This window comes from Diadema antillarum, unplaced genomic scaffold (genome assembly GCF_040938485.1).
Source record: "Diadema antillarum isolate AM-2024a unplaced genomic scaffold, OU_Dant_1.0 seq00000589_RagTag, whole genome shotgun sequence".
Taxonomy (NCBI): Eukaryota; Metazoa; Echinodermata; class Echinoidea; order Diadematoida; family Diadematidae; genus Diadema; species Diadema antillarum.
Window position 1 is genome coordinate 810,337 of NW_027271521.1, and position 255,828 is coordinate 1,066,164.

At 39.6% G+C, this 255,828-nt stretch overlaps 7 protein-coding genes across 7 annotated transcripts; 3 read left to right on the top strand and 4 right to left on the bottom strand.

The window, feature by feature from the left end:
* Window positions 1-8,942: 8,942 nt before the first annotated feature.
* LOC139735635 (uncharacterized) lies at window positions 8,943-22,604 on the bottom strand. The gene is made up of 9 exons (XM_071646385.1): window positions 22,526-22,604; window positions 19,667-19,756; window positions 19,163-19,404; window positions 17,659-17,757; window positions 15,542-15,685; window positions 14,353-14,484; window positions 13,843-13,897; window positions 11,783-11,843; window positions 8,943-9,535 (listed from the first exon to the last, which is right to left on the bottom strand). Exons 1-9 carry the CDS (start codon window positions 22,602-22,604, stop codon window positions 9,283-9,285), a joined length of 1,155 nt encoding a protein of 384 aa, XP_071502486.1. The 3' UTR covers window positions 8,943-9,282.
* Window positions 22,605-22,749: 145 nt separating this feature from the next.
* LOC139735636 (tudor domain-containing protein 7B-like) lies at window positions 22,750-44,767 on the top strand. Its single transcript, XM_071646386.1, has 14 exons — window positions 22,750-22,928; window positions 24,753-24,858; window positions 25,506-25,602; window positions 26,270-26,542; window positions 27,228-27,390; window positions 28,556-28,680; window positions 30,326-30,462; window positions 36,460-36,612; window positions 38,395-38,496; window positions 39,018-39,135; window positions 39,817-39,969; window positions 41,488-41,583; window positions 42,482-42,594; window positions 44,163-44,767. Exons 1-14 carry the CDS (start codon window positions 22,838-22,840, stop codon window positions 44,239-44,241), a joined length of 1,806 nt encoding a protein of 601 aa, XP_071502487.1. The 5' UTR covers window positions 22,750-22,837; the 3' UTR covers window positions 44,242-44,767.
* A 16,309-nt stretch (window positions 44,768-61,076) lies between these two features.
* LOC139735643 (oxysterol-binding protein-related protein 1-like) lies at window positions 61,077-139,914 on the bottom strand. The gene is made up of 21 exons (XM_071646392.1): window positions 139,544-139,914; window positions 138,462-138,622; window positions 136,551-136,662; window positions 131,299-131,384; window positions 127,880-128,092; window positions 125,729-125,773; window positions 124,236-124,306; window positions 123,530-123,593; window positions 121,797-121,898; window positions 121,053-121,208; window positions 119,781-119,886; window positions 119,144-119,238; window positions 93,416-93,939; window positions 88,506-88,716; window positions 79,612-79,709; window positions 78,644-78,820; window positions 66,824-67,021; window positions 66,136-66,259; window positions 65,260-65,367; window positions 64,525-64,648; window positions 61,077-61,549 (listed from the first exon to the last, which is right to left on the bottom strand). The coding sequence occupies exons 1-21, from the start codon at window positions 139,704-139,706 to the stop codon at window positions 61,356-61,358; spliced, it is 3,132 nt and encodes a 1,043-aa protein (XP_071502493.1). The 5' UTR covers window positions 139,707-139,914; the 3' UTR covers window positions 61,077-61,355.
* Window positions 139,915-145,205: 5,291 nt separating this feature from the next.
* LOC139735647 (RBPJ-interacting and tubulin-associated protein 1-like) lies at window positions 145,206-146,071 on the top strand. The gene has a single exon (XM_071646399.1). It carries the CDS (start codon window positions 145,405-145,407, stop codon window positions 146,059-146,061), a length of 657 nt encoding a protein of 218 aa, XP_071502500.1. The 5' UTR covers window positions 145,206-145,404; the 3' UTR covers window positions 146,062-146,071.
* Window positions 146,072-178,876: 32,805 nt separating this feature from the next.
* On the bottom strand, window positions 178,877-241,249 carry LOC139735648 (DENN domain-containing protein 3-like). Its single transcript, XM_071646400.1, has 25 exons — window positions 240,686-241,249; window positions 237,067-237,361; window positions 227,804-227,928; window positions 225,440-225,600; window positions 222,684-222,792; window positions 214,805-215,002; window positions 212,782-212,922; window positions 210,780-210,886; window positions 207,575-207,733; window positions 206,653-206,880; window positions 204,316-204,461; window positions 197,803-197,852; window positions 197,191-197,327; window positions 196,042-196,217; window positions 195,165-195,263; window positions 194,456-194,636; window positions 193,336-193,466; window positions 191,911-192,131; window positions 191,044-191,188; window positions 190,390-190,517; window positions 189,068-189,219; window positions 185,920-186,056; window positions 184,125-184,243; window positions 179,762-179,884; window positions 178,877-179,144 (listed from the first exon to the last, which is right to left on the bottom strand). The coding sequence occupies exons 1-25, from the start codon at window positions 241,247-241,249 to the stop codon at window positions 178,953-178,955; spliced, it is 4,224 nt and encodes a 1,407-aa protein (XP_071502501.1). The 3' UTR covers window positions 178,877-178,952.
* A 5,293-nt stretch (window positions 241,250-246,542) lies between these two features.
* On the bottom strand, window positions 246,543-246,956 carry LOC139735649 (histone H4). Its single transcript, XM_071646401.1, has one exon. It carries the CDS (start codon window positions 246,930-246,932, stop codon window positions 246,621-246,623), a length of 312 nt encoding a protein of 103 aa, XP_071502502.1. The 5' UTR covers window positions 246,933-246,956; the 3' UTR covers window positions 246,543-246,620.
* Window positions 246,957-247,690: 734 nt separating this feature from the next.
* On the top strand, window positions 247,691-248,167 carry LOC139735650 (histone H3, embryonic). The gene has a single exon (XM_071646402.1). It carries the CDS (start codon window positions 247,718-247,720, stop codon window positions 248,126-248,128), a length of 411 nt encoding a protein of 136 aa, XP_071502503.1. The 5' UTR covers window positions 247,691-247,717; the 3' UTR covers window positions 248,129-248,167.
* The last annotated feature ends 7,661 nt before the right edge of the window (window positions 248,168-255,828 follow it).

The following is a 255,828-nucleotide window of genomic DNA, read 5'->3' on the forward strand; positions in this document are numbered from 1 at the left end:
CATCATCATTATCATCATCACCATCACCATCATCATTACCACCATCACCATCACCACCATCATCATCATCATCATCATCACCATCACCACCATCACCATCATGGCCATCACTATCATCATCATCACCATCACCACCACCATCACCATCATCACCATTATCATCATCATCATCACCACCATCAACACCACCACCACCATCTGCATCATCACTGCCACCATCATCAGCACATCGCCAGTTACTGCTAAAGGGTCATCATTATGACAATGAGCAACACCACCACCACCATCACCAAAAGAAGACCAGCATCACTGTCACTGTTTCCATGACTACAATAGTGATCATAATCCTCATTTTCTTCTACCTTAACTGTTTACCATGAATCATCTACCCCCTCTTAAAACCAACATCAACATTCAGTCATCTTTGCTACCATCACCACCAGCATCTCTCACAGACCATCACCTGGGATAGCTGGGGCAAGATATTGTGCAGCTTCACTGACACAGCGCACTCCCATTATAACGAACACGGTTATAGCGAAATTTCATTACAACAAAATCAAATTCCGGCCCAAAACTTTTCGCTACAACAAAGTAAAAATTCAGGTCCCAAAATTATAATCTATATCCTCAGACTATAAAGATTTTAAAATAAACTTTATTTGTTCAGCAATCGCGAAATTTTGATACATGTATAATGAAAGAGGACTGCGGGTCCTGCAGACTTCGTAATAACAGGAGTCACCTTTAATATGCTCTGAATCACTCTTTACAAATCACCCATATCACAGCCACAAACACCGTAAATTTGTAGAACAAAAACTGCAGCGACACTTTGATTGCGATAAAAAGTCCACAGAGAGAGACTCGCTATCTTTTTTATGTACCAATCAAAATGCATAAAAAAATAACACAATTAATTTTACCAATACAAGGCGCAATGATCTGTACACAATCCTTAGACAATCTTCCTTTATTTATCAGCAGAGATCATACCGAAGATAAAATGATGAAAATAACATCTCAACTACACTTCAAGTAAAGAATAGCAATTACTGAAGAGCAAGGGAATGTGGCGAATTACTAGCACATACAGGGACAGGCAGTGCTGTTAGCGTAATGCAAGGACACTGTGACTAATCACGCATGAATGATTAAATACGGTAAAATACAAGGAAATTCCATTATAACGACCTCGGTTATAATGATGTATAGTTGGGTGTCCAACACATTCGACACCCTAATTTTTTTAATCAATATATACTTGAAATATCTCACAATTTGCCTGATATTTTACTCACATGTAAAGAAAATACTCTGAATTCACAAGCGCGCATCAAAAATGCAATTATGCGGTACACGCTCCAAGATAACTGCTTTGAATGCGTGGGTTGTTATTTTGACGCACTCTGCTGCGTCGTAATTTTGAAACCAATAGCCCTGCCCTCTACTGACAATACGTGTGAAATGCACGTAATGCTTTTCTAATATGCATTTATAATGTACGGTATTATCGTTTTGCTGTTGATCTTGTCTATTATCAGGTTTTTCAGTAATATTTGGACATCATCAAATCCCCAGTGAAGAATGCAAAACCACTACGCGTAGTCTCATGCATAAAAGTTCGTTCTTTACGATCAATGCTACAAATAAAGGGGTGTCGGTTTCAATGTACAGTGTCGATGTGTTGGACACCTACTATACACATTTTCACAACATGATTTCATCACTCCCGATTTTCCATTACCGTAATTAGCTGGCTTCTTTTTGATTTGTATACAACAAAGCACCATTTGTAATGAGGTACGAATGGCAGTTACAGTGACCTTGTTCTGAACAGATTTCCCAGCACTATCGAGAGACTAAGATTAGAGACATGTAACACCACAGGTACGCCATGTTTTTTTCTACATTGTCACTTTATGAGCAAATAGACCATATACTCACATATAAGTAAAATGTAAAAAACAAACAAACCCAGAAGAGTCATAAATTATACTTCAATCAGACATTGAATACAAATGTTAAGGCCCCTCAAGGCCTGGTAGTGCAGCAGATTGAACTGGGGGTGTTTCATCAACGTTTGTCAGCGCTGACAACTTGAATCACCATTATAGTAACAGCCAGTGACCAGAGCATCTCAGCCAATCAAAACCAAGGATTTTGCTGAAATTGTCAGCGCTGACAAACGTTGATGAAACACCCCCCTGATCTTCACTAGCCACCAAATAACAAATACAGCACAGTGCTGTCTCTGCCTCACATGTACCTATGACATGTACATTGTACTTAATGTTATACAAATTGGAAAAGATTCAAAATGGTACATGACTATGCAAACTAAAAGTAGGACAGACAAGAACAAAAAGGAATGGTGAACACATTTGTCAGTCATATGCCTGTATGATCAAATATAATTTAAGACAATATGAAATTTGTTGAATTGTGCTACTTCTGATTATCATTATAATTACCATCATCATTATTATTCATTTGACCACAGAAATTAGAGAATTTGCAGCACATTATCAGAGAATACTGAACAACAGAACAATGATCTTCATACAGAATAAAAGGAATGGGGGATCATGTGAATCAGGGGTCAATAGTTATTGTTTGCTATTGTATGTAGTTAAACCAAATATAAAGTCTATCATGCGGCAAAGATCAGTATCTGTAAATTGTATACAATGTTTCCTTAACAGCTTACTAATACCACCAACTGTCATATGAATATTGCTTTCTTTGTTGCATGTCTTGGACCAAAGTTGGTGGAGTAAAAACCATCTTAGGTTGTAGCGTTCTACATGCATTCAGCTTCCAGAAATATGTGAAAAAAGGCACTCAGAGAATTGCGGAAGGAACGGGCAAATAATTTGTATTCCTACACGTTTAAGCTTTCAAAAAAAAACTGTGTAATTTGCCATTTTCTGAATGTCTAGCAATTTTTCTCTTATGCACTTTTAAGTGTGGCGGAAGTGCGTTACCATGGTAGCAGTCCAGTACTTCCCCCAAGTCAGCTAAGAACTTTGCAGATCAATTTTTTCTGTTTTTGAATGATTCAATTCATAATCTGTACACTTGTTCAACTTCAGACAGAATTGTGCAGGACAGATCTGTAAGAGTGGTGGAAAGTGCATTTCCATGATGATAATCTATCATGGAGCTAACATTTGAAAAACAAACAAACAAACCGTACAGATTGAAATGCTTCTGTAGTTAAGCAATTGAGGAGACAGTTGGTACATGTGATGATTGTGATTTGAAATTGTACAAGATCTATTGTACAAGTTTACTAGTAACTGTAAGTGTGTTGGGTGGGGTGTTAATAACCTTCAGTGAGATATCTACGACTGTAGGTTATTTTGCCATATTTTCTTTTCCTTGTGCGTGTCATTGATATGATAGAGGAACATTGCACACTTTGCATCCAATTCAGAAACTTTTCCTAAAACAAATCATGCATAATATAGGTAGTGTTTCTTTTTGATTTCCTCAGAGCAATTTTGACATGTATTTTTGAACCTGAAAACATTGAATACAGACAAGCACACAATTAATTTTGGTTATTTCACAAATTCTTTACACTACAGCATTGATGCCTCTGGTCCCAAGTCTTGCCTCGCCCATTAAACATCAATGATGAGGGGAAATGGCCGAATTGCAAAGCAAAGAAACTGGTGTTCAAAGGACCTGGGGGAAAGGAAACACCTCATCTAATTAGTATGTTTCTTTTCACTTTCTGATCTCACGGAGAACACGGACCTAAACCACACCCATAAGGGCCCTAGGACTGGTAAAGGGAGCCGCAATAACCCCTCGTCGGGCCAGGCTGGGAAGGAAAAACCAAAGGGTCAGGTTAAAAATTCTCAGAACAATAGAAAGGATCGGGAAGCAGTAAAGTGCTACAAATGTGGTAAGCCAGGCCACATCGCCCCTACACCGTGTAACTGCCCTAATAAGCAGGGGGGAGGGCCCTCTGATAAGGGGAGTGGTGTAGCTAAGGGCTACTTATGCTGGGCAGATCACGTGGACCCTAAACACAAGCCATACATGAGCGAGGCTGATGTGAATGGGGAGAAAATACAGTCGTTACAGGATACAGGTGCGACCCAAACATTGGCGAGGCCAGAATATGTACATGCTAATGCCCACACAGGGCAGAGTGCGAGGATAGGGGGTGTGACGGGGAATGAGGTTGATGTCCCATTAGCCCTCATACATCTTGTGAGTGAGCCATACTCCATCTTGGGGTATGTTGTGGTAGGAGTGATTGACACTCTCTCTGTAGACATGATACTAGGCAATGAGCTTTTGAATGATGGATTGCAAGAATTGCAACTGCAGGACCCTGTAATGGTTGTCACAAGGGGGCAGCAAGCCAAGCTGGCTGAACAGGAAACAGGGAAGAATGAGGGAGGAAGACCCCAAAATGACAAGGACGTAGGTAGAGATAGGTGTGCTACTCCAAGCTTACTGACGCTCTCAAAATCTGAGCTAGGAAAGGACCAAAGGGAGGATGGGACCCTAAAATTGGTTCGGGAAAAGGCCCTCCCCTCTAACGCAGGTGCAGGGGACAAGTGCTATTTCTACTGGGAGGGGGGAATCCTCTACCGGAACTGGAGGAAAAGGGGGGCAACCCAGGGGCAGGAGTGAGGCAAGTAGTAGTTCCAAAACAGTACCGGCGGGAGCTGCTGGGGATGGCCCATGACAATCTCATGGCGGGGTGCCTGGGCGTGGAAAAGACAAAAGATAGGATCCTCAGAAATTACTACCGGCCAGGGCTTTTTAGAGATGTTTCAGAGTATATTCGAACATGTGAGCCCTGCCAGAAGACTAGCAAGAGGGGTGGCAAAGTGCCCATGGTTCAGGTGCCCATCATAGGTGAGCCATTCCAGCGAATTGCTCTAGATATAGTGGGGCCCCTGCCCAAATCAAAGAAGGGCAACATGTACATTCTAGTCATTTGTGACTACTCGACAACGTACCCAGAAGCAATTCCCCTTCGTTCCACCAATGCTGACAAGATTGCTGATGAGCTCATCAAGTTTTTCTCTCGGGTGGGGGTACCGCAAGAAATTCTCACCGACCAAGGTGCCAATTTCATGTCAAAACTGATGGTTCAAGTATGCGAGAGCTTAGGAATCGGGAAGATAAGGACAAGCCCCTATCACCCCAAAGTAATGGGCTGGTAGAACGGTTCTATTCCACACTGAAAGGGATGCTAAAGTCGTACATGGATGAGGGAAAAGGCAATTGGGATGAGCATCTTCCTTACGTACTGTTCGCATACCGGGAGGTTCCCCAAGAGTCCACAGGTTTCTTCCCATTCGAACTTTTGTATGGTTATCGTGTGAGGGGACCCCTAGATGTGTTAAAGGAGACATTGACAGGCAAAATCACTGAGGGAGAGGGAATCCTGTCATATGTAATGAACATGAGGACTAGATTGGTAGGGAACCTAGAGCTAGCGCACAAGAATTTGTCGGCAGCACAGACGCGACAAAAACTGTGGTATGACAAAGGAGCGCGTGCTTGCACGCTAGAGGTGGGGGATGAGGTGTTGGCGCTTCTCCCAACTTCGCTTCAGACGTCCCTGAGTGCAGACCTAGGAGCTGCTAGGCACCTCTGTGTTAACTCTTCTCACAATAATGTGAACCATGTCGAAGAAACTCTCTCAATAAAACCAGCAGGAATGGGCACCTTCATCATGAATGGCTTTTCGTGTGCTTTATGCCCTGTGCCTATCAGCTGAATGGTTGCGAGCGTTTTGGAGTGGTGTCTCTCTTCTGCGACGAAACAAATGAACTCCAACAGAGATATAGTTTCGTCACACCGGACATGCCAACAGGCAAGGAAGCACATTCTGTGGATGATCAGCCATAGTCGTGGTCCACGTAAAAGGTCTATCACCAACTTCCAACCCAACAGCTGGACCCTAAGCACAGCCCTGTTTTTCAATGAAGGGCACGGAGGGAGGGGGGACATTCCGGGAATCCCACACACATATATGGCAACAGCGGCAAACAGTATTATTCAAGTCCCGTACAACTGGGACAGTGGCTAACGCAAAGATGCCAACTTCTTGACATACAAAAATAGGTAGAATATCCTTATAAAATCAGATATTTGAGAGCAAAATCAGATTTTCATGAAATCTTGACACCACCACTAGCCCGTTGGCCCTGGGGCCGGTAAAACGTCAGAAAAAAAAAATGTTTCCCTGGTAAGAACGGGCAAGTAAATGTTGACACTTCATCAATATTGATGAAAAAAATTGTAATGTATCCACACATATCCCCATCCCCCATTTAGGCTTGTTATTCAATGTTATTGTAGGGGTTGCAAGAATTTAGTAGTACACCTTTCTATGTGATGAAGCGGTTTTCTGCAGTTTTCTGCCTTTACATTGACTTCCATTTTTTTTTTAATATTTGAGAGATGAATAGTCATACTTTCAAGCGATAATATGTTATCGTATTTCACTCTGTTTATCATACCAAATACAATAAAGTCATTTGGTTGGCATCTCTGCTAACTCCTCTGCCAAATGGAGCACACTCCCTTCTGCCACACATACTTAGGGCAAGTAGGCTGGACGAGTGAAACCCCTTCCCAGAACCTCCACATAAAGCCTATGTGACATGTGCCTTTACTTGGACAGGCAGTCACTGGACAGAAAATTTAAATCCCCATTGGGAGTTTCCTGCTACAATACATTACAAGAAGGAATGCAAAGTGTACTTCATAATGCATTTCTTCATGTATTTTTCATCATTTCACATTGACATTTAAATAAAACATGACCAATCACATCAGTTATTGTCTACACTGTTTTTTTTTCCATTACTGTTCAATTTCTTCTTTTTTTAAAGCATTTTTTGAACACAGAAAGAGTGAAATATCTCCTGATACAGAGTTTTAAAGTTCAGAGTTGTTACTTCCATGACACAGAGTTTCAATGAGGAAAGAATAACTGTCTTCATGATTAAACATGTATCAAAATGAGATGCCAATGTATCTGCACCCTCCCCCCCCCCCCCCCCCCCCCCCCCACCCTCAACAATCTGGGGGCCAGACAGCACCAGCCAGTGTTTTGTGAATGAATTTTAATAGAGACATGATGTGGGTGTGGTAAACAAGATACCACCTGAGGTATCCTTGGTCCCCATCCTGCTGTGGAGGAGGATGGGGGTGGGAGGGGGGGGGGTGGGAAGGGGTGGGTGTTGTCAGAGTTTCAATGTCCTTATCAATAATCACAAGGCTATGAGATGCTGGACTTACAATGACACGGTGTTGAGTAACAGACGGTATTTGAATTGTCACATGCAGAGATAAGGGAGTGTCTGAAGTTCCTTTTGAAAAACCCATGACTCAAATCCAATGACATTCCTTATTGCTGCACAACAAAACTGGATTAAAAGGGATGGGACTGATCGGGATTACATTGTTATTACACCTACGTGAGGATTGCCAATGCCATACTCACAGTATAGCCACATTATGGAAGAAAAAGAAAGAGCTGGTAGGAATATGGCTTCAGTAAGTCAAGGCAACATGCAAAAGCATAGACTAGGTTAAGTTTATAATGGTGATGCCGGGTTGACAAAAATTGACAGATAATTATCAAAAAAAAAAATACTGCTTAAACTCTCCAATCTCTAACTTCAAAATAAGTGGCAAAAGACAGTAATGTGGCTGATTAAATATCAGCTAAGGCAATGCCCATGGAGCTCCAACATGTGACGGCATGCTCAGAGTTGGTCTTTCGTAACGCTCTCAAGAGCAGTGACTGTCTTGAGTTGACCACAGAGTTGCAGAATTCTTCGTATTTACTCCTCACCTGGATTAACGGCAGTTAAACCCTCACCGTGCTCCGTCTGCTGATTGGCCCACAGGTTGGGGTGTTCTCTCTGCTAATTGGCCCACAGGTTGGAGTGCTCTCTCTGCTGATTGGCCCACAGGTTGGGGTGTTCTCTCTGCTGATTGGCCCACAGGTTGGGGTGTTCTCTCAGCTGATTGGCCCACAGGTTGGGGTGTTCTCTCTGCTAATTGGCCCACAGGTTGGGGTGTTCTCTCAGCTGATTGGCCCACAGGTTGGGGTGTTCTCTCTCCTGATTGGCCCACAGGTTGGGGTGTTCTCTTTGCTGATTGGCCCACAGGTTGGGGTGTTCTCTCTGCTAATTGGCCCACAGGTTGGAGTGCTCTCTCTGCTGATTGGCCCACAGGTTGGAGTGTTCTCTCTGCTGATTGGACAACAGGTTGGAGTGCTCTCTCTGCTGATTGGCCCACAGGTTGGGATGTTCTCTCTGCTGATTGGCCCACAGGTTGGGGTGTTCTCTCTGCTGATTGGCCCACAGGTTGGAGTGCTCTCTCTCCTGACTGGCCCACAGGTTGGAGTGTTCTCTCTGCTAATTGGCCCACAGGTTGGAGTGCTCTCTCTGCTGATTGGCCCACAGGTTGGGGTGTTCTCTCTGCTAATTGGCCCACAGGTTGGAGTGCTCTCTCTGCTGATTGGCCCACAGGTTGGGGTGCTCTCTCTGCTGATTGGCCCACAGGTTGGAGTGCTCTCTCTGCTGATTGGCCCACAGGTTGGAGTGTTCTCTCTGCTAATTGGCCCACAGGTTGGAGTGCTCTCTCTGCTGATTGGCCCACAGGTTGGAGTGTTCTCTCTGCTGATTAGCACACAGGTTGGGGTGTTCTCTCTGCTGATTGGCCCACAGGTTGGGATGTTCTCTCTGCTAATTGGCCCACAGGTTGGAGTGCTCTCTCTGCTGATTGGCCCACAGGTTGGAGTGTTCTCTCTGCTAATTGGCCCACAGGTTGGAGTGCTCTCTCTGCTGATTGGCCCACAGGTTGGAGTGTTCTCTCTGCTGATTAGCACACAGGTTGGGGTGTTCTCTCTGCTGATTGGCCCACAGGTTGGAGTGTTCTCTCTGCTGATTGGCCCACAGGTTGGGGTGTTCTCTCTGCTGATTGGCACAGATCTCTAGGAACGTACATCAATTGAGTCGAGATCACCATCCTCCCTTATTCCTGTTGGACTGAGGCACATTCCTATTCCCGGACGGGCTTGCCAATCTACAACAAGGTCAAGTACGGATGAAGTACTGGATGTTGATGTTAACCCATTGAGGATGGGCAGATTTTGCAACAACGCGCATTTTCCATAGATGCTTGCTGAGTATACCAGAGACTCATCTTCAACGAGTTAAAAAATTTGGCAATTTAAGTTGAGTGCCTCGGCAAAACCAAGGGTTAAGGCAGTCATCTGGGGCTGATTCAGACCAGCCCGTTCTTGGCGAGGTTCCGCCACTTGTCCTTGAGCTGGACGTTCGTCCGGTTGTCGAACTTGAACGAGAGCAGGATCTCCATCCACCGCCCGGTCCCGTACCGCTCCACTCCTTTCCGCAAGTTCTCCACCTCCTCGTCACTCCACGGCCGGCGCAACCGGGCAAACTCCTCTCGCTTCCCAGGGCTGGCTTTCGCCCCCTGTGCCGTCATCGCCCCCTGCGCTGTCATCGCCATGTGGCTCCTGTAAGACGAATTTGCAGAGACAGCAACACCACAATTACATGTCTTGGGAGAACAACGACCTTCTTACTCTGTATGGCACGATGTGCCCAATAGATATTATTCACCGACTACTCCTATTTTTCCTGAGGTGTATCACAGTAGGTAATTGTCATTCACTTGCTTCCCACTGTGAAATGTGTGCGTATGTGTGTTTGTGTGGTCTGGGAAAAAGAGAGGTAGGGGTGAGGGAAACTTATAATGAGAGGAAATGGGAGAAGATATGGGCTTACATGTGTATTAGGGTTTCTTTTAATGACCACAATTTCCATTTGTATCTCCTTTCCTTCTGAATAATTTTGGTGTACTTTTTCTTTGTGACAAGAATATGAAGAAACAAGAATTTTTTTTTTTTTCAAATAATGCAATTTGCCCGCCTACCTTGAGCAAACTATCATATGTCCACTTGAAGCATCTTACAAGAATGTGTGTGTATGTGTATGTATGTGTGTATGTGTGTGTGCGTGTGTGCATGTGTGTGTGTGTGTGTGTGTGCGTGTGTGTGTGTATGTGTATGTGTGTGTGTGTGTGTGTGTGTGTGTGTGTGTGTGTGTGTGTGTGTGCATGTGTGTGTGTATGTGTATTGTGTGTGTATGTGTGTGTGTATGTGTGTGTGTGTGTGTGCGTGTGTGTATGTGTGTGTGTGTGTGTGTATGTGTGTGTATGTGTGTGTGTGTGTATGTGTGTGTGTATGTATGTGTGTGTGTATGTGTGTGTGTATGTGTGTGTGTATGTGTGTGTGTATGTGTGTGTGTGTGTGTGTATGTGTGTGTGTGTATGTGTGTGTGTATGTGTGTGTGTGTATGAAAGACAGAGACAGAAAGACAGAGACAGAAAGAGAGATAGAGAGAGAGAGAGAGAGAGAGAGAGAGAGAGCACCTTGCTTTGTACAGACAGGGCTATCACTTCCCAGGAGTAACTCATCTCATTACCCCAGTAAAATACAAATAAACTAGATATATCGCTACGGCGACTGATATGCCTCCGCCATAATGCATGGTTCTCCTAATAGGTCTATAGTACAATGTCTTGACAATGTGTGATGACATTTTCAAACAATTGGCAAAATATCAAAATGACCGGTTTGACACAAATGTGCTGAATGTTCACTTTCCTAGAACTAGGTTCAATTGGATGAATGATTAAAATGTCAGAGAGCAGGTATTTGAGGAACTGATGATTTTTACTTGACTTTTGACCCTTTTATAAGTTTATGCATTGAGTAATTTTTCAAGGTATTGAGAAAAAGTATAATTTCAGTCATCAAATGGGAAAATAGCATTATCTAAACCTGGCCTTTGACCTTTGACCTCACAGTTCCAAAGAGAATCACTGTTAGGTTGAACATGCATAAATATGTAAGTTTCATGATGATACCTTGAGTTACTTTTGAGATATGGAGGAAAAAGTGCAATTCAGCACTTTCACTTGACCTTTGACCTTTTGACCTTTGACCTTTTGGCAAGAAACTTCCCACAGAATATATATTGGGTAATACATGTATACATCAAGTTAAAAAAAAAAACAACCTTCATTCATTGCATAAATATAAGGAAAGTAGTGATATTTTGAGGAGTTGACCTTGACCTTTGACCCCCTGACCTTTGACCCATGACCCCCAACTTCCCTAGATAATCACTGCCCATCGGTACAAGCATATATACTAAGTTCCATGAAGATACCTTGAACCATTTGCGAGATATGGAGAAAAACATGAAATTTCAATTTTTTTTTCACAAAATAACCTGTGACCTTTGACCTTTGACCCTGTGACCCTAAAATCCACACATAGTATTATCCCCCAAGGATATACCTCATACCAAGTTTGATGTAAAACCACCACACGGTTCTTGAGATATCGACAAAAACAAAACGGGACGGACGGACGTACGTACGTACGTACGGACGGACGGACGGACGGACGGACGGACGACCCGAAAACATAATGCCTCCAGCCACTTTGTTGCGGAGGCATAAAAATCTGAAAAACAGAAGGTGCTTGTGGATGCTACTGAGTGTGTTTGTCTCTCTAGGGGCCCGTTGCATAAAAGTTACAATTATGGTAACTTTGCCATCCAATGGTAATTACCATGGCAACAATACTCAACAGCAAATCAAAATCAAGAATTCCATGGAAGTTACCATTGGATGGCAAAGTTACCATAATAGTAACTTTTATGCAACGGGCCCCAGAAAGACCCAAACTTACTTCTTTGCGGGGCTCTCCGCCTCAGAATTCGACGATGATGAGGAAGGCCTCTTCTTCTCAGCTGTAGAAGTAAGAGAAGGCAATATATTTTATGTGATCTTATGCTCATGCTAAAATCCTGCAAGGTTTTTGGCAAAACTTTGATATGGTTGCCAGAGTCAAAGACTTCAATGTGAACTCTAGTGATCAACTTAACACTACACTGCTGTAATTCATAGAAAAAAAAAACTGAAAAAAAAAGATCAGTTTCTCTTGTTGCTCCAAGGATATAACAAGAGACCCGCGGGTCTAGCGCTCACCTGAGTATCGCAAGTTCACCTTTCACGCAGTCACGAATCTAAATTATTCACAGCTCTACCAAAATTTGACCAGGCATTCTCAAGTAGAAGATGAAACTGTACAATAAGGGCCCAAATTTTTAAAGATTCCTTAATTTGGGGGGGGGGGGGGGATTGGGGCCCCCTGGGGCCCTCTGGGTGGGGCATGGTGCCCATTTTTATAAATTGAGATCCTGACCCCCTAGGGATGCTACCTGCCAAGTTTGATGAAAATACATCATGAGGTTTTCAGGAAGAAGATGAAAATGTACAATTCAGGTCCCCATTTGGACCTTCCCAACCAACCCCCCCCCCCCCCCCCTGCCCCCAAGAGGGGCACCCCTTGATCTCCTATGAACAAACTTGAAAATACAGTCATTAATGTACTCACTCATAGTATTATCTTACCTCTATAACTTCTGATTCTAGAGAAGATTTTTAAAGATTCCTTCATTTTGGGGGTTTGGGGCCCCCCTGGGGGCCCCCTGGGTGGGGAATGGTGCCCATTTTAAGAAATTGAAATCCTAACTCCCTAGGGATGCTACCTGCCAAGTTTGGTGAAAATGGGTCATGGGGTTCTCAAGAAGAAGATAAAAATGTACAATTTAGGCCCCATTAGGACCCCTCCTCACCCCCCTCCCCTGGGTCCCAAGGGGGGCATCCCTGATTCTGCCATGAACAAACTTGAAACTACAGTTATCAATGTACAAACTCATAGTATTAACTTAGCTCTATCACTTCTGGTTCTGGAGAAGAAGATTTTTACAGATTCCTTAAGTTTGGGGCGTTTGGGCCCCCTGGGGGCCCCCTGGGTGGGGCATGGTGCCCATTTTAACAAATTGAGTTCCTAACCCCCTAGGGATGCTACCTGCCAAGTTTGGTGAAAATGGGTAATGGGGTTCTCAAGAAGAAGATGAAAATGTACAATTTAGGCCCCATTAGAACCCCTCCCCACCCCCCTCCCCTGGGTCCCAAGGGGGGCACCCCTAATTTTGCCATGAACAAACTTGAAACTACAGTCATCAATGTACTAACTCATAGTATTAACTTAGCTCTATCACTTCTGGTTCTAGAGAAGAAGATTTTTACAGATTCCTTAATTTTGGGGGGTTTGGGCCCCCCTGGGGGCCCCCTGGGTGGGGCATGGTGCCCATTTTAACAAATTGAGTTCCTAACCCCCTAGGGATGCTACCTGCCAAGTTTGATGAAAATCGGTCTTGGGGTTTTCAAGAAGAAGATGAAAATGTAAAAAGTTTACGCACGACGCACGACGGACGACGGACGACGGACGACGGACGACGCACGACGCACGACGCACGACGCACGACGCACGACGCACGACGGACGCCGGACGAAGGGCGATCGCAATAGCTCACTTGAGCCTTTGGCTCAGGTGAGCTAAAAACAAGTCATTCCTTGTGTGAAACTATGTGCTTCTTTGCTCAACTATAAGTCTCAGTGGTCAACAAGATGAAAACGAAAATAAATTTGGCAGTAGCTAAAAAATCTGTTACTAAGATACATATAGTAGTTAGATAAACATATAACAACACCAAAACAACATTAACCCATTGAGGACAGGCTGATTTTGCTACAACACGCATTTCCCATGGACACCTGACTGAGTATATTCAGGACTCGTCGGTAATGGGTTAAAAGATTGACAAGGAAAGAGAAACATACATTCACATACTGGGTAAAACATATTTTTTCCCCCCTTTTCACGACAGAAATAGTACCTACCTTTTTGGCCGACTGATGACGAGGTTTTAGTGGGTGAAGGAGAGTGCTGGGAGACCTGAAAGCAGGAAAACAGAGTGTTAAACTTATAGGACAATCACCCCTCTCTCATGCAATGTTTTTTTTAACACACACACATCATAAAAGCCAAGCCCTGTTAGCTGCAAACAACAGCAGCAGCAGCAACAGCAACAGCAACAACAGCAGCAGCAACAACGGCAACAACAACTGCAACAACAACAACAACAACAACAACAACAACAACACCAACACCACCACCATTAACAACAACAACAACAACACAAACAACAACCTAATATGATGTAGGGAGTAGAATGCTATTCAAAAAAAAAGTGAAGGACGATGCAGTCTAGATGGTGATGTTCTCTGGCCGTGGTAAGAACATACTGCATCCCAGAGCCTAAATGGTCCCTCCCACCTTTCTTTTTCCAAGAGAAACTGACGGATATCAATATCCCAAATGAGAAAGGAAACAAAGCAATTGATTCATACTTCTGTTGACTCTTTGGCAGTCCCGTCTGCATCCTTTCCTGTCGAGAGCCGGGAATGTTTCTCTTGACTGATGCCGCCATCTTTAGACAATTTCGCCTTCTCCCGCTCCAATTCCCCGCATTTCCGAGATACCTGAAACAAAGTCGAGATGAAAAGTGACAATGTTTTTGGAGTATGTACAGAGTACTGTAAAACTAGTAATGCTTGTGCGCATTTTAATTTCACATATTTTGCAAGAGCCGAAATTTAGGAGGTGATTGCATGTGAAAGTTCTTGTCTACATTCTATGCACTGAATGCCAGTGGCAGTTCATGAAAATTTCATGCCGCGAAAGAGGCCGTCAGCTCCAATTCATGAAAATTTCACACCGTGAAATGATCTTGCTCTACAGTACATGTACATGGTATTACCAAAGACTTCTCTTCCTCATTTACGTCGACACACAAACTTTTAAATATTCCATATCAGGCATAATGATTGTTATAATCAACAATTTATACACAAAAGGCCAGGTCAGATGAAATGAAAATTGATATTTATGTTTCTTTCTTCTTTTTTTCAAATGGGCAACCAACCGAAGGAAAAAAATTTAGTGTGGAGCCTTGCTATACATTCTGCTGCTCTGAGAGAGTAATTTTGTTGCACTATCCTAAATAACTTGAACAAATACATATCAAATTAATACTAAGTCCATAAAACATATCAATCTAATGCAGTGCACTCCCGTTGTAACGAATATGGTTATTACAAAATTCTGGATACAATGAAGTAAAATTCAGAGCCAAAAATTATCATCTAGATATCTTTACACACTTTATTTATTTGAATATAACAACATTTCAATTTAACGAAAGAAAACTGCCTGCCTCAAGGATTTTGTTAAAACAGGAGTCGCCTGTAAAATAATTTACTCAACAGAATAATTTGTTACTGTATATATGCCATACATTTGCGAATCAGGACTTCCGGACAATTTTGTGAGTCATTAAATTCACGACTGTGGAGTACAGGACTAAAGGGAAAATGTATGCGTGCACGTTACATTCATGTCAGGATCAGAGTTAGTATTTTCATGTGTTTTTACATTTGCAAATAGCACCCAACTCGTGAAATTCACGAAAATAAAAACCTCACGAAATTAGAAATATTCGGCACATACAGTAGTTTCTGGTGAAACAACTCCACTCACTTCCAGTAGGAAAGGCTCAGTCTGACAGCACTGGAGTTTGGCAAGGGTGGGCAGGACACGCTGGTGGAACTCCTCCAAACAGGTGTCTGAGCTGGGCGGACTCGTCTCGCCGCTGGCCAAACGACGCAAGTCTGCTACGTGATCCTGGGAGTAATTATTCAAACATACGTGTCATTGGAAGAGCAGGGAATCACATTCAAGGCTCAAAACTCAGAACTTACAGTAAAAATAATGATATGAATCCAGTAAAAGTTGTTATTTTCATACAGATATTTTCACAAATACGGATGTCACAGACATTTTGGCCAGATGTTATTTAGTCAAGTCTGCACAAATATTGTTAGGGACAGCCTTTTTGTTGACCAGGTATGTACGAATTTGAGGATTACATTGCTGATATTTAATTGTGAACAACATAGCTATGAGAGTTTCTTCACTTTGTCTCCCTCTACAAATTAAATTTGTTAAGATCGCAACTGCTGATCTGTAAATTAACAAACATGTCGGAAAAAAGGAACCAGTGGGACTCGAACCTGTCATCTACTGCTTTCCGGGCAGCGACACTACCACCAGGCTGTCCCTGGTTGCCGGCAGTGACACAATGAACATGGAACAAATACCCAAGCTCCGAAATTCCGACATTGTTATGTTAAGTAGTCCAAGGCGGACAAGGCATATTAAATGAAAGAAAGATATTATTCAGAGGGGTGAAGGTTCAGGTGATAGTTTCTTCACTTTATCTCCCTCTACAAATTAAATTTGTTAAGATTGCAACTGCTGATCTGTAAACTAACAAACATGTCGGAAAAAAAGGAACCAGTGGGACTCGAACCTGTCATCTACTGATGAAATGTTAATTTACAGATCAGTAGTTGCGATCTTAACAAATTTAATTTGTAGAGCATGGAGACAAAGTGAAGAAACTCTCACCTGAACCTTCACCCCTCTGAATAATATCTTTCTTTCAATATACTGTAGATATGGCTTTGTTTTGGTAGATGTAATTTTGAATTGATTCATCCATTCTTTCACTGTATCATAAGAAAAAGGCTGAATAAATCGCACCATCTACAAATGTAAGGGAAAAAAAATTTGTAAAGGTTAAGTAAAAAGAAACAAATAGAAATGAAAATAAAGTTCAATGAACAATCATTAACGATTAATGATACGCGGTGATACGCAGTGATGCGCAGTGTTACGCGGTGACACCTCAAATTTTTCCTCAGTAGAAACATATCGGGTAGTGGCCGATGCGCGGTGATGCGAGGTGCTCTGTCGTCCACCTTTTGAGGTGGTCGATGCGCGGTGATGCAAGGGACGATTTTCAGTAGAAACACACCAGGTAGCAAAATTCGCGGTCTACCGGAAATCTCAAATTATTGGGAGCTTTCGCCCCGCGCTTTTCAATCGGTTCATCGCACACTCCAACACTTGTGTGTACACAGCGACTGTAGTTAAGTTTTGCACGTATCATGCCTTGTACACTGTACCAACTCCTACTAAATATGAGGTGGTGGTACATGTGAATTGCGTGCTTTCATCGTCTATTGTTTGCATGCCCAACAGCCTATCATCATATTGATTATAGGCTCTACTATACTCTGCTCTGATTTTACACTGCGTTCATTTTCCCATAAAATCGTACCGTCTCAAAGTTGTAGATTCCCTAATTCGTTTTCGCTGGAATACTAACATTAGTATGTCGGAGCCCCGGGAGAGCATTGACTGGACCCACGACCTGCAACGATTTCTAATAACCAAGTGGCAGGAAATGTTGTTGAGGGGCATTTTGGACGGAAAGACTAAACGAAATTCAGTGGCCTACCACAAAATGGCAGAGGCAGTGGTAGCGCAAGCAGGGCTTGTGATTACTGTGACCTGAAAATATACGACTTCCGGATTCACCGCATTTAGTACGTCACCTCGCATCACCGCATATTTTATCGCTCAGTAGAAACAGCTCGAGTGGTCGTAAAATACGAGGTGATGCAGAGGACAAAATTCGCGGTGATGTGAGGTGATGCGAGATGATGCGAGGTGCTCTCAGTAGAAACACGCTCAATGACTACAAATACTTGGTACCAAAGAGATCGACAGTGGTCTCTAAAATTCCTCACTTTTTCTTCATCGGTCACCTGGGCATCATCTGGCCACAGTCTGGCTATAAGTTTCTCTGCTTGGGACTGCTGCTTTCTCTCCAACAGAAATAATACTGCCTGAAGAAGAGAGAAATATATATGACACAACATGTAATTTTGCAGTAGGGATCTTACTCAATATTACTGAGAGGTTAATTATATGGGTGTTGATTTTGGCAAGGCAAGATGGTGTAAGTTAGATTCTTATAAATAGATCTTGTGATATGAAACAATTTTACTACTTAATCCTCATCGCAGTATGATGAATATTCAGTGACCCAATGATGCAAAACTGCACAATTATTTCTAGCATCAGAGAAACTGTACTACAAACCAACTGAAAAAAAAAATCAACAGGAAATAAGTAAAATTATATACCTATGAAATTTAAAATGCATTACCAATCTTCAGAAGCCCTTTCTAAGCATAATGCATAGTAACTGTCATTAAATTAGCATGTGACTGCAGTGTCTGTTTGGTAGTTCATCCACATATGCTTTGCTCAATAAACATCACTACTCTTTAAGTGTTTCTATTGAAAACATGAAATATTGAAACAATTTGTTCTCACACATAAACATACTCCAGACCACGGCTGCAAACACTTATCCATCAAAATCAGGGAGATTCCAAAGAGCAATCAGGGACATATGTGTACAGTCATATTTGGACTGAAGAAATAGCTTTGACTTAGAGCAAATTTGACTTAAGAGGGATTAAAATCGTCATATTTGGACTGAAGAAATAGCTTTGACTTAGAGCAAATTTGACTTAAGAGGGAATAGAAAATAAAGAGGGCTTGAAAAGACCTATGACTTAGGTGATTATTCAACTTATGTGAGGTTGACTTATTAAAGCAAGATTGACTGAACTTGTGTGCTACATTCATCTCAATGGGCAAAAAATAATTTCAGAGTCAGGGAGATTTTTATATTCTCTTGAATCCAGACATCTAAATCAAATATCAGAGTTTTCAGGAGTCTCCTGCAGAATCAGTAAGACTTTCATTTGGCAACTCTGGATGGAATATTCATGACGTTGTAAAATGAATTATCAGCGAGACTTGTAAAGGGTGCCTGCACCTTTTACAAAAATAATTTCCATGACTTTTCCATAACTTTCCCATTTACAATCTTAGAAATCCAGGACCCTTTTTTCAGACAGTAACTTCATGAGAAAACAAGCGGTTAGGTATTAAATAAATGAAAATCACTTACTGGGAGATAATTATGAGCATCCATGCAAAGGGACGCTGTGTATACCATCCAAACATTGTAGCCTAACAAGTTTTTATTTGATGAAATTTTTCCCTTGAAAGCAAAATTACACTGAAAAAAAAAGAAGATCACTGAAATGCAAAAGATATACAAATTTACAAATTTCAATGGCTTTTCCATGACTTGTCCATGCCTGGAAGAACATTTTAAAAATTCCATGACTTTTCCATGTTTTTCAAGACTGCAGCTAGGAACCCTGCTTGTACCTGGACTTGGACCTCCTTGAGCATTGCAGCGACATCACATTTCAGTTGGCCTTCGTCGAGACAATCTCTCAGCTTCTCCACCGTGTTTACGGCCTGCTCCAAAGGGCTACCACACCCTTCATAATTTTCCTCCAAGGCAGGACTGGCGTCTGCGTGGTGGGCATCGGCCAAGTGGCAAAGGAGCTCGATGAAAAGAGTCTGCTGTATCCGACGTTGATCACCGTCCATGTGCAGCAAAATCCCTGCAGAGAACATATTGCATGTATCATATATCAAGGCTCACTACCAACAGTTTTCTCTTGCTCTGGTGTATGGTGGCTTGTTTGGGCCTCTAAGTGCTTAGATTATATATGAAATTTTGATGGCATGATAAAGAAAATGTATTGGCCCAAAATAAAAGAAAACAAAACTGCCCATTTTGAATCTTCGTTGGGCGACCAAAAGATAATCTCTTTGGAAATTAGGCAGCTCGACATCACTTTTTAGTGGCCCTGGGAGGGGCACCGTTAATGTTGAGCCCTGCTATCAAGCCGCTGCGGTGCGCCACTGACTGCTGCCTGGGCCGGTGCAACTCGTTAGCTGGCTGGCTGCTGGCTGTCAATGGTGGAATCGAAACACAACAAACCCAAGGTGGGTCTTTGGTTAGTATCAGTAAATGACCAAAATAGCAAGACCTTCTTCGAGAAAACTTGCAGTTAACCCTAAAGGGGCCGGGCTTTTTTGGCTATGCTCAGACCGGGGAGGGATGGATTCCGCCCCCCCCCCCCCCCTGTCTAGACAAGAACTACTTTCTTTTGGCGATTGAGCACTTTAAATTATAGCCCTATTATCGGTACCTCATTCACTGTATGCAAAGGTGATATCCCATGAACCAACACGCACTGAGCAGCTGGCGAGCTTTTCTTGCTAGCTGCACGGAACACCGTTTGACAAATGATAAGGTCACAAGAAGCCCGCCTCACTCACTGCGCTTCTGCTGCAGAGCTGATCACATTGAACACTGTGTGATCGCAATTTCGCATGCCTTTGCTCTCCACGGCAGGATTATAAAGCTTTACATAATCTATGCAATGTTGCATCGCAGAAAATTGCCATGATCATGGCGCAAAATGTGAGAAAGTTGGCAGTAGTCTGCTATACAATAGATTCCATTTTTGAACATCCTATATTCCTAGCTTGCGCCAGCTCGCCACAATAGTTACTTGAATATTTTTATGCCTCCTTCATCCATCCCGATCCGACCCCATCACAAATCGCGCAAACCAACCACCGCGAGCGAGGTTTATGTGTGTGTGTGTCCATGTACAATTGTAGTGGCTGCCCATAAATCGGTAGCTATACACACTTCGCACTGTGTCTGGTCAGGCTCGTTAAACGGTAACTGTGTAGATGAAATAAAACACTAACAGACTGACGACTCGGGATAAGATTTTGGGTTCTTTATCATTTGGATATTTCACAGAATAATTTCGCCAACGCCACGAGTGGACATATTTCTTCTGCAATAGGTTAATTAGTGATCCCCTGCTTAAGATATAACGCAGAATTCATTCATTTAAAATAGATCTAAATCTAAATCATGATTGAAGCACAGAAGTTTACCACTTGTTGCATTCCGTTGTGTGCGTGCAAGCACAGCACCCTGCTTGTCTCGGAGTCTGCTCGCGCTCGATCACAGTGCGCCGTGCAGGGACATGGCATGATGGGGAAGGGCGTTAGAGCAACCATGTGGCGTACCGTCGCCGGCCGTATGTGCTTTCATCACGCACACACGTTGACACATTCATACACACTGTGAAATCTCACACACATCAGTTCGGGAAACCCACTCACAAGGGGGGCCCCTCCTTATAAGTAACCCGTCCCCCTTATAAGTAACCCCGTCCCCCTTATAAGTAACCCCGTCCCCCTTATAAGTAACCCCCGAGGCACCCCTTATAAGGAGTCTCCACGCTTTTTTGCAATGCAACGCGAAAATGAAAGGACTGCGGCAATTCGCTTGATTATGTCCATAAAGCTTCACAAGTTTCCTAGTTACTCACAAAATTTGAGCAAAATCGGTTTGAGGCATCATATCTAAAATCATGGATTTAAATGCGATGTCAAACGACCCATGCGAATGCTGAAATGCGAGCGATTACTGGCGTGAGTGTCGCCAGGCGCGGCGGCGCGGCAATGCTTGAGTGCAGACGTGGCGACTGAGTACGGAGACTTTCATACCGATTTTGCTCAAATTTCGTGAGTAACTAGGAAACTTGTGAAGCTTTATGGACATAATCAAGCGAATTGCCGCAGTCCTTTCATTTTCGCGTTGCATTGCAAAAAAGCGTGGAGACTCCTTATAAGGGGTGCCCCGGGGGTTACTTTTAAGGGGGACGGGGTTACTTATAAGGGGGACGGGTTACTTATAAGGAGGGGCCCCCCTTGTGAGTGGGTTTCCCGAACTGACATGCACACTGTGAAATCTCACACACATGCACACAGTACAGTGCTGGAAGACACGCTATCAAACCCGCAGTGCCCAGACCTGATTTGAGTGATGATGGGTAGGCCTAACGACTACTGTAAAAGTGGATATTTTCGCGTGACTAATTTTTCGCGCTTGGCCTGGTCAAAAGAGTTTCGCGTGTTTTTAATTCCGCGGAATCAAGACATCACGCACAGGCACATATGGCAAGCAAAAATATTCGCGTGCTTTTGTTTTCGCGTTTGTTTCTGGTTGCGCGAAATGCGCGAAAATTTGAACACCGCGAAAATTTCCACTTTTACAGTAACATGATACTGTGTTACTCGAATTCGCACGCACTGCTCGATTAGGGTAAAATCTCACACTGATAATATAGGGCGCAGGGCCGTAAAGTGGACAATTTCCTTTCTTTCTTCTTTTATTTGGCTTGGAATCTAGAGACTCTAGATGGAAAGGAAGCACCGCGGCCGTAAATATTGGTAAAAAAAAAAATACACTAACATAAACATTAAAACCCAGTGATATTAGACCACACACATATCATAATTACTGGGACTAAGTATAGATCTACCTCGACTACAGTAGCTGATGGTCAACTTTTATCAGTTTTATTTCTCTAAGTCTTACCCGCTAACAAAGCTCTGTTAGACTGCGCATCCACTGTCCGTTTATCTTTGAATTCTTGCCAAAATATACTCGCGACATAATCGAATATCCAGCCAAAAGTCCGTGACCTGGCGCTCTCAATGTTAGTTTTGGCGTTCATCGCGAAATCTTTTTGCCAGCTGTTTCACATGCACACGCCACACACCTTATTACACTACGTTCGTTGCATGCTGCTTGCGTGTGCCATAAACAAAATGTGTTTGCGTGATACGCTATCACTTCCAGGTCACATATCATTCCTCGCTCGCGCTCGTCGATGGACGATTGCTGCAGGATCGAGTCGGCGATTACTAGTAGCTGAGTACGCATGTTTGCGTGCGGGGGGCAGCGGGGGGATCGGCGGAGCGAGCATGCCAGCATGCATGCATGCATGCAAGCTAAGTAAAGTGTCTCACACACGCCTCGCCAGGAGATATGCTCATGCTATTGCTTGTGAAGAGCTCGATCAATACAACAGCAACCAAGTCCACGGTGCATACTATTACCGATAAACCAAAAACCGAGTAGCCTGAAGCAGAAACGACTCTAATGCTATCAAGAAAATGGCAGAACAGAAAGAGAGCTTCATTGAAAAGGTCTTAAGATCTGTTCTTATATCAAGCAAAGGGGGAGTGCCTCTACAGAAACTTAACAGTGAGTAGACCTAGGTACTCTAACTTATTTGAATCAACCTAACGATTGTTAGCCTGTCGAGCTGTCATTCATTCATAATAGCCATTGATATTTGATTGGCATTGGCTGCATTGTAAATTACAGTAAAGTTTTACTCTGCATACTCTTTTTAGGTGCCCAGATCTTCATGATTTTAGTGTTAAAAAGCAGCTTGTAGGTGAATAGAAAGAGAGTCTTTCTGACTAGTGAGTAGAGTCTAAGTTAGAGTTAAGTTAGAAGAAAAGATCAGCAGTTCTCATGGTTCTGTACATGTGTAAACATGGTAAAACTATAAGTATACCATGGATATGTTGTGTGGTTGCGGAATCCCTGGAGAACCGTTGAAGACAGCAAGTCACGAATGGGCTAGATCTATACGTTGCCATCTAAACACTTGGCAACCCACCAGCAACTCGGTGACCAGTCTCGGAGTCCGTGCAATGACAAGGATTTTGGGGTGAATCAGAGTCTGAGAGTTTAGATTATCTGCAGACAGTCACGAATAGCGCAAATTACTCTGAAAAGAGAGCTATCACCATAGAATGCGCTTTGCGATATGATCAGTGATTCAGCCTTGTTCAGTGAAGCGTTTTGTCAGATATTTCGTCTGACAAACTGTTAAAAGCTACAGAAATCCTTGCATCTGATTGGCTAAGAGCAAATTTGTCCGACAAAGTTGTTGGACAAAATGCTTCATGAAATGCCCCCTGGCGTCGACGATTCATTTGTTTACATGTGTTTTCTGCAGTCTGTGCTTTGATGATGTAAATGGAGGGCCGCTCGAGGCGAGGCCAAAAATTGGTAAACGTTTGTGTTCACACCAAATTGAGAGCTGCTCAACACCTGGATTGCACAGAGTTGCCAATTTGCCGTACTTTCTTCTAAACTTTTCAGGAATTCATTATTTTTGATGTGCCTGATTTTTCCCAAAATTTTCATGGATCTACAAATCATGTACCGGTACTTCTCTGATTTTCCATTTTCATTATTTTTATATAAAGCAACTTTGTAGATCTATACTCTTTGTGCATTTTACACTTCTTTTGGGCTAGCACAAATTCCAAATCCAGCAGAAATATCTTCACAATTTTCTCTGCACAATTTGAATGGGTTGACAATTGCTCAGCACGAATTCAAGAATCTGCAAATATGTTTTTGAGTCCCTCAGTGCGAAAAATTAATCGTGCATAAATATTGATGTTCAGAGTACCAGGATGAAATTTCTCTTTAATTTCTTTTTGACAGAGTCCATACATGATACTAGATAGATTCAACAGTGAATACTTACTATTGGCACAGAAAATATCTTCACTGGCCTTAAAAACCAGCTGCTGGCCTTAGCTAAGACAGGGAGCTTTGTGAGCTAGGATTTCATTATCAAATATTCAGGTATTGGTATCTGCAAGCACAGCAGTCAAGGCTGACAGACATCAATGGTAGATATTGAATTACTGTTAGTGTACGTGCCTGCAGATCAAGACTGCAGTGTAAATGTACATGTACGCTTTCATCATTTTGATACGATTCAAGGAAGTCATTCTTCATTCCTCCTATATGTTTGTGGGTGATTTGTTTTAAAACTCTTTCTGCCCCTCCCTAGATTCATTCAAGGACCTCCGGAGTGGAGTCAAAATGTCAAATTAAATACTGCTATTGCAGTCAACTTGTCTTTGTAGCAACCACCTGTATGTTGAGGTCCCATGTTGAGAGCCCCAGCATGAAATGTAATCATCTGTTACATAATGTTATTCATATTATTAATGTCCATATTTGATCTCATTCATTTTCTGTCTGTTCTCCATGTAGATGAGTTCAAGGAACTTCTCGGACAGGATATTCCCTACAAGGATAATGGATTCCCAAGCCTGGAGGCTTATCTGAGGTCAATGCCAAAGGTCGTGTCCATCAGAAGGTTTGTAGGATTGCTTTTGTTCAGTACAGTGAAAAATGGTGTTGTTTTTTCAGTGTTCATTGCTCTTTAAAAGTACGTGGTGGCAGCAAATTGATAGCCATTCTTTTTTTTTTGTGACATATCTGCACTACTTTGGGAGATAGTGACATAAGAAATTCTGTAAAATTTCAGTATTCCATTGTTACTGTTTGATTAATAAATAGTGACAAATCTGAATATGAAAGGAAGAATGGCATAAATAGACAAAATGAATGAAATGCAACATATCTATAAAATGCAACATATTATTTCTGTAAGCTGCAGAGAATAATTTACCTGGTAATGCATCGCAGTTTGCTCTGCATTTTTACACCACTGCTACACAAACTACAAGTAACTTTTGTGTAGCAGCTTCCTTCCATAGAAGTGTACAGGATACTATTTTGAATATTGTTTATCAGCTGAAATTGCTAATCAAATTTAAATTGGAAAATTATGCCCTGAAGCTGTAAATTGCTATCTGGTGAGTCAGAAATGAAAATACCTATTTTTTCAACGTACAATATCAAAGAAGGTTATTGAAGGGGAGGCTGTTGGAAATAAAAGAGACCTTGGGAACGTTTGAGTAGCTTCGCTTACTATGCTCTTTGGTTTGACATTTTGTGCAGGGATCATTCAGGCCAGATCACATGTCATGGAGTTGCCAACGAGGAAACGGAGCACCTCGACCGGTTGGTGAAGAAGCAGAAGTCAACGAAGAAAAAGGTACAGGCAACTACCGTTATAACAAAGTCCTTTTGACCGGCTGTTTTCTTTCATTATTTTGAAATTTCATTATGGACTCATTCGGTTTTAAAACACTATCTTATGTTGGCCATGACTGAGGGACTTCTGAAATAAGAAGAAAAGATGCCCGTCCATTGGGTTATGCAATAAATCAGGCGCATTGCTATGCCAGTGCATAAATCAGCTAGTTATTAGAGTACGGAAGTCCTCCAGTTACGACTGAAATGGGCATTAACTTTAAAAAAAAAAAAAACAGCACCCAAACCCAATGGGTCTATGACCAAACATATAATGTCAATAAAGGTATAAATAGATGATAATTTTGGGACCCGAATTTGTATTGTAACAAAATTTCGTTAAAACTGTATTTGTTTAAACAAAATTTTGTTCTGACCGTAAATATAAATAGGAATGCTCTGAATAAAAGAGGAAGTTTTCGTAGAAAGGGGGAAACTTTTTTGAGTCATTTCGTTTATGGACAGAGTACCAATAACATGGCAGATCAGGCTAAAGAGAGCAAGTGATATAGAAGTTGACAACTTATTGAAATTCTGATGGATTGCTTGTGATTGTATTGTGTTATCATTGCAAAAATAGAAAAGTTTACTCATGTTTTTTTTTTGGCACCCCTCCCTCCGATTTTAAGGGAAAACCTGCGCGACTGCCCAGGTTCTCCACCCCAGCAAACAGGCAACGCCGACCGCCTCCCCACAACTTCCGGGGGAACCCGCACCAGCAGCAGCACCCCCACCACTACCAAAACGGAAAGTTCCAGCAGAGGCGGCCGGACCAATGGAGCCACCCCAAGCCACCCCAGAAACATGGGGGTCAAAACCAGTGGAACCAACCCCCTCCGCAGAGGAAGAAACCGCCCCCGCCACAGCAGACCAAGCCTCAACCTCAGCAAAAGAAGCCACAGGTAGTGCAGCATTTAGACGCTGTTTGAAATGTTGAAGGGAAATAAAGCCCAGATTAGACATGTGTGTTCAGGGAACACAAGAATATTAGTATAACATATTACTTAAGTTCAAGGAAAATCAGATGCTATGTTCCAAAGTTGTGCATTTTTTTTTTTTTCAAACCATGTGCTGTTATTGCTGGATAAGAAGACTTCAACACTGTGTGATATCACAGTAAGAAAACAATGTTCAGAAAATAAGTGATCAAGACTTTTTACCTCCTTTGAAAGGTGCAGAGAATTATATTACCCTTGACATATGTCAGTAACAAGAATCTATACTTTTTGTGAGAAAAAAAAAGGTGTGGAATGCTCTTTTTATTTTCATAATACATTGTTCCCCTACTATGACATCACACATTTTTGTAGCTTTCTTATGCAGTGATGACAGCTTGTGGATTTTACCAAAACTTTCAAATATGTATAGTTCTTTTCCGACCTACATGTGTCTTAGTCTTGTCTAGTCTTGGGTAGTGTTGGTGAGTTGTGTCTGCTGTACTCTATCCTTGTCAACTATACACTACCCCACCCATTCCGACCACATCCGACACCCTCCCCCCCCCCCCTCCATCCCACCCTCCTCTAGTTGAAGGTACAAATTCATTGAGTCGCGACTGAATGTATATGTGTGTGTACATGTGTTTAGTACTCTCAGCAACAGACAAAACACCATCCTCAGCACTCGTCTTCGTATGAGGTCCCGCCCCGCTTCCGACGTCAGCTGCACAGCACGGGAGACAGCTTCGAGGACAGGGGATCAGCAGCAAAGCCCCAGCAGATGAAGCGGAGCAATTCAGCAACAGACTCGTGTAAGCTTCATTTCGAAAAAAAGAAAATACCAATAAACATTTAGAAATGGAAAAAACCCTATTAAGCAGTGAATATACAAAAACGTTTGTAGGGCCTCATGTTATGAAGGTTTGAAGATTATGAAATGATATATTTTGAGTATTTATGTATTCATTTATTCATTCATTCATCCATCCATCTATCAATCTTTCCATTCATTCATTCTGTCTATCATTCATCCATTCATTCGTTCAGTTAGTTAATAGTTTATCCATCCAGCCATCATTTCATTCATTCAATCAGTTTAGTCAATCATTCATCCATCCGTTCATCATCTGTTCATTCAGTCTTTTATTTGTGCATCTATTCACTCTCTATTTGGAGGGGATAGGAATTGTACAGTAGTTTTATCATGAGCTCATCATGTGCTTGAAACAGGTATAGAAGATCAACATGTAGTCATGCATTTGCCGCTCAATTCAGTCATTCATAGTATGCTGTGACTTGTTAAAGGGGCATAGTCCCGGTAGTGTAGAGGGCGCTGTTGATGATACTGCCGATCACCGTTAGCATAGATACGAAGATTACCGAAGTTGAGCTGTCATCAAGAGCAAAGTGCGTAGGTGTTGCTAAGTAACGTTGCCTTTGTTGTCTTCTCTGCGCATCGTGCAGTCTGTAGTAATGCCAGGGTGCGTGCATATGTGCTTCTTATGACATCACAAAAGAAGTTTGCTGAAGCTGTCATCCCCCTCAGCCGAATCATGAGCGGAACTGTGATCGGACCACTGACTACAGTGAATCGGACTTCTTCGGACTTGGGAAAGTGGGCCAAAGCATAAGCGCCAAAGAGGAGTCGATAGCGAAGGTCTCTACAGGAAACTTGCGCCGTGCGCCCGCGTACGCATTTGACTAAAACACCGGGACCATGCACCTTTAAGAATGACATTAGCATAAGAAAGTGCGGTGCAGCATATCCTACCAATTACAGCATTTGTGTGACGTGTCATTGTTCTTGTGCAGTTTCATCTGCACCTACATGTATGTTTAATACCTGGTTTAGACATCTGACTAAAAATAACCCTTTACCCCCTTGTCTGTGATAGCACTGTCCAGTTACAAACAACCACAACCTTATCATGAATTTATCAGCTTGAAAGAACCCAACAACTGCTGTTTTGAAAACAGATTCCTCCGGAACAGAAAGTGTGGACTGGACGGAGGGTAGAAATGGCAAAACCAGCCCGGGGCCGCCAGAGCAGCCCAACCAACCGCCTCCTGTGGATGACAAAGTGGTCAGCTGGGTGAATGAGGTGAGTCTCTTGTAGACCAGGGCCCTGTTTCATAAAGCTGTTTGTAAAGTTAGGTATGACTTTACAAATGACTTGAATATGGCAAGCCAAGTGGGTTTCCTAGTCATTGTTCATTTCAGAAGCTAAAGTTGAACTTTGCAGATGATAATGATTATTCTTATATTGCAACTGATTGACAAATTGCCCTACATCGACGTAAATGAGCACTGAATTGATCAGTGTTTTGTAGTAGCCATGATAAAAAATCATGGGCGTACATACTCGAGCAGGATTCGAACCTACGACCTCCTGATCACCGAACAGGCGTCATCTCCACTAGACCACCAAGCTTTCGCCCGACAGCAAGTGTTGGTTCTAATCCTTATAGCATGCAGTGGGTACTGCTTTGTTATTCAAATTCATGAAATTCTTCCGTCGAGATGTTTTCATTGCAACTGATTGACAAATTGCCTTACATCGACGTAAATGAGCACTGAATTGATCAGTGTTTTGTAGTAGCCATGATAAAAAATCATGGGCGTACATACTTGAGCAGGATTCGAACCTACGATGATCACGAGGTCGTAGGTTCGAATCCTGCTCGAGAATGTACGCCCATGATTTTTTATCATGGCTACTACAAAATACTGATCAATTCAGTGCTCATTTACGTCGATGTAGGGCAATTTGTCACAGTTGCAATGAAAACATCTCGACGGAAGAATTTCATGGATTATTCTTATATGTTTTAACAGAAGTTTTTAGTTGAAAGAGTATTTTTGCCCCAATGTAGAAGAAATATTGACATTCAGCCGTACTTTGTTATAGTGTATGGAAAAAAAATGGGCACACGTATAGGCACCTCATATTCCAGTCGGTTGTAAAGTCATGCATAACTTTATGAATAGCTTTATGAAACAGGGCCCAGGTTGGTCTTTTGATGTCCCATAGTGTCTTCTCAATTAGTAAAAGAAAACAAATGGTAGTTTCAGAAATGTATAGAATAAGATACACAGGTGAGGGGGTGGTGTTTTTAAATTTGATACTAAATTTCAAGCTCAAAATTCATCAAACTTGGGTTAGTGTTTTGATGTACTCCAGTATTTTTTTTTTATTTATCAAAAAGAAAATATAGAGTTTTTTTTTTACTGATATGTTTTCATTAATTTTTTTTTTCTTCAAAGTAGCAGTTTATCAAACTCATGAAATGTGTTTTTGTGTTGTTGCCACTGAGCAAAAATCCCTTTGACAACAATTACAAGTAAGATGTGCCTTGTGCATGCAAACTGCAACATCACAAACAGAACAAGAGATAATTTGCATCCATGTTTGAAAATGGAAAAAAACATTTTAGATGATAAAATATTTTAGATAATGTTACAAATATAATGATTTAATGAATATTTTTCTTGGATTGGACTTAGGCAAGGTTGACTGTATTTGCCATGAAAATTATACTAATGCAGGGTATTACAAAACATGTTTTGTCCACCTGCCTGAATACCATTTCTGGCAAGAGAAGACTACTTAAAACAGCTAAAGTCAGTGTCCATTCATATACCTTTATGATGAGTGAGTGTTAGTTGCCCCCAGAGCAAGTGGGCAAGTGGGCAAGTGGGGCATCTATCGCTCTGCTGATGTGTGTCATATGGTCTTTGCGATGCAGGTGCTTGCGGACAAGAGTGTGGGGCTGTGGCTGAGCGGACTAAAGAAGCTTTACCGCGAGGAATTCAAGAAGGAAATGGACGATGACCTCGTTGACAGACTGAGCCGGCTTAGTCTCTGGACAGCCGACGAAATACCGTAAGAATCGTCAAATTGGAGGGTTTGGTCGTTGAATTTTCCAATATGAATCGGGGTGCATAGAATGCATGCCAAAAAAAAAAACATTTAGACCGATCATGTTGGGGTTCTGGCGGTAGTTTATTAAAAGGTTGATGACGACTTTTGATTACGCACAGACAAAATGCACATGGAATACTATAAGGCCACTCAAATCAGGGTTATTGGAACCACTGTTTAGTTTTGATGGTGGAAGGGGGCACTCATGAACATTGCAACAGGAGTTTGCTAATTTGATGTGGGTTTGCATCGGGGTTGTTTGAGGGGGCGTTCCATCCGTGGGATCTTAGCTGATAGGTGGCGTTGGTAGATAGCTGTGTCATGTTAATACAAATCAATATATTGTCAAAGCAGAAGAGAAAAAGTTACTGTGCTACATGACAGTGAACCGTCTTAAGATAAATCTGTGAATTTGTGGTGTTAACATGCCTTACATGGTCCAACAAAAATAATTTTTGCCGACACATTTTATAATAAACATGGTTGCCGAGGTCTTGCATTGTATTTCTGTCACAATCCGAACTATCCGCCTTTGCACATTACAATTACATCAATAGCCTCATATCCACTTGCCCATTTATAAGATCATGAATATTATAATCCCTCACATACTTGTTGTATACCGGTATTCATATCCACATCGAGCATACTTACTTTTATTGGAGCTCACCTGAGTGTTGTATGTATGTAACAGTTCTATAACATCTCTGTCCACTGTGTAAACCTTCACTCATTGAATGTTTATGTTAGTGTAGAATTCTGTTGACTTTTGTATTCTACTTATACCATGCAACACTTTCTTGTTTATTTATTTATTTTTTTACCTGCATCTTGTGTTTAATTTTCTGATATCTATTTTCATTTTTATGTTTATTTGTTTGTTGCTTCCAATGGCGTTCCAATCAGAATGAATCCCAGGTTTGTTTGTGTGCTTGTTTGGGTTTGTTTGTTTGTTTTTGTGTGTTTGTGTGCTTTGACACGGTGCTTTGTTTTCCCCTCACCCTACTACCTGCCTTCAAATCCTTTTGTGTGGTTTTGAGTTAAAATCTTGTTCAAATTTAACTATGGATACAAATCTACCACATTATTGCAGTCACAAGAAGGCTAAAAATTAATAAAAGCACTGCTTGAGAAGACTTGAAAGGAAGGTTTATAGTATGCTTACATGCTCTCAGATGCTGGTAAATTATGCAAAAAAGCAAAAACAAAAACAAAAAACGAAAAACTGCACCTTTTTCATGTAAGGGACACTTTAGTCCAGGCTAGGCTCCATAGAAAGTGCACCTAACCTTGTTTTTTTATATATACAATGTTTTTTGATGGTTTCTTGTCAATTCGAGGGTGCTGATTCCAAATCCGATTGATGCCACTCGCGTAACCTTGAGCATTTTCGGCAAAATGCAAAAATCCAAAATGGCCGCCATATATGCTAATTTGGCCATGATAATCCCAGTTATGTCAATTTTATGACCGATTATTCCATGAAAGTTTTTTAAATTTTTGTTCCTTGAGTAATTCTACTTACACATACAAGAAATTTTTCATTTGGAGAGGCACATTTAGTATTTTAAGCTTATTTTCAATTCAAAATGGCCGCCACTCCTATACTCATGTACTATATGAATGGCAAAAAATATGCATAGAAATAGAAGACGAATCTTTAGTCACATACCTTCACTTTTATCAAGTTTTGCATGTGCAATGCAAATCTGATGAGTGCCAATAGCAAAACAAGGAAACAAACAGAAAACCTATTGTTTTTAGGCTTATTATATTCTTCTTAATACAAAACTTCAAAATGGATGCCACTCATATACCCCTGCACAATATGAACGGCAAAGTGTACATGGAAATAAACACATTTTCTTTTTTTCTGTCACTCAGGTACACTGTTTATCATTTTGTGTGCTGATTATAAATCAGAAGGTTGTTAGTAACAAAAGCTGTTTTATTGTTTGATGCAAACATCTGAATTTGCTGCGTACCTCAATCTGAATTTTTCCCTAGGAATTTGGAAAAAATCCACCAAAGCTTGAATTTACGCCAACATCAAGATTGTTTATCAGGAATTATTAGATATGAACATTTGACACTTACTTGCCTTGAGATGTTTGACAGTATAATATTCACTCTCATTTACTAAATTAAAAGGCTGAATCCTAGATGATCACACAAATGAAAATTCCAATTACCTGTCCTGTTCTACATTATCTAAAAGCGATATTATACAAACCTTTCAGTCCCCTCATGCGAGAAAGAATATGAGGCAGGGGAAAAAGGAAAAAACGGACCACCTCACTTCCTGTCGTCAAATCTCTGAAATGAAAACAATGCCCCGAAGTTTTTCATGTTAACCCAGATGAATTGTATATGGTAGATGAATTTTATCACCATTTTTTTCGAAGTGAATGTGTTTGCGTATATGATGTCAAGAGAGACTCTGAGATCTGTGCAGTGCTGCCTCATTCTGAAAGCAGTGTTATAACAACTTCACACTGCTTGTCTTTAATCTTCAGCACTTGCAGATTCAGGATTGCTCTAGGTAACCAGACCGGCTGTGTTAGGACTCTGAATGATGGCCTCCTTAATGGTGGCTGTAAACTAACTCCACTAGAGCTCTTTTTAACATATACATGGTGACATAACATTCGCTTCACGTAGGAAGTTTGCAGATGATCTCGCCTTTACGTCTCATAGAAAGTCCTTGGATGACTTCAGCCGAGTACTGACCCATCTCAAGACAATAGAGGAGTACTTCACCTTCTGGCGACTTTGCCCCAACCTTTATAAGATTATCATCAGACCCATGCCTTCCATCTCAATAACCATCTTGCCAACGCTATGTTCAAGGTAGCCCTCTGTGGCAAGCCTTCCAAGCATGGGCTAAGGAAGTCCACCCTTCTTCACTGGCTCTCGATCACTCTCCCTCACGCTGGAAGGAAAGGATGACAAGACAAGTGTCACCACCTCACCAGTGCCGTCAACGCATACCCTGACCTTCTAAACACGATAGCATAGGGGCATTTCATGAAGCGTTTTGTCTGACAAATTTGTCTGACAAATTTGCTCTCGGCCAATAAGATGCAAGGATTTTAGTAGCTTATAACAACTGTCAAAAAGAAAAGATCTGACAAAGCGCTTCATGCACTCTAAAAAAAATCTGGGTCAAAACTGACCCGGAACTGGGTCCGTTGGGGTCACACACCTGATGACTTGGAATTTGGTCATGAAGACCCGGAATGGGATCACCCTGATCCAATCATGACTCTGGATGGGGTCATATCTGACCCCATTCCTTGTCATTTCTGACCCGGAACGGTGTGTGACCACAACGGACCCAGTTCCGGGTCAGTTCTGACTCGGATTTTTTTTAGAGTGTGAAATGCCCCCTTGAACAACCTGCCATCAATGCGTCTGAAATCCCACAAACCTAGATTTCCCTCCCGTAACTTGAAAGCTTTGACCCCAAAACAGGTTGGTGCAGATGCTGGTCTGATGTCATCTCTGATACCACCCAAGTTACCTACAACTGTCTCTGGCCTGGCAACAAAGCCATAGGGCTTCAACGGGTGGTGATCAAGCAAGTCTTCATGTCTTCATTTAGTTTCTATGGCAAAATTGCCCTCTGACTCCTGAGGAAGTGCTGAACATCACCAGATGTGGTTGCAATTAAAGCAATTGCAGGACTAATATGCATCTTTAGCCTGAGAATTCTTCAAATATGGGGCTGATGTCGCCTGCTACCAAACATCCAATTGCAGGGTTCTTTAAAGACAATAAAAATGACAGTTTTATTTTTAAGACAAGACTGAAGGAGATCATGATGTCAAAGTGTATATTATCAACTCCTGGGAACTGTGAGAGAACTGAAAGAGTATTTACATTGCTCCTTGGTTGATGTTTAATTAATAATTTGTACCGTATTGCGTTTGGACAGTTTCGTTTATGCCTTCACCAGTTTTTGTTGTTTTAATTCAAGAAGAAAATCAAGTTTGCTCGATAATATCAAGGCGGTACTTCTACATTATATCATATCAAAGTGATGGAGGTTATGATCCATTTCAAACTCGCCTCAGGACTCCTCCCTCCCCCCCCCCCCCAACTCCTTGCTGGTAAAAACAAATGTACGATGGAAAGGGTTTTTAGTTGGGTCATTAATGTCCGATGTGTTTTTGTCTGCAACCATGTATCTCTGCACTTACTGTATAGGATTTTTCTGTACTTTGTTGATATGGTTTTAGGGGAATGCATATTAGAAGCTTTGTTTTCTAGCTTCCCCTCCATTTTCAACATTATTTGATAAATACCATTCATGTAGACTTCTTATTATATTGTGTTAGTATTACATTTCTATATTAAACCTGCATGTAGAATGTGATGGTATATTGATTTCTTGCGAGACGTTTAGTGAACTTGAATTCGTTGTTGAGACAAAATGAAGTATATAAGAAATTGTGTTAAACATCGTAAGGTTTATGAATATTAAATGCTCAAATATACATGAAGGCCCTCTATATTGTAAGTGACACCCAACATATTTGTATACACATGCAACACTTCATGCCAGCGTAGGTATAGGGGACTGGAAATACAGTAAATTTGTTCTACATTTCCATGCATATGTTTTGCCATTCATATAGCACATAAGCATAGGAATGGCGGCCATTTTGAATAAGAAATGACCTTTAAATACTATATGAACCTATGTGAAATGAAAATTCTCTTGCAAATGCAGATGGAGTAACTCTAGGAACAAAAATGTATAAAGTTTGGTGGAATAATTGGTCATATAAGGCACATTATTGTGTTTATCACGGCCGAATTAGCATATCTGGCGGCCATTTTGGATTTTTGCATTTTGCCGAAAATGCTCAAGGTTACGCGAGTGGCATCAATCGGATTTGGAATCAGCACCCTCGAATTGACAAGAAACCATCAAAAAACATTGTATATATCAAAAAACAAGGTTGGGTGCCTTCTAGCCTGGACTACTTTGGATGTGATAAGTTACAGTAGACTCCCATTGTGACAAAGTCATCAATCGCCAGTTTTCTTTTGTTATATTGAGTTTTTGGTTATAACCGAACAAGTAAACAATAAAAAAAACAAAGAACCTGTAATGCTGCGGCCGGAATTTTTTTTTCTTGCAAGCAGAATTTCGTTGTATTACCGTGTTTGTTATAACTGGAGTGCACTGTATTTATATCCAGAGGCAGAGTTAAGGTTATGCCGATGAAATTTCCACCTGTACTAGAAATGAAAAATATATAAGAATGAAAAAAAAGGTGTAATATTTCTTGGCGCAGAGCACAAGAGTGTTAAGAACACAGCATTTGCACAGCACACACACACACACACACACACACACACACACACACACACACACACACACACACACACACACACACACACAAACCACAATTCAGTGACATAGTGGTGCATACGATTTGTTCTGAATAATTTGCATGTTAGTCATGCTGTGATACAACCATACTGTGATTTAAATGACTAGCTCACCTCTGTTTAGTTTTTGCTGCAAATGAACAGTGCCCATAGGATGCTCATTGAATAATCAAGAAACTAAGGAGAAAATTCATTTTCAATTGAAGTAATGGTATGAAGGAATGTTTACAGAAATTCCAAGTTAATTAGATTAATGGTATGATGTAATGTTTAAAGAATTTCCCACTTTCACTAAACTTTATGGTATAATAATTGCAAGATTTAACAAAATTCAATTTTAATGAAATGAATGGTATAATGTAATGTTTAAATGAAAAATGTAATTTGAATCAATTTCATGGTATGTTGTAATGTTTGACGAGGGATATCGGCAGAATTTGTACATCGTCCAATCTTGTGGTGATTCTTATAACAACTAACTGTGTGTGAGTGTGTGTGAGTTGTGTTTTTCCCGCCTTCCTCAGATAACCTTGCATCTCATTCTCTCGTGGTCAGAATGTCGAACGATTCCATCCTATACCCGAAGCGGCAGATGGAGGAGACAGAGTCGATTTTGACGGCCGACCTTCGGCAGAGAGCCGCGGCACGATCCTCCAGTCATAGGTGCATAATGCCTGCCCCGCCCCCAACCCCCTCCCCGCCCTCCTAGTACACACACTCCTAGTATTCCTGCTTATGCTTTAATTCATGGCATGGGCATGCTGTCATGTTTTGTTTTGATTTTTTTTTTCCTCCACTGCACTTTTGTTGGAGGCTACAGGAGCTCACTCTTTGCATGCTAGGAATTTTTTGTGGTTTCCCCCAAGCCCAGTCACCATTTTTATTTTTTATTTTTTTCTGTGTGTTTTTCATATTATTTTTGACACTAGCAGAACGTATCCATGTTGTACTGGAAAGCAAAGAAAACTAAAACTCTCCTGTTCACTGTATGGGAACTTCTTACAAACTATGACATTGTTGTGTTTATTGATTAATAATACATTTGTATACATATAAATGAATTATGCATGTGTGTGTTTGTATAAACATATTTATGATTTTTATATATATTTATTCCTTTATATATCTTAGTTTTTGTACTTATTTAATATTTATGAATGTATCCATCTATTTATCCATTCATTTATTTTTGGCACCACATGCCTTGCTAATGAAACCAATTTCACTTGAAATTGCAAAACAGGATAGATAAACCAGACAAACAGATGCCTATGATAAGTTATGCAACAGAAAAGTGGATAGCAACAGACTTCAGTTCTGTGGTCATTCAGTACTCAATTGCCAATTGCCCAAGCCCCTATGAGCTTCCAGGGCCCAAAATGTGTTTCTGATATCTGCTCATTGAACCAATCATAGTCTTGAAAAATTTTGTTCCAAGTGATACAAATGTCAAGTAACCATAGTAACAACATACCAAAAGTCATCTAGCCAGTCAATGGTTACTGTTTTATGCGTTATGTCGACCACTAGTTCTCATTTGTTGTTTTTGTGTTTGTTTTGTTTTGCTTTTTGTTTTGCTTTTTGCTTTTGCACACTGGTCCTTCGTACACTAACATTTACAGTCATCACAAGCTGTGTTTTCTTTGTATTAATTAGTATGTGTGTCGCAAACAGCATCAGCTGTAAAAGTATGGGAGGTACAGGAACTAATTATAAGCACCTTTAGCTTTAAGTCATTTTAGCAGAGTAGGGGTATTAACCTCCAGTCACATCTTTCTGAATTTAAACCAAGTGTGTTTCTTCCCTCTTCTACACTTGTATATATCACAAAAATATTTGAAAATGTGGAACTTTATGAGTGCCTATGAATGCACCGAGATAGGTCTGTCAATAACTGCATTACATATAGTCTTTAATTTTCAGTGCATGCATATAACTGAATTCTCATATCCACATTAAATCATCATTTCATGATAAAAGAAACCAGTCTTACCCCCAACACACAGGACGAAACACTAGTATGATTAATTCTAAGGTCCAATTGCACGGAATATAAGATGGATTAAATGTAGAAAAAAAACAAACGAAAACAAACTGCTGAAAACTGTTAATCTAATAGTGGCGAGCCAATAGAGACAAATGGAGTAAATGGATATATTGACTACATATACTTGAACAAGGCAACATTGCTGTAGCCATGAATAATCAAGTGCATTTTTCATACAATTCATTCCTAAGTCAAAATGTTTTATTCGTGAGCCATGTTCCATTCTAATCTGTTTCTTGTTTACCAGTGGTGATGTATATCTTTTTGTGCTTCATCATGATTAATCCTAACTTGTGAAAATTCACAAAAATCTGCAGTCAAAGTGATACAATTTAGGGTTGATTGGGCACTGCAGTATTTTTATTCTTTCCCATGGTGTACAGAATATTTGTACGTCCACATTAAAGTGTTCCTCAACATTTCTGTGTTCTTCCTTTCTTCAGTCTTGTGCATAGTGATAAGATCCTCTACCCCAACCTACGCGTCGAAGTCAGCAACAAGCCGTCGTCCGGCCGCACAAGACGAAACGTGTCAAGTGTGCCAAGGTGGGTGCAGTTACTCTGCACTCTTGAAAGGTCAAGTGTCAAAGATCAGGTTGAAATGCTAAAATTACACTCTATGATGCTGAAATTAAACTGTTTTCTCCATGCCTCAGAAATGACGTAATGGGTACACGTAAACTTGGAATATATGTACATAAAACTGCACAGTGATTCTGTGGGGAAAGATTTGGGTCATGGGGTCAAAAGTCAAGTTAAATGCTAAAAAATTATTTTTTCGCCATATTTTGTGAAAGACTTGTCAAAGGATTGTCATGAATACTTGTGTACATAGGTTACAAGATAACTGAAATTTTTGCGCAACCAGGAACTACCGCAGAAATAAAAACATGCAAATATTTTTCTTGCCGTATGTTCCATATGGTTGATGTCTTGATTCCGCAGAATTAAAAACGTGAAAATCATCTGACAGGGCCGAGTGCGAAAAATCACTTGCCCGAAAATATCCACTTTTACAGTAGTGATTTATTTTTATTTTTCCCCCTCATGTCATCTTTTCTCGTCAGCGACGAGTTATCAGTTCCCGCCCTGGTCCTGCCTGAGGATGAGTTGTGGGACGTCTATGTGTCATACGTCATCAACGTGATGGATTTCTACTGCATCATCGTCGGCGAGGAGTACTCGGTGAGAATGAAGAATTGCGGGCCAGTAAAGCCACCATTTAATTTCACATCAATGTTGGAATCTATAAAACACCCTGTCTCCCCCCTCCCCCACACACACACACACACACAAAAGAAGGTAAAAAAAAAAAATAGAGAAGACAAAAACGTGTGTAATATGTACATGTACAGTGTATGTATGTGTATAGCAAGCATATTACTACAATGAGTGTATGATTTCTGATAATAAACTTTTGCATTGAATGATACCGATCTTTTGTCAAATTTTTTCCTGTGTTCTCATGGCACATACCGGAAAATTATATTATTATTTTTTAAAACTTTTTTATGTTCTGTTTCTTTTATAGTAAATGAGCAGTATTCAAAGTTTATACTCATGCATGGTCCATTGCATAAAGATTGTTTTTTGGTGTTTTTTTTTTTAAATACCAGTTGTGTTATTCTTGCTCTATCATGGGTGACATCAATTTATCTGTCACTTTGTTCCGTAGAAGGAATTAACCAGAACTGATGACACTTTTTCCATTCTCTCCCTTTGGGAGAGTTTGTGTTCATGGGAACTTCCTTTTAATAATATGCAAAATCTTTACTCTAAGATGGGGTAACCAGTCTTCAAGTCACAAAGTTCCTTTGAGAATGTATTCAACTGATGACCCTTTCTCCCCGCCTTTCCCCCCGTCAGGAGCGTCTGTGTCTGATGGAAGATGAGATGAGGGAGTTCTACCAGTCTGACTACAGCCCGCCTCTGGAGGAGGAGCCGGTGCCAAACGGTCTCTACGCAGCCCAGCTCAGCGATGATTGGCTGAGAGTCTGCGTAATCGCCGTAGAGGATCAGGTATACTCCCAGTGATGATGTGAAGCAAGCCAGTATGCCATGCACCAAGAGGCTAAAGTTGAATTTATGGATTCTGGGGTGGCAGGAATAAAGCACTATTTTTCTGTCAGCGAGGAACTCATTATTTCACTAGCGGTTCGAAACTGTGCATGATGTAATCATTTTATATCCTTCCAACAAGTCTTCAAAACAGTCTAGTGACGTTGTTAATATAAAATTATGTGTGGAGGATCAGTTTACTGCAGTGGACTTGATTATACACAGTGGTCTGTTAGGCTGACACCAGTTGCTATTCCACACACTATTGATGAAGAGCTATTGATCTATCTCATTTCTGTGTTGTTATATTATTAGGTATAGTGCACTATACCATGAATATTACATCACAGCACACAAGATTTTTCTCCAGCTGCGTTTTGTCTTCAAAATCACCAACATCATAGCAATATTGTATTTGGTCGCCTGACCCTACATGTAGACCAATCACTAAACAGGATTTCATAAATTAAGGATATAGTTAGAGCTATTTCCCCCCCCCCCCTTCCCCATTCAGACTGGTGAGACTCAATATCAATGCATCCTGTAAAAAAGATATATGATACATGGATATACAATGTATATTGGCTCTTTGATGATTTCTATCGACTGTAAAGAAAGATATATGATACATGGATATCTTGGCTCTTTGAAGGTTTCTGTGGCTGTAGAATGTTAGTGGAAGAAGGCTTAACTCTTTACAGTATGTGCCACATTCGCACGTGCGACTCAGTCGATGGTGTGCCAACTTGGCATATTCTGCTCAAATGCACAAAGCCACCCAAACCGATCAATAAATCGCATAATGCTACGGTACAATGAAAGCGTTTCTCACGCTTTTGTTCCTCTCACATACAGCTTGCCTTCTATGTGGTGATTGACTATCAAGCGGTGTTCCCAACTAGATTTGCGTGTAAATTCTAAGTTTCTGTCACAGTTTTATGCGCAAATGTCATGCCTTTACAGTAATGTAGCAACTGGTCATTCAAAAGAGAAGTTAGAAATAGATTTGTCATACAATTTATATCAAAGCAAAGCTTGGCATTCCTCTTCAATTTTGCTCACTTTATTTGCAGCTTAACAGAAATGTGTAGAAGTTACATAAATTGGAAAAACAGAATTCTTTTTCAATGACGACTACCTTGGTGTCTTTAGAATAACGTGGCACACAGGTGGTTTCCACCATGGCACATGAAGAGTTAATAATGGTGCACCGCATATTCTCTCAGGGTCACATACCCAAGAAAGAATATGTGATGCACAGTAAAGCCTTCTACCACTCAAGAATCTTGACTCCTTGTGAAATTCAAGAAAGCTTTATGAACATGAAAATTTTTGGTGTGACAGTATCATAGGCACTACATGAAAGCAGGCATTTTCTCACAGTTCTTTTTTTCCCTTTGTGGCTAGCTTCATATTGTCAGTATGTTACAGGCAAACATGAATGATAATTCTGTTTTTCATTTGCCCGAATGACTTCAGGTGGCATGTTTTCTGGTGGACCATGGCGACATTGAGTCTGTCCCTATGAGTGACCTTCGACCCCTGGACCACAGCTTCTACCAACTTCCTTTCCAGGTATGACAAAGCTTCATTAAGTAGTCATGTATGAAGTAGTCAGGTGTAATATAGTCATGCATCAAAAGTAGTCATGTATACAGTAGCCTTGTGTTAAAGTGATCATGTATGAATTGGTCATTTAAAAAATTGTCTTTTATGAAGTAGTCAAGTAAAAGTAGTTGTGAAAAGGACACAAACAGAGAACATAACCCAAAATTAACCCTTTGCCAACCATCCATGTATTATCAGGATCCAGCTGTAGTAGGTTGTGTTTGACAGCAAGTGTTTGATTGGATTGATCCAAACAAACTTTTATTTGTGCATTCTGGCACAGAATATCTGGTTTTATCTGATTTTATTTTTGTATTAAATTAGTGATATTTGTTGTGCATTTGCAGGCCTCATTTTCTTGTTTGTCATTTGTTACGGTCAGAGAAACAAAAGAATTCTGAAGCTTAATTTTATTATTTTTGCTTTACAAATAGAACGACATTGATCTTCATGTTATAGCATTACCCTCATGGAATGAAGGATATGCGTGGTGTCGCGTATAGTGATCATTGCATTGATGTGCTGGTTTATATACGTCAACAAACTTTTGCAATTATTTTGTATGTTTGGTTTTCAAGATTAAAAGAGAAGAAAATTATGTAGTTCCTTCAGAGGATTGGAAAAAAGATCTGAATTATCAGACAAGGTGTTGAAAATGTCTTAAATAGATGGTCAGTTACCAAATTTTCCACAAAACATTGCAAGAAAGCAGCAACTAATCACTGGCCTTCTTAAATTGGCAATTAAGGATATTCAGATGCCCTTATCCCATGACAAGTGACCATTGCCTTGGATAGAAATTTACATACATCTAGGACTCGTATGAAATGTCCCTTACTATTTTTTTTCCCTGTTTCTTTGAAAGGCAATTCCTTGCGAGCTGCACAACTTGGAATTGAAGGCAAAGAGCGAGAAGGCAACGCTCCGGTTTTGCAACACCGCCCTCGCTGAGACGAGACTAGCAGAGGTGATCTCCAGGTGAGTCCGTTGTTTGACTGTGGCCGTCACGGTCACGCCACATTGGTCGGCCCACACTATAGTCACCTCACACTAGTTACCCCACATTGGTCACCACACACTGGTCACCCCACACTGGTCACCCTACACTAGTCACTACACACTGGTCACCCCACACTGGTCATCCCACACTTATCTCGGCACACTGGCCACTCCATGATCCACCTTGTGCAATGCTATCATAATGAGACAGAGAAATCTTTTTTTCAATGCTCTGTAAGTTTACTGATATTAGAGAGGTATTTTACAAGCAAATTTGGTTGGATGAATTGACAACTGAGTTTTGATTGCAATAATTTTGTTTCCAGTTTTCTCCATATAATACTTCCTTTAATGACAGTAGGATCTTGGTAATCTGAAGAAAGACTCTTTCCTCTGAAGGAATATAAGGAACAGAGGGGAAAATATAAGACAACTTCAATAGATAATGCAAATATATGAATCAATATATGAATCTTACAAACAAGGATATGTCTAAGCTTCTATTTTTTTTTTCTTACTGTGTTAAAATCATACAATTTTACATGCATATAGGTTGGCAAGGATTTGATTAATGCTAACACATCACATATAATTTATGATAGCTTAAGAGATATTCATATCATTCCAGTTGTATTTTATTTCTGCATATTTCAAACATTACTGTGTCAAGATTTCTTTCCAATCCCATCCCTCTAACATATGCAATTTCTTTGCGAAAAAGAAAATAGACTTGATATGACATCAACTCAGTTTTGATTCTTTATTATGGAATTGCGCATTTCTGCCGCAACCTCAAAAACTACAGCAGAATCTCCTCTGTCAAGTTTCCTCACTGACATGGGCAGAAATACGGGTAATCGTCCCAAATTTTGTTGTCACGAATACACCCCCGATGCAAATTCCAGTCCAGTAGGCTGTCTTGATTGCAGTGCCAACAGTACATGTGCATCGTCAGCCAAACACTTTTGTGTGTAATATTCCCCGCGTTCACATTAGTCCCCATGACGCTGGGACAACCACAAGAGATCTTATCTTTTTTACGACTGACCGTCCACACTGCTATCTCATCTGTCCCCAAGCTGTGGGGGCATTTGGGGCTTGGGGCGAGCTCTGCCACTTGAAACCAGGCATAGCGCATGCGCACATATGATGACCACAGCTGGACGCTATCAATTTCATCCCAAGGTCACTCTCCCCTCCAAATCTTGTCCCCGTACCCGACTTGCTTCGCGGGGACGAGGGGACAAGTCCCAGCGAGCGTTCACATTATGGATTTTGAGGAGAAAGTCCCGCAGCGTGGGACTTTCCCCACATCGCGGGGACTAATGTGAATGCGGGGATGGTGCACTCCTGTCATAGTGAAGTCCTATGGACTGGCAGTTTTCTTTCATTATATCAAAATATAGAATGGTAGCTGATAAGTTTTGAACCAAAATTATTTCTTTGTTGTACACGTCAATGAGAATTTGTTAAAACTGTGTTTGTTATAATGGGAGTGCACTATATTTGCGTTATTTTTTATTTGTTTCATTCCTGTTTTTGTACAGAGAACCCCGGGTGTCACTAACACTCTACAAGGACAGACTAAACATCAATCACCTATGTGCACTGGGTGACTGGATTTGATGGCGCCACTTTCGGAGTTGAAAGATTGAAGTATTCATGTTTTCTGGATTTTTTTCAAAAGCAATGCCTTTGGATATTTCTGTGGAGCAAAAACTGTGTGAGGAGTGTTGAGAAGGACGCTGTGTGTGCTTGGAAACCAAGATGGTTACACACACAAAAAAAAAAAGGAAGGAGAAAGAGATATGGTTAAGCAGCTGAGAACTGACCTAGATGTTTGGATTGGATTCTGAGCATCGGAGGCCAAGAAAGATTGTTGTTGGGAGGTTAACCCGCAACAATGGAACTGAGGGTAGAAATCCTCAATCTACTTGTAAGGGATGTTACCAATTATGGGTCCCACGTGTGACGATGCCTCAAAGTGTTGATGTCTGGCTTTTACAGCACTTTGCCATGTTGGTAGGCTAGCAGAGCATCGGCAAGTGATGTGGGGAGAGGATGCAACTGGCAAAAGGTCTCAAGTGGCCTTGGCTGAAACGTGGAGTGCGAGGAAGAGCAAAAAGGGGGCACGTCATTATGAGGTCCAAGAATTCATCAAGGCTATCATTAAATGCTTTGGTCTGTTCCCACGATAAATGAAGTCTCCATGGACGCATACGAGGAGTGAAAGAGAGACCACTGCAAAACTATCGTCGCGTGGCAGAATTGACTTCATAGACACCAGGCTTAGCTGCTGCTTTGTACCTGAATATCGAGTTCCTTTCTTGGGGAATTTGCAAAATAAAAGAGTGCCATGTGATATGTAGGAGATTATTCACGAAGGGCAGCAGCTTGGCACGGAATGTTGCGCAAACATTTCCTCTATCGTATTTGAGGTTGTTTGGAATCAATGGCAAATGAAGTGTTATAATGCTGCTAGGCGCAACAAAGAGATTTAGTTTGATGAGTGGAACTCAATTTGAAACACAACAATATTCCTGATTGAAACCACTTGTAAGAACATACATACGCATACTGGGAATGGTTATGCTCTCGTACGGAACTCGGGAGGGTCATGTGACCCCCAAACAGAGGCATGCTGGGAGGTATAACACAAGTTTGTTTGGCGTGAGTTTTTTTTCTGATTATCACAATGTGTGTGTTAATCAGTGAAGGGCTTCAGTCTGACGTGGGCTGTAAATTTTGTTGCAGAAAAGTGCTGCATGGCCCTTTGGGTGGCCAGCTAGCTGTGGAGTGAAGGTTATAGCATGAGTGGTGGTAGGAGTAGGTGGGAGATTGCTTACAAAGTTATTGTATACCTGCGCAGCCTAAGGTGTCTCCGAAAAGCTAAAACTCTATATCCCAGCTATGGGATTGCAGCACAAAGCATGATGTGGCATGCTGTGGTCACCGGAGTTAATCTAGCAAAAAAACCTATTAAATCTACTTGTATGGCAAGTTTCTGATGCTATCGTAATCACATATTTACAATGTACTCCTAAGGATACACAAGACATGGAAACCTACAACATATTTTGAACCTGGGTAGTTGAAAGCTTAAGGGTGATCTGTTTGACAATTCACTCTTCTTCTTTTTTTTCCTCCTGTCAAATGTTAGTACCCATCTCATGTAGAGCTCAGTTCCAATGAGAATGAAATGAGAACGAGCAGATTGCATATGTTTGTCAGGAGCCCCCATGTTTTGTTTTGTTTTGTTTTGTTGGTTTTTTTTTTGTTTTTTTTGGGGGGGGAGTTTTAGGGTGAGGGAGGGAGGGGATGGAGGAGGGGAGGGGAAGGGGAAGGGAGGGATAGGGGTGGGCTGGAAGGAAGAGGGTACAAAGATATTTTTGCGGGGGGGGGGGGGAGGATTGGGAGGAGGGGGGGGGGGGGAATGGTTAGGGATGGGCTAAAAGGAAGAGGGTATGAAGAAATCCTCAGTGCTTTTGCTCGCAGTTCTGCTATATGATTAACCCCTTACCATGCTTTGATCACCGATTGGCACACAATTACTGGGGTGCTTCCTTCGCCCATGGGCACAGACGTCCAGAAACTAAATTGCCAGTGAGTAGAGATTAATTTATCCCCCTAATCCCTGTTGTGTCACCATGGCCTTCCTGTTGGACTGGGGTGCATTGCTACACCCCAGTGGGCTCTCTAACTTTACAACTAAGTTAAAGTTTGGGTGAGTTGCTGAATGCTGATGAAAAAAGCTTGCTATGTTAAGCTACGTGTGTGGGCACATAAAGGGATAAAAGAATACCCAAGAACAAATCAAGAACAATCAATGCTTTTTCTTTTCTTTTTGCCTTTGTGTTACTGTTTTACTGTTACTGTTTTGTTTTGTATTTAATTTAGGATGAAGACTTATAACTTGAGTTTGATTGAAAAATTTACTTTGGAGGCATTCTTTTCCGGCATACCGCAAAAGAAGATTACAATTTATGCGTTATTCCTGTGGATGTAGGATGTCATGTTGACAACACTGTTCCACCAAACTCTCAGTAACTCCAGTTTCGTTTAACTTTAGACCAATTTTTCTTCTCAAATTTGTGTGCTAAATTAATGATAGGTAAACCCTGTCAAAGAAAGATAGTAAAGAAAGATGTGTGTTTTACATTTGTAATAGCCACGTGATAAACAACCTGGCATCTAACTTCAGACTTTGCTAGCAATACCGGTGCTGAACCAGAATTGCAACTGAAAAAACCCCCAAACAAACAAACAAACAAACAAAACAAGAAACCCTGTTTTGTCACTTTGTGTGAATGAGAATGTAATTACTTGAGGTAGTCCATACATGATCATACATTTCTCATTACAGTTGTACTTATTCTTATTCTAAATGCACGCATTACGGCAGATTTCATATATACAATTGTATATTACTTTCCTATTTCTTACGGTGTGCATTACTTCTTAATATCGACATGACATCAAGTAAACATATTGGTGATCTTTTGCATCTTAGACACAGTCCCATTTTTATTTCCACAATTTGTCATTTAAAAAAAAAGTTTTTATAACGCTTTACTGTATTGTTTGCATGAAGGTCTTCCGTTGAGTGGCGAAGGGGATTTCAGTGTAGATATGAGTCTTGTGAGGCTTTCCCAAATTTATACCTTCCTTCTAAAGGGATGGTATAGTTTTGTTTGAGAAGGGGATTCAGGCTTTAACTTTTTGTGAGATAAGTAGAAACCACTTTGATATATGAAATATTTCAGAGCATACAATAAAAGAGGATTTAAAGTTAGTCTTGATGAAAATTAGTATTGAAATAGCCGAGATAATCTGAAAACAAAGTTGTCCTAACAAAAGGTGGGTCCCACATTTTAGACCCACTAGTTATTTGAACCACTTTGTTTTACTTTGTTTTTTGGATACTTTAACCATTTCAAAACCAATTTTCATCAAATAAACTTCTGATTCCTCCAAAGATTTTATGCTCTTTCATATTTCATAAGTGGTTTATTATTATCTTGCAAAAAGTTTAAATCTGAATCTCCATCTCAACCAGAACTATACCATCCCTTTAAAGGAATTAATATGCCTGGACTCCAAATCAAAACTGGAAACCATGCTTATTGGTCATTTTAAAAAGCATACAATCAAATAAAGTATACAAGCCAAAAAAGGTGTTTAGATACCAAATGTTATATATTTTTTAAAATTTTCTTCTTGCCACATTTTTTTTTTTAAAAATCAAAGTTGCTAACACATTTTAAATTTGTCAGTTCTCAAGTTCCCTTTCAGAAGCAGTAGGGAAAAACTGTTGGTTACAAGACAAAACAAAACAAAACAAAAATGATGAAGGTCAATTTCTGTAAGTGCATAACCTCAGTACCCCAGTACTGTTCAAAGTAATGATGTCACAGTCTGTTGTTAGAGCTTCGGTTAGAACCAGCTGCGAGCATAAACACTTGGGCCAGGTGAGGTTGTTTAGAGCCAGTATCCGTGTCAATGTTTGACTGACGTCGCACTTTGGTACTCTGTTATGAGCAGTACTACTTTTTTTGCCACAACTTGGTAGAGTGAATTGTTGTCGAGAAGAAACCAAGAAGAAAAAAAAAGAGTCGTAGGAGGGATTCTAGAGCCACATTTGTCAACATTGTGATTATGAATATCTGCAATTTATCTTTCCATAGTACATTCTGCATTGTTATTTAAATGGTACAGCTTTACCGAGTGTACTGCACTGCTTAAACCTCTGTTATTTGACATGAACATAGTAGCACTTGCAACCTCGTCATTGTTGATTATTGTGCAAGCATGACATGATAAAGCTCATATTCTGTTGTATCATATGAAACCCATTATACCAAATGGGGATATTAGAAGATTTCATTGGACAGAGAGGATATACACGTTTGTATGTGACAAAGCTGTCATTATTTCCTCTGGGCCTGTTTGCTTAGTCCATTTTGACGAGATTTTGCTATGTAATGAGAAAATCCTAGCTGTCTCGACTAAAGCGCGCTTGAAATGGGGTTCACCTGTATTAAGCCAATACTTTCTTCATGCATGTCAAATACACTGTATCGAGTTTGATGTAGGGACCATTTGAAGGTAAAAAAAAGGGGGTGGGGTTAACTGAAGAAATTCAGGTTTTACAAATAATACCACACATGTATTACTGTTTAAGTTGTTATTTTCGTATACCGATATTTTCTTGAATGAGGAGGTGACAAACATTTCCGCAAGATGTTGTTTTCGCGAACTGACATCAAGGCTATGGTAAATGCACTATTACCCTACCGCATGGCGACATTTTCGTGTGTTGTTAAATTAAACCCTCACGAAAATAACAGCTTACACAGTAAACGCCACTGAGAAATGCAAGATGATAGTATCATGTCTGCCTATGAGCTTTACATTTGTGTAAAGTCACTGGTAGTCACTGGTAGCAGATATTCCTAACCAGACTGGACTGGCTGCATATAAAGTCATACATCTCCTTGGTGTAGTACCACAAACAGAAACAAAGGCCCGAATTCACAAAGGTGGTACAATTGAAACCATGGTTTAAACCGTGGACAAAGACCATAGTTTTGTATGGGGTGCCAAATGTCGCATGGCCTATTTCATTACAAAATCAGTCATTTCGTCGATTTTGTTGACGAAATGTTTGCACTACGTCGATGAAATGATCATTTCGTCAACGAAATGACTGATTTCGTAACGAAATAGGCCATGCGACACTTGGCGCCTCATACAAGACAAGGTCTTTGTCTGTGGTTTAAACCATGGTTTCAATTGTACCACCTTCGTGAATTTGGGCCAAAATGTTTAGGCTGTATAGTGGTAATATACAAACATAGCTTTATGTGGTGCAAAGCAGTAAATTGCACTGTACATCACACTCCCAGAAAAGACTGCGGATGGCAGGCATCCTATTTTCCTAAGATCGACATTTCTCCTACATGTATCAGCAAAAACTGTACATTTATTTGGTAGCAATCTGACACGAATAATCTTGTGAAATACTGTCAACCTCACCTGAAATTGAATACAAAGGGACAAAAGAAAAATCCATCCCATTGCGTGAATTTTTTTGACTTACACAATTGAATTAGCACAAGTTTCTTACCTATTTGGAGTAGAATATTTCGATTTGGCAATGTTTTGACTCCTGTAAGGTACCATAGTGCATAAACTAGATAATGCAGGGTGACTTGCATTGTACTTGGTATGACAGGACTTGGTGAGAGGTTCCTCTGTTGCTTACTCCATCATTATCTTTGCCATGTATTCTTTAATAAAACGAAAAAGAGACCATGCATACTCACATCACGTGTTCCCTGTATCAATTTGTGTGTACCGTTGTGGAATGCCACAATTTCAACTTAACGTAATATTAACCCGTTGAGGACGAGTCCCGAGCATACTCGGGCAAGTGTCTATAGGAAATGTGTGTTGTAGCAAAATCAGCCCGTCCTCAACAGGTTAATTTTTTTTTTTTGTCATGGAACTGCAGTTTCACAACAATGCAGTGTTTCAGTCTACGGATGTGTGTAAAATCTAGAAATATAGCAGAGTCGATAAAAAAAGAGGGATTATTTACGGGGTGATGTCATGAGATAGGGAGAGGGCGGGTACAATGTATTCTTAAGTCTCGTAGCAGGCAACCTTCCTGTTTAAATGATTTGCATTATGCAAGGAAAATGTCTCATTTGCCCGTGGGTACACATGAAGAGTTTGTTTGCAAAAACCGATAAGTCCATTTTTGAAGATTTTGAAGTACGGTCTCTGTCATAAAGTACAAAATAATACCTTTTAAATGATATATTGGTCACTACATATAAAGGTACATTTGTGAAGTTATAGTCAAAAGAAGCAAAAATTTTCTTTTTATTCTCTTTATTTTTCTTGACCTTTAATTGCAAATACAGTACATCTCCATTTGGCAAATATGGACTTATCGGTTTTTGCGAACAAACTCTTCACATGCAGAACATTCACTCTGAAAAACTGGTTTGCAAAAAAAAAGAAATAAAAAATGCATTTTTTCAAACATCTGTAGTTCCAAAGAGCAGAGTTGACCCATTTGACCGAAGGCAGAAGAGGGAATATCTTCCCCATCTCATTTTCATTGGCTTTGCTTTTAAAAGGATCATGGTATAATTTTGGTCGAGATGAGGGATTCAGATTTTAACTTTTAGCGGGATTCCGGTAATTAGAAACCACTTATGAAATATATTAAAAAGCATACAATTCTTAGGGGAATTCCAAGTTTATCTGATGAAAATCGGTTTCAAAATGGCCGAGATATCAAAACACACAAAGTAAAATAAAGCGACCCTAATGATAAAAGGTGGGTCCCACCTCTTACGAGGATCGCCTTGTTTTGGATATCTCGGCCATTTCAAAACCAATTTTCAACGAACAAACTTTGAATTCCCCTTAGAATTGTATGCCGTGTCATATATATATTTCATAAGAGATTACTTGTTATCTCACAAAAAAAGTTGGGAACCTGAAGCCCCATCTCAACCAAAACTACATACCATCCCTTTACATTACAGATTATTTCCTCTTAAAATGCCAAAAGGTCTCCTGTACTTCTTCGTGACCACAACTGGTTTGCCCCAATTCAAGGGAATCCCCGTATACATTACTTTCAGAGTGCAAATTTTTGTGGTGTGGGAATGTTTGCATATTTTGCGCAGTTAGAAACTGGCATGAAGATAAATGTGTACAAATTTGTTTGCATGTTGTATTTATGTTTTGATTCAGTGGGATTGAAAACCTGCAAAATTCATCTTACCCAGCCAAGCACACAAAATTACTCATATGAAAGTATCCGCTCTCACAGTATGTACTCCTATCCACTGAGCCAATTGGAGTCTCGTAGAATTTGAATGCAAGCAAAGATTTCTGGTTTTCCAGTACGCTTGTACAATAAGTGTATCTCCCTATATCCGAATTCATTATAACGAGGTTCCACTGTACAATCAAATTACATGACGTACAGTGGACCCCCATTTTAATGAAGTCCTCGGGACTGGCAATTTTCTTTCGTTATATCAAAATTTCGTTATAACCGAACAAAATAAACAATAAAGAACAAAGAGCGGATAATTTTGCGGCCTGAATTTTTACTTCAATGCAACCGGAATTTCTTTATAACCGTGCTCGTTATAACGGGAGTGCACTGTACATTGTTGGTAGCATCTTCCTCTCTCTCAGCACTCTCACACACGCTTTCTCCCGCTTTCTCCGAAAGACTAGAAAGACACCAAGGAATTTAACAAAAAGCCACTATCTCTTCTTTGTCATCTTTCAATATCTTCACATTTATTAAATATATATAGATATGTATATAATGCATAATAACCATAATTCTTTTACGTTGGGACATTATATATGCACCTACAAATGCCAACCTGGATTGCTCTGCTACGTGCTGACAATTTGCCTACTTGTAGTTCTTCTTTCCTTAACCCCATAATATCTGCTCCGAGGGGAAAGGGGTGTCTAAAATGATGAAGAAGAAAACTGCTGCGTTGTTGAGATCTGTTGCAGCGTGTGCCCACAAAGCCATTATTTGGGCATTTTTCGTGTCGGCGCAGGAAAAATGGTTGCACTGTGATTTTTTGCTAGCAGCACACAAAATTTTGGTAACCAATGACGCCCGACACTCTGTGAGTGAATCCCGTAGATCCGATACAATCATAGCAATGGCGGCAGCTTCCTATCTTAACTGTGCTAACCAAAATATTACCGACGATGAAAAAAAAATGATAGTGACATGTTTATTCTATTACTCACACATATATCACAATATCTTGAATATCTTACATATTTACATGAATCAAATACAAAAATCATAGTACAAATCATTTTTTATATTTTTTTTTCTTTAGCATACTCTATGAGTAGGCTTCCATTATATAAAGTAAATAATGAGAAATAAAACCATCATCAGTAATATTACAATGAATATTGCAAAATGTTCCCTCATATAAGTATACAAAACAAAATCTCAATCCTGCTAGCTAGCAATGCAAATTTTGCAAGACTGTTATGCAAAAATTGACCAACAGTAATTCTATGCATAATTTTTTCTTTTTTACTTTTTTTTCTTTCTTTTTTTTCTGGAAAGAGATGGGAAGGGGGAAAATGGAAAAGAATGTTAGTACGAATTAAAGAGGTGGATCAATTTTCAAACGGCCACATAAAACTGACTTAATAATAGGCTGAGCTGCAAATGCGATCCTGTTTTCATCATATGGTGTTATTTGATGAGAACACAATCTAGAGAAGATAAGGCCAAGTGTATACACGGTGCAGTGTAGACTTTCGCTATATCAAAACTCTGTTACGACAAAGAAACTTGGCTGATATATCACTATTTTCTTTGACATCAGGGCGGCAAAAACAAAATGAATGCAATTAAATTTCAAACTTTGGGACAAACACAGCTTCTTTGTTGTGACAAGATGTTCCTAGAATGGGATTTTTATGATGCAACTATATGGATATGATAAAATGAGAAGTACAATGTATGCTACAGACATTAAACCTGTAAAGTTGCGATCAATTCTTTTTTCGCATCAGTTTGTCGTTTTTTCTTTTTTGCTTCTCAATGACAGACAGGATCGGTTTGTTTAAGCTATCATGTAACCAGGATATCCCAAATGTACCATATTTCTTTTGCTGGTGTTGGTATTTATTCATAAGCTTCAAGTGGGTGGCTGAAAAGCGAACACCTGGTCGCTTAAACCGTTATGGGAAGGAAATAGTTTGTATAAGCTACTCAGAACAGGCAGAAGTACCACAGATTTGCTGCCCGGGATCGCTTGGTTTATAAGACAATCACACACGATGTGGTGGTAACGAAAATCCCAAAGTTCCCCACATGATATCATCACCGACCATAGCTGTAAGATATGATTTAAAACTAGTAACGTCTAACAGATACACATACAAGTATAATGTACATCTGCGTGTAAATTGAGCAAAATAAAATGAAAATATTGTGTAACATAACATGTACTATAAATGCAAAGCCACAGTTTGAGAAAGAAAATATATATACCAGGTAGTTCGCTGGTCTAATATAACAATGTCAGATAGATGAATGGGCATGCGTTAATGAATAACCAGTAATTATTTCTTAATCTATCACAATCCAGCATTTAATCAACACATGAGAACATCGCAAGGAGGGTGAACACATGAGTAATAAGAGCTGCTCTTGGCGTGATAATGTTTGCAGAGTGCTGTCAAAGAGTAGAAATCAATGCAGGCAGAGTTTAGAGATTGACAGACTTAAAAACAAATGACTCGCTTGGTGGAGGGATATGACAACAAGGATGACACAAAGACTGAACTATCAATAGAGCAGACCTGAAAAAACAAAAAACAAAAACAAAATCAGAATCAAAAACCAAAAACCAAAAACCAAAAAAAGACAACTGTCATTCCTAACATCAAAGATATTCAATCCAATCCAAGACCAGCTGGGCAGGATTGGTGCAAAATTATGTCTCATGAATTCCACTTTGGATACAGTTCATCAACTGGCCAGTATACATACATGTACAATATCAACGACTTTCACCTATAAATCTACTACAGATAACAGAACGAAAGACAGACAAATAGTTCAACAGATAGACAGATAAAGAGAAAGAGAGAGAGAGAGAGAGAGGCAGATGGGGTATGTTCGAGTGCTCAGAACCGAACTGAAGCAAACTGAACCAAAGCGAACCGTACCATGCTTTGCAACATTTGGAGCGTTCGAGCGCTCCGTGGAAAAAGCGTACCTCATGAGCTATTTTTAGAGGGGGTCACACAGTTTGTAGCAACAGGGTCATTCACCTGGTGCGCTTACGCTAATTCAAGATGTCCCAAACAAAGGGAATGAACTCTTTGCATTATGACGTATGCGTGTGTACACGCATTCTTCACATACAGACTTTTGATATGGTCGTGGTACGCTTTTGGAGCACATCTGGAAGTGGTCATCTTTTGGCTCTGTACAGTTTGGTTGGCTCGCTTTCGGAAAGCGCTCGAACGCACCCATGGGGAGCTAATAAAGAAAGAGGAAAGTTTGGAAGGGCATGAGCTATCCTTTCATACAATATTATACCGGTATGCATTGCTGTCGCGGGATAGGCTCACAGGCGCAATGATGAAAACATTCCATTTTGTCACTGATTACACAAGTACAATGTAGGTATGGTACTCTGAGGTCATTTCCTTTGCGGTAATTTCAATGATAAGAGTGGTTCTTACGAAACCTCATTACAGAAGGCCCCTATTTCGCAGAGTGAGGTACGTGGAAGGAAAACGACGGGAGAAAAAGATTTCAGGATCGGACAAATGGTGGAAGATATCGAATTCTTGCTTGTACACTGTCCTGTGTTTTCCTGAGTTTATATCAATATCCACAAATTACTTCTGTGCCTCTTTTTAAAAAACATCTACACAGGGGAACCTTGTTATAGTGTGTGTGGACCTCAAAATCATAGGAATTACCTTGCTATAAGGATTTTCTTTATAACAAGGTTCAACTGTATATGCACTGTGTTCATACAAACTGTGTACTTCATGTTCAAGGACCGTCATGGATTTCTGAGTTTTCACAATTTTGCCACCTTGCATGCGTACTCGCTATCATTGATTCTGTATCCTATATGCATTCACAGGCCACACAAAATGTGCTGCCACCCAATTCCAAAACAAGCAACAATTTGCAACGCAAACATCAGTATTTCCATGCGTCGGGTTCTGAAATTCTCAAGCATGTCGTCTCATCCGCGATGACAAAGTCCCAGCACAACATATAGCTATTAAGTCACGGGTAAAGCCTTAAATTCCTGAAGTAATGAGGCGTATGCTATGAAAATTTCAGCAACTTGGATATGGAATTACTGCAATCTCAGATTGCATATACAAATAAAAAGGGGGCCAAATACACACAGACAGAAAACAATTTGTTCGTACACTGTAATCTTGGATTATGGTCCATCAAATCCAAACCATCTCATAAAAGACGACTTCCATGCCTACGCAGTGAGAAACCATCCAAACGTACCCTCTTCTACAGGCCCAAATGCAATCACAGCCGTAAACTAACAGACACCTTTTCAACCACCTTACAGCCATGGGTTGTTTTTTGATGATTAAACCTGTTAAGGACCTCACTAGGGAGAGATATACCTTTTATTACACAAAAAAAAATTCATGCTGATCTAGTCCACATAGGGTCCCCATGTAAACTCTTGTTTGATCTTGTTTGACACCCCCTTCCACTACAAAGGTGACAGTTTTGTTTAAAAAAAGAAAGAAAGAAAGAAAAACAATCAATAACTAGAGTATCAAGAGATAAAACAAATAACTCTGGAGAATTTCCCATTCTAGAACTGCTTTGAACACATAAATATTTCTCAAAGCTGACTATGAAAGCAGTCAAGTCTAGAATTTGAATGAGACACTTTCACATAAATTGTCATTTATGGGAGAGAACTACCATTGTATGCCAAGAAATTTTCTAGAAGGGATGGGGAGAGAGGCTCTAAAGAGGAGTAAATGATTTGTCAAAAGTTCAAATACCCCCATACTACTGCTCCAGCTTGGATTTTATTTTTGATGGGTTAAGCGCAAACTTTAAACAATGTCCAGCGTATCACTTTTGCCAGCAAAGGGTAATGAGATAACAATGAAACTTTTCTCTCTATAAATTGTTTCTTCTTTTTTTTTTGCCCTTTTTTGCTCTCTGCATTGTAACACTAACATTTTTTTTTTAAATCTCTTTCTGTTTCACAGCATTTGCTGACAGTACACGTCAAAACTTGTGGACAGCTGGCCATCCAGTGGCAAACTTTAACTAGAAATATGAGGTAGAGTTGATGAAAGAGAGTTATTGGTGACATACACATTACAACACTTTAGTCATGACAGTGATCGATACTTCCTACAAAAATGCTTCTGATACAATAGATCAATGTCACAAAGCTACTAATTTCTCCATATCCTCTTGTAAAATGTTTGATTTGCTTTCATGTAGTCAATATTTTTCCCCCTGCTGGTATAACAATGTATTTTTGCCCATGTGATAATGAAGGGCTTATTCTTGCACGCCCTGCAAATCTGAGAACAGCACGAGACCCATGGCAGGGGAAAAGCTACAATGATGAAACCAATGAAACAGCTGTCCAACAAGACTGGTTGTCTGGCACATGATTACTTACATGCGACTATTTCATGCATATTCCATCATTACAAAAAGAGTTCTCCTTAGCTCTTAAGAAGTCTATAAATGTTGCAGGCTACTTCATAAACCTTTCTCCTGTGACAATATATATCACTACATGTAGGATACGATATCATTGGGGCTGCATTCCAGGACACCGACTTTCTACATTGTTTCTGTACAGAATTAGTTCAGAGTTGAAGACAACCTCACATCTTTTCAAATTTCAAATTTTCAAATGTCTCACTACTAAAGTCTTGTTTTGAATGCAATCAATATACTCTCATATAAAACATTCAATTCCTCTACACTACAAGGGGGACCAAAAAAGAAGTGTATCACATTTCTTCTCCATCCAAAATGCCCTGAATCTTTTCACAAGTAGAAAATACATGTAGCTACGTCAGGACTAGCTAAAAAGTGAAGTAATATCACTTGTCTCCTCTCTGTCCTACATAAGACTTCAATTCAAAATGACGATACAATGTGATACAACAGTAGCACAACTCACAGAATGACCCAATTAACCACTAATGCTTAAAGGACAAGTTCACCTTCATAAACATAAGGATTGAGAGAATGCAACAATGATAGTAGAACACATCAGTGAAAGTTTGAGGAAAATTGGACAATCGATGCAAAAGTTATGAATTTTTAAAATTTTTGTGTTGAAACCACTGGATGAGGAGACTACTACAGCTTGTGAGTCATATGCGTACAACAGTATAAAGAAAATGTAAAAGAAAATTCCACATATTTTCACTTTTTTCGCATAATAAAAAAAGCACTTGACTTGCCTCTTTCTAAAGGCGGGGGAATAATATTACCCATAACATTTGTCGGTAACGAGTCAGGGGAATGTGTACTTCTTTCAAAAGATGGAATTTTGTGAAATTCTCTTTATATTTTCCTTATATTGTTGTACGCATGTGACATCTAAGTTATACATACACTGCAGTAGTCTTCTCATCCAGCGGTTACTGCACAAAAACTTCAAAAATTCATAACTTTTGAACGGATTGTCTGATTTTCCTCAAACTTTCACTGATGTGTTCTACTAATATTGCTACATTCTCTCAATCCTTATGTTTATGAAGGTGAACTTGTCCTTTAAGTTATTTCTTCCTTCATTTCTTTTTTGTTGCATTATACCAAAATCTTCAAACACCTAATACCAAAAACCTCTCCTTCTAGCAGCAATCTCCCTCTAAACCTCTCCTTTGATTCTGCTGCATCAACAATTACTGATAACATTCCCGTGATCTACCGGTAATCATACTTCAATTTGGAAAAATGAAAAGCCCCCTAAAACATTAAATGTCTCGTGTATTCATGAATGAACACTACTGCTCATTCATTACCTGGCAGGATCAACTGCCACACACATTTTTTGGGAGTTACAACTTTGGCACTTTTCTTTACTGGGCTTTTAAATCTACTACAAGAAATTCAGAGCTCGCTATTCTACACACCAAAACACTCTATGCCCGGGTATTCAATACATTCATTAGGTGAAAATACAAAAGTATACATCTAATGACAGAAATCTATGTAAAAGTCTATGAATATTTTGACACTAAGTAGGCACTAACAAACCCAGTGACATGGTATTAAATGTGTGTACATGTAGGCACTATAAAATTTCGATCCACACGCCTTGTGCTACTGGAATGCATGTAAGCACAAGATAAAATAAAAGAAGGATCATTCAGTCAGCAGCCCCAGCTCAAAATTTCATCATAAGTACGAACATCTAAACTATGCTAGCAGCCACAACAATGTGTACGCTGTGCGAAATGATAATAGAAAATTACGCAGGGCTTTCTTGGATCTTGATCACGTACGTTAGACAAAAAAAAAAAAAGAAGTTAATATTGCCATAAACTAACAATTAGTATTACATGCTAATATATATACACACATAAAGATTTTTTTTTTCCTCTGCCTAGTTTAGAAAGGGCCTCATGACACAATTTTTCACTATTAAAGATAATAAAGACATTTATTTTGTGGAGAGTAAGCATCCCTTTGGACTGGTCAGGGAATAGTTTGAACTGTGCCCCCCAAAATTCCAAGCTTCACCATAACTTTGGAATGATTTTGAAGTGTAATGAAGCCACTAGCATTTTCTTTTTCCAAAGACAGAAAAAAACCCGCAGTTACATGAAAAACAGGGAAAAAAGAATGAGTTTACAATTATAATCACATGTTGTACTTCTAGATAATCTACTATGAAATAGAGAAATATTACCTTCAAATTCGAGATTGGGAGAGGAAAGAAAATAAACTATCAATAATCATGAAATTATTTTTTAGGGCTTAAGTGATATTACACTCCAGTAAGAAATAAAGCAGCGTGCAATCCTATTCTCCACTAAAATGTAGAATACAGACTGATGAAATTGCTGGAATTCTCTTTTAATTTTTATCAACTTCAGAAAAAAAATATCACACAGAAATTACAAAAATAAACAAATTGCATGAAACACTTGATTAAGATTGTGACCTTGGGCACATGTATACTTATCATTTTGGCTAATACTTTTGTATTCATTAAGTCGCTAGCTTTTTTCACACTATGGGTGAAGTATGATTTGAGTATATCATTGCCCTTGAAATGACATCCTTGTCAATTTTCTACACTTCATCCGTTCCCCTCAAATATTTATGCAAAAAAAAAACCCACCAAATACCCAAAACATAACACTGCTGTCCACCTACAACTGGGTGTCTTGATGTGAATATATCTCCATGTTTTCGTTCTGATGTCTTTGTTAAAATTCTCCTCCAATGAACACCACTTTTACCCCGGTACATTTACATCTAGCTGGAAGCATGCTGCCCGTACGTCACTGCGATGCATTTTTTTATCTCATGCCGACTCAGCGCCTCTAATGTACGCAGCTGTTCGGTTGCAAAAGAAAGTTGAAACATGTCCCCTTCCCCCTCAAAAAATAATCATAGTAAAAATAACAGACGTGTACTCCCAAGATTGACATCAACACACACTGAGATGCAGCCAGACAACAGGCTAACTGAAATTGTGATCCGGATCACGACTTCAGTCGTGAATGTAACTGTGGAAATTTCTGCGCATTTCACGGGACGTAAAACCAGCGCAACATTAAAGTGCGCATATATTTTTCTTTGATATATGTAATAATATTTCATCTCTTTCATCCCATGGAATTAAATGGACGCGACATTCATTTTAGCCAACTGAGCGCGAAAAATTACGTGAAAATTTCCACTTTCACAGTTAATGCTGACAGCTGGCATGTGGGCAAATTAACTGGGCCTATAAAAGAGACAAATAGACATTTACTTGCACCACTTAATCTTTTTGGTTCTTTTAAGCTTTTTTTGATGACAAAAAATGAGCAATAATTAACCAGAAGATAGAGTATTCCACACAATCCTATAATGAAGCACAATGGAAGAAAAATTAATATAGCATGATTAAATGGCTACCGTCAATTGATTACGCCTGCACATGAATGTGGGGAATAGGAAATCTATATAACTTTGAATTCTCTTTTCTAGTATTTGCCATCACCCAAAGCGAAAGCAAGCAAAGAAAGAGAGCACAATCTAGAATGAGCACAAGACCAGATAATCTACGCTGTCTCGTTCGCTCACAAAATAGGGGAAGCGACGTGCACCTTTATTTCTGTCTTCCTGTATGCTCTCACAATAAAACGAGTGTGGATGACCGGAAAGAGGTGAAGGAGTTATTTGCGAGTCTGGTCTCGCATCACGTTTATCCAAGACATGCAGCACTTTTGCCAGGGATTACAATGTAACATCATCACAGTCATGTTCTCGTTGGTTCACTCTTTGAATTTTCTCCACCGCTCATGGTGCAGCACACGAAATGCACGACGTCGGCAGCTTACGGGTCAAGTCTTCCGCATAGAAATGAGACATACGGCAAAAAATGGAGGCCGCACACGGGGAGATTTTCCACGTCTCACACCAAGGTCTCTTAACAAACTAATTTTTAGTTTACAAGAATACATCCACACAGTCTGCGGCCAATCCGGCTGTGTTCCTGCCTCCGCGATTGCACAATCTCTGTCGTCTCTCAAGATTTGATTTTGTCCAATTGATGCCCTCTTGGTGCTCTCTCTCTCTCTCCTCCTCTTGAGTTGATTAAAAAAAAAAATTAATAAAAAGATCATACGTCAGTGCGCACTTCAAAAATGTAAATCTGGATACTCTTTATCATTCCCAACGCTCGCAGAGGCTAACCTGCCAGGCGACAGAGCAGACATGCCACGTGTTGCCATAGTGACGTGGCAACAGCTCGCAGACGAAGAAGAGAAGCGAAGAGTGTTTGGCGTATGGCACATGTTAAGATTTGGTTTTACTCTCACACGATCACACGGAGCTAATTTCCTGATTTATGCCTGTTGACTCTTCTGTAGGAGATGACCTAAATTGGCACCATCCACCCTCCCCTTCCCCTTTTACCCAAACAACAGGGCGTGGAAACCCTTCATCAAAATATTTCGGGACACATGGAGTAGTTCTGGTCCCAGTAGTTGCCGCGGTAGACCCAGTCGCTCTCCCCCGTCAGGCTGTTGACGTCGGCGCGGAACCAAAGCGGCATCCATGTCTCCTTGTTCTTGTTGCGCAGCTTTCGGCGGGCGCGCTGGTTTTCCTCCAGTCGATGCTTTTCAGAGGATGCACCGTCTGCCCGGAGGAGATTCAAACAAGAAGAAGTAGAAGAAATCATTAGAGATGAAAGAAAACATGCGAAAACATTTGAAGAGTATGAATGCAGAAACAAATAAATGCCATTTTCAAAGTTTCTTAAGTAAGTCATCATCAAAACAGAGAAAAAGTGAAACTGCACTTGTCACATAATGAGAAATAATTTTTAAAGATGTTTGTTTTTGGATATCTTTACATATTATGTCAACTGATTCTGCCCATTTCAAAATGACTACATTAATTCAACAACACGAAGGAAAAAAACAACAATAAAAGAAGGTAAATTAAGTTCTCTGCTGCACCAGAGATAGACCCTGAAAGACAAAGAATCCATATCTTCAATTCAGTGTTTGATCAAGTCACATATCCAAACACTAACTTCAAAAGCATTCGGTAAACACTAGAGCGCACACACAGCATGCTGATCAAACATTTATTTTCCTCATTTATTCCTCTCTTCTTTTTTTTTTTTTTTTTTTTGGGGGGGGGGGGGGGGAGGGGAAGGAGGGCCTGGCACGCTTATCATGACTGCTAACAAAAGTCATGACTTCTGTGTATCTACCATACACAGAAGAGTTCACCTATTGAGAAAAGATGTCTGAAAAACTTGGCACTGGAGTCAGTACTTTGTACCTAAATCTAAAACAACAATAGCAATGATAATAATGATACTGCCAAATGGATGGTAATCAACAGTTACCCAGTGTGCAATGCTACCGCTTATATTTTCAATTGGTCTTACTATCATGAATTTTACTTGGTTTACTGAAATTTGCTAGATCTATGGCATGCCAAGGTATTGCCTCCTGTATTTCAGATAGAATGTGGTAAAATTGGTATTCTTTTTTTCTTGAAAAAGAATAATACCAGTTTCGCATGCCACCGCTGTGGTTCCCTCTAGCAAATTCTACCTCTCGCAAAATTGTCTGAGCAGTCCCGATTTGCAAAATCATTATGCTTGCAATATCATTGCTTATTACAGAATGCTGCAAACAGTCATCGTACCCACAGGGCACGCATGGCAGCTCGCTCACATGTGCACAATGAATCTGCGCTATTTGCAACCAAGGGTCACTTGTAATCGCCACTGCAAGAATGCAAAAACGATGCTGTACAAGCCGGTGTCTAGCTGCTGCCGTGGTAACAGCAAATTGATGTAGATGGCTTATATGGACTCTGGCCGGATAAACAGAGTAATCTTGTGACCTCGTGACCTCACAATGTACCAGTCTGATCCCATTCACTCACAGCTCAGGCCATTTCGGACCAGTCCAAAGTCTATCAATTCCTTTAGTCTCCCTTATCTAATCTCACAAAGCACAACACAGCATGAATCTGTCTATTCACTCAAGGTCTCGGATTAAAAAGTAAAACAAAAAACAACCCACTTGATACTGTTACTGTTGCTCTTTGTATTGCCAAATATTCTGCCAAACTGTCTATACATCTTGCATTTCTTTAGCAAAAGAGGAACAATGCTTAATCTTTTTTTTTTTACATTTCAGTGTGGCAACAAAAAGAGATAAGCACATTCGATTCCACGTCAAGGTTCTATTTTTGCTTGCAGAGAGTCCCTGATAGTTGCTAGCATATCAAAGCTACAAACGACGAAGGCAGCTGGCCATTGCGACAGCTAAAACAAGCGATTGAGGTGAAATGTTATGGATGTTATAACTGGAACTGGCTGCCCACTGACATACAGGGGTTGCTTCCGTGGACCCTTGTTATTTTATGGATATCTGCCCTCCAGTTTCCGTGGCCAATGGTCACTGGGCTACACCTAGATTTCACAACATGCAAAGCCCAGAGTACATGAGGCTCCTTTTCAGTCATGTGAGATATCACTCCCTTCTTCTCCCCTCCCTTCCCCTCTTATCACGCGTTCTCCATTTTCTCTCCAATTTTTTATCTACCGCTGCCTATCACCACCTCGGTACACAGTCTGACCAATTCTAGAACTGACGTAAATGTCAGGGCAGTTCTTGCGGGGAAAGGCAGTGGTCCGATTTTTCAGAGATTTATGTCCTGCAAAACAGCATTTCTTCCCCAAACAAATTTGCTAAGACAATCACTACATCACATGTCAAATTTAACCCGCTGAGGACAAGCTGATTTTGCTATAACATGTTTCCAATGGGCATCTGCCAGAGTATACTAGGGACTACTCTTTAATGGGTTAAGATTCATTTGTCTCTTAGTATGATAGTATGGCAATAAAAGTAAACAATACCTGACTAGCTTTACTGTTCTTTTTTTTTTTAGCAAGGGGGGGGGGGGAGCAAACTTTTGTCAAACCTATGCTTTAAGATTGAAAAGGTCAATCTAGCCCACAGGACATTATGATGACAAGAGAGGGGAAAATAAAATGAAAGTTGTCGGTAGAGAGACGGAATGGTATGACTATTACATTAAGACTTTACATAAAATATGACTCACTTTACAGTATCTCAAAAGCCGGTATTCATCACTTCAAGCTATGAGGAATCAACTGATGTTTGAGACAGACAAATTACATTGCCTGACAAATGATGGTTGGTCCCTACACTAACCAGCAGGTACCATGGATTCATGTTCGCTACCCCTAGTGGCCACACTGGATACAAACATGACACCTTGTGTGACCAAAGGTACACTCATTTCATGGTTGATACATCTTCTGACTTAAGGGTACACCACTTAAATTAAGTTTTGTACTTTTCATCACTTGTATGAACTTATTTGATACCTCAAAAGAGCACGAGGTATACTATATTCACGTTCAATACCTCAAGTAGTAGATAACTACATCGGGTTCGCATTTAATACCCCAAGCAATTGGTAAATCACTCAACTTTTATTTTACACCTGTTTTTTATCGGGGATACTACGGATACGTAATAGAAACTTGCAGTAACCGATGCTAAATTCATTTTGACGGGTGCCTCTAGTGACCACTGGGGGTACACTGAACTCACCGATATCCCCATTTTCCAGTAGCCTGATGTCCGGCCTCAGTCTGCTGTCTGTACAGGGCAGTTTGGTCTTTGTACTCTCGTCCAGTTCATTCAGTTTCATGGCGAAGGATGTGAAGGAGTAGTACTGGACGGTCAATGGTTGATTTGAGGCGTGAGAAAAAGAGAATGAAATATGGTAATAGTGTGTGAGACCTCATGATCTTTTATTCTGATTTTTTTTTGTGTGTGTGTTTGGTTTGCTTGCTCTTGAAATATATTTTTTTGCATAGAAATTTCTTGCCTATTTCGCTACAGTCATGCTTCATTTAGACATAATTCTATGAGAAAAAAGTAGGCCTATTGTTACAAATCAGCTAAGCAAGAATGCCTTAATATTATAACACCACAAAGATTCACAGCATGGAGTTTTCACGAATTGGCGCCTCCGGCCTTTTTCACGGCATGAGACTTCCACAAATCGCCACTGGCATTCAATGTATTGTGTAGACAGAAGACTTTCATGTGAATTTTACTTTCGTGCATTTTGACTCAAAAGTTTGAAACACAAGTTTCAAGCACAAAGAAATTTCTGGTTTTGCGGTACTTCCTTTTCAGGAAAGCACATTTCACCAAGTATTACACATGGAATAATTAAACAAGGTGTCTCATCTCATTTTTAATTTTCCATAGAAGAAACAGCAAGTGTGCATAAATCTGACTAAAAAAAGAAAAAAAAGGAAAAAAAAAAAAACTCACTTGCGATGAGTCTGCAGGTCGTGGCAGGTTCTGCCATAGAATCTGAGCATCATTGTCCGGATCGTCATGCGGGAGGCTGTCGGCACCGGGTGAAGTCGGTGGACTTTGCTGTGGGGAAGAACGTCGGAGGAAATTACGGGTGAATCCTCGTGACTGCAAAGGTACATATCAAGAGGGCTCCTACTGTGTCAGGAACCAAGGAAGTTGGGTTCTTCAAACATTACACAAATGATGTCTAAACACTCACATGTTCAATTAAATCAGTATATTTAATGATGCGCTTTAGAAAGAGAAGTCAGAAACGTATCTCAACTTTATAATATTTGTAGGAGGGATACATATGGCATGATAGCAGGGTAGTAAGAATGTTTGAAGAACAGAAGGTGAGACTTATCATACAGTCTAGATTTGTTGCAAGAATCCCTTTGTAAATTTAATGGGCAGATGGATATTTCAACCAATATACACACAATTCATTTCACTTAAAATCAATGCTAGTCCATTACTCAAGTAGAAATGCCTCATATTCAACACACTCACCCAATTTCCTCAGTTTTGAATTCGGCATTTGGTTTGACCGTTCACACACCAACGTCCAATATTTAGTGCTTATGGCACGCCACAAATGCAAGTGATGTGCACCATAAATACAAAATCATAAAAGGATATTCCACCAAAACTAAAAGAGCAACAGAAATCAAACACAGCTAGTCGGGTGCATAATTTTTGCTCTCTGCGTGCATGCTGCAACATACTATATTCGTACCTGCTCTTCTCTCTATCCTTGCATCCCTCGCACCCCCCCACCCCCCCACCCTTCAGCCCCCCCCCCCCCCCCCCCCCTATCCTGCCCCCATCATGGTGAGAAATACTCACCCTCTCTGATGCATGGACTTTCCCTCTTTTCCTCTTCTCCTCCTTCTTCCCTTCCCGGAAGCCGGTCTCCACCGCACAGATGTACTCCGTCCACTTTCCATACAGGTAGCACAGCTTGTTACCCCTGTGACAGGGAGAACGTTAGAGGCCAATGGAATTGCCATTCACAGGGAAACATTACAGTTTAAATGCTCAATTACTTGGAGTTTGAGAAAAGTGTGGATTTCGTGAACATGCATTGCACACTGCTGAAAAACTGTAAACCCCTATTGTAAAGAGCTGTTCAGCAAACCTGATTTTGCATTTATTAGAGAGAACTGGCAATTGTAAATGTGATGTGCATTTATGCTTCCCAAGTATACCAAATTTGTGATTTGAAAAAAAAAAAAAGAGTACACTTTCGCGCTTTTCAAATTGACATTTTGAAATGGCGCTTATATCGAAAGTGAGTCGAGACTTGACCGTTTTTTGCCCTAATCACATTTCAAAATGCTCATTAAGGCCCAAAAAATTTAGGCACAAAGGCATCCTTTAAGTAAGCAATGCGTCATTGTAGGTTACATGTTCACTGAACGTCGCATGGAATGACGGGTCCATTTTCATTACGTCGAATCTAATAGATTTACAACAAGGTAATACATGTAGCTGTTTAACCAAAATTTCGTCCCTGTCTTTATTTGGCACTCACCTCTTGTCTGTGATGTGACCCTCGATTTTGTGCAGGTCGCGGCCGAACCAGCCCGCCGGCTTGAAGTTGAGCGTGCTCTTGTGTCCCGTTTTGTGATTGATGATCTCCAGCGTGCCGTACTGCTCTATCCAGAGCCGCCCCACGATGAGATTATGAACACACATTAGGACGTTGTGGAAGGTGTATGATTCCCCGTGCCTGTATAGTGCAAAACAAAATAATAATGAAAACTAGAGATAAGAGCACAGACCTCCACCAAGCATGCAGCTCATTTCCATCACTGATCTTGTTCTTCCGTAGAGATATCAGTGATTTCCACCCATACGTATACTTATAGCATGCTGAAAGTGTTTATAGTGTGCTGAAAGTCGCCCAATTTCCCAATATCGAAGCCTTTGTTACGTCATAAACCTTCAGCTGCACGGCACGCCTCTCCCCAGCAGAAAGTAGAGCACGCACTTTAGTGCGCTCATGCAAACCTCGAATACATGCAGCCTGAACTCCCAAGTTCATTGACCCTACCTGCCAAAATATAAAAAATCCTTCATAAATTTCCCCAAAATTCTCAGATCACCACCAAAAGTTAATCGTTTGTTACTTGTGTCATTCTCAACCTTTCCTGCAAGTTTCATCCCAATCCGTTAACTACGTTTTGAGTTATTTTGCACACGGACAAACTAACTAACTTACTAACGAACACACAAACCAATGGTAACGAAAACATAACCTCCCCCCTTGGCGGAGGTAACAACTGAATAACTTATAAAAAAAACAATACAGATACACTGAAAGAGACATGGAGACACCAAGAGACAGAGAGAGAGAGATAGAGACAGACAAACACATCGAAAAACAACAAGAGATAGATGGGACTGAGAGAGACACACCTATAGAAAAAGAAACATTTATATGGAGAGAGCTAGAGATTACATTGTACACTCGGGGTGTCACTGGGTAATCCTAGCAAGCCTTAGCTTCCTCTGTGCTACTTTTGGAGCCGACTTTTGGTTTCAACAAATTCCTGTAACTGTAACGTTCAGTTTCTAGTTTCATTGTGGAAACCACAAGGCACCTACAGCCTTGACATATACAGTATATGGGTCATTCCATGGGGTTGGGTCTTCTCTAGATTTTCATGTTGTGTAGGGAATAAAAGTCATATTCTGAAAAATTTATCAAATAATTGTCCGTGGTTTGCAGTTATTCTTGGAGAGAAATGTGTGAAGAATTATTTGATGAAAAAAAAACAAGCCTGTGTACAAATGTATTTTGTCTATGACTGTTTCACTAATGATGTCCCATGGTTTTTTGTGGTTTATGTTGTGACATAAATATATGCCATTTTCATGGCAATGTAAAACAGGAATATACAACCTTTCAGCATTATGCCTATCATAATTAAGAGAGGCAAGGTGACTTCTACAAACGCTATAAGGCACATAAACATTTGTAACAAAATAAGAACACCAGAGCATCTTCAAGCAACCTCATACCTATGTTACAAACGATGTCCATGGCAATTTTTGTTGTAACATAGGTATAGCATGGTTTTACATACACTTCCAATCATAATATGATTAGAAACTTTATTTCTATAATGAGATTTATATTTCAGGAGTATTCTTATCCAAAAATTAGCATAAAAATCCTCCAAATAAACGAGAAAATACGGAACATATCACTGTACTTCAGTGCGATGTCCGGCCTCTTCGTGTAACGTAGGTAAGGAAAGACGCGTCTCGCGATAAAAAGAAGAGCTACTAACTTCAGCAATTGTATTCATGTCACTGGCAGTCCTCCCCCAATGGCAGAAAAACTACTCACAGCCAATATACACCTACCTGGACAGCGCAAGATCTGTTTTTCTGCCGTTGTCCATGTAACGTAGGTACAGGAGTTTTAATGTTTCTGATGTCAATTGGTAAGCTTTTACGCTATTTTACGAAAATAATAACATTTGTCATATTCTGTAATTCTATTAGAGGAAAAAAAACGACATCTAAACCTCTGAACTGGCCAAAAATACTGTGGACGATGATACTGTAGTCCCACATACTGAGATATTTGTTACAGGTTCATGTTCATAATTTTGATTGCCAAATTTTCCGTCCATGCCGGTCTCTGCAAAAGGAGCATATATTCCTCTCTTAGAAAACCATACAAAAGTACATCAGTGTATCTTCACTGCAATATAAAATTGTTTTACCTCCCGATTATGGTGAATTTTTGGACCCTTTTGTCATTAGGTATCTACCAAGGTAGACGTGCTAGAGTTGTAGTATTAGTCACTATATACTAGTTGGAAAACGTAGATGTCCAGACTGCATCTGAACTAGAGAAATAGAGTTTGCCTTATTTTGCTGGTGATATTGAGGGAACTAGGAGCTGTGAAATTCTTTGTCTTTAACAGATTTACTTTGAAAATGTCAATGTTTTCCATCCAAGATTTCACTGACCTGTTAGATGCTCTGATGAAGTTGTTAACATTTCACAAGGATTCACCATTTCCATTCCATGTTCACCCACGTGTGAAGTCTCAAAGCTAAAATGCCAGTGTCCTATTCAGTTTGGGTGGGTAGTGGGTAGGAAAGGCTTCAATAAAATTATGAACCCCAATCAAAATTGGACTATTATTGCTCTACACTATCATTCAAAAAGAGGGCGACAATTTCGATGGGGGATGAATATAAAATAGGGCCTAGTATTATTTTGGGAGTCTATCGAAAGGCCCATAACCGTAACCGTAGCCCTGACCCTAGCCCTAACCTTAGCTAGGACACTGGAGGCAGCGATCTGCCCTTCCTGCAGTGTAGCTTGCATCTGAAAACAAGTTTTTAGCATAGAGTATGAAAATGATATTTTCCTATGTTTTGCATGCTATATTATTATTATTAATATTTACATCATTTTAAGCATAACCCATTTTTTTTTCCAATTTTGGTGGGAGGTACACATGGAACTCTAGCTAATGGGTATGCCAAGAGGTAGAAATGTAAGCAAAATTGTTAAAATTATTTAATTCCATTCATAAACACACAGATACATCAACAGGAATATATAGTCAACCCCGACAAAAATTTTCTTTTATTTTTTTTATTATATTTCTCTTTACACCTTTTGTTCAGTTTGTTGATGAATCTGCCATGGCTCCTCCTCTACCACCGCTACGTGTTAAACTACATGAAAGAGTGAAAAGGACACATCCACAGCACTCCACAAACAGAGAGGAAGCCGACAAAGCAACACTAAAGAAGAGCGAATGTAACAAACTAGACAAGAAGAAAACTGCACAGAGGGAAAATGGACAGAAGAAAAACAAAAATCGAGGGCTAAATGGACATTGGACAAAAGAGCAGAAATTAATTTCAAATAAAGAACATGGAGAAGACAAGAAGACTTGTCTGATTTCTCTTTACTAGTTTTCTTAGTTAGTTGACAACTAGTTGATGATGTTGTTAGTGTATATTAGGTCAAATTGTGTAAAGCTTCACTTTCTTCTTCTCCTTCTGATTAAGTCTGCCTTCTTTCATATCAGAGTTACAAAGAATTGAAGTCTGTGTAACATAGGTATTGTTCCACATGTGTGCAGTAGATATTATTCCAAAGAACTGTTACAATAGTGTTATTTGTGGGAACATACATAAAGTCTATATGTGTAGGTTTTAACATCTCACACCACAATAAAGGAAATCAGTTGATATGTCGTAGTGTACCTATGTTACAAAGACATACTGTCCGTGTAACATAGGTAGTACACCGTGGGCGAGGTTGTTGTCTGAAAACCCCTGATTATAACAATAAAATCATGTTTTCACTTGAATACCCATACAAATCACTTGCTTCAATTGTGGTGCTTTTAAGAATATTGTCATTGTGTCACTCTTGATGAAAAAGTTAAACCTTTGATTGAAATTGTTAATGGTTTGTAGAAAAACACATGTTAATAAAAGTGGCTTGCAGTTGACATCAGAACATACAATCTTACTAATAATGATCTCATGCGCCTGTTAAATAACATGTTGATGTGCTATGGACGAAAAAAACGTGGATGTGTTCATTGCTATCATTTCACAACACAAAATGATGAAGGATGTCAACAAATGAAGTCCATGTAACATAGGTATTTTGCCATACCTGTTAACCCATGCTGACTGAAAGTGTGCGAAGTAATAAACAGATTTCTAGTGGAATATGTTGAAGAATGGGAGTAACAAATCAGGGGGAAAAAGGAAATTTCAATTTACCCAACGTGAATTTTCAACTTGTATGTCACAATTTCAGTCCCAACCCCATGGAATTACCCATATACATATTCAATTACACTTCAGACACTGGACTCCAAGATATGCAGGATATAGCGGGTATAATGGAATACAGAGAGTGCTGAGGGGACATCATCCATGCATCTCGGGAATACTTACTTCCCAACTATATTAAGCCAAGATAGAGATAGAGAAAAAGACAGAGAGAGAGAGAGAGAGAGTACATACAAAAAGAAACGAGGACTTCTCTTTCTTTTTCTTCCTTCTCTCTTCTTGTTATACACATATAAGGGCAATGTTGCCTATGAAAATGACTAACTAGGTGTGTTTTTATTCAATTGGTGATATATGTGTTATGATGTATTTGGTGGGTAAATATAGGTGTGTAGCTGAGCAAATTCTGCTGAAATTTACCCAAGCAACTTGAGAGTTCACCATAGAGATATTCTAGTGGGCTTAAATTCCATGAGGGGAGTGTTTGAGAAGAACAGTGCAGATAGAAGATGACATAGCTTTTCCAATGACTAATTGACTGATGGGAGACAGCCACATACATTGTACTTTTACTTTCTGCATATTTCCATGAAAGGTGTAGGACCAACTACTGATTGTTGTGAGATCAAAACAGAAATGCTGAATACTATTCTTTCTCTTTGGCTAAAGCTTACACAGCTTTACAGTATCATTACCTAACTGAATAATCTGTTCAGCAAAGTGAGGTCTTAGTAGGACTGACCATTGGCATGAGATAACTTTTACACGCCACAAGGTCCACTATTGAAATTCTTCCTGAGCAAAAAATTCATTCAATTGCTGATGAGCAAAGGATTGCAAAGATCGCAGCAACAATGTGTGCTGAATTCTTAATCCTAGACAGCTATTGCTATGGGATTCCAACTGCCATTAAAGCTGCTATTCAGAGGCATTCAAGGGAGCATTCATAGACTAGGTAAAGAGAGATTTACACATCAAAACTGATGTCTGCGCACAAAACATATCAACCACAGGAAACGAATTCATACTGCACAAACGTATGAAGACACAGAAACTCGCTGAGGCCATTTTAACCCGTTGAGGACGGGCTGATTTTGCTACAGCATGCATTTCCCATACACACTCTCCCGAGTATACTTGGGACTTGCCCTCAACGGGTTAAAATGGACATCAAGCAGATGAAAGGGGGGGGGGGAGAAAACTCACAGTGATTCTTTCACCAACTATTGTACCCCCCCCCCCCCCCCCCCCCCCGCTTTGCACATTAAATACTGCATAAATGTGACATGCCTTTACAAATCATATTATTCCTAGATGTGAATGAATACAGATTAAATCTTAAATCTTTGTTGGTGATAAGCACTTGATAGGGATCAGCGTGTGGGCAGAGCTCAAAGAAGGTTATGATTGGGGGAGAAAGTCATGTTGGGCACAGACATATTTGCACAAAGTCTCAATGGGTGCACCACTAGGACGGCCCACGGTTACTCATTAACCCAGTAATCCAGCGTTAATCTGCTGACTAATTTACTCCACAAATAATGTCCATTCTACCCGACAGAAACATTCCAAATGGCAGAAATGATTTCTGGCATTCTCATGTCGGAGCACCCACAAGTCAAGTGTGCATAAAGTTTTGTATGATTATGACAAAGACATTACCCATGAGAATTCAGAGGGTTAAATGGTCCCACATTCAAATTTATAGTTTTGAAGGAACCAAATATGTGATGAAGATTTGGTGACAGACTAATGTGTATCATTGATTTCTCTTCATACCTGACTTCAATTTCCATTTAAAAAAAGAAGAAGAAAAGCTGATGTATCCTTCAACGAAAGAAGGGTATCCCTCAACGTAAGGAGGAAAAAAACCAAACAAATAAACAAACAAACAAACAGATGCCATGAAGGCAGACTAACTTTAGAAGCTCTTTGTCATATGAAGGACTTTTCCTTTATAGGGTACCACCAGGCCAGGACTTTGCTTTGCTACAATGTATATAAATGACAGATATATCACCCATACTTAGATGTATCACAAATATTGCCATTTAATAAAAAAATCGTGCCACCTGCACAGAAGGACATTTGTGCAATCTTATCCAAATTGACACTCTCCAAAGATTCATCATTCGATGCAATCGATGTACCAAAGGAAACATAAAACGATACGTAGCAAAATGTATTGCTGTGTGCCTAAAAAGTGCCTAAAAATAATAAAATACAATTTTGTGAATTTTGGCTCTCGCAAAATTCACAAAATTCAAGTGCATTACCAAATTTCTAGTTTTACAGTATTTTAGTGGCATTTGTGTTTAAAGCAAAAATAGATGAACAAAAATCTTCCTTAACCTGGCTGTCCCTTTAAATTCAACAAATCTAGTCCTTACTGAAACGCATTTTCCATATCGAAGTGAAAAGGCCTAAACTACTGTTTGCATGGAATCAACATGGAACCATGTTTACATGTTTTCCCTTCTTTCAATATTATATTCTTTAATACAGTAGTTAGTTATGTTTCTTCATTGCCACTGGACAATTGTAATTAATTTCTTCAAGAAGGCATTCCTTGTACTAGCTTAATTTTACACATCTTTCATAACCAGCCGGATGGCCATGGAAGCTCATACTGTTTAATAGATTTTGTCAAGATTCCTCATGAGCTTACTTCCAAACAACAAAAATGCTGTGCAATAATAAACAGAGCATGTCCAACTGTAGCCTTCTAAAAAACAGAGAATATTCATTATGCATAGATTCTATAAAATCACCACTGGGAAATGGCCATTATTATTACTCTCTTTTTTTCTTTTGTAACAACATGCATCAGTAGTGGTAAACAATTCCAGCCGCCAATAATGATCAAACCACCAGATAAACAAGAATCCAGACATTTAGAGATGATTTAGATGACAAAATTCAAACAGATGGGAGCCCTCCAGAAATTTGTTTACGACTGTGCATTTCTATAATTGTAGCTATTAAAGCATACCAGAGCGAGCATCGAATAGGACAGAGTTAAAACACACACACACACACACACACACACACACACACACACATACACACTGTTGACAAAAAACCCACCCCTCTAAATCCACCACTAATATTGATTTACTGCCTGGCTGATATGCTAGGGCTGGGATGGGATACATACTGTAGCACCCCTCACAAGCCAAAATCTGTGTATATGTTGATTTATGACTGGAGAACCAGCATACACGCATAGTTTATTATGAGGACACCTAAAAGAGTCTTTCAGCCCTGGTTTGCCCCCTCATGCTCTTTAACCCTTCGGTGAGGGTGTTTACTTATAGCACACAAATCCTCTATGCACTTTGTCTCGCTTGCTACGTTTCATAGCACTCAAACTCCAAACAACACCAATGTTGTATTCCCACACGCCAAAAGTCAACATTCATAGATTCCACATTCTTGGGGGGAACATTTTTATGCCATTTGTTTGCTTTATTTTGTGCATTTTCCCGTTCGACCCCACCCCCTTCCCCCCCCCCCCCCCCCAAAAAAAAAAAAAAAAAAAAAAAAAAATTCCATCTTCTGTCAATGATGACGAAGCATATTCACAAGTCCATGTAGAAATTTTGTATAAGGGGATCTCTAGATGTAAACTCCAAGACCAAGTTTAGGGAAGGGCAACCTCACTACTGCCATATGATACCATAAAAATTATATAATTTCTGTATCTTCACAGGTCATACCAAGGAGGTAATAGGCTTGCCTGCAATGTATGGCAGTACCTCCTTGATCATTACGGATCAATACGGTTGGTAGATAGGCTCTGCACACAAACCACAAACCAATGCCAATTTTTCCTTCCATTTCATGGTCCTGAGGAACACTGGAATAGTCTATTATAATTGGTGGCTTCATAACTTTGACAAGCAGCATAGCACTCTGAGACCAGGACTGCCAACACACACACAAATGAAAATCCGAGGGTGAGCAATTCCAAAAATTGGTTAGGGAGATACTCGAGTATTACACTGTGTTCATACATTTCAATCTATGGGCAAAACATGATACCTAAATCAGGGAGGAATTCATGGATTATATTCTATTGTAAGGATATAAAGAGGAATTTCAGTTTTCAGAGACACTCCCGCAAAATTGGGTGACTTTGTAGCACTGGAGACCCTCCATTAATCAATCTTTTACAGGAAGGTAGGAATATATGGATAATTCTAGCGTCGCATTGTTTTTGATATCGCAACTAATTGACTAATTGCCTGCCTGTCTGGCGATCGGGAGGTCGTAGGTTTGAATCCTGCCCGAGTATGTATGCCCATGATTTCTTTTATCAAGATGGCTTCTACTTAACACTGATTAATTTGGAGCGTATTTACGTTGATGTTCAAGGCAATTTGTCTATCAGTTTCAATAAGAATATGATTGCTGACAAATCTCTATCTTTTTCCTTCTTCCTTCATAAAATTAAACGAAGCTAAATTCAGACATAACAATGTCATGACAGCAAAAATTTAGGACAGCTCTCACGTCTAAAGCCTGTGAAGCTACCAGCAAGTTGCAACCCAGTATAAGCAATGCGCGTCAAAAAGAAGGTCCGGATTTTAATGGGGGAGATCTATATCTCAGGCAGCACAGACAGATGTGACAAAGCCAGACGGAACGACTATTAAAGAACGGTACCAGCATATTCTACTCAGCAGCCAATAGCACAGCAGCGAGCTGTGCCAACAGAAAGCACTGCGTCGAGACACGATAGCGGATGGTGTGTGACATAAAAACAGAAGAGGGAAAGAACTCTAAAGGGTAGTCAACCTCATAGGTATGCCAGTCAACCTGGTTTGAGGGGTAGACAGCCTATTTGCAACCTTAAAGGCGAACGCCGGGTGATATTCAGATTTTTGCGTTTGCACAACTACAAATTGGTTATATTGGGTACAGAGTTTCAGAATTTATGGCGATTTGGATGAGGAATAAGAATGTTTTCAAAATTTGTAACAGATCACAATGATATGGCAGCTTCACCATGAGAATGCATGAGAAGGGGGCTCAAGGAAGCAGAATAAAAGACGAAAGCATGCATGAATTCTACACAGGTGAAGTTGATAGGCAAGTGGTATTGCAATAGAATTACACTTGTATAACATTGGAATATATGTGAGTCTCCTACATCATCATACTTGTTCAGTGTATTAAAAAAAAGAATTGTTTGAGGTTTTTAAGAGTATTGGTTTATCGGCTCAAGGACCACAATGAATTCCACACATCTATACATGGCACTATCAGTTTATGTAGGGCTACTACATGATGTGAAATTATGAAAATCATTTGGAGTTCCCCTTTAAAGTGTAGTTGGCCTCACAAGCATGCCAGTCAACTTTATTTGCACCCTCTATGATATAGAGTTCAATGTGGGAGGAAGAAAGGCTTGAGACTTTTTGATTCAAACAACAACAAATGGGCACAAAATAGGATTTACACCTGTACACATCATTGGACCATCCTGGACTCCGCCTACAGTACACATACATTCTGGAGACAGTTTGAATGGTGTGAGGATTGGATATATGTGTTGCCAACTATTAAGCTGCAGTGTATTCATGTAAATCATCATTAGAAAAGATATGATAAATAAAACATATATGGTGATATATGAATAAATAAAAACAATAAAAAGTTGAGCTTCACAGAAAAAAATTGAATAATCCTACATTTGATGAAATTGGACAGGTACCTTTAAAAACAGCCCCACTTGAAATGAATTGGAAAAAATGACATGACAATTACACTTTTTTAATGCTTCAGTTACGACTAGTTCTGAAACCGTTGTCACACTCAATAAAAGCCCAATAAGAAGTCTAAATACTGCACAAGACTTGCTCAAAGATACTGGTAGGAGATTTTCTGTTTTTGCAGGGCATGTTAAGGACATCTTGGAGGAAACCACGTGTCTGGAGATCTCTTCATACACCTGAGTGAAGTGAACACCGCGCTTAAAGGTAGGGAATCCCATTTGCACGCCTTAAATGAAGAGTTGTATAAATACAGTGGTATGTTGAAGAGAATATCATTTTAGAAACTCCCATAAAGTATTGAAAGTGGAAGGTAACATTTAGTACATTTTTTGACGGTTAGATTTTGAATTGAATTGTTTTCGGGGCTCACCGTAAATTCCAGTACATTACTAGGCTACCTTTGCAGACCCATGTACTGCATGTGTGTCCATCATGTATATTTTGTGAAGAAAGTTCATCAACACTTACAAACATTTCTATATACATTCTTACCACACACTCTATATGTTATTACATCAGCTCTTGTACTTTTAGATTTGTGTTCATAGATCACAAATACAGAAGAATGCAACAAAAAGGCTTAAGTGTGGCTGACACACAGAACTACTGAGTAGTTGAGTTTTGTGCATTATTCAAATTTTAGATAACTGTTGACTTCCAAATTTCTTAGCAGTGGCCTAAGCAAGTCCCCTGAGGTTCATATTTAATGTTTTGCTGCATTTTGGGAGGTCTGTAAAAGGTATCCCCTACCTTTAAGTTTTACTTCATTTAGTTTTGTCTTGATTCACATGACCCTTTCTGTGCCAGGGACTTTGGACAGCTTGTACAATGCTATGGAGTTTTCTGTGCCAATCGGCAATCACAGCACATAAAGGATTATGCAGCAGGCAATCCCTTCAACAAAATGAAGACGACTTTACAAGATAGATAATCTTCTTTCCAGACCATTTGCCGATTTTTTACACCTGTCAAAATTATTTCACATCCCTTCTCCAACTTAGCACAAGTTTCCTGCTACACACAGGAAATGGACTTCATAGCTCTTGGTCACTTCACACAGTACCAAATAAGAATACAGCCTTAAGTTGTTGCCATCGTTCCTTTCCCATAAAGTTTGTTGCACTTTCTATCTCAGTCCTCATGGAATCACAGATACGTAGCTATGATACTGCTGGCTTCAGATACAACTGGTAAAAAAATCTATGAAATCATGGCCCAATATTACGAGGAGTGAGAGGAATGCATTTTCCCACAAGCCCCAGGCTTCAGTGAACATTGGACACTCTGATCATTGTGATCTGGTAAGGGCCTGAAAAATTTGTATCAACATAAGGCAACTTCCTCTGATGGCAAACCTGCAGTTGTGGGAGGAGTTGGCAAAGTAATTGTGGGAGGAGTTTGTACAGTAGATGAGGGAGTTTAAAGTGGTGGGAGGAGTTTGCAGAGTAGTAGTGGGAGGAGTTTGCAAAGTAGTTGTAAGAGGAGTTCACGGAGGAGTTGTGGGAGGAGTTTAAAGAGCAGTTACGGGACGAGTTTGCAGAGCAGTTTCAGGAGGAGTTTACAGGGTACATGCAGAAGGAGTTCTAGGAGGAGTTTGCAAAGAAGCTACACGTGGAGTTTTGTACAGAGTTAAAGGTAGACCTTGCAAAGTAGTCGTGGGTGGAGTTTACAAAATAGATGCAGGTCCCCCACATAGTTATGGGTGGAGCGTGGCTAAGTATATGGTACATGGGTGAGGGGGAGGGGGGAATCAGGCGGCCAACACCGGTGGCTGCCCAACTTACTTTGGAAGTTTGATTGTGACCACGCCTTTCGGTTGCACCTCCATGCTCTTGCCCCAGAACTTCAGCTTGGGGTGGACGGCCCCGTGGAACTCAAAGTGGGGTGAGGTGGCGTGGAAGGCACTGACCGGTGGGTGGTGCGAGACCTGCTCAAGCAGTATCCTCGTGTCAATGTCATCCCTGTAGACCACATTAGAATTGCACGAAATTAAAATGAGCAATGGGTGAATGGGTAAAAAGAATTGACTCTGATGTATCATCAGAGAGCAAGTATACCGTCAGATTAATCACAAGATGATGCAACAATTAATGCATAGATAGATAAATGGAAATTGCACAGCACAAGTAGAGGGGGGTTCCTACAAATAAAGAGAATAATGGCCAAGCCATAATACACACACTGTGTCCAATATAATGCATGTCATGTCATACCAGTGGTATGGCAACAGAGTCTTATGCACATAGAGATATCTAGAGGAACATACCTACTGTGTAGATCAATATATCAACATGCTTGGACAGAATTCGCAACGATGAATACACATTATAGACGCAATAGATACAGACATTGACAATATAATAAACATGTTTTAATAGGAAGCAATCTACAACAGAAAACTAGTAGACTGTGCTACAATGATTAACCATAGGTATGCTCTGCTACAATTTTAAAGAGGGTTCTCTTAGCAAATAAGCCACATCTGAACTCATCTATCATAACTGCCATTCTAATTTCTTCCTTTTCTTTTAAAACAAAAACTTCTCAAGAGACTACAAGAAGGGCATACAGTGAGTTATTACCTTTAAAATTCTGAATATCTGACACAAAATTTGAGCACGAGTTCATTGCATGCATAGATTGAAAAGGGTCAATCATGTCCCATTAGTGATATGAGAACAAGTGAAGGTGACCTTTGCATTTTATGTGAAAAGCAATGAGAGAAAAAAATTGACATAGAGCAGTATCTCACCTTTGTAATTCATATGTTTCTCCTAGCAGTGGGTTGAAGGGCTTGCCAAATCTATCTACATTTGACGCTGATGCTGACACAACAAACGCCGTAACCAACTGCAAGTGAAAAATCACAATCAAAAGAAAGCCTGATATTAAAAACATGAAGAAAACAATGTGCATCAACAAATAGAAAAAGAGACAAAAACTCTAATTTTTTCTTTTGATTTAATGATCTCATGAAAGACTTCAAACAAAACATGAAAACATGTATATCTTTAAAATTGACAGATTTCTGAGCAATTCTTTTCAGCTTTAATTCTTCCAAATAAGATGGAGATACAGTTTGTACATATCACATTTTTGCCGCAGTATGTATGTGATAATTTTACACTTCTGCCTTGGGGGAATGCTCCATGTTAAGCTGAAACTAAATCACCTGCATCAGTGATCATGTGCAAAATCTGAAGGGATACATTGTGGGAAATACTGCATAAGAACTGAAATATGATTCCACAGCAATATTATCTGGTTCAGTTCAGTTGATGCTTAAGAAGTGCTTACATGTGAACATTCAGCATCTCAGAGACGTAACGCCAGATTTGACAAAAACTCCGGCTACAATGTGTTTTACAAAAGCATAATGCATAGGTGTCCGCTTTCATTTGACATGGGTAATCTGAAGCGCTTCATGGGATAAATGCATGCACACACACACACACTATTTCTATCTTTTTATGAATTCCTTATTGTAAGGAAGCAACATATTTTGCTATGCTGTTGGGGATCACAAAGAATTTCAAGATACAGTTGTAGGATCAATCAAAGAAAGAAACTGAGGGAGATAAGCACAAAGAGAAGAAAAGAGAGCATTAGGAAAGAGAAAACTAAAACATTTTCATTCATAATGACATGAGGATCTGGAAATCCAGCAGTTTTTGATTATTAACCATGACCATACATTGTACTGGCTCAATGCAGTTCTTGGCCACATATACTTGTACACAGGTCTGTAAGATCAAAATAAATACTTGACATTCTTCTTTCAGTCTTCAACTTTGATATATTCATATATCGCAGTGATGTAACTGCTGTTTTCAACTTTGATATCACAATATTTGCCCTCTATCAAACCAGATAAATGCACTATCTGTACTTGAACAAGCTTGGGAGATCGCAGAGAAGCAGGATAGAGTACTGTCACACAGTGTAAAACCATTCTACGCCAAGTCCCCTGATACAGCCAATCCTTTATATTCAGGATATGTATCTCAATGGCACTTGAACTGTTTGACTTTGGACAGCGACTATCCTTTTGCCCTTCAGATATCAGCTTTTGCACTTTTGACACACTCAAAAGTCCAATAAATTGTGTTATTAAGATTATTTACATGAGAAAGTCTTAGAAGGGACTGATCTAGGTATTATAAAAGTCACTCGATTGTTTGTTTGTTTTTTTCTTCTTCTTTTCAGTGTAATCATACCAACAGGCATAAACACACTCACACACACACACACACTGATGATAAGAAAAGACAACAACAAAAACACTACAGATGACTAATAGCCCTGAAATATGTCTTGTGTAACCGAAATACATGTTGATGCATTGCTTTAAATAATCTCTATAGGGACAGTTTCACCTGTAACTATGCAGTGCTGTATTTCAGTAAAAAGGTACAATATGATTTACCCTAGTGTATATCCCCCACCCCGAAAAAGAAAAGAAAAGATAAATATGTAAAAGCCTACTTATGTTCCATCTGTGTGGATGCAGAGAGGTTTAATATCAAAAGGTGTTTATATACAGTAGGTATAACTTTACTGCTGGAAAAAAATTTACCTTCATCTGTTAATTTCTGCTGCTGTCTCTTGTTATTTCTATAATTTACTATCATTGTGTCTTTATGTGTATGTGTACGTGCATGGGGGGGGGGGGGGGTAAGGGGTTTACCTAATTTTTTTAATTTATGCAAATCGGGTGACTTTACCGAGAACAGATCTTACATGCTTCATGCACTACGGTACCACTATGTGCGGGGGCCCTGTCTGGCAAGGTCCTGAATGTAAACCCTACAGCCCAGTGCACGTGTTGTGTAGGCCCCACCATTGTGTCGGCCCCACCATTGTGTCCTCAGGTCGTGATGTAACACTGGGCTTGTCCACCGCTAAAACCGCTATTCATGCACCCACTTTATTGGAGCGGTACACACCCACGGACAGGGATATGGGGGGGGGGGGGCGGAAATGCAGTCAAGGAAACTATGGGGACAAAAGACAGATGGGCCAACTCATTGTTTGACTTGGAAACTTGTTGGTGCTCTACAGGTCAAGGATTAGTCTCGTTTCAAGACAATGTTCCCCAGACACACACACACACACCGAAAGGAGTTGTCTGCTGGTACAACATCAGTGTAGTTCTGAAGGGGTAAATGACGTGGGAGTTTTTACTGGAGGCTTGTTCCTACACAGAGGTCATGGATTAGCCTCGCTCTGCGGCAATGTCGCGAGTACCAGACTCATTCATGTATTGTACACCAAGTATTCTTAATGACAGTGTGGGAGTTTTGTTGGAATGCACGGGGGAAAGGGATTTATTATTCACGGCAAACATCTTTCCATGATCCGTTCTGTGCTGGAATCGCAAGACGAGGTGTGGGTAGATGGTAAAGAAAAAAAAGATTGCAGGGCAATGAGAATACAAAGCTCAAATGCTGCCTTAGGAGGGTTATATAGTTTTGCAGCACAAGATCCTGTCAAGATTACCTCTCCCGCAATGGCAAAACTTTGCTAGTTATATCAAAATAAGGATAAAGATCAAGCCATTCATTTAGAGAGAACCTCCATAAATGCTATGCTTAATGTTTTAGACAGATGTAACGCAGAACAAAATTATGAAAGGATAAACCATCAATTAATGTGATTCATAGCTAGGCAAGTACAATTGTATATCATGATCAGAATAGTGGGGGGGGGGGCACCTTCCATGAATGCCATTAACCCTTTAACAACTAAAGATTCTGTACATAATGGCTTATTGCTCCCCAGAAGGTTGTATAGCAATATCACTCTAATTTCAATAATTTTCCAATATGTAAAATACACTGTAGCTCACTGCATGTTTATTTTTCAGTTATGTATATCAGAAAACCTATTAAGACTTTACTAAGAGAATTGTGTGTCAAAGAAGTAATTCTGACATACTTTTGTTGACCTTTAACCCCTTATGAATTACATAATTATTTATTCTATAAGAAAACAATAGAAATGGTAAAGCATGACACTATAAAAAAAAAAACAAATGGGGCAGTTTGGGGCGTTTTAGGGAGTAATAAGACGGGCGGTTTCTGGTGGTTCAGTTACTAACGGGTTAATCAAAATGTTTAATAGCAAACATCCTCCAGGTGGGAGGAAGTCTACTTCCTCAAGAACAAACCATTTTCTAGCATTTATATTTGTTTTCTGTGCACAAATGCGAAATTCAAGCCGCACGACATTCAAGCCACATGACCAAGACAGGATCTACATTTCATGCCCCAACAGAATGACCTACTGACATTGATTTGAATCAATCTACATAATACAGTAGTCTCTGCTTAAACAGGTACCGCTTTTAAAATCAGGTACTCCGCTTAATTGAAATAAAAAGTGAACACGCACTTCCAATGCGAGTTACTGTATATTTACCAGAAGATTGAGTAGGCATTTTGGTTAAATGAGTACATGGTAAAAAAAATTTCCAAACTTAGCCCCATGTCTTTCCGTTCCTTCCTTGCTGAAAATCTTTGAAATGTGTGTAGAAGAACATAAATTCTGAAGAAATTGTGAGGTGCCAAGAAGTGATAGAATGCTACGGTTTATGTTTTAACTTTGAATGTGCAGTGAACGATCAATTCGCCGTATCGATTCAAAGACAAGGTGTTGTGTGGATGTGCATCTACAAGCTTAGGCAAAAAAAAAAAATTGTTGTATTGGCGTAACTCGCGCGACCCTAAAAATTCCGCCGACCCCATGTTTTTTATTATTTTTTTTGCTATCAAAATCAAATATCTTGTTGATTGCGATCGCAATCGCACAAACCCGGAAGTGGAAACGGCTCTGGGGATATCGGATGTACGAGGGAGAGATCTAGCGCCTCGCATAAGCCTCGCTTGATCAGTACGTCATCTGTTTCCTACACGGACGCGTACTCTAACAAGATTTATTCAGTGTATACTCAGCATTCAGATTGCGATGTATTGTGCACAGTTTTGCCATAGGTTTCTTGTGTGGAGAACTTACATGGATCTGTATATGTGGGACTGTAATAGAGATCGCCGTGTGCGATGAAAAGATCGTACATATGGGTCAATTTGCATCTATCTTATCTAAGTCAAAATAGTAAAATATGAAGTGAAAACATTCAGGATAGGGATTTCAAGATCTTTAAATTCTGTGAAGGGGTATAATTCCAGTAATATCGGCCTCATAAATGATTTGTAGAATAGATGAACACAGCACATTTGGTACAGCAGTTGTAACTGTTTACTGAGCTGAGCACGAGTTTTACACGTAAAATGCAGGTAGCAAAAAAATAAAAAATAAAAAAAATAAAAAAATCCGCCCGACCGACCCTGTTTGAAAATCTCATGTTATGCCGATACAACCTTTTTTTTTTTTGGCCTTATCTTCAATGTTAAAAAATTCACAGTTTCTAAAAATTGTGTGAAGGTAACTCGGGTTGTACTTGTGTTCATGCGTGCACCTCGATGGGCAAATGTAATTCCCAAATTGGGAAGATTTCTCCATTATCTTGTCAAGATATCAAGAGATATCAGAGTTTTCACGGAGCCTCCCGTAGAATCAGGGAAGCCTACAGCTCTACACTGCACTAATAAATCATTGCAGTTTATGCCTCTTTACAGAAAGGATGTTAAATTCTCTCAGCTTTGTCACTGTGCAAAAGTAAGACTTAGGCTGCATTTATCATCTTTCCCATGTTTGAAACATCTTTTAATACCCACTATCAAAAAGAGTTTGCAAATGCCTATTAAAAGTTCAGGTCGCGTTTCTCAAGTTGTCGCATTATCACCTCTAGAGTGAGTCAAGTGGGAGGTCTTGCCACTGCGCAACTCCATTGCATACTTTGACCTGAGGAGCGGAGATGTGAAGTTGGCAGTGGTTGGCAATGGCAGATCCAAGCTTTAAACACGTTTAAAACTGACTTTGCATTGATCATCTCCACAGAAACGTGTTTCTGTTTCAAACATGTTTGCAATCACACTTCCTTTGGCGTTTCAGAAACATGTTTTCTAACCCCATATAAATCGAAAAAGCTTTGCACTTTAATACCATCTGCCAAAATCTCCCTGAAAGTTGTTTGGAAACCTTAATTCTGTGCCAGAAGTGAGTTGATAAAGCACCCATCATCACACATGATAGCCTCTCATTGCTCTCATGTACTTCACTGCAACAAAAAACATTCATACATCACTGACTGCCACTTGCAAAACATGGCACCACTGCCAGCAAATCTTTTGTCGTTCTTGATGTTGTTTTGTCGCCGACTATGACAATGGATTTTCTGTTTGTTCGTTTGTTTGGTTGTTGTTTTTATGTTCAATACTTGATGAGACTGTACTTGCTAGAAAAAGGAAAACTTGTACATTAGAAGATAATGAAGTACTACTTCGCTAGCACATCACTTTCAAAGCTCCTACCTATAGAAAAAGCAGTCAAGGCTAATTTGCTGTTTGTTTGTGTTTTTTCTATCAAAACTTGAAATCAGATTGCTCCCTTTTCAAGAAAAATGAACCCCAAATATCTATGCACATTGAATCTACATGCAGAAATGTTATCAGAACATATCAGTGAAGTTTGAGCAAAATCAGGAAAATACAGAAAATTCAACAGATTTGAAGCTTTCTCGCACAATGACAGAGCATTTGACTTTTATACCTCTTTCAGAAAGCAGGGGGAATATAACCCTTAACATCCGTAACAAGTTGATGGAATGTGTACTTTTCATGAAAAATGAAGTTTTGTGGAATTATACTCATATCTTCTTTATATTGTTGTCCAAAATGACATTATGAACTGTAGGAGGCTTCTTTAATATCTAGCAATGATGGCACCAAAACTTTAAAAATTCATCATTTTTTAATCCATTGTCCAATTTTCCTCAATTTTTCACGGATGTTTGCTACTAATGTTGCTGCTTTCACTCAATCCACATTGATATTTTGGCTTTGGTGTCCACCAAGGCAATTTCAAATGAGATGGCCATTTGATCGAATGGTGTATGTATGAGATAATGAACCTGCATTCTTGCTACTGTATCAACGACTGGGAGATATCAATCCTCACATTCGCATTACTCAATAACAATCAAGTTGCGAAATCAATCCTTGTTGCCAGCTGTATGACATTACGAGCTGCCTATAATAAAAGGAATGTCTCGGTGTTCTTTCCTATCAGGTAAATGCACCGCACTGACGCACGCAGTGGGCCGTATACATTTTAATGACACAGTATGCCTCCAAAGTCATCCTCATTTTTTCTTTCTTTTCCTTCTCAAGTCTCCCCTCTTCTCCTATTCCTGTCTACTCTCTTTTCTTTCTCTCTCCTCTCAACTCTTCTTCCTTCTTCTTTCCCTCTCATCTTTTATTCTCTTTTTCTCTCTCTCTTGTTCTACTTTCTTTATTCCCTCTCCCCTCTTTTCATTTTCTCACTTTTCTCTCTTCCCTCTATCCATCTCTTCTCTTTTATTTTCTTCTTCCTTTCCTCTCCTTTGTTCTTTCTTATTCATCCCTCTCACTCATTTTTCTACCTTATTCTTCTTTTCCCCTTTTCTACTTTTTTCTTCTTTCCAATTCTTTCCTTCTCTTTCCCTCACTCATTTTCTACTCTCGTTAATATCTTCTCTTCTTTTCTACTTTCTTCTTCTTTTCAATCCTTTCTCTCCATTTCTTCTTCTTTTCCCCTTTTCTTCATTTTTACTTTCATATTTTCCTCTCCTCTCCCCCTTTCCTCATCTCCTCAACTCTGCTCTACTTTTCCTCTTCGCCTCTTCTCCTCCACTCACTCTTCCGCTCCTCAGCCTCACTCTGTCACCTATATCCTCTTCCTCCCTTCCCTCGTTCTCTCTCTCTCACCGTCGTCACCACAGCTGATCCTCTTTCAATATGCATAGAAAAGTCATCCATCATGTCTGCGTCTCATAGTCACTCCGGGCAGAGAGGGGGGCGACGGGGAAAGGCTGAGGAGATTGTTTACGCTCGCATTAAGAAGGCATCCCCCAAGACCCGTGCCTAAACAATCAACAGAGCTAAGATGAGCGCTTCTCTCTGTGGATGCGCTCCCAGCGGCTAAGGCTAATGGGCTCTCCCATGCAAAAATGAGGCAACAATAGTCAATATTCCCTGAGGAAATTCATCAAAATCATGGAGGACTGTGAGAAATCATGCTGATGTATAATGAATATTATGAGTCTTCAATTTTGAAGAATATGGCTTGCATGTAGTTGGATAGAAACGGAAAAGCTTTTAAATCACTAAGAATGTACTAGAAATATGAGTGCATAATTAGACATACACTTTATAGCCTTGAAAAGGATATTGCCTTCTGTAGCCAAATGACTACCTTTTCAGACTCTTGAATGGGCATTTAAAGAATAGGCAGCTATGAAGTGCCAACCTTGGATGAACAATGAGCTTTTGCTATTTGAGTGGATATCATGGATATATCAATTATAAATGCACGATATGAGCAAGTAGGAAAGATGAATGTTCAATCCTACAGTCACTGTGTCATTTATTCCTCCTGTACCTTTCCATACTCTGTGAACTGAAAGCAACAGGTACTACCGACAGTTTGGCTGGGCAAAGAATGGATTGAATGTGATGCATTCCTAAGAACAGCATTGGTCATTGGAATGGCATGGCCCACACAAACACAAACACAAACATAAACACACAAAACAAACACACAAATACACTCTCAAATACACACTCACACAGGCACTGACAGACACCCATAGATGCCTTTAAGGCAAGCCTGTACATAATCTCCTCTTCTTGTAATGAGTCCTCAACAGCAGTTTTGAAAAGGTTTTTAAATTAATTATTTATTCAGAACTGCTTTGTCACCCCATCACCATTTCTATGATATGCAATGCACTCAGCAGAGTGGAATATCTTCGTACTCTTTGACTGAACCATGTTCCATAACAGTTTAACTCACTAGAGACCATTACTCTGCCATACCACTTACTTCTTGTGCAGTATAGTTCTGAGTGATAGTCAGAGGATTTAAGTGATGATTTTGCAAAGAATCTGTTGAAGATCCTGTGCACTAAAACCTACCAACTGAAATATGAGCATGCGGAACAAAATGTTGTGGGGTCACCTTTCTTTTTCTCACAATGCATTCATGGGAATTTAAAAAAAAAACGGAAAAAAAAAAACAGAATAAAGAGACAAAGTCAGTAAGCTCCTAAGCAAAAATAATGGTGTTTCAGCGATATTTTCTTCATACATCAACATTGCCTCTTCTGGACAAGTGTCTCTTCCATACACATGAGATGAATATCTTTAAAAGGTATGATTTTTATAGCTAATTGTTTATGGGAACCAAATTGGCCATGTACAAACTCCAAGAGGAATTATAACATCTCAAAAACAAAGGACCAAATTCACAAACATACCGGTAATTTAAACTTAGCCCACTGATTGTGCAAATTTTGTTTGCATGTATGACAGATCACGTACAGCAACAGAAATCCAATAAAAACCATGTACTGATATGTGTGCATGTGAAAGGCAGACAAATTTGGGGATGGCTTCAGTCCACGGACGAAATTCAAACCATGGATTTGATTTAAATTGTCTTACAGAAATTGCACTGGTCAAAGTGTTTATCAACAGGGACGCGTACCTTCATCCGGTCAACGGCATCGTCCGACATGTTGGCCTTGACGAGGAGGTGCGCGTGCTCGATGTACTCGCAGCACCGCTGCAGAAAGCTGAGGGGCTCGTTGAAGACGACCGGCATCGTGATCTTGGACAGCTCTTTGCCGATGCACTGCTTCAGCACCGTCCACAGTGTCACATGATCTCGTCTGTACATTGGTGCTGGTAGTCGCGCCCTGTTCACGGACAGAGAGAGACACACAAGCGACATACGTTCATGAATGGGTCTTCGCGCCATCATCCGGTCAACAAATGCCTCCCAACATACAAACGCCCAGCATTTCAACAGAGGTACAATGTTATGCAGAAACTCTGAACGAGCTTACAATAGAAAAGAGACGTTTCTGTGTGGAGTCACCATCGAGAAAAATGTGCACCTCAACCGGTGTCAGATGCTAAAAAGTGAAAACTAGAAAACAAAATGTCTCTGACAGCTTTTATAGTGGAAAACCGAAGATTACTTGGACCGATAACACCGAGGTCACTTTTGAAATGGGACTAGTCTGTAGGGCCCTGTTATATATCTTCATGGTTCATACACTGTTCTTGAACATTTTCAACAGACATACGAGAAAAACATGCTGTAAAAAAAACAAACAACAAGCAAGATCCATTTCACTGCCGCATGCAGTTGACTGAAAATGGAAAAACTGGGTACCTACTGGTCGGACAGAGAGGTTGGACCAGTAGAAATGAGTTAGTGTGAAGCCCTGGTAATGCATGCCTTTTCTATGTTATTTCCACACCATGTTTTCATAGTAGGATTTTTCTGTCACCCTTTACTCTTGAATTTTTTTGATAGTCTGATGAAATTCCCTGAAACTGTTCTGGAGTGTTTAAAGTTTTGTCACAATGAAATCCTGAAATTTACTAGAGTGTGACCTCTGGGCACAAAGACCTTTATAGGCACATAGAGGTCACATGTGTCTTAATCTATTTTAGCCCAGGCATTTTGTTGGCAGCAACAGGGTGTTTCTTACCTTCCAAACTTTTGTACGAGGTTGTAGGGCAACTACCATGAATTGTTTTGTTAAATCTCTTTTGGTCTCGTCACGCGATACTGAAAGTGCTGCTTATAAAAGTATGCAAATTTGATGATGTAACTCACAATCCAAAATCTTGTCACTTACAGGCAATTGTAATATACTAAATAATTCTATCACAGTGCCATCAATTACAGTATAAAGCTCATTGTGTTGTTTTCAACATGAACTAACCATGGAGGAAGATTTGGCTCTACTAGACAACTATACAGCTCCAGGCATCATGCTGTGAGGGGGCTTCACATCCAAGTTTAATATCAGTTGAGGGTAGGTCCTATGTATATGTACTTGCATCAAGTCATATAAACTGTAGGTTTCCACAAATATGTAATTCATTTAAGCAAGTTTTAGTGCGCAGTCAAGGCAGTTATGACATTAAACAGCATCACACACTTGAAGCGCAATACTGCAAAATCTTGATTCCTTTTCAGTACCAAACCCATGACCCAGTGACTTCGATCATTTGTCAGATAAATGTACTGCTGAAATATACTGCTGATATGTACATTACAGCACTTAGAAGATCCCAAAATAGGCATTGCACTATAAAGTACATTTAATGAAGTAAGGGAGTGCGGACTTTTGTTTGGCCCAATTTGTACAAGTCGTCTCCTGGTCACTTTGAATCACACACTTTACGATGAGCTTCTCCTGCTTTTTTACAAGTATGATGCACGCGGAGTTATTTTCTATAAATACCTGCAACGCTAATCACTGAATGTTTACATCTGTTATCATGATTTACGAGTCTATGCAATTATTCAGACTACGCAAAGACTGATGCACAAATTTAAGAACCATGACTGTTTGCTGCAAACTCTGGACAGTGTCTTTATGGTGGAAACACGCTATTGCATCCATTAAAAATGCTTTAAGTTTTGCCAGATGCCAGGGAAATGAATTCTTCACAAGCGTTGTTAAACCTTCCGAAGGAAATGGCCTCATCATCTGGCACACGAGGGGGACCATCTGACTTCTAGCAACGCCATAGTCTGATTTACAGATGAACCACTATTTTCAAAGTTTATTCATAATCCTTGCAGCAATGGCAAATTATGTACAATTATTAAGATGACTAAACTTTGATTCAAGGTGGTCTATAGAAGATCTAAATTTATCTCCCAAAAGTTAGTTGTAATCACCCAATGATCTCTGGTGTACTTTGCAAAATTGTACAGCAGTGTACCAAAGTAGTAAAAATATTTTTGACAACAACAACAAAAGAGAGAGAGGAAATTCCAACTTTAAAGCTTCACACTTGTATCATCTTGTAATTGTCACCATTTTTTTTTTCTTTTTCAAAATCAAGAGTATGATAATGCAATCTAAGATTTTGTACTTAAAGGACAGGTTCACCTTCATAAACATAAGGATTGAGAGAATGTAGCAATATTAGTAGAACACATCATTGAAAGTTTGAGGAAAATCGGACAATCCGTTCAAAAGTTATGAATTTTTGAAGTTTTTGTGCAGTAACAGCTGGATGAGAAGACTACTGCAGTGTGTGAATAACTTAGATGTCACATGCGTACAACAATATAAGGAAAATATAAAGAGAATTTCACAAAATTCCATCTTTTGAAAAAAGTACACATTCGTCCGACTTGTTACCGACAAATGTTATGGGTAAATATATTCCCCCTGCCTTTAGAAAGAGGCAAGTCAAGTGCTCTTTTATTATGCGAAAAAAGTGAAAATATGTTGAATTTTCTTTACATTTTCTTTATACTGTTGTACGCATATTACTCACAAGCTGTAGTAGTCTCCTCATCCAGCGGTTCCAACACAAAAATTTAAAAAATTCATAACTTTTGCATCGATTGTCCAATTTTCCTCAAACTTTCACTGATGTGTTCTACTAATATTGTTGCATTCTCTCAATCTTTATGTTTATGAAGGTGAACTTGTCCTTTAAACCTACCACACTGTAGGTTTTGAATGGAGAACTTTATTCTTCACCCGTCAGTTATTTACACTGTGTGCCCTTTAAGCACACAATCCTCAGGTGCGTTCAGCGGTGGTGCTCATGACACTGCAGTTTACAGTACAAATTGTCTGCATAGCCATTTGTTTGCCCATGGCTCTAAGTCAAGAAGGCCAAAAAAATGTCAAAAGGCAGAAAGCTAGGATGTGAAAGACTTGGGTTAAGATCTTGTTTTCTTTCTAGTTCTTTTCTTTTCTTTTTTTACTACAGTCCTGTCTTAGCCTGTTGAAGACTAGTCCAAAGTATACTTGGGCAAGTGCCTATGGGAAACGTATGTTATACAGTAGCAAAATCAGCTTGTCCTCAGTGGGAATTGCATTCCTACTCAACAGATCATCATCCAACTGGTCAGAGACCAAAGACATACAGGCAATTTCTATTTACCATCCATGGGATGTGTGCATTTTGATGACGGCCTGGAAGTGTCGTGTCACCACTCTCAACACCAGTATGCATGTGCGTGTGCATGAGCGTCGAAAGAGTATGTTTGTTTGTCCGTGTGTGTTCCTCACAAGTACATGCATACAAAATAGATGCTGATTTTGTAGCCAAACCACGTCAAGGCTTTTAGTTTTATGCAATTACTACTTATTTACGATTCATAAAGTTTATTGACCATCAGTATTAAGACACAGAGTATGGTGTGCTTTTTGCATAGTGTGTCAGAAACAAAAAAGAAAAGTTGGAAAGCACACAATACTATCTGCAAGGTGTGCATTCCAGCTTAGCAATTCTAGGACAACATATTATATTAAAGGCCTCCAGCAACAGTCAGCTCTGGAAATATTTTAAACTAGAAATGTCGCTTGGTTATACCCCCGCCAAACAACATTTCATAAACTTTGGTCAAAACAACATTTCATAAGCTTTGGTCAAAAAACTGAGGAAGTAGTTAAATCCGCAAGATCTTTCCTTGATCTTTTGCCATTAATATGCCGTTACCATGGCAACGTACTTTCGGGTACTGTCAAAAAATGCGTCTTGCACATCTACAACCAAAGGCACACATCTGTACCAAGTTTCATGGAAATTGGGCAAAAACTGAGGAAGTAGTTTGCAACACAAAATTTGCCATCATTTTGGCTCATAATATGTGAGCTGTTACCATGGCAACATACTTTTTGTCACTGTCAAGAAATGTGTCATACTGACCTATATCCTAAGACAAACATTCAATATGAATTCCATGAGAATTGGAAGAACACTGATGAAGCAGTTTTGCCATGAAGCATTTTGCCCTATATTTTACCAATAACATGCCGTTACCATGGCAACGCACTTTTTGCCACTGCGGAAATATGTGTCTTGCACATTAACATATTCAGATGAACATCTGTACCTAATTTCATAAAAATTGATCAAAAACTGTGGGAGGAGTTCGCGACGCAAGATTTGTACCCATTTTTGCCCATAATATGCCGTTACCATGGCAACGTACTTTTGGGTACTGTCAAAAAATACGTCTTGCACATCTACAACCCAAGGCACACATCTGTGCCAAGTTTTATGGGAATCGGTTGAAAACTGAAGAAGTAGTTCGCGACGCAAGATTTGCACAACTCGACCGCCCGACCGCCCGACCGTCCGCTGATTCCTATATACCCCCTTAAAACTTCGTTTGGCGGGGGTATAATGAAACTATATAAATGCTGGGCATTTGATAGTGGTCTACATGCCATACTAAGGCTGTCTTTAACAAGCAAGGCATATATCAAAGTTTGATGACATGTCCACATCACACTTCCGTCGTCCAAATTCTACCTTTAATTCAGTTAAACGTGGGAATTCTCCTCAACTTTCAAGACGACCAAATATTACATACACTAGTTTGACAATGTGTGAACTTACCTCGTACTCCCTGGAATAATGATTTCAGGCACGTCACCAAACGTGAAGGCATCTCTCCCCAGACCTTCCCTCTTTGTCCTGCCGTTGTGTCCTCCGTTCTGAGAGGAGCACGGCACCACACTTTCCTCTTCGCTCTGCTTATTGTTCGAGTGGTTCTCTGAGTCCGATATCCTCAACTGGCCGACTCCCTCGGCCACCATCCTGTCCTGCCCACTGTCCATCCTGACGCTGTAGAAGCTCTCGACGTCGCTCAGGCGATCGTCGTCGTCGTCGACATCAAAGAAGCTCCCGGCGGGGCTGCCTCCGCCACTCCCGCTGTCAGAGTCGCCCCTCACACTGAGGAACTCATGGTCGTCAAAGTGGTAGTCGAACTCCTGGGCGATGCCTGTGTAATGGTTGCGAGGGCTGGTCGAGAGGCTCGCGGACAGCAGCTCGAGGCGGTCGTGCTGTCGGGCGAGGGCGTGGAGGGCGTCCTGAAGGTTGCGAGTGCGTTCTTGCTCCTGTTTCAGCTGAAGGTTACGAAGCTGCAACACAAAAAAAAAAATATCACTGAAGGTGATTAATACCCCCACCCCGTGACGACAGTCTTACCCAAGGAATGATCTTTCCTTGATCTTCTGCCATTTAAATGCCATTACCATGGCAACGCAGCTTCCGACACGTCTGAAAAATATGTCTTGCACATCTTCCCACCAAGACTATTGTGTGTGCCACATTTCATAAGCTTTTGTCAAAAACTGAGGAAGTAGTTCAATCCACAAGATCTTTCCTTGATCTTCTGCCATTAATATGCCGTTACCATGGCAACGCAGCTTCTGACACGTCCAAAAATATGTCTTGCACATCTTCCCACCAAGACCAATGTGTGTGCCACATTTCATGAGCTTCAGTCGAATACAGAGGAAGTAGTTCAATCCGCAAGATCTTTCCTTGATCTTCTGCCATTTATATGCCGTTACCATGGCAACGCAGCTTCCGACACGTCCGAAAAATATGTCTTCCACATCTTCCCACCAAGATCAAGGTGTGTGCCACATTTCATAAGCTTTGGTCAAAAAACTGAGGAAGTAGTTAAATCCGCAAGATCTTTCCTTGATCTTCTGCCATTAATATGCCGTTACCATGGCAACGTACTTTCGGGTACTGTCAAAAAATGTGTCTTGCACATCTACAACCAAAGGCACACATCTGTACCAAGTTTCATGGAAATTGGGCAAAAACTGAGGAAGTAGTTTGCAACACAAAATTTTCCATCATTTTGGCTCATAATATGTGAGCTGTTACCATGGCAACATACTTTTTGTCACTGTCAAGAAATGTGTCATGCTGACCTATATCCTAAGACAAACATTCAATATGAATTCCATGAGAATTGGAAGAACACTGATGAAGCAGTTTTGCCATGAAGCATTTTGCCCTATATTTTACCAATAACATGCCGTTACCATGGCAACGCACTTTTTGCCACTGCGGAAATATGTGTCTTGCACATTAACATATTCAGATGAACATCTGTACCTAATTTCATAAAAATTGATCAAAAACTGTGGGAGGAGTTCGCGACGCAAGATTTGTACCCATTTTTGCCCATAATATGCCGTTACCATGGCAACGTACTTTTGGGTACTGTCAAAAAATACGTCTTGCACATCTACAACCCAAGGCACACATCTGTGCCAAGTTTTATGGGAATCGGTTGAAAACTGAGGAAGTAGTTCGCGACGCAAGATTTGCGACCGCCCGACCGTCCGCTGATTCCTACAGTGTATATACCCCCTTCAAACTTCGTTTGGCGGGGGTATAATAAAACCCAAACACAATGACTGAAACAGTATACACGCAAAATTGCAATACATTTATCTACTGTGGTATGAAGTATTAGTACCCAACTGTAAAAGTAAACAATTTTGCAGTGAGGAAATTTTCACGCATTTCGCATTTAAACTAACATGATCACCAAAAACTAAAGTAACCATATTTGTTGTTCTGAATCAAAAACATTTAAAATTCATCTTACCCACCTGAGCACAAAAAAAGAGAAAGGCAACACAAAAATGTCTATTTTTACAGTATGATTTGTTGATGGGTAGCTTCGAGAATGCTATCCATTCCATATTTTTTGTCAGCCCAATCAAACTCTTTTGTAATTCAGAAAAATCATAACAAAACAAAACAATGCAGTCTAACTATGCAGCAAAAACAAAGGCATTCATACCAGAATCCCAAATCTCAAATGTGTTGTTTCCTTTTGGCTCTGAGAGTGGCTGACAGAAAGGCAGCTACAATTGTATCATAGACATGTTTGATTAATGTGAAAAAGACAGAATTGATACACACTAGCCACAGCAGTAGTGTACCAGGAAATTTGACTGCCATATTGATCACACAACTCTACGGTACACTGCCATCTTACATTACAGGATGCCACTGCCCCCACACATACAATCCAGAGGACACTTTGCTCGTCAAAGTACATTGTTGTATTTGGACCTCGACTTACAAGAGATTTCTCTGTAAAAATAAGAAATACACCTTTTCTCATACGCTGATATCGCTCAAAAGTATAACTGATGGAACAAAATCTCATTTCTGCACTGCTGAAAAATAAACGAGAAGACCCTCCCCCTCAAAAAAAAAAATTAAATGAACAAATATACAAAAAAAATTTATAATATCAACTTGTTTAGTCTCATTGGCCACATGCTCATACTACAAAGTCAGTAGGATTTTTGGGCCAGTGATCTGGAGAGGGTTTACAGGAGAACTGATAGTATGTCATTGTGTCTGGCATGTAGAGACTAGGATCACTACCGGGGTGCCAGGAGCAATACAGGAAGCTGGCGGCAGAGCTGCGGGAAGCAATTCAATAGTTTTAATACACTGTAGTTGGTCACAGCTCTTGACTTTCAACAAAGTTTAAGGACAACCAGATGCTACTCTGGGTGTCATCTGTGCCTTTTAAAAAAAAAAATTAAATATGTATTACATACTTGTACATGTATTCACAAGAATGCAAATAGATGTTCACAAAGTTGGAATGTTAATATCATTGTACAATGTGTAGGTCTACAAATTTTTGTACAGAAAATGAGAATAGCATGAAAGTACAATGTACACTGTCATGACAAAAGATTCACTTTTTAACTTTTGGGGGAAAAAAGGAAAAAGAGGGGGGTTTTATACTGCTTACACCAGTTTGCTGATATATTGTTAGACAACAAAACTCTGCATCTTGACTGCTTCTGTATTTAGAAAATAAAAGAACTCTAAACTGAAATGTTCAAACTGACTTGGCCACGGAGGAGATAAGAAGAATACACAAAAGTGGAAATTTTCGCAGTGCTGAACATTTCACTCATTTTGTGCAACTAGAAACTAGCGCGAAAATAAATACACACGAATATTTTTGCATGCCATATGCTTCTGTAGTTGATGTCTTGATTCCACGGAATTAAAAAATGCAATTTAACTCTTCTCACCCAGCTGAGTGCGAAAAATTATTCACTCAAAAATATCCACTTTTACAGTAAGTGCATTTAAATAGGTAACTGAAGTATGAGAATTACTCGACCACAATTCATACTGGTAAACAAGGAAAACATGTCAATCAGTTGCAGTAAGGAAATCATGGACTTCCCATATTTTTGCATAACTTCACAAAAACAAGAGAGAGGGTGGATGCAATCCACAGTAGGCGTTTTCACATCAGCCCGATAAAAATCCAAGCTCGAGATATTTTTCGCGATTGCGAATTAGAGCGCTATTCATTTCTTATTCACATCAGCCCGAAGAGAATTAGCCCGCATTGTTTTTCGAGCTATGTAATTCGACAGCTGAGTATGTGCAAACAGCATCAGTAATGTGTGTGCCCTCTCAAAAATTCCTCATGATTTGTGTGCAGTTTGCCTCGATCGATCGGGTCACACACGCTAGGCATGATGGGATGCATCGCGCTAATTTCTCGAGTCGTTTTCACATTATCAAATAGCGCGCTACAATCCTGCTATTTCAGAAATTTCCCCGAGTTGGAGTCAAGAAATTTTCTCGATCAGAGCGATACAATTTGCGCGCTAATTTGTGTTCACATTATCAAATAGCGCGCTATTTCGGGATTGGGTTAATTTCCCAAGTCAGAAAATAGCGCGCTATTTCGAAACATCGGGCTGATGTGAAAACGCCTACTATGTATATAAAACAAATCACCCTTCATTTTTTAGGTCATTAGTGATGTCACAATACCTCCTGTTACAGCTATTAAATCATTCACGCACGAACGTGCATTCAAACGTGCATTCAAACCTGTATTCAACAGTCCTATTTCTCATTTTGGAGCCCCCGCCCTCCTTCCTTTTCCAAACATTAGATTTTGTGTGGTACTTCGATGGTACGTACACTTTTGTAAAGGTTGCGAGTTGTGAGTATAAAGTGTGTATGCATAACTCAAATGACATGTTATGCTTATTTCACAAAGGGCTATGTCACTTCAGGTCGGGCATGGGTGTGGGTTCTACTGCCAAACATGCACATTACAAGTCAAAACAAGCAACTTTCGTAATTGCAATTATCTAAAAAGATCGGGTAAGGGGGGTAAGGGGGAAAAAGAGCGAGCAAGAGAATGGAAAAAAGGGAGAGAGAAAAAGCAAGTTACTACAACGTGTACATCATAAAATGTTTATGCACTTGCGGATCATGCAAATACAAGTACCGTGGTAAAACTATTTGTAGTACAATCAAACAGACTTTGTAGGCTTATTGAATTCGCCATGCAGTAAATGCTATATATAGTCTTGGGCTTATGCCAGCTGCCCCCAGCCCCCCCCCCCCCCCCTCCCCTTGAGGGCCAGTCAACCAGACCCTCTGGTAGACTGCTGTATGTTCAATACAGCACTGCCACTGGCAAATGCTATTTAAAAGATATTGATCACACTGAAGTTGTCCTAATGAAGTCATTACACTGTTAAAAATGTCACATTTTAATGGCGTGTATAATTTTTCACAAATCGGGACTTCCTAACAATTTTGTGATTGGTTAAATTCGCGATTGCGGACAAATGTATTAAGTGTGTTCAGATCAGAGTTAATATTTCACACGTTTTTACATTCAGGAATAGCACCCGACTTGCAAAATTTGTGAAAATTATAAAAACCTCGCAAACTGTTTGGTGCATAACAGTATGTTGTTGATATCACTGTCATCATCCGACTGCCATTTTTGGTAGTTCTATAGGCCTACATTGTACATTGTGGATTCAGGATCTCTATTATATCACTCTCATTAGACTTGGTAATAGATGTACACATGTAGTAGTATCAGTATATCAGCAAAATTATGAACCTATAAAATTTACCTTTTACATCACTTACTGTAAATGGACTCGTAGTCTGTACACTTTCAGATCTTGCTTAGTAAACACTAAAAGCCTATCGAAGATACACAGAGACTGACCGGCATTCAAGACTACTTGACTTTACACTGGAGATGTACAGATACATTTATATCCCTGTCACCAAAATACACAATGAAGCATGTGTTTGCCGACCACTGGCTTGTAAAGGAAGGCCAGCAAAACTATACAGCATTTCACGTTCCGTAGAGCAGCACAACAGAGACCATCTAAATAAACCCTCCACGCAGAGTTGGCCATACTTTTGGTTCACTTCTCTTGTATCTGTTCTAGCTTGGTTTCTGCCATGAAAAAAAAAAAAAAAAACAGAAGCAAAGTTTGGTGACCCCGAAGTCTGAGCAAACATGCCACCCATTTCACAAACTGGGAGGATAATCCTTCGACCTTATTCTCTAACCTCATCCGTGGGTGCCTGTGCGCAAAACACAAAGCAATTCCCCTAAAAAAGACAACTAGAATGGCAAGGCAAACGCAGCTATTCAGAGCCATTGTGACGTCACACTGTTTCTGCAAGGTTGGCATCCAAAACTGTAAATTCCATTGTTTGTTTGCTTATTTTTCCACTTTGAGTCACTCAACCTTTTCATACTACCGACCCTTAAATGTGCAGTGTCAAACTATCAGACTACATTTCACCATCCACAGTACAGAGGTTATTGAGAATTGGGCATTCGTACAAGCCGGATTAACCCCATGAAGAGATTTGATGTAAACTTTTAATGGGCATCACTTCACAATCATATTGTAAGTCACATCCCATAGCCAGTAAATAGGGCCTACACGTATGGGGTTCTATTTTACTGGGAAAATTCAGTACTGTAAAGGCTGTATGCAGATTCAAAGTTTAGAGGTTATAAGAAGCATGCCATGCAGGCTATTATGGATATCATACAGAACCACCTTCAATTTACGATCTGAAGCCACAGCTACAGGTGTTTACCTGTACTACATTAGAAATGTCATTCACACATTTTTCCTTTTTAAGTTCTATTTTAGCACTTTCGAATCTGCTGGAGACAAAACATTAGACAGAATATTGCTGCATTCTGTGTTGAAGAAGGCACTATTTTGGCGTGTCATTACTTTACAGAACATAAGTCAACTGGCGTTAGATTAGAACCTCTGCTACATGTATAAAGAACATATGTACAATTTTGTACCACACAGTGGCATCATCTGTACAGCATACATATCATGCACTCAGCCCCAGTATCCAAAGGTAAATCGCTTTTATGACCTACATGTACACTGCTGGAATCGCACAGCACGAAAGAGGCCTCAAGAGTTCATTAATCAGGTTTAATGTAATGTTGTAGGCCTACTCATCGTGGCTGTGGGGTGTCATAGACATTACACACAAGGCCTCTTGCATTAGACTGCATTGCAGCCAAGGATAATACAATGTACAGTTAAACACAACATAATGAGATTTAACCATCATTACTTCAGTTAGTCCTTGGGTAGGCAACATAGATTAAATAGCAAATGATTACTGTTCCAATTGTGCATCAAAACATGACCCTGTTTTACCCCAAACTTGACCTAAAAAGATCAGAAAGATCCAGGTAGGCAATCACTAATCTAAACTACTGTACACATGTAGAAAGAGATCAGTGGTACATTTGTATGCATGTGATCGGCGCGGGGCATGTCAATCATTCTCTGTCTGCAATGTTGAGCATGCGTGTTGAGTGTATGAGGAATGTTACCGCTGTTGCGTTCTAACAGAAGGGCTGTCAGGGTAATGTCGCTGTACACGCCCTACAATAATAGCTGGCTGTGGTAGAATTTGGCAAAAGTTACCACAACAACGTCCGTGCAACAATTTGCAGGGACCATTTAAACAGGCAGGGGGGAAAAAAAAAGATTACTAGGATGCTACCCGGATGTTGTCGTGGTAATTCTAGTTTGAAACAGCTTGAGATGAATTTGTTATTAATGGAAAAACACTCAAAGAGGAATGATTTCACCTTAGAAGATTGGTAGATTAAATTCACACAAAAATGATATCAACGGGTAGGATACATGTTCACTGAAAATGTAGATTACCAACACCAATATCTTGCATACCACACATAATACAAAAATAGATCATTTTGTATGATTGATTTTTATACAACCTATCACCAAATAGTTTATACTAGCTCTGAGGAAAAATGGGGGGGGGGGGAGCACTTTCACTACATTATACGCAAAGTACATTTCCTTAACAACTGTCACACTGACTTTCAGTCTTGATAATATTTTGTACTCTCCTGACCGAGAAATTTGCTATCAATATCCACCTGTACTCACAAACACTCGAAGGAAATAGACATGCTTGTTCCCATTTTTACATTGTAACAGCAAAAACATTTGATGGCGATTAAACCTTTTGTTTTCATACTAAAACCTGCTTCTAAAAACCATGAACTAGAACAAACATTGTATAGAACTTTTATTATGAAGTTGTGAATTGTGCAAAAATTTAACCAAATGCAGTATACCCTGTTGTGCTGACTCTGTCATTATATGTATGTACTCCTGTATCTGAAAAGAAAGATGTGCCTGATTATATTGTAATGTATGTTACAAAGCTCCTGGTGTACAAAGGCTAAGGATCCAACGTACCAAACATGTACATGGACATCAGCAGCAAACACAAGAGGAGCTCGTTTAAGCTCAATATCTCTGGCCGATTATTTTGCGGGTTCGCTTTTTTTTTTTCCACCACCTTCTGAGTGATGGATCAATACAGTCCACCTGCCATAATGAACAACGTGCTGATATGATGGAGCTATTTGAATGCTCTCACATCAACTGCCACCACTATATACAATCTACGTCACGGGTAAATACTTCAGATCCATTTATAATCACTTTGGAGGCGTCGGCGTCATTCCCATCTAAAAAGGAAATACATACATGTATACGTACATCCACATGAAAAACTACATTAATGGATTGAACAGCTGATTGGGTAGCTTACAAAATATTTTTTGCTTATGAGAAATTGCCAATGATTCCTTAAAAACCAGCAGAACACTTGTTATTTTACAAGATAAGAGGGTGTGGATAAAGGTTGCTCTCCACTGCAGTGGAGAGAGATGATCCTTGTGATGCACTGTCATCTTGCTTGCAAAGTGGTACACTGCATTCACTTTAAATTTTGATTGAACCTTGGAATTGCTATCTTTTTTAAAGAGCTCTTTATGCCAAAACTGAGAAGAAACAATCTTGAAAAAAAAAGTTGTTTTCTTTCGCCATTACACTTTATACCTTTTGATGTAATAGCAAATATTTAAATGGCACAGCCTGGAGCAGTATACAAATGCTAAAAACAACAAAAACAACCCAGACCAACACTCTGAACCTTGATGACAGATCTGACGGAGGTAGAGAGGGAGAAAGAAAGTAGAATGAAAAAGAAACAACCAAAGCACTATGTACATGCATGCACTCAATTCGATACAAATCTACCATCACTATAATTTTCTCTCATTTCGGTTGGAAGAATGAGGTATATAAAGTACAAAGATCGCCCCCTCTGGATGATCACTTGAATATTAACTGATTGTCAATAAACCAATCGCATACGAAAGGTGAGTGTGCATGGTTTCAACCCGTTCTCTGGCCAGCTCCACCACAATGATATGGCTGTGTCACTGCTAGGCATCATCCCAATGTGAATAGTATTGTATGGTGCAGTCCAATGCACCTGACATTTCAGCACAGAGCGTGTGATTACACCGGCTTTACATTTGTTATTCGTAGATTACCACACATACATTTGTAACTGGTGACGCACTCCCACAAACAGGGGGCATTGATCCATAGTGAAAGCTACAGAAGGAAAGAATACACAGAAATATGATGCGCACATGTCAGAAGTTCAGTCTGATAAAAAGGCTAGATACAGTGTATGTATGTGCTTGAGTACAGTCACGACAGGTAAAAAAGCCATCACTCGCCATAAAACATTGGTTGTCTCGAGACCTTGGCTCTTTAAAGGACAAGTTCACCTTCATAAACATAAGGATTGAGAGAATGCAGCAATTAGTAGAACACATCAGTGAAAGTTTGAGGAAAATTGGACAATCGATGCAAAAGTTATGAATTTTTAAAATTTTTGTGTTGGAACTGCTGGACGAGGAGACTACTACAGCTTGTGATGTCATATGAGTACAACAGTATAAAGAAAATGTAAAGAAAATTCAACATATTTTCATTTTTTTCACATAACACTTGTGATGTCATATGAGTACAACAGTATAAAGAAAATGTAAAGAAAATTCAACATATTTTCATTTTTTCACATAACAAAAGAGCATTTGACTTGCCTCTTTCTAAAGGCAGGGGGAATAATATTACCCATAACATATGTCGGTAACGAGTCAAGGGAATGTGTACTTTTTTCAAAAGATGAAATTTTGTGAAATTCTCTTTATATTTTCCTTATATTGTTGTACGCATGTGACATCGTACACTGCAGTAGTCTTCTCATCCAGCGGTTACCGCACAAAAACTTCAAAAAATCATAACTTTTGAACGGATTGTCCGATTTTCCTCAAACTTTCACTGATGTGTTCTACTAATATTGCTACATTTTCTCAATCCTTATGTTTATGAAGGTGAACTTGTCCTTTAAATCTGGCCTATTGCTAACAGAAGCCTGCCTGCGAACACTGATCACGCATCAATACTATTGTATCGGTGGGCCACATACCAACATGTACCCTTTATATCGATCTGCTTCAGCGTAACTGAAAATATGATCCAATATGATTCACCATAAATGCCAAAATTTTAGGACATTGTATGTTTTCACATAGCCTGGTAGTGTAACATTAAAAAGGGGAGTGAACTCCCCATTTCATTAATTAATGCTACTTTCTCAAGTTCCTCCAACTCGGGCTGCCACTGCACAAAAGCACACACTGTATGTGGTGAATCTTCAAAAAAAAAAAAAAAAAAAGGAAACAAAGAAAAAGAAAATTTTATCTTTCTATGTATGCCCAGTACACTGACTGTACATGTGGTATGGAATATGGTTCCATGCATTGCCATAATAAACATGTATCATTGCTTCATTGGCAGGAGGATTAGTCTTCAATGGCGTTGATGTGAGACGTGACTACAGTACCCCGCCTAAAATTAAGATGGTGTGAAAATGTTCACATTGACTATAGTATGGTACTGCACAAGTCGTGGATTTAAGTTGAGCTTCAGTTGTGGAGTCGCATGGCCACTGTGAACGCATTATCAGATGGCTGTTATGATACGGTTTAATACCAACTTTGACATTGTCTGAACTAGGAATGAAAAATGAAGATGAAAGGGGGGGGGGGTGAAATGAGAGGAGGGAGTAGGAATAAGACAGGTTCCCTAACAACAGCATAGCAACCACCTACATTGTATGGGAGCACTCACCCTGCTCTTCCAGTGAGAGCCCCACCTAAATTTTGCTCCATGAAGCATCAGAGGGAGTTTGCTTCACATGCTGGAGATGCACTACCAAACACCTACAATATGTAGCAGTAGCACTGCTGGGTGATGAGTGGCTCTTCCACCATACTTGTACATATGTACGTGCACATCTCACCATAGGGAGTTCGCACAGTTTGCAGTTTGGGAGTGGGATTTCAGATCGCGGTCCAAACAGTGATGTTTCGCTCACAATCGAAATCTCACTAATTTGTTGCGTGAACACCTGGCAGGTCAAAAAATTGTGATTCGGATTGCGATCCTGATCTTCTCACTCCTTCTGTCATCGGAACATGCATATTGTGATGTAAACCTGAAGTAGAAGCCGTGGTACAATTATGGTACAATTTTGTACTACTAGTACTACTCCACCCCATTTATAGTGTGTCTTTTCTTGTTTTCATATACATTGTACCCTCATGTAGCAGCAATGTTTAATCCAATGCTAAATTGGAGAGCTTTGCCAAAGAACTACAGTGTATGCTTGCATCCAGCAGTGGAGGTAGCGTTTGATGCACGACTGGGTATCACTGAGTCACCCCCTAAAAGCGATTGGACCTTGGTAGTACTAGTCTTAGTACAAGTACCATGCCATTCATTTCTTTTGAGGGAGCCGAGAATGCCTGCGTGAGAATTTTGCTCTGTCACTGAACCCATTCAGAAACCAAAAACCCACACAAAAATTCTGATTGTTGACCAAGTACAATGTACATCTACATTGTACATGTATGTAAGTAACTTCCAGCTACTTGTAAACTGATATAAAATTGGGACAGAAGAAAATTGCAACTGTAGTTTATTTTCCTTAAATTACATTTGTAGGTTATCTGAGGCAGAGTATTAAAACTTTCAACAATTGATTAATTAGCTTCAACAGTCTGTGTATTGAGACTACATGCACACACCTGACTGCACAACTGGAAACTGCAGGGGAACGAGGGATAAAAGGAGGTTGATTATTTTTGACTCATCATGAAGGAGGTACTCAGCAAGAATTCAAGAGGGATATGACAGCCAAATAACAATGAATAAAGGACTTGGGTAGAGAAGGGCAGCATACTATGTACAATATTAAATGGTCTACATAGATAAAATTGTACTGGTTGCTGATTAGTCTTAGCTATGCAATCCCATGACTAATGCAGATAGGATCGAAGAAATTATGACATGTCCAGTCAGGTATGTAATGCCAGAATTAGACCAGCAGCCGATTGGCTAGAGTATGTATTGCAGCATCAAAAGCGCGCAATGGTGCAAAAACTACAAATTGACTATGGGCCTAATTTGCGAGTAAATGTAAATTAATGGCAATGTCAGCCATGCAATATCCTGTAGACCAAAATTGCTCGACAAAAATTGCATGTTTCACAGCAACAGTGTGCAATGGTACAATGTATTTTTAACTGTATGTCATGCGATGAGCAATCAACCTCAGATAGCTACACGTAGACTATCTTAAAGGACAAGTTCACCTTCATAGACATGTGGGTTGAGTGAATGCAGCAATATTAGTAGAACACATCAGTGAGAGTTTGAGCAAAATTGGACAATCCGTTAAAAAGTTATGAATTTTTGAAGTTTCTCCTCAGTCACGGCTGGATGAAAAGACTACTATAGCTTGTGATGTCACATGAGTACAACGATATAAAGAAAGAATAAAGAAAATTTAACATATTTCCATTTTTCTCGCATAACAAAAGAACACTCGACTTCTCTCTTTCAGAACTCAGGGGGAATAATATTACCCTTAACATACATATGTGTACGTCAGTAGCAAGTCGAAGAACTGTGCACTTTATTCAAAAAGTAAAGTTTTGTGAAATTCTCTTTTTATTTTCCTTATATAGTTGTACGCATGTGACATCATACACTGTAGTAGTCTTCTCTACCAGCAGTGACTGTGCAGATACTTAAAATATTCGTAACTTTTGAATGGATTGTCCAGTTTTCCTCAAACTTTCACTGATGTGTTCTACTAATATTGTTGCATTCTCTCAATCCTTATATGTATATGAAGGTGGACTTGTCCTTTAAGGTGTTGTATAATATGGGACAGTTCTAACATGAAAAAAAAAAGCGCTGCATGATAATACAGCCATATGGTAAAGTACAAACATAAAAAGTACATGTTAGTATGATATAAAAGTCAATACTCATTCAAGTGATTCAAGTGAAAGTGATAGGAAACTGATATCATATGGCATCATATTACAAATTGTATCAAATGGTATAGAATACACTCTACACAGCATACAGTGGATCAACACTGAATCGCAGTATACAACTACTGTCGCTTGTCAAGTGTTTTTGAGGGATAAATTTCAATATTGTCGCACAACTGGGCACTTGTAATACAGTATCGGAGACATGCCAGAGGAGAGTATCTTTTTGTAGTGATGTCATCTCATCTGCACCTTCAGTTTCTCTGTACACAGATCGTGCAAACAGCTGGATAGACACCACCAGTTGCTACGTACATTGTAGTCTTTCCGGCCTCAGACCTCACGGCACTACTTTATCATTTTGCCCCCACTCTTATTTCTGCTGTCACCTCATCCAGCCACAGGCTTTGGTATGCTTTGTTATTTGTTTCTCTGGTTTCCATGCATGGGTACACAGGTTTCTGCATGTATACTCTGATAGTATCAATGCTATTGAGGAATTTTCACAATGGGCAAAGTACTCATGCATAGAATATACAGTATTACTGTAAAAGTGGAAATTTTCGCGCATTTCGCGCAACCAGAAACTAGCGCGAAAATAAAAGCACGCGAATATTTTTTGCTTGCCATATGTTCCTGTGCGTGATGTCTTGATTCCGCGGAATTAAAAACACGCGAAACTCTTCTTACCCGGCCAAGCGCGAAAAATTAGTCACGCGAAAATATCCACTTTTACAGTATCTGACTTCTTCATGTACATATTCACGATGTACATACCACTCTATTCCAGTTGTCTTGTTTGCACAGGGAAAGACATTTATAACTCTCTAACACACTCAAGTGTGTGTCTCTATCCATACTGGGAATCCTGCTGGGCAGTATTGGTCACTCTCTGGCCACTGGTGCATAGGGCAAGATGATGCACTGTCAACAATACAGCATTATTTCAAGCATTCATTCATTTCTGCCCGGTTAAACAGTAACCCAGCCCGTGTAATGATTGATTGAGTCTTGATTACATAACTGGGGTGAGCACTCACCAAATAGACATTGGAAATTTCTTGAATGCTTTGCAGAAACCCCTCGTCTGAAATGGTAAGTTTCTCTTCCCAGTACAGTGTATATTCATATTATACAATCGTAGCTAGAGAAAGAATGTTATAGAGATCTAGAATGGTTTACAGTATCATTGTCATCTGAACAATATGAAAGGTTTGTACTTTAAAAGCATAATTTACCATTTGCAGATGAAACAAAAACCCAGCATTAGTGCTTCAAACTAGTTCTAAAATGTAAGTTAGGGATAGAAACAACCAATGTAAAAATTTGAACCAGTATAATTGATGTTTTGTTGTTAAATTCATATATACAAAATGTGAACAATAGTTACAATAAAGATGTTTCCAGACTAAACCGTCTACACTTATGGTTTAATGAGAAAAATAGTGATATCTCCTTATAAAAATGTTACGCTTTATTGCAAAAATTTCATATGGTAGGATGATTTGTGATACAACTGACCTGACATATGCATCAAATGTGATATCTTGAACATTGTTTAAATCACTGCTCCTAAAGGTAAACTGGACCTTTAATTTTCACTGTGCAACTGAATGAAAAATTGGCAGTCAACAACTTGCTCTTGAAAACAAGAAGTCCAATCACACTCACCGTAGACTGTTAAATGATAGGCAATACCTTGAGAAATCTATGAACTGTCTGTGAAATATGTCGCATGTGTGTGGGTGTGAGGGAGGGGGAGGGGGCAATGTACCACAACATGTACATTTGTACATATACACACTGTGTATTGTAGCTTGTATCAAGGAGCTTCTTGTATGGATCTTGCAGCTGGACTTGTGTAAATGTGACCCCTTAACTGAACATGGGGGAAAGGGCTTTGATAAAAAGGAAATAGTGGGCGCATGTCCGGGACATATATCAAAAGTCTGACTCATGCAAATAATAAACAAATTAAATAATCCCTCATCCTGCAGAAAGTTACTTGCCTGGATTGGGGGGGGGGGGGGGGGGGGGGGAGACTGTGGAGATTCAGGGTGTCCACCAGGATATTGCTGTGACTAGCATAGGATGTTCTTTGTCATTCAAGAAGCATAGTCTCACATTAACATCCTATTAGGTTCTCTAAACCTTAGCAAAATTGGTGCTGAATTTGTTTATTATTCATTGCTACAAGTGCAGTATTTCCTGAAATACTGCACTACTGAAGATTTTGTGCCAATTTTCAACAGTTCAACCATTTCTACCTATTGCATTCATCTCCAATAGACAAGGTTCCATGACGTCAATATGATACACTTGTATGCATTGCCTGAGGGGCAAAAAAACAAACAAAACAAAACAAAACAAAACAAAACAAAACAAAAACATGTGTATTAAATGCATTATGTACATATGGAGCTCCAGCCCACATACAAAAATGTACCACATACATCTGTACGATAAACCCGCCTGCCAGGGTGGCCTAATAACATTGCACATGCTGATGGGATGTGGGATGTACTGTACACTGTAAGTATGCGCTTGCCTTGGCATATGGGGACCCCCATTGCACAGTTTTTGCCCTCTAGCCAGTTGAGCCACGGCTTGATGACATCATTGGAACCTTGTCCATTATGTTATTATGATAAGCAGTAAAATTTAGAGTTGCCAATTTAATAGAGAAAAGACAATTTCTGAAGTAAAATAGTAAAAAAAACAACAACAACTTGAATTCAAGTTCAATATAAACAGCAAACATATTGCCTAAAATATATATTTTAACATTCAGTTGTACATCCCTACTGGGTTCAATGACTAGCACTGAGAAAGTGCTGGAAACCTCCAGACTGCAGGAATTGGTTTGTTGACAATACATCGAATAAAAATCTAATTTAAAAATCTCTGACCCTTTTAGAGCAATTGTTATAAATAATTGTATTATAAAGTTTACCCAACAGTTGTGATGCATTGTGTACTCAAATCATATTCCTAAGAATTGAAATGATCGTTGGCTCAATGTCAAAGTGCCCATGTTACAGATGTTCATTTTAACAAGATTTGATAAGGACATTCAAAATGTATTTTCTTTCTTTTTTTCAAACTTTTCAATCAAATTTCCAAAATTTGATACACACCTTGACTAACAAAATCAAAATGAAAAAAAAGAAGAAGTTATTTAGTAACTTTACTTTAATACTGGGGTAAACTATCCTTTTAATAGAGTCAACAGTCTGTGTGAAAGATTGAAAATTTAATCACTGCTTTTAATTCATACTCTGTAACAGTGAAAAAAAAAAAGATTATCAATACTAGTGCTATGAACACCACATACAATGTAGCTTTTGAGTCTACATGTAGTCCTTCATAAAATATCACATACATTGTATGACCAATATAACACAATACAGAGTAAAAATGTCTGCTCGTTCCATAGATTAGGAGTGAGGTTTCAGTCTTACACTGTCTTCATTTTCATTTGATGGGTACAGAAGTTTCTCCAAACATGACTCGGAACAATCAGGCCACTGGAATATTGCAAAATTCATGTCTTTTTTCAGTTTATTGTGGAACTATTTTCATCATTAAAACATAAATTCAATGGCCACACGTGAAGTCACTCTAGTGGTGTACTGTAAAAGTGGATATTTTCGCGCTTGGCCGGGTAAAAAGAGTTTCGCGTGTTTTTAAATCCGCGGAATCAAGACATCACGCACAGGAACATATGGCAAGCAAAAAATATCCGCGTGCTTTTATTTTCGCGCTAGTTTCTGGTTGCGCGAAATGCGCAAAAATTTCAACATTGCGAAAATTTCCACTTTTAAGTATATGGAGATTCACACACTAACTCCTTGAAATGTGTATAGATCTGCCAGTAATTGATGTATAAAAATAATTGTAAAAACAAAACAAAACAAACAAAAACCGTTCCTGGCACATTCTGATGATTGCGTATCTTCTTTTATACACCAAAGCATGAAAGAAAAGATCTGGGCCCCGTTGCAAGAAAGTTGCAATCAATTGCAAATAATTGCAAATTTTGAAACAACCATTCTGATTGGCTCAGGGTCTGCCCTATTAAGAAGACATGCATGCAACAATGATTTTGATTGGCCAGTGACAATCAGTTGCAAGTTGCGTTTAAACGCAAAGTTTCTAGCAACGGGGCCCAGGACTTGTATTGCTTCATTGTATTTTGATATTGTTTTCAACATGGCTTCCTAGAACTACCATCAACATTTTATGCATGATGGATATGCTCCACTTTATACTGGCACAGAGTCAAAACACATTGACAAATTGGTACAGTTTCTGATTATTCCCCTAAGAGATTCTGTTCCCGGGTTATTCCATGAATACAACAGGAATGTTATTAAAGCCCTTAAAGGGATAGTACAGTATTGGTGGAGATGAGAAATAGGCTTTTAACTTTTTGCGAGATACCAAGAAAATACTTATGAAATAGTACAGAGCGTACCATTTTCAGAGGGATTCAAAGTTTATTTGATGAAAATCGGGTTTGGAGTGACTGAAACATCCAAAAACAAAGTAAAACAAAGCGATCGTAATAAAGTGTGGGTCCCACACTTATTAGAATCACTCTGTTTTGGATATCTCAGCCATTTCGAAACCAATTTTCATCAAATAAACGTTGAATTCCTCATAGAATTACATGCTCTTTCATATTTCATAGGATGTTTCTCATTATCTTACCAAAAAATGTTAGAAATCTGAAATTAGGTCTCAACCAAAACTATACGATCCCTTTAACTGGAAAGGATGTTATCTTCCATCAACATGCAGGTTGTCAAAACAAATAAAAATTATTGTATGTCAATTTAAATCTTTTAATGTATCTGTATTTCTATGTAATTTTGTATCATATGGGCAAGGCTGGGGGGGGGGGGGGCGGGGGGAAGGGGCCAGGGGGTTCAGGCCCCATCCCCCACTTTTTGTGCACCATACAAAGAAATACATAAGCTGTCATCACTTTGGGCCCCCCCTCATACTTTTTTTAACCCAGAAGTACGTAAGTGGCACTTAAAAGAAATAGACAGGGATCTTGAAGTGTGAGCGCAGTAAGGTTATGTTTCTCCGCAGAAGACACCCCCACCCCTTTTTTTTTGCTTGTCAGCCAAAGAAACTCGGAAGTGGAAGACGGAAGATGAGCTGAAGACCTTTTTTTTTTTGGTTGTCAGCTGAAGAAACCTGGAAGTGGAAGGGGAGAGATGAGGAGATGAGCTGAGGACCCCCCTTTTTTTTTTTTTTTTTTTTGTGCTTTTCAGCTAAAGGAACCCGGAAGTGGAAGAGAAAAATGAGCTGAGGACTTTTTTTTTTGCTTGTTGGCTCATGAAACCCGGAAGTGCCCCCCCCCCCCCCCCCCCACTTTTTGAAAATGCTCCACTGGCCCTAATGGGTACAGATGTGTGTAAGAATCAGAGCTCGGGTTATGGATAAGATATAAAGGTAAAAGGATTTTTAATAGCAACAGAACCTTTCCTCATTGTAGAAGGTTGATAGAAGTGAAGGGTACAATGTGTAGGAAACCCTATCCAAATTTGTTTCAAAATTCACCTCGAAAACAAAGTGACAGTGCAGTTCTAGTCACAGAGTCAGAGGACTTTTGTTTGAATGGTCCTTGAATGACAATCTCATTTTGAGAAAACATCGATGCAACAAGCACCCGTGTTCATCAGTACCCTTCAGTTAGTCCTTCCCCAATAATTTGCAACAGCCTGCCACGCTTGCAAATCTTTCCTACATGACAAAAGTTTGCAAATCCAAATTGTCGTTTCCAACTTGCGCTGTAACTACTGGTCACTGGTCAGTCCCTAGTGTACCTTTTGGAAGGAATCACCACAAGGCACTATGTAAAAAACGAACATGTATAAAGATCTAAAACTTGAACCTGTTAAGTCTTTCTTTTGTTCTTAAAGAAATAAAAGGAAGAAGTTGTTTTGATGAGTAAGGTTTATTCATTGTGCAATGTTTCAAGTCTTGGAAGATTTATCGTGACAACCTACAGTAGGTTGTATAATGTGGTTGTTTTGGGTGGGTGGTGGAAAAACGTTAGTATCGTTACTACTACTGTATGACAGCCAGGCACAAATAAACACGTCATTTGACTCTGATAGTATAATGCAATAACAGCACAAGGCATGACAGCATGATCTCATCATCACCAGACCATGTAAAGTAGACCTACTAAAGGCATTTCTTTGAAGTATTCCTCTTGCTTGATTGCATCAAAGTTAATCAAATTTCCATGGACTTGACTAGATTTTACATTCATGTACAGGTTTAAGCTACAGTGTAGCATTTTAAATCTTACATTCTCGCATTCAAACTGTCTAAAGTGAGACAGTGCTCCTTCTCTCAAGAGTAATCAACAAGTGGAATATTAAGTTACCATCATTTATAGTTGACAGCATATCGGTGAACAGTTTTAAGTCTCTGGTGTCAGAACAAGAATGCAACCACCAAGAGATATTTTTCTGTCCTTGCAAAAATACATAATTTTCTGCACAGTGCCTACCAAAGAGCTATTAGGAATATTAATTTCATGCCTAATCATGGTCATGCCGACACCGAGGGGCAAATATGTATAATGTGGAGTGCAAGTTTGGATTTGGCTTAACTGCGACCAGCAGCCCCAAACGCATAGATTTCTAGTGTAATGGGGCTACGCATTTGGGGCTGCTGGTGCTGGTCGCAGTTAGATTTGGCTCAACTTTACACCCACTTCCAAGGTAGAACTGTGTCTATGTTTTTTATTCATTTCAAGGCATGTTTGTAACAATAACACCCGCAACTGTAAATGCCGAGAAATGAGCAAGGCTACAAAAGTTGCTAGCGTTAGACCCCAATCCCATCGGTTGGTGTGAAACCATTCAGCTACTCGGGTACTCCTGGTCACATAACAAGGACGGACGGAGCACATTGAGCACACTTGCACAGCACAACATTCAAGTTTAAAACCGGCTCAGTTGTCGAGTACACAGACCCCGGTTATAAAAAGTGCTTTGAATGCCAAACACACAACATTCAATCGACTTGAGTCACATGTGAAAGCACATACCATAATAGGTTTAACGTTAGGCATTAATAAAATTGCTTTTCCTGTAAGAACGATCTCGATTCCACATTCACACCTTGCCTCGTTCGCACCTTGTTCAGTGAGTTCGCCACATCTGCCACTTGCCAGTGCAGTGCCACCTATCAGTTTATCGGACTACACAAGTGACCAGTGAACGGGCAGTGCCGGTGCCAGTGCAGTGCCAGTGGTCATCCATCAAAATAATTACGCAAAATCACACCACAAACATGAATGGATCTCTCTTGATCAACAAGTCTCACATAAAATACTCACTGCTGAATATGATGATATACAATCTTGAAGACAATACCAACGCGTAATCAACAATATTATTCCGAAAGAGTTACGATTTTCATCCCACATACGTTGGTAGGTTCTTCGCCGTCGCGTAGCTCCTCCTCGTTTATATCACACACTGTTAAATTTCCGTGCGTGTCTTTACGATAGCCCTGCATGCAGTCGCCACACACACACACAGCGCATCACCGCTGACTGGTAAAGCCGTGCGATGCGATCTAGGCACCATTCACACACGTTCACAACCGAACCCGGCTGCTATCCATGGCCATCCACACAACACAACCACAGAACTCGAGTTCTGTGAACACAACATACGATAAGCAACACGCATCGTGCCATACATACCGTAGGTCAATCGAGGTGCGTTGCGAGCTGGGTTCATCATGAGATAGGGTGCGACGGACGATAGAGGGCTCTGTGCCATTTTAAACTTTGGTACACAGTGCGCAAGTAAAAAAAAAAAAAAAAAAAAATCATCAACGACTTGAAAGAAGTGGCAAAATGATCAGGGCCCTTTTGCATTAAAACAACAACAACAATTAAATCATACGTAAACCATCAGGCATCATCTAATCAGTAGGGAGTGCTCACAAGCTTGTGTTTTATTCTCTGACTGAAATGTGTTCGTTACAGGGCACAGTGTCTTTTGTATAGCTCAAGGCAATTCCATCAGTTTACAATTGGAAAAACTGTTCCATCTTATAGAAAATATTGATGACAATACTGTAGGCCTATAAGCTGTTATTTTCATATACAGATATTTTTGTAAATGAGGAGGCCACAAACAGTTGCGTGTGATGTTGTTTGCGCAAATTGATAACGAGGTTATTGTAGTGTAAGTATACTTGTGCCTGTCCATTAGTGATATTTTCATGTGCTGTTAAATTCCTGGCGCAATGGTGATTCGCGAAATTCACAAAAATCAAACCCTCGCAAAAATAACAGCTTTTACAATAATACCATCTAATACTTGAGAACAGTCATCAACTATTTGACCACATCTGGTCATTTGAAATCTGTATATCAAGGCCTTAAAATTTAATGTTTTTGAAAGATCATGACTTCAGTATCATGGCGATCGCTATAATATCCTTCACACAAAAGATGCTCACAATGACTGCCTGTAATCTCCTAGTAATTAGTGAGAAGATAAATGTGTAAATGATTAGAGATACTTTATTAGAGATATCCTCATTTACAAAGTTAATGTTTAGGCCTGCTTGGCAGTGAAACCTGACAGGAAGCAGTGAAGGACCCGAGCTGTAAATCATTTACAAGAATGTTTCAAAACATCGGTTCTTGTTTGTGATTGACAGACCTCTCGATTTTCACTCCTTTCTCACTCCTTCTATCATTTTCTCTCTCAACCACACACACACACACACACACACACACACCCTCTCTCTCTCTATGGTATACATGTATATACCTTTCTAACTATCTATTCCTCCTCCCCTCTCTCTCTCTCTACACACATACCATACCGGAAAACAAGAATTGGAGCCAATGGCATTTTTTCATGGCATGAAATTTTCGCAAATTGCCACTGACATCCAATGCACTATAGCGTGTACAAGAACTTTTGCATGCATTTTAATTTCATGAATCTCTCTGCTCTCATAAAATTCATGAAATCAAAATGCATGCAATAATTTCTGGTTTTACAGCATTATATATCTCTTCTCTGTCTCTTATTCTCTATCTTTTTCTCTTCCTCTTTTTGTCTATCTCTCTATATCTATCTTTCCTTTCTTTTTCTCTCTCCGTCCTTCTCTCTCTCCTCTTTGATGGGCACCAACCTCATGTTAACATGATCCACACAATGTGAGAGCAAACAATATTTTTTTACCCATTACCTATTGCCCCTGTGTTATGATCATGTTTCATTCATACTGTTTAGTTGTTGGTCTTTCATGAGAGTGCAAAGGGGTACTGTATATGGTGTATATTTGGCGACATTTTTATTTTCGCAAATTTCGCGAGTCAGGCGCTATTTGGGACTTTAAAAGTACACCAAAATATTAGCTCTACTCCTGACATGAATGTGATGTGTACGCAAACATTTCTCCAGTCTATGCTGTACTCCACAATTGCGAAGTTAACCACTCATAAAATTACTGGGAAGTCCCAATTCATATAAAATTAGATTCGTTAAATATATGGTACATACAGTACCTAAGTTATGCTTTTGAAAAAATAAATCTCAACAGCACTTCAGAGCGGTAGCCCTGTAATGCCAAGAAGAAAATAAGATGTCTCTTGAATGCCGTTTTCTTCACTTTGAATTCTGTCGATATCTTGGAGTTGCCCTTTTATTCACTTTGAATTTTGTTGACGTCTCCAAGTTGCCCTTTGGTTCACTTTGAAATCTGTCAATGTCTTGGAGTAGCCCTTTTATACGCTTTGAATTCTGTTGATGTCGTGGAGTTGCCCTTTTAGTCACTCTGAATTCTGTCCATGTCTTGGAGTTGCCCTTTTATTCACTTTGAATTTTATTGATTTCTTGGAGTTGTCTATCTGGGATGTGCATTGAAGAGTTCTATGCTTCAATTTACCTGTTGCAAGATTTTAGGCCACAATGAAAATGCAACTACTTTTGCATATTACATTATTTCAAGGATGATAACAAAATCTGTATATCTCTGAACAAGCATTAAAAAGGCACAAATTTCACTTCCTGTTGTTCAGTCTGTTTTCATTTTTATTTTGTTCTGTTTTGTTTGTTTTTTGTTTTTGCTGTTGTTTCTTATGAAGACCCCCCTTTCAAAATAGTTCATGTCCATCAGTCATATCATACAGATTCCAGTTTCTCTTTTTCTCTTTTTTTTTTCTATTTCGGTATCTCTCTGGGTATTCGCAGTAAAATTATAGCCATACATTTAGTACAGCAGAATTCAATATATATACAACAAATATTTCACACTTCACATCATGCATTATTCACATAATATTGACTGGCTTCAAGGTTCACGGGCAAACTACTACAAAAAAGAGGAACGTGCCCATAGTCAATGTTTTGGAGCAGTGATTGTTAAAAACTTTATAAATGTATCTTTGTACAATTTCAAATATCTCACAACAATTTTCAAGCATTGCTATTTCTGCATAGATTCATAGTGGAACAGCAAATCCTGAAAAATTTCAACAAAGTGTACTATTCAATGATTACTGCAGACATTCCTATGTTACTATTATGTCGATGTATCACACAAATGGAACTGTTTAATGTCGCTGGAACCTCGGCATATCCATATTTGTTGTTTTGATTCAAACAATCCTTTTTTAAAGAAACTTGTCTTGAACAGCTCATCTTGCTCTGTAAAAGTAAGAATAAGAGCAGGAAGAAATACTCCAAAACCAGAAACATTTGCGGCATGAAATTTTGCAAATTGGAGCCGACGGCCTTTTTTTTTTTCGCAGCATGGTATTTGCATGTATCGGTGACTGGCATTCAGTGCATTGAGTAAACAAAACTTTAATATGCATTCCACTTTTGCGAATCTTGGCTCCTCGCGAAATTCATGAAAGTTTCATGCACACAAACATTTCTGATTTTACAGTACAATGAGCAAGCAAATGGCAGTATACCAGAAAATAGAAGACAATTTAAATCATGACAAAGTCCATTAAATCTTCAATAGCTTGGAGAACACGACAAGTGAGGCAAGTATGACATGCTAACATCCTCTATAATTACCATACCAATGTAAACATGACAGCTATAGGAAAGGGAAGGTGAAGGTTCCCTTGCACCAATGATGGAATGCTGCTATAATGAGGTTCTCCTGTACCACTGATGGAACCTTGTTGTAATGAAGTTCTCCTGTACCAAAGATAGAACCTTGACGCAATGAGGTTCTCCTGTATGACTTATGAGACCTTGTTGTAATGAGGTTCTCCTGTACTCCTGATGGAACCTTGCTGTAATGAGGTTTTCCTGTACTCCTGATGGAAACTTGCTGTAATGAGGTGGTCCTGTCCCACTGATGGAACCTTGTTTTAATAAGGTCTCCTTTATCAAAGATGGAATCTTGCTGAAATGAGGTTCTCCTTTACCAATGATGGAACTTCACTATAATGAGGTTCTCCTGTACCAATGATGAAACCTTGTTGTAATGAGGTTCCCCTGTACTACTGATGGACCCTTGTTGTAATGAGGTTCTCCTGTACCACTGATGGAATTATGCTGTCACGAGGTTCTACTGTATGCCTTACCACCATTGATGGAACCTTGTTGTTATGAGGTTCTCCTATACCACTGATGGAGCCTTGTTATGAGGTTCTCCTGTAACTAATGGAACCTTGTAATAAAGTTCTCCTGTACCAAAGATAGAACCTTGACGCAATGAGGTTCTCCTGTATGACTGATGAGACCTTGTTGAATGAGGTTCCCCTGTACCAATGATGGAACCTTGCTATAATGAGGTTGTCCCGTACCAGTGATGGAGTCTTGTTGTAATGAGGTTCTCCGGTACCACTGGTGGAACTATGCTGTCATGAGGTTCTCCTGTAGGCCCTACCATTGATGGAACCTTGATTTTGTGAGGTTCTCCTATACCACTGATTATGGAACCGTGCTATGAGGTTCTCCTGTACCACTGATTGAACCTTGTTTTAATGTGGTTCCCCTGTAGCAATGATGGAACCTTGTTGTAATGAAGTTCTCCTGTACCAATGATAAAACCTTATTGCAAAGAGGTTCTCCTGTATGACTCATGAGACCTTGCTGTAATGAGGTTACCCTGTACCAATGATGGAGCCTTGTTGCAATGAGGTTCTTCTGTTCCACTGACAGAACTACGCTGTCATGAGGTTCTCCTGTACGCCCTACCATTGATGGAACCTTGTTTTTGTAAGGTTCTCCTATACCACTGATGATGGAACCTTGCTATGAGGTTCTTCTGTACCACTGATAGAACCTTGTTTTAATGAGGTTCCCCTGCACCAATGATGGAACCTTGTAAAGAGGTTTTCCTGTACCACTGATAGACTTTTGTTTTAATGTGGTTCCCACGTACCACTAATGGAACCTTGTTGTAATGAAGTTCTCCTGTACCAATGATGGAACCTTGTAATGAGGTTCCCCTGTACCAATGATGGAACCTTGTAATGAGGTTCCCCTGTACCAATGATGGAACCTTGTTGTAATGAGGTTTCCCGTCTCACTGATGGAACCTTGTTATGATAAGATTCCCCTGTACTAATGATGAAACCTTGTTATGATAAGGTTCTCCTGTACCAATGATGAAACCTTGTTATGATAAGGTTCTCCTGTACCAATGATGGAACGAGCTGAGCTTACCTCTTCTTGACCCGACATGACCGTCACGCAACTAGAGAGGGCGTCACAGGCGGCGTGGGATCGGTCCAACACATCCTGGAGTTTTTGTTGCAGCTCTACGAAAGTGAATGCAAGACTTCATGGAAAATTAACCCTTTATGGGCCAAGGACTTTGGATAGTGTGTTAAATACTACAGGATTTTCTGTTCTACTTGGCACTGAAAAAGGACTAAGGGTTGCATGATTGCTATTGGTGTCTACTCTATTCTGAACGGTGCTGATGATAATACATATCTTTAGCTGCAAGTGTTATTAGGCTCTTCGCCTACTTTTGCTCACAAAATATTGGACATGTTTATAATACACAAACACTCATGATATAACTTTACATGTATACATAATATACATTCAAGACAAACAAGGTGTCTATGACAGTATTATGTCAGTTTCTGTTTGAAAAAAAAAAAAAAATATATATATATGGCACTATGACTGACTCATACCGTCAATGTAATCATAAAAATGGCTTAAGATCATTACTTTTTTTACCTGTTATGGAAGTGAATTTTATATTCTGTGTTTATTATGTAATCACATGTCCACATTGTGGAGTGGCATTTCACTTCAGAAAACGATGGCCTTACCAGGAATACATTACCTGTAGGATTTATGCCGTTTGCGCTGGTGTGTCCCTTTAAGCCATCCGTCCACTGGGTCAGACATCGGATGCTCTCTTCCAGGAGTTGTTGCCGAGTTTGGGCATTCTGGGAAGTTCGCAACAAAAGATACAAGTCTGAATGGAAGCAAGTATATGAGTGGTGTCTACATTTGGGCTGCACTTTGATGACCAGTGTTTATCAAAAAGCAAAAGACAGTCAGAGTGCCATGGTGAGGTGGACTTCCCTACGGAGCCTCAAACATGAGTTCCTGAATTCAAATCTCTGATGACACCTGTCTCACTGGACAAGCTCTTTCACCCATTACATCGCTCTCGACCCACATGTTATGGATAATGATTATGAGGTAACAACTTCAGGAGCACCCTGAGAGAAAAACAGTGCTATCACCAAGGAGTGTACTGTAAAACAAGATACTCTTGCAGCATAAATTCATGGTCTTTATCGCGGCATGAAATTTTCGTGAGTTGCCTCTAACATTTAATACATATCGTGTAGACAAGAATGTTCACGTCCATTTTAATTTCACGAATCTTGACCCTTGCAAAATTCATGAAAGTAAAATGTGTGCATACATTCCTCCTTTTACAGTACTCTTTTGGTAAATTCACAACATTAGCACAGATGTCATCATCATGATCATCATCATCACTATCATTGATATTATCGTGATCATTACTATTATACGTATTATCTCATTTTCATAATGATTCTCATGGATTTTTTTCACGATTTTGGGGGGCATCGGTCTACTGTATAATCTCTGTAGATTTGTTTATGTTGAGATACCGGTACAGATATACTGTATGTATTTTGCACTGTCAATGTACAATTGTGTTCTGTTTGTTGTATGTTAGTTTTTGTTGGTTTGTTTCTTTCATAGAATGGTATAAATGAAATGAAAGAATAGTAATTAGAATAACAACAATGATGATATAAATCATCATCACAATTGTCATTGTCATTAGCATTATTACTGGCATCATTAATATCACCAACATCATCATTGCTGTTATGATTATCAATATACTACTGGCAGTCACCTTCTTATATTTTATTACTGTTCCTATCATTAACCCGTTGAGGATGGACTGATTTTGCTATAACATGCATTTCCTATAGACACCTGCCCGGATATTCTCGGGACTCGTCCTCAACGGGTAAATGCCATTGTAATCATCATCATCATAATTTTCAGTAAGTATATAAGTATGATAATATATAAATATAATAAGGATATTAGAAGTATATACCTTCATGATGTCGTGGATGCTGTTCAGCGGAAGAAGCTTCTTGCTACGGGTGGGCCCTTCGTCCTCATCCTCTGAGTCGGACGAGTCGGCGATGACCTTGCTGCTGGCGAGACGCTCGCAATACGACCGGTGCTCGCGTAGGGCGCTGATCCACTTCTGCAAATATGAACACGCAAACAGAACAAATGCAAACAAGTGGCCATGACGCTACCCTTTCCCTCGCTTTTCCGAAAGAATAAAAAATGAACAAAAATCAACACGGAAAAAACAAACATTTTAAAGAGAAAAAGACAGAAATAAAATGCATATCAACAAAGTATTTTGCACTGGGAGCTTCTATAATATATGTCACTATTATGATTACTTTTGACCAAAATCAACAGTTATGTTAAGCTGTTGATCTCTAAACTCAAGGGTAACTATCTTCAAGGATAAGCTCACAGCTCCGTAATTACGCTTTTTATCTCCAAGTTCTTCGGATCAACAAGTTCTGTCCAAGTTCTGTGCCTACCTACAAGTGGGGACCCCCCGCAGCTCGCTGATAGAGTGCCAACCCTGAGATATCTCGTACTAGCTTCAAGATGGCTATCAACGAGAGCATCTGCATGGTTCCTAATTACGAGCCTATCCTCAAGGTTAGGGATCACCGTCTGAATGTAACTAACGGCTGCAGTTTGTGCCCTCTGACCACAAAAGAAAACCACTGTTTAATTGTGGAAGACATTGCCGTTGTGCCTGTCTTACCGCTCTGTCAAGATCGGCTGAGAATTTTTCATCCAGCATCCAGAGGTGGGTGGGGCCTTGGTGGTATTTCAGCGAGAAGAGCTTTGTATCATCAACATTGACCTGGACAGCATATAAAACAGGCATACATTGTATTTAAACTCTAGCAGTAGCAGGTACAATGGTACAGTGCACTCCAGTTAAAACAAACACGGTTATAACGAAATTGCAGTTGCAACAAAGCAAAAATTCAGGCTGCAACATTTTCTGCTCTATCTTTTTCTTTTAATATCGTTTATCTGTTCGGTTATAACCAAATTTCAATATAACAAAAGGAAACTACTTGTTCCAAGAACTTCCTTATAATGGGAATGCACTGGAATCAATATTGACGTTTGTGTGCATTTTAATTTTGCGAATTTTGAGAGAGCCAAGATTCGCGAAATTAAAATGCATGCGAAAGTTCTTGTCTACACTCTATGCATTGAATGACACCGTGGCAGTTCGCGAAAATTTCATGCCGCAAAAAGGGCCGCCGGCTCCAATTCCCAAAAATTTAATGCCGCGAATATATCATGTTTTACAGTACTTTGAAGCTAGTAATCTCTCCTTTTGTCTTAGTTTTTAAAACAGTATTATGTGTAAATCATTATCAGTTATATTATGAACTTCATTGCACTCATTTTGTATCATATCTATAAGTTAATAGAGTGAAAATAAATGTCAATTCCATTCAATGCAATTTCATCATTCACAATCTGTCATCCAGCTTCACTAAAAAAAAAAAAGAGTTGTGAGAAAGAGGAAACAGTTATCACTGATACAGTGTATATACCAACAACAAAAAATACACATCTAACAATTTGGTGAAGCTGAATGACAAATTGTGAAAGACAGGCCAGTTGACAGAACTCGACACTAACTTTTTTTGTCTTGTGGCCACTAGAATCATTAAATCTGACATTTTATTGGCCTGGGAAAGAGATGTGGTGGCCTAAAATAAAAGTAACAATCCATTTTGAATCTTATTTGCCCAATCAGGCCACCAGAAGATAATTTGCTGGCCTGATACAAATTTTTTGTGGCAATCGGGCCACCGGGCCACCTCTAACATCGAGCCCTGGTTTATTTGCACCCATCATGTATTATAGTGTTGCTCTACAAGAATGTCATGACTTAACCTCAAATATAGTTCAAAATGAAAGGTACACTGAACATGCCATATCTTTCACAATGGTTTCACTTCTCTTTTGTTTGTTTTGTTGTTGTTGTTGTTTCAAATTACCCATGCTGGAAAGGTATTCACTAAAATTTCTACATTCCAACATATTCCCTTTTAAGACAAGTGTATGTTGTCTTCACAATGGAAAATTAGATTCCAAATTTTGCTGGATGATACTCATCCCTATTTCTCTCATTGTGGTTTTAAATTGCAATCTAACCACATTAAAAAAAAAAAATTGTTTCAAAAGTTTGATTCAGCGCAGCATTTCTATGACTTTGTTGACAGCAACTTATCTACTCAACTGAACGGCAATTGTTTCAGACTGATCTTGCAAGAAAGTCAATGAATCAAAATGTTTAAATTGTACTTCAGGGTCCCATTTCATCAGAGGTAGGTAAGGAAGATTGGAGCCACAATAAAGCACATACAAGCAATGTACTTGTTGCCACAGTGACTGAAACTACAGCAATTTACGATGATTAGGATTACAGATCAGAGTGGAATGATGTCCAGAGCGCCTTCACCTTACCCTTATTTCTGCTCCCTCTAAGCTCTTGTAGCCTTGCCGCTTCACACCAGCATATGCATCAGCCCTGCAAGTGCCAAGTGAAAAATGAAAGGCATCTATGTCACTGGTCTCTATGGCAACTATGTCTTAAAAAGATTATTGAAGATTTCGGAGAAAAATTCCAATTTTTTTTGATGAAATGTAATTTTTCATTTCGTAGTTATTCATCATTTTCACTTTTAAATGATATTTCTCATTCTCCTCCAAAAGATATATACTGTACGAGCTAAAATTTTCGCGGTGGTTTTATTTCCGTAAATTTCGCGAATCGCCTTTGAATCGCCAAAATAATAACACGCTAAAATAACAATGTGCGAATAACTAAGTTCACGCAACCGCGAAATTAAGAACACGCGAAAATGTCCTCCAAGTAGCAATTCGCAAAAATATCTGTACGCGAAAATTTCAGCTCGTACAATATATATATGCTTTCTTGTGGGGGTCGGGGTGGTAACTGCATATAGGTAAATAAATCTTCTTTTAACTTGGGAGTGCCGTGTATCAATTCTATGGGATTCACATTATCTTAAACCTCACGAAAACAATCATATTGCTGAAAGGCATCAGTTTACCACACACAAAAAAAAACAACAACTAACAACTAAAGAAATTCCTCTTCATGTTCAAATTGTTGTGATCTTCATGCCAAGAAGATGAAAATCAATACCTGTTCCTATAATAGGTCAGCATCCCTTGATCTAGGACCACCCAGAGGTGTCTCCTCCTCACAAGACCAGCCTGACGACAAGAAACAAGGAAATAAAAACAACATTAGAAAAGAAAACATGATCACTCTAAATCAAAATGATAAGTACAAATTTGTAATAATGCCTCTGGCACCACTTCGTGGTGGAGGCATAAAAAAAAGGATTGATGGTAGTGATGATGGTGGTGTAGGTGATGACCATGGTGATGGTGGTGGTGATGATGGCAGTGGTGGTGGTAGTGGTGATAATGATGGTGGTGATGATATTTCATGGTGATGATGATGGCGGTGCTGGCGATGGTAATGAGGATTGTGGTGGTGGTGTTGGTGGTAGTAAAGTTGGTGGTGATGATGGCGATGATGGTGGTGGTGATGATGATGGTGGTGAGGATTGTGGTGTGGTAATAAAGCTGGAGGTGATGATGCAGTGGTTGAAGTGGTGGTGGTGATGATGATGGTGGTGGTGGTGGTGATGATGATGGTGGTGGCGGTGGTGATGATGATGATGGTGGTGGTGGTGGTGATGATGATGGTGGTGGTAGTGATAATAGTGATGATGGTGACGATGGTGGTAGTGGTGAAAGTGGTGATGGTGGTGGTGATGATGGTGGTGTTTGTGGCAATGGCAACGATGATGACAGAATTACTGAAAAGTTGTGATGATTGATAGGAATGGCATTGATGATGTTGATCAGATGATATTGGCAAAAAAAAAATGATAATAGCAACACTGACAATGGTGATGAGGAAGAGGAGGTGGAGAGGGAGGAGGAAAGAAAGGGGGTATAAAGTGGAGGATGAATTTAATTTCCTTTCATTTTCTTTTTCATTTTCAAATAAAGATGTAAATGTACAAAGCATTACACGACGACAAAAATTTACATATTCTACATATGTCAAAAAATGATAAAATCATACAATATATGGCGATAGTTTGAAAAGCACAGATGCATGATACGTGTATACATCAGAATTATGAGAATTATGAAAGATATTTACTGGCCCTGAATAATGAAAAAAAAAGCACTTGAGGGAAGAAAGATTGAATGTTTGCTATAGAGCAAATATGCCATTTTACATGAATACCAAGAGGAAATATGAATGCATCTGCAAATTGTCAATCCAGTTGACCACTTGGAAATCACCCTGAGAGCCTGTGACATGTAATTTACATTGTTGCTTTTAATATCTGAAACACTATCAATGCAACATTGAAACGGATGGCTTCATGAGACTTGTAACGACATACAGTACTTATTTTTATCATGATGGACAACAACAGTCGGTGCTTTGACATCTTAGCGAAAAGCATCAATAAATGCTCTGCCTTTATAGTTATATGAGGTTATTGCCCTAATATTGCATGACAACACACCCCATTTTCCTTGCAAACAACATCTGGCATTTTAAGCTGAGTATCCCACACATTCTGACACTGCTAAAAGTTTGCTCACCCTGTAGAGAGGCCCTTCAAACTTGTTGACGTAGCTGTGAATGACCTGGATGTACAGATAAAAGGGAGATAAGAAAATAGAGGTCCTCGATAAAATCAGTCACTTTGCACATTAAGTACGCAGAAATAAATCAATGTGAGGATTTTTTTTTTCCATATGCACCTGCAATCTACAGAACAGTACTGCAAAATTTGAAACTAGTTTTACTATCCATACCAAGAAATTGCAGTGACATTCTCACATAGAAAACAAAAATCTGAAGGCAAGTTAAGAAAGAGAAAAAAGGCAAAATAATACAAAATGTAGGTCTGGAGACATTCTTGGCATTTTTTTACACTAAAAGCCAAATCAGAGTGCAATATGAAAATCAGAAATTTTCTGTCAGTAAATCATCTGATTTGGTTTTCTTCAGGAACTTCAAAATGGCAACCTCAGATCAAGTTTGACTGTTCTCCTGTTTTGATCAACCGATATGTTTTCTGGATAAAGATTTTCACAACAGGCGTTTTCTCAAATAGGACTGATGTATTGTGAAGTTTTCCTTTGTCTCCTGAGATATGTCAAAATATTGTACATCCCTGTACTTGAGCACACTGATTATAAAAAATGGTTTATTGCCACCTGGTCTAATATCAGATGGTCTACTTTGTCTAACACCACTATGGCTAAGCTCATTTGGTCTACTATAAATTTCGTCTAATGCCCATTTGGTCTAAACCTCACTTGGTCTAATGTCTAAACTGTGGGTATTGGACAAAATGGGCATAGCCCATATGGAAGTAGATCAACTGGTAATGAGGCTAAATGGCCATTGGACTAAATGGTCAATAGATGAACTGGTTGAAGATGGAATGGGAGCAGCCTAAGTGATAAATCACCAATGAAAATGTTCTTCTTTTGAGAAAAATCTCATGTCAATGGCATACTGCACTAGCACAACTGTATTCTATACAGACAATTTACAACGAATGGAGCTCAGATTTACAGGTTTACAACTGAACAGTGTTCTAATTTCTACAGGCTAGCCTAATCAGTGTTAGCTCTGTTCTCAGAGTTGGTCCCGTCATTAAAAGCTTTACCCCAGCAGTGCCAGATACACATTCCGCACACTGCAGTGAAGACCAGACGTGGTGGGTAAAATATCTTGTCCAGTAATGCTGTTAAAGTGGAAACTAAGCATAACGAGATCCTTGGGACCAAGACAATTAATTTTGTTCTTTATATCAGATATTTTGTTATATCAGTAGTCAATGAACAATACAAAACAAAGGAAATAAATTCATTGGGACCAGAGAAATTACTTTTTGTTATATCAGGTATTTTGTTATATCAGATGTCTTTATATTGAGTTTCCACTGTACCTCCTGTTTAAGATTCTTGAGACCTATCCACTACACCTCATTGCCCCCAACCTACCTCCATTTTGTTCATGAGTATGTGCAGTAGGTGGTATTTGAACCCATGACCAAGAATCTACTGTCAACTACTCTTTACCACAAAGCTCTCATCTACCTATGTTTTGTCTAGCAATGCATGCATGGGCAGGATTTGAATCTAGGACCTCCTATTTTGGAGTCCAGAGCCCTATCCACTAAACCACCATCTAAATCAATCCTGTCCAAGAATGCATGCGTCTTTGAACCAAGCGAGATTTGAAACCAAGGTCTTCTGTCACAGCATCAAGAGCCTCTTTCATCCACTATTCCACAGTGACCACACCTACCTTCCAAAGTTCCCATTAACCCTTTCTGTGCCAGGGACTTTGGAGAGTGTGTACAACGCTATATGGGGTTTTCTGTGACAATCGACACTCAAAGCACACTAATGGTTCATTCAAAGGGTTTCATGATATTTGCTCCTGCGACAATAGCTCCCATGAAATATCCGCACGCTAAACCAAACATGAATTCTACCAAAAAACATAACCTGAACACTAATCCTCATCCTCACATCAAACTAAACCTAAAACTCTATCACAACTCTAACCCTAAGCCTAAGTCCTTGGAGAAAATAAGACCGGAATAATTGTCGCAGGAGCAAATGTCGTGTCGCCGATCCAAAGACTTATGCACAGGGTGGGATTTGGATCCAGGATCTCCTCTTACACAGAAGTCCAGTGCCTTTTTTACTGTTTTGAAGTGCCCTGCCTACCTTCATTGGTCTGACGCTCAGCAGCTGCCGCAAGTGGAACGACTGGGCCAGGTCCAGGGGGGTCTGGTCCATGCTGTTCTTGATGCCGGTCTTGGCTCCGCCCTGCAGCAGCAAGATGGCTGCCTCCCTCTTGTCGCTGCAGCTGGCCCGGTGGAGGGGCGTGTTGCCCCGGTCGTCATGGCAGTTTATGTCCGGTGGCCTGGCAGCATTAAGCTGAGGGGATAAACAAAAAAACAAAAAAAGTTTTTTCTATGCAAATGCCAAAAAGTTACACTGATCAAATAATCTATACTGTAAGACGAGGAATGTTCCCGTGCATTTTAATTTCGTGAATTTCGCGAGAGCCAAGATTCGCGAAATTAAAATGCATGCAAAAGTTCTTGTCTACACTATATGTGACCCTGCACCTCAAAACAAACAAAAAGTCGCCAGACATGAATTTTTAGTTAAGACCATATTCTGAAAGAGCAGACTTTAAGCTTTAAAATGATGTATAACTCAAATCAAATGGACTCTCCTAACCTATCTAAATATTAGAAAGAAAGCAAAAACTCAGGAAAAGCGTAAACTGAGAAAAGGGGCTCTGAAGTACAGTGTCTATTCAAGCGCTTAATCTTTACCAAACCCTGCTGGCTATGCGATGAATGGGACAAAAAACAGGAAGTAAACCACCAGAGTAACAACAATGAAGGGATTATCAGATTAAACTGAAATTAAGCATGCCTCATTAACACATTCTGTCCATAATTTATGCCAACTTTCAAAGCAGTAGCACTATCCTTTCAAAAGTTATTAGAGTTGAAAGTGAAGAGTGTGGACAAGGTTTTTCAGAAATGAAAAAGGGAATCTAAAGACACACCTAATCACACTATTCTACCAAAAATGTTCGAGATAAACTGCTAATAAAACACTTTCCTGCCCGTTTTATGATACCAAATTTTAGCATAATGTAAAAGAAGACCCGCTCTTTCAGAAAATATAGAAAAGTCAAGTTCGGCTAGGTTGACCCATTTCACTCATTTTCAGTCCTCACGCAAAATCAGTGTGTGCGACTTTATGTTCGTTTTGAGGTGCACGGTCACATATGTATTGAATGTTAGAGGCAACTCATGAAAATTTCATGTTGCAAAAAAAGGCTGTTGGCTCCAATTCGTGAAAATTTCATGCCACGAAAATATCTTTGCTTTAATACAGTATACCAGTACTCACTCTTGTTCGAAAACACTCCAAGGAGATTCTGTACAGTACTTTGTTCCGTCAATTGTGCCATTAATATTTCTTACTGATTTCTATCAATTGTGCTAAAATTGTTTTATCAATTGGTGATGCCTTGCAGCTTGTTTCCATAGATATTCCCTTCTATGAAAAATATGACAAACTGTCCTACCCATGGGCCAACATAAACAAATATTGGACTGGCATGTGACTAGCCACTGTAATATTCTGCAGTGTCTATATTATCCTTTGATAAATTTACTTATCCCTGTCAAACTGCACTGAAATTACATCAAAATACCAATCCATGATGCACAGGGCAAGATGAAATGCTAAATCAAGGTGACATAGATCACAACCTGAATCTTCTTTACTGTATATATCTACTATCTCTTTCTTATACATATTTTCACCCAATATATCTTTCAGACTGTGCAAAAAGAAAGTTGTGCACTCCATCCATTCATTCATTCATTCTGCATGCACTTAGAATTACATTAGTATTGTATTCAAAGTGAAAGAACTTTCACCTCAAGAAGAGCTAGTTGTAGTTTTAAAAACAAAGCTCAATATTTCCATTTCAAAACACCACACAGTTCCAGACTTTGGACTTTACCTCAACCCGGGGAAGTGATTTGCCTTTCATTTTGGTAATGTGTAAGGGCAATATCTGGATGGTTTATGATGTCTTTAGGGTATTCACACCATGCCTGATTTTTTTTTCTTTTTTAGTTTATAAGTGCCTCTCCATGATCAGAGTGCTAAAGTCAATGACTGCACTTCTAGAGATATTTATGATCATACGTGACTAGGATGACGATTATATAGCGTGCATGAGAAGTGTAACTTGAGAGAGTTTAATTATGTATCGTCGCTCTTCCGGTAACTTGACAGTATCTCACAGTACTATGGAACATGGTGTTCCTCTAAATTATACACAAGATATTATGAAAAGTTTAAGACACATATATCTCATCAACTCTGCTGTGACTAAAATCTTCCTGAATTTTTTTTTTTCACAACTAAAAAGAAGCTAATCATGCTCTGTAGAGATTCCTACAAAAAGATTGCAGGCTATGTAACAGCAACAATTGGTAAAAACAAAATTGAACTGAAAATATCCTCTTCAAATTATAGGTGTCTGTAGGGATATGTACTGTAGCAAGCATTTCGTAAAATTTGAAGTACTTTTGTACAGACACTGGAAAGGGGACAATTTATCAAATGAGAGGAAAATTTTAGCGATCCCGAAAAGCAGGAGTGAAAATGGTGGATAGACGAATGAGTCTTGTTCTGGTCAATAAATTGTCGCAGCATGTGCCGGGATACAAATTTGAATGCTCCACACTGCTACTCTGAAGAAGATAAATGGCTTCGTCAAGCACTCCCCGTTGAGACGCAAGTGGTAGGCACAACATCTTGCCGCACCATTTCAATATGCCAGTCAGCAAACTACTCATCTGATCACACACGCATTGTGCAGCTACACACACATGTAGCTCGATGGAGACACGGAATCATGTACCTGGTAACACTGCACTTACAATGTACAAAACCATCTTGGGAACTTAATTACCAAGTAGTTTCTGAAAGCAAGCATTTTTCGGATTTCTACTACTACTAACCACAGCACTACTACTACAAGACATAATAATACAACTTACAATGATGATGATGATAACTTTTATTGGTATGATAATAATACTAATAATAATTGCAACATTATTAATGTCCTTATTATCATTCTTTAGCATTATTATTGTTATTATCATTATTATTATTATTATTGTTATCATTATTATCATCATCATTATTACTATCATTATCATTATTATTATTATCATTATCATTATTATTATCATTATTATCATTATTATTATCATCATCATCATTGCCATCATCATCATCATTATCATCATTGTAGCGAGAAACTCCCAAAAAGGGGACTCTCAAAAGGGGGATTAAGAATCTATTAGAGACCACACAACCGGAGTTGGATAGTTATTATTTTATCATCATTATTATTATCGGTAACAATAAAAATAATTACAAAATTGGCAAAAATAATAATACTTTACAATTATACAGTGCCTCGAGATTGACATGAATCCCTATAAGTTTCTTAATGTCAGATCACCGGCAGTGTAAGTGAGGTGATAAAGGATTCATTACACACCTATTGCCAATTTATATTTTACACTGACCAGTTTTGTCAACATTTCCACATCACCCTCAGAGGCTGCCTCTAGGAGGGACCGTTGAGACTTCAAATCCTGAGACTGTTCAGCTCCTGAAATAAGGAAAAAATAAATGGAAAAATATAAATATTTACATATGTATACACACATACTGTTTAATAGAGTTGGTGCCAATGCTCAGCAGTAAAAAAAAAATAAACAAACAAACAAAAACAAAAACAAACTCAAAAACAAACTTCTCCTTCAAAATGGCCCATTTGTGGGTCGGTCGACGGAGGTGCACACTGATTTTGATTTTCAGTACTTATTGCATTTATACACTGTATCTATTTTGCGTGTGTGTGTGTGTGTTTTTGTATTATTTTGGACTAAATATTAATTTTCCGGTAAACTGTGCGCTTAGAAACATCTGTATTAAGTGCCTTATAAATGTATTATATATCATTATTATTATTCTAAAAAGAGCAACATATAACATAATACAATGCCATCAATGTGTAACACACGCACTTTGCATAGTGTCCATAGTATTAACAAATTACAGAAATGGAACATACATAAACATAATGCAGATCAACCAATGGAAACATTTTGACCAAGCATCAATTCATCATTTGGACATCTCACAATAGGTTTATACATTAATGGTGTGTGAGTCAAAGAAAAGCCATGGTATCATATGATCTAATTTGTAATTATTTATGACCAAAATCACTACTTCGTGAAAACACATCAAGCACTATATATTCCAAAACTTTGTAATTTCTTTGGCTGCCGACATTGGAAAACTGAAACCTTGACTGTTTTGTTTTTTTAATCTTCATCTATTTATTAACATTGATAAGCTTCAGCATGGGGAAGAGTTTCACATTGAAATGGTCTGCTGTATGCAACATGCAATCATTGAAGATCATATGGCAATGTAACGCTGTGAAAATCACTCAAATGTTCTGATACTCTACATGAAAGGTGCTACAATTGTACATTAAGCACTTGCCCCATTGCCTGGGGCAAGTGAAAATCAAAGTTGTGGAAGTGTTTTGGAGCAATGAGAAAAAAATGTTTGCCCAAAGTTTTGAAGCCACTTTTTTTTTTCACTGCTGCCTCCTACCGCCTACAAACCATAAAAAGTCATAAGACAATTACTGTTTACTGATGCGACACACTTTTAATTTCATATCAACAACTTTCCAACACTTACATGTAGAAGCCCCAGAGCAATGCAACAAAAATACTTGATCAAACCAAGTTTGTTACTTCAATATGTTCAGAAGAGGATCTAGAGGGGGTTGGGGGGTTGGGGGGGTTGCACCCCCCCCCCCAAAAAAAAAAAAAAAAAAAAAAAAAAGTGTGTTGTCAACTGGCCTTACATTGCAGGAAAATGCAACTAAATTTTACAAATTTTCATGGGGGGGTTAATTTGGCAATGACCTCTATACCATAAATAGTGGTGTTTTAGATGCAAGAAAACGCCATTTTCACACACAGATTTTCAAAAATTCTCCCTACTGTGGGAGGAGGGACACCCCCCTCCCACACCCTCCCCCCCTTTATAAAAAGCTAGATCCGCCCCTGATGTTTTAGCATGCAAATCAACATGTGCTGTCTATACAAATGATTGTCTGCAAGTTAGTAAACTCTTGACTTTCAAGGGATTTTCAATAAAATTTCTTATAAACATTTCTAGACCATTTTTGGGTCAAGAGTTCTGTAACAATTTGAAAATCTGCTTGCCTCAAAAGGCAAGTGACTAAAAGGAATGTTATACAGCAATCTGTGTATGTACATCATAAGACTTTATGAGTCACTCTAAAGTAAAACATACATGCACATATTTCTGCTTGAGGCCCCCTCAATGTTTGTTTTTGCTTCTCTTCACTAATGTACATGTATGTGTGTGTGTGTTGTGTGTATACCACTCATAGAGTTGAGATTAGTGGTGTACATCCAAGTTTCCTTTGGCATCCTGAATCATGTGGAAAATCATACTACCAAGAGGCCCCACTCATGAAATGATTTACAATGATTGCAGTACCACATGACAAAAGTGATTAATATGGTAGTGCTTAAAGGGAAACTCCGTCCTGCTATATATTGCAAATTGTCGTTTTGCATGATAACAGAAAATCAGAGAAGTCCAGGTGTAAATCAGATTTTTTTTTTCTTTTTTTTTTTTTTTTTTTTTGGGGGGGGGGGGGGGGGGGGGGGAAGGAGTTCTCAAATATTTGGGCACAGACAGAACTTACCCACTACTGAAGGCATGCAAACATGTATTACTCCGATCATACAGCAAGAACATCTTATGAAGAAAATTTTTCCCAGAAGAAAAATGAAAATTTGGTGAATATTTTTGTACAATCTGAATGCTCAGAGAGCTGCTCAATATTTAAATCACATAGAGATGCAAATTTGTCTTATTATCTGAACTTTGAAATTCATACATTTTTTTTTTATTGTGTCTGATTTTCACAAAATTTTCACTGATCTACTAATCTTTGATTGTTCTGTGTTTGTGCAATTAGGAGGAAATTTCCCTTTAAATGCTCAGTTGAATACTGGTACTGTAAAACGAGAAATGTTCGCGTGCATTTTAATTTCGCGAATTTCGCGAGCGCAAAAATTCGCGAAATTAAAATGCACGTGAAATGTCTTATCTACACTATCTGCATTGAACGCCAGAGGCAATTCACGAAAATTTCTTGCCGCGAAAAAGGCCGTCGGCTCCAATTCGCGAAAATTTCGTGCCGCAATGTTTTACAGTAGTTCTTGCCCTATCAGCACTATTGCAACTCCAGTTACTGTAAGTGGCAACTTTACAAGAAACATAGTGTATGAAATAGGGCCCATTTCTATTTGTGTACACCATCAAGGTCACTGCTACAAACATTTAGTGAAGATGTGTTCACTTTTGTGAAGTATGCCAAGGAGTTCACCTTTCAAGGCAGACCTATTTTTATTTCACATGCCACCTGTAGCAGTAGATATAGAGGCTACCATGTCACTGGGCTCATTAATCACCCTTTTCCTCTTTTCACACTAGCGCTGTCATGTCATCAGGAACTTCTAATGTGCAGTCACCTTAGAAATTCAAGAGCTCATTCAGATTTTATTCAATTTTTCTTTGTCATCTTCTTTTTTCCTCTTCTCCTCCTCATTTTTCTTCTACTTCTTCTCCTGCTCCTCCTATTATTATTATCATCATCATGATCATCATTATTATTATTATTACTATTATTATCATTATTATTATTATTATTATCATTATTATTATTATCATTATCATTACTATTACCATTATTTTCTTCATCTTCTTCTACTTCATCTCTCTGTTCTACTGGAAGGGAATACAATTTTCACAGCAAAATAATAATTTTACTCTTTAGCCCCTGAAATGCAATGGCTACTGTTTTTGTTGTTGTTGTTGTTGTTGGGTTTTGGTTTGTTTTTTTTGTGTGTGTGTGTGTGTGTGTGTGTGTGTGTGTGTGTGTGTGTGTGTGTGTGTGTGTGTGTGCAGGGAATGTAGATGAGTGAAAATTTGTGTGGTTTACTGTCTGGCTCATACCATCCATGTACCAAGGAGTTGCCAATTTGTGCTTGATTGATCACAACTTACAAATGGAATCTACAAACTATCAGCGACTGACCGGTGACTCTACTTTGCAAACGAGTAATGAGAAGGAAGGTGAGGTCCTTCAAAAAGATTGGCCTTTGTTTAGTGCTCAGCTCTGTGTCACATGGCCTTCTGTTTCCGCCAATTTATATACATTCAAGGCAAATTCTCTTCTATCACTCGACAATGTACCACATGTTTGTTTCTGCAGAGAGGCTATTTAAACCCCAGTTATCCAGTACTTTTGTACTGTACTATAACAGAACTATCAACTGCTGGATAAAATCAACCTGACTTAAAGGAGAATAAAACCCCATAAGTGTATACTGTAGCCTACAACTGAACACTATAGTAGCCTTCTCATCCAGCAATGGCTGCACCAAAACTTTAAAAATTCACAACTTTGGCATGGATTATCTTATTTTCCTTAAACTTTCTATGCTGATTTGTGTTACCCAATTTGCTGCATTCATTCAATTCACACATTTTTATATTTGGGTAGTATTCCCCTTTAACTCATTCCCCTTTAAAGGGTGTGTACAGTTCTGGTCCACGTGAGGATTTAGCTTTTAACGTTTTGAGAGATAATCAGAAACCACTCTGTGAGATGTCAAAGAGCATGCAACTCTAAGGGGTATCAAAAGTTTATTTGATGAAAATCGGTTGTGAAATGGCTGAGATATCCAAAAACAAGGTGAAACAAAGAGATCCTAATAAAAGGCGTGGCCTGTCGCCTTTTATTGTTATCATTTTTTGGACATCTCAGCCATTTGAAAGCCCATTTTCATCAAAGAAACATTGAATCTTTCTTAAAATTACATGCTCTTTCATATTTCATAAGAGGTTTGTCATTATCTCACTTAGGAATGTTCAAAACACGAATCCCAACCTCAACCAGTACTGTACAGTCCCTTTGACTCTCCCCTTTAACTCATTCCCCTTTAACTCACTGAGTCAGAGGAATCACATTCCTGAGGTGTCATGCTGTATCCTTTCATATCACAATTCGTATAATTCGTTGTTTGTGGTTCAGAAATCTTCTCTTTCACAAGAGTTCTATTTTGGTCACACCATTCTTTATGCATTGGTTGCTGAATAACCAAAGGTCTCTAAATTTCGACCTTAATTCTCTGTACAAAGGAAATAAGCCCTACTTCCCAGATAATCATAACAAAACTGCAAGTTTTCTGCACCACTTGCCCAGTTTATTTCTTTCCATTCACCCAGTGAAATTATAATCTGACTTTCCAATTCACAGAAGGCATAGGTTTACATTCTTAATAGACTTTGGGTAAACTTCACCTTTAAAACCCTTTGACTCCAAAATTTAAGGCATACATGTACATGATCCATTGTTATCCTTCTTACCAAATATTATTACCAATGGAAATTCTCAGCTGAAGTACACAAAATTGGCAAGGAAATTACATTTTAATGAAAGTAACATAGTACAGTGGCATTAATCTAATCAACATTATTATACATGTATTTGTGGAAAAACTGTCCATTCATTTCTTACCTGTCTACCAAAACCACAATATCATTGGACATTCCCAGTTGAGGTATTGGCAGGAAATTACACTTTTTGGCAAAAGCATCATTATCATTGTCCTTGACCTTTGACCTTTTACAGTATTATTAGACTAACCATGAATCAGCCTCTGAACTTCATCACCGTATGCCACATCACGGGGTGACCTCCCCTCAGAGTTGAGAGCGAACACGTCAGCTCCATGCTCAATCAAAATCTGGACTAAGTCCTTCAAAATATAAAACCATCAGAAATTCAATGGAAAATGAACTTACATATTCAATCAAGAACTGGACTAAGTCCTTTCAAATATAAAACCATCAGAAATTCAATGGACATTGAACTTCCAACTCAAATAATTGAAGGAACAATGATGTAGCTCACAGCTCAAAATGTAACTTCATAAAAAGTGTCCTCTTGTCTTTGAATACGAATTGCAGTTTTCCTTTCTTTTTTGCTATGGCTCACCACAAATGATTTATGAGATATGAGCAATAACAGTGTCAATTTTGTGTTATCGATGAAAAACTATATTGATTTGATTTGATTTTATTTGATTTATTTCTGCTGAATTCCGTTACATCAGATATGATTTTGTACAAGTCATTTATAACAAACAGTATATCAACACATATTTTTAGTACAAAATAAAACAAATACGAACAGCTTAGGCAGGGAACTTAAACGGAAGGGTCTCCAAAATAAGCCGGGGCTTGACGGTATGGAGACCCTATACTTAGCTACTCTGGATAGAATAAGGGATAGAGAGAGGAGGAAGGGTAGGGGGGAAAGGGAAAATTACAGAGTGTATATGTACCACTCCAACTACTTTATAACTACTTTACAGTATGTTGTACGTCTGCTATTAAATTTAACATGTTCAGTTGCCTTTGCCGTAGTAATTACCCGAATATGCACTATGAAAATGGTAATAAGTGGATACAAAACAATCTTACATGTGGTTATCTGATATGAAATAACAAATGTATCGCGGTTAAATGTGCACAGTATTGGTAAGACACATGATATACATACATACAAATATATAATACAAATACATACAATATATAAAACAAATAAGTCAGAAAAGAAAAAATCAGTAAATTCCCAGACAATTTAATGTTGATTTTTTTTTTTTGATGGGAATGAAGAAAAATGTCAGTGCTAGTAGATAATGATATCAAGTAAGTTACAAGATACCTTTTCTTCTGAGCTCATGAAGACCCCAGGATTTTGCTTTCATTTTGTCATCATTAAAATCCACACCTCTGAATTTTAGTGCATTGTACACATCTTTATACTACAGGAAATATTGGATGGATCTGGTTGAATTCATTATAATCTGCACAATATTGAAAAAAAAAAACTTTTAAAAACTTCCCAACTTGTGAAAGAAATACAAAGTTTCATCTTCTGAAATACATTGCCAACTTCTGAATCAGTTACATATCTTGCAATTTAGAGGAGTTTGTTTGTTTTTTTGTTTGTTTTTTGGCAAATATGGCTACAAAGACAAACAGTCATAAAGGGCTCAAAAAGGGAAGAGAATCCTTTCTTTGAAACATTACAAATATTTATAGTAAAATTATGATTCACAAGACTTGACAGGTTAAAGGGATGGTATAGTTTTGGTTGAGATGGGGATTCAGGTTTTAACTCTTTGTGAAATATAATTATGAACCATTTACATAAAACATTAATGAATAAAAAAAAAATTAAGAGGAATTAAAAGTTTACTTGATGAAAATTGGTTTGGAAATGGCTAAGATATCTAAAAACAAAGCAAAACAGAGTGGACCTAATAATGAGGACCTCTTATATTGGGGTATCTCAGCCATTTCAAAAGTGGTTTTTGTCAAATAAACTTTCATTCCTATCAGAATTACATGTACGGCGGTATGCTCCTTACTATTTCATATGGATGATTTCCATTTAATATTTTTCAAAAAGTTAAAACCTAGGTCCCCATCTCCACCAAAACTATACCATCCCTTTATGTGAAAGCTGGTATTTTGTGAAAATCTTTACCTCTCTGCCGATGTAAGCTGCCTTGTGAAGTGGTGTGTCCCCAATGGGATTGACAGCGTTAACGTCTCCACCATGGGTAAGTAGAATGAGCACCACTTTCTCGTGGCCGAAATAGGAAGCGAGGTGGAGGGGTGTCCAACCCCGGTTTGATTTTTGCTGCCCTGAAAGCATAGAAAAGGTCACAAAATGTCTTCATAACCTATAATGATACTGATGATAGGTAATTTCCTGTAAAGCATACATCACTGTAAGGCTGCGTTCACATAGAAGTATTCGGTATTCGGTATTCGGTATTCGGTATTCGCTTTTCGCTATTCGGGCACCGAATACACCATCACCCGCACCGTCAACTCACCATCCCATGCAGTGAGGATTTCTTCCTCCTACATCCCAGCAAATCTTATTAACAATTTCTAAACTGCATCAAAATGTCAGTCTACATGCTTATTTTTGCTAAAGGGCAAATCCAGACAAAAATAGTCATTATTTCATAAACGAGAGACGGTATACGCTGCAAGAAAATCGAACAAGCTCGATTCCCACTTTGCTATACTTTTCGCAGCTATTCGGTACTTTCGAATAGTGCCCTCCTATGTGAACCGGTGTGAGGAAATCCTATCGTTCGATTCAAGCTATTCGCGTGCCCTCCAAAAACAAGCCCGAATACCCGAATAGTATACTTCTATGTGAACGCAGCCTAATGTGTAAGGGTCTCCATGTGTTCTGAGACCACAAAAGAAATGAGAAGAGATGTCAAGAAAGATGCAGACATCTAGTGAGAACACTACAGAGTGAACAAATTAAATGAGTTTTAAGGGGATGTTTTCAGTATTAAACTATGTTGACATACTTGATACTTAATCTGAGGCAGATTATTCCACAAGGAAGATAAAGCTGACTATAAAAAGAATAATGACCATAGAAAGAAGGTTCATTAGGTACGAGCAGACATACTTCATTGTGGGAGAATTTGCCAGTGGTAATTCATCTTTTGTTGATCTCCTGAATTCCCATGCATTAACCTTAACCTTAATTGGGACTTTCATCTCAATCATTGCTCATGAAATTGACCAAGTGCTGACCTTTGCAATTCACGCTAAATCCAGCTCTATCAAGCACACCCTCGTACTTGCGGATGAGTGAGTAAACAGCCGGTCCGTCGCCATGGCGAGCCGCTAGGAGGAGCATCTCCTGGTCTTCCTGAACATCTCTTTTTTTTCTACCCTCCTCCTCCTCCTCCTCCATCCTTCAAATACCTGGATGCGGTCTGAACAGCATCATCTACGCTCATCATCTCAACTTTTCCCTGGTCCTCCACAGACTCACCCCTGACCTCCACCTCCTCATTTTCGGTATCTTTGAATGACTCATGACCATCAAATCCATTCCTGTTCCCCTCATGAGCGAGGGTCTGCTCCTTCTCAGTGCATTCATTCAACTCTCCATCACTATGGTTACAGTCAAAGAAACTGTCATCTTGCTTTGCTCCTCCTCCTCCTCCTCCTCCTCCTCCTCCTCCTCCTCCCCCTCCTCCTGTTCCTCCATTCTCATCTATTTCTCCGTGGGTGAATTTTTCCAGATCAGATCTCCTAACTGCTGGCTTCATGTGTCGACAGATTTCATCAGAAGTTTGTGGACTAGCATCAGGTGGAGTTTCTGGACTACCTCTGTAGTCTGTTGTCTCTGGCAGCACATCATCAGCATCACTGTCGTCATGACAATCCTTGAATTCTTTAATACTACTGTCGTCTGCCATGACAAAACTCTGCTTGCAGGCTTCTCACTAACCTATGAAGCAAAAACAAATAGTCATAGAAATGCGAAAGTCACTCAATCTGTAATACTTACAGTGTATTGTACAGATATGATATTTTGTGTGCTTCACATTGTAAATTCAAGCAGTTCCACAAAGTTAGAGAAAATATATATTTTTTTCTATTGAGAAATATAACTGAAATTCTTGGAAATAAACAGCTCAATTCAAGAAGGCACTTGGCCAATTGGACTTGAGAATTTGACAAAATTCAACATCTCCTTCGAGTATTCTTTACCTGACGTAATTGCAATTTGTGAATTCATTGGGATAGATCATTAGTCACTTTGTTTCTTTTTTCTTCTTTTTTGCCTTGCAAATCATATGAAATGTTATATAAAGCTCTGCAGACATAAGATACATCAAATTGCAATTGTGCATTACTGTCATTAGGACTCCACCACGTGAACAGCCACTAAAAACTAAGCACTACATAAAATTTCAACATTATTGATATCAATCATGCATCTTTGCTCCGCAACCTATTACATTGTGATATACAAAATTTTGACATACATGTATATTAAGAATATTTTTGTTGTTTGTTTTTCTTCAGCATATGTTTTGGACATTCATATTTTTGTTGAAAATACAAAATTAATAAATGAAATGAAATGAGAAGCATGGGTCAAATCTCAGTTCTTACTTCTGGCATGAATACAAACCTATGACTTTTGATTTGAGCTTAGTCCTTGCAAAAATTGAAACATTCATATCTAGCCATAATGAAACTGAGATTAACTATGACTGCTTGTTTGTTTGTTCATTTTCCATCTGAGAAGATGGCTGGATAACCAATGGCTCCTTGCCCTTGTTTCAATGAAAATTCAAGGAAAAAGGAAGAGAGATGAGAGCTTTTATTAAAAGACAGCCAACAGACAAGATAAATATAGGCTCTAATCTAACATCCGCAGTGCAAATGGCTTACGTATCGTATCGGGTAAAGTACCATAAATGTAAGCTTTTGACGCATGCAAATACAACTGTACCTACCTATTGAAGCCCTCTCGAGCTCTCTGCACACAAACTTTCGTTTCAACGCCGAGCAGTGTGTGTTGGGCCAGTTGTTACCGGAACGTGCTCGCCACAGCTCCGGCGGGCAGACAAAACGCAGCCCCGTTGAAAGCGCTGGCTGTATGTACACGGTAGCGAATGGTAAAGAGCTATAACTGATAAGAACATTCGAACCATCCAATTTCACGTCCAAATATGATTACTTGAATGTACCCCTGTATCACTTTGAGGCAACTGGCTGATCCGTATGTAAAGCTCGTCTAAATAGCCACTCCAAATACCTCGCGATCTCGTTGACTTCGTCCGGATGCACTCCTTTATGTAGATTAGTGCGGTACGTACGTGTTGTGTGTGTGTAAAGTGTATGGCCTGCATGCCTGCGGTTATGTGGTCATTGGGAAATCGGTACACAGCTGGCTGCTGAATCACGTGACCAGAAGGAAGGTTAGCCTCGACAGTTCACGTGACTTATCATCTCAGCATTGTTTTTGTACAACATAAACTTTCAAGGCCATTTTTGTTGAACATTTTTACTTTGGACATTGTCATTTTAGCGGTATATAACTGGGCCTGCGGAACCGGGGGGCCCACATTTTTGGCGTCATACAAAGGAATTCATAAGGTGTCACAACTTAACTATGCCCCCCCCCCCCCACGTGTTGGGTTTTTTTTTTGTTTTTTTGTTTTGTTTGTTCGTTTGGTTTGTTTTTGTGGTTTTTTTTACCCCGGAAGTACGTAAGTTTTTATGGCACTAGACAGAAAAAGAGAGAAACATTGAAGTGATGTGAGCGCGGTAAGGCTGTATTTGCGCTGAAGACCTTTTTTTTTTCGCTTGTTAGCTGATGACCCCCCCCCCCCCCCCACACACACACACACACACACCAAACACACACACACACACTTGAAAACGTGGCGTCAGTCATGTCACTTTAGAAGTTGGGCTTAGTCAAAAGTGAATGTCGAACGTAAGCTCGGGGTCATCGCTTTGCATCGCTTTTCCTTGTAAAATTATGAAAAAAAAAAACCTAACAGAATAAAACACATGAATTAAGTTGGAAAAATAAATCTACGACCTCTATAATATCTTTGAAGCCCAAAAGATTAATAAAGGCTGAATTATAATGGAGGAAGATGAAGAATCTTCTGTCAAATCCAAATTCAAAAGAAATGAGAGAATCGGTAGGAATTTAAATTGATTTTCTCAAATTAGAAAAAGTGATATTTGATTCTTGAATTTGTCTCATGAATATTCTTAAACTAAATGAAAAGAATGAAGTTAAAGATATTCTATTCATTTAATCATCTTCATGTCCTTACTCCTGATGTCATTTGAAGTATGAGTTGACAGAAAATTCTTATTTTCCCCCTTTAATTTCCAACTTTGATTTTGTTTGACGTTATAAAGAGATAAAGAGAACGAAAATTCATTTTGCTATTTCATTAATGTTTTTCATTCTGTTAAACTAGTCTTTTGTTATCATTGTTATTTTGAAGGGCATTTCCAAATGAAAGACAACATGTCAATTTCTGCAATTTTTTTTTTCTTTTGAGTCTTGGAAGACAAAAACAAATGTGTTCACTCATACACAGAGTTTTCTTTATATATTGACCTACTACTAGTAGTTTGATAGCGAATGAAATTACCTTTAATATGGAGTATAATACATCTGTTTTCATCAAAATCTTCTATGAAAAAATATGAACTCGAAAAAGTGTTTCTTTTCTTTTTTCTTCTTTTTTTGCGGAGTGTACTAGCATATGAAATTCTAAATTAAGGGAAAAAATATTTCTAGCTAATGTGTACTGGTAAAAGCATATTTCCATACCAAAATATCTCAGACGTAACATTTGTTCGTTTTCATTTTGGGTGGCTTTAAGGCAAGTTTTACATTCATGCAGCTGAAATATTAGATTTTTGTCATTTCTGTATACAAAAAAATAATAATAAAATGAATAAGAAACTATGAAAGAATGACATTATCAACTTGCTGGTTTGAATATTCATAACGACTGGTCAAATTTTGAAATGTCAGAATGTCATAACTTCCATCTGTTTTTGCAGGGATTTTTTTTTTCTCTTTCTTATGAAACTGATAAAATTTTGGAGTGGTAGGCCCTACAGGCAGGACGCGCCAAGGCGGAACCTAATTTAATCATGCATGCATCATAACTCACCGACCTCTACTGAGAGGTTAGTGGCATGTATATGCATTCAAACGATATATCACATCGTTCGGACAACAAAATGAAGGAAAATACCCCTCATGACACTGCTATTCATGACCATTATGATCGACGACAATAAAAAACAGACAGGGTCCTGGACCGCCGGGCCTAATCCGTGGATTCACAAAGAACTCAGTGGGATTTTTTTCCGTTGGTCTGCACCAGTGCCATGAACAAGGAATGGAAAACTGTGTTTTCAAGTGAGCATTTATAGTTGGGGTCTGGTAGCAAGTCTAGCAATGAAGCCGTTGATTGGTAACATGTCAGTTGTTGACAGTAACCTGCCACTCGAGCTATGACTAGCTATGTGGACGCGAAGGTAAGGTTTTGCCCATGATTATTCTGGTGTACGTCAATCTAACACATAAACAGTTGCATGATTTCGCCAATAAGAATGGTAGGACGAGAAGATAAAGACTTTTTGACGTGATGATAATGCCGCCGTTGTTTGTGCAGTGGCCGATGTCGATGGCCAACAATCTCTTGGTCCCGCGTACTAGATTATGTGTCGTGTCATACGTGTTTGGGTCGCGGTCGCTGGCCTGACCTGGTGCGAGTGGCCAGTGGTGGTGCGGCCTGCGGTTACCTATTTTACAAACTGTCAACAATTTTTGGTCAACATGCTACTCTACAGCTACTATTACTAAATGATGTTATGACAGCATGCAGCATGAAACTTTGATATTGGTTGACACTATCAACGCGAGATACCCTGAATATAAGCTGAAAAATTACCGTGATTACTAGACCTAACGACCGTTAACGTTAGATTCAGATCTAGATCTTGCTTGTATAAGTTGTAGCTTGTAGTGTCTACAAATGTATAATCGGTCCGTTAGCGTTGGACAGTGGGTTGGTGTGTAAATGGAGACAGGATGAACTTATAATTTATCACTTTCTGATTATTTGTCATGCATGATTGTAGGCATACCATTAGTCATGCACCAAATCTCATAATTTCATATCCCAAATTATTAAAAAAAAAGTATATCCCTACCGTTTGGCATCTGGTTGTCTTATTAGTTTGCCTCTGCCAAAGAAGGAGGTTATATATTTTCATCAGCATTGGTTTGTTTGCTTGTTTGAATGAAACCTGCTAGCCGAGTTGATGATAACACAAATAAAGATTAGATTTTCTAGATGATTTTACATGTATGTTGGTAGTGATCCAGGAAATTTTATGGATTTTTGTAGGATTTTTTAATCTTTTGGCATTTTATAGGGTCAGTGAACTCGGGAGTTTACAGGCTAAATATGCAAATGTCAGTAAACAATAATTTGAGTCATAAAAAAGATTTTTTTCTCTCTCTCTCTCTCTCAGCAATTCATTTTCCTTTTTCACTTTGTCACATATCAAAATTGTTTTTTTAGATTTACTACCGGTATTCATTTTTTTTTTCGTGTACCAAAGTAAGTCTTTCAGTGAAAGCAGTATCAAGAATGCATGGACATCAGCAGACAGGAAACTTGATCCTTGAATTTAGACCTTTGTACATTAGTCATTACTACATGTTTTGATTCCAAGTGTTACAGACACATATCTTTGCTTTAACTGATTTTGCTTGTTGACTCATCACAGTAATATATAAATGCTTAGTTGTGTTAGACAAATATTTGTTTATGGTGAATTGCAAGTATCTGATATTTCTCTGTCCCTCGCTCTCTCTCCCTCTTGTATTTTCTACAGAATTTACAGAAGATTATTTTCAGAGTGTGTTCAAGTGCCAAAGTTGTTTTGAAATAGCCTGGACAAGAAAAATGCATTGGAGGAAACTCATGTGTGAGGTCCATAGGCACCGTGAGGTCCATAGGCACCGAACAGTAAGTGCCATGAGCAGCTGTGATTTGTGTATCATTTCTTCATAAAGTTCTGATTCCATCCCTAGACTCATGGCCAATCAGTCAGGTAGATACAGTTTTAGTGATGAAGATGGTCGCCAGTCCGGCCTCAGCTTACAAGGGGAGTCAATGGGCAGACAGAGTCCAAATGTAAACCCTAAAAAGTCCTACAAGTATCGCTTTGTGTCACACGAATCATCCATTGATGAAACGCTGTTCGGGTCCCATAGAGACAGACGGAAGTCCACAGACGACTGGAATGATAGTCCCCAACAAAAGTCATCTCCACATGGAAGGAAAGCGTCGCCATCCATTAAGCCCCAGCTTTCCAGCATGCCCATGACAAGGAATAAGTACCGAATCAGAAAGCACACCCCTACCTACATTGACCAGTCGCTGTTCGGTGCGCCCCTGCAAGAGCCTTCCTTTGAAGCGCCTTGGACTGATAAGAAAGCTGACAGGCGCAGAAACACGACCCTCACGTGGGCTCCGCCTGTCCAGGGCAGCATGTGCTTTGAGGCCGAGTCGAGACCAAGCTCGGTGGTTGGTGACAGGCCCGGTTCGGCAAGTGGTCGTCCGAGGTCAGCCAGCGGGAGCAGGCCTGGGTCAGCGACCGGGAGTCGTCCTAGATCCTCATCAGGGAGTAGACCCCAGTCTGCGTCAGGCAGGCGATCAGCAACACCCAATAAACCTCCTCCGTGGAAGTGAAACCCTTGAACAGACCCATGTACATATAAGTGACTACCTGTACAACTGTCCTTTCTACAGAATATCATGGTATGTGTGCTTTTCCTGTCTTTCTACATGGATATAGGAAAATTGGAAAATGTCTTGTTTTCATCGAACGTACCTATTAGAAGTACTTTCTTGTGGTGTTTATCAAGAGAGACATTTGAGTCCTAAATGTTGTGAATTCATTAACCATAACTCACAGGGGAGTGATGTGTACGAGTCCTTAGGTTAACATGTTGATTTGGGGTAAGATTTACGTCAGTGCTATGTTATACCTTCATGCAGTGTTCATCAAGAGAAACGTTTGGGTCCCAATTGTTGTGAATACATCAACCACAACTCAAAGAAGACAGTGACTGTGTACATTACAAGTACAGTGTTGATGTGGTGTAAGTCGTACTGTATGTTAAAATTTCATATCAAGGGCATTAGATAGTGCAATTGAGTAAATACACTTGTGAATGAATAATTTTGTCTAATTTAACACTTATTTCAAGCCAGCATTTTGGCCCTAATTAGCAGGTGCTCAGCAGATGACATGCATAAAGAAGGTTTCTAGCAATTACAGGGGGCTCTCTCATTGTGTTCTTGTTTTTTGAAATTCTACAAGAAACTGTAACTTCACATGAAGACCCACTCTGTGTGTAGTTTCACATGATGAGCAGACCAATCTGAAACAAACAGAGCCATGAAAGTTTTAGTATTTCCTAGATTAACTAAAACCCTGAATATTTCATAATTTCAAACCTCTTCAAAGAATAATTTTGGTACCAGGTAGCAATCACATATAATGTACAGTGTACTGTATATGATGCAAATTACATGAGGTAAGGATCTTATACGTGTACATCACAAAACTACCATTGGCTTGCATACATTTCTGTCTTCACTGCATTTTGTACTAATGAGACAAATTCAGCTAGAAGAATTTACTAGGAATATCCTTTGCGCCAGAGTACTTTATGGTTGCCATAATCTAGCATTGTATGTACATGTATATAGATGCAAAATCTTTGAAAAAAAAAAAGAATCCAGATACAGGGGAGCCTTGTTATAACCAAGACCTGAAAACCATGACAGTATATCAGAGTTCTCACTAGATCAGGGTACAAAAATAAAGAAATATAAAGAGTCTGGACCTGTAATTTAATCACACTATTATTAGAGGATTCTCTCTAAATATTTAACCTTTTTATAACAAGGTTCCACTTCACAAGAAAAAAGAAATGGAGAATACCATCTCATTCACTCCATTGCCCACACGAGGCAGTAGGATTCTACACAGTCTGTGGGAAATTGAGACATTGATAAAGGATAGAGCTATCAATATAATCAATTGATACCAACGCCACTATTCTGCGAAGATACAAGTGTATTTAAAACTGATAAACTCCTCAATTCTTCTCTGATGAAAAAAAAAAAAATCAACTGCTCTTGTGTACAATTACTGTACAGTACTTTTCATAAAGAAGTAAACTTGAACACCAGGTCAGCTTTTGCTTTTCCCATGGCATAGAATATGTGTCATTTTGAATACAATGGAGTAAGAACTTTGTCAGTGACTGTCTTTTCTGTTTTCTACTTGTTTTATCTGTGACATTTTTTTTTAAACTAAAGTTTATTACTGTGTCTATGTGGTATTGGACACTTGAACTTTTTTTTTTTTCAATTAATGTTAATTTGACTGACCAGCCATGAAATATTGTTTATAGTGTAGATCAGGGCATTTTAACATTTGCACTGTTCATTTTGGCAGAGCAAGTGCGTGAAAATGGTATGCTCTTGTATGTTGGCGAGGACAATTTGAAATAAGCACACACAGAAAACTTCAAAAGTACTGTTAAAGTTACGTTTGGCATACAATCTGCATTCAATAAACCTTTCGTCTTGTAGAAATGTTACAGAGCTTAGCCTTTCTACAGAGTATGTTCTGAATTGTAAAGGAAGCAGGAAAGGATGATTTATTCTGCTTAAACATGTTTTTTATTACGAGTCAGAGCTGCATGTAAATAAATGTTTTTCAGTATGTAAAGGAATGTACATACACAAATATATTGTACTTGTAAATAATTAGTCACATGCTAAAAAAGAAAGATGTAAGTGCACTGTCTCCATGCCTTTAATCTGAATGTGATGTCAATAGTCCATCGTACATCATAGAAAAACTGAAATACAATTGTACATGTGGATTCTTTGTTTTCAGTAGGAAGATGCTGCACTGATTTTATGCACAGCTGTATAACTACGACATGAGGGTAATTTTATTGCACAAGGAATGCTGTAAGGTGTCAACACAGAGGCTCTTGAGTGGTAATGTAAAAGAGCAATTTTATGTACAATTCCATTGTCATCAGGGATTGCCAGGTTTTATCACATTGCACGCTTTTCAAACTGACATAGAGAGTATAAAACCATATCTTAGAAGTCATGAAATTAATCCCTGTGAAGTTGGCACAGAAATATTTTGATCACAAAGAATCAAGAATTAGATAGAAAATTTGACACTTGATGATATTTTGAGTTGATAATATGCATTCCAAAATGTGTGGTATAACGATTTCAGCAGATCAGTTGATATTAATCCATGCAATATTTCTGCCTCATGTGAACAGACAAGTTAAACATTATTCATTTCAGTCATACACTGTATTTCTATGGTTGTGACTTGTTTATTACGTAACAGTGGACATTGTTTTGTTTTGGGGCGACTGCACCTCAAGTAAGCCTATTTGGGAGAAAATGTGTGGCAAGTGTCTGATAAGTTATAGAAATTAGGAAGAAAACAGGTATGAATTTAAAGAAATCATCAAAGTGATATTGCATACAATATGCAGTGTGCACAAAAGGACGTCTAAAAATTAAGGTTGTAATGTCTTCATACTTCGACTCTTGTACCGTCAAACAGTCTTTTCTAGCTGTTTGCACGTGTAACATTCAAAATAATGTATAACCACGGAGGTGGAAGAGAACCTTGTCATGTACAGTCCTGTTTGTACTATGTACGTGTAAGAAGGTCGAAATTGTCATACCTGTACATGTACCCTCTAAAAACCCTGTTCTTTCAGCCAATAAATCGCCGATATCTTCAGCAACCTGCTCCAATAGTTCTCTTTCAGTGACATCTTATAATAGGTTTTCCACAACTCAAAACGACTCGAACATTCCGAGTTCAGCAAGGCGAGTTTGTTTATACAATTATACATGTACAATTTTTGAATCTTTTAGATGACAGCGTGTACACTGTAAATGGATTAAACAGATCATGGAAAAAACTAATTGTATTCCGTACATTTCTGTGTAAAAAAAAATAATAATAATGTGCACTGAAGAAGAAAATAAACCCGACGCGGTCAGATGACATGAACGCGTCAAAATGAACAACACAAAAGATGATTTTTTTTTTTCATGTACGTGTACATTTGTACTTGTAATTCAACACAGTATTTTTAGCGAATCACCAGGAACAATGTGATCAAATCACGCTGAATTTTTCCACTATGATAAAAATGATAAAAACGGGCAAGCAATAAGAACTCACGATGCACATCGTTTTCAAACAATTATCAAAGCGAGTATATCGAGTGACGGGCATGTCTTTCCCCGAGATTCCTGTTTTAAGAAAGCTCTTCTTTTCATATTACAATTGTAATGAAGAATTTCCTCTAAAAGATCTATTGAAACACTCGTCGTTCCGGTCCTCGGAGCACACAAAAAAGAAATTAGCAATATAAATACTACGCTTTTGCTAACGACAGTTTGCCGGGTAAGAAATCACAAAAATAGTATTGCGTCTTTTTCAATGGTCATCGGCTGTTTTCAACGGTCCGTCCCCAGACATCTGACTACGCGCATCGTCTGCGTTACCACCGCGCAGTGATGGAGCTCCATCGTCACTGCCTTCCCGTCTTGAGTTGTTTCCATGGCAACATCTTGGCGGGATGAGGAGCAGAAATACTATGGCTTCGAGCACGGCTATCATCACGAAGGATGCGCCGAAACTTCCGAAAGCGTCCGCGATCACACCTAAATATGGAAAAAACAAGGGGGAAAGGACTTCAGTGGTACACATACGTATAGTAGAAGTGCAATTTGCCACTTCAAAATCGAACAAATTGAATAGTCTATTGTAAGAATGGTGTAACTGCAAGTCTTCGAAGAACAACCCGTAAGAGATGTGTGGTGTCTGTGTTTGTTGTTGTTTAGTTTATTGTATGTGTTTGTTTTTGTTGTTGTTTTGGTTTATTTTTCCAACGCTTTCTACGCTTTAACACTGACCAAAAGAGACATACCGAGCCAAAGAACAGTGCATCTTTGCTTTCATTAGGCGTTTTCACATCAGCCCAATGTTTCGAAATAGCGCGCTATTTTCTGACTTGGGGAAATTGGAAAATATCTCGAGCTTGGATTTTTATGGGGCTGATGTGAAAACGCCTATTGCTTTCATTTAGTTGTAATGAGTACATGCATTTCCTACCCTCCATAATACACATTGTCACGTGAACGTGAAATCAATCATTATTCAAATTACAGTACATTGTATACTTGCCCGACAGGTAGGCACCAAGCATGCTGCCCGCACCGTAGAGGAATTCCAGCACTCCTACGGCCAGTGGGAAACTGTCGTTGGAGACCATCTCTCGCACTATGATGAAGATGAAGACACTCCGGAGAGCGATGCACAAAACCGATACTAGTGACGTCACCAGCATCACGGCGTAGATTGAGAAGAGAATGTCGACAGTAAGAGAGATCATGTTGATGCCGGTGAGGGCTAGATAGACATCGAGCACCCACTTTTCCAGTCGACGCGCCCACATTCCCACGAACACGCGAACCAAAAAGTAGGACACCGCAGGGCAGAAGCTCAGCACGAGTGCCTGGAGAACAGGGATGCCCCGCTCCATGGCCATGGGTATAAGAAAGGAGTACCAGCAACCGACCGCCATGGCATATGGCACGTTCGATATGAGTACAAGAACCAGTTTCGGATCTCGATAAAAGTCTAACTCCTTCACGGCTTGAAGCATTCTGTTCCATTTCCCAAGTGTGGCGTCATCTCCACATCGTTCCGATGATCTTCCTTCGAAGCTTCCAAGCATATTGTTATCTTGATGGAGTTGAAGTGAACTTTTCCTTTCTCCAGACTTTTCTCCCAGTGAGATGCTCGAATGCTCCTGCAACAGCCGTTCTCGCTCAGCCTCACCACGCATCTCTTGGTCAGAAGATTCCTCAAGCATGTGGTCATCAGTTAAATCAGGGGCAGCGCACCCGGATGTGGAAGCACCCTCACTGGTCAACATCGGGTCACCACTACTCCCCGGACTCTCTAAAGATGCCTTCCTTGTGCCGACATCACACTTTTGTGTTTCTTGCGGCGTTTTGCGGTTAGAACTCGTGATGTCACTGCTCGCTACTCGTTGGTAATCGCTCGTGAGATTACCAGATCCGCCTGCGTCCCCATCCGATGCCATCCCGTCATTGACGTCTTCTGCGCTTCTCGTCCGCTTGCGTGGCCTGATAGCGGCGGCCATTTGGATCAGATTTACCTGGAGTCCGCCTAGGATAAGCATGGCGCCCCGCCAGCCGTAGATGTTCTGCAGGAAGTCCGCAAGAAGAGGAATAAGAATCATCCCCACGGAGTAACCAGATTTTGCAATGATGAAGAGACGGTTGAACCTATCACCTGCTCTTTCGTTCAGCTCCAGAACTGTAGAAATTGCCAATATGCCCTGACCTAGTCCTGAAAGGTAGAAAGAAAACACGCGGGAGAGGGGATGAAGAAGGATCAAATTGATGAGGATCGCGTCGGACACCAAGCATGGCAATGTAATAGCAGGCTAATGTGTAATACGATCGTGTGTTCACCCAATGATGTCACAATCACAACACAGTGCAGCTTTTTCACATTTCCACGACACTACACGGTTACATCAAACGTATTTTGAAACTATTCCTTCTGCCGCCCCCCCCCCCAAAAAAAAAAAAAATTAATAAAAGGAGCGTCGAACCTCTCTGTTTAAATCGTTATTTTAAAGGCATAGCAATCGAAATTTATTCTTTCAGTCAAACCAAAGAAGACACGATGGAGTGGTCTAACTTGGCAAGTCGACTGGCTTAGGATGAGAAGACTGTCCCGAAAAAAAATATATATCCTTACTCAGACGGAGCGCCCCACCCAATTCTGCTGGGAAAGTCGAAACGGAAACTTCTGTCACTGTTAAATGTATTTCATAGCGGGAGTTTACACATTATTAATGCTCTCTTCCCGGCTCTCTTCAAGCTAGGGGTCATCGACTGTTTTTTTTTAGAACTTCATTATATGGCTTTGAATTAGACTGCCAGAGTTGCATCTTAACTTCTCGTCGTAAACAAGACAGACACGTCGTGTTTACAATCTCGTCGTGTCATCTGCAAATATTACCAACATGTAAGAGAATAAGGAAGTCCAATCGCGCACAAATGCTTGAGTGAACACGAACAATGGGTGCGATTACGTAACGTTATTAGCATAACAATAGGCTAATTTGCATAGGAGGTCACGCAGAAAGGTCATGGACGTCTCTGGTAACTAAGCAACGGGTAAACAAACAACATAGCGGTTGGTTTTTGGCGGGAAAGCGGTAGAATATTCGAAAATTGGCGGGTTTTTTTAAATAATGGCGGGAATAAATGGCTGCTTTTTATTGTAGAAGAGACGAGAGAGGAAAATGGCGCCTGTTTGAATGATTTCTCGGTTGCCACGGCAAAATAATGCAGGCATTCTTGACTCAGATATGGAGCAAAGCGGGTATAATGGGACTTACCTACGTTTGTCCGTTTCGTCAACCCGTTGTTCATGACGATTATACAGCTATGAGATAAGGGGGAAACTAGCTCTGACACGAGATTTCCGTAGACAAGAGATGTAGGCATGTTGGAAGGCAGTTTCCACGGTGCAGAATGTATGTTTCCATGGCAATGAGACGCCTTCGTGGCACGATCAGCAAGAAACTGTCTCTAGCATCACCATATACTCCATTGACTAAACACAGCTTGTATTAGGGCGATGACCTTTGCCGGCTCCAGAAGGTCGTTGTTCAAGCACAGCTATGTATACAACTATGTGTTGTAACTCTGGTCGGAGATATCCGGAGACAAGAGATGCAGATTAAAGGACGCGATATCCGTAGACAAGAGATGCGGGTATAAGTTAGAGGTAGTTTCCACGTTGCAGAATGTACGTTTCCACGGTAATGAGACGCCTTTGAGACACGGTCAGCGTGAAACTGTCTGCACCATCACTGTCTAGTAGAGTGCTACAGTGTATGAAAGCAAGAGTTCCATGTGTAAAAAAGGCCAAGGAGAAAGTAATCGATAGTAGACCGCTACAGTGTATGAAGGCAAGAGCTCCGTGTGTAAAAAGGCCAAGGAGAAAGTAATCGATAATAGACCGCTACAGTGTATGAAGGCATGAGCTCCGTGCGTAAAAAGGCCAAGGAGAAAGTAATCGATATCGCAAATGGTTTCTATTGTTAGAATCCTCGGACCCAGAGCGCGTGAATAGGGACGAACAAAGACAGCGTTCGGTCAGGGGTTTCCACAAGGGTCAGTGCCAGTGGTGCGTGTAGTAGTCTTGGTGCGCGCAGACTTTTTTATGACCAACAAAGTCTTGGTCACACCTAAAGTGGCCATTTTTATATAGTGAGTTTTCAAGTTTGAGACATTATAACTCCTGGACCAAAAATGGTACTGACCCCTACTTTACTCCAAATCTTAAAGCGTGTGTCTGTGCGAAGGGATTATAGGGGCGAACAAAGACAGCTTTCGGTAAGGGGTTTCCACAAGGGTCAGTGCCAGTGGTGCGTGTAGGTAGTACAGGATGACGATCAATAGGAATTATAATCATCATACGTAGCAACTGTCATCAAGTGGTATTTGTTGTAACCATAGGTAACGGGCACATAAACATAAAACTTGTATAAATATCGCCGTCTTGACAACGGCTTCATCATTCGAGCTCCGCAGCCTGACGACGAAGTAACTCTGGAAGAGCAGACATCATCGGGACAAGTTCTGACTTGCAGTGAACGTTGGCACTCAGAAAAGTGTATCGATTTTACATATTATTCGTTGGATTACATCGTTGAACAGGTGAGACGAGAACGTGTTGTCCGTATTAAACGAGATTGACAGTTAAAATAGATAAAGCCAAGCATGTACGTTTAAGGCGTATGCAGATTGTGATTGAGGTAGGGAGTATAATGGTAAGATAACGTGACTTTTTAGGTCAACATTTCTGCGTTTAACCCTTTGTATACGTGTACTGTTGTAAGCATGAAAAACATATGGTCTCAAAGACATTCATAATTTACGTTCTCGGCATCTTAACGCATGATCGTGAGTGTTATTGATTTTTATAATCGTGACAAAAATTGTAAGCAGATTTTTCTCCGTTTGCCTTGTCGTGTCTAGTATGTCCGGAAACATGACTCCTGAATGGACTAGCCAAGACGAGCGCGAACATCAGGCCCTCTACGCTACATATATGGCGAGCGCTAGACGGAGGTGGCATGCGCAAAGGAGGAGGGAACAGAGGCAGCAAGTGGTGGAGCAGCGCAGGAGACTCCTCAACTGGGACGAGCTGGAGAGTGAAGACTCCGATCCCGATATTCCCCAAGCTGGCCAAGGTGATAACGTAGTGGTAAGTGTCTGCTCACAATACATATTTATTCGCTTCATATAGGATAGTGCGTTGTGACAGCCTCACTGTTGTCCTATTTTTTTTTCTTTTATCATTGTATTGACGTAGATGACACCGTGGGAACAATCTCAGACTCTGGACAGCCAGGATATATACGGCACGCAAGAGTCCTTCCCACCATCCTCTCATTCACCGACAGACAACTCGCTCGACGCTCCCTCTCAACTTGACTCTATCGTGGACACGCAAAGGGATTTATTTTCCGAGCCGATGGAGTCAACCAGTGCCGAGAATCCCGACCAACCTCCCGACAGCCAGATATCGGATCGGGATGTCTCGCAGAGGGATGTCAATGAAAATCTTTCGGTAAGTGTGGGCATCAGATATACGTATCAAGATTACCTAATGACATATGTATGTATGTATGTTTATGTATGTATTATATGGCGAGATATCATATCTTCATGTCGGTTATTCATTTTTTTTTCAGGAACGGATTAGAGAGTTCTACTCCATTCAGCAGAGGGAAGAAAGGGAGGCGCCGCGTTTCAGAGGGCGCATCGTGGATTACAGATTGAGGATACGCCCTTTAGAGACCCTTTTGGCACGCTACGCTGTACACGATGTGGTAAGTGCATTGTTTGAAAGCATCATAACGCGTGTAACGGCAAACTTTGATAATGGCGATGAGGTAGGCTTCGTCATATCCTCTCCCAATTTGAAGCAGGATGCGGGTATACCTCTGACGAGAAAAGATCAGCTGGTGGTGGAACGAATCCTGTCCATCATTGAGCAGATTATGCAGTCCAACGAAGATTTTCGGCTTTTGGGGGGATTTAATCTAAAGATTGTCCACATTCAGATGCCGGAGGGAGGCAAATCAAGTGAAAATACGATCCCTTTGGACCGCTTCATCGCAAAGAAAAAGAGATTTATCCACATTTCGAACAGGGATAATCTCTGCTGCGGGAGGGCTTTAGCCGTGGCTATGGCCCATGCCAATAAAGATGAAGACCCGCAAACTTTTCGGCGTATTAGGGAACCAGCTCGATTTAAAACACAAACTCTAAAAGCCACGGAATTATACGAAGCGGCTGGAGTGGACAAAACCAAAAAATGTGGTTTACCGGAAATAGAACAATTCCAGAGGTATCTCCATGACAAAGGCTACCAAATCGCCGTGTATGTCAATGGTGGAGCGCATGGGCTCATATACAAGGGACCGGAGAATGGCAAATTGTTGACCCTTTTCTTTCATAACGGGCATTATGACGTCATCGTCGCCATGCCCGCGTTCCTCCGTAAGAGTTATTTCTGTAGGGTTTGCTTCAAGGGGTACGATCAAGTATCGAAGCACGTCTGCCTCAATACGTGCAATTGCTGCAAAAGCAAACAAAACTGTCGATTAGAGAATTGGGTACAGTGTCCTGACTGTGGCAGGTGTTTCAAGAGCGAAAGGTGTTTCGAAATTCATCGGACGCCCTTGGAAACTGAAAAACAGCAATCCATCTGTCAACTGTTGCACAGGTGCAAGAAGTGCAACGTTTTAATCGACAGAAGGAGAGAAAAATCAGAAAAGCACGATTGTAGGGTGGGATATTGCGAGCGATGCAAAACACGGGTGATCAAAGAAGGGCATCAGTGTTTTATGAGAACTCTTCCCGATCCCAACCTGAACCAAAAGAATAAGAAAAAGAGTCAGAAAAAGCAGAAATGCAAGAAACAAAAATTCATCTTTTTTGATTTCGAATGCAGACAGGATGACAAAGTGGCGCAAAATGACCACGGGCCTGTCTTTAAGCACATTCCAAATTTGTGCATTGCACTGAGAGTGTGTCAAGACTGTTTTGCTGATAAGGGGGGCAACGTTTGCACAACCTGCGGCGTTAGGGAACACATTTTCAAAGGGGACGACACGCTGGACAAATTTTGCGAATGGCTATTTGGCACGGAGGGGGATCACGAGGGAGTAACTGCCATCGCTCACAACGCCCGCTCATACGATACCCAGTTTCTTCAGGAATACTGTCACAGACAAGGCATTGTACCCGAAGTCATCATGAATGGTGCTAAGATTCTCAGCCTTAAAGTCAATGATGTAAAAGTCATTGATTCTCTGAGCTTTCTCGCCATGCCTCTTTCTTCTTTTCCCTCTACTTTTGGTCTCAAAGAGTTGAAGAAAGGGTTTTTCCCTCATTTTTTCAACAAGACCGAGAACCAAGACTACAAGGGAGCACTTCCGGACAAGTCTTACTACGATCCCGATGGAATGTCTGAAAATAAGCGGTTAGAGTTCGAAGCCTGGTACTCAGCGCACAGGAACGATCATTTTGACTTTGAAAAAGAAATTCTGGCATACTGTCGTTCCGACGTCCAAATTCTCATGGAGGGCTGTATGGCTTTTCGTACGCTTTTCATGAAAGTAACGGGCAATATCGACCCCTTCAAAAACATTACCATTGCTTCGGCTTGTAACACCGTGTTTAGGACCAAATTTCTGAAACCAAATTCCATAGGTCTCATACCAACTCACGGGTATAGATGGAAGGATCGACATTCTCTTCTGGCGTTAAAATGGTTGGAGTGGATTAGCCACCAAAACGACGTACGCATTAATCATGCTAGGAACGGGGGAGAGCATCGCATTGGCAGGTTTCGCGTCGATGGTTACGACAGAACAACGAACACCATTTACGAATTTTTGGGGGATCTGTGGCACGGTTGTCCACGCTGCTACCCTCGACGGGATGTCGTTCTGCCGGGATCCGATGAAACGGTCCAAGATGTATATGACCGCACCATGTACCGGCTGAACGTCATACGAAAGCAAGGGTACACGGTGGTAACCATGTGGGAGTGCCAATTCAGGAAAATGATGAAGGAAGATTTGGCGCTGGCAAATTTTGTTGACGCTCTCCAGTTCCAGGAACCCCTCCAACCGCGCGAAGCATTTTATGGGGGGAGAACAAATGCGCTAAAATTGTACCATAGGGTACAGAATGATGAACGCATAAAGTATGTCGATGTTTGTAGTCTATACCCTTGGGTTTGCAAGTATGCTGAATTTCCGCTCGGACATCCCATTGTGATCACGGACAACTTTGACGATATTGGCAATTACTTTGGACTTGTAAAATGTATGGTGTGTCCTCCACGCCAACTCTTTCATCCTGTTCTCCCCTACAGAAGCGAGGAGGGCAAACTTCTCTTTCCTCTCTGTCGAACTTGCGCCAATGACAAACAAACAGCACCCTGTGACCATTCCGATGAAGAAAGGGCCCTGCTCTCTACCTGGGTTAGTGAGGAACTAAAAAAAGCCGTCGAACTTGGCTACAAAATCGTAGACATCTACGAAGTCTGGCACTACCCTCGCAAAACAAAATACAACCCTGAAACAAAAAAGGGAGGGCTGTTCAGCGAATACATCGACCTCTTTCTAAAGGTCAAACAAGAGTCGAGCGGATGGCCCTCAGAATGTCTTTCGGAAACTGATCGGTTAAATGCCGACATTTTAGAGGCAAGGAAAATTTACATCGATTCATACGAAAAGAAAGAGGGGGTATTGCTAGACGAAAGCAAAATTGAAAAGAACGGTGGGTTGCGCGCCGTCTCCAAAATCTGCCTCAACTCTTTCTGGGGCAAACTGGGGCAGCGTAACAACTTGACAAAAACTGAATACTGCGAAAGTCCGGAGAGATTTTTCTCCATCCTCACTAACCCGACTGTAGAGGTCAAGACCGTCGACTTTCCGCACGAAAACCTCGCGCAAATACAATATGTCCCCGAGGACGACTTTTTAGAAGTGCTCCCAAATACAAACGTCGTGCTGGCAGCATTCACTACTTGCCACGCACGACTCAAATTGTACACTTATTTGGAAAAGCTGCAGAAGAACGTTCTGTACACTGACACGGACTCCATCATCTACCTAAAAAACGACGATGTAGATGATGTTCCCACGGGAAATTTCCTGGGTGACATGACGGACGAGCTGGAGAAAGATTTTGGGGTTGGAAGTTACATTACCGAACTCATTGCTTTAGGCCCCAAAAACTACACCTACAAAGTTTTTTCCAGCAAAGAGAAAGCCGAAGTTGTGGGGGCTTGTAAGGTGCGAGGAATCAGCTTGAATCATCGCAATGCGCAACTTGTCAACTTTGACAGTTTTAAAGAGATGGTTCGGGGTGAGCGCGGCCTCACTACAGTCACCAACCCCCACAGAATCGCGCGCACGAAGGACGCGGGTGTCGTGACGCGAACGGAGAGCAAAATCCATCGCGTTGTCTACGACAAACGGGTCAGACTAGACGACCACAATACTGTTCCTTACGGATACTGAATCCAAAAGCTTAATCTTCAACTATCCCTCTTTACTCTCTTGCCTCTATTCTTCTTAAGCGCCATTCACGATGGTTTTTGAACTATTATTTATAGCAATATTTTCACGGCATGAATTGCGATTTGTTATTTCATCGATGCGCACATTTTGAATGAGGCGTACCCCGTGCAACGCTGTGTAATGTTTTTATCGCTGTTATCTCTTTGCCTTCTTGCTGGCTCTATGCCGATTTCGTTCTTGCCCTATCTTCTTGTCTCTTGCCAAACTGGCAATAGTCTTGCCTTTTCACTAGGCAATTTGCTAGGGTCCCTTGTCTTGCCGTTCCATCGTTATGATGCCGACATTCAATGCACTTATCCAGCCGCTACAACATTGTTAGAATAATTGCATGTATGTAAAACACCTTCCTGTAATATGTGAATTATAAATTGTAAAGAAGCGTGCCACGTACAATGGCATTCATGCGTACAGACAATGAGATGTCTAATAAAAGAAATATGAATCGTATGCTTTTTCTCGTCGTTCGTTCATTCTTTTTTGAAGCCTCCAGAACGTATATGCCTGTGTCGGTCTGTCGGTGCGAAAGTGCGTACATCGCTGTGTGTGTGTGTATTTAATTGTGCAAACGTGTGTGTGTGTGTGTGTCATGATTGCGTGTGTGTGCGTGCATGTGTACTACCAACTGAAAGAAAAGTATACAGGCATGACTTGTTAATGCGTGTGTGTGTCATGATTGCATGTGTGTGCCTGTGTGTGTGTGCTACCAACTGAAAGAACATTATACATACATGACTTGTTAATGCGTGCGTGCGTGTGTGTGTGTGTGCGTGCGTGTGTGTGTGTGTGCGTGCGTGCGTAATGTATGTCGGGAGAAGGATTAGGGGGTGTTTCACGGGATAGCTACGGGGTCATATAAGAGACTGTTAAAACTCAAAACCATTCAGTCGACGTGATGGACACTAGGTTAAAACATCCATTCACGGCTGTTATCGCTGGACCAACGGGGTGTGGAAAGACGCAGTTTGTTACTAAGCTCATCAAACATCATGAACAACTGGTGGACAAACCTTTTCAGACGATTGTGTGGTGTTATGGCGAATACCAAATGGGGTATGGCGATATGGCGAGGGATATGCCATATGTACAGCTACACGAAGGCATTCCTAACGATATGGAAAACTTATTCGATCGTCGGAACTCCAATCTAATCATTCTCGACGATCTCATGTCTCAAGCCAACAAGGACGAAAGGGTTTCTCATCTCTTTACCAAAGGGAGTCATCACAGAAACCTGTCGGTCATTCTGATCAGTCAAAATTTGTTTCACCAGGGCAAAGAGAGTCGGACCATCAGTCTCAACGCGCACTACATGATCTTGTTCAAGAATCCCAGAGATGGTTCGCAAATAACTCATCTCGCCAAACAGATCTATCCACAGAATGGGAAATTTCTTCAAGAAGCATACAAGGATGCCACTTCTAAACCCTACGGCTATCTTGTCATCGACCTAAAGCCAGACACGGACGAACGTCTGCGGCTGAGGAGTAATATATTCCCGGGGGAACAGAACATCGCCTACGTCATGAAGTGACTCGTTTCGAGTTGACCGGATCGATATAAAACATTGTATCATAGCTTCCACGTATCAGTTTAGCAATAAATATCGGCGGAGTAGCATCGACAGCGTCATTCGTCATGTCCCGGCGACTAGAGGCAAACGCTCCCTATCTCCACGTCCTGGCAAAGGGAAGTCGCACACAGAGGAACGGCGTTCTGAAGGGTGCAAATAAGGACCTCGTGGAATGTCTTTGCGAATGCGCGCTAAACATTTTGCACGGTAACGTCCCGCTAACCTCTCAGCAGAAGCGGAACTTGCGGTGTCACAAAAACACTCTTCGAACTCTCGGAAGCAGAACCGTTTCGCTGACAGAGAAGAAAAAGAAACTAGTCAATCAGAAAGGAGGTTTTATCAGCGCGCTAGCTGTACCCGTGCTCAGCATTTTGGGCGAGCTCGTCATAGGGGGCATCAAGAAGGGCATAGCTCGTCGTAGACAGAGAAGGACCAAGAAATAATTCGCAAACATGCAGCATGCTCGGAAAATGGTGCTTGTTCCTCATGACGTGGCCCAACAGCTTCACGCATCCCATCAACGTAGCCTGGCACCCACCTATCAAGGTCTGGACGGACTGGACGAACAAATGCAAGGCATTTTGCGCCGACGTGATATTCCGGTTGATGAGAGAGTAAAGTTGTATCAGCAAGCTTTGTTGAGTTATGTGAACATGCATCAAAAGCTGAACCAACCCATGGCCGTTAAAGTGGAAACCACGCCCTACCCATCAGCCACGGAAACTACGGGATTAGCCGCAGGTGGAACGGATGCAGCCGGAGCACAATCCAGCGCTACATCCTGGGTCCAGAAGGTGGCTGAGAGCGTGCCGAAAACGTTCAAAAAGAAGGCGGAACAGCTGGTCACATTGGTAGAAGAGGCACCGTCGCGGGTTCTCCGATTCAACGAGGCTGGAGAATTGGTCGTAAATGGACAGAAAATCGAAGGCACGCACATCATCGATCTGATAAATGATATGTTGCGCAAGAGAAAATCGTTCAACCCCCACGGCTGGCAGAGGTTTGCTCACGCTCTGGCTGCTCTGCGGCCACCGCAGGAACTGATTGGGAACGAAGATCGATGGCGTTTCATGCAGAGAGAAGGCAGGGAACATTCGACAGCATCGCGTGGTAGGATCGGTTTGGACGAATCCCGTGACATGTACGCGAGGGCATCTCATTTACCATCGCCGGAAAAGAAACAAAGAGCCAAGCCCGCAACCTCACCAGTCTGGTTTCCCTATTAATGGAAGCGTCCCCCTTAATACGATGTCATTCCGTAACAAAGACTTCACGGACAAACATGGGGTGTTGGACTCCATCCATCGGATTGGAACTGAAACGCGTGAGATGCGCTCTGGCCTGTTGCAAGGGAAATATCAACATACGCGTCAACGACACACCAGATGGAAGAGTTGCTGGAGAGGATATACTACGATCCGCATCATCCCGCAGGTTTTGGTGGTGTGGAGGGTGTCTACCGCGCTGCCAAAAGCGAAAGAAACGACGTGAGGAGGGACCGAGTCAGGGATTGGTTGAGTCAGCAGCCAACATACACACTACACAAAGGCCTGAGGCGAAGATTCAGACGGAATAGAGTTGTCGTCTACGGCATTGACCATCAATGGCAGGTGGATTTGGTAGATCTTCAGAGCCTGGCCAATTGGAACAAAGGTTTCAAACACCTGTTGACCTGCATAGACATATTTTCAAAGTATGCGTGGGTCATACCCTTGAAGGACAAGAAAGGTCAAACCTTGGTGAAGGCCTTTCAAAGAATCCTAGCCGAAGGGCGGAAGCCTCACAAGCTGCAGTCGGATAAGGGTACAGAATTCACCAATAGAGCCTTCCAGCAGTTGCTTAAAAACAGCGAAATCACTTTCTTTACCACTCATAACGAGACAAAGGCCAGCGTGGTGGAAAGATTCAACAGGACTCTGAAGGAAAGGATGTGGAAATACTTTACCAGCAAGAACACCCGCAAATACATCGATGTTATCGATCGCTTGGTCTCCGCTTATAATCGGAGGACGCATTCGAGCATAGGGAGAGCACCCGTGGAAGTCGGTGATACCAACGAAAAAGATGTGTGGTTGACGCTGTACGGAGACCTGTACAAGCGGAGGAGACGGAAGCGGAGAAATCATCCTTTCAAGCAGGGTGATCGAGTAAGGATCGCCATGACAACCCAACCATTCAGAAAAGGCTACTTACCAAAATGGACCGAAGAAATTTTCAAAGTCATCGGCATTGTGGATCGTTCCCCTCCCGTGTACAGATTGGAAGACTATGGGGGAGAACGCGTGGATGGCACCTTTTACGCCCAAGAACTTCAAAAGGTCACCCCACCCCGCGATGATGTGTACAAGATCGAACGTATCATCGGCAGACGGAAAAGACGAGGCATCACGGAATACCTGGTGAAGTGGCAGGGATATCCCGACAAATTCAACAGTTACGTCACTGACATCGTGAAACTGTAATAAAACAAAAGCCTCCGTCAACTTTGGCTCACAAGGGCAAGAGTCACCATGGCTTCATCATCTGCCTCGTCCTTTTACGTGACGTTGCCTAGCAATAGTTCGTTGCGGGAATATCCCGAAAACACCCTCTCTGCATTCAAGGTCAAACTTCCCAGTACCGTGATATTAGAGGGAGAATGGGAAGCCGGACTGGTGGAGATACATTATCCGCATCGCTGGTACAATTACGTCCGTTCGGACCCACACTCCCGCATTATGTACAGCACGAATGATGGCGAAACCTGGATTGATTACCCCCTGGAAGATGGCTATTACGAGAATGCGAAACATTTCATGCTCACGCTAGTACCGGAGAGGTTTCATGGACGAATTGAGTTGGGCTACAACAGCGTTTCTCAGAAGGTTTACGTCACGATGTTAGACGCTGGAGTCGCCGTCAAGTTCTCGGGTACATTAGCAGCTATGCTAGGATTCGAAGATGACCAGGGAATACATCATTCCTGTAAGGCCAGTTACCCCGTAGATTTGGATCTCATCCACAATCTCTACGTATACAGCGATATCGTGGAACATCAGATTGTGGGGGATGCCCGGGCCCCGTTGCTACGCACCGTTGCGGTTCGAGACAGACACGGGAAAGACATCAATATCATGTACGAACGCCCCCACTACGTACCGGTTGCCAGGAAGCTATTCCAGACGATCGAAATCGATATAAGGGACTCCACCGGAAGAAAAATTCCATTTCAACGTGGAAAGGTCGTCGTGAAACTACACTTTCGGAAGAAGTCTCCATCTTTCTTGAATTGAGAGAAAACGGACGTCAAAATAGTGCCATCAAGATGGTGGGTATCGTATCTCCGAGCATGTACGCAGATTACTACACGCATCAAGTCGGTCACGGATTACCGGTGTATTCGGGCGGTATAATACAGCAAGGCTATGGCATCGGAGGTTTACTGGCCAGAGGTCTGCGTGCTGCTCTACCCCTGCTTAAACCTCTATTCAAGAGAGGTGGGAAAGCTATCGTGAAAAAAGCTCTGTCCAGCGGAGGAAAGAAATTGGCCAGAGAAGCTCTGGGTGCTGGCGTGGAGTTCGCGGCGGATGCAGTGACCAAACGGCTTGCATCTCGAATGCCCAGGAAAAGGAAAGCCAGACGCAGAGCGGGCAAGAACCGCCAGCCTACCACGAGTCATCGTAATAAAAGGAGACAACGTCATCCCGGAACCATCAGTCGAGCCAGAACCCACGTTCAGACAAGATCTCCCGACATCTTTGACGAGTAAGGACGTATAGATACAGCAACCATGGCATTCGTACATCAGGATTCGTGCGAATGTGTCAAGTCCGAGTTGGATTTGTTCACCATCCCTCCCACACAAACCAGCATAGAACAGGGCCAATGGGTGGAATATCACCCCGTGGCTCAGTTTTCGGACGGAGGACCCATCGAATTCCACGTAGCGGGATCTGGAAGCGAATATCTGGACCTGTCGCAGAGTCAACTCTACGTGAAGGCCAAGGTGACAAAGCCCAATGGCGACAATCTGGTCGATACCGATCAGGTAGGACCGGTCAATTTGTTCTTGCATTCGCTCTTCTCTCAAGTGGATGTGAGTCTTAATGACCGCGTCATCACGCCATCTACCCCGACCTATCCCTATCGCGCCATGATCGAGTCTCTGCTACAGTACGGACCAGAAGCCAAACAGACCCAGCTGACCACCGCACTCTTCTACAAAGACACTTCTGGGCAAATGGATCAAAACGATCCCCTGGCAACTGACTCAATCAACCTTGGCCTGAAAAAGCGACACGCCTTCATCAAGAAGTCAAAAAGCGTGGAACTGATCGGTCCTCTACACAACGATCTCTTCTTTCAACCCAAACACCTCCTGAATGGGGTTGATATGCGCGTCAAACTCATCAGGACCAAACCCGATTTCTGCCTGATGTCCGCCACGGAAAATGCGGCCTACAAAATCGTCATCCAGGACTGCTCCCTCTTTGTCAGAAAGGTCAGGGTAGCTCCATCCGTCATGCTGGGACACGCCAAGGCTCTGGAGAAAGGCACGGCAAAGTACCCCGTGCGTCGTGTGACGTGTAAAGTGCTTTCCGTGCCAAGAGGCGAAATGACTCTGCAGCAGGACCACCTCTTTCTGGGACAGATACCGCAACGCATCATCATAGGCTGCGTCAACAACAAGGCATTCAACGGCAGCTACAGCCACAATCCCTTCAACTTCAAACACTTTGGAGTGAACTACCTGTCCTTGTACGTGGACGGTGTGCAAGTGCCGTCCAAACCAATCACCCCTTCCTACGGAGACACACCGGGGCTAAACTCTATCAGAGCCTACCAGACGCTGTTCTCCGGAACTGATAAAATGTTCAAGGACACAGGCAACCACATCAGTCGGGAGGACTACGACAGAGGTTACGCACTCTACGCATTCGACCTCTCTCCCGATCTGTCATCCGGCCAACACTTCAGCCTGAAGAGGCAGGGGAACCTGAGGCTGGAAATGCACTTTGACAACCAACTGACCGAGGGCATGAACATCGTAGTTTATGCCGAGTTTGACAACATTCTGGAAATTGATCGAGCCAGGAACGTCCTCTTTGACTACACGGTGTAAACGAGGATGGACAGCGTGGAAATTCGCCGAGTATTACGTCATGACAGGGGGACCCGAAGGATATTTGAAGGGGTCTACCCGGCCGATCTCTTACCCACTGATCCCGTACCAAGACCATCGGCTTATGTGGTAAATTTGGACCCTGCCTCGCTACCTGGAAGCCATTGGGTGGCTGTCTACTTCGACGGGAGGGGAAATGGAGAATATTTCGATTCCTACGGCAACAACGTGCAGACGGAGAGCATCGAGACATTTTTGAGGAGGAATACCATTGGCGCGGAAACCTATAACCGGCACCGTATCCAGGGAGAATTGTCAACAGTGTGCGGACAATACGTCATTTATTACCTCATCCATCGCTCTCGAGGAAGCACTCTCGGAAACATAGTTTCTCATTTCAGTTCGGACACCCATCACAACGACCATTACGTCAGAGACTTTATCGACCATTACTATCGAGTGAACAAGTCGGTACATGATCCCAACATAGTGTTAAATCAGATTTCCCGGGCTTTGTTTCAGCCCTGATTACCTTTGTATCGATTTGTATCATACGGATTGCTGTGTTTGCTGTGATTGGAAAATAATAAAAAAAGAGTGATATGTACATAGAACGAACCTTGTGTTGTTGTCTTTTCATTTCACGCGTCTTGTTTATACGTAGATTAAGAGTAAGTTGTATCTCAGATGTATATATATATATATATTTATGTATCATATATATATATACCAGATATATATATATATATATATATATATATAGACGCATACGCACATACACACACGCATACACAAAGATCTATAGCGCCATTTAGCGCTTATTCTAAGACACACACACATACATATATGTATATGTGTATGTATACATATATATAAGCATACACACATGCATTCACACACTCGGTCACTCAGCGGTCAAATACGCAAAACTTGGAAATACAAGACAGTAATCAAAGATATGTTTCAAGTTCTTCACGGCACGCTTTATTGATTAAATACACACGTTGACACGATCAATATTTCGCTTAAAAGTTACGTCATACAGCGATGAATATTTCAATGTATCAATGCCCTGACTCTCCTTCTTCCTCGTCCGGATGATCCTCATTTTCTTCATCCGCTAAATCATGGTCTGCCGAAACCAGAAAACTATAAGTCTTCCCGTACTCTTGCTCGAAATTACTGTCCCATTTGTGTTTCTCGCTAGGGTTGTGTATATTGATAACCTCTTGTAAAGAAATGAAGTCAAAACTTTTGCACTTGTCGTATAGCAGCTGATAGCCATCCAGGAACTGATCGGTATTCACGCTATATTCAAACAGTCTGTTTCGGACCATTCTGTCCCAATGTACAGCGTCAGCTGGGAAAGCATCGAGAGCCGCTAAGTCAGGACGGGCATGTTTCAAGAATAATGTCCACTTTTTGAAAAGTCTGCCATTATCGATGGCCTTGCTCACTTTATGAGCGCCTCTAACCATATGTTTTGCGATTCTATCCCGGTCCCAATGGTACGGCATCTTGAAGTTTACGCATGCGTGGTACGAAGTAGGGTAATTCTGTTGGCAACCTTCGCAGTCCAAAGGGCTAGGTAATCCCAATGCGCTGACTATCGCGAAAAGTTGTATAATTACGAAACTTTCCACGAGGTTGCAGAACTCCTTGATGTCATCTACGACAGAAAAAACAAACAAACAAAGAAATAGATATACAAAATCTAGGTTTACCGTCCACAAGAGTAATATCTAATTAATACTACTTAAACGTATCTGATAAATTGCTTGACTGGCCATGTTCAGCAATCCGTTCCTTCGGTCTTCCTCTTCATTTCGACCACGGCACGGTCGATTTCTTTCATTCTACTATAGAGTTTTTCCCAGTTCTCGAGAGTAAGATTGATGCCCCTCCTTCCAGCCAAAGCTCGAGAGCCTGTGAGGGGGTCCGTGTAGTACTCGCGGAGGTTCACGTACACAGCCTTGTTGAAAGTTTTGACGACAGCAAATCTCTTACCCCCTATATTCACAGGATGCACGTTTGGGGGGAACGTGATGTCACTCTCCACATCCTGGGCCTGAGCTGGCTCGATGTTCAGCTTCAGTTTCTTCCGTGCTGTTGATTGATCCTCAACACCCTCGGAGACCTGCGCATGGTGAGATCAAACACAACGCAGGAGTTACTCAAGATGCTAATATAGCTCGCAATGAGTCAAATGCAATAATATCGATATGAAGAGTTACCCTTAAACAACTTCGCCTACAAATAAGCTGATAAATCTGACTTACCGAGTTCATCCTTCTCTTGGTGGGACCTGCTGACTCTGGAAATCTGAACACGTCCTTCGTGTACCTTGCTGGCTTGGGAGTCGGGGGAGGTATCAGACCGGCTGGAGGTGTGGGAGTCAAAGGCCTCTGCTCCATCAAGGGGCCGGCTCGAGGACCGTCAGTCTCGCTACTCACACCGTCGGCCGGACTTTCCCACTGAGTCGCGCCCAGAGCCGCATTAAAAAAGTAGGCTCTTTCCTCCCTCTCACTGTAGCCCACCTGCCACCCCTTTTTACGCTGTTCGTCCGCGAGAGTAGCCTCGGCGAGTTCCATGGCCATTGACGCATTGCTGTAGATACTTGGATTCATTTTACGTTATACAGTAGGAACAGAGAGCTGCAGACGTCGCTGATATGCTTGGTACGCGTTGTTGTAAGAGCAGAGTGAGAGGTATGACTGAGGATTTGAACGGCGCGCCGTTTTATACCCACTACATCGCTTCTCCCGTTGCTAAGGCGAAGATCACGTGTACCGTCTTGACGAATCGCACCAGTTCCCGCAAAATGCATCGACCAATGATGATCGAGGCGATCACGCCATCTATGTTTGGTTGTCAAGCAAACATTCGAACAATCGCGACAGCGCGTGCATTGTTCTCGCGTCCAGAAATAACTTTTGCACAAAAGAACTCCTTTAATCCTTCTTTTCATCGAGAGGCGTGTTTGTTTGTTGCTATGACGACCGATCAACACACGATTTGTTTGTTTACCCGTTGCCTAGCTACCGAAGAGGGCGCCCTAACCTCCTATGCTAATGCAACCTATTGTTATGCTAATGCGACCTATTGTTATGCAAATGCGATGACGTCACGCACCCATTGTTCGTGCTCACTCAAGCATTTGTGCGCGATTGGACTTCCTTATTCTCTCATGTATGTGGATAGAGTCTATCTTTCTGTTCATGTTCATGTTTTACCAAGCAAAGAAGCACGTGTATATTCTATAAAGTCGGACCTGCCAATGCCATGTAAGTAGCTAACTGCGCATTGTTTCCCGCCAAACTTGTGAGGCCAGTTCCACACGCCGGAAGGAAGGCTCCAATGACGAGAAGGCGCCGGCGATGATTCCCCGATAGTCGTCGGTAGAGACACGACAGAAATGGTGCTGGAGTGTTAATATATGTAGTATAACAGGAAACGAAGAGAAAGAACAAAAGGGGAAATAGCAATCATCATAAGACTTACAGACACACAACTTTTATTGGAACTATAGAAACTTTGACGAGAAAAGAAAGATCAACTTTAATTGACATCATTGTATTATGCTTTCTGAATGAACGTGTATTTTTTTTTCGCCGAACATTTTTGTTCTTATCAGGTAAAAAGCACCTTTGCGATTTTTTAAATCATTCGACTTGTTTATTATAGTCATAAGTGTACGAGTATATAAGTAAAGGCCTTTATATAACGCAATTCTATTATCAATGGATTGTTTTAGCGCTTTTTGCATTCATGTTGACATTTCCCTTTTGAACTACCAATTGTTATTATGTTTGGCATATAGGTGCATGAACATATTACATGAAATAATAGAATTTTCCATTATGCAATCGTAATGTATTGCTCTCAGTCCATCAGAATAAACAAAACACCCAAACTGTGGTTCAACAGATTAATATTTACAAGTACATGTAATTTAGATTCATTATTACTGATCTACACAGTGAAGATACATATTATTCGAATGTCAAAATGATGTACAGCAGTTCAAGAATATTATTTACACTAATAAGCTATAGTTCGGATTTAGCTAATGTGCACATTGATGACCTTTTTGCTGTTGTTGTTAGGTCCTGTAAGCCAGTTAGTTATACAGTACTTCCACTTTGCGCATGAGCAGAAAAAGGTCATTGATTTTTGTACCATATATTTAGCAGGCATGATGGTTTTGAAATTCACTGAGATAAGCATCTGTGATGGATAATTATTCTTGTTCTCCTTACAAGTGGTGCTCGCCAGCACATCCACGTACCTGACAGCAGGCATGGCATTTTTGCGAGATTAACAGAAAGAGTTTGTTATCCATGCAAAACAAATAAATGGATGCTTCCCCATTTGAAGTTGACGGGCTATTCTGGTCACCTGGGGGGAGTTACATGAAGGAACTTGTCGGATAAAATGTCCGACAAGTCAATTATATCCGACAAGTTCAGAGAAATCAGCCAATCAGACTACAGAATTTCTCAAGACATGTCGGATATAATTGACTTGTCAGATATTTTATCCGACAAGTTCCTTCATGAAATGCCCCCTGGTCTCCTCAAGTTCATTCATTATTTGAACATGAATTCCATAAATTGTACGTAGGGCAAGCATGTAAGTTTCCATTATGACATTATGTCACTTTTAAAACGAGTGAAGTGCATAAGCAGCCGAGAAAAATAAAAAAGGTCATTATATTGTACCAATATTAATGCGCATGTAAGTTGTTACGAAATGACGTACATTGTAGGCACTTCGCACGTTTTCAAAGCGACATAATGCATAATTAAAGCATTTTCGAAGTACATGTAACAATGTATGAAATTGACCGGGTCTGTAATATATTCAGATTTAATGGATGCTTTGTTATGGATGCTTGTCCGATCTGTAGCAACTACAGTAATTATAGCGAATTCCCACCTATGGAACTTAATTGATGGGGTATAGGGCTGGAGCAGGTGCCTGAAATATGTCGTTACTCTAGGCTGTTGGAAGAGAAACATCCATATATTGTAAGGAATTATAAAAAAACGGTCTCTTCATCAGTCATTTCATATTCGATAAATAAAGTGAACTTGCGTAGACCGGGTGACCTGAATGGTCCGTCATTATTACCACTTCTGAAACCATCCAATATTTTGCACTGAATCTACAAAACAATCCTTTTCCGTATCGACATTGCCAAATACTTGCACCACTTTTCCTGTCAGTGTCGGTGGATGTGCCGGCAAGTACCGTTAATAGCATGGATTACTTGAAAAATCATCGCAGCACAGAAGCTTATCTCAGTGAATATAGAAGAAACCAACATGACCTGTTGGTACAAATGACCATAATATAACATTCTGCTCATCGGTACAAATTGGAGCCCCATACTGGCTTCTTATATAGGCATGATAGGAGTCTACCAGAGGCCACCCCTTACCTGGACAAAACGTCAGCCCGGAAAATAGGCCCAGAGTTATGCCAGTGTCCGTAGCGCTCAGATGGAGGCTGACACTCATGGAGGGCAGTAGAACCCCAACCGTCTTCACCATGCCGAGACAGATGCTTGACTGAAGAAAGAGAAGGATGACGACTGTGATCACCGAAAACCCGACCTGGTTGCGATCCCGGCTGCGATCAGGGCAAGATGATGAGTGGTCATCGCGAATTTGTCTTTGGCGAAATGCACTCTTCGGTTGTCCGATTTGCAACAAGACACCTTAAAGACGAGAACACTATTCCTTCGATCTGTCTCAGTCTAATACACCAATTTGTATTGTGTGTCTTTCTCAACCCTGACCCGTCACGTAGTTGGGTTCTGTGACAGGAACTGTTGAGTACAGGTACTCTGCAAAGAGGAACCTCTTTGGTACTCCAGTATAGCCCGACCAGACGTCGTGCCAAACGACTTGCTGTGTTTAGCGACAGGGCTGTGATGTATATATACCCTGGTGCCTGATTCTATTACATAACACTTTGCAGAGGAGTTGGCTTGCCAACAAGACAATAAGACCTTGAACGATACCTAAAAGATTCTGGTCGTAATACACTTGAGTAGTTCAAGGTCTTTTGTTATGCAAACAAGCATTTCGTCGAGTGTATTGCATATAGCCTAAGTTACGTTCAGAACGTGATCCAAGGTTAGCTCATTTCAAGGATAAGCTCTTGTCCTATAAAAGGATAATGTAGGTTCTGTTGAGATGGTGATTCAGCTTTTAACTTTTTTTTCAAGATAATTGGAAACAATTCATTTAAAGTATGAGAGAAAATATAATTCTCAGATGAAATCTTTTATTTGATGAAATTGGTTTTTAAATGACTGAGATATATATAAAAAAAACAAAGCAAAACGGAGTCGTCCTAATAAAAGGCATGACCCACCTGTTACTAGGACCTCTTCAATGTTGGAGTTTTGTTGTTGTTGTTGTTGTTGTTGTTGTTGTTGACCTCTTAGCCATTTCAAAACTGATTTTCATAAAATAAACTCCCAATTCCTTTAAGAGTATATGGCATGTTTTTGATATTTCATTTAAGTAGTTTCTATATATTATATCTCGGCACGCAAAAAGTTAAAACCTGAATCCCCTTTTCAACCAAAATTATATACCATCCCTTTAAGGGGCAAGAGCTTATCCTTGAAGTCAGTTAAACATGAAGTTCAGGATCACCGTCTGAATGCAGCCATTTGTGAAAAAAAAAAACAACAACAACCGATTATTACACATTCTTGTGTGACGAACTGACATATTATGTGCTATGGCAGAAAGCGACATAGGTCTACTATATTATCTGATAGCTCTACAGCTACCTGTAACCTTAAAATGAAACGTCTCAACAAGAGGAAATTCGCCGCCTACCGGATCAGATTTCGATCCCGTAATATTTTTAATTCTAAGGGGTAGTTTTCAAATCTTCCCCAACAATCCTGAAATAGGGTTCCTAATTAGGTTAGTTTCAAACCCCCGGGAAAAAAAACGGAAAAAGAAGAGTGTGAGGCTTCTTTGTGTTTGCCCTGATTCTCCTAAATGTGCTTACTGTTTACATTTGCTGAAAAACAGGCCGGGCTGGCCTTCTTTTCAAAGGGGAGTACATTGTACAGGGGCGGATCCAGGAATTCTGTAAAGGGGGGCGTGACTAATATTTCTGGTGCCACTTCCGGGTTTCATTTCATTTTTTTTTTCTTTTTATTTCTTCTGTTTTTAACGAAACATAAAGGGGAGGCGTGCGCCGGTTGCGCCCCCCTCTGGATCCGCCACTGTTGTACATCATTCTTCTCTGTGACATTCACCATGAGAAAGTTCCTAAAGATATTCCTGTCCATGCAAGTGCTGAAATTGAAGACACTCTTCACCTTGGCACTCCTGTTTCATTTTGGGGTAATTTTGCTAGCTTGTATAGCTTCCAAAAGCCTGTGAAGGGGGGTAATTTTCATTTTTTCTCTTCCAAAGGTCCGCTATAGGAGGTCAAAATCCTTACTCCTTTCCATTTCTTATAAGGGGATAGACTATAAGAATAATGTGTATGGTTGACCACTTGAGTTTGTGTGCGTGTGTGTGCGCGCGTAGGGAGGGGGGGGGATGGGGTACTATTTCGAAGGTTCGTTAATCCGAAAACGAAATAAGGTTCATAATTTCGAAAGTTCGTAATTACGCATCTTTTGTTTGTCAGTTACAAGTATGTTTTTGCTGTCGGATGAAACGAAATTTATTTCATTTTTCGGATTAACGAATCTTCGGAATGACGAGCAATGCACTGGGATTAGAGAACCTTCGGAATAACGCGAGAAACCTTTCGGATAACACTATTTCTTTTTCGGATTAACGAATTAAAGGATTAACTATTAAGTTATTCTGGAATTTGTGCGTTTCGGAATAACGAACCTTCGGAACAACGAACCTTATTTCATTTTCTGGTTACGAATTTTCGGAATAACGAACATCACACACACACACACACACACACACACACACACACACACACACACACACACACAAGAAACTCGTTCATTCATAATGCCCACAGTTCATGTATTAACCCTTAATGTGCTTTGTTCACTGAATGGCACACAGGCTAGAGTGCTTTCTTTGCAAATTGGCACAGATATCTGGAAACTGAATGTTGATGAAACATATACTCCCTATAAACCATGGCCTTCCGGTTAGACTGTGTCTATTCTACGCTTGACGGAGTTTGCTAACTTTGTAACTAAAATAGATCAAGTTTGGATGGATTGCTAAATGTGCTGATGAAGATGCTGGGCAGTGACATAAAGGGTTAAGTTCCTTGAATCCAGTTAGCATGAAAATGGCCGTAGATAGGCCTATTATATTGGGGAAGCCCCGGACTTAAGCTTTCATGTTGTCATGACTGCTTTGTTTTCCACTGTTTTGAAGGTGCGCTCGAAAAGCGCGTAAATCGGTATTCAGTGGTATATATTGTAATCGGTATCAATCGGTCCAATAATATACCGCTGTCTTATATTTGATAGTCCCCAGTCCGCCTGAGTTCAATCCAATTTGATTTTTGGTGTTCAATTTTATTCTTGTTAATTTTATCCACAAAAAAAAAAAGAACCCGGCAGCTTTTGCTTCCAAATGTACATTCAGCAAAAAAAAAAAAAAAAAAGAAAAAGAAAAAGTAAACACTGTTTCAAGTTCACATTCTCATAAATCATTGGGCTAAACATTAATGTTATATATACCATGTTAAAGGTAATTCAATTTGCTACCTACCTAGTAGGTCAATAAAAATGTGAACTTCACGCATGAATGAACACACTCGTTTTTCTCTTCCAAAGCACAAAGGTAAAAATTGCAAAAATGCAGTTGTCATACAAGCGTAAGTCAATGTCCCTTCCATATAAAAATTAAAACGAGACAAATTTAACGCAATCAGAAACACGCATTAACTTGCAAAAAACCAAAAACAAAAACAAAACTATGATCCCTATAATGTCCTTGTTCCCCAAAAAGTAAAGCTAAAAGTAAAGGAAGAAAATGACGAATTATCAACTCTGTCAAATCCAAATTCAAATACTACAGTAACAGAGAACAAGCTATATTAAATGGTAGAAATTTTAAATGTTATTTCAAATCTGGAAAACATAAGATATTACTTGGTTCTTGAATTTGTCTCATGAATCAAAATCCTATATTAAAAGAATGATATAAAATTCTGTTCATTTCGTCAAATTTGTGGCTTATTCCCAACTTTATTTGAATTTTAGTTTCCCCACTTTGTTTTTGTTTGAGGATATAAAGATATACAAGAAAACAGACATTATTTCCATTTCATTAATGTCTCTCAATGTTTTAGATTGGTCTTTTCTTATTACTATCATAAATGTCATATACAAATGAATGACAAAATGTCAATTTCTGCACTTTTTACTTTAAAACATGTGCCTTGGAAGACAAAATCGAATGTATTAACTCATGCTTAAAGTTCCCCTTTGTATTAATCAACCAGGTTGTTAAGCCAATTAATTTATCTTTAATATGTTATATGACACACTGCTTTTTATCCAAATCTTCTGTGAAATACTGTACATGAACAGGAAAAAGTTTTTTTTTTTTTTTTTGCCAAGTGTATAATATAGCTTTCTCATTTTCTTCCACAAATCTTTCAGACATGTATAAAGGAGTGAGCTCAAATAAGTTGTGTGCGTTCTTGTGTGAGTGTGTGTGTGTGTGTGTGTGTGTGTGTGTTTCGGCACCAGCTTTCCACTGGATGTCCACTCTTTTGACCATTTTGTGCCTGTTGGTTCCTACAAAACAACCTTGGTCTCCACGCCTGGTGTGGTTCCTGTTACTGGTTGTCAATTATTCTTCTTGCTTTATTCTAGCACCTTTGCTGGAAGTAAAGTCGAAGCCAAGCCCGGGAAGCCAAGACAGCTTATACGTCAGGCAAAGAAAAAACTGTTCACCAACTATTTATGTAAAATACAGTGTACAGTGACTGGCAACAAATTGTAAATGATTACAAAGTACTAAAACACCAAGTTAGATCAATCAGAATTTATATCAATACAGTATGCAGATATACATTCATAACAGTCATATAAACATATAACTTGTGAAAGTAAGATGCCACAAGAAAAATAAAAGATTTTGATTTAACATAAAATGTATATGTACACAGGTCTGCAAAATTACTCTGTTAGAATTGTCAAGATGGTAACAGACTGTCGTATCGTCTACATGATACAAAATATATTGCACATAAAGTAATACCTTATGTTGGTATTACTACACGATTGAAATAGAATTATACATGCATTTTAGCTATGCAATATACATGCATGTTTGGCTTCCTTGATTTGTCTGCTTCCTGTGTGAGAGTGAGTCCAATTGGCATTGCATTTTCACAATTTTAGCAACGCCATTTTCCCCACTGACAACTGCACTAATTATGTGACCCATATCTTACCTAATTTGCCTAGTTCTGGTTGTGCACATGCAGGGGCATTTAAGTTATCTCAAGATGGCTACTTCTCTACTTAAAAGACTTCAAAGAAAACTCTGGCATTTTTTTTCCATGGAATGAATGTCTCAATTATGACTATCGACTCCCCACAGACAGTGTTGTATCAGACACACAATATGTCTATTAATCAATATATTAATTGATTTAATGTGCATTAGATTATTTTTGGTAATTGATGTGGTAAGAAGACTGAGTGATTTTGAGAATTTTCATATGGCTGAGTTAGTTCTGTTTTGTTTTGTTTTTGGGGTTGAGTTTACTTTTGTCCCCCATCCAGTGGCTCTCCCGCCCAGTGCTTAGACTAGATGTTTTTACCCACCACGTCCCTCTCGACCCACGCGTATAAATGGGTACCTGGCAATGCTAGGCTAATAATAATGGCAGGGCCCTCTGGTAGAGCAGTGGCAACACTGAAGAGGCTACCCTGGGTAAATAAGACCTTATTATGTTATTCCTTAATGCTAAACAATGCCTGTAACTGGTACATTATACATGATGTAATACAGAGTCAAATGTGCACACAAAAATCAATATGTAGACTCAATGAATGACTTGTGCAAAGAATCCACATAATCCGCAAGTACTGTAGACCTACTTTTTGAAATGCCTTTGTTAACAAAGTGGGAGCGTCGAGCAACCAACAGCTGCTGCTTCTGAATTATGACATGTTTGTACGAAATTTAGACAGATCGACAAAAACATTTGATGTACAAATAACACTTATTATATTTGAAGGACTCATTTCATGGGGCACTACAAAGCCAACAGCCCTCTTTAGAACCTAGTCTGTGTCACATTTTCTTATGACCCTTTCAATACTATCCAAGTTCACATAAACTGTATCAATATCTATCTATAAAGCTATATTAACATGATACATAATACACATGTTACAACAGTACTACTGTAAACATCACATTTTTACAATATTTTTTCTAATTGTCTGAATCAACTCTGCATTACTTTCATTTCTTCCAAGCACACAGTTCTACACGATGACCAAGAGTTCTTGCATTGGACATTCCTGAGCAACAAATAAAATATGTACAAGTATACGTAAATTTGGGGCACATGCTCTAACCGTTATATATAATTATACAATGACATATGCATACACATTTTACATTACACATATTACATCGAGGTCTAATGCTACATAACATACAAACATTTAGGTACAGATCTTCAACACAAGTTAACACAACTCTGTCTAACCATTATATATATGATTATACATATGCATATGCACATTTTAAACTGAAATGGTAGATTACTTGCATGTATGAACATTTGCAGATACTACATAAGACACCTAATATACACATATTACACTCCACAAATGTACACTTAAAATCTACACATCGCTTGTTGTCAATTGGTCTTCAGGAAACCTCATGGAATGAATTCAAAATTCTTCACCTATATATGAAGTGATCTGCATGAATTTCCAAATGTAATAAAAAAATATTAGTAAATAAATAACAAAATGTAGGGTTCACAGGGAGTTGGTCATTGGATATATGGTTCTTCCATTGAATCAATCTCAGTTCACTGCAAAGCCTACAAGTAAGGTAGTCCATATAACATTCACTACTGTCAGTCCATCAAAATGCAACTTACCATGTCAGCTAAAAAGCAGTATCTCGCCACATATCATGGAAGTTTTAAAAATGTTCATGAAAGCTCCTGCCTAAAATTGCTCTCCAACTCAAGCTGTTGTAACACTTGTCCAAAATTATTATCATTTTTTTTTACTACTCATATGTCATAATTAACATGTTCTTACTACTGATAATGCATCTTTCACAATAAGAGAAAATGTAAAACAAAATACTTGGTGGGGGGATCCAAGATAATAGAACACAAACTTTTAGTTTTTCAGGAATTGCTGAATATCAGCAGACACAGCTTTGGCAGTTGCAAAAGATAATTATTGTCTTATCAATTCCATACTTTTAACAAAAACTTAACATTATTTTTTAAACAAATGCATGTACCAGCACAACTTGTGCTATCCAAACTACTGTAAGAAACACAAATGGTCTTTAATTTTATTTCCCTGCAACATTCAACTAAAGCATTGACAAAATACATATCATTGCTCATATTTGGCATCAGCACTTAGAAGTGATTATCAACAAAATTATGAGATTGTGGACTTCACGCAGCATTGTAAAAGGAAGACTGCAAAACTCTTACCAAACAGAATACATTGCATCCTTTAAGAGATTGATAAATCTCAGGCACAAATAAACATTCACACCATTTAGATTTCACACAAATTTACCACTCTTAATGAAACAGTCAGGCTGTGGCACATGTTAACCTGTTGAGGATGGGCTGATTTTGCTTCGACACGCAGAGCGGGTAAAATGTGCTGGCCGACCTGACGACATGCCCACGTCCATCTTCAAACCTCTCCTGCTTTGTGATAGTCAGGCAGTGAAAGGTATACGCTGACCATATCAAAGCATGTTGGCGTTCCGCTACTATCTTTTCACAGGTTTTTGCACATCAGGCAACTCTTGAGTCCAAACTGATGATACCCGGGAATGTTCTTACCACCAAAATGCACTGTGTGCAAAATAGATATAGGAAGGCCTCAACATTCTTGCCCTCTCAGGCCCTTTCAATTCATGACAAAGTTTGCCCTCCAGAGGGCGACCTTCCCGTCCTTGCTGCCGGCGCCCGTGATGACATAGCGCATCTCCGCATGACAGATGGACCGGATGGCATCCTCGTGGGCCTCCAGGGTCTGCTCCCACTCACAGGTGGTGGCATTGAAGAGGTGGATCTTACCTTGCTTACTACCAGCCCATATCTGGGGGAGGGTGGAGATTGGAGGGTGGAGGGGGAGGGGGTGAGGGATGGGGGGGATGAAGGGGATGAGGGTTTGTGGTTGAAGGGAGGTGGAGACAGAGGAGGAAGGGGGAAAAAGGAGGGGGAGGAGGAGAATGACAACAAAAATGAGAAAACAAATAGCAAGTTACACAATACTGGCTTTAAGCCTTGATTGCATACTGTCATCCTTACATCTATGGAAAAGTTATGACCCCCCCCCAAAAAAAAAAAAAAACACAACAACAAACAAACAAACAAACAAACAAAAACAAAAACAAATAGAAAAACAAATTACACATTTGCAAACATTACATTGCTCACAGAAAGTTTCCATTTGCCAGGGGAAAAATATGACCAAAGACAAAGAATGCAACAACTAGCAAACATCAACAAGCAGAATCCACTTAAACAACCTGGAAACTGCCTGCATATATTGCATACTTTCATTTCACTTCACAAGGGTCTTACCACAGAAAGAATATAACTGTCTGCATAGGCACAGTTTAGTTTAAATAGCCCCTGAATAAGCCACTCACACCCAAAAACTGGTTGTCGTACATATCATTTCTGTGTTAGTATTCTCAGACAACTACTCACTCTGTTGCCAATGGCAACCAGCTTGCTGATGCCTCTACAGGAGACGGTGAGGAGCTTCTCCTGCTTGAACGTGTCCAGATTCCAGCACACCACCTCGCCCCGTCGACCACACCCAGTCCACACCTGGAGAAAGAGAGTACATCAGACCATAGGCAATGCATTGAAGTGGTGTCAGCATCTTCTATCTCTACACATTTCAAAACAGAGTTTCTCAACAGTCCTTGTGTCTCCATATATCCACTGACTGATCAAACTATTACTCCATTCTTTATCATCATATGACTTCTTTGGAGAGAGCCTTTTGAATTTGAACAAACAGATTCTACCCACATGCATATCTGTAACCATAGAAACCCCCTGCATCACTGATACATTCCATTTGCTCTCTCCCTCTCTCCCTCTGTCTTTTGCTGCATTATCTTCCCAACTGCCGATGATGATGATGATGAAGATGATGATGACCTCCCCAACTACCGACGACCAGGGAAGATTTCTGTTAGATCAGTCCATCCTTGAACATGAGTTCCTGGTGTCTCACTTCTGATGTATTGACAGTCCTTTCTGAATTTGTATCAAACCCCAGTAAATCTCTACCCAAGCATGTTTCTGTAACCATGGAAACCACCTGCATCACTGACAAATTGTTTTCCCTCTCTCTCTCTCGCTATTTATCCACCTATAATGTATGTATGAATCTGTCCAATATCTGTCTATCCATCTATCTTACCTGACAGCCGACAATCAGCAAAGATTCTCTCTATCTCCTTCTTGCTATCATCTATCTATCTGTCCATCTATCTATCATGCACCTGTCTATCTATCTTATCGAACTGCCAATGACAAGTAAAGATTCTCTCTCTCTTTCTCTTCCTCTCTCTTGCTATCTATCCAGCTGTCTGTCTATCCATATCTCTGTTTCTATCTATGTATCAATCAATGACACTATCACTCCATCTATCTACTTATTCATCTATTTATCTATCTATCTATCTATCTATCTATCTATCTACTTATCTCTTTATCCATATTTCTATATCTACATCCATAAATTTATCTCTCCATGTCCCTAATACATTTATCCATCTATTTATCTATCTCTGTATCTATTTACAACTACAGTCAAACTCGGATACCTCGAATTCGTCGGGACTGAAGAAAATGGCTCGACGTACGCGAATTTCGAGGTACGCGTACATCGAATTTTCCTCGACTTATCCGATGTTTATCGATGTTCGACGTTTATCGATGTTCAACATGGTGTCTGTTATAGTTCCTACTGATTGTTTGCATGCTTGTCAAGTGGAATTGAATCAACCTTTATATGAATGAATTGAGTGAAAATCGGAAATGATATCAAAATTTCAGAAATAAAGACTTTGGTGGCCCGATCGCGCCACCGAAAAAAAAAGAAAAAAAAGTAGGATGTTTGCCTTTACTTTTGAAAATGAACAGCGGTAACAATCGGCTCCGTAAGATGCTGAAATAAATGTCAGAGGTTTGCGTTTAATTGTGGAAATGAATGAACAGTAATATTCTACTTGGTATGATACTAAAATAAATGTCGGAAGTTTGCTAATACTTTTGGAAATGAATAACGATAAGACTCAGCTCCGTATGGTGCTAAAACTAATGTCAGATATTTGATTTTGCGTTCGGAAATGAATAAGGATAACATTCGGCTCCGGAAGACGCTGAAATAAATTTCGAATTTTTGCTATGACGTTCGGAAATGAAAAACAATAACATTCAACTCCGTACGATGATTATATAAATGTCGGATGTTTCCTTATACTTTCGAAAGGAAATAGCAATAGCTTTCGGCTCCGGAAGATGCTAAAATAGATGTCAGATGATCGTTTTTATGTTCGGAAGTGAATAGCAGTAATATTCTGCTCCATCATGTCCATACGATGCTAAAACAAGTGTCTGATGTTTGCTTTTATATTTCGAAATGAATAACAGTAACATTCAGCTGCGTTTAATGGTAAAATTAATGTTTGATGTTTGCTTTGACGTTCGGAAAAAGAGTAACAATAATATTCAACTCCGTGCGATGATAAAACAAATGCTGGATGTTTGCTTTTACGTTCGAAAGTAAATTGCAATAACATTTAGCTCCTGAAGATGCTAAAATAAATGTCAAATGTTTGCTTTGATGTTCTGAAATGAATAACAATAATATTCATCTCCGTGACAGAATAAATGCCGGATGTGTGCTCACCTGACGTTCGAAAGTAAATGTCAATAACATTCAGCTCCGGAAGATGCTGAAATACATGTCGAATGATTGCTTTTACGTTTGGCATGTTTGGAAGTGAATAGCAGTAACATTCTGCCCCATACGATGATAAAAAAAAAATATTGGATATTTGCTATGGTACATTTCGAAATAAATATCAGTAACATTCAGCTATACATTTGAAGGTCCAAAAATGTCTGATGTCTGCCTTGACGTTCAAAAATGAAAAACAGTAACATTCGGCTCCGTGCGATGATAAAATAATAATAGTCAGATAATTCATTTCACTTTCGGAAGTGGACAGCAGTAACATTCGGCTCCGTTCGATAATAGAATAAATGTCGGATGTTTGAAATGAATAACGGTAATATTCTGCTCCGTACGATACAAAAATAAATAACAGATTGTTGCTTTAACATTTGGAAATGATTAATGGTATTAATCCGCTCAGTTAGATGCTAAAACAAATAGCGGATGTTTGCTTTCACGTTTGGAAATGGATTAGGGTAGCATTCAGCTCCGTAAGATTCTAAAATGAATGTCGCTTGTTTGCTTTTACATTTAAAAATGAATAACGGTAACTTTCGGCTTTTTACAATGCTAAAACAAACGTCGGATGCTAACAAATGTCAGCAAATGCTCCAATTTTCTCATTTCAAACGTAAGTTTTGACCTCCTAAATATATAGGCATCAACTTTTATAATAATCTCTACGCCTATTTGCCAAATCTTAAAACACAGAGTAAGATGATTGAATTTTCTATTCATTTGTTTTAGACATGGACATCTGTATCACTTCAATAATACTTAATATTAATTAATCTATGTTTAGTAGGACCAATTTAGTTTTTCTAATGTTTTTCCTGATTTTTTTTTGTGTCACCAGATTTTACTTTCGACCAACAGAAAATAAAAATCAATGATATTGGTGGCCCGATAAAAGTTAGTGCGGAGCCATCTCTATTTTATTCTTCATTGTGATCGGCCTAAACTTCCAGATATTCATTATCGCATTGATGGAAAAAAAAAGTTTCAGTGCTTGCGTTCTCGGGGAAGAATAAATGAAACAAACTTCGTGAAAAGATTTTTTAAAAAAAGTTTTAAAAAAAGGCACTACGCAGGAGATTGATGTTTTGACAGTGGAGCGTGATTAATGGCAAAGATAGGGTACCTATAACTGTCAACGTAAGCAGGTGCGCCACGACGGTTGAGAAATCTACGCGCACGGTATGACTATCTCGATCAAAAATCAGAACACAGTGGTTAAAGGAAGGGCAGCGCGTAGTGCTATCGTAAGTACAACTCCATTGGCACGGGTGCTATGCGCATACCATGTACGTGTGTTAGTAGGTGTTGGGGATTTTTCTTGTCAGCTGTGTATCGGATATTTCTTAATTGGGCGCGCGATTGTTCTGGTCTCAGAATATTTACAATCGAGTGTGAAAACATTTGTGACATGTCTTCGCTGTCCACGCGCGCTTAATCGGAGATGCTGAGTGATGTTTGCAATTTCGATTCGAGCAACATGCTGGGAAAAACAATAAGTTAATTAAGATCGGGACATTAGATTTCCCTTCGAGGTAACCGAAATTCGAGTTATCTTTTTCGAGCTACGCGAATTTTAATACACGGAAACTCCATAGGAACAATTGGGACTTTCATTTTGCCCCCGAGGTAAGTGATATTCGGCTTATCCGACGTCGAGGTATCCGAGTTTGACTGTACCTCTATGTCCATCAATTTATCTCTCTATGTTTATCTCTGTTTTCTATGTTTTTGTCTGTCTGTCTATCCATATGATTATCTATCTGTCCATCTATCTATCGATCTATCTACTGTAAAAGTGGATATTTTCGCGCTCAGCCGGGTAAGAAGAGTTTCCCGTGTTTTTAGTTCTGCGGAATCACGACTTCAACTACTGGAACATATGACAAGCATAAATATTTGTGTGCTTTTATTTTCGCGCTCGTTTCTGGTTGCACGAAATGTGCAAAAATTTCAACACTGCGAAAATTTCCACTTTTACAGTTTATCTATCTATCTATCTATCTATCTATCTATCTATCTATCTATCAATCTATCTATCAATCTATCTATCAATCTATCTATCTATTTATCTCTTACCCGACTGCCAATGATGAGGAAAGATTCTATGATGGAGGACACCCCTTCCTTGTCTTTATGCTCAAGGCGTCTCAGCTCTGTCCCGTCCACATTGATTATTCGAATGTCATTCTTCGTGCCTGAATAAAGGAACAGACAAGAATTGTAGACGTATCATTGGTCAAGATCCCAGTTACATTTCTGAACTACATGTACTGGTGCTTAACCCTATTCTAACTGGGGGGGTCAAATTGACCCCCCCTCAATGTTTCGCGCCACGATTTTGCAACGCGCAAAGATTTTGCCGCGTCGTTTTACGACTTTTTTCATTGAAGTCTCCCGCATATTTTGAGACCAAATTTGAGACGTCTGGGCACACTGTTTTGAAGTTACATAATGTTTTGCATATGCATGTCAACCAAAAAACAGCTCAAATTCACGATATCGTGTGCAAATCCAATGCAAATTGTGTTTTTTGGTTAAATTGATATAAATAAGATTATTTCAACTTTTAACCATTGAAATTAATCAATTCTAGTGTAGATAAGCCTGAAAAAGTGCCTGCAACAAATTTTGGCAAAAAACAATAGAAAACAAAAGGTCGAAAAAACAATAAAATACATAAGAAATTACCACAACAATAAAAAACAAAAGAAATTGATTTCGATTGTGCTATTTTTTTACACAAAAATTGTTTGATGTATCTTGAGGAATTCTGACACAAAAATTTAGCAATCCTCCAGTCTTTTTCATGGAGTTGTAGGTGAAAATATGAAATCATGCACAAATTTGCATAATTAATTTATTAAAAATAGAAAGGCAATACTTTTCTATTGTATGACCATGTAATCTTGTAGTTGACATCCAGCTCTATCTTCAGGCAAAATTTTGCGGCGATCGCGTGATCGGCGGCCGAGATCTGAAGGGGGTGGGGGGGGGGGTCAAATTGACCCCCTCAGTAAAAACTTGGTCTCAAATAGCCAGTTAGAATAGGGTTAAAGGGATGGTATAGCATTGACTGAGATGAGGATTCAGCTTTTAACTTTTTGTGAGATACTTACAAACCACTTTATGAAATGCTAAAGAGCATACCATTTGAATAGAAATTCAAAGTTTATTTTAGGCCGAGATATCCAAAAACATAGTAAAACAAAGTGATCTTAATAAAAGGTGGGTCCTACCTTTTATTAGGATCAATTTGTTTGGATATCTCAGCCATTCCAAAACCAATCTTCATCAAATAAACTTTGAATTCCTGTTAGATTAATATGCTCTTTCATGTTTCATAGGAGGTTTCTTACTATCTCATGAAAAAAGTTGGAAAATAGAAGTTCCATCTCAACCACAACTATACTATCCCTTTAAATCTCATAAACACACTCATAATCTAGGCAGTTCAATTCATGGAATTTCAGAAAACATTTTGCTCATCTAAATACGTCAGAGTTCATTCTACAATGCGGCAGTGAAAACTCATTTTGGTATTTTATGCCCTAAGGGCTCTTTTTCTTGCGTCGCTGCCCATATATACAGTGAACTTCCATTATGGCAAACACGGTTATAATGAAATTCTGGTTACAATGTAGTAAAAATTCAGACGGCAACATTATCCGCTCTTTGTTTTTTGTTTATTTGTTCAGTTATTATGACATTTTCATATAACAAAAGAGGACTTCATCATAACGGAAGTCCACTGTATTTCTTTTTCAAATTTTATCCTGATGAAAAACAACAATACTCAATTTAATAGTCACATGAAATGAAATACCAGACAAACAAACATGGATTAAACTACTAGGTGTAGTGTGCAACTCACAGCACCAGAGGTGGCCGTTGTACCACTTGATGGCTACCAGGGTCTTGGTATTCTTCAGCTGTATCTGATGCTGCTGAGCCAGCGTCTGGGAGTCCCAGCCAAATATCTGTCCGTTCAAGCTACAGGTGAAGGCAGTCCTGGTCAAGTGGACATGGGTAGGGAAAGAAAGAGGAGAATGACATTGATAGATAGACAGACAGACAGGCATATAGATAGATAGAAATACAAATATATATACATATAGACAGACAGATAGATAGACAGATAGATTAGATAGATAGTTGATAGATAGATTTAGATAGATAGATAGATAGATAGATAGATAGATAGATAGATAGATAGATAGATAGATAGATAGATAGATAGATAGATTGATTGATTGATTGATTGATTGATTGATTGATTGATTGATTGATTGATTGATTGATTGATTGATTGATTGATTGATTGATTGATTGATAGACAGACAGGCATATAGATAGATAGAGCTACAAACATATATACATATAGGCAGGCATATAGATAGATAGAGATACAGACACACATACATATAGACAGACAGATATATATAGATAGATAGATAGATAGATAGATAGATAGATAGATAGATAGATAGATAGATAGATTTAGATAGATAGATAGATAGACAAATAGATCAACAGTTTAACAGACATATGAACTAAAAAAATATATATGTATATTTGCAGACAGAGAGAAATAGAGGGAGATATAGATGGATAGATAGGAATAGAAACTAGAACCGGAATTTGTCAACACTGACAAATTAGGTGATCCGATCTCTTCGAAAATCAATGATTTGAGTCCTGATCCAAATATTCATGACCATACAGGTTTCATCTGTGTTGACGGGACATTGGCCGTGTGATGTTTGGATTCTCATTTAGAAAAGGGAGTGAGACCTGCCATCTTTGGTACCGAATTCCGTATACACTAACGGAAATACAGAATGAAGTATATTTGACCTTTGACCTCACTTAGCACACCCAAGATGGCGTCTAAGCAAAAAATGATTCGTTTATGAAATGATTCTTGTAACATGGTCTTTGCGTGTGCAAAATATGGGAAAGATAGGACATGTATTCACCAAGATACAGGATGAAACATTTATGACCTTTGACCCTAATTTACATACCCAAGATGGTGTCCGATCAAGTAGTTGTTATTTTATGAAATAATGTATGTGACATGTACTAAACATGTGCAAAATATGGGATTGATAGCCATTGTTGTTGTTCATCTATTGCACAGAAAGTAGTAGAAAGAAAGTAAAATAAAGAAAAAATTATGTTATTTTATAGAAATTTGAAGGAGAAGCATAAAAAAATCAGAAAAAGATAGAGTAAGGAAAGGGAGATTAAGATTAACTAAAGAAAAAGAAGAAAAAAAGTGTTTAAAAAATTAAAAAAAAAATATTGGCAGGGCTGAGCCTCGAACCAGGGACCTTAGGATTACGAGTCGGATGCGCTACGCAATGACCTATTTCATTCTCCATAGGCCCTGTGTATTAAGCAAAATGACGCTGCATCGAAGCCTCGTGCCATTTTCAACCAAGTTTTTCGACGTGATGCCGACGTCGTATGAAAAAATGGAGGGCATAATGGCGATAGCCCAAAGTCTCAGCTACAACATACTAAAATCTGGGAGAAATTCACCAAAGCATAAGTGAGCTAGTGCTCGAAAACGAGAGTCATGTCAATTTTCACTGCCAGAAAAACTGCTCTCCCATAGAGATAACACGTAAACTGGTCAAATTTGACAATATTACTTTCAATCCATTTTTACGAGGTGATGCCGTCATCCAATCAAAATGTTGTAATCATATTAATGAAAGAGCATTTAATAAGTTACAACATACTGAAATCTGGGTGTAAATTGGCAAAGGATGAGTGAGATACGATCGAGTGAACTTGAAATTTGATGATGTCATTTTGAAAATTTACTTTTTTTATTTTATTAAGAAATTTGATACCTTTTCATCATTTTGCCAGCATCGCCAACCCATGAAATAACATGTCCAACTCATCACCTTTCAGAATATGTAAAGAAAATGGGGGGTTACCGTCCATCCTGACGAGTAAAATCGGATTTAAAATTGGCGGTTTTTTGGCATCGTTGCACTGTATATCGCCATTGACGCGCGCGCTGAATTTCAACTTTGACGGGCCCGTATGACGTCATATTGAGTCGGATTGACTTGAAACTTGGTAGAAATATTCCTTGACATTTTAGGCATCCGATAAGTGTAAAAAACCGGGAAATTTCTATTGCATATGAGCTGTGTGTGCGAATATGTGCGCGCGCGTACGCGTCCGTCCAATTTTTTCAATTTTTCAAAAAATGCTCCAAATGGTCTGAAACGTGTGCAAAAAAAACTTTGAGCTCGATTTGAGCATACAAATATTTCAACGCGCGCGTACGCGCACGTTTTAAAATATAGATGAATTTTGAGAATATGAGTAGAATGCGCTTGACCTGAAATATATGTGACGTAAATTTCATTGAAAAATTCCATTCCATTAATGAGATATGATTAAGAATGTGTTTTCATATATTGACGTCATAGTGACGTCACGGTCGACTGATCACTTTGATTTTAGTTCGATTGCCGTCTTTGGGAGACGATACATACATGTATATGGTATAAGTTTGAAATTGATAGGAAGAGGACTTTCTGAGCTAATCGATGCACAACTTTTGGGGAGAAATAAGAAAAAGAAGAAGAAGAAGAAAGAATCCGTACAGAAACAGAAGGTGATCCAAGAGGATGCTCGGATAACCTAATAAAGAGAGAGATAAACATATAAAGAAAGAGAAAAGAGATGGTCTGTACCAACCTGCGATACATTTATTCACTAGTTTAACATACACACAAAGTATATATCCCCAAGATGGAACTGCACAATGCATAATTTGTCAACCTCATATGCAGGAAATGATTGGATCGAATGTTAGGAGTATTTTTTGCTCCTGATATGCATTCCGTACAGCAGAAGATATTTTTTTCTTTTTCAAAGCCTGCATTAGCCAACAATATCAGACTTGAAACGAGAATAGTCACAGTAAGATGTACATGCAAAAATAAAGACAGGAAGAGATTGAGAGAGACTACAGCAAAGGCGGGACTAACTTCTCATCTTCCGAGATGGTCATGTCGGAGACGATGTCGGTGTGATCCATGAGCTGTTTGTTGGACAGACAGGTGCCGATGTCGATGATGTAGATGGTGGTGTCAAAAGACCCCGCCCATACCTGCTCTCCTCGAACACTGAGTAGGCAGCACTGAAGTAAGAATGACACAGAACAAGTGAAATGGCCTCTTTATTGATAAAGACAACAAGTAAACACAGTATACCTGGTACAGTGGACTCCCATTATAACAAAGTCCTTGGGACCGGCAGTTTTCTTTCATTATATCGGAATTTTGTTATAACCGAACAAATAAACAATGAAAATACATAGAGTGGATAATGTTGCCGCCTGAATTCTTACTTCGTTGTAACAGGAATTTCGTTATAACCGTGTTCGTTATAACAGCAGTGCACTGTAGTACCTAAGGAGCTTTCACACTAGGCATGCTTAGAGTTGCAAAGTGCGGTCTAACAAGTATGCAGAGCTTTCGCTGCCCGACGCTGTGCCTAGGCTGGCATGTACAGTGTATGCTACCTTCCTTAAAACCTATTTTTTTTTTGCATACAGATCTTTACGTAAATGAGGAGGTCACAGACATGTTTGCAAGATGTTGTTTTTGCAATTTGACACAAGGCTACACGAACGTTGTATATCATACTGCATTAGTGCACTAATGCCTGTCTGTTCGACAAATTAACAGCCCAACATTAAACGCTCATGAAAATAACAACTTTTGCAGTACTCAAGTACCTCCTGGATGTACATGTACATGTACATGTACATGTATCTAGTCACTTGACTTTGAACCCTTGCGGTGTTTCGATCGCTGACTGGCATGCATGCCGGAGTGCTTTCGTTGACTTAAGTCATTCACGTCTGAAAACTGATCGTCAATGACTGGCGATCACCAATATTTATTCCAAGATTCCCAATTGTCTTGCCAGGGCCTTTCTGTTGATCTAAGGCACCCTTGCTACACCCGAGTGGGCTTGCTAACTTTACAACTAGGCCAAGTTTGGACAAATTACTAAATGCTGATGAAAAATCTCGGCAAATTAAGTAAAGTGCGTGGGCACAGGGCATGTAGAAGTTCAAGTATAGCTATCTGCATTTCAACAGCATCAGTTGTCTTCATGATAAATCAAAATCACTATCTAGCAATTTGCCTTCCCTTGTACATAAATATGTTAATTTTCAATCTCAGACACATAATTAGAATGATTTTGGTTATTTATCATCATTTATCTTTAAATATTCATTAACTAAATGCTTTCCAAAGTGCTTCAATATTAAAGATCACAGCAAATCCTTCCAGCTCACCACTCTATCCTTGGCGTCGGCGAACTCGGCTTCGAGGACGAACTTCCCGCCATCAAAGACCTTGACCTTTCCTGACCCCATGGCGCACCAGAGCTTCGGTGTTGCCTCCTCCTCAGTCAGACTCTGGTCTGAATGGAAATTAGTTTGGAAGGTTATCAGGCAAGAGTCCTATATGATACAATTTCAAACTCAACAATACACTAACACGAACACATAACTTGGGTATTCTATAGGGCCTGCCGTAAAAGAGTTACATGTAACATTATTATGTTTGACTTTATATAAAGAAGAGTGTGAAAAGCAGGATGAAGTGGTCCCTACTCATAACTACATCCCCTCACTCCACACACACACACACGCACAAAAAAAACACACACACACACATACACACACTCCCACACACACATTGGAGCACAGGCAAAAGATGGCTAACTCCTCCTGGTGTGGCCCAGGTGACTAGAAGAATGTCAACAAATGGCATCATAAATGTAATAAGGTAATATGTAACATAAACAAGAGCATTGTAAACAGGCATTCATGGTTTGTCCCAAGTTACAAGCAATAAAGAATCAAGTTACAAGCAATAAAGACTCAGTGAGCAGTGCCAATCAGGCACATTGTGCCACATATAGGGAAAAATATGGGATGCCTTACTGCCCGGTGTGTAGACCATGGCCTCCACCGTCGTCTTCTGGGCCTCATTGCTCGACGGGTTGAACTTGTGGACCAGGGCCGAGCGGGTCTCGGGTGGGACCATGGCCATCCCCTCCTCCCGCAGCCTGGTGAAGTGGCAGAGGTGCTGTGGTGGGAAAAACATGAATGGAATGATAAAAGAGCAACCATGTTTTTGCAAGAGGGTGCATCTCTGTCGCACTCTGGTAGCAACGAACACAAGGCAATCAATGAAGAAGTCTTCCTGTTTTCTTGACTGCAGAAGCCATGAAAACCAATATGCCCTTGGGAGTTGAATTTGGGAATGAAGGACACATTTATAAGATCTTATTTCCTTCCATATTAAGACTTTTTGAAATTCTCCTATTAAATAAAGCGGTTTTACTCACTTTGACCTTCTTGTTAGGTCACATTTACCAGAACAGCTACATGTAGCCATTCAATATGGTAGGATATATCTGTACCTATGCCCTTCTGCCATACACAATGGCTTGCAGTCTTAGTAACTCTGACGCAGCAAACAGTGACAGTGTGCAGTACTGCTGCTACTAATTTGCCTAGATTTTTCACAATTTTACACAAGAAAATCATTGAAAAATAAATCTTTAAGTGTGAAAGATATACTGGAGCAAAACTCCATAGTGTATTAAATAGTATTCATATTTCCAATACATCTAAATTTCTGAACATACATGTACATGACTTTATCATACCATTTTGGACCATAATTAGCATGGTGTTGGTCAACACAGTTTGACTGGATTCACTTTCCCCATGTCATTATGTACCACACAATTTGTACAGCACAGCTATTTGTAGATTATCAACACTTAATGATTTGTCTCCTACCCAAACCGCACTGTCCAGGTGTTTGGCATGTGTGGCATCCTCGTTCTCCGCACTGCGTATGACGGCGTCGATCAGCTTCACGTTCCTGGCTGCCTGCTGGACGACCTGCGGGTCCTTTTGGGCCTCAGAGATCACCCTCCCCGCCCAGAGTTCCGTGATCAGCGTGAACCAGCAGTTGCGCTCCACTTTCAAATTGGCAACATACGGATTTGTGCTGGGTTCTGCAATAAAAAAATGAATGAATAAATGAATGAATGAATACATGTAGACCTGAGTGAAAATTACTGATGGAATGGCTATAATTACAGAAAGAATATTCGATAAAACATCTACTGGTAATTTTCAAATGACATTGGACACATATACATGTATAATCATTTATAAAATAAATCTAACATATTGGATTCACAGTGCGCCTCAACTACAAATCTTCCTGACAAAAAAGCCTAAGGCACCATTTGGTGCTGAGGCATTTTTTGCGGCACATTAATTTTCATGTATTTCGTGCTACTTTTGGCTAACTCGAATTCTAAAACCGGCAAAAATATCTCCTTAATTTTATGTGCACGTTTTGAATGGGTTGACAATTGCACAGTGTGAATTCAAGAACCTACAAATTAATGTTCTTGAGCCGCCCGGCACAAAAATTTATCGCGCAAAAAAATCAACGTTTACAGTGTTAGTCCACTGCATTCTCAGAACTCATATAGCGATGCCACTCATCAAAACAACAAGACACCTGCAGGGGGTATTTTTCTTTCAATCAGTGTACTTCACCTCCATTGCACTCCACATGAGGAGTACACTTCAATGTATTTCACACATCTTGAGATTCTTCAGAATTGCTGCAGACCCCTTGGACAACAACCCATTGGTCAATTTCCAGCCACCAGTTTTCAAGAAGATGAAAATGTTTAAAAAAATGAAATAAAATAAAATAAAATATGTGATTTGGAGTATTTTGACACCATCCAAGGGCCCCCTATGGGGCACCATCAACATTCATACTAACTGTGATTCCCTCTCCCCACTGATTATTCCTGCCCAGTTTGGTCACATTCCAGCCACTTGTTTTAAAGAAGACGAAAATGTCAAAATTATGAGAACTAGCGAGTTTTGCATCTTTGGGCCCCGTTCTAGGGGCCCCCAGGGGTATCACTACCAGTTGTACAAACTATGATCTCCACCTCCATTGATGAATTCTGCCATGTTTGGTTGAGATCAAGGTCCTGTTTCATAAAACTTGTTATCAGTAACAACTGCCACATTTCTATGAAAAATTTGCTCTCAGCCAATCAGGATTTCAGTAGCTTATAACAACTATCGTAAGTTGTTATTGATAACAAGTTTTATGAAACAGGGCCCCGGTGAGCTAAAAACAAAACAAAACAAAACATAAAAGAGAAAGGTAACATCCAATCTTACTCGTGCTGTAGATGCGAAGCGCCTGACAGCTGAGGAGGATGTTGAAGTATTCAAACTTTTCTAACTTCTCGATGTCCCGACACCGTACGACCTCCCTGTACATGTTACTCCCCTCTGCCATGTAGAACAGCCTGGGATAGGAACACATCAAAAATCAAATCAATCAGCCACTTTCACATCAATGTGCATGCTCCTGAAATACACTAAAAGTGGAAATTTTCACTTTGGTAATTTTTTTTTACGCTTGGTGGGTAAGATAAACTTCATATGTTTTTGATTTTGCAGATTCTAAACATATAACAAGGAAAAAAATACATATAATAAGCAAAAAAAAAATTACGTGCATTTATTTTCATGATAGTTTCTTGTCGGGCGAAATGCACGAAAATGTCCACTCCTTACATACAGTACCTCTGAAATTTCTCATCAGAGTCAAATCATATTCTTGAAGACAAATTACACCGCAGAAGAATTTTTCTGTGTGTGACTGGTAAAGATAATTTCTTCCTGTTCACAAATTGTGCACACAACAGAAATCATCATGTTACTCAAGCGTGAAAACAAAACTAACAAAAACCTTTTAGAGAAGATTGTTATTGCTGAAAACAATAAAGATATGTATATGTGGGACTGACAAAACAGTTTGAGTTACACAAAGAAAGTCCCCTGAGCCTTCACTCCTATCAGACAAGAAGAAAGTACGAGAAAAAGATGTGACCTAAAAAAAGAAAAAGAAAAAGAGCATTACCGTATTCGCTGGCGATAAGGCCACACTATTTTTAACAAAAATAAAGCAGTACAGTCAGGGTGAGGCCTATACCCCAGCACAAGCAACTACTGTATTGTTTTTCCAACTCAGAGAATCACCTGCCTAACCGACACACATAATCATGTATGGGACCATGCAATGTGCCGATTGGTATTGTTATTGCTAGGAAACATGTGGAAACACATAGAAATAAAAAAGTTAGATTATAAAAATGAACGAAGAAAAGTAAATGAAGATTTGATCTGAACAAAATCCTTCTGAGTTTTTTTTCTGTTTTTCATCACCACAGTCGGGATGCGGCTTATCCGGCGTTGCGGCCCTATCGCCGGCGAATACGGTATCCCTCCTCACCTCTTCTCCGTGAGAACAAGCCTGCCCATCCCGTCATCCGTGCGAATCAGGGCAGACACCTTCAGCACACTCTCTGTGCTGTCCAGGTATTCCTTGTAGATGTTGAGTGGGATGGATTTTGTCTCGTCTATGCCTTCCTTCCAGGACTCGTAGAAATAGAGGAACGTCTCAGCATCCAGGTCTGAGAAGGGGAAGGAAGGGAAAAGGTTAAAAGTCAAGTTACTCCACAGCGAGTACCTTAACTGCTATCTCTCGTCAAACAACTGAGATGATATCTACATTGTAAATCACAGTGAGAAAATATGGCTTGTTTGAGTTTGGTAACAATGATCATGTTATTGACTCCACATTAACTTGACTGAATGGGACTGGACCATATCTTGGCATTTTAACTGCGAAGGACCACAGAGTTAAGGACAATGATTCAAGAAGTGAGAAGTGAGACAACAACTAGGATACCTCCATTAGACAAAATGGCATCAATAACAATATGACACGACTAAAATGGGAAATTACTAATTTCTTCTAAGTGAGCTCCAGGTAAAAATAACATAATATTGGAAAAATCAAAGCACTGACAAAAGAAATTACCAAATGTAGATTTGGATTTACAAGACGAAATTGTGCTCTGAGCAGGTACCAACAAAAGACAGAGTATTTTGTTTGAAAAGATGAAGATAATGTCATGGCAAACTTGGAGAAAACTCACAACTTGAGCCGGCCGAGAGGGCACTGAAGAGGCGATCGATTACGTCCAAATCTATGGCGATCTCCAAGTACTGCATCCAGTGAATGAATTCTCGCTGACCTGCATGATGGGTGTAAAGAAAATGGGAGGTGAGAAAAGAATTTCAGCAGGAATGGTAACAGTTTGAGTAAAATAATTGTATACACTCGCTTAAAATGAAGACTACATTGTGCTGATGACTATCATCAACCTTGAAGTCTGCATTCTGAGAGCAGTTTAACTCCCAACAAGTACACTCCAGGGGGTCATTTCATGAAGCGTTTTGTCCGACAAATTTTGAGAAAATGGCTCTCGGCCAATCAGATGCAAGGATTTCATCATGTCATCATCATCACTGCCATCGTCAGTACCATCATCACTGTCATCAACTTCATCGTAGTAATGGCTACCATCATCCTCTTCATCATCACCACCACCATCCTCTTCATCATCACCACCATCATTATCATTAGCATCCCTGTCATCACCAACATCCTAATCACTGTCATTGCCACCAGGCCAATAACTAGCACAACCCTTTTTCATCATCATCATCATCATCATCACCTTTATCACTATCATCATCATCATCTTCATTACCATCCTCATCATCGCCATCACCATAATTATCACCACTGTCACCATCACCATCATCATCATCATCACTATCATCATCATCATCTTCATTACCATCATCATCATCATCATCATCATCTTCATTCCCTTCATCATCATCACCATCACCATCATCATCACTGCCATCATTACCGTCATCATCATCCTCAATCATCATCACTACTGACATCATCATCTCCCTCAGCACCACCAAGAACAGCGGCAGTGCATTCCCACCACTCACCCAGCTCTCCGATACCAGCGAGGTCCTCTGGCTGAACGCTCGGCATGCTGGTGAACTGTGGAGTCAGCCGCCTCTGGCTGATCTTCCTCAGCATCTCGCCTCTCTTGAAGAAGTCCTTCTTCTGTAGCAGCTCCTTCTCCTCCGGACTCATGTTGTCCATCAACTGAGTGATGGTCCTGAGTGAGAGAATTATCATCAAAAGGAGGAAGGAAAGTAAGAGCTCCTGCTCATCCCTTGAGATAAACATTAAGTATGATGGCAAGCACAAAGTCTAGGTACTAGACTACTGATCACAAAACCAAATGAATGGTAAATATTATCTATAAATTACAGAATAAACACTTATAGATCATTATGAATACAGGAAATATTTAATGTAAGAGGTACAATTACATGATGAAATTGAGTATCAAATTTCTATAAACTTCACATACATCATTAAATGTTGTTTGAATGCACTTTAATAGCATCATACTGAACAAGTTGGAAAGCATGTGAGTGTCTGCGATGTGACTGCACTTTTCTTTTACAGTATTGAACTTCAGTCCCCACAGGTAATGGCAGATCCAAAGTCAGATGTGTAATTAGTTTAGTATGAATTTTTTAGCATACCTCTCAAAATGCAAAGAAAGGGAAATCAACCAGAAATGTATACAACATAAATGAAAATTGAGCAAAGAAAAAGGGGATTTCACTTTGCCGTTTTTTTCAATCCATTATGTCATTTTTTTCATTCAGATCACTCAAAGTTGAAGAACTCCATTATTCATCTCATAATCATTGCGCGGAGTGATTTTTGTTTTTCAAAGCAGCAGGTCTCCATCAGACATTCTGTTAATACTATATGGCATGGATCATCTATATTATTGGTTCCGTGACATTTGCTCCTGCAATAATTGCTCCCATGAAATCTAAGCACGCTAAACCAATCATAAATTTTACCCACAAACATAACCCTAACACTAATCCTAATCCTCACATCAAATTAAACCTAAAACCCTATCACAACCCTAACCCTAAGTCTTTGGAGAATATTAGACTGGAGCAATTGTCACAGGAGAAAATGTCTTTTCACCATATTTTCTTAAGCTACAGAATTCCATTATCCATCCTGCCATCATCGTATAGCAAGGACAGGCGTCTACTCACTCTGAGGGAAGGATGGAGAGGTCTGTGGTGTGGAGGCTGTGGAAGTCGTCCAGGGCTTTGAGGGGGCTGCCGCACGCCACGTGGAACATTCCTCTCAGGTAGAGGTAGGAGGCCTTCAGAGGGGGGTGCTTGCAGCTCTGTGGGAAGCAGGAGAGCAAATTAAAGCTTGACATCGGTAACGATGAACATCGCTGTCATCATCTTCATTATTTTCACTGTCATCTCCATCATCCCTTTTCTCCCTTCTCCTTGTCACAGTCATCATTTTCATCATCATCACTGCTACCATCCGTCATCATCATAATCATCACTGCTACCATCACTAGCATCAATTTATCAATCACCATTATCTTCTTCTTCTTCTTCTTCTTCTCCTTCTCCTTTACATGTATAGTTTAATCTGCAAATTTTGCAAGAGCCAACTGGAGATTTTTGTAAATTGAAAATGCATGCTAAAGTTCTTGTCACGCTATATGAATTGAATGCCAATGGCAATTTGTGAAAATTTCATACCACAGAAAAAAGGCAGTCAGCTTCAACTGCCAAAGACTTGATGCCGCGAAAATGTCTTACTTTACAGTACGTCATGAAGTGGCGGGTACGTCTACTTACCTCAATGGAGTTGTCCAGCTGCTCAATGCATTTGGTGAAGAAGTGATGAGCTACAGGTGGGGAAAGAGAGCGAGGGGATTATTGAGAGGATGCCGCTAGAGGTGGCTAATTATGGCTGAACTGGTGGTGAGACTGGTATCACGTTCTAATTTTGTGAAGTCTTCAGACTTTCTAAACAAATTTCTCAATTTTCTTCCTAAAATCTTTTCTCCTTCATCCCTTTTCTTCCTCTTCTTTTCTTCTTCCTTTTTCTTCTGCTTCTTCTTTTTTTCATGCTTCTTCTTCTTCTCCTATTTCTCCACCTCCTCTTATTCATCTTTTTTTCTTCATTATTTTGTTTTAGATGTTGCTTGTTTCAATTAGTCTTGGCAAGATTCAGATCATTGGCCTTAGCCTATGTCATGAATGCTTCCCTGTTCATTTTATCTGTTATACGTCAACCGTACCATTTCCATGCGAATGTACACCATTTTGTACATAGTTATCTAAACTGTTATAACTATAGTGATTTTTGTTTTGCTAATTAATTAGTAATAATCATGATGATGTTAGCATTTTTAGCAAAATGACAACAAATTTGGCACACACGTTCAACCAGATTATAAACCCAGGATAAAAGAGGAAGGTGATTCGTGATAGTTTTTTGAGAGCTGTGATAATTTGCTGCACCTTCATTTTTGAGCATCACAAAAAAAAAAAAAAAATGAAACATGGTTAGCATATGACCATATCCAAATAAATCAAAATGTTATAGGTACTTTTCCAACACTTCAAACACATTCATATTTCAACTGTAGACTGTACAAATTGGTAAAGAATGGCATATCCCAATGGTAAAGAATGACTATGTGCAATTGTGCCTCACAGTTTACCAACTTTTTTTTCAATCCTTTAGCAACCAGAAGTCTTCGTGCAAATTCAACCCCTATTTACTGAAGAAAGTCAATTGGTAGATTGTTTTTTGAGGTGGCCAAAGGCGAAAGGGTTGCAGATGGCAGGATATTCAACAAATGAAAGAGTTTAAGGTGCAATTAAATTACTTTTTTTTATTTTCCTTGAAAGAAAATCCTTTTCTGCAAGCTTTAGATACATATAGAATGGCTTGCAAACTATGGCTATTTCCATGGGGGATTATTACTAATATTATTGTTTATTTATTCATTCATTTATTCATTCACTTATCTATTTAGTTATCTATTCATTCATTCACTCATTCATTCATTCATTCATGCATTCATGCATTCATTTCCTTATTTACTTATTTATTCGTTCATTCATTCATTTTCTTTTTATTATCATTTTTTTTTTTGCAGATGCCAGTCCTAGGAAGACAGCCAAACTTTTGGGGAGATAGTCAAACCAAAATTATTTCAACTCAATTGCTCAAAAAGACATAGTCCTATCCCCAAATCCCCTCCCCACCCGGAAAATGATAAAATCATTGATAGAGCAAATACAACTATGAAATCTAATGCAGTGATATTTAAGAGCTACACATGTACATGTAAGAGTTGGGATGACTTGAGCATACAATTCTGAAAACATAGGACATATGTATGAACAAGATACGATAAATAAATTGCTTATGTTCAAGAAAACAACTGGAGCAACTTGAACCTGAAAATAGTTTTGCCTTCAACGCATTTCAATTATTATATCAACCCCTTCTGAGGCAAAGCAAATTTACTGCACCACTTCAAGATGCCTGATACGGCCAATCCTATGAAATGTGAATGAGGCACACACACTGCACAATGGGCCCCGATTCATACCAGAAATTTAGTCCACACAGTAGACATTGACACAACTGATCATTGCTCACGGCTACAGCATGAACATGGGACGCTGGCACCCACAAGTTAGCATGAACTTTGCGCTCTGAACAGTGAACTAGCTACTGCATGCACAATTACAAGAAACTCTGGTACAACTGGGCTAATGAAAAGGGTGAAAGAAGGCAATATGACATCTAGCAGTTAATTGAAATGCACATGTATACACACATACACATACACTCACACACATATAAACACACATACACATACACTCACACACATATAAACACACAGACACACACACACATTAAACACTACTATGTGGTGGGAAAAACACAAATGTATGGGACCATGAATTACTTGGAATCTCAAAGAAGAAATGTATTGGCACTTTTCCAGCATGATAGATAAACTGATACGATGACTTCTTGTTTGTTTGTTCTTTTGCTTGCAATGACATAAAGAGCTGTGACGGATGACTTTTGCAGTGAGGGTTCATTCTTAAACATCCCAACTTTTCAGACTTTGAAAACAAGTTTTAAGAACAAAATATATGCCAAAGAGTTTTTTTTCTTCTTTTTTTTACTGTTATTCCTGTTGATAAGATGTAATCGATCCATATCACTACGAACACAGATCAAGCACACGATCCCATTCATCCTGAGAGAAAGAGTGAGGACAGGACACCTCTGTAATTATACTCTCTTTGCAAGAAACCAGTTCCCTTTGTTCATGAAAACAGACCATTTCTGCAGATATTATGTCCACTGGTAACAATTCCATGGTAGCACATTTCTCAGATTCTAATGAATGCTCTATTGATGAAAGCTTGCATTGGAAAAAAAAAAAACCCTCACCAATTTGTAACATGATCTATGTAAAAATGCTGAAAATTTGATAGTGGATTATATTGCATAATGTTTGCCGCATTTGTGATGATCATTATTTCTGCATGGACTGATGAACATGTTGCAGCTGTTGCTTGAAAGGTTTTTTCAGAAAGTTGGCTAGATTGACACACCTTTTCTACCATCTGGGAACTCAAGGTAAAAAGGGGTGAAGGTCTTATCCTTAACACCTGTGGTAGTAGGCAAAAAGTATCATTAGCAGCATTAACACCAAACTATACAATCATACAACATCCTTTCATTTCAATGAATTTGCTCATATTTCATGGGAGAGAATGTAAAATATGGAATGATATTGACCTACATAAAATATGGAATGATATTGACCTATCCAATACAAATGATGCACAGGTGCGAGACTGTGCATCAGTGGAGACACAGGGTACTCACGGGTTTTCTAATACAATGGTGTAACCATGGACCTACTACACATGGACATTCATCGCTCGTTAATTAATTCGTGCACCTGTTTCTGTCAAAAGCGTCACAAAAACATTTTGAACATGCTTTCCTGCTTTGATCCAGTGTTGTCCACTGACAGCCAGCCTGGATAGAAACAAGACGGCGCTTTGAGAAATCTAAAAACTATGTGTGCAGAAGATAATAACTCTCTTAAATCAACAAAAATGCATGTGCAGTTGTAGTGCATATTGCGAAATCATCGCTAAAGCAATTTCATTTGCGAAATGCAAGTACTTTACAAGAAAAAGCAAGTAATTAAGCAGGTTGACTGTGATTTGTAATCTATTTTTCCCCATTTGTCGCACATTGTTTCAGAGTAAACATGGGCAGTGACAGTAGACGACATGCTTGTCTTGCCATTCAGGGATGTGGCATGCATGGCCGCAAGTGACCGCTTCAGTAATTACAAATTTTGTGACGCAAAATTTGTCCTTGTTTCAGGTTTGCTGCTCCCCATCATTGGTGTTTATTCGAAGGCAGTTGAGTCTGGAAAGGCACCTCAGCCAAATAGGACCGAAATGAGGGAAACCAGGTTCTTTTGTCAGTGATGATGCACGATTACACAATCGTCATTGTCCAAACGTCTGAATGTACTCATTAAGATGCACATAATCAGGTGGCGGTGGTGAACATTTGATCAAAGAAAGACCTCCGTTCATGGTCCATATGTGTAGTAGGTCCATGGTGTGACATGCACGAGGCACACAATGTTGCACAACATTGTGAACACCCAAGAGTTTGCTGCATTTCAGCTATTTCAGCTAACAGCATTCTATCTTAAACCTGTGCATTATTTGTTTTATAAAATGTGTTTACAAACTAGGATATTAGCTGGCACAACTTTGTATTTCATTACAATGGAGCTGCTCTTCAATCAGCCATGCGGACGACCCTACAAACAAAAGCAATTGTTTAGGTTCATGCCACGCTCACAACTAGGCCGAACTAGTTGCGCGCTTACACAGAGCAATCAGTAATCTGCCAGGAGATAACACGCAGTGCAATAATGCTTCTTTGCTGCACAATTTTTTTTTTTCCTCCCGTGGATTACCAAAAAAAGAATATAGAGAACATGCGTGACTCATTTCAGAGCTTCTGATTGCCTCCATTCTTAAACCTATTTCCTAAAACCTAACAATGAATGCGTTTTTGACAAATTATCAACATGTGGCTGGCTAGAGGTGTAAATGCTGAATTATGGATTTCAATGATTGAGGCATTTGAACAGCTTTGCTCACAGAAGGCTGAAATTAACCAGGTGCCAGAATATACAGCTTTGATTTAGAAATTGTCTGCAATAAGTAACTGCATGGAAGAAATATGCATATATGAATTTTCAATGAACTAATAGGAAGTCATCTCTTCTTATTATTTTATTGATACAATCAGCTGTGCATCCATTTTTTGGACACTATCACACGAGTAAACTGTCTCATCATGGTCAAGGAAGATGACGTTCCCAGCTGGGTCTACGGAAGGTCAAAACACTGCTAAAAGATGAAGTGTGCAGTCGGTTCACAGGTGCCGTATAGACAGTCATGAATATTCAATAGTAATATGGACAGCGCCCTCGTAGGCAGTCACAGCAGTAAAGAGGAGAGATTTTCTTTTTTGAAGTGAGTGCTGATATGGAGGCAATTCTTCAGGTTTTACGATGACCACTAAAAAAAAAATGGCCTCATCAAAAAAACTAGAAAACATTTTGGGTATTCTGTCAAATCCTTGCAATAAAGATTTTGGGCATGGTCCACCATGCCATATCAGGAAATATAGATTACTATTTGGAGAAATGGTACATCCTTTTGGAAAAGCAGAGCAGACAGATATGACGTGGGTATCATATGAATATATGGAAAAACTTATATATCGTAAATGATAGTTTGAGTTATTTGAGAAATGATGAAAATGCTCCCTCTACTATCATACGTGATGTTTATAAAATCACCATGTAGTGCAGAATGTTGGAGCAAATGAATTCAGAATTTTTATTTCCTTTCTTTTTCTTATCCAGGGGATATCACAGACAAATCTTGACAGCTAATATGAGGGAAGAGAAGGCAAAGAGAAGATGAGTTTTTGCGCGCAGAAGATTTTTCAAGATTCCAACCGACCTTGCTCGGCGTCAGGATATTCAACGGACAGCTCTTCTCTGACCTTATCATTGCCTGCAGGTGATCAAACAGACTAATGAATTAACCCGTTGAAGACGAGTCCCGAGAATACTTGGGCTGGGGTCTATGGGAAATGCGTGTTGTAGCACAATCAGTCCATCCTCAATGGGTTAAAAACAAAGAGCTGGGGACTCCAACCAGAAGCATCTCTCAAACAGTAGATTCTCCCGCCTGGACCCCCTGGTAGACTGGAGACTCTAAACGTCCCTTGCAGCCAGGCGGGGTCCAGGGCCAGGTCCAGCGCCTGCTCATATTTCATAAGAGGTTTCTCATAATATCACACAAAAAGAAGTTGGAAACCTGAAGCCCCATCTCAACCAAAACTATACCATCTCTTTAAAGTTGTGCATAAGAAATACAAATGTACATCTTACAACTGTATGTGAAATACAGATTGAGTGGAAGAGCTCAAACTCAAGCAAGAGAGAAATGGAAATGGCCTTAAAGTGGGAAATCTCTCTCCAAAAGAGGAAAAGTTGGAGTTTCTAAAAGAGCTATTGCCATCTTTAGCCACATATATTCTGAGAGGTACATTAACAATTTTTTAATTCCGTGCATCTATGCCTGCCAGGAATCCCCCTCCACCATCCACAAATTCAGTAAGGTTACATAATACAGTCCATAAATCATATACTGGCATATCACTCTTATATCCTGAGTTATGATGCCCTGATCACTTAAAATAATATGGGTATGTGCTTGCCCTTCTTTTAGAATAGATGGGTGATTTCATGTAGATGTATTAGTATCTAACCACCTTGGGGCACCTGAGAAATCCCTGCTTGTGACTGCCTGACATGTTGATGGTCACTTTAAATGCAAAATCTTCTCTTATGAAATCAACTTCTCTGTCATGCCAACAATGTGAAAATCAGGTGATGGGAAATGGGTGAGTTCATAGCACCTCACACCACTTTTTCCTTTGTCTCTCCTCCCCCCCCCCCCAAAAAAAAAAAATACAATAGCCTATTTTATCTGTCATTCTGGGCAAATACAAATTGTTAAAACAGAAAAATCTTGATTAGCACTAAACTGAAGTAATATCCAACCTAGATCTAATTTAGAGCAGTCTTTAGTCTTGGTACATAGACGAAGAAATCTCTATCAAAAGAATACATGGTGATGAACATGGAGAAGAGGTATTAAAACAGATAGTGACTGATATGTCTTCCTGGCTCTCACAAGACTATATCTTACCCGATGTGTAGGGCATGTGGAATGGGGGCAGCATGAACTGGGCGTAGTCTGCCGAACTCTGACCCGCCTCGCTGAGGCTACGGGCTGCGGACACTCTACGGCGCCTGGGATCCGGGCACACCTGTCCAGCGCTGGGCTTACGGAGTCTGCAACACAGAAACAAGCATTTGTAGGTTTCTTCTTCACTTGTTCAGGCTGACTTCCATAAATAAGATTAGACGGGCAGACAGAAATAATCATATAACTTTCATAAAAATTAGATTTCAAATATAAAAGTGATCAACTTTTCATTTTTCACATTTAAAGACTAAAGACCTGGGGGGCGTTTCATCATCAAGTTCGTCGGAGGTTTTCACCGACAAATTTGCTATCAGCCAATCAGACGCAAGGATTTCAGTAGCTTTTAACAGTTGTCAGTGTAAATCACTGACAAAAAGTTTCATGAAACAGTCCCCTGGTAGCATGAGGATACCATGGAGTGTGAAGGTTGGCCCAGCTCGGATATTCAAGAATCCCCATAACGTATTGTGTACAGCTGTTTCACTGATCTCTATGCACGTACACACACGGCTGGAAAATGTATGCTGGAGTCCAGCATTGCTGGAGTCCAGCATTACAAATCCTCCAACAGTTCTAAACATTTTGATTTCTGATACATTTTTTTGATGAGTGTACGCTTCAATGTACATATTCACTGACAGATGCTATTTGTGGTAGACGAATGTATCCCAGTGGGCAGCAAATGAAGATTGATTCTTCAAGCCATCCATGTTTCCCAATGCTACTGCATCTTTAAAGGGAAGGTAAACCCAAAGAGCAATGTGGATTGAGTGAAAGCAGCAACAACAGTAGAACACATCAGTGAAAGTTTGAGGAAAATCGGACAATCGATGCAAAAGTTATGAATTTTTAAAGATTTGGTGTTGGAACCGCTGGATGAGGAGACTACTAGAGGATATGACGTATGAGTGGACAACAATACAAAGAAAATATAAAGGAAATTCAACAAAAAATCACTTTTCTAGAATTATGAAAGAGCAATGGACCAACCGCTTTCAGAAAGCAGGGGGAATAATTGCTACCCTTAACATATGTCAATATCAAGTTGATGGAATTTGTAATTTTCATGAAAAATGGAATTTTGTAGTATTTTCTTTATATTTTCTTGGTATTGTTGTCCACTCATACGTCATAACCTCTAGTAGTCTCCTCACCCAGCGGTTCCAACACCAAAACTTTAAAAATTCATAACTTTTGCATCGATTGTCCGATTTTCTTCAAACTTTCACTGATGTGTTCTACTAATGTTGCTGCTTTCACTCAATCCACATTGCTCTTGGGGTTTATCTTCCCTTTAACATTCAAATAAATGAAATGCTGGCACCAAGGTAAAGAATGGAGGCCCGGCAGGGATATATTCAAGAATCCTTACAGCAAATTTGATACAGCTTTATCACTGATCTTTATAAAAGTACGTTTGTAAACACACAGCTGAAGAATGTCAACTAGAGTCAACCATTACAAGTATAATGCTTCAAGTGACACAACATTTGCTCCTCCAACAATTGCTCTGGTAATATTTTCTCCAAGGACTTAGGGTTCGGGTAAGGTTAAGGGTTGTGATAGGGTTTTAGGTCTAGTTTGATGTGAGGATTAGCATATGGGTATGGGTTATGTTTGTGGGTAGAAATTATGATTGGCTTTAATAGCAGGTAGATATTCCGTGGGAGTAATTGTCACAGGAGCAAATGTCATGGAACCATGCTTCAATGCACATATTGGTTGACATGCGCCATTTGTGGTTTTCAAATGTACCCAAGCAGGCAGCGGATGAAGATTGATTCAAATGGGCCACCCATGTCTCCCCACGCTACCGGATCTTTAACATTCAAATGAATAAAATGCTGGTATGAGGGTACACCATTGCTACAAAAAAAACCTGATACAGCAAGCTGTTGTCTCTCCCCAGCATCTAACTTTATATCTTACTGAATTTTTCAGAGCCCTGGGGCCTGTTTCATAGAGAGCTATGATTGATCTTATGCTCCATTTACTTAGTGTAACTCAGTGAATCTAGCGTACGATCAATAATCATAAGTCTGTGTCACATAAGATACCTATGCTTGATTTACAGTGTAAGGCACAGGTTTAATATCAGATCAAGAGTAACTTTTTTTGAATGGCATCTATCGTAAGATTACTCTTATGATTAATCCTTATGAAACCATAAACCTGATACTATAAAATTGTGATGTAGCAAAAACTGTTTACATGTGCATATCTGCAGGGAGTCGTCACAAGTCTGTAAACCATATCACTCTGTGCATTCACACTCACCTGCTCTGGTCTACCACCGCAGACACGTTAAGACTTGGCGGGCGAATCCTCTTCTCCATCTGGGTGTAGTAGTCCTTCTTTTGGTCCAGCCGGTCCTCCCGGAAGGGTTTGAAGATCTGCGAGTGGACCACCTCGTCGTAGAACTTCCGCTCCTCGTCCGTCCGGGAGGCGACAAACTCGTCCAGCTTGAACCAGCGCTGGTCCATGCTCATAAACTCAGGCAACTCGCTACCCAGAAAAACAAACAGAACAGAATGGGATGAAGGTATTTTAATGTTGTTACATCTTAGTTTACTGTATGTGCAGGACAAATATAAGTTATTTCCAATGCTCCGCAAAGTCTCAATTGGTGACAATAGTGCATGTAATACAGGTTAGGTAGTAAGGATACAATCAGTTGCTGGATTATTCTGATTTTTTTTTTTTCTGGGGAGGTGGTTAATCATACTCTTCAGTCTATACAATGACTGTTATTGAGGAGGTTTTGTTTTGTTTATCTTTGAAACGTGAATAAAACGTGTCTTTTATTTGATAAGCATGGCTGTTATGAGCATGTGACGTTAAATGAGGGAGTCCTAATATGAAATCTTATTGGATCTATTCTTTCTTTAACTCTCTGTATGTTACATTACTGTATACACCATATATCTCGCGAGTCTAAATTTTCTAAAGTGGTTAAATTTGCGATCTTGGAGTCCTGTACTGAACGAAGAAATGTACATGCGTACGTCACACTCACATCGGGAGAAGAGTCAATATTTCCGCATGTCTTTAATTTCGCGAATAGCACCCAACTCGCGAAATTCGCGAAAATAAAAACCTCGCGAAATATTCGCTGTGTACAGTAATTTCCAGTCCATAGATTCGTGTGTGAAATCTGTACACATTTGACTCATTGGCAGAGAAAGGGTTAATTAATTACCGGAAGATGAGGACGAGCATCTCCAGGAAGGACTCCTGAATCTCCTGCTGAAACTGCCGGTCCATTTTCTGCCGCCGGGCCCGCTCCATCTCCAGGGTGGCGGGCACACTCTTGCCTAGCGTGGCCAGCTCATAGTATTTGGCCCGGGCGTGGTAGAACCTGAGATGGGGTGTACCATAAAAAGACACTTTTTTAAAGTATACTTTGGTTTTATTTTGTTTTGTTTTGTGTCTTTTGCTTTTTGTTTTTGTTTTGTTTTGTTTTGTTTTTGCTTTACTTTATTTTGCTTGATTCTATGTTGTGTATATATTTCATACTTTTATGTGTCATGATCATGTATATATGATTTGTAGTATGTCATATTACCTCGTGATGCACAGACATGGGGAAGAACAGCCATGTTAGCTGTATCATGTGCTGTGCTAAAATAAATAAAATAAATTAAATTAAACAATTAGAGACTAGTCTGAACTGAAGATGGATGACTGCATATATGTCAGTCTCCTTTTGTGGTATAGGTTTCTCTCGAAGAGAAGTGAAGTCTTTGAGTGATTTCTTTTGGATAAAAACAATAAAAACGCATCACAAGTTTCTGAAAATATGGGCAAATTTAGACAAATGAGAGCAAATGGGAAACTATTTCCAGGGTGAGCCTGGTATTTGACTATTATTTCAATATACAATATTGGCAAAGTCACACAAACATGATGGTAAAATAAAAGCCATTTTGAAGTAAATTTAGCATTTGTGGCAGGAACGATGCTGTAATCAGCTAAAGATACCTACATAAAAATTATCTGCATTTGACACATTCATCAGATTCTTCTAGAATTTCTACAAATATGTCTCACTACTCTCATTTCATCTACCTCTTCCTAATGAAGTGTATCTTCCGATTAAATGACTACATTTTAAGAAGGGAAGTTGCCTTTATTCTTATTCTTAATTTTGAAGAGGAACATCTGCCAAATCTCAGGTCTAGCTGACTCTCAAATCTTTATCTTTCATCTAATTTTCTCATGAAATCTTTTGAAGCAAAAATGAGCACATGAATGTATATGTTGTGTGTGGGTATAGGGGGGGGGGGGGATAGGGTCCTCAGCCCATGTACATGTACTAATCTGTTGCACAGATTCATGTTCCAACATGGCCAAGAGAAGAAAAGACTACATGATTATAAACAATGATGTGTTTAAATATTCTAAAATGTTCCAAAAATACACTGTCAGCATATCACATGATTGAAACCTTTGAATAGAGCATGATTGCACACATGATTAAATAGGGCGCTAAGAATAAAAGCTATACTCAACTTAGATCTGGCTCACAATAGAAAAACTCAACTTTGATATTAAGGCCAGCACCTGAGGGGCATAATTCTTGATAGTGATCCAAATGCATGTGTACAAAATTAGGTTAACACAGGCCAATTATATATTTCAATCCAGTTATTTTTGGTCAACAGGAAAAAACCAAATTTCATAATAATGAATGACAGGAAAATGATAATACCATTAATACAGCACCAATAAAACAAGACAACAGCAACACCTAAATAAAGTAGGTCACTCAGAAAGTACTGATATTTTGAGACACTGAGCAACACAAACATGACTGCCACAATCGACTCATCGATAAAGCCTTAAAGGTAAAGTCCATATAGTAACCACTTACTGCACAAATTTTCCGCAGGTTGTTACCTGATCACTATTAATTGAGCAATCACATGAGTCAACTGTGACTGCAATTGCAAGCAAAATGATTGACATCTAGTGAATCAGAAATGATGTATTACTTCCTCATTATATCAAGAGTTCACTTCAGAAAATGACACTTGTAGGTTGTATGTGTGGGGCCACACTACTGTGTCAACCGCTAATAAAATGCATTACTTCTAGTACCAAAATAGCAGTCAACTACGCACATGGTACATTTTTGTTCGTGGGTTGTTGTTGTTGTTGTTGTTGTTGTTGTTGTTATTGTTGTTGTTGTTGTTATTGTTGTTGTTTTGATATATTCACCATTCTACACTTTGTACAAAGGAGTGAGCTCTGCCAGGTACACTGAACTAAGGACTGTCAACTTTTGCATATCAAAAAGTGTACTAATGCACATAAAAAAATAAATAAATAGCAATTGCTGGCAAAATCATACTCGGTTAAAACATGGGAAGAATTAATATATCAACTCAAATTGCAAAAAAACAAAAACAAAACAAAAACACACACACACACACACATTTCATGTTAAACACATGCATTATCACCTATAGAGAAAAAAAAACCCAATAAAGTAATTACTGATTAAAAAAAAAAGTAACAGCTTGCACCTGCTGGGAGCCATTCATACATGTACACCCTGACCTGAGTTTAGAGGGATAGAGACAGTCAAATATCTTGTAAAAGGAAGTAGAATTTGCATTAGACAGGAATTGAACCCATAACCTCCTTCTAACAAGGCCACAACCCCATCCACAATACCACATTGCTGCTACTTATGTACATTACAATGACTTTTCCTAGTCTGATTTTGTTTTTTTGTGGGTTTTTTTTTGTTTTTATGTTTTTTTTTTCTTGGGGGGGGGGGTTGGGGTTCAAAGGTCATATACATCCCCTTCGCAAACATCACAGAATTTTTGCATGGTTGAAGAATAGTGTCTCTCAGCATCATGTATGAAATCTTACAGTAATAAACTTCAGAGTTTTTACGAAAGAAATGAAATACATAACCCCATGTAACTCCAGAATACGCTCCCCTTTTGTAGCAAGAATATAGTTGGAATTTTTTCAGGGTCAGAACAAATTCACTTGAAATCTAATATACTGCAAAAGTGAATATTTTTGCATGAGTAAATTTTCGCACTCTGCTGAGTAAGATGGGTTTCGTGCTCTGCAGAGTAAGACGAGTTTCACATGTTTTTAATTCTACGTCATCTAAACATCATCTACTAGGGTATATAGCAAGCAACAATATTCACATGCTTTTATTTTTGCACTAGCTTCTGGTTGTGCAAAATGCGCGAAAATTTCAACACCAAGAAAATTTCCACTTTTACAGTAATATTGTTCCCTCCTCCATCATAAAACTTTTTCCACTTTGATTATTCAAAGGAAAGGTCTGAATCACTTATCTGTACAAATTACCAGCTTATGAAAGGAATCTAATTCGCAGGGTTGCGAAAGGGACAAACTTCAAGCGTACTTACTGCTTTTTAAACCCCTCGGCCGGTCCTTCTGGGAGTCTAGGCACCGATAAGGTGGAGCACTCGTGAACGATGCCCTTCTCAATGTCCGCAATCATCAGACCCTCGATCTGGGAACGAAGGAAAAATAGAAATATATAACACTACACATAACAGTAGAGTTAGACATTCCATGAATGCTTATATCTATCCCTAACAAGCAAGGTGCTACATGTACCCCTAAAAAAAATCAGAATGAGCAATAAATGAAAAGAAATCTACGCAATCTTTGGCTAACTCATCAGCTAATTGCTATGCATGGTGTATGTTCAATAAAAAATGACTACATACTAGGTGGACAAATTCTCAAAATGTACAAGATTTATCAACAATACAAAAAAGTGAAGACAAAAAGTATAAGAGGGAAGTATTGTTTGATACCTCTGTTTGCTAAAGTATATTTTTGATGTTGAGACCACAATAGTATTCAACTCTGCTCAAGAATATCTTGGAAAAAACTAAAAATACCAAACTGCTCAATTACCTTCATCATTAGATGCATTGATAATTAAATTTGGAAAGTATCTCAAAGTAAATGAATTCATTTGAAGTCATGGACAATGAATTTATGTCAAGATTATGCCAAGAAGCAGCCTCTAAGGACCCTTAATAAAGATCGGAACAATATTGGTTGCCACTATTGTTAAATAGACCTTAGCCATAATATCTTGTGTCTATGCAAGAACACACATAATACCGCATTGTCAAGGGTGCTAACATTCACTGGGGTTCCAAAAAGGCAAACATGGAGACATGTATTTTGTCTCCAGCACATGTTTTCTTTATAGGTGAAACAAATTCTCTAAATCAGGATTTTCTTTTCAATTTTATTTTCTTGGGACATGGAGAGATTTGTTCAAGTTTCAGAGAGCTTCCTGTAGAATGAGGGAGACTTGGCAGCTCTGCACTGTTAGGTGGTCTTCGTTGTTTTTTTTCCACAAATAGATGCTTTTCATTCATCCATTATACAGCACCTACAAAGAATGCAGCTATCCAACTGGTTGATTGTCAATCATGCAACATGTAGTTAAAAAGTACCATTGCACGCTGTCTCTGTCAGTCGTGCAATTTTGTGCGAGCAAAAATGGATATTGCATGGCTGACCTCACCAATTTCCATTGTGTATGATGTATGGTCTTTACTCATGTAATGGAACAAGATTTCGCACTCGGTGAAAGATGAGGCGCATTATAAAATGGGTTCAAGAATGTAGCCAATTGGAAGCGCTGAAATGAGTCACGTGTGCGTGCATTAATTTCTTAGTAAATGCACGGCCGTGGCCTGACGTACGTCACAATGTTTACACTAGCAGTGCGCACTCAATCAGTTGTTACAAGTGCGTCACGCGCTACTATACGCGCTGTCAATCCTGTAAACAACTTATAGTTCGGGCTGCCACAACAGCCGGCGGCCTTTGTTGTGCATAACACGTACGAGGCGTACGTATACTCTTATATGTACGTACAGTACTTATGTGCGGGATTTCCGAGTGCGACGTGCGTAAATGTTTGGGACGAACATCTTCGGACATCTTGACTTTTGAGCGAGTGCTACATGTAGCTGACTGGTATTGACCCACAAAGGTACGTGAATAATGCTGTTAGTTTTCGACCCATTTTATAAAACAAATAATACACAGGATTATTTTGTGGTGTTAGTGAAGGTGCGGCGCGCTCTCGAGTATTGGCAACCGTTGTCAATACTCGAGAGTGAGCCGCACCTTCACTAACGCCACGAAATAATCCTGTGCATCATTTGTATACTATTCAACTCAACTTCGCCTCGTTGAATAGAGCGCCTCTATCTTTCACCTCATGCAAAATCTCGTACAATCACACTCGTGACCATCCACTATTCGTATAATAGAGCTTTTGCCCACAAGCTGTGCAATCATTTACTGATGGTGATCTTGCCTCTCATGTGCTCTGACCCCTAAGGGGTCAAAGACACAACCATTTCACATCACCTGGTGGATTCTATTCCTGTGCTGGGCGTTGCAGCCCATGATAAAACAGCCCGGGGCCTCCAGGAGGTCAAGAAGACGGGCGCTAACCACTGGCACGTAGACAAATGGCCACTTGAAGGGCAGGATGAAGTTGAAGAAGCACTGAAAAAGGATCGAAATTGAACAGATATAAGATGACACCAACAATTACATCCAAATTTTACTAAAACTCTGTTATGCCAATGAAATTTGTCTATGAAACCCCGAAGTCCTCCTTCTTTTAAGCAGTTCATACATTCTTGTTACCACCACATAATTATAGGAAAAGATTTTATGAAGGGAGCACATGCTATTGACATACAGCTGATGTAGTCTTTGATGCAAATGGATGCAAGTTCTTGTATGGCAGGACGAAAAACAAAATACTTATCAAAATTGATCTAATAATTGATGTGCATATATCTTTATCCCTTTGAACGCTTGAGTGCCAATAGGCACAAAAAGCCCCATAATGCCGTACACAATGTAAAAAAGTCCCTAAGAGGGTTAAGTAGGGCTTCAAACTCTATTGTCTCTTTTTGCTTCAGGTGGAACATCACAGATTGTAACTATTAAAGGGTGTGTACAGTTCTGGTTGAGGTGAGGATTTAGCTTTTAACGTTTTGCAAGATATTCAGAAACCACTCTATGAGATGTCAAAGGGCATGCAATTCCATGGGGTATCAAAAGTTAATTTGCTGAAAATCGGTTTTGAAATGGCTGAGATATCCAAAAACAAGGAGAAACAAAGAGATCCTAATAAAGTTGTGGCCTGTCGCCTTTTATCATTTTTGGATATCTCAGCCATTTGAAAAACAATTTTCATCAAATAAACGTTGAACCCTTCTTAAAATTACATGCTCTTTCATATTTCATAAGAGGTTTCTCATTATCTCACTTAGGAATGTGCAAAACATGAATCCCCACCTCAACCAGTACTGTACAGCCCCTTTAAGTCATAGAAATACACTTTTACAGAATTATACAGAATTCTTGTGCAGAAATGGAACACTTCTTCTAAATTTGTGCCCTTTACAGAAGCCATCAATGCTTTAATGATAGAGGGAAGTAGGTCCTTCAACAGAAAGTTGGGCATAATTTCTACAAAGAGATGAGAAATTCATATTTTGCAGGCGGAAATACATCTTTAATAAAACTCACACACACACAAAAATAAGATAACTAAGAGACAGCACAAACGTTTCGAGGAAATTTAAAGGATTTGGCATCAATATGTGGCATCTAACGGCCAGAAGCTGAAGGTGACTACATTACATTATTGTTCTATGCTTTTCTGATGACTTTCACTTCTTACAGATGAAATTTTGAGGAAATGAAAAGGGCTTGGCAAATGAAAACTACACATGTTGGGCCATACGATGGTGAGTGCAATAGATCAGTTTACTAACACATCTACAACAATTGATGTTTCTTCCACTCTGATGCAGTAATGAGCTATTCTATCAACCTGTATCTCAAAACACTTTTCAATACTAGCAGTCCAGTTTGCATGCATTAGACATTGCTATGTTGGGCAAATCCAGGCAAGCTTTCAGGTTGTTACAAAGAACCACTGCAAGAAAGTCATGCATAGGATTAGAATATGTTTTTAGTAAACAAGCCTATTGCATCCATCACACCAATCAACATTGCAAACTTTCTCTACATTTTCAATTCGGTCATCCCGCATAAGAGGGTATCTCACTGAATGGCGATTATGTGCAAATGTAGCAAATTTTATGTTTTGTCAGGATTTGCAAACAGTTGCAATCAAGTTCATAAACAGTTGCATCACAGATGTAAACAGTTTTAATTGTCGGGAACAGTTTCTCTTGTAGCAGAGACATTTTTGTACATGTTCAAAATAGCCTTGCAAATTTCTGCAACAAGAAAAACTGCCAATAAATTTGATTGCAACAGTTTACGAACCCTGACAAAAAGTAAAAATTTGCTTTAATTTGATTTATTTGCAAACATTCGCCACTCAGTGAGATACCCCACGTACCTCCATGACGGGAACGAGGAGCGCAGGGTCATGTGACAGGTAGACAATCCTCTGCTGGGTGAGGATGCCGGCAATGATTTTCAGGATGTCATCTAGGGAGAAGATGAGGAACGGGAGGTGGAGCGGGACGTCGACGACGGGCTTCTCCGCATCGTCTGCCGGCGGGATGCTGATGGTGAACTCGTTCAGCATGAAGGACTTGCGGGATAAAGAGATGAGAAGAGTCATTACAAAGGCTTCGAAACAAACTTTATACAATGTGAGCTTCACTCCACTGCCTCATGGTATTAGAAAAAAGCAACAACCTGTTTTGTAAGTAAATGGGAACCTTGTTCAAATGAGAACCCAAAACACCATGGCAATTACCAGTACCTATAACTGTTATATCAGATTTTCTCACTACATCAGGGTACAAACAAAATAGGCGGGGTCAGACTGGCAAAAGATCGAGAAGATTAAGTTCGCGATCTTTAAGATCTCGAAGTTTTGCCAGTGTGACCGCAAACTTCCCGCAAAACTTCTCGCAAAACTTCTCGTGAAACTTCCCACTCCAACTAAGGATATTTCCCTCATCCCCGACAAACTTCTTGATCTGTTTGTGGGCGGTGTCTCCTAAGCATGAGGCCATTGTCATGAACAGATGTGCATTGTTACGTCACAATCACTAGCCATCGGATGGCGCACTCTTTCTTGATCCAAGTTTGGCTGCCAGTGTGACTGCATAACAAAAGATCGCAAAGACTTTGCGATGTTAAACTTCTCGATCTTTTGCCAGTCTGACCACGCCTAATGAAACATAAAGACTTGGGACCTGCAAAATCACCTACTTGGGGGGGGGGGGGGGGCAAAATTCTTCCACATACTGGAGCACAAAAAAAAAAATGAGAGATGTTTCTGAAATAAACTGAAATCCAATTCCTAGCATCTTGCACCGGACAGGATGTTGTTGCCGTATGGAGGCAAAGCTATCTAACCGCAACTTTCTCTTTTGGATCAACTCTCCTTTAAGGGCAGAATAGGTCTTTAATGAGCTCTGTATTCTTCTCGTTGCCATCTTAAGCACAGTTCCATGACAATTTGCTCCTGTGACAATTGCTCCCATGAAATATCTGCATGCTAAGCCAAACATAAAACCTACCCACAAACATGACCCTAACCCTATAATTCTAATCCTCGTATCAAACTAAACCTGAAAGCCTATCACAACCCTAACTCCAACCGTAAGTCCTTGGAGAAAATAAGACCAGAGCAATTGTTGCAGGAGCAAATGTCACATCACCATTAGGCATAACATCTTTTCAGCTGTTGTTCACTTTTTGTTTGATGTGCTATCAAGGCTACAAGATCCATACAAATAGTACCCTTGGGCTGCCATGATGGATAACTTAAACGCGGTCTACATTTCCTAATCACTTGCCCGATGGTCGTGCAAAGTTTTTTGTTTTTTACAACTTTGAGTGCCAATCCTTTCACTTGTGGCAAATTTACTTTCTCTTTGAGAAAGACACCGATGACTTTCTCTTCAAGATATTCTTTCCTCTGTTGAAGGTCTTTAGAAACCTATGAGCTTGGTGTCTTTATCAATCACCTATTCCATTCACACATACAAAAAAAAAAGGGGAGGAAAAAGCAGATGTGTACAGCCAGGTTTCCATATGAAAGCAACAAGTTCATTCAGCATTTGGCACAATATGGCGCACAATGTCACCAATTGCTGGCTATTGCTCGTCACCTGGGGCGAAACAGAGGGGTCGGCATCTTCCGCCCGTCTTCTTGTGTGGGTAGGTACACCATATGTGACCACTTCACCAGATTAGCATCTTGCTCTTTGTGATGAATGAATGAATGAAGTGGGATCTTTTATGTGCGTGAGTCAACTCACACACAGGACCTACATTTCATGTCCTTTCTAATAAAGGGACAGTGTTTTGCCTCTTACTAGAAGAGGGGATGGAATGCCACATAACACTGCTCAGTGAGACTCAGGAATCGAACCTGGGTCCTTTGATCTGGAGGCAGACATGCTACTGTCTGAGCCAAATCACCGCCCATCAGCATGGAGCACTATTACTCTGATGTCAAAGGTCACAACTTCAACAGCCCTTTTACACCACACCAGATAATTTCCTACCATGATGGGTTTTATTTCCTTTAAAAGCAGTTGTCAAGTCTCAAGGAGTCCTACAGATCTATTGCTTTGAGGTGTTTTGTCTTATTGCTTTTACTCAACGCAGCTCTCCCCGTCCCCTTTCTCCCCCCCCCCCTTCTCTCTCTTCTTATCTGAACAAGCAATCCTTTGAAGGTGCTGTAGGTCTTTGTTCTATTCAACTTTGGTGTCATAAATATCATACAATCCCTCCTGTCCATAAAAATTCAAAACCAAACTGGAGCATACTAATAGCTGTTGCAGAATTTGTTTGTTTGCATGTTGATTTCCCTAAAAGATGAAAGAGAGAAAAGGATTGAAGTGGCTTTAGAAAACAACAACAAATTTCAAAGTACCTAAAAGAAGCAAAACATGCAACATTTAACTTCTGACTCATTGTTTGCATGGGGGGGGGGGGTAAACCTTGCGAGCACATGATGTTATAAAACATATATCATGTCTTGTCAACACTCTACCAACTGCCGAACAGTCTCACGTTCAATGGTAAAAGCTCAAATTACATTCTCCATGGAGACTGCATGTTCATTGATCCCTATCGCATTAACAGAATGTGCAACAGCAGACACAGCTTGTGTACAATGTGCATTTCCAGGCCAGACATGCGTCAATCTCTGCATGTATCCCTGAGAGCAAGAATATCATAAAATGCATAAAGTGAAACAACCTCCATCAACTTTTTTATGCATCATGACTATTTAAGATAAATCACATGGCATGCATTTACTGAAATCAAGACACCCACACACCCACTATATAATGCATGTGCCTCATTTGCAAAAGAGCAGATGGAAGGGTGCTCACAGAAATGTGCATTCACTGCTTCTTACACTCATGACTCACATATTATTATAGAATATACTGCAATTATGTTCAATTCACATTAAGCGTTTTGACATCAGCCCGATAAAAATCCAAGCTTGAGATATTTTTCGCAATCGCAGATTAGCGCTCTATTTCATTTCCTATTCACATCAGCGCGAAGAGAATTAGCCCGAAATTTTTTCGAGCTAATTCGACAGCTGAGCATGCGCAAACAGTGTCGGGTATACCAGTAGAGCGCACACTTTTGGGTCACACACGCTAAGCATGATGGGATGCATCGCGCTAATTTCTTGAGGCGATTTCACATTATCAAATAGCGCGCTAGTTCGCTATGTTATCCCGCTATTTCAGAAATTTCCCGAGTTAGACTCGAGAAATTTTCTCGATCACAGCGATACAATTAGCACGCTAATTTGTGTTCACATTATCAAATAGCGCGCTATTTCGTGATCGGGTTAATATCCCAAGACAGAAAATAGCGCGCTATTTCAAAACATTGGGCCGATGTGAAAATGCCTACCGTACTAGATTGAAGTTGAGACATTCTAGATCAGGTGCAATGAGTTCCATTCAAAGGCGGATACTGGCACTATACAAGAGGAAGCTATGATGATTAATCATAAAACATTGTAATGTTTAATTGCACCTCATTCATCATATTGATAAGTTTAAATACATGACTGACTTAATATTCTACATACATACGTAGCTCCGATGGTCCTTTGACTCTGGCAATTATTGCAAAAGCTTTTGTATATTTGTTAACTTAAGGACAACATCATTAACCGCATTTCAAAGAAGGGGCCTCAAGGGTAAATGTGTTGATATGAGGAACTGTATTCAACGAGCATTTTTATACAAAATTACTAATCAGGAAATCTTTGCACAGTAATCACCATAAAACCAGACTGGAATTTAAGCCTCTGTGTAGTTCCTATTTAAACATATACCTACTGAGATTCCATAGAATCCTACACAGAAGAAAGACACTCCTTATTAGCTTTGTTTGCTGACTGCCCTGTTTTTGTTCATGATCTGCCCAAATATCTTTGATGCTACAACTCTCAATGGATGTGGATTTTATAGCTACTCCTCTAATCCCTGTTGTTGCACAGTGGTCATTGCATCAGTCCTTTCACATTTTTTCACCTTTATACAATGTAGAAGGTTGTACCATTGAAATTTCAGTCAGGCTGCGTTCACATAGAAGTATACTATTCGGGTATTCGGGCTCGTTTTTCGAGGGCACGCGAATAGCTTGAATCGAACGATAGGATTTCCTCACACCGGTTCACATAAGAGGGCACTATTCAAAAGTACCGAATAGCTGCGAAAAGTATAGCAAAGTGGGAATCGAGCTTGTTCGATTTTCTTGCAGCGTATACCGTCTCTCGTTTATGAAATAATGACACTTTTCGTCTGGATTTGACCTTTAGCAAAAATAAGCATGTAGACTGACATTCTGATGCAGTTTAAAAATTGTTAATAAGATTTGCTGGGATGTAGGAGGAAGAAATCCTCACTGCATGGGATGGTGAGTTAACGGTGTGGGTGATGGTGTACTCGGTGCCCGAGCACCGAATACCGAATACCGAATACCGAATACTTCTATGTGAACGCAGCCTCATGGAAATCAAGCGAAGCAAAAATGTTTATAGGCAAGTTTTGCCAAGGTATATGAACATATAAAGGGTAAGCTACCCAAGATAAACCACTTCCCAGAACACAAGCACTGAATTGGGTGGTAGAAGGCTTCACGGTGCACCACAAATTCTTTCTAGAGTATGTGAGTGGCCCTGAAAAGGGCCTACCCAATCCCGACGTTTCAGCAAGCATATTTTCGTCGTTCTCAAGGGAATGAGAGTTGAGAACGGCGAGAACATGCTTGCCGAAACGTCGGGATGGGTAGGCCCTTTTCAGGGCCACTCACGTACTCTAGAAAGAATTTGTGGTGCACCGTGAAGCCTTCTACCACCCAACGTTCTACCACTACGGAAGCCTTCAAAGATTTCACAAGCACTGAATCTCTAAATTTGCTGTTTTGTGTGTTGCATCATTGAGCAGCTGCTTGTGTTTGGTTTAGCACTCTTATCAAACTAATTGCTTGTAATCATCTGGGACAGTACAATTACTTAATTAGCATACCTGGAGCACAAAATGGAACAGGATAATGCTATAAGATACAAACTCTGAGAACTATAAAACATGGAGCACAAATGTAACTGCTTTGCTAAACACAGGGAAGTTTTTGAGTTGCATTTGTTATGTTGGTTTTCTTGGGGGGGGGAGGGGTCTGAGGGGATCAAGGAAAAGGGGGAGGGGTGGGGACAGAATCTGGTGTGCTGTAGGACTACACTCATGCAATCTTGGTTTAGCATCAAAGGAAATGAAACAAACTCAAAATGCTCAAAAGCAAACTTAGATCTACATCAGGGGCGGATCCAGGAATTCTGTAAAGGGGGGGGGGGCGTGACTAATATTTCTGGTGCCACTTCCGGGTTTCATTTCATTTTTTTCTTTTTATTTCTTTTGTTTTTAACGGAAAATAAAGGGGGGCGTGCACCGGTTGCGCCCCCCTCTGGATCCGCCACTGCACATGTATGTCAGAAAATGGGCCTGGACATGCAGAGACATAAAAAATCAGAATACAAGTCATGGACTAACTGGTAGACAATGTTCTAGTTAACTTTGAAATCTGTATGATTAAACATCTACATGTTGTTTGCATGTCACGTCTGCAGGAGTGAAGCATGGTATCATTCATCCAAATATTGACAGATAGATTTCTATGGTAGCTGTAAAACAAACATGTAAAGACAAATGACAAATCACTGGTATGCCAGGTCCAGCTTTGAGCTGGAAGAATGCAGCTTTTGCATACACATCATTATTCTAGCTTTGCAATGTTTGAGAGTGCATTTTTGTTCTATTGTCCTCCACATGGATTATTACAGCACCATGAAATCTCTCTGAAGAGATCAGAGTCACAAAGATGAACTCAAATAAAGGAAAAGTAATCCTTCAACATTAGCCCATACAGCTGAATTTAAGACACTCCCTTTAAAAGCTCCATGGATTTTAGCTCCTTGCTTGTACACGATGCTATAAGTAATGCTTTTCAGTTCTTCCTATTTCATTTTCTCTCTGTAAAAGGTTTTAGTCAAGGGGCTTAAAAGGCTCTGCATGATTAAATAGCTGACAGACAAGTGGACGGCTTGTCTGCAAATCCAGTCTCCTCGAGCCATTTTGTGCTTGGCCGTGCGTATTGTGGCAAAGAGAGAAAGGGGCGGAGAGACTGGGGGCAGAAGACTATCATCCCTTAATCACCCAACCTTGGCACAGACATCTGTTCACACACTAATTAAGGGGACTGTCATAACAGGAACATGACAGGCTTACAAGGGTATTAGTGGTTGTAAGCTTTTCACAGTAATGTCACATTGAAAGCAAACTTGAACTGCAAATTGCACAAACAGTTGTCTCGTTTCAGCCAATCCTACATCGTTTCTTTCAAATGATAATGTAGTAATATTCAACTGCCTATTTTTTTGTTTCAGCCTTTTCCTTTCATCTCATAGCAAACAATTACAGATATCTATTTTGCCTTTTTGCACTCTTCTTCTTGCTACCATAACGCCTCCATCGACCATGTAAGTCATAATTTTTACGCATCTAGGCTGAAAGCAAATCAAAACACTATCATGCCCCATGGCGACAAGGCATGAAGTAACGTTCGAACTACATGTCCTGACCTGCCCCCTGCTCATTCCAAATCCCTAAACAAGACTACAATAAAAAGCCCATTTTCTCACATTGCTAATTCTCCATTTGTATTCTTATTTTTCAGTATGTTTCCATCAGGTGAGAATGAGTAGGGCGTTAAGTTGCCTCAAACACTCTGGCTTTAGTGGCAGCTTAGCGCCTTTATCATTCTCAATGATGTTTTGAAATCAAACAGGTCTGTGGTCTCTAATGGTGTGTGTGTGTGTGTTTTGTTTTTGTTTTTTAATAGAAATTATTGAATAAATGAGCTTGGGCAAAATAACAAATTAGAAAAAAAATCCCATGTGATGGCACCAATTTCTTGTCGTTATATATTGCAGAGATGAAAACTGGAAAACTTTTACTTGCATTTATTGAAAATCATGTTCATAGGGAGGTCTTGAATGATAATAGAGAAGTAATCAAATGAAATAGAATATATGTGATTAACTGCTATTATTCCCATAAGCCCTGCAGTAGGAATGATTAAAGTAATAAAACTGTGTGATGATCTAATCATATCAGAAGTACATGTACTATCAATCCTGTTCAAAACATGAAAATGTGCACATTGGTCCCAATTTGCTCCCAATTAGTGTGGTGCCAATTCCAATAAATTGAATCCTTTATCCCGAGGGATGCTACCTGCAGAGTTTGGTGAAAATTCGTCATGGGGTCTTCAAGAAGAAGAAGAAAATGTAAAAAGTTTATGCACGAAGCGCAACAGGCAACTTACAAGGATGACATATGATGGACAACAGGTGCCGGACAAGGAACGATCGCAATAGCTCACTTGAGCCTTTGGCTCAGATGAGCTAAAAATATAAGAGATGGATTATGAATTTACCTTTACAACAGCCATCAGCATGTTTTTTATTGAATGAGGGCAAGAGATTATTCATTCATAGGGGTGATTATGTGCTGTGACAGATATTTTTATCAATCATCACCCTCTGTGAAAATGTACTCGTAAGATTGCAAATACTGATCTACATTTTTACAAACATATCAGAAAAGTAGAAGATGACAGGTTTGAATAATACTGATTCCTTTTTCAAATAGACCCCCCCCCCCATACAGCATCATCGCTTGCGGTTGGCATGGCAACCCGCATCCGCTGGTACTCACCACGTAGACATTGCCGGCCGGAGGAGTCGGGACGATCAGCAGCTGCTTAGTGAATTCTTTGAGCAGTTCCTTCATGTGATTTGGCTTTGCAATCAGATCCGGCACGAGACTGTGTAGGAAGAGAAACAGGACGAAGTAGGAGGAGAAACGAAACTGACATACATTTGATTTTGATCACAGTATCACCGTCATTATTTCACTTGCATTTTCTAGGAAATGGTTTTAAAGCCATCATAAGGTTTAATATGACAAGCTAGCACTCCCATAAAATTTAAACTTCAAGATCCAGTACAGGATTTCATCGTATGAGGAAAATGTACATTCAGAGAAGCATTTTGTCTCAAGGCATCTCACTTCTTCTGTTGATTGATTACTTTTTCAACATCATCCTTCAAGCTGGTGTACAATTTTCACCTGGTGTGTGTGTGGGGGGGGGGGGGGTGGGGGGGGTGGGGAGGGGGGAGCTTGGCAAAACAGTAAAAACGGTCACATCCTTGTCCCCTCCTCCCACCCACCCCCACCCCCCCCCCCCCCAAAAAAAAAAAAAAAAATCCCAGCTACTGCTAGGTGATCAGCATTGGTGAACATTACAAATTGCACCCTCTAAATCCTGACTATGTTACAATGTATGTCTGAATCCCCTGAAAACCGCGAGTTTCAAACAACAAGTACCGGTAAACACCTGGGTCCCCCTTCTCAAAAGTATCTTTCTTTTTTCCCCATTAAAAAAAGAAGACATATTATGATCCCCAGACAATGGTGAGGTCTCCATAAAAACGTTAAAAACTCATATTTTTGGCAGTTTGTGGTAAATACCATTCAGAGCTTTTCTATTCGTTTCACATAAACAATAAAGCATCACATACCTATGCCTGAAGCTTAGTACATTGTACTGCTGGAATTGTGATGTGCATCTGAGAGCTTACATAGCAAAGCACACCGAAGAAGAAATCCCCCTCCACCTGAGGACAATTGTAACACCCACGACATCTCGTTGCTAAATGTCTATAACCCTAGCATGTAGGGCTCACGTTCTCCAAGAATTGTCTTATTGGTGTTCATTCATTCATGCCTGATTCACTATGATCAGCGGGCTTGATAGAGCAACTGTGATTGCACTATTGGTACCTCACAGATTTTCAAAATTTTTGACAGATACAATGTACTTTGTGGTCACCTTAGGTGGAGGTACAAGTACTGCAAAACACAATATTTTCTCGACATGACATTTTTGCGAACTGGAGCTGACGGCCTTTTTTCGCGGCATGAAATTTTCGCGAGTTGCTTCTAACATTCAATGCATATAGTGTAGACAAGAACTTTCACATGCATTTTAATTTTGCGAATCTTGGCTCTCGCAAAATTCGCGAAATTAAAATGCACACGAACATTCCTCTTTTTACAGTACCTGATCAACATGTGACAGATTTCTAGGCCTGATAGACTGTGGCACATTCCCTCTCCCCTCCCCCAATCCCATTGTTTCTAGATTTAGACTTGTAGAGATAAGATGAGACAAAGAATGTTCATTGAAGGATACCATAGATATAGAAATCCAAGATTAAGTGAATATTTCAGTTTGTACGGTACTTCGGTCACGGAAACATGGCAGTACGGAGAGGGCCCAGCCCCAGGATAGAGAAAATTTTGTTTTACCTACAATGCTACCAATGCCACTAATGATATGTACCTTGCATTGTTGAGTGTTAATAAACGAAAGTACCCAGCCAACCTGAAGTCTGCAATGAATTATAATGTGCCTCCACAAGACTCATAAGCACAATCACTACAAAATGACTCAAAGAATGGCTCTGACTATAAAGTCAGGATGATTAGTCTCCTGCATAAGGTCCAGATGTGTTCAGCATGATATATCATGTTTCTATTGTTCTGTTTGGTATTTTTTTCTATATATAGTACTGCATCCACCCTGCTCTCATTTCTTATTGTATAGTTATCAATTAGGCATTGTTTAGGATTATACCTTGCTTGCCAAAACATATTATGTCTCAACCTGTGCAGCTAGAACACTATCAAAGTCCATTGCAAAAAGAGAGTTTTGAGAAAACTCTTGGTTTGTTTGCGAAAAAAGACAAAGGAGACTTCAATGGGTGTCAAGGAGTTATAAACAGAACTACAACTCTTGCCCAACTTCTCCACTCATAAAGCAGGTATTTCTATCAATAAAAGAAAAAGAAGAAATGTGTTAAAAAATTATATCCACTTGCCTCCCCCACATATGTTTTTAATCAAAAGTTTCAATTTGATAAAATAATCCAAGAATGATTGGCACAAAAGCACAACATTTTTTCATCAAACCAGAGAATCCGTCCACATTGGAATTTTTGAAGACCCTCTTCAACCCTTTCTGTGCTGGTGAGTTTGGAGAGTGCGTACAACAAAGTGGGACTTTCTGGTACTGAAAGAACACAAAGGGTTATCTAAGAACACCAATGAATATTAGACAGTATGATATTTGATGGTGGGAAATGTGCCAGGCAAGGCAAGACTATTGATAAAATAATCATCATTTTCCTTGCAATCAAAATGAATAGGATTATTGAAAAGATTGTTAAGAAAAATATTGGTTAGTAGTGTCAAAAAAATAAACAAATAAGAGAGATAAGAGAAGAAATGTGAAGACACAAATAAAAGAACTGCTTTGGGTTTGTTTTGTTGTTGTTTTTTGTCTTTCTTGCGGTTGTTGTTGTTGTTGTTGTTGGTGGTGGTGGTGGTGGTGTTTCTTTTTTACTAACCTTGATAGACATTCCTTCATGACTGTGAAGTAAGGCTGGGGAGAGATGAGGACCACACAGGCTGGCACATAGGCCAGGCACTGAGCCTGACTATCCTTGTAACAATTCAGCATGTTGGTAGGGGTCTTGGGCTCCAGGCTGTAGAAATCCTCATCAGGATACTACATGTACATGTGTATACAGACACACAGACAGAAACACAGACAGATACAGATATACAGAAATACAGACAGACACAGACACACCCATGAATGGACATACAGATTCAAATACAGACAGATGCAGAGACATAGACACACAGAAACACAGACATGCAGACACACAGACATACAAATAGACACAAAGACATAGAGACACAGAGACATACAAACATATACACACATATATAAGCACAGTACACACACAGAAACACAGAAATATGGAGACACAAAAATAAGAAAAGTACAAGTGATAAGCATTTAAAAAAAGAATGGCTTGAATTCTTGAATCCCAATACCAAAGGTTTAATGTCAGCTCCCAAATAAAAGAGTATATCAGCTCATAATCAGAGAGTTTCATAACATGTCAAAACTTGTACTTGTGGGGTTGAGGTTTGCTTCGTTGCTACTTTGTATTTTTTAAACTGCTTGCTAGTTCTTCAAAGTTTATTTGAGACCCATCTACAACAGTGATCAAACGTTAGGTTTACTTTGTTCAACAGGTATTGGCATGGTATGCCTGACATAGCGAACTCATTAATTCACATAAAAATGACCCATAGAAGTCTAGAAATTACATCTACAGACCACTTTACTGAACATGCTTAGACTACTGTATACGCTATAATTTTCGCGTACATAAATTTTCGCGAATTGCCGCTGTCACACATTTTCGCGAGTGGTTAAATTCGCGATTGGGGGACCAGAGAAAATATGAAGTGGCAAAGAAAGTGTGAATTTTCAACTTACTAGCAAATAAGAATGATACTAGTTATACACTGCATGGAAAAAACTTACCAAACTCTGCGAACTAGTAAGTTAGAATTCAACATTTTTGAAGTGGTTAAAAGTCCATTGCGCTAGATTTCTGACGAGTGGTCCCCTTGCGATAATGGATTGGCTCTCTACACTGAGTATTCGTAAGTAGACGTGGACGTGCTAAATGTACGTAAACAAGCTTAGTCAGTATGGTCTGTTCGGTAAGCCATGACATGGTATACTAGTACTGAAATGTTCGTATCATCAAAGCAAGGGATTCATTTTGGAAGATAAATATTTTCGCGTGTTGTTAATTTCGCGAATAGCTCCCGACTCGCGAAATTCGCGAAAATAAAACCCCCGCGAAATATATAGCGTATACAGTATGTGTACATACCCTTGAAAAAACAATAACTTGAAATATAATGAGACTGCTTGTCAAAAGCTTGCAAAAGGATGAACAATTATTGCATGCACATTGTACTCCAAGTATTGCAGCTAGGGTATTGAGTGGGAATGAGTGTACATAACCATCTCCTTGGGTGAGTGCAACAAAATAGATAAATTTGTAAAATCTGACTTCAGCAATCTGATCATTAATGCAGATACCATAGACAGTACTAATACATACATCCGATCTACAATCAACACTTGATACTGCACTTTTTCATTGAGTTTACAAGTGCTCATGTGATGCAGATAACACAATAAATGATTACATTTCAGATGGCTAACAAAAAACATCAACAACAGTACGTAATACTATTAAGCCATGCACCAATTAGGTCTATGCGTACCATAACCCAAATGTTTATTTTTGTTAGGTCTCTTTTGTTTCCTGGAAACGTGTGCACTTGAACCACTATCAGCAAAGGAGACAATCACAAAGTCCGCCATCTTTTCTTCATCATGGTTCATAGATTACAATATTTTAATTCAAAAACCAAGGGGAATTAAAGGGGAGGGGTAGGTGGAATCATGTGGGTCCCTGTTATCAGTCTATATGGATCACCCTTGTTAACGTTTGGATTTCTTACTGTTTGCTTTTTTCCCCCCACTTTACTACCAGAGTTATTGCAAGCTTTAAAAGAGAAACCGGCAGAGTTATTTTCATTCTGCACTGCACAGGATAAAGGTACAATGCAGCTCTCAATTCAGTAGGGCTTTAAAGCCACCAAAATCAAGGTGATTGAATTTTCATGCATCACTTAATCAAGAAATACCCTTACCAAGAATGCTGTGGAATACTAGAACATGCACGTGTGCCATTAAAATCAAGTTGAGGTCTTTCAGCGTGACTTGCCAGGCCTCAAACATTCATATCAGTACATCGCTAGTGTTCCTAAGCAATATGAACTTTGACCGGCAAAACAAAATAAAAAATATATAAATATGTTTATGAACTTACCTTGTGCACTATAAACTGTCTGTAGAATGTGAGGCATGTTGCGTAAGACCTGGTCCCACTTATGCTGGTCAGGACAAGGGAGTGGAACTTTTCCTCCCGCACTGCTTTGCTTACCATGGCATCGCCTGCAGAAATATTGTCATAAATATGATCAGATCAAAATCAGAATGGCTGAACTTTCAATATTATTGTATATGGGTATCCTGTAAAACTGACAAAAGTTCAAATAGCATACAGTAAAGCAAGAAATATTCGCGGCATGAAATTTTCGCAAATTGCCACCGGCATTCATTGCAGAAAGTGTAGACAAGAACTTTCGCAAAATTTGTGCGTGCATTTTAATTTTGCAAATTTTACGAGAGCAAAGATTCTTGAAATCAAAATGCACATAAAAGGTTCTTGTCTGCACTATATGCAATGAATGCTAGTGGCAATGCCGCAAAAAAAAAGAAAAAAAAAAAAGGGCCATTGGCTGCAATTCGCGAAAATTTCATGCTACAAAAATTTCTGGTACCTTTTGTTCAAACCATGCACATTTCCTGGGCTTGTCGCACAACATGTGTCCACACAGGAAAATAAACACATGTGTAACAACAAGGTACAACTGATAAACACAGATAAATACCATTCTATGTGTATGATTGCAAGAATGGTTAACAGCAAATTAGGAGTTGTGGATTAAAATTTGCAAATGGTTCATATCAGTGATCAAGAATCACCAAACCAACTGAGAAATCAACCAAAATGAGAAATACGTGCAGTGTACATCTCTTTTCAAGAAGCACAGTTAGTGATTTACCACATTGGAGACAAGTACATTAAAATATAATAATTCTGTAACATTTATAGGACATATTTATTCAATCCTACCCTAATATTGGGGGGGGGGGGGGGGTTCCATTAATAAAAGTGTTGTTCCTTCTGTGCAGAGACGAAGTTGAGCAGATGTTTATTAGACCAAACATTGGCTCTGCCTGTTCGAAGGAAGCATTCTTCTTGAACTTTGGCATGATAGCCACAGAATCTAATCTTTTCTGACAAAAAGCTCTTGTTGGATTGAGAATTTGCTGAGCTGTTTTGGGGTATCCCTGAGGAACTATTCTATCAAAATAGAATTTTTTATTAAAATCATGATGGGAATTAACCTGATTGATACAAATAAATATGTAGAAACAGGAGAGCTGTGAGGGAATGATTTCTCTATATTTCTATTACCTGTGACCTACATATACATTATATATGTCACTGTTTCATGAGTAAACCTCGAAAACTTGTAAGTGCCATAAGTCTTTAATTGTCCTATCCTGTTTAAAACAAACCTTCACTGTTTGTTGGAGTTCCACTATGCACAATCTCTCAAAGTTAACTGAAATTTGAATTAGAGTTCATCTCTAACATGTATCTAGGGGGTTTTGCACGAAAAAGAAAATCTACTTCACACCATCCCTAGAGACACCAGGACAAGTTAAATGCTATTCCCAGGCCACAACTGGGAGTCCGTTCAGATTGCATTGGATGCCACAGCCATTTATTAATCCCTGCACACACGAAGCCGCGCAACGTAAATTGCAACGACAACCAACGCCACGCTCGTCTCATCTAGGTCGTTCAGGAAGTCCCACTTAGGGCTGGCCACAAACAATGAGGGCAAAGCGAGAGAGAAAGAGGAAGCTACCTATATTGGGTTGTACCTGCATGATGACAAGACAGGGAGGGAGGAATTCGGTGAATATGATCGGCCATTTATGAGTGCACCTAACATGACACAGTACCCCAACTCGTCCGCGTAGCACCGCAGGGGGTCTCACAAAAGGAAGTCTGGAGCATTTTATATGACTACGTTTCATACAATCACTCCCATTCGGCAATATCTTTCAGCTTTATAGACTGAGCATATATATAATATATAAGCCCCAAAGAGCGATCAAAGTTAGAGAACTTTGGAGGGAGTTTTTGAGAACTCTTCGGTCACAATCTAAACTTTCACTCTTCAGATTCTGGAGTATACATAAATGAAGAAATTGAAAAAAAAAATCAACAAGTGTCAACAGCATTACAGTGGGAACAAACTGGATGATCAGAACATATTCTGGTCTCATGATCTTTACTTTCTAATGCAATTTCATAATCCAAAACTTTTTCAAGAAAAAACTAGATATATCGCTACGGCTACTGATATGCCTCCGCCATAATGCATGGTTCTCCTAATAGGTCTATAGTACAGTGTCTTGACAATGTGTGATGACAGTTTCACACAATTGGCAAAATATTAAAATGACAGGTTTGACACAAATGTGCTGAATGTTCACTTTCCTAGAACTAGGTTCAATTGGATGAATGATTAAAATGTCAGAGTGCAGGTATTTGGGGAACTGATGATTTTTACTTGACTTTTGACCCTTTTATAAGTCTATGCATTGAGTAATTTTGAAGGTATTGAGAAAAAGTATAATTTCAGTATCAAATGGGAAAATAGCATTATCTAAACCTGGCCTTTGACCTTTGACCTCACAGTTCCAAAGAGAATCACTGTTAGGTTGAACATGCATAAATATGTAAGTTTCATGATGATACCTTGAGTTACTTTCAAGATATGGAGGAAAAAGTGCAATTTAGCACTTCCACTTGACCTTTTACCTTTTGACCTTTGACCTTTTGGCAAGAAACTTCCCCTAAAATATATATTGGGTAATACATGTCATACATCAAGTTGAAAAAAAAAAACAACCTTCAGGCATATTGCATTTTAAGGAAAGTAGTGATATTTTGAGGAGTTGACCTTGACCTTTGACCCCCTGACCTTTGACCCAAGACCCCCAACTTCCCTAGATAATCACTGCCCATCGGTACAAGCATATATACTAAGTTCCATGAAGATACCTTGAACCATTTGTAAGATATGGAGAAAAACATGAAATTTCAATTTTTTTTTCACAAAATAACCTGTGACCTTTGACCTTTGACCCTGTGACCCTAAAATCCACACAAAGTATTATCCCCTAAGGATATACCCTCATACCAAGTTTGATGTAAAACCACCACATGGTTCTTGAGATATCGACAAAAACAAAACGGGACGGACGGACGTACGGACGTACGGACGGACGGACGGACGGACGGACGGACGGACGACCCGAAAACATAATGCCTCCGGCCACTTCGTTGCGGAGGCATAAAAATGAAGAGAACAAAAGGTAAGAACATTAAATGAACACTTTCCAGGGGTGGATCCAGGAATTCTGAAAAGGGGAGGCGCCTTTACAAAATTAAAGGGGGTATACGCTCCCCCCCCCCCCATTTTCCCCTTTTATTTATTTTGTTTTAACAAAAAATAAAGAGGAGGTGCACGCCCGGTGCCGCCCCCCCCCCCCCCCCCCTGGATCCGCCACTGCTTTCCAATCAGATTTTCATTAAAATCACAAAGAATTACCATCCCTCAGTTTGCACAAAATGAGAGACAAAATATGCAACTTTTTGCAACTTGATGAATAAAGGTAAGTTTCCTGGGCTTTTCAAGCATGGATAAAACATGAATGAATTTTCCAGATTAAAACAAATTGTCAGCTCTGACCTACAATCCTTGTCATGAGACTGCAGCAGTAGTTTTAACAGAACTGAATTATAAGGTTTGAGAATATGCACATTACAATTTTCATACATTTTGGTGGTTAATATCTCTCCTTCAAAGATAACAAAGAATGGAAGTGAAAGTAACAGTGTAAAAGTAATACCAGTATTTGTTGGGGGCTAAGGTATGCTTACAATCTAGAAGTGTGGTCACTTCTCAGAATTATCTATGTGAAGTTTGCATAATTTCACAAGTTGCCATTATCATATTTCCATTTACACCACAAGAGCTCTGCTGCATAGTGTGTAAGATTATATCATGGGGATGTCAAATTGCACTAAGTCGATCAGACTGACATGATCATGTGACAGGGGATCACTTGTAATGTTCTTCTGTGAGCATAATGAACAGGCGTTACAAGCTGTTTAAAGGGACATTCCAGATGATTTTCATAATTTCTCATCATGTAGTACATAAATCCACAGCTCCGTGTATAGATTTGTGGAATTCATTGTGGTCCTTGAGCAGAGAAACCAATTCTCTGAAAAATCTTAAACAAAATACACTGAACAGCGTTGACGACATAGGAGCCTCACATATTTCAGAAATGTAGTGGTATGATTCCATTATAATACCGCTTGCTGGGACAAGTTCACCTGTGTAGAATCTATGCATGCCTTCTTCTTTTGTTCTGCTTCTTGAGCCCCAACTCACGCATTCTTTAATGGTGAGGCTGCCATGCCATCATCCTTGTTCATTGCAATTTGCTATAAATTTTGAAAACATTCTTATTCCTCATCCCAATCACTATAAATTCTGAAACTCTGTATTCAGTATAACTGATTTATAGTTGTTCAAATATAAAAGTTTGAAATTCATCCAGAGGTATCCTTTAAAATGTTTGAGGCAGGTTTTAGTTTCGAGACTAAAGTCTCACATTCATGACTTCCCTCAATGAAAAACATTTCAATAGCTGTAGATGAATCATTTTACTGTATATTCCCTCCCAAGGCATTCAATATCTATTTTGCATGTGCTTTGTACGTGCCACAAACCCCTGCTCCTCCCTATTAGTCCTTCCTTCTCTCTTTACCTGTCCCTTCCCAATGTCTTTTGCTGTTTGTCCTGTCTACATCTTTGTTCTCTTGATCATTTGTAAGGTCCATGCATATGTGCTCCCACAACTTACATCTTTTTTTTTTTCTTAAATTGTAACTCAAATTAATTGAGTGGCCAACATCTTTTGATAAAATCTTGTCTTTCACAAGGGCCTCTGTTTCCCATAACACAAAGATTTTGTGTCAAATAGTTCATTATAGGTTTATATGCATTTGCTTTATTTTTTTCTTTTCCACTTTGAAATGTATGTTGTATTTAAACTGTATTTAGTATTACATTGGGGTTTTTTTTGTAATTACTGTATCTGAAAGAATTTAAGTGATATTGGAAATAAAATCAGAATTTGAATAGAATTAAATTTCAAAGGCATTGTTGACTACCATGTATATCCATTATGATGATTTACATATAATTTGCATTTGGTGTTTCATCACTCAAACAATGTGGATGTGGGTGAGCACTAGGTAATAATGTAGGTATTTACCAATATTACTAGTTTCTTTGTTATTGCAAGGATATTTGCTCATGATGATTTTGGGTAGTGAGAAGTAAAATAAGTACATCTATATGTTTATATTCCATAATCCCCTGAACTACAAAGCAGCGGCAGGAAGTACAATTGTATTACAGGAATGTTAGGAGGAGAATGTGTTGTGTTTTTACTACTGGTACTCTTTTAATGTTTACTTTGGAATATTGCATTTTTTTTTTTCTTCTTTTAACAAATTACAAACAAGAATTCATACACTTTTTCTGAAGTTTCGAGTGTCACTTAAAATGTGGAAAGAGTTCTCCCTTTTTGTACACTGTCTATTTATTTTCTCAAATATACTTTACCACGTATCATCTTTTCATAACAGACAACTGACTCACTATTCACCTTCCTATTAGTGTCTGATTTTACTACACTACTTGTCAATGGGCAAAGTCACACCTCTCACTTTGTAATGCACTCACAGCAATACTTTGAGCAGCTTCTACAAGTTCTACTGTATCTTTTAATCTCATGAGCAGCACCTTGTCAACACACATATTTGAAATGTGTTATATCATTTTAGAATATGACGACTTGCAAAACAAAGCATAGACAGAGCGTGGACTTTGATTCTTTTTTTTAAAGATCACAAGTGCAATAAAATACAATTCCAAAGTCAACTTCAACCTCTTAAACTGGAACTACATTTAAACATCGGATCCATTGATGTAAAATGCCTACAGTTTAGATTTTAAAGGGTTAAGTCGTGAAATTAATCTGATATGAAGTAGTCACAAATGTGTGGGTATTTCCCAGAAAATACTACTCACATTGAAAAAGTGGACTACAGTTCTGTAAAATGGTAGATTGATCACTGTAAGTTTATATGAATGTAAAATATATTGATAATTGCTAAAATTCATAACATCCTTCCAACATGGTTTGCAGAAACACTAAGACGACAGAAATAAGTATAATTTCCCTGAATAAGATCTTTGAAAACAAAACTTGACAATGTTTCTCTCTCCCTTTGTATGTGTGTGTGTGTATGTGTGTGTGTGTGTGTGTGTGTGTGTGTGTGTGTGTGTGTGTGTGTGTGTGTGTGATCTAGCTGTGACATACTGTATCTATTAAACAGACACATGATGTAAATTCTTCAATAGCTGTTGCTCCCTTCTTCTTGTTTGTTTTCATGTAATCCGTGATTAAATCACTGAAGCAGGACAAAGTTATGCTTGGACAGGCCTGCTTTCCATTTAATACTTGTACATGTCTTAATCTTTAGATTGCTTGAAATTTATCATTTCCGGAACGATGCACTCAATAATCAGGGAAAGGAGTTTGCATTGCAGGCTCCAATGAAGCCGTCGCAAGAATTAATCATGACAGGTGATCGCTTCTGAAGATCTCAGATATGAATTGCTTGAATGCGGCTCCGGCCAAGCATTCAGATGCCTTATAACTTGCTGTACTTTTCTTCTTCTGAATAGTTGATGGTTTGGTAAAAGATTTCAAGATATCATTTGCCCATCCTCTCATGAAATGAAACAGTATACGCTCTTTTTTCCCCGTATTAACAGGATTATCCACAAAAAAAAAACAAAACAGCTTCTATGATTCATATTTTCATTGTGAATTAAGCATGGTTTCTCACAGAACTTGTACAGATATGAGAGGCTGAATCTGGGGCAGATCCAGGAATTATGTAAAGGGGAGGGGCCTTTGCCAAATTAAAGGGGGTGCACACACACCCCCTCCCCCCCCCCCATTTTTTTTCTTTTGAATTCTTTTGTTTTAACCAAAAATAATGAGGGGGCACACGCCCGGTGCACCCCCCTCTGGATCCACCACTACGCTAAATGCATAATGTAATCTATTACCCTTTGAATTTCACAATCCATGTATTGATATTTACATTGTGTATACATTCATATAGCATTTTTTTTGCACCTGACTCTGTATCATTTTTGGTCTCACTCTCATGGTATTACTCATGGTAGCCACATCCATTAACATCATTACTTCCGTAATTACATTTTAAGGTCTGTCATTTCACTTTCGATTGGTCATAAAATGTGAACCACAAGCTTAATTAAAAAAAAAAAAAAAAAAAAAAAAACGCTCGCAGTAATAGAGTCACAGTGCCAATCCACAACACACTCAGGCTGGTTTTGACAGATCAGAGGAAAAAAACAGAAAAAAAGAGCTTGTGAGTAGAAATTTCATCAAATTTTGACATCAAAACCAATGCCATAGTTCAGTGAAAAACTTGTTTAACTTGAGAACTCTCTAACTTCATTATTCCAGGTTCAACTTTGATGAAACTTCTCTCATTCTGCTCATTCTTATTCTATTCTTAACCCTTCATACACCAGGGCACTTAACTTGACCTGCCAAGCTTTTCCATTTGCAATCAGTACTGGTAATCTATAAACTTGATGAAGTGGCAGATTTCCAAGCCCACCATGAGAGGTGTTACAAAATAATGTGCCTCAGCCTAACAGCAAAAGACCATTGTAGGTGGCACAATAGGGATTACAGGGACTGGATAATCTCTATTCATTGACAATTAGTTTCCAGACATTTGTGCCAATCCTTGAACAAAGCACTCCAGCGAGCGTGCCAATTGGCAACCACAGCACAGCAAGGGTTAATGAACGTCAACCTGAAAGTGGAACAAAGTTGCCTTCAAAACCTTGGTAACATGAAAGTGACAAGGTTGTTCATTTTCATTCTCTCGGTACCAGTGTCTACTGGGCTGACTGGTTCAGTTTTGTGAGCCACTTTTTTTAGCAAAATATGATCATAATGTCAAATGTTGATTGATTTCTACCCCTCTTGAAAATCCGGTGCCACGGCTGACGTCCATTCCACGCATCGCCTCATCCTAAATGAGTTTCCAAGAGATGCGATCACAGATCCATGCAGGTTTTGTTTCGTTTCATTTTCTTTTTTCCATAGAGCAGAATTTCCTCTGTGCAATAAAAACTTTAGAGATACAATACACAGATTCACCGCCCACGAGCATATCTAATATGGCATGGAAATTTTAATGACCATCGGATGCATGATTGGTCAATGGGCTCAAGGAGTTAATGGGCCACAACAATGATTCATGTCTCTAAAATTCAATATTCACAGCATCTAGAAGCTGATATCATTTGTACATTATTCAAACAACCACAAATGAAAATACAGTTGTATTTTTAGATGAGTGCTGAATTTGAATGCAAAACAGAATAAAAGCTTTCTTTTCATTAAATTGGCATGGATAAAAATCTAGAGGTGTTTTAAAAGGCTGGATGTTCACATGGTGACTATCAAAAAGTGCATTGTATTTATACAGCAACGTGAGAGGTAAACTCACAGAATCCCAATCTAACCTCCATCAACTTCCCATTCATTGTAAAATAGCAGGTCAGATCAAGTTTAAATACTGCCAACGTCCAGCAATTTGCAGTCAGCAAGTTGCAGTCTGCAAACTGCACATGGCTTTCAAATAGTGCTAGTCATATATTTGCCCCTGTAGATACCCAACATGCCAAAGCTCACCTGAACTTTGATGTTGTTTGACCAATATTTGTCCTTCATATCAAGGAATTGACAGGTATTAATGGTCATGATGTCATGACCCTTGCAAAATATGTAACTGTACAGCTTTATTGACACAGGAGAAGCAAAGGGGCATGGGGGTAGGGCTAACTTTGTATGATTACTACTGATTTTTGATCATTTCTATCATGGGATATGCCCCATATATTAATGAGAGAATCTACAGGCAGCACATCTTACTGGAGCAGCTGAGGCATAGTAAAATATGTCTATGATAATGCTGTATTTTAATTCAATATTTTCTGCATTAATGCACATAGAAACATCAGTATTAAGCACTATACAAGTGTTATCTATCATTATTATTATTATTATTATTATTATTATTATTATTATTACTATTACTATTACTACTACTATTACTATTATTATCATTGTTATTGTTATTATTATTATAATCATTATTATCATTATCATTATTATTACTACTACTACTACTACCACTACTATTATTATCATTATTTATTATTATGATATGCCATGGCTTACCTGGAAAGCATAGGGGAGGAAGCGAACTGATCATTTCCTGGTTGTATGACAACGGAAGCGCCCTCGGCTTGATAGACAACCGCCTGGCCATGCGCCGCGAGCGGAACTGGAACCCGCCGGGGCCGATGTCCTTGGACATCGGCGTGGTCGACGTGGATGGTGTGCGGGGGAAGTCATAGTCATTGAGGAGGGACTTGTTCTGCGGGAACACTGCCATCTGCCGCGTCAGCACGGCCAAGACCTGGGGCTCGAAGGCCTGCGCGAAGATCGGCAAGTCATCCCCCCGCATGCTGAACTGGAAGATGAGATTCATGGAAGAACATCACATCAAATCTTCTTAATATTTTATGCACAACGGAGGAGAGATCAACATTTTATATTCACATATTACATCAACACACAATGCTTTCGGTATCGTGTGCAGCTATCGAGAACTTTGTGCATCGAGACTCAAGGTAATGTTTTGCAGCATTATTTGAACTCTCTTATTTTTTAAGATTCTACATTCATCACGAGATAGAACAGAACAGCTGGGAACGGTTGACCTGTGGCAATGACCAGTGTTTAAAAATATTGCCCTGGATTTACATTCTGATCGAGGATCTCTCTATTATATTTTTGTAACACTAAAAGCAATCATAACAGGCATTTGAGAATGGCTTCCTTGAAAATATACAGATATCTTAAATATAATAGTTAGGTTCACACGCTGTTCCTAAACTTTCAGTTTAGGTCGAAAACTTACCTCTCAATGATTAGCTTGTACTTTAGCACCGTGTGGACGCACTCGAAAGTTAGCAATCATAAAGTTTTAATAGTCGATGGTTAGAACCATGGGACATCTTAGGGTTTACGCTTTCTCCAAGAGCCACGGGGGGTTCCCACTCGTAGTTTTACTCCGTGTGGACACAATAATCAACGAGCTTGTGAGTTAGCGTGAACATTGTGTCTCATTTGCTGTACATACTATTTTGTATGGGCACAAGGTCATCTAGTAAAGACTCTGCACTTCCGTTGTAATCATCAAGTGGGGCTCGCTCGTAAGTTTAGATGCATGTGTGAACCCGCGTCATGAATTCACGAGTGGAGCTATTTGTAATCATCGACAGTTAAGTTTTCAACCTAAACTTCAAGTTTGGCAACTGCGTGTGAACGTAACTAATGAAGGGTCTTTAATACTAGTCCTTGGGAGGTTTTAAACAGAGAAAAGCTCTTTAAGGTACAGTACATAAAACTGGTCTGGTATCATCTCTTTACATCAGCGGTATGATTTAGGATAAATAGGGGAAATCCCATGCACTTCCAGAGAGAGAGAAAAAAAAAATCATAGTCCCCTGCTCGAACTCGTTCGGCGGGGACAATTAGCAAAACGAAACTAAAGCAAAAAACAGTCTGCATACACCTGAGTGTAGCGGTATGCAATAACTATTACACAAGACAGAATAGTTGGTTATTAGACACTCTGATACTATTGATATCTTTATTTGTTATGCTGTTGTTTACCTTTATTCACCTCAAAAACAGGGTACAAAATGCCAGTGAAAGAGTTGCCTGAAGCATAAAATAGCTGAATGATGCTGAACCCTCTTAGTTTGCCCCATGTGACTCACTATAGTTGGCAAATGGTATCCGACAGACATGTATGTGCATTATCTAATGAGGGGAGACGATAGTATCAATATATACTGGAATTTTCCTGATAGAAACAAATGAACCCATGCATGCATTTGATTGCCAAAATAAACTCACAGAATATTCCTCACAGAGAGTCATTCTATTTATGCTGCGCTTTGGAAATCATTCATCCATGATGCAAACTATGTACACTCAATACATTTCAGCTCTAAAGCATGATGTTTATGAAATTGGGATAATCAAAAACAAAGTTTTCGTTTCAGAGTAGACAATTAATACCTGAAATAAGTACAATTGTACCTAAATGGTGTCAAGTACATGTTTGTACAAATACTTGTAGCGAACCATTTAACAAGTCAAATCCTGAGCCTGGAAAGTTGATACCGGTACATGATGAACCAACAGGGTGGTCAGTTTTTGCAGTCTGGATTTATGTATTGTACTCTTTTTCCAGCGCTGGTCATATTGTCATTGAGCATAGACTGGAAGGCATTAATTGATGATGCCTCGACAACATCAGCAGAAAGGCTTTTCCATTAATTTACTGATTTTTGGCTCAAAGAGTTGAACCTCTTACTAGTACGGTACATCTTCCCTTTCAACAACATTTATAAACTGTACGTATGACCACATGAAATTTGATTATCGACAACAAAATGAACAGCTCAATCAGAGTCTTCCATATCTTGCAATACAAATCTGTAGTTTAATCATGTCTGCACATTCACATCATACTTGAGGGGTGGAATTCCCAAATATTTAAGTTTTTCCGAATATGACAATGATCTAACTTAGGCCAACTCAGTCACTTTCCTCTGAACTGATTTGCCTCACTCTTGGTCAGTTCATTCTTTACCCAAGTACAATATTCTCAGGGCCATCTGACTAGGGCATTAAACAGTAAGACAAACACTTGCGAGTATTTCAACTCCTTTTGGTCAGACTAATTACAATACAGGTATTTGCTTTCGAAGCAACTTTGTCTACAAGGAGAGTAAAATTGAGGTTGAGAGAATATACTGCAATCTATTTTTGTCTTTGACTGTCTCAATAATCTCAAGAATATCACTCTCATCATCTGGTATTGCATGATGTTGATGTTTTGCTATCATGGTGTTTAACATGACATTTTCCAGAGCTACCAAGTCTCACGCATTCTGAGTGAGACTCAAGCATTTAGGGGCCATCTCACGATCTCACGCATGGCGCCCATTTTTCTCAAGCATTGGGCGAAGTCTGCAACTTGGGCCTATAATAATGAGCATAGGCCAAAGGATTAAAGTGATAGTTGCAATTGAAGGTATATTTCCCATCTGTCTTTCAAAATAAGTAAAAAATAGTCACTTAAGTATGCACCTGATTGCACTATATTAGGAGCTCAAAATTGAAAAAGCTCCCTAAAAACCCCTCCCACCCTCGCTCGCGCGCACATTCGCGCGCCGAGATGCCGAGCCATGAAAATCTCACTCATAAAAATTTTTTGAACTTGGCATCCAGCTGCATTTTCCATGATTGGATTTGAGCTGCCACACACGCCCAGCCAAGCCTCAAGCTTGTGGATGGTTTGCTGCAGTAAATGAGTATCATCAGGATCACTTTGTTGGCTGCCAGCATTTAGCATCATCTGTGAATTCCCCCACATTATATCATTATATCATTTATATCATTATATCATTGATATCATCAGATAAGGGTACCTCTACTCTATCATTCACAAATACTGGGCCACATGTCTGCCCTCTGCACGAAGAAGAAACCTCAGCTCAGATGATGACCATATGAATCTTCTCAGTCAGGGAGGAAAACCTCAATACAGCTCAACACATTCCCACTGTATATTTCTGAATGAACATTGCATATTGTAGCATGATATTGGGATAGCAGATTCCTCCCCTGGTAGCTGGTGTGCCTGCTCTGTTATCATTGAATAAGAAAAGCACACACAAAATTGGGAGACTGGGAATCCAGGCAGAAGCTTGATTACCTGGGAGGCTGATGCCATGGATTTCTTTGCGACTTTGAGACCGGTGTCCTCGTCCATTCCAACGACCACGCACATCTCGATGAGGGCATTTGGTAGTTTCGGAGTGGCCACTGGTGCGTTTCCCATCCCGGGCAGCAAGCCGGAGCTCATCGGCCCCGACGACATCCCGGGCACGTTCAGGCTCATGCTGTTGAGTAATTTCGGCCGCGCGCTACCACCACCGCCAGTGCTGGACACACTCGTCGAACTCGACGTATTGGTCGCAAATTCTTTCGCACTTTGCCTCCACTTGTTCAGTAACCGCAGCGTTGGAACGATGGAGCCAAATCTGTCCCCTGCTGCCTCGCGATGGTCTGAAACGTCGTCTGCACTATGGCATTTCTCGTGGCTCTGCTGCGCGAGACTGATGTTGAGGTGCAGTTTCGGTCTGTGTGATGATGAGTTCGTAGCAGGCGGCCTCCTGCCATGCTGCTGCTGTTTACCGCCAGCTGCGCGGTCGGTCCTCTCACGTTCGCTGCCCCCACCGCCCCCGTTAACCGAACTGCTTTCATCATAACCCGACATCTCGCAGTCATAAAAAGGAGACGTGCCAAAGACTTATGCGGCGTAATGCACTCAAGGACATTTACGGATTTGTAAATATCATAATAACTCAATGACAAACATCACATGTAACGACAAGTGAGATACTCAAACGTCATGACAAATATAACGTGACTGGCGAAGCGTTTCGATTGAAGTTCGGTCCCATTTCTACAGCCGATCGCTCACGAACACAGGCAGCGAACGTTACAAGCCTACTTACTTGGATTGACTTGTCGTTAGGTTTTGTTTACATTGACCAGCGGGGCGAGCATGCACAAAATAACGATAGACGTAGACGTAGACCAGTGCCAATTACACACGTGCACACTAACAAGACCCGGTGGGATTGCACGTGTGCTAACTAAATTGTGTGATTTCTGTCATTTATTGTTTTGCACGGGTCGATGAAGTTGACCACAAAATGATTCTAAAATAAAGGCACGAAAAGCCGAGTGGATTGAAATTGGGCGAATGCTGAAATATTTATAAAACACATCAGTGATGTTTAGAGGAAAATTCGGACAATCAAATCAATTAATTTTGAAAAGCTATGAACTTTAAAACTTCGGTGCAATAAGCTCTAGATCTGAATATTCTTCCGTGACTCGTTACACATGGACAACGATGATGATAAAGAAAATAAAGAGAATGCACCAATTGTCCGATTTTCCTCAAATTTTATTATTGTGTTTGTGTTTATGTACTAATATTCCTGTATTCATTCAATCCTCGTATATTTGAGTTTCATAATGACTTATTGAACAAGGGGGACATTCCAAGTATAATTATATTAGCCACCAAAAGTTCGCAGTACATCTCAATCCCCAACTCCTTTTCCAAACATGAATTTTATACGCCACTGACTTAAAAGAAATAATTTCGGGTGTTTAACGCGCAAATGGGAATGTGTTTCACGAAAACAAAGTGAAATTCCGCGAAGCAGCTTAAAATATGTCTGTCCATTGTCATGATCCGAAACAACTGAACACTACATTGCCGGTAACCTTTAGAGTGTTGATTAATCAATCAGTAGATCTGATTTATAATTTATACAGTAGATTTTATTTATCGGTGCGATATAATCATCACTGGTTGTGGCTCTTATGCATAGACGTGAGACTGAAATAATATTGTAAAAATGAAATAGAATACATCTAAATGAAAGGGAAAGAAAGGAAAATTAGTGGAGAAAGCTAGTTATTTTACAGTAGTAAACCGGGTACATGCAATGTGTGCATCACTTGTATTATACCTTATATTGTATTATATATCGTTTGATAAACTGTCCATTCAATTGAGTTGTGTATGATCACCATTATATCATCTTTACCCCGCCAACAATCTTGAATATTTGAACTTCGAACTTTTATTGAAACACAATCACAATCTTTGGACCCGTGGGGCAAAACTTATACATAAAGTCCAATGAAGTATTTAGCTACTTTATCATACAACATAATAAATAGGTCACTCATCTTTCTGTCAACCATCCATTGCAGATGATCTCACATGCTGGTAGAAAATTACCGGCTGTCATGGCTGTTGAAATATGAGAAAGTGTCTAGAATACTGAAGTGAGCACTGAATTATTGCTACAAAGCAAAGCAGAATTGGTATAATATCTTAATCAACTAATGTATAAAATAAAGCTATTACTTTTACAACATGTATAAAATAAAGCTATTACTTTTACAAATATTCGAAACCTAAGAAAAAGGCTAAGAATGCCTGAAGGACTTAAATACCAGCTTGATTATAATTTTATGTAAACTTGGCAAGCCTTATAATACTGGTATATGGTTTTGTATTTATAGTTTCATTCAAAAATTCTTCTATCATATTTGTCATTCGAGTTCATGATTCTTGAGTCGAGTTTTTTTTTTTTTAATTGCAACTTATTGACACTTGGCCAGCGATTTTTATAGTTGCTTTACTACTAAAACGTTGAATAATCTGTGTTTAATGACACCGATGAAAGGCAATAATTATTTGTCCATCAGTTACAAATACACTTATTTGTATGTGGTTTTTTATAATAGTGATTTTGTAATAAATCTGATCAAATACTCTAAAACAAACTGCGTTCAAAAAGAACATTAAATTCATCGTCAAGTCTCTCAGTTTTACATGACATCTTTCTTTATAATGTACTCTAAAATAATATCCCCCAATAGTACTGTACGATGCATCACCAAATCTGGATGTTAGTAATGAGCTATGCACACACTACAGCATATCATATTTCGGATCAAAAATTGATCCTCTATTGACTGGTTGAAAGAGCTTCATACCGTCACTCTGTGCAAATAACTTCTCATAAAACAAACTGTGACGTCGGGCACTTCCTCGTGACGTCACTCTGTCAATTTCTGACAAAACAATTGTGACATCACATAACAATTCTGACATCGTTACGTGTGTTGCTTCGTACAGTCAGTGTAGAATAAATGCACAACATCGCATCCACCACACATTTCACCCCTCTCTTGTTTACATTTTTTATCCAAAATATAAAACTTACTATATTCTCTGTCTAATTTCGAGTTTCTGGTTAAGACTATAGGCCCCGGCGCCTCCAAAAGTACTGTTCACTTCGGGGCTGCACCCCTCAGTGAATAGTTATTATTTTGTAGTCACCTCTGTCCATAGTTTTAAATAGAAACTATCAAGGCAAATTAGGTCTATACATTTTATACTACAATGGAGTTGTGAAATGATGTCACAAAGCAATTGTGACATCATAAAGCAATTCTGGCATCTTGCACTTGCTTCTTAAGCTTACGTTACTCTTACACTTGCACTTGCTTCTTACTGTTACATGTCACTCTGTGAAATGTAACAATTTCTAGCAAAATACAATTATGACACCACAAAGCAATTGCGGCATCGCGCACTGCTTTGTACCGTCACTTTGTGAAATGCAACAATTTCTACCAGAACAATTGTGACATCATAATTAATTGTTTTCATGGTAGAAATATTGTTACATCACAAAGCAATTCTGACATCGCGCATTGCTTCGTACCGTCACTCTGTGATATGTACCAATGTGACATCACAAAGCAAATTTATGTCACGGAGCACCAGTGTGACATCATAAAGGAATTCTGACATCTTGCACTGCTCTACTGTCACTCTTTGAAATGTAACAATATTTTTAGCAAAACATAATTATGACATCACAAAGCAACTGCGCCATCGCGCATTGCTTCGTTCCGTCACTCTGCGAAATTCCGTATTGTGACATCACAAAAAATTGCGCAATTCTGACATCGTGCGCTGCTTTTAAAGATCCTACACTGTCTGTATGTAGGATCTTTGGTATTTACAAGTAGGATTCTTCTACAAGACGGCATTCACAGCAAGACTTTTCGCCTCCCATTCCCCCTCTTTTGTTTAGATTTATGATGCAAAATCTACTACAGGTAAAACAAATACATGTACAGGTACAGTGTTCTTGTACATCTGCCTATGTCTCTGGCTCAGAGGGCGTGATTTTCATTGCCGTGAGAAGGCGTAACTGTCTCAAATTTGGCAGAAGCTCGTTTTATGTAACGTTTAATCAAGACAAGTGCTTCAGGTTCAGCAGAAGTAGGCCCTACCAAAGATCCTGGTACTAAGTTCATGATGTAGGCACTAGTAGAATCTAGTTAGTATTTAAATTTTAGTACTGATTGTCTTCTCAAACTATCGTATTGAAATTTATGTACGTGTTTATATGTGTGCAATGATCTGCACATCTAACGTTAGCAAATATACACAACTCTACTTTATCAGTATGATTTAATCCTTGACATTAATTGTCTTTATAGTGTGAAATAAAATGAAAAATGTAAACATGATCAAACGCAATCACATGCTAATCAGAAACCGAATCTAAGCTAGGCTCTCCAGGTCTGATGTTGAACCCCTGCTTTAACGTTAGAAATAGAGTCTATACGGTTCTACGTTTATTAGATTCTACCCCAGACCATAAATCCTGAACCTAATCCTAACCCAAACTGTGACCCTAACGTTAGGCATGGCTCGATTGGGCCACCAAAATCCTAAATTTCAAATTTTTGGTGGCCCGAGAGAAAAATTTGGTGTCCCGAAAAAAACAACAATAAAAAACATTAAAAGTTCTTTTTTTTTTTAATGAGTCAAATATTTAAGATTTATGATAGTAAGAATTAGAAGTTGGACATATCTACTCATATTATTAAACTTCAACAAACTTGCAACACTCACTCTCAGGCATTCATTCAGTCCTTTTCATCCATCCTTTGAACAAATTCAACTGCTAATTTCCAGCGCAAAAAGTTATGAATTTATTGACATACTTTTCCAAAAAATTAGGTGGCCCGAGGCGGGCCACCAAATTTGCCCTTTTTTAAAATTTGGTGGCCCGACTTTCATTTTTTGTCGAGCCCTGCGTAAGGCCTAGGCTAAATAAACCAAAGGTTATCCTACTCCTAGCCAATCTTTTACTCTAACCCTTATCACTAAACCGTAAACGTAACCAGTGCTAGCGGTGGTGGTGGGGGGGGGGGGGGGGGGGGAGGGGGGTAGTCGCCCTGAGGGAACTTATTATGTTTAGGTATGGTTTTTATTTTAACTTTGTGTGTGTGTGTGTGTGTGTTTTCCTTTTTCATCAGCCACTGTTGCCATTGTAGGACCGTTGGAAACCACTTGACGTTTCAATTAGGAGTTTCCAGTTTTCAGGTTACTGAGTACAATCTGCTAGTATTTTTCCTTCAACGACCGTTCAGCTATTGTTCAAACGCCACGTTCTCGGCTAACAGAAAAAACAAAAACAAATAAATTTCAGTCACTGCCTTCATATCATTGCCATTGGTCTTCTAGAGCTCTATTTGTTACAGCTTAAGACTCTAACGTTAGAGAATCTAGATTCTAATATCCGTGCTAACTCAAGATAAGAGGTCTGTAACACTACAGTTAGAATTAGGAGTAACAATAGGAGGCAACTGTTTTGTTTGGTGGATATTCCTTATAGATCTAGATTTCTACACAACAGTAACGACTAACGTTAGGCCTATTCGAGTTCGATTTTGCACGCTCCCGCGCAGCTCCTGCGCCCGGGCGTTACATTCGCTTTAAAAATAGAAAACCTTTCGGCACGATTGGGGAAAAGAAAAAAAAACCGCATAACGTTTTAGACATCTAACTGTTAGTAATTCTACTTCAATACTCTCAACTTCGTGAGTTCTAAAAGAAAGTAGAAACACCACACTTCAGACGTGTCGTTGACGAATAGAAGTTCTAGATCGAGTTTTCTTTGGATTCTTTCTTGAATATTTGGTGGCTCTAAAAAGAGCCGTTGTATTCGCCAGAAGCAGGAAGAAGCTTCTTAACCGCCGAATCCGTACAGGGTACGTCCTTGACGCTTCAGAGCGTAGACGACGTCCATGGCGGTGACGGTCTTGCGCTTGGCATGCTCGCAGTAGGTGACGGCATCACGGATGACGTTCTCGAGGAAGACCTTGAGGACACCACGGGTCTCTTCGTAGATGAGACCGCTGATGCGCTTGACACCACCGCGGCGAGCCAGACGGCGGATAGCGGGCTTGGTGATTCCCTGGATGTTATCACGCAAGACCTTGCGATGACGCTTGGCGCCTCCCTTTCCGAGTCCCTTGCCTCCTTTACCACGTCCAGACATGATTTCAGTTTTAGTTGGTTTCACGACTAGTTCAACCTGTGATATTCGTTGGAAATTTTGGCGTATATATAGCTAAATTGCGGACGTAGCTGTAGTCCATATACATATTGAAGAGAGCCGCCTATCGGCGATACAGTGCCATTGGGTAATTTGCATAACACTCGAGAGTGAAAAATGCACGTTTACAGTTGGATAAATATTGCAGAGAATATTTTGCATCTTTACTTGATCGAATGCTTCTAAACAGCTATACTGTATGTGCAAATTACAATGTTCTATTGCAACGGAGTATTATTTCTAGTAAAATCTCTTGAAAATATGAGAATTTATAAGTATAAATATAGTCTCAGTGCTGGGAACCGAGGGGATTAATGCATAATTCATGAGCAAGGCAAACGTACGAAAGCACGAGATTGCATGTTGGAGCCGAACTTGCGTCATTATTTATACCTCAAAAATGTTGAATATCTAGTAATTATGGGTATGGTTATCTCATGAATACTTGTATTAATTGAAATTTTGGGTTTAAATATCATATACATGAACAAACAGCTTGTATATACTGTTTTTTTCTGACAGTGGGTCTGTACGACGGTCGCGCTTTCCGTTAGCTTCACCTGAACGACCAATAGTAGAACGCGGTACCGTTCTGCAATAGGCCAATCAGCTGCCGGGGAGAATTTGACCAATCAGTAGATGGGTACACTTGGGTATAAATAGAGCGCGGAAATTTTGAATCAGTAATTGTGACCTTCTGTCTAACGCAGCAAGTCAGTTCTATCAACATGGCACGTACCAAGCAGACCGCACGCAAATCTACCGGAGGAAAGGCTCCCCGCAAGCAGCTCGCCACCAAGGCAGCTCGCAAGTCCGCCCCAGCCACCGGCGGTGTCAAGAAGCCCCATCGTTACAGGCCAGGAACCGTCGCTCTCCGTGAGATCCGTCGCTACCAGAAGAGCACCGAGCTGCTCATCCGCAAGCTCCCCTTCCAGCGTCTGGTCCGTGAGATCGCTCAGGACTTCAAGACCGAGCTCCGCTTCCAGAGCTCCGCCGTCATGGCTCTTCAGGAGGCCAGCGAGGCCTACTTGGTCGGTCTCTTCGAAGACACCAACCTGTGCGCCATCCACGCCAAGCGTGTGACCATCATGCCCAAGGACATCCAGCTGGCCCGCCGCATCCGTGGCGAGCGTGCTTAAATTGTCAATTGGTCGACAAACAAACGGCTCTTTTTAGAGCCACCATTCATTCAAGAAAGAAATCAATGCTGCTCTCAATGATCAAATACTTAGTATGTAGATAGTAACATTAGAGGATCTACCGTAGATGATTTTGACCCCTTTCGACATTCACATAACTTAAGGTAAAATTTGTGAAAAAAAGAAAAGAAAAGTAAACAATGTTTAGAAATCTACACAATTTAATTAGAATGTACAGGTAATGTTGAATATCTAACGTTAGTAGCATTTCATATGGAAATTGCCAATAATTTTGGTTCTCATGTCACCTCTCTGATGCAAAAGAAAGAGAAAAAATATTCCCTACAAGGTTTTTCAGAACCGGCAGACACACCTAATCACACTATTCTACCAAAAATGTTCGGGATGAACTGCTAAAAAAACACACTTTCCTGCCCGTTTTATGATACCAAATTTTAGCATAATGTAAAAGAAGACCCGCTCTTTCAGAAAATATGAAAAAGTCAAGTTCGGCTAGGTTGACCCATTTCACTTCAATATTTTCAGTCCTCACGCAAAATCAGTGTGTGCGACTTTATGTTCGTTTTGAGGTGCACAGTCACATATGATGTTTTGAAATTTATTTCACATTTTTTGACCAATCCTTACGAATATTCAAATGTGAGAGTAGATGATGTCATAGTATACCCTAACATTACATCGCAATTTTTCATGTGTATGCTACTAGCCTACTAGTACGGTATAGACCTCTATATAGAGGGATGAAGTTTGGACAAATTGTTATTTTTACCTAATACAAGTAAAAACCTGCTTTCATACCAAGATATATGTTGACATTTGTTCTTTTCAATTTTGGGTGGTTAAGGCAAGTTTAATATTCATAACGTTTCAGCTGAAATGTGAGATTTTCGTAATTTCTGTAGAACATTGTTCTATATGAAATGAATATCAAAATCTTGTGAGAGCATGACATTGTCAACTTTCCCATTTGAATATTCATGAGGTCTAGTCAAGAAATGTTTCCCCCAAAAATGTGAACTTTCAAAATGTCATTTCTTCCTTAATTCTTCTCCAATTTTGTCATTTTTTTTTTTATTGCTCTTTAGGGAATATCTTTCTCTTTCTGTTGAAATGTATTTACTGTGGGTGCACTGTTGAGATAAAGAGAAAAAACTGGAAACAGTTGAGACAAGTCTGGACAAGTTTTTCAAAATCTTTATTAAAAAAGAAACAAAATTCAGACTGGGGGTAAGGTCCCTGGTTTGTGACATATACATTGTAGTTCTATTATCGTCTTGCAACTAATCCAGTCATTCATTACAAACAAATGAAATTCAGCTGCTACAATGTACAATTTCTGCCAAACGATTTAATAGAGGCAGAATAAGGGCTTGCAGGTCAACCACATAAAATACAAATCCCAGTAGTGCATATGTCACACTAAATTTAAATCTATGTAAAAATGTTCAATTAAATACCTGGGATGTGTGTAATAGCACTAAAAAAACAATAATAACTAAAGTCCCTGAATTAACTTGATCTGGGAACAAGGGGGTGGGTGGGTCATCCCACAAGACCGACACCCATGAGTCATATGGCCCATGAGTTCAACATTGAAAAAAGGTGAATGAGCCATACAGCCAATAAATTTGACACTAGGCAAATAAGGCCTGTGAGTCTGACATGAGGCAAACAAGGGCCATGATTTTGACACTACATGGCCGGCGGAGCCGTGGGGGCCGTGGGGGCTAGGCCCCCACACTTTTTGTGCACATTACAAAGGAATACATAAGGAAATGGGAGAGGAGAGATGAGCTGAGGACCTTTTTTTTTTTTTTTTTTGCTTGTTAGCTCATGAAACCCGGAAGTGGGCCCCCACACTTTTGAAAACGCTCTGCCGGCCCTGCACTAGGCAAACAATACAAGACCCACAACCACAATACAAGACCCACAATACAAGACCCACACCAAGCAAAAAGGAACACAAGTTTCACACTAGGTGCAAACAACCCAAGAGTTCAACATTAATGTGTCGGTCTCGTGGGCTTTGTTTGCTTAGTGTCAAACTCATGGGCCTTATTTGCTTAGTGTCAAATTCAAGGGCTGTATGACTTGTGGGCTGGATGATTTGTGGGTGTCGAAGTCTTGACGTGCACCTGGGAGGGGGTGGTTGGTAACAAAAACCTGCATGACAGGTTCAACAAATTATACCAAGCATGAATAGAACTGATTGTCTTGCAAATGGAATTGATTCACTTTCTCATATCATATTCAAGCACAAGTGGATAGTGATAATTTTACAGTGACCAAAAATGAATGTAAAAATTACAGCTGAGCATTAACCTTAAAGGGTGTGTACAGTTCTGGTTGAGGTGAAGATTTAGCTTTTAATGTGTTGCGAGATATTCAGAAACCACTCTATGAGATGTCAAAGAGCATGCAATTCTAAGGGGTATCAAAAGTTTATTTGATGAAAAGCGGTTTTGAAATGGCTGAGATATCCAAAAACAAGGTGAAACAAAGAGATCCTAATAAAAGGCATGGCCTGCCACCTTTTATTATTATCACTATTTTTGATATGTCAGCCACTTGAAAACCAATTTTCATCAAATAAATGTTGAATCCTTCTTAAAATTACATGCTCTTTCATATTTTATTAGAGGTTTCTCATTATCTCACTTAGGAATGTTCAAAACATGAATCCCCACCTCAACCAGTACTGTACAGTCCCTTTAACCTTAAACGCTTTCTATAACAGATAAGGAAGCATATTTTTGCATTAGATTCTGGATAGTTTCATACATTTCTGAATTAATTCACCATGCTTGAAAAAATAATGACATGGACTCACATGGACAAGCAAACTTACAGTCAACCTCGCCTATGTCGAATCTATTTGGACTGAAGAAACAGATTTGACTTATGAGGGATTAAAATCAATATTTACAGAAGAGGACTTGAAAAGTTGTCGACTTGGGCAATTGTTCAATTCATGTGAGGTCAACTTATGCAAGGTTGACTGTAAATCATTTTTCTGGTGGACCATCATTCAGTTACAATAGCTTAAAACACAACTATAAACTACAGCACATGTCATAACAAACTATGTATGACTAAGTTTAGCACTACAATCATTTGGCAAGAATCACTGTACATTTAGAGGATTTAAAAAAAAAGAATGCACACACAAAAGCACAAATCAAGGACTTTGTCGTCATTCTGTGCAGATTTCTACATTCCTACAAAGCCAAACTCTTCCACGTATATATTAAATCAGCTGAGAGGTGAAAACATAACAGCAGTGATAAAATTCTATCCTTCGTTCATGTTGTGACAACTATCATGGCACTCTTGACTTCATTATACAGAATCTATCATGCTCTAAAAACTATCATTACATTTTAATTGTGCAGTCTACGCAAATAGAATGCAGTGGTCACAAATACTACACAAAGGTACCGGTACAGTAGTTGTCATGTCTTTCTTTTTGTATCGATATTAAAGTATGAAGCTGTTTCATAGTGAAGTCGATAATTCTCAAACAAAGGGGTTACATAATCACAACCTAAAGAGGGCAGACTATATAAAATAAATGTCTGTGACCACAAAGAGACAATTAGGCATGCCCCTCATAGTAACGGCAGTTCTTGCTCTCTACACTTACAGAACAATTGTAGGCCAACATGGCACATATTGGGAGTTACTGTAAAAGTGGAAATTTTCGCGGTGTTGAAATTTTCTCGCATTTCGCACAACCAGACACTAGCGCCAAAATAAAAGCACACAAATATTTTTGCTCGCCATATGTTCCAGTAGTTGATGTCTTGATTCCACGGGATTAAAAACATGCAAAACTCTTCTTACCCAGCTGAGCATGAAAGATCAGTCGCGCACAAATATATCCACTTTTACTGTAGCTCTCTAGTACCGGTACCTACTAGCATATAAAACCTCTCGTACTCTCAATTAGGGATTCACAATGTATGATGTCGTAACACTTACCCGAAGGTATTCCATTATACAATAATACAAAAATCTACATAGGGATTTCAGCTTCATATACATAACATCTGTATATTATCTCAGGAAACATACATTGTATAATGTTATATGCAAATCTGATCTGCAAAAATCTGCATAGGGCTTTCAGCTTCATGTGCACAACATCTGTATATTATCTCAGTAAACATACATTGTATAATTTTATATTTGATCTGCAAATACACAGTATATCAACATAAATTATACATTCTTCTCTATTTACTTATACATTTATATTCTCTCTAAACTTGTCTTCAGCATTTGAGGAATTTATGTACACCATAATCTTGCATAGTTGACACACAAAGTCCATATATCATTGAAAGTGCAAATTCAATTTCAGTTCACACATATTTCAAGGTGCTATTTCTTGTGACTTAAAAAGGAAGCTTTCAGAAGTATAAATGCACTTAAAGTACAGAACTAATGTCGAATATTATACAAGCAATAGTAAAGAATAAAAATAAAAGCTACTTGCAGATGTTCAGCCCCCTAATAAACAGATGATGAATTGATACATAAATTATCAAACCTTTATCATAAGTGTTCTTTAGATATCAAGTAATTTGTGGCCTTCGTTTCACAATACCTTTACAAAGTCAGTTCAATTATGAGGAACAATTTGCTTATGAAATTACCAATAGGGCCTACCTATATGATATGTGCAAGAATACAGTATGAGGACACATTATACTGTATTCCTACAGACAAAAAAAAAAAAATCAATATTTTGTTAGATCATCATCAATGTTTGACAGTCACCAGCCATTTTCTTACTTAGACAGTAACTCAATCTGAGCCAAAATGCTACATCATCATTTTGCCAGCTTGGGCTACGAAAATCAAGAACTGAAAAGTTGTACAGGGTCGGTAAAAAAAAGAAAAGAAAAAAAAAGGTGCATGCTCTTAAAACACATCAGACACAGAAACAAAGACAAATCGGGTAGCTGACAGATTAACTTCAAATGTCAGAGTATGTGGGTCATGTACCACTGATTTCTATACGAGGCATCTGGATATCTTATATTGGCTCATTGACATACAAACAAGTGAAGTCGCTGCACCGCCATCTTACCAAACACATTCTGTGGGGACTTGCACGCATTTGCCAGCAGAGACTGTCGCCGAGATCATGTGATGTCATGAGCTCCGTACACAAGTGTATGGGTGTGATGTGCAAGGTAAGATGGTGGCCAGTGACTTCAAAGTGATTGGCCTATGAGATGTCCAGATACTTCCTACTGAGATCAGTGGCATATGCACATACCTCACATGTAGTATGGTAGCAAAGTGGCAGTCATCTCAAGTGCAAGTATGTGTACATAGAACAAGGTGAACAGTCTAAGATATACAACATCTGCTCTGGTATTGCTCACTGCTCTAACGGCAAACGAGCTATTATTGTTCAGATTTCAAGGTGACTGAAGGTATAAACGTTAATACTGGGAAGTTCCTGATTTCAAGACGGAACAGCAAGTGAAGAGGACGGCATATAGACCTATACAGTTGTAATAATACTAATAATAACAACAACAACAACAACAAAAATAACTAGACCTCCGCCATAGAGATCGGTGATTTCCACCCATACGTGTACATGCTGCAAATCGCCTGACTTCCCAATATAGAAGCCTTTTGTTACGTCATCAACTTCAAGCTGTGCGGCGTGCCTGTTCCGTGTACCATTCTCAACCTTTTCTGCAAGTTTCATCCAAATCCGTTCACAACCCTTGGTGGAGGTAATAATGATAATCATTTATCATTATGCAGTGTAAAATAATTATCTATGTGCTCAACAGAACTTCTGTCTTAAACATCAGAAAAAAAAAGTTTTCAAAGATTTTACAAATTGCTTAGTGTCTGTCTCAGCCCTAAGTCTGTCTGGCAACCTATAAACAAAGTTCCTTGATCACAAAACGCATTGCCTGCAGGGCAAAGACAAAAGAAAGCTGTAAAGCACCTAGTCTCCAGCTATTAACTGGCAGTACACTTACCACATACCCATCTGCCTGGCTGGCCTAAAAAATAATACTGCATAATTCAAGATGTTATTTTTGTGTACAGATACATGTATTTTTACAAATGAAGAGGTCACAGAAATTTATTAATTGCAAGATGTTGTTTTCGCAAATTGACACTGACGCTATTGTAAATGCATTTTGCCCTAGTGCATGGTGACATTTTTGCATGTTGTTAAATTCATAATCCAATAGTGATTCACAAAATTCATGAAAATTAAACCCTCATGAAAATAAGTGCTTTGACGATGGGATGTCAGACCATAACCCCTATGTGTATACCAAACATATCCGGCGCCCTGCAGCATGGGGTTAGTGGGATGTCAGTGGAACCTTGTCCATTCCATAAAACAGGAAAATGATCTCCATTGTACAGACAGATGAAACTAGTACAGTAGGTAAATGCTTATTAAAAGAGCGGAGACAGCAGAACTGCAAATTTTCAAGGGATTATACCCCAACAAACTGCAATGAGCTCTCGGCATATGTTGTTAACACTTAATTGGTGTGGACACAATAGAGAATATTGTCCCTGATTTGATGCGCTTTTCCCTGAATGTGCATTAATCCCTCCAAACTCTTATTTCATTGTGATCTTTCTATTTCTTACTTGCTTTGATATGCCTGAAGATCGAGAGTGATGAGAGGTAGAATTGATATGCAAAGATGAAAATTTGTTCACTTCCACAGAACTGCCACTTTTTCAAGGGTGCATGGCAGAGTTATGATTAACACCTTGATTTATATTATTTGCTTTATCAACAACAACAAAAAAAAACCTGAAATTCCACTCAAGCTGCAAAAATGTGATTGTCTGAGCAAACCTGAGCAAGAAATGACAATTGACAGAGGTCAAAGGTCATGACTTTTGCCATGCTAGTAGATTACTACAATTACCATCACATAGATCCCTTTAACACGTTACCCACATTCAGGTCTCTTCTTATGAATATATAATCATATATACTGTAAATAAAAATCAAATGAAATAAGACCCCTCCCCCACTCCCCAAAAAATAACAATAAAAATTCAGGAAAAGTATAAACATAAAATCAAAAGATATTGAATATGACATCATCATGCCTAAATTAGGTACAGTTCACATATTTCACCTATGTATCACATATGCAACTCGTATAAAGAGAGAATGGAGGTTCTCGCATGACTATTATGCTGAAACTGCCCATAGCTCATAACTTACAATCACTATTTACATAGTATGACTATTATGTACATCGTACGATAAAAAAGTCTATACATATGTAACAGACCAGTTAGGGTAATCTCTGCAACCAAGCAACACACAATTTGAATTGGCATTAGTGCCTTACTTGAGTCTGGTTTTGAGCCTAATCTTGTGGGTCTGAGAGGTGTAGACTATGCTCTCATTTTTTTTTTCTTTTTGCTGAGGTACAAAACCCTATTGTGTGTGGCTCACACACCCTATTGTTTTAGTGAAAGCATGCAGCATTGACCATACAGTGTTCAGGGTTGTGTGTAGTCAGCAAAATGTGGCTGGGGACCAGTGAAACACTTGGAGCAGGATGGATAGAAGCATGTCCTAGCTCAAAAGTTCAAAAAAAAAAAAAAAAATGAGAGCGTAGTCTACACCTCTCAGACCCACAAGATTAGACTCAAAA

Excerpts from the sequence above, each read along its gene's own strand:
- LOC139735643 (XM_071646392.1), bottom strand. The coding sequence starts at position 139,706 with ATGGAGGAGGAGGAGGAGGAGGGTAGAAAAAAAAGAGATGTTCAGGAA. Across the intron at positions 78,821-79,611 it reads GAAACATATGAATTACAAAG|GGATGACATTGACACGAGGA; the intron begins GTGAGATACTGC and ends TGTGGTCTACAG. Across the intron at positions 66,260-66,823 it reads GGTCACATCACAGACAAGAG|GGGTAACAAGCTGTGCTACC; the intron begins GTGAGTGCCAAA and ends TCCCTGTCACAG.
- LOC139735648 (XM_071646400.1), bottom strand. The coding sequence starts at position 241,249 with ATGTCGGGTTATGATGAAAGCAGTTCGGTTAACGGGGGCGGTGGGGGC. Across the intron at positions 215,003-222,683 it reads CGGCCGGCAATGTCTACGTG|TCCTTCATGCTGAACGAGTT; the intron begins GTGAGTACCAGC and ends TTATCCCGCAAG. Across the intron at positions 192,132-193,335 it reads GCTTCGCATCTACAGCACGA|AACCCAGCACAAATCCGTAT; the intron begins GTAAGATTGGAT and ends TTTTTATTGCAG.
- LOC139735647 (XM_071646399.1), top strand. The coding sequence starts at position 145,405 with ATGGCCAATCAGTCAGGTAGATACAGTTTTAGTGATGAAGATGGTCGC.
- LOC139735650 (XM_071646402.1), top strand. The coding sequence starts at position 247,718 with ATGGCACGTACCAAGCAGACCGCACGCAAATCTACCGGAGGAAAGGCT.
- LOC139735636 (XM_071646386.1), top strand. The coding sequence starts at position 22,838 with ATGGCAGAACAGAAAGAGAGCTTCATTGAAAAGGTCTTAAGATCTGTT. Across the intron at positions 24,859-25,505 it reads AAGGTCGTGTCCATCAGAAG|GGATCATTCAGGCCAGATCA; the intron begins GTTTGTAGGATT and ends CATTTTGTGCAG. Across the intron at positions 28,681-30,325 it reads TGGTCAGCTGGGTGAATGAG|GTGCTTGCGGACAAGAGTGT; the intron begins GTGAGTCTCTTG and ends TTTGCGATGCAG.
- LOC139735649 (XM_071646401.1), bottom strand. The coding sequence starts at position 246,932 with ATGTCTGGACGTGGTAAAGGAGGCAAGGGACTCGGAAAGGGAGGCGCC.
- LOC139735635 (XM_071646385.1), bottom strand. The coding sequence starts at position 22,604 with ATGCGTACTCAGCTACTAGTAATCGCCGACTCGATCCTGCAGCAATCG. Across the intron at positions 19,757-22,525 it reads GCGCGAGCGAGGAATGATAT|CCAGCAGCCAGCCAGCTAAC; the intron begins GTGACCTGGAAG and ends CACCATTGACAG. Across the intron at positions 15,686-17,658 it reads AGGTGACCGATGAAGAAAAA|GATCACGTAGCAGACTTGCG; the intron begins GTGAGGAATTTT and ends AATTACTCCCAG.